The sequence below is a fragment of the Rattus norvegicus genome, chromosome 1 (assembly GCF_021556685.1).
Source record: "Rattus norvegicus strain SHRSP/BbbUtx chromosome 1, alternate assembly SHRSP_T2T, whole genome shotgun sequence".
Taxonomy (NCBI): Eukaryota; Metazoa; Chordata; class Mammalia; order Rodentia; family Muridae; genus Rattus; species Rattus norvegicus.
Window position 1 is genome coordinate 97918901 of NC_141534.1, and position 246217 is coordinate 98165117.

The 246217-nt window shown below is 46.5% G+C and overlaps 6 protein-coding genes, 1 long non-coding RNA gene, 1 other non-coding gene and 1 pseudogene across 35 annotated transcripts; 1 reads left to right on the plus strand and 8 right to left on the minus strand.

The window, feature by feature from the left end:
• The first annotated feature begins 1052 nt into the window (after positions 1 to 1052).
• Positions 1053 to 2326, plus strand: Scgb1b30 (secretoglobin, family 1B, member 30). Its single transcript, NM_001100859.1, has 3 exons — positions 1053 to 1114; positions 1239 to 1426; positions 2176 to 2326. The coding sequence occupies exons 1-3, from the start codon at positions 1054 to 1056 to the stop codon at positions 2203 to 2205; spliced, it is 279 nt and encodes a 92-aa protein (NP_001094329.1). The 5' UTR covers position 1053; the 3' UTR covers positions 2206 to 2326.
• Positions 2327 to 14747: 12421 nt separating this feature from the next.
• On the minus strand, positions 14748 to 48443 carry Wtip (WT1 interacting protein). The gene is given in 8 exon segments (NM_001400841.1): positions 14748 to 15423; positions 20971 to 21039; positions 21690 to 21741; positions 22736 to 22866; positions 23056 to 23118; positions 23258 to 23325; positions 39867 to 39968; positions 47672 to 48443. Coding segments are annotated over 8 exon segments (1194 nt in total). The 5' UTR covers positions 48240 to 48443; the 3' UTR covers positions 14748 to 15282.
• On the minus strand, positions 42252 to 42378 carry Snora11 (small nucleolar RNA, H/ACA box 11). The gene has a single exon (XR_015656117.1). It is a non-coding gene; the product is annotated as a small nucleolar RNA SNORA11 (small nucleolar RNA).
• A 10340-nt stretch (positions 48444 to 58783) lies between the features above and the next one.
• Positions 58784 to 86236, minus strand: Uba2 (ubiquitin-like modifier activating enzyme 2). 2 transcript variants are annotated; one of them, XM_087555141.1, is made up of 18 exons: positions 86031 to 86221; positions 83370 to 83453; positions 82351 to 82421; positions 81178 to 81242; positions 79933 to 80033; positions 76047 to 76168; positions 75217 to 75284; positions 74368 to 74489; positions 73187 to 73286; positions 71994 to 72157; positions 68855 to 68948; positions 68651 to 68763; positions 65617 to 65772; positions 64055 to 64151; positions 62245 to 62350; positions 60660 to 60796; positions 59945 to 59992; positions 58784 to 59593 (listed from the first exon to the last, which is right to left on the minus strand). In XM_087555141.1, exons 1-17 carry the CDS (start codon positions 86166 to 86168, stop codon positions 59979 to 59981), a joined length of 1752 nt encoding a protein of 583 aa, XP_087411267.1. In that variant the 5' UTR covers positions 86169 to 86221; the 3' UTR covers positions 58784 to 59593; positions 59945 to 59978.
• A 7608-nt stretch (positions 86237 to 93844) lies between these two features.
• Pdcd2l (programmed cell death 2-like) lies at positions 93845 to 106228 on the minus strand. Its single transcript, NM_001109544.1, has 7 exons — positions 106090 to 106228; positions 105809 to 105975; positions 105598 to 105658; positions 101445 to 101803; positions 99732 to 99839; positions 96460 to 96608; positions 93845 to 94114 (listed from the first exon to the last, which is right to left on the minus strand). The coding sequence occupies exons 1-7, from the start codon at positions 106195 to 106197 to the stop codon at positions 93984 to 93986; spliced, it is 1083 nt and encodes a 360-aa protein (NP_001103014.1). The 5' UTR covers positions 106198 to 106228; the 3' UTR covers positions 93845 to 93983.
• Positions 106229 to 111846: 5618 nt separating this feature from the next.
• Gpi (glucose-6-phosphate isomerase) lies at positions 111847 to 139815 on the minus strand. 2 transcript variants are annotated; one of them, XM_087653864.1, is made up of 18 exons: positions 139617 to 139815; positions 138771 to 138861; positions 137166 to 138518; positions 136159 to 137038; positions 129933 to 130016; positions 129704 to 129850; positions 128113 to 128184; positions 127345 to 127389; positions 125585 to 125638; positions 117983 to 118043; positions 117632 to 117675; positions 117386 to 117538; positions 115474 to 115603; positions 115236 to 115312; positions 113795 to 113923; positions 112572 to 112647; positions 112342 to 112408; positions 111847 to 112257 (listed from the first exon to the last, which is right to left on the minus strand). In XM_087653864.1, the coding sequence occupies exons 4-18, from the start codon at positions 136225 to 136227 to the stop codon at positions 112122 to 112124; spliced, it is 1344 nt and encodes a 447-aa protein (XP_087509990.1). In that variant the 5' UTR covers positions 136228 to 137038; positions 137166 to 138518; positions 138771 to 138861; positions 139617 to 139815; the 3' UTR covers positions 111847 to 112121.
• Positions 139816 to 140551: 736 nt separating this feature from the next.
• On the minus strand, positions 140552 to 143432 carry LOC148007323 (uncharacterized). Its single transcript, XR_015650678.1, has 2 exons — positions 142976 to 143432; positions 140552 to 141442 (listed from the first exon to the last, which is right to left on the minus strand). It is a non-coding gene; the product is annotated as an uncharacterized LOC148007323 (long non-coding RNA).
• A 2486-nt stretch (positions 143433 to 145918) lies between these two features.
• On the minus strand, positions 145919 to 224554 carry Garre1 (granule associated Rac and RHOG effector 1). 26 transcript variants are annotated; one of them, XM_087555161.1, is made up of 17 exons: positions 223689 to 224554; positions 223247 to 223278; positions 200327 to 200399; positions 199068 to 199301; positions 198057 to 198651; positions 175962 to 176162; positions 169378 to 169518; positions 168983 to 169078; positions 168697 to 168858; positions 167624 to 167782; positions 165286 to 165383; positions 156160 to 156285; positions 153223 to 154235; positions 151171 to 151336; positions 149723 to 149860; positions 148981 to 149059; positions 145919 to 148465 (listed from the first exon to the last, which is right to left on the minus strand). In XM_087555161.1, exons 5-17 carry the CDS (start codon positions 198549 to 198551, stop codon positions 148157 to 148159), a joined length of 3183 nt encoding a protein of 1060 aa, XP_087411287.1. In that variant the 5' UTR covers positions 198552 to 198651; positions 199068 to 199301; positions 200327 to 200399; positions 223247 to 223278; positions 223689 to 224554; the 3' UTR covers positions 145919 to 148156.
• Rps23-ps12 (ribosomal protein S23, pseudogene 12) lies at positions 181428 to 181830 on the minus strand (annotated as a pseudogene).
• Positions 224555 to 246217: the final 21663 nt, after the last annotated feature.

Here is a 246217-nt window from a genome sequence, read left to right on the forward strand (position 1 = left end):
CTAAAATATCTTTGCTTAGTTATGAGACAATGAACACGAGGCTCTTGCAGTGAGACCTTAACACACTAACGATGGTGGTTAACAGGGTCTTGCTATGTAATTCTGGATGGCCTGGAACACTTCATGTAGACCAGGGTGACGTCTATTTCAAAGAGATCATCATGCCTGTGCCTCCTAAGAGCTGGGATCAAAGGTGTGAGTCACCATACCTGGCCATTGCTAACAGATTTGAACAGTGCTTACCACCAGTCTCAAGGAGAGCTGGATCCAACACACACACACACACACACACACACACACACACACACACACACACACGTTTCTCAGGAGGGATTTAAGAGGTCAAGTTTAGCCATATATGGCAGTACATGCCTTTAATTCCAGCATTTGAGTGGGAAAGAGACACAAATACCTCTGTGAGTTCAAGGCTACTCTGCTCTATGTAGTTCCAGGACAGCCAGGGCTGGATAGAGAGACCCTACCTCAAAAAAAAAAAAAAAAAAAACCAACTAAGAACAACAAAACGGTCAAGTTGAAGGATGCCTACAACAGCAGGAAAATATTGGGTTGAAGAGACTGGTTGAAGGGAAGCCATGAAGCAAATGAAAGACAGGGGTAGGAATAAAGACAGGGCAGCACAATGGTCAGTGGTCTGAGGTCTGGCTTGTCTAAACACTGACTGTGCATAAAGCTCTTAAATAAACATTGAGGTACCCAGTGAGACAGGGTGACACAGGCCTCACTCTGGAGGTCCAATAAGAAGCCATTTGACCCTCACTCTAGTCATCCTTTCTTTTGGCCGTCACATGACATGTGACCTTAAGAAGATCACTAAGAAGGGGACCAACCTGAGCCAGGTTCTTGACCAGGATCTTATCCTCTAGCCAAAATACACACCTCCCCCTGACACAAACACACAGCCTCAGGATGTTCCAGGACATGTCCTGGGAGGGGCCTGGAGAGGCTCACACAGGGCCCCTCCCTGACCACTGAGCTTCCCAGGGCAGTTATAAAAGGGGACCAAGCTAGACAGGAGCACCTGACACCATTACCATGAAGCTCGCTGGTGCTCTGGTGCTGCTCGGGGCTGCCCTGCTCCTGACTTCAGGGGGAGGTGGGTATTACTGTGTGGGGGTCAGGGATACAGGCCCTCTGGGCTCTCTCACCCTCTCTCCTCAGGGGAAGAGAGTTCTGATGCGTGTCTTTCAAGGGAGGGTCGCCTTGTCTTTCTGTTCCAGACTGTGGCCTTTGCCCAGCTATGCAAACGAAAGTTGACCTATTACTTCATGGGACCGTAGACGACTATGTAGCCTATGTGGAACAATACAAAGATAACCCTGCCATACTGGCAAATGCTGAGAGCATCAAGCAATGTGTCGACAGCAAGTTGACAAAGGAAGACAAGGATCATGCAACCAGTTTGGTCGTGAGTCCCTGTGTGTCTGGCGAGGGGCGGGGCTTGTGCTTCTCCCCAACACTGAAGCTTCTCTGTGAATCCGGAAATGGGACACACCTGATGGAGGATGTCAGGAGGATGCCTGAGCCCGGCATGGCTGCTCAGCTCAGCCAAGCCAGACTAGATCCCAGCCGGAGTGGACTCTCCATCAGCCTTTTCTGGCCTAGCCTCCCAAGTCTAGTCACACAGGCACAGGGCCTGGCACCCTTCTCCAGCCTGGGCCTTTATCCTAACTTTTCCAGTGCCAAAACACTCACCTGTGTCCTTGTTCTCTGCACCTCCAAAGCCATTGTGTAGATGCCATGCCTGGGACATTCAAGAAGAGAATTGAAGTGAACCCCCTCTTGTCCCTTTAACTGGTAGGATAAGTCATTGCCTCAGCTGCAGATATCTGAGGGTCACCACGATCATGTGACAGGAGTCAGTTCCCTTGTGGGGCCCCAGCTGTCCACAGGCTCACATGGAGCTCTGTCACCTCCTCCCCATTCTCCCACTTGTACCTATGGTGTCCCACAAGATGGCTCCTCCCATCTGGCTAGATTGGAGGCTCTTTACAAAGCTTGTCTCAACCGGCTGGGGACAAGGCTTCCTGGTCCTGGTCAGACCCATGAGCAATTACAAACTGGCTGCAGGTCCTCCCAGGAGGTGTCCCTATGCCTGGTCAGTGGGCCATGAGGGCTCCTTTACCTCTGAGGCCTCACCTGGCTTTCTCTTTGCAGGAAAAAATAAAAGCCAGCCCGTTGTGTTGATGGGTATGTCTTTGACCACAAGGAAGCCACTTACCAGCTTCTCTGCATAGATGCAGCAATCGCTACTCCTTCCCCCCAGGTGTCTAAAAACAGGAATCCAACAATAAAAGCCTTGCAATTCACAGCGGAGCCTGGATTTTTGGATTCAAGCTTGTGTCTGATGGGGTTGAAGGATATTGCAGGGACAATCAGTGGGACTTTGATGTGCCACTGATCAGTTGTGGTGCTGCCAAAATGCCCTGCAGAATGCATTGGAGAATGCTAAGAGACCATAGTCACTACACCAGAGTCTCTGTCACCGTCATCAGACAGGGTCCACAGGGCACATACATGACCTCCCAGACTGAACTCCCCAGCATCATGGAACGGAGTAGGGCCAGGGAGACCGAGGGTCTGCTGAGGACCACACAAGCTCTAAATAGCAGAATCTGTCCCTGCTCTCCAGGGTTTAGGACATGTGCCAATTCGTCAATGTGTGTGTATCACAAAACATCTCTGGGCCTCTGTGTCCTATCTAGGAGACAAAAATAAAACTACCTTCCTCTGAGGCTTTCATGAGGCTTCCTGCCCCTCACAGAGAACAGTTCATCCTGGAACTCCATGTGGGACCTGGCCTGAGCCAGAACTCAGTTTATCCTAATATCAGCTACCCCGTTCTGAACCCAGTTACCTCCCCATCAGGTGTTACAAAGAGTAGGCACTCAGGGTCCTAGAACTTCAGGACCTGTCCTGTGGCTCTGCTCTGTGGCCATGGCCAGAAGTTCTTTCCTACACCAGTTGCCAAATAGTTGCCCTGTGGCCAGTCCTCAGGTCATGGTCCTTACTGCACCATCAATGATCCATGTCCTTACATGGATCCCAGGCTTCACAACACCAGGCAAACGCAGAAGTGTGTGTGTGTGTGTGTGTGTGTGTGTGTGTGTGTGTGTGTATTCATTCATTGTAGGCTCTCTCATTATAGGGCATGCTCTGACAAGAGTAAAGTGTACTATTCTTTTACATAAGGCTGTGATAAAATAACCAAAGCTAAGTATTTTAGAGAAAATTCTCATCATTTTGAAGGCTTTAGGTTCAAAGTCCTGCAGCCTTGTTTTTTACCCTCTGTTGAGGGGCCCCTCACCAGCATGGAGACAGAAAATGGCACTGTTCTCATGGACAAGTCAGAGTGTGGTTGGTCTCCAGCTCTCGTACAGAGTGGCCTTCTGAGCCAGCCCATAGCATTTGTCCCTTCCCAGGGCAACACCCCAGACCTTTCCAGCTGTCTCCCACTTCTGCATGACACCATCTCTCACGTTACCACACTGGGGACTTAGTTTTCAGCATATGAATTCTTAGGGTACACAAGGAAACCAGATTCAAACCAAATAGCACAGGAGGCCATCTTGTATAGACTGAGGCCTGATGTCCGTGACCCCGGCCTTCAACTCACCAATGTCTAGCCAAAGCTTGCTTCTGAAGCAAGGTTGCCTGCCTCTCTCGGAACTAAGGGTGGTCTAGGGACTATGAGGATCTGTGACCTAACTCTCCTCAATACACATGTAGGACACAGGAGGCTATCCTACCTTGTTTTTTTCCAAAGATTTTTAAAAATTCAAAAACAGAGCTTCTCTATCTGTTGCACAGCTCAGCACACAGCATGGGCAGGCTTTGGACTTAATCAAAGCACTACAAAAACTAAGAATCCTAAGCTGCCCGGGAGATTGGCACCAGATGGATTGGGTAGGCCTGGTCTTAAGCAGATAGTGTCTTAACCCTCCATGAGCCTGCTGGTGTCATATGTGGAAGCTCAAAGTCTGAGTAGGACAAGAGTGACAGACAGCGTGTGCTCCCTAGGACACAGGTGCTCCCCTCCCACACAGTTCTTTGGGGACCTGCTCCAGAGTGACATCACCTACTCTCCCTTGGCCTTCTTGGTTTCTTTCTTCAGCCCATAAAGTCAGAGCCACCTGGGGTCAGAAGGAATCAGGATTATACGGCCTTCCAGATCTTTCTATGTCTGACATCCAAGCCAACATACTAAGCTACCTGCAGACTGTGCAGTACACTCTACGCTGCCGGCTTTGTGAGCTGTCACCCATGCTGGGGTGTTAGTGTTGCAGCTGTCTTTGAGTCATTTCTGCTCCTGTAAGTAACCCCTCACCCTCACCCCTGGAAGCAGCCCCAGTAGAACTCACCGGGTCACCAATTGGACTTCTATGGTGTCTGTACTTTGGCCACTGATTCCCTATCTGGAATGAATAGATCCTCGTTTACATTTCCCAGGAGTAATGTCACACAATAGCCGTCGAGATGCCTTGGCGACCAAAAAGGTCCTTGCCGCCCAAACCGACCTGAATTTGATCCCCAGGCACCATATAGTGGAAGGAGAGCCTTGGCGTGTGCACGCTGTCACGCACAGACTCATACACATACATACGCATTCAAACAATATTTGTAAATGTAATAAAAATGCAAAGTGAACGAGGCGACGTGTGGAATGCACACATTTAATTCAGGCACTTGGGAGGCAGAGGCAGGCAGACCCCTCTGAAAGTTCAAGGCCGGCATGGTCTACACTGTGAATACCAGAACATCCAGAGCTCCAAAAGTATAACAGCTTCCTCCAAGATTGAACTATTCCAGCCTGCAGGAAGTTCCTTAAGCAGGAAGGTAAACAACTGAAAATAGCTCTAGAAAGTCCCTGAAGCAGATTCAGTATGCCAGAGTAAGCAAGAAAAACAGAGTCGAACAGCTGAGCTGCCTGCATGCTGTAAGGTACTCTCCAGGTTCCCAGCTTTGTGGTAATGATGGAGCTGGGGTGGGCCCTGGTGGTGTCTCTGTCTTTGAGTCAGTTCTGCTCCTGCAAGTAACCCCTAGTCCCATAAGTAACCCCAATAAAACTCATGGGTTCACCAAGTCCGATTTCCATACTTTGGTCTGTCATAGGTCCTCTATCTGAGGTGAATAGACATTGTGTGCTGTGTCTCCCCGGGAAAGGTTTTGTCACACAACAACTACATAGTGAAATTCTGACTAAGCAAACAAATAAGTGAGAGCTCAAGGAGACAGTTTGCATGTCCATGTTCATAACCTAACTGTTAATAGGCACAAAAATAGAGCACTAACTTAACCCGACGACCTTGCAGAGGACGGGGGTTTGGCTACCATCACCCACAAGGCAGCTCACAGGCACGCTGGTCATACACAGGGAAACAAACACACACACACACACACAAAAACTGAATATGAATTAATCTTTTTTTTTTCAAAATGGAGAAAGAAGCATTGCCTGCCCCTGGCAGGACATCAGGCTAAGCGCAATGAACCAGTCGGAGGAGGCTTGGCTTGTTCAGCTCCTGTGAGTGAAATCACTGGATTTGTGGTTCTCTCCACTGCGTGTCAAACACCTGACAGAGACAGCTTAGAGAGGGAAAGGTTCATCCGGCCTCCACCTCCAAAAGTGTCAGTCTAACATAGCAAGGGGTGGCATGGTGGGACGGCAGTCAGAGTGATGGTAGATCAGGGAGCAGCAAAGGGAGCATGCTGGTACTTTCTGCTTCGCTCCCTTTCCCCTTCAGGCTCCCACCCTACAGGATGATGTCTCCCACTACATGCTGGCCCTTCTATGCTCAGCTAACCCTCCTTGAAAATGTCCTTACAGATGCATTCAGAGATGTGCCTCTTCCTAAGTGACTCTAAATGAAGTCAAGTTGACAAGTGAAGTCAGGCCATCAGCCTTGAAGGAGGCATGAGGAGCTGCTGAGGGAACAAAACGTCCACTGTGCAAACTAAAAAGTCTCTAGAGGTCTGGAGAGTTGGCTCAGTGGTTAAGAGCACTGCCTGCTCTCTCTCAGAAGACCCAGGATTGATTCCCACCACCACGTGGTATCTGTAACTCAGTTCCAGGGGATCTGACACCCTATTCTGATCTCCACGGGAATCACACATGCATGTGACTTACAGACACACATGCAGGCAAACTATCTATATGCATAAAATAAAAATACTTTAAAAAAAAAAAGGTGTCTAGGGGCCACATGCTTTAGTCCTAGCAGAAGCAGGAGGATATCTTTGAACATGATGATAGCTCACAGAATCTGGGGACCTAGAGCACACTGCATAGCCCTTTGTCTTTTGTACACACAACTATATCCTGTTTGTCACACTTCAGTTAGCAGGACGCAAAACTGCAGAAGCCAGAAAGCAAAGTCAGCACATTCAGGGACTTTCCTGAAATTATGGATCAGGTCTTTGACGGATCGGGTCTTTGATGGATTGAGTCTTTGTTCCCATTTTGGTGGGTGCTTGGGCCCATGTGCTATTTTAAGGTCAGAATGGTGTCTCTAACATGGCTGATGTTGTGCTAAGGTCTGAGACTTGTTACAATGGATTCTAGGAACCAAACTCAGATCCTCTACAAGGCACACTACATGTTCTTTTGCTGTTGTTTTTTGTTTTTTAAGTAATGGTTTCTCTGTGTAGCCCTGGATGTCCTGGTAGTCACTCTGTAGACCAGGCTACCCTCAAACTCAAGAAATCTGCCTGCCTCTGCCTCCCGAGCGCTGTGATTAAAGGTCTGTGCCACCACTGCCCAGTGAATAGTGGGTCTCTGAGAAAGAGAACCCCTTAGGCCGCTGTGGGTGACAGCACGGTCTTTGCCTCTGTCGCTGCTACCACATGGGTCCTCATGTACTCTCTGCATTTTGTGCAGGATCTTGTAGACAAATGTCCTCTGATTTCAGTCTGCCCTCAGGTTATGTGATATCCAGGGGCTGTGTGATCCTGGTCTAGAAACCACCTGCTTCAAAGCAACTCTCAAGAGTCAGGCTATGTCCAAATTCTCCAGGACGTTCTTGCAAGAACTTGCTCAGATTTTAGTGAAGAAATGCAAACAGTGGGTGAACGTTAACTCTGATCTGTGCGCAGACATCAATCCTTCCTCCAGGCTAACTGCCTCCGAGCCACTACTGGCACAGTTCTGTAACTCCCACACAAACATGGAGTTCTGAAAGGCTCAAGACCTCTCCACCTTCCTTCCTCAGTATGTCCCGCCATGCTGGAGTCAGTCAAGGACTCCAACTCTTATCATTTCCCCTCCCCACCCACCACTGGACTACTATGCTTGGCCCAGGTGGTTAGAATATGCTTGGTCCAGGGAGTGGCACTATTAGGAGGCATGGCCTTGTCAGAGGAAGTGTGTCACTTTGGGGCTGGGCTTTGAGGCCCTCCCTTAGCTGCCTGCACGTCAGGCCCATCCCAGCAGCCCTCAGATCCGGGTGTGGAACTCTCAGCTCCTTTTCTCCAGCACTATGTCTGCCTGCACACTGCCATACTTCCCTCTATGATGACAAAGAGCTGACTCTGAACCTGTAAGCCAGCCCCAATTAAGTGCTTTCCTTTATAGAAGTTGCCTTGGTCACAGTGTCTCTTCACAGCAGTAAAACCCTAACTAAGACAGAAGTTGGTACAGAGAGTAGTGTATTGCTGTGCTAGGCCTGACCATGTTTTTGTTTGGAAGAATGTGGATTTTGGGACTTTGGATTTGGAAAGCCATGAAATGCTTTGAGTGGGACTTAATGGGCTCTCCTATTGGGAATATGGAAGACATTAGAGCTGAGGGTGATTTGAACTCTGTCGATCCTTCTTATGATGTTTTGATGAAGAATGTGGCTGCTTTTTGCCCTTGTCTAAAGAGACCACCTGAGGCTAAGATAAAGGGGTTTATATTCATTGCATTGACAAAGGAAATCTCAAAAAAAGCCCAGCACGCGGGCTGCAGAGGTGGCTCAGCGGTTAAGAGCACTGACTGCTCTTCCAGAGCTCGAGTTCAATTCCCAGTAACCACATGGTGACTCACAGCCATCTGTAATGGGATCTGATGCCCTCTTCTGGTGTGTTATAAGGCAATGACAGTGTACTTACATAAAACAAATAAATAAATCTTAAAAAAAAAAAAAAGCCCAGCATAGACTTTGTTCTCTGGTTTACTCTCATGAAGAGTATTTTGAGCAAGCATAGCAAGCTTAGAAAGAAAAATAAAATAAAATAAAACAATAGTTCAAAGAATAAAGGGGCACCAGAAAGTGGAGTGAGTTAAATCCTATGTTTAAGAATATGAAATGGGGGTTGGGGATTTAGCTCAGCAGTAGAGCACTTGCCTAGGAAGCGCAGGGCCCTGGGTTCGGTCCCCAGCTCCGAAAAAAAGAACCAAAAAAAAAAAAAAAAAAGAATATGAAATGGAATTAAGAGTGCTGACCTCAGGGGAAGGTCCCCACCCAGCTAAACTTATACATTTACAGTTGTACAAGGCAGAGTTATATCACGTTAAGCCTTATTATGACCTGGTTATTGTTTTTATTTGGACATAAGGAGATATGATTGTGCGTCAAACTGGGATGGACTGATGTGGAAACATAAGGGTCCTTTGGGAAGTCAGTTGTGTCAGATGGTGTTTTGCTGGGGCAAGCACATGAAGGAGTGTTTTCTGAAGTGGACACAGGTGAAAGACTAAGGCTGACTTGTAAAGGAATGTTTAGCTGAAGCAGACACAGGAGAAAGGATGTTCTGCGCAAGTAAACACGTAAAAGGACACGTGATGAAGTGTCCTTTGCTAACAACACGCATGTATTGGTCCGCCTTGCCCTGTGCAGCTGAGCTGCATTTGTCGGGACTCCATTGAGAGAACCAAAACACTTCTGGTGCTGGGCTGCAGTTTCTTCTGCTTCCACAGACTCAGGCTGATGGCAGAGTGATATCAACTGAGACAGACACTCGTGCAGAGGATACTTGGAGGACACTTGATGTTCAGAGGGAGTATAAACAGGACTCAATGGACAGTGATGGGGACAGAGCTGGGACTGTTTACAGAGCTAACTGTGCAATGCTTGTTGGTCTCGTGTCTTCAGTGAGAGGGGCTCAGCAGAGAACTTCTCCTGGCATTCCTCCTGGTTCCTCCTGCTGACTCAAGCTGAGGTTGAGGCCTGGCTGTCTCTGCTAGCTCGGGTCACCGCTGTTGTGTAGCCCCAACTTTACTGCACTGGATTGCTGGTGCATCCATGAAGTGTTTGCTGGTGGATGGAGCTGCCTGCTGACCTCTGAACTCAACTGCTGATTTCCAGACAGCACAGAGGGGAGCTGCTCCAAAGAACCATTTCTAAACAGGTCCACTTCTACCATATCCCTTCTTTTCCATTACCTCTGGTGGGTGGTGGACTAAAAGGGAGGTTAAAGCATTCAAGAACCATCATTAAAAATGAGGTTTGAAAAAATAAAGTTTATCCTTTATAAAAGTTGCCTTGCAACCAACAGATTGGGAAAAGATCTTTACCAATCCTATATCTGAAAGAGGGCTAATATCCAAACTATACAAAGAACTCAAGAAGTTAGGCTCCAGAGAGCCAAATAACCCCATTTAAAAAAATGGGATACAGAGCTAAACAAAGAATTCACAGCTGAGGAATGTCCAATGGCTGAGAAGCACCTAAAGAAACGTTCAACATCCTTATTCATCGGAAATACAAATCAAAACAACCCTGAGATTCCACCTCACACCAGTCAGAATGGCTCAGATCAAAAACTCAGGCAACAGCAGATGCTGGTGAGGATGTGGAGAAAGAGGAACACTCCTCCATTGTTGGTGGGATTGCAGACTGGTCCAACCATTCTGGAAATCAGTCTGGAGTTTCCTCAGAAAATTGGACATTGAACTACCTGAGGACCCAGCTATACCTCTCTTGGGCATATACCCAAAAGATGCCCCAACATATAAAAAAGACACGTGCTCCACTATGTTCATAGCAGCCTTATTTATAATAGCCAGGAGCTAGAAATAACCCAGATGCCCTTCAACAGAGGAATGGATACAGAAAATGTGGTACATCTACACAGTGGAGTATTACTCAACTATCAAAAACAATGACTTCATGAAATTCAAAGGCAAATGGATGGAACTGGAAAATATCATCCTGAGTGAGGTAACCCAATCAGAAAAACACATGGTATGCACACATTGGTAAGTGGATATTAGCCCAAATGCTCAAATTACCCAAGATCAATGCACAGACCACATGAAACTCAAGAAGGATGACCAAAATGCGAATGCTTCACTCCTTCTTTAAAAGGGGGAACAAGAATACCCTTGGGAGGGAATAGGGAGGCATAGTTTAAAACAGAGGCAGAAGGAACACCCATTCAGAGCCTGCCCCACATGTGGCCCATACATATACAGCCACCGAAACTAGATAAGATGGATGAAGCTAAGAAGTGCATGCTGACAGGAACCGGATATAGATCGCTCCTGAGAGACACAGCCAGAATACAGCAAATACAGAGGCGAATGCCAGCAGCAAACCACTGAACTGAGAACAGGACCCCTGTTGAAGGAATCAGAGAAAGGACTGAAAGAGCTTGAAGGGACTTGAGACCCCATATGAACAACAATGTCAACCAACCAGAGCTCCCAGGGACTAAACCACTACCCAAAGACTATACATGGACTGACCCAGGGCTCCAACTGCATATGTAGCAGTAAATAGCCTTGTTGGGGCACCAGTGGAAGATGAAGTCCTTGGTCCTACCAAAATTGGATCCCCAGTGTAGGGGATTGGGGGGTAGTAATGGAGGATGGATGGGGAGGAGAACACTCATATAGAAGGGGAGGGATTAGGGGGCAGATGGACAGGAAACTGGGAAATGGAATAACATTTGAAATGTAAATAAGAAATACCCAATTTAATAAAATGGAAAAAAATAAATAAAAGTTGCCTTGGGAGCTTGCAACCCCATAAGAACAACAATGCCAACCAACCAGAGCTTCCAGGGACTAAACCACTACCCGAAGACTATACATGGACTGACCCTGGGCTCCAACTGCATATGTAGCAGTAAATAGCCTTATTGGGGTACCAGTGGAAGATTAAGTCCTTGGTGCTGCCAAGGTTGGAATCCCAGTGCAGGGAAATATGGGGGGAGGGGGGTAAGGGGCATGGATGGGGGGGGACCCATATGGGGGAGAGGGAGGGGAGGGGAGCTTATGGACAGGAAACCGGGAAATGGAATAACATTTGAAATGTAAGTAAAGAAATATATCTAATTAAAAAAAAAGTTGCCTTGGCCATGGTGTCTGTTCACAGCAATAAAACCCTAAGGCAAGCCTTCCCATCCTCCGTATGCCTCTAGTTATGAATGGGGTGGATCACAGCCATCATTATGCCATTAATGTATATATCAAAATGCCAGCCTGTACCTTAACTATAGCAACTAAAATGGTCAGACTCAATGGTGCGTGCCTGTAGTCCCAGCTTCTTGGAATTCTTGTAGCTGTGGCCCAGACCTTAGTAGGCCCCGAGACCTTGTCACAGCTGACTCCATGATGGACCATTCAGGCTATAAAACTCAGCACCGGGACAGCACCACCTGCCAAAACTAAAACCAAGACCTGACCCATCAAAGTCTATAGTTATGCAAACGTCTCTGAATGTACTGACCTTGCTTTGTCTTCTGTAGCTCTGCTTCTGGCTAACGTTTCTTATTAACTGAAGTATGTCAACCCATCATATGGTTTTTCTGCTTTAAAAGCTCACCTAGAGAAAGGCTCGGGGCTATACTGGGATCTGAAGACCCAGCAGAGTCACTGACTAGTTAATAAAAACCTTATTGGCTTAAACCCATGTCCAAGCAGGCTTCTCTGGTAGATACCCCAGAGACAAGAGAACTGCTTAGCCAGGAGCCTGAGGCCAGCCTGGGAATCATAGTGAATGAAGCCCGGTCCCAAAAAGAAAGAATCCCAGGATTCAAGAGGAAGAGGTAGGAGGATGGAACTCTGGGTCAAAAACAAACCTTGTCTATATAGCGAGGTCCAGACATCCACAGATGCATAGCAAAACCCTGTCAAAGATAAAAGAAGGAAGAAGAGAGAGAAAAAAGAAATGAATCCCTGGGCATGCTGACACACGTCTTTAATCTCAGCTCTTAGGGAGGCAGAGGCAGGTGCATCTCTGAGTTACAGACCAAGAGGACACAACCAGGCTGTGCTTGAGAGACAGAGAGAGAGAGAGAGCAAGCAAGCGAGTGCTGGATGGTGGTGGCACATGTCTTTAAAGCTAGCACTAGGGAGGCAGAGGCAGGCAGACCTCTGTGTTTGAGGCCAGCCTGGTCTACAGAGGGAGTTCCAGGATAGCCAGGGCTACACAGAGAAACCCGTCTCAAACAAAACAAAACACAATGAAAAGAAAAGAAAAGAAACACTCATGTCTCCTTTACTCTGCTTCTCAGCTGTTCGTGCACGTGTATCCAATTTTTAGAATGGTACTTGTAGGGCTGGCCAGATGCCTCGGGAGATAAAGGTGTTTGCCACCAAGCCTCACGATCCGAGTTTAATCCCAGGATCCACGATAGGAGAAAACTGACGCCTCAAAAGAGAACTCTGCTTCCAGCTGCCTTGTCCTCGGTCGTATCTGCACAGGCGTCAGCCTCTGGTCACTCCCCTTCCCTGAGGAGACAGCACACTCCGGCAGCACTGCTGGCGATACTTTGTAGCTTCCCCACTAATTTTTCCAGAGATCAAGAGAGTGCTGTGTGGTGCCTCCTAGATTGGCAGCATGCACACCAAAGCACACAAGGGCCCTCCCGCACATAAGATGAAGACATACAAATGTCATTTCAAACGGAAACAGGAGCTGGAGACATGGCTCAGTGGTTAGCAGACAACCTGGGTTCACCCATCTGTAACTCCAGCGGATGACACTTCTGACCTGCACGGACACCTGCACGAACACACGCATACCCATATACAGACGCACACGTCTACACAGAACTTAATGAAAAATAACTTAAAAAAAAAAACACAAGCTATAGTAATCCTCAACCACATAGTGGGTTTGAGGCTTTCCTGGGCTACATAAGACCCTGTCTCATGAGATAGATGGTAGATTGGATAGATAGACAGACAGACAAGCAACAGGCAAAGTTCTACTGAGAAGGGAAACAAAGACCAGTGTACCTGGTCAGTGGCACCTTCTGCTCTCACTACTGTGACTGTCCCAGTCAGAGGTGGCAAACCTCGGTTAAGTGCATCCTGACAGCTGCACATGCGCGCGTGCCTGTAATCTCAACACTTGGAAGACGGAGGCAGGAGGACTGTGAGGTCAACATTAGCTTGGGCTAATAGGGAGACACTGTCTCTACAAACTAACAAACAAAAGATGTCCCACATGAGGACACCATGGGGCTCTGAGCTGGCAAGATCCACACTTGCATCTGACTTCAACACTAACAAAGCCCTGACTGGGACCCACACGGCCTGGAACATGGCCATTCTTCTGGCCCATGTCCAAACTCTGGTAGAAAGCACACATACGTGTGCACGTGTGCATGTGTGCGCACGCACACACACACACACCCCTAGATTCTGATGATGGTGTCAGCCGGGGGTCACAACTGGGACAGTTTCCCACTTGTCTTTTATTTCAACATTTTATGGAATTTAAAGATTAACTGTGGGTTGTGCTGAGAGACAGGTTTCTCTGTTTAGTCCAGACTGGCCTTGAACTCAGACTGCCTCTGCCTCCTTGCTGTGCCACCACCACCAGACTCATTTCTACATTTTTCAATCAAGATGAAGAACCATAAAAGGGGACCCTTGGTTTCCCCGGTAACACTACACTAGTACTTCGGCCTGCCAAATGATCCCACAGACAGAAAAGTAATCCATCGCTCCAGAGGCCCTTACAGGAGGCTCAGAAATTACAGGCTACCCTGGGTTACTACAAAGGGAGACCCTGACTCAAAGGGAATAAACAAACAAGTAACAAAAGCAACAGAGCAGCCACACAGAGCCAGCAGCACCACCGCTGACCGAGGATTCCGACAACAGCACTCAGGCAGGACAGGTGCTGACGCATCCCTGCCACGGCCATTTGGGAAGCACGGGTTCCATGCCATCACTGACCAGCTGCCAACCAGGGCTCAGGGAGCGGTCACGCCAGAGAAAGTCTAATTTATATCTCATGAGGGTCCCTTTCTGTAAGACTCTTGACACAGCCCCATACTGAAATCTGTGGGCAGATTCTACAAAAACAGTTAAAACTACAAAGTTCTTACCACCTAAACTTAGATGACAGGCAATTCACCTAGGATCCTCTCCCTCTCCTTCTCCCTCTCCCTCTCCCTCTCCCTCTCTCTCACACACACACACACACACACACACACACACACACTTTATTAAACTCTTTAATAGTGATAGAAAAATGGTCAGAGCAACAGCTAAGTCTCTACAGCTGATAGTTCCCTCAAGTCTCTCGCTTTCCGTCCTCTGCCCTCTCGACTGCTCCCGTCTGTCTGCCTCTACCCCTTCTCCAGGCCCTCAGTCCCCTCCCTTTCCCTGAATAAACCCCTTTATACCAGCTCTGTTACATGGCATGATTTCTCAGGGGACACCTTGGCATGGGCCCACCAGGTACCCCACTCACCCCACTCCCTGCCGATTATATTTCATAACACTAGCTACACGGTACACGACTGTTTCCATGACCAAGTCTGCTGTAAATGAGAAATAACCACCGTGGTCCAAGTTCTAGAAGAAAACTATATTCTTTTAAAGAAAATGCAAACATCCTCCAGAAGGGAAAAACTTAATTTAAGTCAAATCATATGCTTTGGTAGTGAGCCTGATACAGTGTGCACCGATGCTCCCTGGCAAGGTCACAGAGAGCCCCCCTCACCCCCTCTCTGCTCCGGGGTCTTCTGAGGCTGGGGACACTAGAAAAGCACCCCAAGCCAGGATCCAGAGAGTAGGAGAATTCAGCTGAAAATAGCCATCAAGGCCAATCGTGGTCTTTCCCAGGTTGTCAGTGCTCCCTGGCTCTGTGGTCCCCCACCATCTATCTCTAAGGCCCTCCGATCTCTGCCGTGGGAGCTGAGACCAGGCGGAGAAGGTAGTCCACGGTGCGGGTGTCCTGGAATCCAGCAGGGGGAGTGACTTGAGGCACAGAAGGTGAATAAATAGAAACTGCTTCTTGGTTGCGGGGGTCCGGCCCCCGCGGAAGGGACAGCAGCGGGGGAGGGGGAGTGTGGGTCACTCCTCTCTCTGAAGGCTGCTTTTCAGAGCTCAGTCACATGCACAGCAGGCGAGGGAAGTGGACCCTGTCCAAGGCGCCTCAGGTGGCAACGACGGCAGAGCAGGTGACCTTCCAGGGGGTAGCAGCGGCGTCCCTCCTCCCCACTCAGCTGCATCCCACAGTCCTGCAGAAGAAAAACACACAACTCTAAAATCCAGCAAGCAGGTATGGTGGCTGGGAAAGGGCAGGGGTGGGTAGTAACTGTGGGCTCAGCCTAATAAGCTATTGTGGGTTTTTTCCTTTGTTTTTGAAACAGGATCTCTCTATATCTGTCTATTCTGGAATTCACTGTGTAGATCAGGCTGGCCTCCAACTCACAGAAATCCACCTGCCTCTGCCTCCCGACTGCTGGGATTAAAGGTGGCACAACTGTGCCCAGCTTCACAAGCTATGGTTTTTAAGAACAAGGTGTGTGGAGATGAGGAATTGCTGGAACATTGGCTCAGCGCTAAGAACTTGCTCACAACCAATGAACACCATAGCTCATACCCTTGTACCCACAGAACAAGCTAGACTCTCACCAACTCCAACTCCAGTTCTGATCTGTTCTCCACACATAGAGGCCTGGATACCACCCCACACATGCGCACGCGCACACACACACACACACACACACACACACACACACACATAAAACTTTAAAATCCTTAATAATGATTAGAAAAAATTAACAAAGCAACAGCTAACAGCCAGGTGTGGTAGCACATCTGTAACCCCAGCACTTCAGTGGCAGAAACAGAAGCAGAAATTCAAGTTCCAGGCCAGCCATTGCTATATAGCAAGACGGTGTCTCAAAGGACAAAATTCCCAGCACATTTATCAGACTGTGACCCCAGGAGGCTGAAGTAGGAGACTGGCTTTGAGTCCAGCCTGGATTATCAAAATAATCCAAAGGCTGGAGATCTCGCTCAGCAATAGAGTGCCTACAGCACATGCAGGATCTGTGCCCAGTGCAGATACACAGGGGGGAGTTCTAAGACAGCCAGGGCGACACGGTGAGACCCTACTCAGAAAAACCAAAGAACCGAGAAAATGGACGCTTGGCCCCTTGTCCATGGAGGAAGTGGTTGAGAAATTAAAGAGATTTTTGGGTCCTTGGGCGTATGTCTTCAATGGGTCTCGGGAACTTTGGGCTCTTTCTTTTCATATAGAGTTATTTGTGTGAGTATGCTATGGCATGCCTGTGTAGGTCAGAGGTCAACTTGCAGAAATCACTTGTCTCTTTTTCCACGTGGGTCCAAGGGATTAAACTCAAATCCTAAGACTTAGTAGCTCTGGTGGTTTGAATAGGTTTGGCCCCATAGATTCATTCATGTATTTGAATATATGGGCACAGTGAGTGGCCCTACTAGGAGATGTGGCCTTACTGGAGTAGATGTGGCCTTGTTGGAGGAAGTGTGTCACTGTGTAGGCAGGTTTTGACGTCTCCTATGCTCAGGCTCCATCCAGTACGTTTGGATCAAGATGTAGAACTCTCAGCTCCTTCTCCAGCACGGCGTCACCCTGGACACTGCCAAGATTCCCCCATGATGATAATGGACTAAACCTTTGAAACTGTAAGCCAGCCCCAATTAAATGCTTGCCTTTGTAAGAGTTGCCTTGGTCATGGTGTCTCTTCACAGTAATGAAAACCCTAACTAAGTTGGTACCAGGGACTGGGGTACTGCTATGTTAGGCCTGACCATGCTTTTGTTTGGAAGAATATGGATTTTGGGACTATGGATACGGAAAGCAATGGAATGTTTTAAATGGGGCTTAATGGGCCATCCTAGTGGGAATATGGGAGACAATGGTGCTGAGGGTGGTCTGAACTCTGCAGAACTGGCTTAAAAGGTTACAGTGGAGAATGTCAGCATGCAGCCTAGAGATCATTCTTGTGATATTTTGGTGAAGAATGTGGCTGCTTTTTACCCTTGTCTGAAGAGTGCCGGAGGCTAAAATCAAGAGATTTAGATTAACTGCATTAGGGAAGGAAGTCTCAAAACAGCCTAGCATAGACTCTGTCCTGTGGGTCATTCTTTTTTTTTTTTTTTTTTTCCTCCGGAGCTGGGGACCGAACCCAGGGCCTTGTGCTTGCTAGGCAAGCACTCTACCGCTGAGCTAAATCCCCAACCCCCTGTGGGTCATTCTTACAAAGAGCATTTTGATGAAGAATAGCAAGCATAGAAAAGAAAATACAAAATGTATGGTTCAAGTATTAAAGGGTGCTAGGAAGTAGAATGGAGCTGAACACTGTGTTCAAGGAGAGAAAAAACAGATTAAGGGACCTCAGAGCAAGACCCCGTCCTCCTAAGCTAGTTGTTGAGGGACAGTTATATCATGTTAGGCATTATTATTGCCTGGTTGTTGTTCATTCAGACATAAGGAGATGTGACTGTGTATCAAATTGACAAGGGATGGATTGTGATGGCTCTATCTGGAGTGAACTACAACTCAGAGATGGTAGTACACACCTTTAATCCCAGGAGACAGAGGCAAGCAGATCTCTCATTTCAATGCTAGCCTGGGACAGAGCAAATTCCAGGTAAAGAAAAGCCTAGGTCAAGCGTGATGGTATGCATCTTTAATCCCAGCACTCAGGCAACAGACCATGCAGATCTCTGAATAAGGTGAAATAGAACAAGAAACTGTTCCAGCCCCCAGAAAGTAGCAGAACCTGGCAGCTTCAGCCACCTGGCTTTGGCTTTAGAGATAAGAGAAGAAGGGGTTACTGGGACAATTGATGCTGGTCAGCTGGACCTAAGAAATTAGTGGTGATTAAGAAGAGACCAGCGGGGTTGGGGATTTAGCTCAGTGGTAGAGCGCTTGCCTAGGAAGTGCAAGGCCCTGGGTTCGGTCCCCAGCTCCAAAAAAAAAGAACCAAAAAAAAAAAAAAAAGAAGAGACCAGCATCACTGAGGTGGAATCTTCCGGGAAGTGTTTTCTAAGAGCACAAAGGAGCTATGTTCCAGAGATAGCCAAGGTTGTACCTCATGCTGCAGTGTACTTGTTAATGTGTGTGAGTCACCAGGTGGCACTGGTTTTGAAGGCATGAAGGGGTCATGGAGAGCAGCTGAGGCTGGGCACTGTGTGAGGCCATGAAGGAGAGCTCTGGGTGCCACGTCTAGGAAATTGGTGAGAATATTTACATTGGGCTAGGACAAGGAAGTAGGCTCAAGGAAAATACAGCTGAGGAATCTTTCTAGCATCTTGATCATCTTGCTAAGTCCCTGAATGCAGTGGCCATGGGACTTTTGTTTATGTCTCGTTTGTTCATTGACCTAGAACTGAACTCCCTATTCTTTGCATGTACTTAGAATGGTATAAAAGCAGCTTGGGAAAAAAATAAACTTGCTTCAGCACTTGCTGGGGTCATGCTATATTACTGTCTCATTGTCTTTTTTCTTTCATCCTCACTCCCTTCCCTGGAGACCCTGTTGACTGACTGAGTGGGTTTTGTCAATATGGTGAAGGTGCAGCCTCTGTTGCAGCTGACGGCCCAGGACTGGCCCAGGACTGAAGGGGTCATGCAAAGAATTTGAGATTTGGCTCTATGAAGAGAGCCTATGAGAGGCTACTGGTGAAAGTGCAGCCTAGTTTCAGGGGAAGACCCCAGGACCATGGGATGACCACCAAGAACAACAAGCAGCAGCAGTGGAGTGGAGTCAACCAGAACAGAGAGTGCTACATTACAGACCAGATCATGTGTGGATCCCAGACACTGGGACAAGAAGTTGTGAAGTTGAAGCTGCCTTGGAGACCCCAAAATGTCAGAGCTGCCAGAGCTGTGGTATCTGAGGAGAGCTGCAAAGAGGGAGTGCAGCCAGCCCAACTCAAAGAACTGTGTTGCAGTCAACAAAGCTGAAAGGAGTTGGAGATCACACATGGGGTGCACAGTGTGCAGTCTGACCAGCTGGTTCTGATCTTGTCTGGTCCAGTATTTCCTCACTCTTAGGTTTTGGAATGCTAATGTATATCCTGCTATGTTGGAAGTATATGCTTTTTATTTTGGCTTTGACTTTATAGAGGATTAACAGTTAAAAGATTATATGAATATCAGAAGAGACTTTGGACTTCTAAACATTTTGAGACTATGGTAGATCATTAAATTGAACTAAATGCATTCTGCATTACATTACGGCTACAAGCCCGTGGGGACCAGGGAGTGGAATGCGTTCATTTGAATAGGTTTGGCCTTCCATAAACTCATGTGTTGAATGCTTGGCTATGAGGAAGGGGTGGTCTTGCTGGAGGAAGTGTGTCACTGTGTAGGTGGGCTTTGAGGCCTCCTATGCTCAGGTTCCATTCAGTTAAATGTTTGCCTTCATAAGAGCTGCCTTGGTCATGGTGTCTTCTTATAGCAATAAACCCAAACTAAGACAGAAGTAGATGTCCTTTCCTGCTGAGCCATCTCAAAGGTCTCTCCAACTCCTCTCTCTTCCTCACTCTTTTACATTCCAGTTATGAGGTAAGCAGCTTTGGTGTACCACAGGGCCAAAGCAATGTAGCCAATCCACCATCTTGGGATAAACCCTAAAACTGAGCTAAATAAACCTTTACTTGTTTGTTTTGTTCTGTTTTTTTTTTTTTTTCTTTTTTTCGGAGCTGGGGACCGAACCCAGGGAAACCTTTACTTGTTAAGTTGGTGGCATCAGGGTCTGTTACAGTAACAGAAACTGACAGCATGTCATCCCCTGTAGAATTTGACAGACACATTTCATCTCCTGTGCTGCCACACCCAGTCACCTACCAAAGCCATGTGCATCCCCACTGTCCCTTGACTCAACCAGCTTCCTCATGGGTCCCTCCCTATTCCCTCCCTGTAAGTCCCTCTCTTCCACAATTACATGTGATTTGCTGATGTTTTGCTTGGTAAACCAGGGTTGATATGTAGCCTAGCTAGCCTTGACTTGCAATAGTGCGGTCTCGGCATCTTGAGTGCTGGGATCATAGGCATGCTGGGTATGGAGGCACACCCTGTAAACACAGCACTCGGGGAGCTAAGGCAGTTAAGAGCGCAAGTTCTAGGGCTGCACACCTTTAACCCCAGCACTCAGGAGGCAGAGGCAGGCAGATCTCCTAGTTTGAGGCCAGCCTGATCTACATACCAAGTTCTAGGACAGCCAGAGCTACACAGTGAAACCCTGATTGAAAAACTAGAGTACTTCTGGGCCAGACTGAGCTATACAACCAAGTTCTGAGCCAGCTTGGGCTATGTAGAATTTTCCCCTGCTGCCCTAGGGAAGTCGTACTCTGAAGCCTCCATGGCCTCTACCCTAACCTCTGGCAGCTTCACCAGCAATATAAAGAATCTCTCTTTCTCTCCCTCCCCCCCACACACACACTTTCACTACCGCAAGCTGCTAATTCTTATTCACTGTTCAAATCTTCGCCTGGGTGTTACCTCCTCCAAAAAAACTGTGATTTTCCAAGGTTCTGACAACCCCTTCAACAGCACACATCACCTCATGTGGACACTGCCAAGTCTAATTTCCCAGCCATTCTACTAAATATCCTACCTAATAAAAATGTGACTATGTGAAATAAAAATGTCCACTAAAAATGTCCACTGTGTCCACTAAAAAGGAAAGTTTTGGAATAGAAGCCACAGAGGACATGTGGACACCCAGGGTGGAGGGGCAACAGTGCGTGGCACAGGCTGTGGCGCCTGTGCGGGGAAGTCTGGGGCTTACCTCACAGTGGTAACACTCCACATGGTAGTCTCTGTCCATGGACACCACACGAATGGTTGTCTCACAGCCCTGGAGGAAAAGGCAGGATTCACAGACAGTCTTCCTGAACCTGAAGCACTATGACCTGTCCATTAAGACACCTCTCTACAATGTGCCACAGCCGGTAGACATGGCACACTGGCAGATGTCCAAGAGTGAAATATGCATGTGCACTGGGCATCTTCCACGATGGCATATGACAGTAGGGAAGTCACATGGGTGCTGGATCACACACACTATCTTCACTTCTTCAGAGCCAGGGACTCCCACTACCAGCCCTGATTCCTCAGGAAGCTGACTTGAACATAAATAATCCATGCAGAAAGACCCAAAATTAGAGATACACAGGCCACGAGTTCCTCATCTGCTCCTCTGGCCCTAGACCACCCAACGCCCACTGCAAAACTGAACGGGCCCAGTGTGCAGCCCTCTCCCTATTACAGGTAATGGAGTACTGCAGTGGGACAAGCTAGAAGCAGGCCACTGCTTCCTTGTAATTCTCCGGGGCACACCTGTCCCACACCCTGCCCAAACGCCCTACATGTTCCTCAGCCCCGAGGAATGTAAAGTATGGCCCCCTTCAACCACTCCTACTGAGGCCAGGATCTGAGGCTGAGCAGGCCGGAGCAGGCAGAGCCTCAGAGTCAGGCGCCTGCTGCTTCCAGATGAAGTGTTCCTACCTGTGCAGGGAGGATGGGGCGGGCGCAGGAGGCACATTTTGGTGCAAACACCCTGAAAGAATAGAGGAAAATGGATGGGTGAGAATGTGAGTGAGCAGAGGCAAGGGCACTGCCCCGCCCACCCTCCTGCGTGGACACCAGCTAATGCGGCTTTTGCCTTCTTGGTGCAAACAGCTGATGTAGTTCCTATTTGCCTCCTCCAGAATGGCTTCAGGCTCTCTAGCCGTCTCCTGTGTATCCGCTGGCCCCTCCTATGCAGACTGAAACCATCCGTAAGGCAGACAGACATCTGCACTTCCCTGAGTACCAAGTACAAATGCTGCTGGCACCAATGCCCAAGCTCAGCAGCAGTGCAGGGCCAGCGCTGCCAGGCAAAAGCCTGAAGCCACAGCATAGAGACAGTGTGGCTGCTCATGTCACTCTGGCCTTTCTCTCTTGAGAAGCAAAAGACCGGCAGCCACATGAGCTCACTAGGAAGAAGAGGGTTACGTGTAGGCGAAGGCAGGGTGACTGGTGGCCAGAATACCCATGAGAAGGATCAGAAAGCACAAATGCCCCTGCCCTGCCCTTCCAGTTCAATTCGAACCCCTAGGCTCATGTTGGAACATTTGCTCCCAGCAGAGGGTGCTGGCTGGGGAGGCTGGGGAGCCTTTGGAGGTAGGGAAAGTGAATCTCTAGGGGAAGGAGCTTAACAGTTACAGCTCAGTCCAGGTTCCTTCCTGATGTCTTCTTTCTGCCCCAAGATGTTAAGGAGTCCCATCTCCCTGCTCCTGTCACCAAAGCTAGAGCTGTCAACACCCAACACCAGGCCTTCGACGCCAGGCCTTGCTATCATGATGGACTGTCTTCTGAAACTATAAGCCACAATAAACCTCTCCTCCTCATACTGTTGTGGGAAGGACTCTGTCACCACATGGGAAAAGTCACTAATACACCTACCCCAACAACTGAGAAAACACAGAGTGGCAGACCAAAAAAAAAAGGAAGCAAGAACCAGAGAGGCAGAGGGTAAGCAGGACCACACTGTTCCAGCAGGGGAAACTCACGTATGATAGTCTCGAACGCAGTAAATGTTGTTCTCCACATCCACAGTGAAGGGAACCCCATCTAGGCACTCGTTGCACACTGAACAGCGGAAGCAGCCCGGGTGGTAGGACTTGCCAAGAGCCTGCAGGATCTGAGGAGGTGCCAAAAGGTCAGTGCAAACAGAACACTCAGCACTGCCCCCAAGAGGTTATGGGAGGCGCTGCAAGGTCAGTACAGTCAGGACACTCAGCACTGCCCCCAAGAGGATATGGCTCAGGGCCCTACCGGGTCTGGAACAGGAGAGGGGTGGGGGATTCCAGGAGACCGGGGAGGTTCTCACCATCTCCATGATGAGGTGTCCACACACGCTACACTTGTCAGCTGTTTGCTGGAACCCGGAGTACTGAGAGGGGACACAGGATCCAGGACGTCACGTGACAAAGGGGCACTCACTGTCGCTGGCCTCAGGTCTGCATGTGAGTCCGAAGGAGGTTCCCGCCCTGCTCCCACCCAGCTCGGCCAGCAGCACAGTGGAGACTCACCAGGAAGTCCTCCTGGCAGTACACTTTCTCACCCACGTTATAGAAGGCCTTCCCGCGGAGCCGTCTCCCTGGAAGGTAAGGAGGGAAATGCTGCAACCACGGTCTGAGCGTGGCTCAGATCTCAGTACTCACCAACGTAAAAAGGAGCGTCTCTAAACACCCTGTAATGCTATGCTGTTGTTATAAACACTACAAACGCCTTCTAGTCTCCATCTCCGCCCAGAGCTGGGGCTGTCTCACAGCTCTCGGACCCAAAACCTGCCCAGAGAGCTGGTCTGCAGGAGTGCTCTCACTCCTAAGCCCACAGCCCACAGGTGGGACCCCACTTTTTCTCCATTGACTGCCCAAGAAGAGACCTGCTGGGAGCGCTCAGGGCACAGGAGACGCAAGGTGGTCTGGGACAGGACCATTTCAGTCTCCATCTGCACCCAGAGCTAAAGGTGTCCCACAGCCCTCCAGACCCAAAACCTGCCCAGAGAGAGCTGAGCGCTCTCCTAAGATCACAAGTTCACAGGCCCACAGGAGGGACAAGCTCCAGTCAGAGACAGCAAGACCAACTAACAGCAGAGATAACCAGATGGTGAGGCAAGCACAAGAGCCTAAGCAACAGAAACCAAGGCCACTTGGCATTGTCAGAACTCAGTTCTCCCATCAATGAAAATACTGGATATTCCAACTCACGGGAAGAGCAAGAGTTGAATTTAAAACCACATCTCATGGTGATGATAGAGGACTTTAAGGACATAAATAACTCCCTTAAAGAAGTGCAGGACAACACAGGTAAACAGGTAGAAGCCCTTAAAGAGGAAACACAAAAGTCCTTTAAAGAATTACAGGAAAACACAACCAAACAGGTGAAGGAATTGAACAAAACCATCCAGGATCTAAAAATGGAAATAGAAACAATAAAGAAATCACAAAGGGAGACAACCCTGGAGATAGAAAACCTAGGAAAGAGATCAGGAGTCACAGATGCAAGCATCACCAACAAAATACAAGAGATAGAAGAGAGAATCTCAGGGGCAGAAGATATCATAGAAAACATTGACACAATAGTCAAAGAAAATGCAAAACACAAAAAGATCCTAACCCAAAACATCCAGGAAATCCAGGACACAATGAGAAGAGCAAACCTAAGGATAATAGGTATAGAAGAGAGTAAAGACTCCCAACTTAAAGGACCAGAAAATATCTTCAACAAAATTATAGAAGAAAACTTCCCTAACCTAAAGAGATGCTCATGAACATAAAAGAAGCCTACAGAACTCCAAATAGACTAAACTAGAAAAGAAATTCCTCCCATCACATAATAGTCAAAGCACCAAGTACACAAAACAAAGAATATTAAAAAGCAGTAAGGGAAAAAGGTTAGGTAACAAATAAAGGCAGACCTATCAGAATTACACCAGATTTCTCACCAGAGACTATGAAAGCCAGAGGATCCTGGGAAGATGTCATACAGACCCTAAGAGAACACAAATGCCAGCCCAGGCTACTGTATCCAGCAAAACTATCAACCAACATAGATGGAGAAACCAAGATATTCCAGAACAAAATCAAATTTACACAATATATTTTCACAAATCCAGCCCTACAAAGGATAACAAATGGAAAACTCTACCACAAGGAGGGAAACTGCACCGTAGAAAAACCAAAAAAGTGATCTTCTTGCAACAAACCCAAAAGAAGAGAGCCACACCTCTAACAACAAAAATAACAGCAAACAACAGTCACTATTCCTTAATATCTGTTAACATCAATGGACTCAATTCCCCAATAAAAAGACATAGAGTAACAGACTGGATACGTAAAGAGGACCCAGCATTTTGCTGCATACAGGAAACACACCTTGGTGACACAGACACTACCTAAGAGTAGAAGACTGGGAAAAAAATTGACAAGCAAATGGTCCCGAGAAACAAGCTAGAGTAGTCTTTCTAATATTGAATAAAATTGACTTTCAACCAAAAGTTATCAAAAAAGATAAGGAAGGACACTTCCTACTCATCAAAGGAAAAATCTACCAAGATGAACTCTCATTTCTGAACATCTATAGCCCAAATGCAAGGGCACCCACATTTGTAAAAGAAACCTTACTGAAGCTCAAAGCACACACTGCACCTCACACAGTAAAAGTGGGAGAATTCAACACCCATCAATCAACAGATCATATAAACAGAAGCTAAACAGCGACACAGTGAAGCTAACAGAAGCTATGAACCAAATGGATTTAACAGATATCTACAGAACATTGGACGAGAAGAAAGGATGGGCGGGAGAAAAGATTTAGAGACAGAGGAGACCAGAGCAAGGAAAGGGAGCAGCGGAGAGAACATGGCAGTGATGTTAAGATTTCTCTCTGCACATTTACAGGTTGTTATGACTATTCTTAAGGGATGGATGTGTACAGGATTTTATATGTCTAGATGAGCAAATTATATCTTATCTAGGTGGGCAGTTTATCAATTGGTTGTACGTTTATTGTGTGGATGTACTGTATGTTGAGTATTTAACATATAAATCTGGTTGCTGGGTTACAGTTTGTTGAGTCTTGATATTACTGGGTAACTGGGACCAGAGCTGGGGAGCTGGCCATGGTGACTAGCAATGGGAGTGGAGAGACCGCTGGAGCCAGTTAGGCTAATGTGGCATGGTGCCTCCCTGAATCCAGCCGCCACTGAGATAAATTAAGGTTAGTTCTATATGGTCCTACGGTACCAGAACTAATGCCAGGATGAGACCACCCAGGTCGGAGAGAACCAGGGGCCCAGTGTGAAGCGGTGACACGAAGGAACTGGTCGTGACCTTTTTTATTATACTGCAAAGGCAGCCTTATTTATAACAGCCAAAATCTGGAAACAACCCAGATGTCTTTCAACAGAGGAATGCATAAAAATATGTGGTACATTTACACAATGGAGTACTACTCAGCTATTAAAAACAACAACTTTGGGGTTGGGGATTTAGCTCAGTGGTAGAGTGCTTGCCTAGCAAGCACAAGGCCCTGGGTTCGGTCCCCAGCTCCGAAAAAAAAAAAAAAAAAAAAAAAAAAAAAAAAAAAACGACTTTATGAAATTCTTAGGCAAATGGATGGAACTAGAAAATATCATCCTGAGTGAGATAACCCAATCACAAAAAAACACACATGGTATGCACTCACAGTGGATATTAGCCCAAAAGCTGGGAATACCTAAGAAAAAATTCACAGACCATATGAAGTTCAAGAAAAAGGAAGACCGAAGTGTGGGTACTTCAGTCCTTCTTAGAAGGGAGAAGAAAATACTCATGGGAGGAAACACAGAGACAAAGAGAGGAGCAGGGACTGAAGAACAGGTCATCCAGAGCCTGTCCCACCTGGGGATCCATCCCATATGCAGCCACCAAAACCAGTCACTATTGCTGATGCCAAGAAGTGATTGCTGACAGGAACCTGATACGGTTGTCTCCTGAGAGGCTCTGCCAGAGTCCTGTTGATACAGATGAGGATGCTTGAAGTTAACCATTGACTGAACAAAGGGCCCCATTGGAGGAGTTAGAGAAAGGACAGAAGGAGCTGAAGGGGTTTGTAACACCATAGGAGGAACAACATCAACCAACTGACCACACCAGAGCTCCCATGGACTAAACCTCCAACCAATGTATACACATGGAGGGAGCCATGGCTCCAGCTGCATATGTAGCAGAGGATGTCATTGTCCAGATTCAATACAAGGAAAAGTCCCTGGTCCTGTGAAGGCTTGTTTCCCCAATGTAAGGGAATGCCAGGGTGCTGAAGTGGGAGTGGGTGTGGGAGCAGGAGCACCCTCATAAAAGTGGGGGGAGGGGCAGCATGGGAGGGGGAAAGGGGATAACATTTGAAATGTAAATACATAAAATATCCAAGAAAAATAAAATTAAAAAAATAAATAAACAGTCCAAGCCACAATGATGGTTCACCCTTGTGACAGTAGGACCTGAAAGTCTGAGGACAGTCTAGGCTACAGCCTAGGACCTGCCTTAGAAAAGCCACAGGAACCTGAAGTTCAGTGACACTCTCGGCGACAAGGCCTTGCTGGAGGCCAACCTGGGCTATAAGACGTCCCCCAAACAAAAATAAGTTATTTCAGAAGGAACTAGAACAGTCGACAAAACGATAGCCAAAGCAAATGCAGGGAGGCCCCCCATGCCTCTGCCACTGTACCTTTATCTCTCTACTGCTCACCTGACATCCCCATCTGTCAGGAGTGCCGAGAGCTACTGCAACTAGAAGGAACTACAGCCTGGTAAGGGTGTTGTGAAAAACATGCAGCCACATCAAGCACTTTAGTAAAATATTAAGTAGTTTTCCTCTTAAACAGCTTTGGAGCAGAGTATGGTAGCCCACACCTAAAATTTCAGATCTGAAGAGGCAGAAGCAGAGGCAGTAAAAGTTCAAGGCCAGCTTGAGATACACTTGAACATCCTGTTGGAAAAAAAACTCAGATCTGGGGGCACATATAGGCTGCCACATGGCTCAGTGGCAGAGCCTCTGCTTAGAATCCCCCAGTGAGGGGCAGGGGGCATGGCTCAGTGGTAGAGCCCCTGCCTAGAATCCCCCAGGGAGGGGCTGAGGGCATGGTTCAGTGGTAGAGCCCCTGCCTAGAATCCCCAGTGAGGGGCTGGGGGCGTGGCTCAGTGGCAGAGCCTCTACCTAGAATCCCCAGTGAGGGGCTGGGGGTGTGGCTCAGTGGTAGAGCCCCTGCCTAGAATTCCCATGAGGGACTGGTCTGTGGCTCTGGGTTAGATTTCCAGTACCACAAAACAGGCAAAAAGGTTCAGTCTTGCACTAGCTCTAGTCAGTGTATGATAATGAGACATGTGGAGCTAGTGGTGGGAGAGGATAGACAGAAGTAAAGTCATCTATAACTGCAGAGGTATTACCACATGATTATCACAAACACAATCATGATTGTGTTGCACAGAACACCAGTAGTAACTCAGTAACCCTAATAAGTTTACTGTAATTGTAGGATGGGGTTGAAGGCCAGCATATGAGAACCAAATGAATTTTTGTTGGGTTTGTTTGTTTGTTTATTTCTCAAGACAGTTTCTCTATGTAACCCTGGCTGTCCTGAAACTCTCTCTGTAGACCAGGCTAGCCTTGAACTCACAGAGATCCACCTGCTTCTGCCTCCTGAGTTCTGGGATTAAAGGCGCGCACCACTGCCACCACCACCGGGCTCCCAATGCATTTTTATTCTGGCAACCAATATTGATAATAATGAGGGTATGATTTTTATTTTTTTTTTAAAGATTTATTTATTTATTATATATAAGTACACTGTAGCTGTCTTCAGATACACCAGAAGAGGGCATCAGATCTCTTTACAGATGGTTGTGAGCCACCATGTGGTTGCTGGGAATTGAACTCATGACCTCTGGAAGAGCAGTTGGGTGCTCTTAACCGCTGAGCCATCTCTCCAGCCCGAGGGTATGATTTTTAAAACTGCATTTATGAGGCTGGAGAAGATGATGACTTAAGATTGGACAGTGCTCTTACAGAGGAGCCAAATTAGGTCCCCAGCACTCTCGTTAGGTGCCCATAACTGGCTGTAATTCCAGCTGCAGAGATCTGATGCTCTCCTGGCCTTTAGTGGCAGTAAGCACATAAACACATGGAGAAGCTATGCTGTAGCAGTATGAAGTCAGACTGGGCCCAGAGAAATCCACGAGACAGGTACAGAGAGCGGGGAGCCAATGTCCTAGCTCATTTTGCACATCTTGTAGGCAAAGCTGGCAGCTCTCAATCTGGTTTCTCTTTTTCAAGAATGTTTGCAGAATAAAGTCCTCAGGAGGGGCTGGGGATTTAGCTCAGTGGTAGAGCACTTGCCTAGGAAGCGCAAGGCCCTGGGTTCGGTCCCCAGCTCGGAAAAAAAAAAAAAAAAGTCCTCAGGAGACAGAGAGCATCTCCCTTGGGGAGAATGAGTTTGTTTACTGTGCAGCATTACGAAGATGAGCTATGCCTCTGGGTCAAGGTCAAGGAGATTTGCTGACAGTCTGCTGTAAAATGCTGGGGTTCCTCAAGCTCTGTGTGGTAGGGCTTGCTGGAGTTCCAGCTTCCCCAGAAGCTGAGGCAAGAGGCTTGCTTGAACCAAAAAGTTTGAGGTCATATGATCCCACATCAAAAAGAAAAATGTTTTTAATTGTAATTCCTTAACTTGAGGTTTCTAGGCAGAGTGTGCGGCATCTACCAGGAGTACATTCCATCCCACAGGAGTCAAGAGCCAAGCAGAGCAGGATGTGCATGTGAAGACTCTGACCCAGAAGTACGCATCTTCTGCCAGCATCATAAAGAATGGGGGTTACCTGCCAGTGTGCTACAGGGTAAAATCCTGGACACTTCCCAGCTCACAACAGCCGTGTTCACTTTCAGATGCTGCCCAATCTCTGCATCTTTTATTTTTTGTAGAAATCAATTTTAAAAGAAGTGGTCAGAAGGGCCGGGAGGTGGCTCAGTCAGTGAAGTACTCACACATACATGTGGTCAAGTTCAATGTCCAGCATCAACATAAAAAGCCAAGTATGGCGGCGTACCACTGTAATCCCAGAGCTGAGGAGGTGGACACAGAGGCACTCGCAGCTTGCTGGTCAGGTGCACTGGCCCAATGGGCAAACCTCGGGTCCCAGTGAGAGACCCGGCCTCAAAAAAAAAAGTTCCTAAGAAACACGACCTGGGGCTGACCTCTGTACACATACAACTCTAACAGGAAACTGTTACCAACCTAAACATGAATATGAACAGTGTAAACTGACTCACACCTGGGACCCCATCACACAAAACCAATGAGCTGGGCTTAGTCAAATTTAACATCTCTTAACAAAAGAATCACTAAATAAGTTTTTAAATCATGCTAAGAGAAATAATTCAGAAAACATACATCTGCCAAATAATTTGGACCTAAATGTTTGTCAGTAAACTTCTACAACTCAGTAATCAAAAGGCACCTAATCAGGAGGCACAGTCAAAAGGGTCTCTGTGAGTTTGAGGCCCAGCCTGATCTACACAACAAGTTCCAGGCCAGCCAGGGTTAGCTAGGTAGCTGCCTCAAACACAAAAAACTCAAAACATGAGTTCAGAGATGGCTCAGTGGCTAAGAGCATTGCAGATAGCCTGAGGTCAGTTTCCAGCATCCACAATGGATGGCCGCCGGTCACGTGTAACTCCAGAGGATCCGACACCTCTGGGCTCCTTGGGCACGCACCTGTGCTCACAAATACATAGTCCCCACTCAAAACATGCACACAAACACTCACAATAATTAAAAGATAAAACCCCAAACAAAAAGGCCAATAATTCCCAATTCTACAAAAACAAGCAAAAGCTTGAACATACATCAGGCTGGCGAATGTCTTAGCAACAAAGGTGCTGCCACGGCCGACGGCCTGAGTTTGATGCCTGGAACCACACGAGGGAGGAAAGAACTGATTCCTGCAGGTTCCGTCCCATCTCCTGACAGACATGCAAGCTCATAGGCATGTGTGCACATAATAAAAATATGAGTATTTTTTAAAAAGAAAATGTATTAATGGTCAAAAAAGCAAACACTAAGATGTTCACCAGAAATTACATTTTAAACCTACGATGAGATCCCACTCGGCACGACTGTCATTTAGGAGGCATCAGTGCCAATTCTTGGCAGATGTGCAGAACAGTGTGACTCGGGCTTCTAAGGTGACTGCCAAGGGTTCAGTTCCTTGGGAAGACAATTTGGCAGCTAAACATACGCACATCCTATGACCAGGAAAACCTACTCCTTGCAATTTACTCAAGGAAAATGAAAACACGCGGAAGAGTGAACTCTACGACTACGTGAAGAATCGGGCTGTGGGCTGTTCACACAGTGGATTTCTGTCTGGCAGTCAGGAGTACACCACTGACACATGCAACACAGATCAAAAGAAAAATCGCTACCCTGAGAACAGCTGCCCTAAGGATAAAGCCAAACCTAAGGGCTGCTGACAGCCTGAGGATAGCCCTGCCTCAGCCCAGACTTGTCTCAGAGCTGCAGCATCCTCAGGAACTAAAAGCTTCCCGGGAATGGCGAAGATTCAGCCCAGAGGCTGTTCACAGAAGGCAAGTAGTGTTCTATACAAGTCTAGAGCACAGCCCCAGCTAACCAGCGGCTCCTAGTGGTCGCTCAGCAGAGAGCCTGACTTAAAGTCCCACTGAAAGAGGGACTTTCTGAGGTTAGTTGATTAAGACAAAATAAGGGGGAGTAAAAAAAAAATGTGGGGCTGAAGAGATGGCTCAGAGACTAAGAGCACTGACTGCTCTTCCAGAGGTCCTGAGTTCAATCCCCAGCATCCACATGGTGGCTCACAGCCATCTGTAACGGGATCTGATGCCCTTCTGATGTGTCTGAAGACAACCACACTGTACTCACATACATAAAATAAAAAATATGTGTACCATGACTCCTGCGACCTGGGGAGGCAGATTCCCTGCCCAGCTAAAGACCCGCCTGCCTTCTGGTTCCCACCTGTGCCAGACACCAGAACCTGGGCTCTGGACCGGATCACACAGTCCAGAACCCAGTAAAGTTCGATTCCCCAGGTATTCTGATACATCCAAGATCACAGGCTCACAGGAAAGAGAGGCTCCAGTCAGAGACAGGGAGGCCAGATAATATCAGAGATAACCAGATGGCAAGAGGCAAGCACAAGAACATAAGCAACAGAAACAAATTTGACTTGGCAACATCAGAACCCAGTTTTCCCACCACAGCAAGTCCTGGATACCCCAACACACCTATAAAGCTAGATTCAGATCTAACCTCTCATTTCATGAAGAGGACAGAGGGTTTTTAAAAGGACATAAATAACTCCCTTAAAGAAATACAGAACACTATCAAACAGGTGAAAGAATTGAACAAAACTGTCCAGGATCTAAAAGTGGAAAAAAAAACATTTAAAGAAAACACAAGGGAAGACAGCCCTAGAGATGGAAAACCTATCTGAGATGGAAACATAGAGATGGAAAGAGATCAGGAGTCATAGATGCAAGCATCACCAACAGAATACAAGAGATAGAAGAGAGAACCTCAGGGACAGAAGATAGAAGACATCAACACAACAGTCAAGGAAAATACAAAAAGAAAAGAACTCCTATCTCAAAACATTCAAGAAATCCAGGACAAATGAAAGATCAACTCTGAAAATAACAGGTATAGAAGAGAGTGAAGATTCCCAACTTACAGGGTTAGCAAACATCTACAACAAAATTATAGAAGAAAACTTTCCTAACCTAAAGAAAGAAATGCCCAGAAACATACCAGAAGTCTACAGAACTCCAAACAGATGAGACCAGAAAAGAAATTCCTCCCGTCAAATAATAATTAAAATACCAAATGCACACAACAAAGAAAGAATATTGAAAGCAGTAAGGGGAAAAGGTCAAGTAATATGTAAAGGCAGACCTATCAGAATTACAACAGATTTCTCAACAGAGACTATGAAAGCCAGAAGATCCTAGACAGATGTCATATAGACCCTAAGAGAACACAAATGCCATCCCAGGCTACTGTATCCAGCAGAACTCATTACCACAGATGGAGAAACCAAGGTAATCAATGACAAAACCAAATTTACACATCTTTCCAACCCAGCCCTGCAGAGGATAATAGAAGGAAGAGTCCAACACAAGGAGGGAAACTACACCCAAGAAAAAGCAAGAAAGTAATCTTTTCTCAACAAACAGAAAAGAAGAGAAACACACAAACATAATTGCACTTGTAACAACAACAGGAAGCGACAATGATTGGTCCTTAATATCGCTCAACATCAATGGACTCAACTCCCCAATAAAAAGACACAGGCTAACAGACTGGATATGTAAGCAGGACCCAGCATTTTGGTGTATACAGGAACCACACCTCAAAGACAGTATTACCTAAAGCAAAAGGACGGGAAATGGTCCCAAGAAATGAGCTGGAGTAGCCATTCTAATATCCATCAAAATAGTTATCAACCAAAAGTTATCAAAAAGGATGGGGAAGGACACTACATACTCATCAAAGGAAAAATCCACCAAGATGAACTCTCAATTCTCAACATCTATACCCCAAATGCAAGGGCACCCACATTTGCAAAGGAAACCTTACTAAAGCTCAAGCACACACTGCACCTCACACAACAGTGGGAGAACTCAACATCCACTCTCTCCAATGGACAGATCATAAAAACAGAGACACGGTGAAACTAAAAAAAGTTATGAACCGGGGTTGGGGATTTAGCTCAGTGGTAGAGCGCTTGCCTAGCAAGCGCAAGGCCCTGGGTTCGGTCCCCAGCTCTGGAAAAAAAAAAAAAAAAAGTTATGAACCAAGTGGATTCAACTGATATTTACAAAACATTTCACCCTAAAACAAAAGAATATACCTTCTTCTCAGCACTTCATGGTACCTTCTCAAAAATCGACCATATACTCAAACACAAAACAAACCACAACAGATACAAGAACACTGAATTAACCCCACGTACCCTGTCAGACCACCACGGACCAAGGCTGATCCTCAATAGCAACACAAACAACAGAAGCCCACATACGTGTGGACGTGGAAAAATTATCTACTCAATGACAACTTCTTCAGAGAAGAAATAAAGAAATTAAAGACTTTTTAGATTCAATGAAAATGAAGGCACAACATACCCAAACTTATGGGACACAAGCAGTGCTAAGAGGAAAACTCAAAGCTCTGAGTGCCTCCATAAAAAAATTGGAAAGATCATACACTAGCAGCTTAACAGCTCATCTGAAAGCTCTAGAACAAAAAGAAGCAAATACACCCAAGAGGACTAGACAGCGGGATATAATCAAACTCAGGGCTGAAATCAACCAAGTAGAAACAAAAAGGACTATAAAAAGAATCAACAAAACCAGGATCTGGTTCTTTGAGAAAATCAACAAGATAGATAAACCCTTAGCCAAACTAACCAGAAGGCACAGAAACAGTATCCAAATTAATGAAATCAGGAATGAAAAGGGAGACATAACAACAGAAACTGAGAAAATTCAAAAAATCATCAGATCCTACTACAAAAGTTTATACTCAACAAAACTGGAAAACCTGGATAAATTGGACAATTTTCTAGACAGATACCAGGTACCAAAGTTAAATCAGGATCAGATAAGCCATCTAAACAGCCCCATAACCCCCAAGGAAATAGAAGCAGTCATTAGAAGTCTCCCAACCAAAAAAATCCCAGGGTCAGATGGTCTTAGTACAAGATTCTATCAGATCTTCACGGAAGACCTAATACCAGCACTTCTCAAACTCTTCCACAAAATAGAAACAGACGGAGCACGACCTAATTCCTTCTGTGAAGCCACAGTTACACTGATACCTAAACCACAAAAACACCCAACAAAGAAAGAAAACTTCAGACCAATTTCCCTTATCAATATCAATGTAAAAATACTCAATAAAATTCATGCAAACAGAATCCAAGAACACATCAAAACAATCATCCACCACGATCACATAGGCTTCATTCCAGGGATTCAGGGATGGTTTAATATATGGAAATCCATCAATGTAATCCACTATATAAACAAACTCAAAGAAAAGAACCACATGATCATCTCATTAGATTCTGAAAAAGCCTTTGACAAAAAACAATATCCATTCATGTTAGAAGTATTGGAGAGATCAGGAATTCAAAGTGCAAACCTAAACATAGTAAAAGCCATATACAGCAAACCAGCAGCCAACATCAAACTAAATGGAGAGAAACTTGAAGCAATCCCATTAAAATCAGGAACAAGACAAGGTTGCCCACTCTCTCCTTACTTATTCAATATAGCACTCAAAATTCTAGCCAGAGCAATCAGACAACAAAAAGAGATCAAAGGGATACAAATTGGGAGGGAGGAGTCAAGATGTCACTATTTGTGGATGACATGATAGTGTGCATAAATGACCCCAAAATGCTACCAGAGAGCTCCTACAGCTGATAAACAACTTCAGCAAAGTAGCTGGATATAAAATTAACTCAAATAAATCAGTAGCCTTGATAAAAGAACTGAGAAAGAAATTAGGGGAACAACACCCTTCACAATAGTCACAAATAATATAAATACCTCAGTGTGACTCTAACCAAGCAAGTGAAAGATCTGTATGACAAGAACGTCAAATCCCTGAAGAAAAAAATCAAAGAAGACCTCAGAAGATGGAAAGATCTCCTGTGTTCATGGATTGGGAAAATTAATATAATAAAAATAGCCATCTTGCCAAAAGCAATCTACAGATTCAATGCAATCCTCATCAAAATCCCCACTCAATTCTTCATAGAGTTAGAAAGAGCAATTCTCAAATTCATTTGGAATAACAAAAAACCTACGATAGCGAAAACTATTCTCCACAATAAAAGAACTTCTGGGGGAATAGTATAGAGCAACAGTGATTAAAACAGCGTGGTATTGGTACAGAGACAAGCGAGTAGACTAATGAAAAAGAATTGAAGACCCAGAAATGAACCCACACACCTATGGTCACTTGATCTTTGACAAAGGAGCTAAAGCATCCAATAGACAAAAAACAGCATTTTCAACAAATGGTGCTGGTTCAACTGGAAGTCTGCATGTAGAAGAATGAAAATCGATCCATTCTTATCACCCTGTACAAAGCTCAAGTCCAAGTGGATCAAGGACCTCCACATAAAACTAGATTCTAATAGAAGAGAAAGTGGGGAAGAGCCTTGAATACTTGGGCACAGGGGAAAACTTCCTGAACAGAACACCAATGGCTTAAGCTTTAAGAACAATTGACAAATGAAACCTCATAAAATTGCAAAGCTTCTGTAAGGCAAAGGACACTGTTAATTAGGACAAAATACCAACCCACAGATTGGGAAAAGATATTTACCAACCCTACACTCAATAGAGGGCTAATATCCAAAATGTACAAAGAACTCAAGAAAGTAGACTCCAGAGAACCTAATAATCCTATTTAAAAGTGGAGCACAGAGCTAAATAGAGAATTCTCAACTGAGGAATCTCGAATGGCCGAAAAGCACTTAAAGAAATGTCCAGGGCTATAGGGGTGGCTCAGTGGTTAAGAGTACTGACTGCTCTTCCAGAGGTCCTGAGTTCAATTCCCAGCAACCACATGGTGGCTTACAACCATCTACAATCATGTCTGGTGCCCTCTTCTGATATATCTGAAGACAGCTACAGTGTACTCATATATAATAAATAAATAAATCTTAAAAAAAAAAAAGTCCAACATTCTTAGTCATCAGGGAAATGCAAATCAAAACGACCCTGAAATTCCACCTCACACTAGTCAGAATGACTAAAATCAAAAACACCGGTGACAGCAGATGTTAGTGAGGATGTCACTCCTCCATTGCTGGTGGGACTGCAAGCTGATAAAACCACTTTAGAAATTGGGAAAGTTGGAAATAGTTCTACCTGAGGACCCAGCTACACCACTCCTGGGCATATACTCAAATTATGTTCCAACATATAACAAGGACACATGCTTCACTATGTTTATAGCAGCCTTATCTGTAATAGCCAGAAGCTGGAAACAACCCAGATGTCCCTCAACAGAAGCATGGATACAGAAAATGTGGCACATCTACACAACGGAGTACTACACAATGATCAAAAATAATAACTTCAGGAAATTCTCAGGTAAATGGATGGAACTTGAAAATATCGTCCTGAGTGAGGTAACCCAGACACAAAAGAACACACATGGTATGTACCCACTGATAAGTGGATACTAGCCCAAAAGCTCACAATGCCCATGATACAAGCTACAGACTATATGGAGAAGGAAGGAAGACCAGGGGGTGGATGGTTCAGTCCTGCATTGGGGGGGGGACAGGACGACTGTGGGAGGTAGAAGGAGAGGAGGACAAGGGAGGGAGAAAGGAGGGGGAGGAAATAAGAGTGGCAGTATCAGAAACTGGAGGAGACTGAAAGAGGTACAAGAGGGTCAGGAAATTGAACAAAAATAGGTAGCAGGGAGGATGAGGAACTGGGGATCACCACGGGAAGGTCCCAGACACCAGAGAAATGTGAGGCTCCCTGGACCCAACGGGATTGACGTTGGCTGTAATACGCAGAGAAGGGAGAGACAGAACCTGTGGAGACCACCTCCAATAGATAGGCGTGGCCACCACCCATCTCATAGGTTTTTAACCCAGATATGTTCCTGTCGAAAGGAAGAACAGGGACAAAAAATGGAACAGAGACTGAAGGAAGGGCTAACCAGGGACTGCCCCACCTGGGGATCCATCTTGTCTGCAGACACCAAACCCAACACTATTGTAGTGGTCAAGAGGCGCTTGCTGACAGGAACCTAGTGTGGCGGTTCCTGAGGAAGTCCAGCCAGCAACTGACCAATGCAGATGTGGATGCTTGGAGCCAACCATCAGACTGAGCTCAGGGAACCTGGTGGGGGAGCTGGCGGAAGGACTGGAAGAGCAGAGGGGGACTGCAACCCCATTGGAAGAACAACATAGGCTGGCCTGACCACCCAGTTCTCCCAGAGTCTAGACCACCACCCAAGGAGTGTACCTGGAGGGATCCAGGTACATATGGAGCAGAGGATGGCCTTGCCTGACAGCAAGGGGAATGGATGCCCTGGGTCCCGGGGAGGCTTGATGCCTGATGCTGGAGCGGTGGGGCGGGAGAGTGTGTGTGGGTGGGGAGGCATTCTCATATAGGCAAAGGGGAGGCAAGAGGGCAGACGTGGGATGGATGGGGGGGGTTGATGGAGGGGAAACCGGGAAGTGGGCTATCATAGATGGGCAGTTGGTGAAGGGGGTAACCAGGAAATAGGATATCATTTGAGATGTAAATGAATGGAATGATTAATAAAAATTAAATTAAAAAATCTTTGAAAAAAAAATGTGTACATGTGCATGTGCTCATAAAAGCCAGAGGTTAGCACTGGATGTCTGCCCTGATTGTTCCCCATCTGAATCCTTTAGACAGAGCCTCTTCCTCACACTGGAGCTCACCCATGGCAGATGAGCAGGCCAGCAAGACCTTCTGTGTCCACCTCCCTGGCCCTGGGATCTCATTTACCACAGCTTTTTACATGGATGCTGGGGCTCAAGCTCAGGTTCTCTCCTTTGTGCAGTAAATACTTTATTGACGAGCTTTCTCCTGCCCCATCCCTCTTGCCTCCCCTTTATTTTAAAGAAAATCTTTTTTTTTAAAAAAAGCAATTTAAAAAATAGATTTAACCCTAGTATACCAGATTCTGTTGTAGACCACTTTACGCAGTGGGAATAAGCTAGGTGTGGATGACTGACTTGACCAAAGGACGATGGAATGTGAGGCCTGCCAGGACTTCTTACCTCACAGTAAAGTAAGCAGACCAGTCTAAACTGAGCCCTGGAGCAACGGTAGTGCACCCTAAAAGCAGAAGGGTGGGTCTGCTGTTTCTTTTTGAAAAAGGGTCTACATCTCCTGGGCTGGCCTTGAACTCTGCTCCTACCCAGGCCTCCCTTCCTGACTGCTAGTATTACAGCAACAGTCTTGATGTCTTCACGCTCTCCCGAAAGCAGCTTTACTTCAACTCAATACTAGGCATCTGTTATACTGTGTACCAGCTGGTTTTGTGTGTCACCTTGACACAAGCTAGAGTCATCAGAGAGGAAGGAGCATCAGGTAAGGAAATGCCTCCACGACATCCAGCTATAAGGTATTTTCTCAATTAATGAACACTGGGGGAAGGCCCAACCCATTATGGGTGGTGCCATCCCTGGGCTGGTGGTCCTAGCTTCCATAAGGTAGGCTGAGGAAGCCTGAGGAGCAAGCCAGTAAGCAGCACTCCTACATGGCCTCTGCATCAGCTCCTGCCTCCAGGTTCCTGCCCTGTTTGAGTTCCTGTCTGACTTCCTTCAGTGATGAACAAACAGCAATGTGGAAGTGTGACCCAAATAAACCCATTTCTTCCCCTTGCCTTTTTGTCATGGTGTTTCACTGAAGCAATGGAAACCCTAAGATATATATACTGTGATAAATAAATAAATATATATACATGCATGCACATATATATTTTGATATATATACATATGTGTGTATATATGTGTTTGTATATATACATATATACATATATATATCAAAATATTCCATGCATAGGCTGAAGACAGCTTAGTAGTTAAGAGCATTTGCTGCTCTTACAAGAACCCAGCTGCACCTTGAACACTCACTCGGTGTTCACACCCATTCACAACCCCAGTTCCAGGGGATCCAACAGGCACACATGGTGCACACTCATGAACACAAAGTAAAACAAGAAAATCTTTTAAAAAGCCATTTAAAAACATTAACCTAATAGGCAGACAGGTTCAAGCTCCCTCACCCCATGCCCCCATCCCTCCCCTGTGTGACTAGAAGCACCATGGCCAAGGACTGGAGAGGAGCCTTTCTGACAGCCAGCAAAGGCTTCTTCCTCATGCCCAGGCCTCTCACATGGGCCAGGCAGGCCCAGAAACCAAGGGGCCACAAACCATGTGCACCAGGAGAATGAGTGACCATGGCAGCCTCCTTCTGCCCCAGAGCTCAGCCTCTGGCTGAGACTTGGGTGCAAGGGAAGGACAGAGGCAGAGGGACGGGTGGGGTGTTACCTACCGCAGGAGTCGCAGATGAAGCAGTCGGTGTGATACAGGCTCCCCATCGCCTGGCACGCCTGCCTCGCTCCGTAGATGCCAAGCCCACACTTGATACAAATGCCTGTGAGGGAGGAGAGGAGAGGAGAGCAGCAGCTGGTACCACGCACTACACAGGTGGGTGGCCCGCCGCCTCCTGGTCAGGTGTCCACCTGCCTGACCCTCCCAAGCTGACCTCCCAAGGCCAGTGTCACCAGGTTCCTGACAACTAACACTCCAGCTACAGGGACGATACTGTAAGTCAAGCGTGCGAGGTCCCCCACAGGCTCACGTTTTAGGCACCTGGCTGGTGGCACTCTTTTGAAAAGTTAGGAAATGTAGGGACGGGACATGGTGCCTGGCTGCTGGGACAGGCCACTAGGTCTTGGAGGTGGCAGCTCAACTCTGCTTTTTGGGGCAAACATTCATCTTTCTAATTCACTGAGGCACAAGACCCTGCCCCCATGGCGCTGCCATTACCGGCAGGGCAGCACCAGCCAGCACACCTTCCTTGTCACACACTACAGTCACAGTCACTTCTTCCTTGAAGTGGTCCCAGCAGGGAGCTGCCCAGTGACTGGAAGGCAGCATACACAGACAGTGCTCCGTCTGCTACTGCTGCCTGAGCACCCAAAGAGCCTTACCAAGCACAGCACAGCCTGCCTGACATCTGCCGTCAGCTATGAAGGATATCAGCATGAGAACTAGAAATGGCACTCCATGCCCCTCTACCTCCGACTGAGAGACAACCTTCCTGCTGCCTCTGAACTCTTCAGAATAAATGTGCATACCACACAGGTACACTCAAAGGCATCCCTGCCCTTGGCCGGTGTCCTTTCCCCATCAGTACAAGCTCTGCGCATTCCCTAGGCCATTCCACAGACATCGACACATGCTGCCTGCCTGCCTGCCCGCCTGCCCGCCTGCCCGCCCGCCCGCCCGCCTGCCTGCCTGCCTGCCTGCCTGCCAAAACTGTAGTGCAGAAAAACCCCCAGCCCCAAGGACAGAATATTCCAGGGAAGGGGCATACAGCACAAGTCACACGATGTCAGACGACGCACACCTGTGACCCCAGTAATCAGGAGACCTAGGCAAGAGGATAGCTCAAAGTTCCAGGCCAGCCTGGGCTGCACAGCAAGTTGGAGGCTAGCCAAGGGTCTATATGGAGACACTATCTCAAACAACAACAGAAAAACAACAAACAGTAATGAGGATGACGGCAGTATCAGCTAGAAACAAGTGCTGTGGAGAAAAGTAGGCTCACAATAATAAATCAAGGGGCTGGAGAGGTGGCTCAGCGGTTAAAACTGCTGACTGCTCTTGCAGAGGACCTGGGTTCAATTCCCAGCACCCACTTAGTTCACACCTATCCATAACTCTGGTTCAGAGGGTCCAATGCCCTCTTTTAACCTCTGGAGCACCAGGCATGCAAATGGTGCACATACCTACATACATACAGGCAGAACACTCACACATAAAAAATAAATCAGGGGTTGGGGATTTAGCTCAGTGGCAGAGCGCTTGCCTAGCAAACGCAAGCCCCTGGGTTCGGTCCCCAGCTCCGAAAAAAAGAAAAAAAAATAAATAAATAAAAATAAATCAATCGGGAAAAAAAAAAAAAACACGGGGCTGGAGAGATGGCTCAGCGGTTAAGAGCACTGACTGCTCTTCCAGAAGTCCTGAGTTCAAATCCCATGTGGCTCACAACATCTGTAATGAGATCTGATGCCCTGGTGTGTCTGACCAGTGTACTTATATATAATAAATCGCAGGGCTGAGGAGATAGCTCGGTGGTTAAGAACACATCCCAGTACACACATGGCCTCTCCCAGCCACTATAACTCCAGTTCCAGAACATCAAACGTCCTCTTCTGTCCTCCTCAGACATTGTATACACATAGTGCACATACAGGTAAGCAGCCACACACACTCACACACCAATAAAAGTAAAAATAAATAAAACTTGACAAAGAATCTTTAAAGAATAAGTAATTCTATGAGAGTTGGGCATGGTGGCGCATGCCTGAAGGAGACTGGACAGCTATATAATGGGCTGGAGGCCAGCATGGGCTCAGTTCAAACAAAACAAAGAAAAAAATCTAGACCATGCCTCTAATTCAGGCCAAAGTAGGAGTATCTCATGTTCAGGGTCAGTCTGGGCTCCATGGAAAGTTCCAGAAAAGCACAGCTGCATAGCATGATCTGGTCTATAAACTCATAATAAAATAGGGGCTTAGGGTTTCAGCTTAGTGGCAGTGTGTGTGTGACATGTGTGAGCCCTCCCCAACCCACACACCTGGAGGTGTGTGATTTCTACACTGGGGTCTTTACACCATGAGCTGAAAGAACAGGACTTTTTTTTTTTGACACATGTAGGGGATCCACACACAGAGAGGAAACTGCTTGTGCCCCACATTTCAATGGTCCCAGATTCTTCTTGGGTGTGTTGTAAACAGAGAAGCCATTCTTCAGGCCCTCTGCTCTGAGCACACCCCAAGAACAGTACTTTCTATGCTATGTAGGGATCCAGGGATGCTGGATGGAACTGGGGACCACTAAGCAGGCCAGATTCGGAGAGGGGACAGAGGACTAAGAAGCAGTGTCAGGAGGAGGCCTGGCTCCAAGCCTTGTGTACTATTAACCCAGGTATCCAGGAGACCCAAAAAGCTGCTGTCTTCAGTTACCCAATATCTCTGGTTGTTTGCATAAGAATGGCCCCATAACTGGAGAGATTGGCTCAGTGGTTAAGAACACCAACTGGTCTTCCAGAGGTCCTGAGTTCAATTCCCAGCAACCACATGGTGGCTCACAACCATCTGTAATGGGATCTGATGCCCTCTTCTGATGTGTCTGAAGACAGCTGCAGTGTACTCACATACATAAAATGAATAAAAATTCTATATATAAAAAAAAAAAGAATGGCCCATAAGCTTATGTGTTTGAACACTTGACCCCCAATTAGTGAAAGTATTTGGGAAGGATCAGGAGGTGTGGCCTTGCTGGAGCAGATGGGTCACTGGGAGGGGCTTGAGGTTTTCAAAAGACTCAGGCCATTTCTAGTGTGTTTTCTCTGCCTCCTGCTTTCAAATCATAATGTGAGCTCTCAGCCAGGTGTAGTGGTATTGCCTTTAATCCCAGCACTCAGGAGACAGAGACAGGCCAACTTGTGAGTTCCAGGTCAGTCAGGGCTGGTAAAGATCATTTCACAAAAAAAAAAAAAAGCCGTGAGCTCTCGGCTGTTCTGAGGCCAGGGCTTCGTCCACCATCATGCACTCTAACACTCTACTTTAAAGTGGGTCCTGGAGAAGTGAACTCAGATCAGGCTTAGTAGAAACGGCCGTAACACAAGGAGTCATCTCTCCAGTCCTCTCTGCTTTTCTCCAGCTGGCTTGCATACCCTGGGTTTAAGCACTCTCAATCTGTCTCCCAAGCAGAACGTGTTAGGCTAGGCGCCACCACACCTGGTCTCTTCCTCATCTTGACTCCACTCCTTTCCTTCAGCCCTGATTCAGGGTGTAATTTGCATGCCATTAAGGCTCCAATAATCACTCCTGATGCACTGCCAGACTTCTCTTACTAGAGTAAGTCGGGGGTGGGGAGGCCAGGTATGGTAGTTCACCACTTGGGAGGCAGAGGCTGGCAGATCCCTATGACTTTGAGGCCAGCCTGGTCTACTCACTAAGTTCTAGATCAGCTAAGGCTAGACAACAACAAGATGCTGTCTCAAAATATAGAAAAATGAGGTTCTGGAGAACACTGGTTAAGAGCACTGATTAGGAGCACTGGTTAGGAGCACTGATTAGGAGCACTGCTTAGGAGCACTGCTTAGGAGCACTGGCTGACTGGCTGTTCTTGAACAGGACTGGCTGGGGTTTGACTCCCAACACCAAAATAGATGCTTATAACCATGTGTAAGTCCAATCCTGGGGGACCTGACACGGTCTTCTGACCTCTGTGGGCACAAGGCACACACATGGTGCACATACATACATGCAGGCAAAATATTCATATATATAAAATTAATAAAAATCTTTTTAAAAGGAAATAAGTTGCACACTCGGGAGTTGAACTCCCTGAGTTCAAGGCCAGTCTGGTTTATGTAGTGAGTTCCAGGTCAGCCAAGGCTACACAGAGAAACCCCATCTTGAAAAACAATGAACAAACAAAATAACACACAAAGAACTGAGATGGGAAGGAGGTAAGATGAAAGGGCAGAGGGACTTGATGCTCTATGGATTTAGAAATGTTTATGCTTTTTAAAAAACACTAATTTGCGTACATGTGCACATGATACATGCATGATCAGAAGACAACTTACAGGAGTCAGTTCTCTCTGGCTTGGGAACAAATGGCTTCTTTAGCCTCTGAGCCATCTCACCCCCGCCCCGTGTGTGTGTGTGTGTGTGTGTGTGTGTGTGTGTGTGTGTGTGTGTGTGTGCATGTGAAAGATCCTTCTACAGATTTATAACCAAAAGAAAAGGGCCAATGGAAAGAGGAAAACTTAGGTTGGTGGTAGAGGTCAGAGAGAGCAGAACGGTACTCTCTCAGGTGGCAGACTGGCCATGTACTGAGGCATGGCAGGAGAAACAGGAAGCCAAGCCACAAAGACTGCACTTGCAGACCTCAACATTCTGAGTGAAGTGGGAGGCAGGATGGGTGTCAGGAGACCAGAAGGTTGTTGAGGGAACATAAAAGCAAAGTGAATAAGGCTAAGGGCAACACACAAAGTCTTACAAACACACTGAGGTCAAAAAGAGGCCAAAGAAATGAAAAAAACCAACTCCAGCTAGTCTCTGACCTCTACATACATGCCATCACCAATACATACACCAATACACACACACACACACACACACACACACACACACACTGGGGGTCACTCCAGCAATTCAGAGTGTGTGGAGGGGGGCATTTCCTGTGAAGAATCAAACAGGGGCTGGAACCAAAAGCTAAGAGAAGCAAAAACAGAGAAAGGCCTAGGAGCCTTAGCAGCAGATGACTGGTTCCGGAGCCAGAGGCTGTCGGCCTCCCTTAGACAGCAGAACTGGGGTAGCAAGAGGTCAGCTGACACAGCCTATGGAGGAGGGAGCTAGGGATGGCACAGGCAGAGGAACACACTCCAGACGAGGTTTACAGAAGTCAGACTTCCTTCTGTAAGAGGTATTTACTCAGGTCAAAAGATTTGAAATTTTTTAAATGGCAAGCTGGATAGGATAGCATATGCCTATAATCCCAGCACTTGGGAGGCTAAAGCAGGAAGAGTTCAAGACTAACCTAGGCTAAGACTCTGGCCTTTAAATTATTTTTTTTTTTTTTGGTTCTTTTTTTTTTTGGAGCTGGGGACCGAACCCAGGGCCTTGCACTTCCTAGGTAAGCGCTCTACCACTGAGCTAAATCCCCAGCCCCTAAATTAATTTTTTAAAGAAATTAACGTATTTCTGTTTTTTGCTGTCCAGGTCTCATTTTGTAGCACAGGCTGGCCTGAAATACATAACCCTTCTGCTTCGATTTTCCAAATGCTTGGATTACAGCTGTTTACCACACTAGAAACTGCCATTTCTGTATCTCAAAAAGATAAATTGTTATCAGATACAGATTAACCAATATTGCCCATTTTTTAAGAACCAGGAAAAAAGGTCTATTTTTGGTTTAGGGGGTGAAAGCTAGCATTTAGAGTAAGTATAGTGGCTCAAACCTGTAATTCCAGCATTCAGGAAGACTGAGGCAGGAAGATAGTTACTTGGAGGCCAGGTTGGTAGACAGAGCAAGACCCTACCTAAACAAGGGGGACTGAAGATACGGTTCAGTTGACAGAGTACTTGCATTGCACGCATGAAGCCCCAGGTTCCATCCTCACCACCCCACAGTCTATCTGTGGTGGTGCACAGCTGTAATCCCAGTGCTTGGGGTGAAGGCAGGAGACAAAGGCTGTCCTTGGCTACAGAGCACACTCTGGAGCAGCCTGCGCTAGACGAGACTTTACTCAGAGAAGGGAACGTCTACAATCAGCCAGCTCAGTCTCCTGTGTGGCTAAAAGGGCTAAAGCTGAGCCCTCGATGCTCTTAGAACAGACCCCCACCTCCACCTGTTTTGGCTATTGGTCCCTTTATTTCCCCATTAAATCACAGTGTAATACACAGACCTGAGAGTGGTCACGGGGGCCAACACAGACCAATGCTCAGCCTCTAGGTGTGCTCGGTCCAGGAGATGATCAGATGCTCAACCAAGAGCACAGAGAGTACCCAGCTGAGCTGTCCCAGTTCGGCTCCTGACAGAAGTCCAGCTTCTCACTCACCTCCTACTCCCAGGCCGTTTACAGCAGCCATCACCTCAGCCAAGCCAGATTCTCCATCCTGACTTCTCACGTGGATCAAGCACCTCTATTCCAAAGACAGGCATGCCCTTGGCCATCCCAGGCTACCACCTTCTCAAACCCTCACCCTCTTCCTCCACTCTGGAATGCACCCATCTGACCTGCTAAGTGCAGCCTCTACTCCCCTAAGATCTACTTCAAAGCAACCTGGAGCTGCTAGCTCTACTGAATTTGAGACAGCCCAAAATCAGTCAGGCCTGTCTCAGACTTGCTAACCACGCACATCCCCAAGCCAGGAGCTTCACTCCCTCTACCACACTCACCTAACTGCTGTGCCAAGGAAAGCCATCAGAGACTTTGGGGTCTTGCTAATGCGTGTGATTTCTTTACCAGGGCTGTTATGAGTCAGATTCCCTTTCTTTGGTATTTAATGGTATAACCTTCACTTTCTATTGCCACATTTTGAAACACAGTCTGGCTATGTGGTCTTGAGTGGTTCAGAACTACATGCAGACATGCTTTAAACTCTACTACCGTTCCTGAATCCCCCAGTGCAGGGATTACAGGTCTGTACCAACCATGGTAGCTAAACGGTAAAGTCTGGATGCGTATTTTTCTTAGTTATTTTTTTTCTATATATGTAACCAGCTTAAGGTTGGTCGGTGGTTTCGTTAATTTGTTTTGCCTTGCTGGGAAACAAACCTAGGGCAGTGATAGGCAAGTGCTCTATGGCAGAGCTACATGCCTAGCTCAGAATTCCTGTCGGAAATATCCCGTGTATAGCCTAGCCCAGAGAAGCTTGGAATGCCTGGCTTGGTCCTGTGGCCTTACACAGTCCCACTTGCAGCCACTACTAGCACTGAAGCCTCAGTCACACAGTTTCTGGGGGTACCCAGGGAACCGCACCTTTCTGTCCCTATCCATGCCTCACAGTTAGAAGGGGAGGGTCACTTTCGTTCTGCTCTTCATCAAACGTTAGTAGGGTGAGTAGGAGCAATGCTAAGGATGAAGAAGAATGCCCAGCAACAGGGGCTGAAGAATGGGTTATCAGTAAGAACTTGGTGCTCTTGCAGAAGACTTAAATTCAGTTCCCAATACCCACTTCTGCTCACAACCGACGGCTACTCCAGTTTCAAGGGATCTGACGCCGTCTGACTTCCCAGGGTACTTTCACACACACCTAATTAAATCTTTTGTAGAGTTCATAAGTTTCTAAACCCAGCACTCGAGAGACAGGGGCAGGAAGATAACTGTGAGTTCCAGGCCAGCCAAAACTACATAGTGAAACCTTGTCTCTAATACTAGAAAATAGCTTAGGCTGTCAATCAGCCTGATTTTGTCTGAGTCTCCAACTTCAAGTAAGGAAGCGCCCGGCATCTCTGAATCCCTAGCGGAAGAACGGCCCCTACCAGAGCCTCGCGCACCCCGGACCCCACCCCCACCCCCGACCCGGACCCCGGCCCGCGCACGCTCACCAAAGTAGTCTCGCGCCGTGCGCGCCTCGAGCGCGCGCTCCAGTTCCCGCGTGAGCGCCTCCAGCCGCCGCTCGGCCGCACTCGGGCCGCCCTCCCGGCCCGGGGGCAGCGGCAGCGACCGCAATGGGAAGGGGAACTGGGCAGGCTCCGGGGAGCGAGCGGGCGTGGGGCCGACGCCGGGCGGCAGCAGGTCTGCACAGGCGCCGGCTGAGCCGCGGGAGCCCAGGCTGGACACGCTGGAGCGCGCGCTGCCCCCCGACGGCGGCCCGGGGCCGGGGCCGTGGCGCTGGTCGTAGCCCAGGCTGATGCCGCTGGAGCGCGCGCTGCCGCCGTCCGAGCCCGCCAGGCTGGCGCGCGGGCCTCGCTCGGGGCGGCTCGGGACGTCGGGCGCGGCCTCCGGGCCGCCGCCGCCCTTGCCTCTGCGGCCAGACACTGGCGCCGTCTCGTCCGCTGCCCGCGGCCCGCGCCGCACGCGCCCTGGGGAGCCGGCGGTCGGCTCCGACTCGCGCAGGCCCAGCCCGGCCAGGAGCAGAGCCGCGTCGTCCGCGGCTGTCCGCGAGCGCTGCATGGCCGTCGGCCCGCCGCGGCGCGTCACCTCCGCCTCCCGCCGCCGCCGCCGCTCCGGCAGCGCCGCCGCATCGTCCGCCTGCCCGCAGCCCGCCCCGGGACCCCTGAGCGCGGGGCGGGGTAGCGGTCGCTCGGCGTGGGCCGCGCGCTCGCGCGGGGCCGTGGCGGGGAGGGACGGAGACGCGCGGCGAAGGAATGCGCGCGCAACTCCGGGCCGCGCCCCCTCCGCTCGGAGGCCGGGCGCGGGGGGCGGGGGGGAGCGGAGGGACTCCTTTGCCCCGTCAGGAATGTGAGGAAGGAGACTGCGCAGCGGCCTGTGGAATGTGGGGGGGGCGGCGACGGCCGGACCGAGGGGTGTGCAGACTGCGCAGGGACGCGGGCGGGCCAGCGGTGGCCCAGGCTCTGGTCCACCCCGGGGCCTCAGGGCACATTCCAGATTCCCCCCCAGGCCGAGCTCTAAGCCCACATCCTCCTCATTCCTACCAGGCTCTCTGCTAAAAGAGCACAGCCTGATGCTGACTGCTTTGTGCCACATGGATGTGACACCAACGTGGGAATTCTGGCAGTTTCAAAAAAAAAAAAAAAAAAAAAAAAACGGGAACACCAATCAATTTAAGGATTCTAGCAACTTCTAGGTATAACCGTCCCAATTACACATTCTAGGACTTAGAAAAGAAATATGGGTCAAGTTCCAGGACCCATTGTGAGTGTGACTTCCACCAAAATTCTCTTAGGCTCAGAGTAGTTAGGAGCATTTGTTGCTCTTGCAGGGGACCCAATTCAGTTCTCGGCACAGACAAGATGGTTCGCAACTCTCCTTAACTTCAGTTCTAACGGAGTTCCACCTCTTCCATCCACTACTAGGCATGAACGGGGTGCATACATGCACATTCAGGCAAAAAACTCATACAAATAAAAAAAAATCTAAAAACAAAAGCCCGTTTATCACCTGACATCCATAAGTCCCTACTTTAACTGGAGAACCATAATGAATCTTAGGTTCCCCTCCCCCACCCCATGTGAAGAGAATCTCAGAATTATTGCCAATGTAGAACCAGTTTCCACTAGGCCTTGGAAAATCCTGTTGCTTCCTTTTCTCAGGATACAGTTACCCTGGTAGAAGGATGCAGAATGGCTAACAGTAAGACTCTTATATTGTAACATCCCTCTTACTCCAGGGGACCTGGCTTTCCTTCAAGGGCTTCTGGGTCTGAGCTCAAGTCTGGAAACTGGTTGACAGGCCAGGATTCTCTAGTGTTGCTTTTCTTTAGTTAGTTCTAGAGTTTTTCAGTATATAGATTGAACTAAAGGGGACATACAGCATAGTCCTTCTCATTCATGGCTATTGGACAGAGCCCAGCAACCTGCAGCCAATGACAATTCGTTGGCCTTAGAGACTTTGACTGTGAACAGCACTAAAAAATAGGAGCTTTGTCACTGCATACCGCATTTCCTTGGCACCTGAAAGGTCTGGCCAAGGCTAGTGTGACAATGGTAAGAGTCCCCTTGAAATGCAAGGGCTCGTCTTCCACAGTACCCGCCTCGGATTTAGGGCATGCCGAAAGGATGCTTCTAAACATCTGGGCAGTATTGTGATATGGCCACACAGGTGGGGCCCTGTCACCAAATCCACAAACAAAAACAAAACAAACAAAAAAATCTGTCTTACCCTGCAAGAGCTCTTATGGGAAAGAAAACCAAGGAGAATGTCAGGGTGGGGAGCTGGGGAGGGGTGGGTGGTTGGGCAGGGGGAACACCCTCATAGAAGAAGGGGGAAAGAGGATGGGATAGGGGGTTTATGGACAGGAAACCAGGAAAGGAAATAACATTTGAAATGTAAAATTTAAAAATCTGATAAAAGTAAAAAGAAAGAAAAGAAAACCAAACCTTATGTGTTGTGTCCAATGATCCAAGAAACAGTTTTAAGTGAAAGTTCCCTTGATTCCAGGCACCCTTTTCTCAGAGGGTGACGGTAAAATACCCTAGTACCAAGGGAAGGGAGCTAGTTGGTTGCAGACTGACCTATGCAGAAGCCTGGCCTCCACTGTGCAAAGAGCCTCTGGAAGGGAAACAAAGTGTCTGGCCTATCCCTGCCCCCAACACACACACACACACACACACACACACACACACACACACACACACACACACACACCTACCTCCTAGGATCTAAGGAATTCCAGCCTTGCCTTACCCACACAAGGTGTGGAAGCAAATATTTGAGGAGCAAATGCCCAGGAGAGCCACCTCATGGTCTACCCACCTGTCTGATGAGAAAGGAGAAACCGTCTGACAAGTGATCACATTTCATTGATCACGTTTATCAGCCATTTAAAAGTGAAAATGTTGGGGGGCAGTGAAAAGCCTCCGGAAGGTAAAAACCACCTCTTGTATATGCCTAATACCTTACCTAGTTCAGTCCTCAGAACCCACAGCAAAGGGAAAGAACCAGTTCCTGAAAGTTGTCTTCCAACGGCCGCCACACAGACACAGAACAGGGCTGGTGAAGGGCTCGTTGATATACCTGACCACCTACATTACATTCCCTGGACTCACACACCAATTGACTGCATAAGTTCTTCTCAGACTTCCACACACACACTGTGGTACAAGCACATCCACATATGTACATGCGTACACACATTACTGAACTACTACAAAATTATAAGCAGTAATTTCTTTTAAAACATCTATTCTAGGTTATGATTGTGCATGGCTGTAATCTGGAGGCCGAGGCAGGAGGATCACTTTTGAAATCAGCCCAGGCTGCATAGCAAGAAGCCCCCCAACCCTCCGCCCCACCCCTAGTTATTAAGTAAATGTTTCAGTCCAACTTTCCCAGTTAGAACCTTCAAAATTTAAATAATACATTAGTGTCCAGGGTCAACTAAAATCCATTACTGTAGAAATAAGAAAACCTAAAAGTAAAGCAACCTAAAAGGCCCAAATATGGGATAATAGAATAAACAACTTCTATGGAATGGCATCCTTTGTTTACAGATGAACCTGCATGCTTCGCATCCTAGCACTGGAGAAACAGAGGCCGGCTGGAAGACTGAGGCAAAAGGAACACACGATCAAGGCTTGCCTCAGCTCCAGAGCAAATTCCAAGTCAGTCTGATCAGTGTAGTGAGACTCTAGCTCAAAAGAAAAAAAAATCATAAAAGGAGCTGGGGTCAGGGAGAGGGTTCAGGGCAAAGGTACTTGCCACCAAGTCTGGTTACTGGAGTTCAATCCCTGGGACTCATAAGATAGGAGAACCCCCTCATCTGAAAGTTGTAGTCATCCTCTGGTCACACCAGATAGATAGATAGATAGATAGATAGATAGATAGATAGATAGATAGATAGATAGATAGATAGATAGATAGATAGATGGATGGATGGATGGATGGATGGATGGATGGATGGATGGATGGATGGATAGGTGGATGGATGAATGGATGGATGGATGGATGAATGGATGGGTGGATGGATGGGTGGATGGATGGATGGGTGGATGGATAGATGGATGGATGGGTAGATGGATGGATGGGTGGATGGGTGGGTGGTAGATATAGATTAGGTAGATATAGATGATAGATAAGTAATAAATGGTAAGGATAGAGATGATAAGTAGATAGATAGATGATAGGTAGATGGATAGATAGATGTGAAAGCCTAGTTGGAACCCTCAGTGCCACAAATGAACTTGTGTGTGTGTGTGTGTGTATGTGTGTGTGTGTGTGTGTATGTGTGTGTGTGTGTGTGTGTGTGTGTATACACCTTATTTACAGAAGCCAAGTGGGTCCTGGTGTCTCACACCTTTAGTAATCACTTTATTTCACTGAGTTATAAGAGTTTGTTACATGTTTTGAATACCAGTGTACCAAGCTTACAAATACTTTCTACTAATTTGCGTCTTCTCCTTTTCATGTGACTTCGTAAGAACAGAAGTTATTTTGGGGGGTTGGAGAGCTGGCTCAGCAGTTTTAAAAGTACTGTCTGAAGGACCCAAGTTAGGTTCCCGGTTCCTATACTGCAGCTCACAACTGTCTGTAACTCCAGTTCCAGGACAAGTGACTGCTTCTTGTGACCTTGTGGGACCCAGTCAGGCACATGATGAACCGTCACACATACAGGCTAAACACCCATACACATAAAATAAAAGGGTGGGCTTTTTGTTTGTGACAGGGTTTCTCTGTACAGCCTGGCTGTCTGGGACCAGGCCAGCCTTGAACTCACAGAGATCCGCCTGCCTCTGTCTCCCCAGTGCTGGGGTTAAAGACATGCACCACAACTCTCAACATTTTTAAAGGGATTTTAGCATTGAATTCCATTACAGATGGTTGTGAGCCACCATGTGATCGCTGGGATTTGAACTCAGGACCTCTGGAAGAGCAGTCGGTGCTCTTAACCACTGAGCCATCTCTCCAGCCCAACGTTCAGCTCTTTAAATGTTACTGTTGGTGTGGTTGGCTGTATTAGTGGCTCGTCTCATTGCTGTGATGAAATGCATGCAAAGGCAGCCTAAAGAAGAGAAGGCTTTAGAGGTACACCATGGTAGAGAAGCTCAGTGGTAGAGTAGGAGGACATGGCCATATTATACATGCATCGACAGTCAGGATGCAGAGAGAGATGAATGCTGGCATTCAGTTCATTCTCTCGTTTGCTCCTTTTTATCAGTCCAGGGCCCCAGCCAGAGCAACACTTTTTTTTTTTTTTTGGTTCTTTTTTTCCCCCCCGGAGCTGGGGACCGAACCCAGGGCCTTGCGCTTCCTAGGCAAGAGCTCTACTGCTGAGCTAAATCCCCAACCCCCAGAGCAACACTTCTTAAAAAGTTACTTTATCAAGCAGAAATTATGTTCGGAATATAATTAAACAGAACTGCAGCCCTACAATCCAGCTTAGTTGGTTTTCTTTTTCCCTCTCTCCTTCTCCCCCTCCCTCCCTCCGTCTTTCTTTTCAACCCAGGCTGGCCTCAAAGTTTCTATGTAGCCAACAATGACTGAGTGGATGATCCACCGTTCTGGTGTAGGATTAAAGCCGTCGTGTACTACCAAGTTCAGCTCAAATTTGTTTCCTTTAGTGACGGCAGTTAAATGTCCCAAATAAGCTTTGGGCTAAGACTTGTCCTGTTGAATTGAATACAGGAGGAAAATGTTCCTTCTATGTGTAGAATTCAAGAAGCAGATTCCCAGTATAAAAGTATCTATAAAAATACTTCTCTAAATATATCCTCCCTAAAAACAGCCAAATGGAGAATTCTGGCCCTCTGGAATTCTGCTTTAAAATGCGAAGAGGTTGCTTATCCTCTGACCTCCACACAAATGCTTGGCATGTGCATGTACACACACACACACACACACACACACACACACACACACACACACGCATATATACACACATTATTTTTAGTTTTTTTTTATATGTGTGAGAGTTCATCTGCACGTACATATGTATACCACATGTGTGCCTGGGAGCAGTGCAGGTCAGAAGGTGCCAGATCCCCTAGAACTGGAGTTAGAAAAGGTCCTGAGCCACTCCATGGGTGCAGGGAACTAAACCCAGGTCCTCTCTCAGAGCATCCAGCACGTCAGTGCTCTTAGCCAGTGCTCTTAAGCACTGAGCCATCTCTCCAGTCACATACAAAACGAAACCCTTTTAACGTAATATAAATGTCTTTGAGGCTGGGGAAGATATTGGCTAAAGAATGCATTCTCCTCTTGCAGAGGATACCAGATAGGTTCCCAGCAGCCATGGCTGACAATTGCCTGTAACCCAGGCTCCATTGAAAACAATGCCTGAGGCTTCCTTCAGGCACCCTTATGTACAGAAACTACACACACACACACACACACACACACACACACACACACACACGCACACGCACGCGCGCACAAGAACTTTGTTAAAAAGAAAAAATTCTCTCCATCTGTGTATGTTTGACTGTGCACATGTCATGGCACATGTGCATGTGTACGAAGGACATAGGACAACTTCGGCTGTTAGTTCTTACCCACCACCTTGTACAAGACAGTTTCTCTCTCTTCTCTTGATTTAAAAAATACTCAAGTTTTCATTTTGAGACAGGGTTCTCTATGTAGCTTCAGCTGTCCTGTAACTCACTCTGTAGACCAGACTGGTCTTTAACTCAGAGAGATCCACCTGCCTCTGCCTCCCAAGTGCTGGGATTATACGACAGTGCCAGCAGTGCCTGGTTGAGACGGATTACAGATTTGTTACTGTGTCCAGATTCATGTGGGTTCCAGAGACCCAGACCAGGCACAGCAAGCACCTTACCCACAGAACTGTCTTCCCTGCTCACTAGCAAGTTAATGCTATCCTCAACTATGAAGTGAAAGGCTGTCTTTAAAAACACATGAAAAGACCAGGCCTGGTAGTGAACACTTTTAACCCTATCACTTGAGAGACAGAGTAGGTGAGTCTCTGTGAGTTCAAGGCCAGCCTGGTCTACAGAGCTAGTTCTAGGACAGCCAGTGGTACACAAAGAAACCTTGTCTCAGAAAACATAGATAGATAGATAGATAGATAGATAGATAGATAGATAGATAGATAGATGATAGATAGACAGGTAGATAGATAGATAGATAGATAGATAGATAGACAGGTAGATAGATAGATAGATAGATAGATAGATAGATAGATAGATGATAGATAGACAGGTAGATAGATAGATAGATAGATAGATAGATAGATAGATAGATAGATAGATAGGCAGGCAGGCAGGCAGACAGACAGACAGACAGACAGATAGACAGGTAGATAGATAGATAGATAGATAGATAGATAGATAGATAGATAGATAGATAGATAGATGATAGACAGACAGACAGACAGACAGACAGGTAGGTAGATAGATAGATAGATAGATAGATAGATAGATAGATGATAGATAGATAGATAGATAGATAGATAGATAGATAGATAGATAGGCAGGCAGGCAGGCAGGCAGGCAGGCAGGCAGGCAGGCAGGCAGGCAGGCAGGCAGGCAGGCAGATAGATAGATAGATAGATAGATAGATAGATAGATAGATAGATAGATAGAGATGGATGGATAGATGGACAGACAGATGGATAGGTGGATAGACAGATGGACGGACAGATGGATGGAAGGTGCCGGAGAGATGACTCAACAGTTAACCACACTGACTATTCTTGAGGATCCAGGCTCCATTCCCAGCACATGCCAGCTAACAACTGTGAGAAGTGACATCTTCTGGCCTTTGAGGCACGCACATAGTACACACACACATACATGCCAGCAACACATCCATACACATAAAATAAATCTTTGTTCTTTTATAAGAGAGGATCTCTACAATACAGCTCTATGCGTCCTGGATCTCACTATTTGGACCAGCCTGTTCTGGAACTCACAGAGATCCACCTGCCTGTGCTTCTTTGGTGCTGAGATTATAGGTGTGTGCCTATGCCTGGCTAAAAACATCTTTAAAAAAAAAAAAAAGGCTTGCCAAAGGCCAGTGTTCCAAACACCTCTCCCATTCTGTGCAATTTTTGTCTGTTCACCTCCCCACAACCCCGACCCAGATGTTCCTGGGGTGGACTCTACTTACCCATATTTGCACCCATAGGAATTAGTGTGGACAGCCACCAGGTTTGAGCGTGAGAGCTAGTCCCCACTGAGGAGGTAAAACAAGATCACTACCCTGCAGTCAGATAAGAACTACATAAACTTCCGGCTGAATGCTTGCCCGACTAGGTTAGGTCTCTGGGAACTCTTTTGGAAAAGCCAATTACTTTGCTAAAATTACTTCTGATTTGCTCATGTGTCTTTTGGGGTGACATAACATAGGGAGTATTCTTTTTCCCCCCAAGAAAGAATTTCTCTGTGTAGCTCTGGATGTTCTGGAACTCAGGGATCAGTCTGCTCCTACTTCTCAAGTGCTGGGACTGAAGGCTTGTGCCACCATCCCCACTGGGGATATTCTTTTCCAACACCCTTTGGGTCGAAATAATGTTTCCAGAGATGACAAACCTTAAAGTCTTTAAACAATTGACCAAAAACAAAACAAAACAAAACAAAACAAAACAACAACAAAAAATCAAAGCCTGGAGAGGGTTGGAGAGACGGCTCACTGATTGCTGAAGAGCATAAGCCCAGCAGCCATGTTGGGTGGCCCTTACCTGCTGTAACTCCAGCTACCTTGTTTGATGACACAGGTTCCAGTATACATGGCATTCACTCTCACATGCACATACGTTTGACTAAAGATACTAAAAATGAATCTATATACTGGGCATGGTGACCTGTGCCTTTAATCTCAGAAATCAGGTGCAGTGAGTTCAAAGCCAGCCTGGTCGACATGGTGGTTTCAGGACAGATCCTGCCTCAAAAATCCAAAACCAAATCAAACGGCCAAAAGGCTGAGATTAAAGGCATAGGCCATCATACCCAAAAGGTCAGGATCTATGGTAAGATCCTAAGTGTCACCAGACACAGCTCTGCAATCCCAGTTCTTGGGAGACTAAGGCAAAGCTAGCAAGCATTCCTATGCATTAATCCTAAAATCTAAATTCATATTATTTTATAATTATTACTTTTGTTTCCAGAGATGACAAACCTTAAAGTCTTTAAACAATTGACCAAAAACAAAACAAAACAACAACAAAAAAAAAAAAAAAAAAAAAAAAAACAAAGCCCTGGAGAGGGTTGTAGAGACGGCTCATTGATTGCTGAAGAGCATAAGCCCAGCGGCCATGTTGAGTGGCTCTTACCTGCTTTAACTCCAGCTACCCTGGTACCAGCAGATCACAGATGTGTTGGATCCTCTGGAATGAGATGGGGGCCATGGGGTGCTGGAAACCAAGCTCAGGTCCTCCAAAAGAGCCATCAATGCTGAACCATCTCCCTAGCCCATGTCTTTTTTTTTTTTTTTTTTAAAGATTTATTTATTTATGAGTACACTGTAGCTGTCTTCAGACACACCAGATCTCATTACAGATGGTTGTGAGCCACCATGTGGTTGCTGGGAAGTGAACTCGGGGTCTCTGGAAGAGCAGCCAGTGCTTTTAACCCCTGAGCCATCTCTCCAACCACCCATGTCTGACTTTCAATTATGCATACATGTCTGAGTGTGAGTTTGTACCTGAGAGCAGTTCAACCCTTAACTGCTGAGCCATCTTTCTAGCTCCACACCACTTACCGTGACAGCCACCCTTCCTAGGATGAAATTACAAGCCGGCAGCAATGCCTACATGGTACTTAGATGAGTTCTGGGGATTCCAAACTCTGGCCCTTTCGCCACTGAGCCGTCTCTGAAGGCCCCTCGGTGTTTTTAAAAGCATGATTGATAATTCTGTGTACCGTATGGCATGGAGTGAAGTCTGGTCTCAGGAGTGAGACCCAGAGGGCAGAAGAGGGAATAAGACTGTGGTCCATCTGGGATATGCACACTGCAAAGGAGCCCATGCAGGGACAGTCATCTCCAAAATTCAAGTTACAGGAACTGGCAAAGATCATGTGTGGAGGTCAGAGGACAAAGTAGAGAAGCTCATTCTCAAACGTGTAAGTCCTGGGATTGACCTGACCTTGTCAGGCTTCTGGCCATCACCTTCACCCAGAGCCACACTGCTAGTCCAGTTTTTTTTTTTTTTTCGGAGCTGGGGACCGAACCCAGGGCCTTGCGCTCGCTAGGCAAGCGCTCTACCGCTGAGCTAAAACCCCAACCCCGCTAGTCCAGTTTTAAATCTGTACTTTTTTGTGGTAAAGTGTTGAGGTTATCAAACCCATGGCCTCTCCCACACTTCGACAGCACTGGCTACACCCCAGATAGCCCCAGGATTCTGATTTGATTTTGGAATTTTGAGACAGGATGTGTCCTGGGATGTAGACCAGGCTGGCTTCGAACTCACTGCCTGAGTTCTGAGATTAAAGGCATTCACCACCATGCCCAGTTTATATTCATTTTTAGCACTTTATTCACGTGTATGTGCCATGTGAATGCCATGTGTGCTGGAACCTGTGGAGTATCTGTTGGTTGGGTTTTTAGAGATGGTCTCGGGAGGCTCATGCTGATTTCAGACTCTATCATAAAGCTATATATGACCCTGAATTCTTCATCTTTAAATCTTTTTGAACTTATACACATGCCTTAGGGGGCAAAGAGTGTCAGCTCTCCTGGCGCTGATGTGAAAGGTGGCTGTGATATGAGGTCTTCTGCAAGATCAACTGTTCCTGAGATCCCAGGTGTGTAGTGGCACCCAGGGGAGGGAAGTCTTCTGTCACCTGTGTATGTCTGGAGGCCAACTCTGGGTGATATTTCTCAGAAGCCATCTATCTTGGTTGGTGAGACCAGGTCACTTACTGGCCTGGAATCTGCAGAGTAGGTTACGCTGGCCAGTGAGCCACAGAACGTCCCTGTCTGCCTCTCCAGTGCTGAGATTACGCAGTGTGCCACCATAATGTGCCCAGCTCTTTTTAACCGGGTGCTAGAGGTCAAACTCAGGCTTCCATACATGCATAGGAATGGAGGGAGCACTCAGGCCGTGGCAGACACAAACCCACTAAGGCAACCAAGGCAGATGACAAGTATGCAGACATCATTTATTTGGTCCATAAGTACAGTATATTTGTTGTTTGAGTTTACAAAACATCAAATATAAATAACCTGAAACTGTAACAAATACACAAAAATTGGCTTCTTTCACAGACATACCAGGCAGTACAAACTGAAAATCTGAGTAAATTAACATTGTTTTACATTAATATACAGTGTCAGGTAACGTTTAAAAAACAAGTTTCAATGCATAGCACTTGACACTTCTGTGAATCTTTCAGGTAAGAGTATGAAAATGGTTAGATCTAGGCTAAAAATAACTCTTCTCTAGCCAAAAATAAAGGCATAATATTTATACCCAGGTTGCAGCGCTCCTACCCCACAGTGTTTTCCACTGGGAAATGATAGCTAAGGCTATTTACAGGGAAGGCAACATGCACGCCCGCATTCTTTCAGCTCATCACTGGTCCACCCAGCTTTGCTCAAAGGGTCGCAAATTCTATTCCTACTTCAACACAGCAACAGTCTCTAACAGTCTCAGCAAATGAACGCTTTCACAGGGGCAGAACCACCAAAGCCACCGCAGCCTGTGCTCACCCTCTGCAACAAAGGATATAACTTCCGGTTCCGACCAGATCCAGGGCAGGAGCCTGCTCAGTCTAATGCTATGACGTCATCCTGATCTTCCACCTGCTCCAAGCGGGACTTCTTGGTACTGGCACCCTCATTCTCTTCCAGTTTCCGCTTGCGGGTCCTATCGTCCCTGCTACCGTCGGCGCTATTTGAAGGGCCTTCTTCATCTGAATCAACTATGAGCACATCATCTTGTTCTTGTGCTTGTTTTGGAAAACAAAGCAAAGAAGAGTGATGTGTGGGAGATGTCAGTGGCTCACCAAGGCCTCACGCGCAGAAAGCTCACTATGAATCCAAGCCACCCGCACTGGCCACCCTCAGGGAAGCTGTCTTGGTGTTTGCTATAACAACAAGCACTTCTCCATTTAGAAGAAGGGTTGTTACTGGGGAGCAGAACTGACCCAGGGCAATTTCCTATCTTTTTTTCCAAGCAAAACAAAAAAATTATGACTAGCATATAATTCAAATGCATCATCATGCCTTCTGAGGTCCCCATGAGAAGGAGAGGGGCACCCTAATAGAGGAAAGAGCAGCAACAGCAACAAGCCACTTACAACCGCCAGGGACTGCTCTGAGCACTGTGCAACCTCATCTAATCATCCCTATAAAGAAGACAACATTATTATCCCACTTCCAGAAAGGAAACAGAGGGACAGAGATGGGCTCCCTAGAGTCACAGCAGAGACCCCCCCACACTTGTGCTGTTTAACCCTACCCCCAAAGACAATGTGTTCTCATGTGCAAACTTAAAAACAGAACTGCACTTTCCTGCCCACAGTAGAGGGCCAGGGTACAGAAAATGCTCCTGCTGAGGGGAGAGAACAGACCAGCCACGTTGAGGCCAGTTCTACAGCCTCAGTTTACCCCTGGTTCTCAGAAAATGCTACAGGCCACAGTAAACATTTAAAGAACTCCGAAAGACAAGTGCTCACATAAGGGGAAACTCTGAGGTGGCTTGCGTAGGCCCCTGCCTTCCTGGAAGCCTATCCCCACCCCGGAAGCACCTGTTCCAAGAGCAGGCGCACAGCTTAAGGAGGCAGCTCAAGCAGGACAGACCAGGGACGGGGAACTGAGCCCACAGCCTGCTGTGGGGATTCAGAAGCCGCTCCCAATCCCTCTAGGACTGTCCCTGGTCCTCAAGGTCTTCACGACTCGTAAAACTCAAAGCCCTGCTAAACAATCAATTCCAAACCAACTCGGCCTCAGTATTTCACACTGTCCATCCGAGGAGGACCAGCCTGTTCTGTCCTGTGCTAGGAGGTGGCTCACCTGTGGAGGTGGAAGGCTGGGCGCCATCATCGCTGCCGTTGGCAATGCTTTTGGCAGCGTCTTCAGCTTGTTTTGGACCCACTTTTTCAGGGGTGTCACCAACTACCTCAAATTCAACATCCTTTCCTAGATCCTCGCTGAAAGAGAAACAGGCTGTAAACAGACTACACAGTACACGTAAAGGACCAGGGTCATCCTCACAGCTCAGAACGCACTCCGGAATGTTCTGATTTCCAGAATACTGTCCAGAAGAGATCAGAGAGTCCTCTAACTGCAGTGAGAGAGGCTGAGTCTCCTTTACATCTTGCTCACGAGGAGAACTAAGGCAGGAGTCCCACAGCCTAGCAAGTCTGTGTCCTTTCTCTGACTGCTCTGCCCAAAGACCCTTCTCTCCATTTGTGATCCAACCTTAGTGTTCTAGGGATGGGGTTACATGCTTTCTGGGTCTCCCCAGCTTTATAGACAACTCCCTACTCTCTCTCATACACGAGTTCCAAAATGTGCATCAAATTTTATGCATCAAGGTGAACAAAGGACACGCATTTTTAAAGGCAGTTTTGTCTGAGTGTTAACACATAGGCTAAGAAAGACAAACAAACGCGCCATAGCCGTGCTGTTCCTCAGACACTTGACCGCTCTGTCCCTTCCTCATGTTTTCCTTCACATGGTAGCACAAGCTGCCACTGCTCCCCAGCCAGTGTCCCCGTGAACCCAGGGAGAGCACAGCACTGCCAGCTAGCTTCAAGTCCATCGTTACTACAATTTATAGTCCTACCAACCTCTGAACACCAGGCGAGACCACATCTAAAGTCCGTTTACACGGCCTGGAGAGATGGCTCTGAAGTCAGAGCGCTCACTGGCTGCCCTTCCAGCCGACCCGGCTCCACTCCTAGCACCCACACAGCAGCTCACAACCACCCGGAACTCTAGTTCCAGGGAACCCAATGCCCTGTTTGGTCACTGTCCAAACATGGCGCACAGAGAGACATGCAGACACAACACACACACATACATACCTAAGATTAAAAACAAAAAACCAAACACCCACTTCAGCGGCCTGAAGCCAGACGTCTGCATCTGTACTGTCATGGTGCACATGAAGGTGCGCATGCTCATGCACTCTCAGACACACAGACAGAACACACGACATTTTTAAGATTTAAGCAAGATCTTACTATAGTTGAATTATGAAAATAAATGTACCTTTACAAATTTACCTCAAAAGTTTATTATATTATACCTTAAGATTTAAAACATTTATTTCCCACGTTCCTCATAGCACCCGTACAGAGTCAGCAGACCTATGGGAGTGGATCTCTTCCTTCCGCCAATGTACCCTAGGAACTGAACTCAGGTCTGCAAACCCGGTTAATCCGAGCATCTCCAGGCGCCAGAGATGATGGTCAGCCATCCTGTCAGCCTCTACTCATCCTGAAACTGCTTTGCTCTTTATCCTTGTAGCTCTGAATCCTAGCATTCTCCTGTAGGCACAACCCCTGTCCAGCTCCACCCAGCAGTGGAGCGCCACATAGAAATCCCTGGCTCATCCTCTCTCATGTCTTACACTCCAGAACTAAGTGCCTACCTATGAAGAATGTTGATCAGCAAAGTGTAGTCCTGCAGGAAGTCGTCTGCTTGAAGCCGGCTGCCATTTCTAATTCCAAAATCAGACAACTTCTTGGGGTTATTAGCTAGATGTGAACAGAATGAAGATGTTATAATTATCCTTTCATAGTGTGGGCAAGTTAGTTATTAAAAAGCCAAATTCATCATGGCTGGACTGTGTTCCTCAGAAGCTGGCATTCTCAAGTCCTGACCCACAGTGCCCAAGAAAGTGACTGTTTGAAGACACAGCTTTACACAAGTGGTAACTAGTTAAACAAGTGGTAACTAGTTAAGTTAAATGCCTGAACCCTGGAATCTGGGAGGTGGAGGCAGGGGATCAAAAGGCCAAGGTTATTCTCTGGGCCAGGCTGGGCTACACAATACTTTTACTTATATTTAAAACAAACAAGCAAACAAACAGTGAACATACAGAGAAAGTCTGGCCACTTACAGTAGGGTACACACCCTGTCACAGAGGCCACATGAAGACAAAATGAGGGGAGAGCTCCATGTCAAGTTTCTGATGGTTCAGGGCCCTAGGCTGTGGTACTTTCAGTCACCGCAAGCTAAGCATGCTACCAGACACTGAGGAATTCAGCCCTGGAGACTCACCTACCACAAGCACTTCAAGTGGCAGGAGGACAAAGGACCCACAAAAACATCCCATTCAAACTGATTCTGGAGTCCTGGGGAGGTAGAGTTCTGACAGCATGTGTTACAACACTCCACTCCCAAGACGATCTACAATAGCTCAATGAATTCTTTAGTAACTAACAGTACAGAACAGCAGGCCAACTTCTTCAGGGTGAGGATAACTGTCTAGAATATGGCTCCAATATTAAACCATACTCCCAAAATAGCCAGCCAACACATGACCTCTAATTACACATGACCTAAATAATACCGCAAATAATTTCTCAACAAGCAAAACTACAATCAGCAAGAATCCTGATGCCGGGTTGGGGATTTAGCTCAGTGGTAGAGCGCTTGCCTAGGAAGCGCAAGGCCCTGGGTTCGGTCCCCAGCTCCGAAAAAAAGAACCAAAAAAAAAAAAAAATCCTGATGCCCTTTTAAGGGAGATAAGATCTAACTTTATAGACCAAGATGGTCTCACTCACAGATCCTTCTGCCTCTGTGTCCTAAGTGCCAGGATCCCGACATGCTCTCCCATGCCTGGCTGCCTTCAGATTTACCAAGCAGGCAGACTGGCCCTGACCTTCTGATGGTCCTGCTTCCTGTCCCTGTTGAGGATGGGACAGGTGCGTGCCAGCACACCTGGCTTATGCACTGCTCAGGTGGAACCTAAGTGTTCATGCAGGCCAAGCTGACATTCTACCCACCAACTATATTCCTGCCCTGACATGAAGTCTCAACGAAGGTTAGAGCTGGAGCTCGGCTCAGCTGTACAGCAACTGACCTAGCAGGCGCCAGTCTCTGTGTGTGACCTGACCTTTGCCACTCTTGAAAAAGACCCTAAGGTTTACATCCCTCCGTGTGCCTAACAGCCTCAAGATCATGCTCACCACCAAACAAGACCTAGGGCCCAAGGCACAGGCAGAGCAACCTCGGACGTGAATAAAAAGTATTTCAATGTGTGCACTGCCAGAATCTGTGCGTCGGGTCACTGACAAGTCCCTGAGTTACCCCGACACCAGAAAGCTTCTGAATCTGAAGACCTCCCACAAGCAGCCTCTGCCGTGACTGCGAGAGCAGGCACCACACTAATACATGCAATGAGCCCATCCCCCCACCCACCAAGTTGCAGGTAAGGAGAAGAGTGAGTGTGGTACCTTCTGTCTCTCCCTCTTCTGAAGATATCAGGATTGTGCCTTTCCCATCTTCAATTTGGACATCTGGTGCCACCATAGCAAACTTTTCTTTCACTATCTAAAAGTGGAAAAATTAAAAATTAATGGAGGTAATTAAAGACCGTAAGAAACCTACATTGCTTTTCTATACAAGTTCACTTTTCCACTGGAGAGTTACTTATTCCATAATCTGTACTCTTTTTTTTTTTTAAAGATTTATTCATTTATTATATATTAGTACACTGTAGCTGTCTTCAGACACACCAGAAGAGGGCATCGGATCTCTTTACAGATGGTTGTGAACCACCATGTGGTTGCTGGGAATTGAACTCAGGACCTCTGGAAGAGCAGTCAGAGCTCTTAACCTCTGAGCCATCTCTCCAGCCCCCCATAATCTGTACTCTTGAGTGTGCACTATATGCATGTGTGTATACACAAGTGCTATAGTACACATGCAGAGACCAGACAAAAGCTTTTGGAACTGGGTCCCTCTGTTCATCAAGGGGCTGGGTCTTCAGGTTTATCTGAGTCATGTGTACACACACATGCATGCAGTCTTACCTACATGGTAACATGGCTGCAGGACAACAGAGAGGTCGCCCACACCCCACCCCACATCTGCCAATGGATGCAGGGCAGGTTCAGCCTGAGATCTTGGAGAGAGCCCCCCCACCCTCCACCCTCCCCCCCCCACACCCACACACACACACGCCCACACACACGAGGGCTCAGGCTTCACATCTGACACTTTCTATCTCAGTTTCCATGTCAACCCTGCCATGGAAAGTGTTTGACAGCAAAAAGAATGCCTAAGTGGATCCTCAGATAACCTTTCCCACTTCAAACAGTGTCTCCCTTTATGTTCCAAGATGCAATGTAAGGCACAACACTGTTGGGGCCGGAGAGATGGCTCAGCGGTTAAGAGCACTGACTGCTCTTCCTGAGTTCAATTCCCAGCAACCACATGGTGGCTTACAACCACCTGTAATGGGAGCCAATGCCATCTGGTGTATCTGGAGAGAGCAGTGTACTCAAATAAATTAAAAAAAAAAACCACTGTCAAATCCCACCTAGTAAAAACAGAAACTCTCCCTGTGTCAGCATCACATTCAGTCCTTTTAGCCACCCCCCCACATACACACAAAAAAAACAAAAACAAAAACCAACACTGTGCCCTAGGAAACAGCAAGACACACACCCTGCAAGGTGAGGTCACACTGGGTCTTTGTCCTGAGAGAAAGTGAAGGTACCCGGCCTTACTCAAGTATTTGTCCCCTTGTTCAACCCCAAGCAGACTGTGTCACTCCTCAGACACCTGGACTTCACCGACTGCCTGTCTCCTGCTCTTCAACAGACATGACAGACATGCTGTGACACATAGTCTAGCAAGTACACCCACAAACACAGACAGAGAGGCTGGCAGGGATCTGGACTGGGAAGCTGTCCACAGGAGAAGCTCTACCCACCCAGCAGCCAGGGTTGTTCAGGGCCAATCCTACCCTGGACTCACTGCTAAACGGGAAAGAAGCAGTCCTTGCACTTGCCTTATCCTGTAAGGTGAGGACAGTCACTTTGTGGACATTCAGCCGCACGGTCACCTCTGGCTTGCTGGCACAAACGTAACAGTTGGTGTTGGGAGGATCTAGTGCACAGGGCACCAAGAGCTTCTTTCTCGGGTTTGGCTGCTTATTCAAAAATATCTTGAGAGGGAAAAACAACAAAAAAAAAACACACAAGCAGGAATCAGAAACATTGAGTTACTATTTTTATAGATAAATCTAAAAATCTTTTCTTTCTTTCCTTTTTTTTTTTTTTGGCCTATCCCGAACTTGCTCTGTAGACCAGGCCTCAGGCCTCCAACTGGGATCCCCCTGCCGTAGCCTCTCAGGTGCGGAGATAAAAAGTACATGCCGCCACGGCCCAGCTTTAAAATCTTGCTTCTTGTATACCCAATCATAAACGGCTTCAATATTCTCTACTTGTCAAAAGGGCTATAGGAAGTCATGACATTGTAAGAGGCATCAGTTACCGTGGGGAAGGCTGGGCTTAATGGAAAGGCATCTCCTTGGTACAGCACACACCCCAGACATATAACTTACATGAAGCAAAAGTAAGGATGGAGCCACCACAAGGGCTTGTGCCTCCTTGTACTTGTCAACAAGACCGACTCACCGAGGCGGTCAACGACCATGCTTTCAGGTGCCAGGAATTCCCTAACAAAAACCGATGATTATGCTAACTAACATTTTTATGAAGAAAAACGATGTATTTCTTATAGTAATACTATGACTATTACCCAAACAAACAACAGTAACAAAATTAAGGAGCAAGGCAAGTTTAAAAACTAAAAATGAAGCTGGGGTGATGGTACACACCTTCATCCCAGAACCTGGGAGACAGAAACAGGACCTCGAGCCTTGAGACCAGCCAGTATGGTCTCAAAAAGTCAACCTCCCTGGGGACTGGAGAGGTGACTCAGCAGTTAAGACCATTCAAAGGACCTGGGCTCAAATCCTGGCACTTGCATGGCATCTTAACACCTAATCTGACACCAAATGACCTGACACCCTCTTCTGACCTCTGAAGGTACTAGGAATACACACACACACACACACACACACACACACACACACACACACACACACACACGGAAAAACATTCATACACTAAATAAACCTAAAAAAAAGAGAAAAATTTTTGGCCCCATAGTGTCAATGAAAATGTCCCCTCTAGGCTCCTAAAGACTGGCGCTATTGGGAGGTATGGCCTTGCTGGAGGAGGTGTGTAACTGGGGGCAGGTTTTAAGGTCTCAGATGCTCAAGCCAGGACTAGTGCGTCTCTTCCTTCCCTGCTACTTGCCCATCCAGACACAGGACCATAGCTACCTCTCCAGCCCATCTGCACGTCACCATGCTTTCTACCATGATGGTACTGGACTAAGCCCTGAACTCTTAAGCCAGCCCCAACGAATGTTTTCCTTTTTAAGAATTGCTGAGGTTATGGTGTTTCTTCACAGTAATAAAGCCCCAACTAAAAACCCCCAACAATGTAAAGGGATTTTAGCAAAATGGCTACTCTGGCTGAAATACAGACACCTGCTCTTAACTCCAAACAATGAAGGTAAAGATAGTTTGTAGCAGCCATGTCTGAAAGTGAGGTCTGATTGAGTGACAAAGTGAGGATTCAGAGAAAGGTTTGACAGAATAAAATATGCCCAACTCTCATGAGAGAGGAAAGGGAAGCTATTTGAGGGAGCAGTAGAGAGGGAGGGTGGCGGTAGGGGAGGGGAGGGGAGGGGAGGAGAGGAGGGCAAAGGTAGTTGTTAACTAGGAGAGTTGCACAGAGAGAGAACAAGCTAGACACAGGAGAATAGGAGCCAGAAGATTAGAATATATTGCTAGAGTTAGTTTGAGGTCAAACAGAGCGATTCAGTCAGAGGCTGAGAAGCCAGGTTGAATCAGTGTGGAAAGGAGTTTGGGTCAGAACAGCTGAGTTGAACCACAGCTCAGTCTGTAGCTTTTCCCTATAATGAATCTTGGGCACAGAACAAGGTCGGGCATCAAGGTGAGAAGAGACCCATGTGACCTGAGGTTGCACAAAACAGCGTGAAGCAAGACAGTCAGCAGTAGTAACACAACTGAAGCCACAGCCACAACACATGGCAGAGTACATGCTTACTATGCACAAAAGCTACCTTTAATGCCAGCATCCAACGAAGGGAAGTCAGAATTATTGCTAGCACTTAGGATATTTCCAAGTTAAGCACAATCAGCCATTAAATAGATAGTTCCATAAGGTTAACAGCCAGCATTGTCTGCTATAAAACGTTCATAAAAAGGCTGGAGAGATGGCTTAGTGTTAAGAGCACAGACTGCTCTTCCAGAGGTCCTGAGTTCAATTCCCAGCAACCACATGGTGGCTCACAACCATCTGTAATGGGATCTGATGCCCTCTTCTGCTGTGTCTGACGACAGTAACAATCTTTAAAAAAAAAAAAAAAAAACTTTAGGGCTGGAGAGATGGCTCAGCGGTTATGAGCACTGTCTGCTCTTCCAGAGGTCCTGAGTTCAATTCCCAGCAACCACATGGTGGCTCACGACCATCTACAATCAGGTCTGGTGCCCTCTTCTGGCCTGTAGGCATACATGCAGGCAGAAAGCTGTGTGATGTATACATAATAAATAAATAAATGTTTAAAAAAAAAACTTTAAATCTTTAAAAAAAAAAAGTTCATGAAAAAACTCTTAGATTAAAAACATGTCAGCCTAAAATAAAAGTAAATAAAAAATAAGTCAGGCTGGGAGTTGGGTGAGAGGTGCACACTCTCAGGGCCTTCTCAAACCATCCTCAGGTACAGTGAGTTCAAGGGTAGACTGGGCTACATGAGACTTAGTCTGAAAATTCCAAAGGCATTTCTTCTCTGTGTGCCTTAGAGAGGCACACACCTTAGATCTCAGAACTCAGGAGGCAGAGGCAGGTGGATCCCTGTTAATTCAAGACAGCCTGGTCCGTACAGATCAGCCAGGACAACATAGTGAGACATTATCTCAAGAACCAAAAGGAAACAAGATTACTCACAGTTCTACACTGGTCTATTTTTCCAGATAAAATCTTTAATCCTTCCAACACTATCAAGCCGGCGATCACTGCATTAGTGGTGGCTATAGCAGGGATGATGTTCCCCGCCATTGCTAGAGGGCAGAGAGACACTGTGGTTAGCGGTCAAAAGGGAAATTGTACATGGATCTGTAGATGATACAAGCCCAGGTACAAACAGCTTACATTTTATATCAAACCTGCTCTTCATGTTCATGCTGAAAATGTGCATCCTGAGGTTTGCAGCAGACGTGACAAAATCCATTGCAGGTGGGTCGTCCTGCCAAGAGCACAAATGACAAAGCTTTGTCCAGTCAGTCATTTCACCGGCATTACCTTCCAAAGAACCACATTCAAGGTGTGTAATGTCGTAGCCACACAGCCAGGACAAGGGAGACCTAAACCAGGGCCTGACACACATGAGGCCTCATAGCAAGTAACAGGCTAACTGTGGGGACAGGAGCCAATCTGGTTCTCTGGCCCAGGAGGATAGTCTGCCAAGAACATTTATAACCTCCATGCTTGCTAGGAAAGCATCCCTGCTCAAACAAATACATTATGAACTGGAAGGGGTTCCAATGGTCGGCTACCAGCACTTGCAGGCCTTAGAGAGGACCAGAGCTCAGCTCCCAACATTCATGTGGTAGTCACAACATGCATCTTAACAGTTCAGGAGGTTCAGTACTGCCCTCAGACCACTGCAGGACACAGACACACAGGGAACACATATACATGTGTAAGCACCACACTCATACATATGAGATGAAAAAGGTATCTTTAAAAGGAACAAAACTGGGGCTGGAGAGATGGCTCAGTGGTTAGAGCACTGGCTGCTCTTCCAGAGGTCCTGAGTTCAATTCCCAGCAACTGCATGGTGGCTCACATCCATCTGTAATGGGGTCTGATGCCCTCTTCTGGTGTGTCTGAAGACAGCGACGTGTACTCACATACATAAAGTAAATACATCTTGAGAGGGAGAGAGAGAGAGAAAAGAAAGAAGGCTTGTAGCCAGGCATAGTGGTGCACATCTTTAATCCCAGCACTCAGGGGGCAGGGGCAGGGGCAGGGGCAGGGGCAGGGGCAGGGGCAGGGGCAGGGGCAGGGGCAGGTGGATCTCTATGAGTTGAGGACAGCCCGGTCTATACAGTGAGTTCCAGGTGAGCCAGGAGTACACAGAGAAACCTTGTTTCAAAAAACGAAAACACCCACAACAAAATCAAATGCACTTTCCCGGCCCATTAGTAGTAAAGCTGCTAGACATACATAGAATCCAGGCAAGAATAACTTGTCTCAGTATCTGCAAAGCCCCACCAGCAGGGTCTTCCCGAGGTGTGGCTGTGAACCTTCAGGCTAGAGCTGAACAGATACCCTGTGCACAGTGAAAGCTGCTGAGAAATGACTAAGTGGAAGTCTTTTTTGGGGAACAGGAGTGGGGGAAGTGTCTCACCACACAGCCCTGGCTATCCTGGAACTTACTATGTATGTTCAAACTCAGATCTATCTGCGTATTCCTCTGAGCACTGGGACTTAAGACATGAGCCATCATGTCTGGCTGCCTACTTCTATTTTGGTAATGAGATGTAACTGGCTTGCTCTAGAAACTGGCTTATTTTTGTTGCTGTTGGAGACAGAGTTCCTCTGGGTAGCCCTGGCTGTCCTGGAACTCAGAGCTGTAGACCAGGTTTGTCTCAGCTCACAGAGATCCACCTGCCCCTGTCTCTTGAGTGCTGGGATTAACGATATGCACCACCGTGTCTGGCTGCAAGCCTACCTGCTCGCTCGTGCGCGCTCTCTCTCTCTCTTACGTGCACGCTGTCCGTCTCTCTCTCTCCCGATGTAATTATCTATGAGTACAGTGTCTCTGGTCTTTAAACACCAGAAGAGGGTATCAGATCCGATTAGAGATGGCTGTGAGCCACCATGTGGTTGCTGGGATTGAACTCAGGGCCTCTGGAAGAGCAGTCAGTGCTCTTAACCACTGAGCCATCTCTCCAGCCCCAAGCCTTAATTCTTAAATAGCCTGAGGGATTCAATCAGAGGGGGAGCTCAGGTTTAGATGGCTCACAACCAACCCACCCGTACTCCAGTTCCAGGGCTCTGCCTATGTGGGTACCAGGCATGCATGTCTTGCACATGCACATGCACGCACACACACAAGCAAGCAATGCACATCACATACATGAAAAGCAAAACACAAAACACATCTCCAAAACTGCCCTGACACCACTAGGCGCAATTACAAGGCAGCAGCGCTCAGCTCCTTATATGGCCTCAGTGAAGTACAGAAACTTTCCAAATCACTAGAATAACAACAACGACAAAAAATATTTAAAAAAACCTACCATTTATATCACATAAACCCAGAGACTAGTGTTTATAAGAATTTCAAAAATCTAAATTCACTAGCTTTGTTTTAAATGTCTTTAGATGTGATTCTACCGAAGTTTCAAAGTTTGTGGACACAGAGTTATTTGAGGATTCTAAAAATGGCCACTCATTTCTTCTTATTCTGAGACCCACAGCAAACCTTCCCTTCCTTTCCCATGCTAGAGATCAAACCCAGAGCCCATGCACACCAGGCAAGTAAGCATTCCACTACAGAGCTACAGACACATCCCAGCCCCCACTGCAAAACTTTGTCACTGCAGGAACAAACTTTGTCATGTAACCAATTTCACCTGCAATTAAAACACCAGTTAATTTCAATGAACTCTCACTTAAGAAAAACTACATCTTTCCAAGAACAACATGTATGAGGTTCTGAATTTAGTCTCCAGCATCACTTGACCTGGGCAATGTGACACACATATGTGATAGGCCTTGGAGACCGGCCAGGAGGAGAGACACTATCTAGACACAACAAAACCAAAACAATGTCATGTTATTTGTGTATTGAGAGGCCTTTCTGATTTGCTTTTGAGACAGGTTCACTCTATAGTCTAAGACGGCCTCAAACATGGTGGTCTACCTCAGTTTCCCAAGTGCTGGGAGTACAGAAGTGGGCCAGACCTAACTGTTCTCTACCAGACTTCTGAAATACCATACTCACTTCAACAGACAGGCAATCTTAGAGCTGAGTATGGCGGCCATGCTTTCAACTGGAATAAATTATGTTCCAGTCAATATAACCATAAAACACATGTGTGTTACTAGAAGCCAAAACAAAATTTTCTGATATTTAAATTTATGCACAGAAAATTTGAATTCTGATAGAACTGGAGAAGGCATTCAAATGAAATAGGAAACACCCCAACCTTAGCTTCTCTTGGAGCACAGGAACAGTACAAGTGAGGTATCTAAGTGATGGACACATTTCAAAACGAACCTTATCCCAGATGAGCTCAGCTCCATCTCCCTTCTCGGCTAAACGGACTCTCAGGGTCTCGATGCTCTTTGAAAACAGACTTGCGTAGCTCTTTACATCCAGAACCTGCTGGTCTTTCAAACCCAACTGGGGCTCACTTTGTTGATCAGCATTGGCTTCTTCTCCTTAAAATGAACAAGCATGTTTAATAAACTTATCTTGCTCTATTCAACAGACTCAACTTGTGTACATTAAGATTTACAAAAAGAGGGCTGGAGCAATGGCTCAGCGATTAAAAGCACTGACTGCTCTTCCAGAGGTCCTGAGTTCAATTCCCAGCAACCACATGGTGGCTCACAGCTATCTGTAATGGGATCCGATGCCCTCTTCTGGTGTGTCTGAACAACTACAGTACACTCATAAATAAACAAATCTTTAAAAAAAAATTTATGGTAGAGCGCTTACCTAGGAAGCGCAAGGCCCTGGGTTCGGTCCCCAGCTCCGAAAAAAAGAACCAAAAAAAAAAAAATTTAAAGAGATAGATTTCTCGATATTGTCACTGTGAACATGTGTTCAAGGAAACTTCAGACCCTCTAACAGCACGTCAGGATCTCATGGTATTTGGGGGACATTCAAGACTATAATGGCAGGGTGGAGACAAGACTGCAGTTATGAGAACTGGCTGCTCTTCTGGCTGTGGTGAGAACCCACATCCATAGTTGGCAAAAAAAAATATGAAGGGGAAGGGTGAGCATCAAATTATGCCCAGCACGGATAACACTCGTAAGTGGAAGCTATCAGTCACGATTCCACACGCCCAATGGTCCTGTTTACTAAGTTCAACCATGCCGTGAGCCGCAGCACAGTTCACATAAAGCACAGTACCCCAGTGACAAGGAAGAAGTCACTACAATTGTTTTATTTCCTTGAATATAAATTTTAAAATTATGTTTCTAAAGTAAATCTTAAACAATCACAAGCGTATAAAGGCAGATCCGTAGCCACCACCACACTTTCAGGAATAATGAAGCCATGATGTCCTAAACAAAACAGAGACAGGAGCCAGCTTGTGAGAGCGAGCAGGGCTCTGCTGGGGTGTCCACGAGGGTGGCAGCAGCTCCTGCTGAAGCGGGTTGCACCCAACCACCCCCATGCAGACACACAGCACTTGAGCTGACAGCTCCCTGGGGAGGTAGGGGAGGAACATTCTTTACCTTGACTCTGCACTTCAGCCCAGTCCAGTGGAACTGGAGGTTTCCTCTTGCGCCAGAGTTTGTCCATTGTCAGCAGGTACCTAATATCATCTTTAAAAAGCTGAAATAAACAAATCCCATTAATCCCATAGCACCCAAGTTGATACAGATCAAATTAAGTTAACTTATAAGATTATGCCATGAAATCAGGCCTAAAGGCTCAGCATAAGCAGAATAACAGTTCCCAACATCACAGAAAAAGATCAAATGTTTGCAGCAGGAGTACAGCACCCTCAGTTCAGTGGCCGCCCAGGCCCTCCTGCAACCCCACGACCACTCCACAGCTCAGTTGGAAGCCCAATGACACAAACTGAAGGGCTCAACACACCACAGCTCAGTCTCTCCATACTCTGTGCGTAGTAATAGTTCAGAGGCTCTGTGCTCCATTTCTGCCCTTTTTGTTTTGGGATTGGGGTTAGGAACACCCTAAACTTATAAACAGTTAAGAGATTCAGGAGTGGCTAAGAAGAGCTAAGAGCTCTGTAATTATGAAAAACAACAGAAGTGAGGCCTGGCTTGAGCAGTAACTAAGGGTCCCAATCACAAACAGTGGGCAGACTGCCAAGCAAACAGCCAGCAGACAGCAGTGTGCACCAAGAACAAAGGGCTTAGAACTCAGGGGGATTAGAGCAGGGAGCTGAGAGGATCTGAGCAGGGCAGGGTGCGAGACTTCGTAAGTACATCGCATTCAGTTAAAAGAGAAAGGAAGTAAGCGCTGCTGAGGTACAGCTCGCTGGTGCCACGCGGATCAGAGGTGCAAGCCCGGGCTGGAGAGATGCTTCAGGGTTAAGAATACTTTTTTTGGTATTTTCGAGACAGGATTTCTCTGTGTAGCCCTGACCATTCATGAACTCACAGAGATCCTCCTGCCTCTGCTTCCTGAGTGCTGGGATCAGAGGCATATACCACCAGCACCTGGTGAGAACTCTTGTCTTTGCAGAGGACTGGGGTTCAATTCCCAGCACGCACATGGTGGCTCCTTACCATCCATAACTCCAGTTTGCTCTCCTCAGACCCCACTTCTGAGTGGAACACCAGCACACACGTGGTGCACATACACTTGCATGCAAGTAAATTGTAAAAAAGAGGGAGGGGAAATCCAATTAGATAGGGAGAACGATACAGAAGAAAAGATACCTAACCTTGGTAAAAAGTTTAACTGGATCGTATCCAGTTGACTTAGCCCATTCCTTAGTGGAAATCCGCTTAATGTCTCCATCTTCATTGGATGCTCGGGCTCTGGCTTCAGCCTCTGTTGGTTCCCCTACAAAACAAGCATCGTATTTTCAACATACGATTAAGTTCTCACCATGGGAGGAAAAAGTCATTCTCTGAAATCAGATGTGTGTGACACATTCAGAGCTCCACGGCAGTAATGTGAATACCAGTGTCTTTTTGTGCCTCAATGTTTTTGTAAATCTAATTTAGAATTTCCCTTTACATTCATGGGTGGTTTGAGCTGCATGTGTGTATGTGCGCCAAATGGCTGACTTTGCCCTCGGAGGCCAGAAGAGGATATGACATCCCTTGGAACTGGAGTTACAAAAGCTTGTGGATGCTGGGAATTGAACCCAGTTCCTCTAGAGGAGCAGACAGTACTCTGAACCCGAGCCGTCTCTCCAGCCCTGCGACTCAGGTCTCTAAGAGCACATGAGCAACAGTGCAAAGCACAGCCCTATAATAGAACAGGACTAGCACCAGCAGCCCAACTGATTAGACTGAGAAATGTCTCGTCCAGATTTCGTATCAGTGAAATGCAGCTACTCCTATGTTAAAAGGTTTTTAAAAGGCAATGAGAGGATGGGCGTAGTAGCGCACGCACACCTTTGTTCCCGGCACTCTGGGAGGCAGAGGCAGATGAACCTCTCTGAGCTGGTCCACCAAAGAGTTCTGAGATAAGGGCCACATACGATGACCTTTCTATAAGGCATTGCTGTTAAATATACCACAACCAATCAATGAATGAGCAGAGCGAGGCACCAGTCACTTACAAGCAGCTTCAGGGTCAGCTCTGTCAGGAGACACTTCTTGATCAGCATCTTCCTCTCCAAACAGCTGGCTACAATTTCAGAATAGTAAACTTTTAGGTACAGACATTTGGAACCAATGCCATTACTGCTCCACAAGTAGCTAATTTACAATAGTCCACATTCTTATCAGGGGTACGGTAACAATTATGACTCACACTCCACAATTCTAGGACTATCGGGACACTAATCTCCTCATCCTGCTTGCTCAGGGCACTAAGGCTGATCTGAGGTGGCATCCACAGCTATCGGCTCGGCTCCACGTCCTCAGACATGAAAGTGTGCTTGTGCTAGCAGAGGTGGGCAAGGCCCCTTGTCAAAGAACATTCGAGCACCGGACACTTACCAGGCACCCTTGGCTAGCTGTTCCACAAACATCACACATTAGAGTTGGTTGTGGGTGGTTATTAAACAGGGCGAGAGATCCGAACCATGGCCTCAGGCATACCAGGCCACTGCTATGCCACTGAGTTTCACCCCAGCCCCACTCATATTGTTAACTCCCATTGTGATTGCTTGTTTAACCAATGGGTTATTTATAAGTATGTTTTCCTATTTCCGAATATATACACTCGCACGAACTTAGTTGCATGCCTGTGTCCAATACCAGACTAAACATCTGAAGTTTCACCCACGACATGCTAAGAATGCTGTCTGAGACCCACGAAAGCCACTGCTCTCTCTTCACCATATTTAACCACTGTAAACACAACTTTTTAAGAGTATTTAAGTAAAAATGGCCTCACTTTCCATGATCAGGTCTGAAAACTATGCCAGAAATATGTAACTCTTACTTGAACAAATACTTGGCCCATACGATGCAATGGATAGGTTCTGAAGGTGTGTTCCGAATCGTACAGCCAGGGAACGTTCTCTGGGTCGGCTTAGGATGACATTCGTAACACTCAGTCACACCCTGTAACATTAGACATGGGAAGTGGTTAACCCTCGATGCTTCTAAGGTAGACACTCCACCTCTTCACTCACGGTCCAACTGGGCTTTGTGTTGTCAAGAAGAATTACAGATATTAACGACCGCAAAATCCTTACTGTACACATGAAGAGTCCAGTCAGAATACAAATGCTAATGAAGTGACCGACCGTAGCTAAGATGGAATCAGGACTCCCCACTATAAGGAGGGCTGGAGAGACAGCAGAGGTTAGAGCGCTGGCTGCTCTTCCAGAGGTCCTGAGTTCAGTTCCCAGCAACCACATGGTGGCTCACAACCATCTGCAATGGGGCTTCAGCTGTGTCTGAAGACAGACAGTGTACTCACATACATGGAATAAATCTTAAAAAACAAAAACAAAAAACCCCAAAGCTTTCTAGCCATGTATTTAAAGATGTCAAAGTTAACAAATTTTGATTTGTTAATACCCTGAATATCCTCATATCCCAATACCCTGATACCCATAAAGTCTCATAAAAACAAGTACACCAGGATGACTGTCAATCTCAACAGACTCCAAGATGCATGAAACGCCCAGGTATCCCTGATGTGGGACCATCAGATGACTCCCTTTTTACCTCAGCACACCTCAGCCTTAGCCTTCACACAGAACCATAAAAAAACAATGTCTTCTCACTAACAGTTCAAGAGTCAAAGCCCACAAAGGCGGTTTTAGTATACACTAATGGTGGACTCAGGACTTGCTCCATAATACTGCTGTGACCTTCATCTTCCAACAAAATGTCTTGGTCAAGGCCACTGACAAGACACTATGGTTTGTGTCACAGTGGGGGAACAAAGAGAGCAACTGCTTTGATGCGGCAAACCCCCCACTGATTCTACACCCCACACAACAACCCCTGGAGAATACACAGAGCTACACCAGAAGGGCCGCCTTGTAACATACATACCCTTGGTCAAAAAATTAATTAATTAATTAGTTAATTAATTAATTAAAATACCAGACAAGCCAGCCCATTTTAGGTACTTGTAAAAAAATAGCTTCAAACCTGCAAAGGAATTCGTCAAATTCTTTAATCTTTATTCCTAAAGAGCAAACCAACTCCGATCCCAGGGTCAGAGGCCACGAGTGCTCACCATCCCCTTTTGCTCCTCAGTTTTACTGAAATGCTTATTTAAACTATCTCACAAATGCACGCAGTGGTCTCAGTGCTCTTCAGACCTGCACACCCAGACACCTGCAGGTAAGACTAATGTCACTGACCTGGATTTACAACTAACCAATTCTAAGCTGAACTAGACTCCCAAACCCAAAAGTTAGCTTGATTTATTACATTTATTATGTGTGTGCGCATGCACGTTCACAGGAGCAGCACTGCCTGTGTGTGAACACTAGAGGGCAGCTTGTGGGAGTTTGTTTTCTCCTCCCACATGTGGGTCAAGGGCTCAAGATCAGGTGCCCTAGCTGGTCAGCAAGTTCCATTTGTACTGAGACAGACGCTCAGTATCTAGACCAGGCTGGCCTTGAAATCCCACACAACTATGGTCACTTGATCTTTGACAAAGGAGCTAAGACCATCCAGTGGAAAAAAAGACAGCATTTTCAACAAATGGTGCTGGTTCAACTGGAGGTCAGCATGTAGAAGAATGCAGATCGATCCATTCTTATCACCCTGTACAAAGCTTAAGTCTAAGTGGATCAAGGACCTCCACATCAAACCAGATTTACTGAAACTAATAGAAGAAAAGTGCGGAAGAATCTCAAACACATGGGCACTACAGAAAATTTCCTGAACAGAACAATGGCTTATACTCTAAATTCAAGAATCGACAAATGGGATCTCAAAACTGCAAAGCTTCTGTAAGGCAAAGGACACTGTCATTAGGACAAAACGGCAACCAACAGATTGGGAAAAGATCTTTACCAATCCTACATCTGATAGAGGACTTATATTCAAAATATACAAAGAACTAAAGAAGTTAGACTCTAGAGAATCAAATAACCCCATTAAAAAAATGGGGTACAGAGCTAAACAAAGAATTCTCAACTCAGGAATAGCGAATATCCAAGAAGCACCTAAAGAAATGTTCAACATCCTTAGTCATCGGGGAAATGCAAATCAAAACAACCCCGAGATTACACCTCACACTCAGGTGACAGCAGATGCTGGCAAGGATGTGGAAAAAGAAGAACATTCCTCCACTGTGGGTGGGATTGCAAGCTGGTACAACCACTCTGGAAATCAGTCTGGAGGTTCCTCAGGAAATTGGACATAGTACAACCTGAGGATCCAGCTATACCACTCCTGGGCATATACCCAAAAGATGCTTCAACACATAACAAGGACACATGCTCCACTATATTCATAGCAGCCTTATTTATAATAGCCAGAAGCTAGAAAGAACCCAGATGCCCTTCAACAGAGGAATGGATACAGAAAATGTGGTACATCTATACAATGGAGTACTACTCAACTATTAAAAACAATGACTACATGAAATTCATAGGCAAATGGATCTGGAAAATATCATCCTGAGTGAGGTAACCCAGTCACAAAAGAACACACATGGTGTGCACTCACCAATAAATGGTATTAGCCCAACACCAAGATACAATTCACAGACCACTTGAAGTTCAAGAAGGAAGACCAAAGTGTGGATGCTTCAGTCCTCCTTAGAAGGGGGAACAAAAGATTCAAGGGAGGAGAGATGGAGACAAAGTGTAGAACAGAGACTGAAGAAAAGGCCAACCAGAGCCTGCCCCATCTGGGGATCCATCCCATATACAGACACCAAGCCCAGACACTACAACAGATGCCAAGTGCATGCTGACAGGAGCCTGATATAGCTGTCTCCCGAGAGGCTCTGCCAGAGCCTGACAAATACAGAGGCGGATGAGAAGGAGTTAGAGAAAGGACTGAAAGAAGAAACCCATAGGAAGAACAACAATATCAACCAACCAGACACCCTTCCCACCAGAGCTCCCAGGGACTAAACCACCATCCAAAGAATACACATGGACAGACCCATGGCTCCAGCTGTACATGTAGCAGAGGATGACCCTGCCAGACATCAATGGGAGGAGAGGCCCTTGATCCTGGGAAGGCTTGATGTGCAGGGGAATGCCAGGGTGGGGAGGTGGGAGTGGGTGGGTAGGTGAGAAGACACCATTACAGAAGCAGAGGGAGGGAGAAGGGGATAGGGGATTTCCAGAGGGGAAACCCGGAAAGAGGATAACATTTGAAATGTAAATAAATAAAATAACCAATAAAAAAATTTTTTTGTACAATTTGTTATGTCAGTCAGTCTAAGGATTTTTTGTTGTTGTTAGTTTTGATCTTTCCTTTCTTTTTTGTTTTTGTTATCTGAGACAGGGTCTCTCTGTGCAGCCCTGGCTATCTTGGCACTCACTCTGTAGACCAGGCTGCCCTTGAACTCAGTGTTCCACCTGCCTCTGCCTCCCAAGTGCTGGGATTAAAGTTGTAAGTCACCACACCCAGTTTGGCCCAAGGATTTTACTAAATAAATTCAGGTAACAAAACAGTACAGAGTCAAAAGCTCTCTTCCTTTGCCTTAGCTCATCCCAGGCTTTATCTGAGGGTAAGGATTTGCTGGGAACTGAATGATCCCAGAGACCCAAGCATCACCATGTCTTATCTGGCATAGAATCTCTACACCTTGGCTGCTGACCTGTTTCCTCTATACAAACCCAAAGTTTCTTTCCTTCCCAGGTCTCAAGTAAGTGGAAAATAAGACAGTGTCTCTTTACCTTCTTGATCGTGGTCACCTGTCCAAGATACCCAGCAGTCCCACTCTCAATGAGAGGCACGTCAGCTGCCAGACACATCCTATTCACATGGTTTCGTGCAGCTGAAAGAAAACAGTAGTTAGCAAGAGTCTCTGATGACACCAACAAGTTCAGATGACAATTTCTTGCTTTCAATAAAGCACATGAGACTGTATCTTGACTGTAACTTAACCACTTCTGCCGCAACACTGGGCTTCAGCCTTGGTCATTACAGGGAGGGACACTCAGCAAAGCTACAGGTGAGGAATTAATATTGCAAATGTACTCTAGAAAGATTTCTAGACACATTCCCAAGTGCTGGGGCTGCTAAGTGCAGCCTGCCTGGTGTGTGTAAGGCCTTGGGTGTGACTCAAGGTACTTCTATAAGATCCCAAGTAGGGTTAGAGAAATGGCTCAGGAGTTAACAATACTATTCTTCTTCCAGCCAGAGAACCCAGGGTTCAGTTCCCAGCACCTACACGGTGGCTCAAAACTGCATGTAACTCCCGTCCACAGGATCTAGCCTCCTCTCTTTTGGAGTCTTTGAACACTGGGACAGTATACATTATATACATGCAGACAACAGACCCATTCAAATACATACACAAATTTAAAGGAAAACCATCAAGAAGCTAAGGTGTGGGCTGCACAAACCATTTCAATGCATTCTGTAGCTCCTACGCTACCGTCATAGAATCCATGATGGATGAGGGAGACAGAAGACACAGTCCAAGGTCCTTCCGGCTTTCCTCCCTTTTCGTAATCATTACTTTGCACACTACTTTGTTGCTTCACCATAGTCCCTGGCTGGCCTGCAGCTTGCCACCAGGATAGACTAGATTTGAACTCACAGAGCTCCGCCTACATCTGCCTCCTAAGTCCTGGGATAAAGACATGCCTACTAGGGCTGGCTCTCCAGGAACAGATGTCACACCTGCTCTAGGATCTTGTAGTACAGGCACAGCTAGAGTAATTGTAGAGTCATAGCCTTAACTGGGAGGCAGAAGCTTAGGCCAAAGACTGAGGCAGGAGGATTGCTACCAGTTTAAGGCCAGTCTTCGGGAACATAGTGAGCTCCAAACTAGCTTGGGGTAGAGTAAGACCATCACCCGCCCCCAACCCCAGCTGTCTTTGTTTCCTTTTGGTCCTAGTTCCAACTCACACTTGGGCACTAACTCTAACACTGTGCAATGGGGAAGAGGAAGCAATGAGACGTAATCACCTTACCTCTGTTATCTAATGCGTTCATAACCAATATAAACTGTCGAAAAAACTCCACATTATAGTCTGGGCTGGAAAGCAAAATGGGGGAAAAAAGGTCACCCAAACTGAGCTTATGGATGGTTTTCTCAGTGTAGTCCTGAAAAGGATAAACAACTGTAAAAGTAACTGTTGGTGGGAGTATATGCCATGAACAGGATGGCTGGCTCCTTCCTAACATAAACACATTGTAAAGGAACTATTCTCAAATCTCTCATTTCTGACCTAAGGCACCAAAACAAACTCTTCAACTGTCAGAAAGCTGGCATAGCCTCACTTGTGCCTCCCTCCACACCGCCCTCTCAGGGCAGCAAGGCCTGGGAACGTACTAGGAGTACATTCCCAGGATTTGCTGGGCCTAAGGCTTCACCTCACATGTTCACCATCAGCCCGGGTTCAGGCCCCAAGGGGCTCTGCTTTTAGCAGCAATGGGAAAGAGGCACAGGGTAAGAGAGTCACAGGGCAAGAGGCAGGTCTGCAAAGCAAACATCCAGAAAGTTAGAAATTGCCCAAGAGATAAATGCCCTGAGAAAGTGTAAGGCTCTCGCTAATTCTAGCCCTTCATATAGGGACTAGTGTAGGGGGCGACCCACAGATCCTTGCTCTGACACCTCCACAAGGACAGACATCTGTTATCACTGAAGAACAGTCAAGACACTCACTACACACAGCCGCAGAGGCTCCTCAGCCAAAGCGCAGTTCTCTCTGAGCTTCAACTAAGCTTCTTACTGACACTGAAACACCTCTTAGCTAAATCATCCCAGTGCACACCAAATGGTAATAACAAGGGCACTGATGTGGGCACAGACTCATCGTGTAAGTATCCAGACATCATCCTAGAAAGACTGAATGACTCTGGGCTGACACACATGCCAGATAAAAATACTTTATGTTACTTGCAGGAGACTCCTCCACCCCCCATTTGTTCTGCTATTGTTGACCTTTAGACCCTGTGAGACCCTGAGGACAGGACCTAAAGAAATGAGTTAGTCACCAGAGACCCCCCACCCAGCACGATCTTGGCTCCAAGATTGGAGCTTGTACAAGACAAAGGAGGAAATGAAGGACCCTAGTCTTACACTTTAAACAATCAATTAAAAATTGACAGCAAACAGCTTTGTAACAAAATGATGTGCATACTTCATGATGCTGTCATGGTGGGCCTCAATGTTCGCTTGGGGGTGGAACTGAAGCACACTTTCTTTGGCAACCTGGGAAAAGCAACAGCAAATCACTGTTAACATTAGTGTTGGCATTTGAAATCTGACTGATATATACATGGATGCTTCACTTATAACGTGATCTTATTTATGTACAAAAACTGTGGTAAGATCTCATCAAGTATATCTGTATTCATAAAATTAATTTTCCCCCACGTCATCATACACACTTTTACATGAATGGCAAGCTTCAGGAAGAAAAAAAAAAGAGGCGGGGCACTAACTCAGGAAGAGCATTTGCATATTCCCGCAGCACAAAACTAAGCTAAGCTAAACTGCCACAGAAGAGCCTAAGATGCCTTCTGTATCCATCCAGGTACACATAACTACAAAGCTTAGGAAGGCTGCTACCACAGGAAGAACTTAGTCAAAAAGGTCAACACAGCAAAAACATCTGTTGGGAAGGGAGCTGCAATAGAAAAAAATAAGAAACAATGGCATTGGGGGTGGGGGTATGCTTAGGCAGAAAAAAAGAATTTTCTCTGACCTCTGACCTTACCAAGCCAGGAGAGATAATATCTTTTCTAGCTACACAGGAGAAGCTGGCCTCTGAGATGTAAAGGAACAAAAACTTAAATATGAAGAGGATACAAAAGGCATCTCAATTACAGGACTAAGCACGGCTGCTTTTGTTCCCTGGGCCACTCCCTTATTCCTTTCACTCTCCAGCAATCGAGAGGCAGGAGCGCAAGTGGTGAAGGCTCAGTGAGTAGAGCCCGGTTCAACCCCTAGGACCCTAATGGTGGGAGGAGGAGGTGAGGCTCAGTTGTCCTGACTTCCATTCACATGCAAATGAGGCACAAGGTGCCTCAAAATAGGTAAATAAAATGTTAATCCTAGAGATAAAAATAAAAATAAGAAGAGCTAGCTTCACCCGCCCTCCCTCTACCCATCTGAAACCTTGGTCAAAGGGTCCTGAGCACAGCATGGCCAGGTTACCTGAGCCTTTGATCTTCCGACATGTTTCTTTTGAAACAAGAACTGCCTGTTGAGGTTGCTGACGTCGATAGTGTCCAGATCAATCTAGAAATGCAGAAATAAAGGAAAGTCACCGTCTTCAATCACTATCTTCAGCATTCGTAACCCGGAGTCTACCAGCAGCCAAAGTGCTTTCCTGGAAAAGTCACACCCAAACTGTTAAACGGATAAGAACTGCATTTAAAGATCACCGGAAGACCAGCGATTAAGTCAAGGATAACCTCAAGAATGCATTAAGCATAGCTAATATTTTTGTTTATTTAATCATGAACCTTGATATCATAAAAAGCCTTGGGGTTGGAGAGATGACTCGGTGGTTAAGAGCACTGGTTGCTCTTCCAGAGGTCCTGAGTTCAATTCCCAGCAACCACATGGTGGCTCACAACCATCTGTAATGGGATCTGATGCCCTCTTCTGGTGTGTCTGAAGACAGCTACAGTGTACTCATAAATAAATAAATAAATAAATCTTTCTTTTAAAAAGCTTTGATTAAAAATGTAAAATTTCTGGGTGGGCAAGGAGGTAGTACACACGGTTACCTGTTGGTTGGAGGTCAGCCCAGTCCCCAGAATAAGTTCCAGACCAAACAGGGCTACACACAGAGACTCTGCCTCAAAATAGTGAATAAATCAAGTTTTCCAGGCAAAGGAGACTGAAGGAAGTAAAGTCGTCATCCTGCCAGCTACAAGGAGCAGGGTTTGATACCCCAGAACATTAAAACAAACTGGGCACGGCGGCAAGTCTTTACAATCCCAGAGCCAGGGCGGTGGGGCCCACTAGCCAGTCAGCCTAGTCATCTGCAGAGTTCCAGGGCAGCAAGAGACCCTGTCTCCAAACTGCCAGACAACGCTGCCCCAGGAGCACAGCCCTTGAAGTTGTCCTCCAATCTCCACATACACAAACACCCATCTGTCTGATAATCTCTAATTTACTGTGCCATGTCATTTTTCATGTTGGTTACTATCTCTTTGGTTTTTTGAAATGGTTTCTCTGTGTAACAGCCTTGTTTCTCCTGGAACTCTCTTTGTAGACCAGGCTGGCCTGGAAATACAGACATTAGCCTGCCTCTGCACCACACTCACTTGAATTCTTTATATACACATTCACTCAGTCGAGGGCTGTTGAAGGAAATGTCCTATGCATGGTAAAAACAAACAAACAAACAAATAAATAAATAGGTCATATTTAAAATCTAATCTAGGAGCTGGAGGTGGCTCAATAGTTAAAAGAATGCTGGTTCCTCTTGCATTGGATCAAGAGCTCAATTCTCAGTTCCATCATGGTGGGTCACAGCCATTGCTAACACAGCTGGGGGGGATACAACGCCCCCTTCTGGCCTCTGGAGGAACCACGCACAGGCACAAAGCAGGCAAAAGGCCCATTCGCATAAACTAAAGGGAAAATTTTTAAAGTAAAAATAAAATTTAATCTAATAGCAACTTGAAAGAAAAAATAGTGAACATCATTTGCATTCTATTTCAATAAACTTACATAAACAACAAAATGTCCGCATCATGAAACATCCTAACAGTTTAGAGAAGTTTGTGAAAATTACAAAATATAATCATTGAAATATTCATTTATACTTCAAAGCTCACTACAAAAATTTAACCAAAAGAGAGACAAAACAGAGAACAAGCATTTATTTTCCAATTCACTCCTGTCTACTGCAAAATCTACTCTTAAAACAGCATCAAGCCATCAAGCGTCACTAGCATGCTGTACTTTCTATGGACCAAAACTGGGTGTGAAGCCTGACAAATGAACGCTTCCCTCCAATTCTACGTCGGCTTAAACCCTGACGCCTGCAATTTCATCCCGTGTTTCTACTAAACCTTAAGGCATGTTCAATTCATATCCAAGGTTCAGATACACACTCCAACACACTCACAAAATACAGCAGCTTCCTGTCATTGCACATTACACTGACACAAAACTTAAGAATCCTAACAACTAAAAAAAAAAAATTTTTTTCTTGGGTAAAATGTTGCTATGTAGCCCAAGCGGATCTCAAAACTTCCGAACCTACAGACTCCCGATTGCAAGGATTACAGGTTGTCACCCAATCGTGCAAACCCCAGGGAGTATCTTTAATAACATAAACACCGGCCCAGCCTGGAAGCACGAGAGCCCCAAAGGAGTCTATCCAGACACTTGCGGCGTGCCCCCAGGGTAAGTTACTCAACCTCATAGCGTCTCACTTTCCTCATCTGTTAAAAATAAAACGGGATGCAGACAGCACTTGCAACCTGGAGGCCGGTGGCAGACTCCGGAATGAATGCATGTGTGCTCGCCCGGGGTGCTGCGGCTGGTGGCTGCAAACCGCTCTGCCGCGAGATCGTTATTTTAAGTTAGAGGTATATTCGAATTAAAGTCACAGCATCTACAGGGGTCTCTTCTTGCATCATCCCAGTGTAAATGGGGAAACTGCCTCGGGAGGCGGCGCGCGTAGGCCCCAGGAGCGGAGTCCCGCGTCCGCGGAGCCGGAGTCCGACGTCTCACCAACCCACTTCCCGCGTGGTGATCCCCAACCCCTGGCCTCTCGGGCCGCGCCGCCCTGACTCCCGCCCAGAACCCAGGCCCCGCAGGCAGACCGCCATTCACCCCGAGCCCGGGCCTCACCAGGTCGATGTGGGAAAAGCCAGTGAGCACCAGATTCTTAAGTAGCTCACAGCCGATACCACCCGCGCCAACCACCAGGACCCGGCCGCCGGACACCGCCTCGGCCAGCTCCCGGGGTAACCCCCGCGACAGAGACATGGCGGGACTTCCACGAGCCGCCGCACACTCGGAGGCGGGAGAAGCAGAGTGGTAGCCGGAAGTCCGTGGGGGAAGGGAGGCGCAGCTTCCGCTCCTGCGCACTGCGGCCGCCAGCGGGTCCCGGGATGGGACCAGGGAACACCCTGAGACCTGGGATTGCCTATCACACAATTCCAGAAGAGGACAGACCAGCTCTCAGCCTGAGATGCCTAGGGTCGCCTTCTAAAGATCTCAGTTTGAACTCCGAACAAAAGTTCCTTATTTAGGGGTTAAAAAAAGCTATGACCGGGTTGGGGATTTAGCTCAGTGGTAGAGCACTTGCCTAGCAAGCGCAAGGACTTGGTTCGGTCCCCAGCTCCGAAAAAAAAGAAAAAAAAAAAAAAAAAGCTATGACCCTACACGTAAGGAGCATTTTCAAATTAAGCGGGGTGGGTAGGTGTGTGTGTGTGTGTGTGTGTGTGTGTGTGTGTGTGTGTGTGTGTGTGTGTGTGTGTGTAAATTGGACAACATCGATGCTGTCTTAGTTTTCAAACTTTCAAGTTTTTTTTTTTCTTTTTTTCGGAGCTGGGGACCGAACCCAGGGCCTTGCGCTTGCTAGGCAAGCGCTCTACCACTGAACTAAATCCCCAACCCCAAACTTTCAAGTTTTGCTTTCAGGAGTACATTGGAGTTTCTTCTCAGGCCAGCCACTAGCCTGATCATAGTTGGTTGCTGTATACCTTCCGTTTTTTTTTTTTTTTGTTTGTTTTTTGTTTTTTAATTTTTATAAAGTTTTGTTTTTCCAAATGCACAATTGATTGAACATGTTCCTGCATCTTCTGACAGCAGCTGGGGCATCTCCACCCATTGTTTCTGGTGTAAATTACTTGGGCTCTAAGCTTTGAAATCAACCTGATAAACGCTTTGCTAAGAAGCTCCTGCAGGATGTTCCTGGCCAGGCAACCTTGGATCTGAAACCAGAGCTGGGGTAATAAGCCTACAGTTGGGAATCTCCTTAGTTTGTCAAATATAGTGTTGTTAACTAGCTTTAGGTGGCTTAGCCTGTCCTGGACTTAGCCTTTGGACTACCAGCTCTCCTTTTTGGTCTTGCCCAGAGACTGGTTTACTGGCCCTTTGTCTGTCTTGGCTAACTTGCTGGCCTTGTCATCCTTGTCATCCACGGGGAGTGCGGCGAAGCTCGGAGAGCAGTGACAACCACTGCAGCCGTACTGAGACAGATGCTGAGGAGAAAAGCTTAAGTCCACCTTTTCATCATGTCAACAATCCAACTGTGAAATGGCTCATTGTGTAGAATAGGAGAAGACAGATGACAATCCAAAACCACTTTGTGGATTTTCACCTGCCGGCATGCGCTCATCCAGCGTTTCCATTTTCCCAACTTACTTCAGTTGGCAAAGGACTTGGTTGGATGGTCCATGTTGAACTCTTTGAAAACTATTGTGGTGGTTGGAATAGGTGTGGACGTCATAAACTCATGTGTTTGACTGCTTGGCCCAAAGGAAGTGGCATGGTTAGGAGGTGTGGCCTTTTTTGGAGGAAGTGGGTCACTGTGGGGATAGGTTTTGAGTTCTCCTATACTTATACTAAGGCCAGTGTGGAACAAAACTTCTTCCTGGCTGACTGCTGAGGACAGTCCCCTTCCGCTGCCTGTAGATCAAGATGTAGAATTCTAGGCCCCTTCAGCACCATGTCTACCCGCAGGCTGCCATGCTTCCCAGCATGACAATAATGGACCGAACCTCTGAAACTCCGTTTTCCTTGATGTTTTGTTTTCCTTTGTAAGACTTGCCTTGGTCATGGTGTCTTTTCACAGCAGTGAACCCCAACTCAGACAACTGCTCTGCAGCTGTCAACTCCTGAGGTCAGCCATAACAGTCCTTGTTCTTACCGTCAAAGCTTTCTCCTGCTGCCTTTGCAGAACTTCCTGAACCACCACTGCATGGGAGTTAGTTAGCAGTTCCTAAATGACCAAACACTGTGTGGAATATCAGTGAGCAGTTCCTGAACTGCCACTTCCTGAAATGTTACTCAGCCAATCAAATGCGTCGTTATTGTGTCATCTCTGCTGCTTTGACACCCGCTTTCAACTCAAATCACCACCTTACTTGAATCCGCTTTTCTCTAACATAATTTTCATAATAGAGAAGAAATATAAAGTACAAGCAAGACATTAGGAACAAAAGCAGGAAACACATATTAAACTGTCATTCGACATAGCCACATTTATCACTACGCTCTATGACCTGGACAGATGACTCGGAGGTCAAGAGCTCATACTGTTACTGCAGAGGACCTGAGTTCAGCTCTCAGCATTTGTATTAGGCAGCTCAGCACTACCTGCACCTACACCTACTGGGGATCTAACACCTTCTTCTGGCCTTTGCAGGAAAACAGACACACACACACACACACACACACACACACACACACACACACACACACTGCATACATTCACACAAATACATTCTCATACACATAGAAAAAAATGAAAATAAAGCTTACAAATATATTCCAATATTAAACAGAAAATTTCAGCAATGCAAAAACTGCTGTTATTTTTTGCGCCCACAAAACTGAGGAGTTATATTATGGCTTTTGTCAGCCTTTCATGGCTGCTAACAGTCTCAGGACAGGCCATGGAGCTAGAATGCCTCTGATGGAAATCAGGTCACAGAAACACTAATTTTCCTCTACTTTTCTGTCTTGGAACTGTCTGTAAAGCAGCTCCCTGATTCACACTGAGCCCGGTACAGTCAGCATCAGTTAGGATACTGTTTCCCGTGTGTCTGCCACATGTGCACATGCTACACTGGAGGCTAGAGGAGAATTCCGGGTATCCTACTCTATCACTTTCCCCCTGGTTTTTATTTTTATGTGTACATGGGTGAGTTCATGTGCACCATGTGCATGAGGAGCCTGTAGAGGTCAGAAGAGGGCTTCAGACCTCCTGGAACTAGAATTCCAGATGGTTGTGAGCCACCTTGAGGATGTTGGGAAACAAACCCAGGTCCTTGGCAAGGGCAGGCAGTGCTCTTAACCGCTGAGCCAGTCACTGGGCAGTTCCCCTGTCGAGGAATCAGCAAATCAAGTTACCTGTCCTGTTTGATTTGCTCAAATTTTTCTTCTGTTGCCAAGATCTTCAGGGGCTCTACCCCTGCCATATCTGATCCATATCACTCTGGTTGGGGTCCAAAGCCTTGGTTCCTTTCCTGTCAACATAATTACAGAGCCTATCTCCCAAATTAGCATGTCCTTAGTCCAATAACCAGAAATCATTAAAGGTATAGCTTGATCTCTCTCCCAGAGGAATTTTAATAACCAAACTTATAACCACACGCATTCTGGTAATTAAAACAATTCAAAGCAATTAAAGCAATCTAAATAAATATCATCTGCTGAGACAGCGCTCCTCCATCATCACTTGCCCAACCAACATGAGATTAAGGACAAAGTTATTTATACATCTATGTAACTTAGGGAAATGAGTGCTTTTGTAGGTATCTCTCGGGATGGGACCACTATGCACTGATGACACCTAACATTCAGCCTCTGCTGATGGCAGCAGGCAGTTTACATTAGGGTTCCTCTTCCTGCACAAACATCATGATCAAGAAGCAAGTTGGGGAGGAAAGGGTTTATACAGTTTACACTTCCACATTGCTGTTCATCACCAAAGGAAGTCAGGACTGGAACTCACACAGGGTAAGAAGCAGGAGCTGAGGCAGAGGCCATGGAGGGATGTTACTTACTGCCTTGCTTCCCCTGGCTTGCTCAGTTTGCTTTCTTATAGAACCCAGGACCAACAGCCCAGGGGCTGCACCACCCCAGAGGCTGCACCACCCACAAAGGGCTGGGTCCTCCCTCCTTGATCACTAGTTGAGAAAATGCCTTACAGCTGGAAATCATGGAGGCATTTCCTTAACTGAGGCTCCTTTCTCTGATAATTCTAGCTTGTGTCAAGTTGACTCACAAAACCAGCCAGTACACAATTAAAGCCAGAGCTGATGGCTCCTGGTATAACCTGGGCACTTATGGTACCCAACAAAAGCAGCTAGGTGCTGATAGTACCTACTGACTCTTAATTGTCTTTTTTTTAAACCTACTTTTATTTATTTTATTTACATGAGTACACTGTTACTCTCTTCAGACACACCAGAAGAGGACATTGGATTCCATTACAGATGGTTGTGAGCCACCATGTGGTTGCTGGGAATTGAACTCAGGTCCTCTGGAAGAGCAGTCAGTGCTCTTAACTGCTGAGCCATCAATCCAGCCCCCTTAAATTTCTTTAAATAATTTTTTTATTTAATCTTCCTAATTTAACCCTTCTGACCTTAAAAACAGTTAAATCAAGTTTATTTATCCCCATCCTTTGATTATTTGCTTGTGGGAAGCAGGCTGCATCTACCATCTGGCTCTCCAGCTCTTCTTCCTAGCAGCCAGCAGGACTCTGCACAGCAGGGCCCCCAGCTTCTTAGCTCAAGCTCTTTGTATCAGTTTAGAACCCGCAGGAAGAAATCCCCTCATGGCTCAGGCAAAATCTATATACTCCCTTATCCTTAAAAACAAATCAAATTTATAAATCTCTATCCTTTATCTGGTGACTGGAGGCAGGCAGCTTTTATTGTCTGCTTCTCACTGTGTTCTTCCTAGCACCTTGTCAGGGAACCAGCCAGCCACTTTGCACAGCAGAGGCTCCCAGCATCTCAGAGCTGAGGCTTCTCTGGTCGTGGCTGTATTCCTTTGTTTTAGTTTCAAGCTTGTGCAGGAACCATGTGACATGACTCGACTCCACTCCCGGACTTATAACATTTGCATGTATGTATAGAATTTCTAAGTATTGTCTTTAAAGTGGGTTCTCACCTACCTCGTTGGGGCCATCTGTAGTGGTGAGTTTTGTGTGTCACTCTGGCTCCTGGAAGGTTGCACACTGCACCACCACCCGCCCAGGAACCCTTTGGATCATCGAACACACACACACACACACACACACACACACACACACACACACACACACACACACACACACACACAGCTTGTTTTTGAAATGCCTTGGATAGCTCAGAGGCTGGGCAGTTCTAATCCTTGCCCAGCTATCATAGATTTCCATCCAGTACTCCTGACTCAACACCCTCTAAATCTATGATCTATCTTTCCTGCCCTGTTCCTTCTGGGTGGCCCCCCTAGTCATTGCTGCCCAAGATGCTTCTGGGCAGCCTTCCCAGGGGCCTCATTCCCTCTCCCTTACATTTTGGATAATTTTCCTTCTGCAGCTCTAAATCTGATCTGTCTCCCTCTGAAACCAGGGGATTCTCTGCCCCACCCCCTTGTCCTAGTCCATGAAAATCTAAGGGCCCCACCCCATCTGCCTTTGCCCAGCCATTAGCTGCTGACAATTTTATTGATCAAGCAAAACCCAATTGAGGACAAGGACCTTCAGCATTTGGACACACAAATTCCCAATTAAATCAAAGCATTAGAACCGATCCCCAACGTGTTTGCCCTGCATATTAATAGGTACTTGGGCTACTAAGTGGAGGAATAGCGATAGGCTTGTTCCTCAACACAGCAACCCTGTACTGCCATATCTGTCTGTCCCTGAGTTTGTAACAGAGCACTGAGTATGTGTCTTCCTTTTTTGACATTGCTAGGTCTGCAACCCACGGCCTCATGCATAGGGTGCACATAAATGGGTTTATAGCAGAGTTGTTTCCTTGCATCTCGCTTTCTTCACGTCATAAACATGTTCTTGAAGGACTGTAGAAAAGGCCTGTCCAACTGTATGGTTCACTTAAGGAAGACCAAACACAAGCATATATAACCAAACTCAAGGATGCTTGGTCAGGGACGGAGAGATGTTCAGTGTGCAGGAACACTTTCTGTGTAAGCATGAGGCCCTGAGTTCACATCCCACATAACAAGCAGGGTGTAGTCTATGAAGGCCCATAGCTCTGACAGAGGCACAAACTGGGAGATCACTGGGGCTCACTGGTTGCCAGAACAGGCAAAAACACATGAGCTCCAGGTTCAGGGAGAGACTGTGTACATCGATTAAGATGGAGAATCAGACAGTGGCCTCTTCTGACCTTTGTGTACATCTACACTTACACACAAACATGCAGGCAGACAGACCGAGACACACACACCAATGTTTAGTCAGCAACCTACGTTCACCTCAAAGTAAGAAACAGAGGCAGAGAAACAACGGGTTAGTATGAGGCCAGCCTGGGACTGTGTCTCAGAAGAATTAAAAAGGGATCTAAGGTTGTAGGCACGTTGGCAGAGTGCTTGCCTAGCATACAGAAGGCCCTGGGTTTGATTCCCAATACTCCATAAACCAAGCATGACAGTACATTGCGTAACTTTGGAAGTGGAAGTAAGATTAGAAGTTCAAAGTCATCATTAGCTGTCTAGAAAATTGGAGGTCAGCCTGGACATTACAAGACCCTGCCTAAGCAGGGATCTTAGCAATGTAACCTGTAATGATCCGAAAAGCTGTGAACTTTTTTTTTTTTTTTTTGGTAGTGTTAGGAATGAAGTCTGGAGCCTTGCCAAACTCTACACTGAGCAACTTCCCAGCGCAGCTAGACCCGTTGTCAACCCTTCTTGACTATCTTGAGCGCAGTGGGGATCTCCCTGGCCATCTGAGCTCTGCATGTGCTCAGTCACTTTCTGTTCCAGTTGGAGTAACTGGTCTAGCAGGCTGAGGCAGTCGCTGTCTATAGCACAGGTTCGGGGGGGGGGGGGGAGTGCGGGGGAGGGGCAGGACATGGACAGACTTCTGGCTTGGCAGAGAAAGAGGAGTGAACAGCTCTCTCTCTACAGTGCTATACTCAGCCAAACCCCGCTGGAGCCTCACTGACCAGAACCTTCAGTTTGTGTACAGCCGCTTTCCCTCAGAAAGAGCTCTCACCAGCTACACTGTGCATGTGACCCCCCCATGCTCATCAGGGCTCACTCTCTTTGACAGGGTCAAGAGCGTGCTGGAACATGATTCCTAGGAGTGTTCCCATACTGCTGTCAAAAATGCAACGAGGGGTTAGTAACACAGAGACTGAATGCAGGAAGGGGAGACTGGGCAGGAAGTGGGAAGTCGGGTGGTGGGCCAGTGGCTGAGATCCTGCCTGGGATGCTATAGGAGCAGACTGCTGAGGAGGAGGACGGGGGAGCACAGGGCAAGTCTAAGCAGCTAAGGTCTTAGGGCAGGATGCTCTGGAAGGCTGAGAAAGGGTGCAGTGAGGTATGCAGGTAGGGGATGTGAAGATGCTAACTACAAAACTGGAGACAGAATGCCCACTTGGGAGTCTGCTGGATGAGAACACTGGCCTCCAGGCCAAGAGCGACCATTTTGTAATTACTACCATGCAGACAATCATAATCCTGTAGACAGAAGGTGGTGGTTCAAACCCAGCCAGCTCCATCTCCAAAATAAAGAGCAATATTAAAATGAAAAGTTAATAGCTGGGTGGTGGTGGCACAGGCCTTGAATCCCAGTACTCAGAAGGCAGAGGCAGATGGATCTCTGAGTTCAAGGCCAGCCTCGTCTACAGAGTGAGTTCCAGGACAGTCAGGGCTACACAGAGAAACCCTGTCTCCAAATAAAAAATAATGTTAACAGTTAAAGTTAGGCATGGTGCCCTTGGGATCCCAGCACTTGGGAGTCTGAGGCAGGAGGAACACCACAAGCTCAAGTCCAGCTAAGGGTACATACAGTGAGGCCCTGTCTCAAGGGAAGGGAGATGCTAAAGTGAGGTAAACATACAAATATTTGAATATGAAAACTTGTTTTAATTTGTATAAATAAGACGAAGTGTTCTACTTAAATAAAAATGCATCTGGGTCTTCTTGTATAACACAGAATTCTTCCATGGGCATCTGCTGATTTGGAGGCCAGCAACTCTGCTTACAGGTGTAAACCAGAATCGTCCCAAATTCCACAGTGAGACCTGAAAAATATCACTTGCTCTAGATTCCACAAGGATAAAGTTAAAAGGTGCATTCATAGTGAGGTGACCACTGGAGCCTCAGAAGTCCAAGGTGACCCCTGACTACACAGGCAGTTCAAGCTGCCCAGGCTATACCATGCCCTTGCCTCCTAAAACAAAGACCAAAGGAAACTACATCTACACCGAGATGCATGTGTAAATGTATGCTGTGGGGATATGTACATCTACATCTACATGTATGTGTAAACTGCCATAACAAATAAACTAATGTTCCTTAGAATAAAACCAAAACCCCAGAAACGCCAGCAAGTCAAAGCTCACGCTGCTCAAGCCTAACATCTGAGTTTGGATGACCAGGAACCACGGACAAAGCCAGGTGGGTTGGGTGTCCTGGTGCACACTTTTAATCCTAGCACTCAGAAGGCAGAGGTAGGTGGATCTCTGAATTTGACAGCATTTCTGGTTTCTGGACAGCCAGGGTTATCGAGAGAAACTCCTGTCTTGGAAAAACTGAAACAAAGGCAGACAAGGCAAGGTCTGTAATCCTAGTCCCCCTAGAGCTGGGAGGTAGAGACTGAGATATCCCAAGCCAGCTAACCTGAGTACAAGGACTACAGCAACTGAGAAAGGCCTGCCTCGGATAAAGTGCCTGGGCTTGCCCTCTGATTTCCACACATGTGCTGTAGCATGTGAGCACACTCACACATCTGTGCACATATATAAACAAATATTAAGGAAAAAAGAGATTTGGGCTGGAGAGATGGCTCAGAGGTTAAGAGCACTGACTGATCTTCCAGAGGTCCTGAGTTCAATTCCCAGCAACCTCATGGTGGCTCACAACCATCTGTAATGGGGATCCGATGCCCTCTTCTGGTGTCTCAAGACAGCTACAGTGTACTCACATATGTAAAATAAATAAATAAATCTTAAAAAAAAAAAAGAAAAGAAAAAAGAGGTTCAATTGGTGGAGATGACACACACCTTTGATCCCAGCACTCAGAGGCAGAGGCAGGTGATCTCTGAGTTCGAGGCCAGCCTGGTCTACAGAGTGAGTTCCAGGACAGCCAGAGCTAAACAGAAAAACCCTGTCTCAGAAAAACACAAAAACAGAAGACTGTACGTCAGGGCTACAGCTCAGCAGCACAGCGCCTGCCCAGCATGGACAAGCTGCAGGTTCCATGCCCAGGACTGCAAAAACAAAAGGAAGGAAACAGGAAGGGAAAGTGCTGAGCTTTAATACCTAGCCCTGGAAAATGGAAAGAAACAAAAAACAAAAACAACAAAAGCCTCCCCAGTGAGTCCCAGGCCAGCCACAGCAGCTACATAAATACCAAAAAGGTAAGACAAGGCCAGAATCCCAAGATGATGCTCCTGGAAGGCTTGGAGGAGGGGAACTTGTGGAGATGGGCCCAGTGGGGCAGGTCTTTAGGTCATCAGGTCATAATCTAAGAGACCAGACCTGACCTGTCCTGCCCTGTCTCACATGTTTCCTTGCTAATCACGTGGTTCTGCCATGATGTGTAGCCCAGAGACTTAGGGCTAACCTGGTTAGCTTTTCCTGGAATTTCTATGTAGGGCAGACTGGGCCACCATGCTGGGCCACCCCTAGCCTCAGACATTTCACTATAGGAATATGAAACTGACAATATATTAATTTGTTGTAAAACTATATTTTTTATTTCACATATATATATATATATGTGTATATATATATATATATATATATATATATATATATATATGAACCACATGCATGCATGAGCTTAAGGAAGTCAGAGAGAACATCGGATCCCTTACACAGGGATGACAGGTAGTATGAGCTGCCTTGTAGGTGCTGGGAGTTGAGCTTGGGTCCTCTGGATGAGCAGCCAGAGCTCTTTCTTAACCACTGGGCCCTCTCTCCAGCCCCAAAAGAGATCCTACCCTACCTTCATTTGTTCTCTTTTTGAAAGTCTCAATGCATTGTCCTCAAGCACTGTCCTGCCTCAGTTTCCTGAGGAAGGAGGACTAGAAGCAATACCTAGCCCACACAAGCAGTGTACATACTTAGCTTATACTTGTCCTGTATGGGTGTGCGTGTACCTGTGTAGCTGCACATCTGGGGTCAGAGGACAATTCTGTGGCGGCAGTTCTCTACATAGTTCCACCCCTTATGTGTAAATTAGCTTGTTCTCAAATTACCAAAATGGTTGTTAGTATGGTATTAGAATTTTGCTGGGATACAAATTTCTTATAATTTAACTTCTCAATCCTTTTATAATATCTATAATTAATTAACAAAAAACATTTTATTTTAATTCCATACTAAAGTCAGAGATAGACAAGCTCAGTAAAGGCCTTCTTACCTAGATTAGTACTGTTGAGCATGCTGACCAGTGCTGGCATAAGCTGAAACTCAAACGCCCTCTGGCCTCCGCAGCCACTGCAGACTGGGACCTCCGAGACTTCAAATGTGGGGCAGGACAGAAAGAGAGGCTCTCCACTCCATGAATACCTAGGGCAAGGAACAGGAGAATCATTCATCAGAGCAAAACACACAGCAACACATCTGGGCCACTGTCAGCACCAGGAGCAGAACCAGACAACAGGGAAAGCCACACTGGGGCAAGGCATCACTGCTGACTGTGGAGAACATTGAGGGGACTGAAGACTTGTTAGCACTGGGCTCAGTGCCACCGAAAGCCACAAAGGGATGAACTTGGGGGTCACTGAACCCCTTTATATGATACTCTCCCTAATGTGTTGTCTCCTTTTTCTGCTTTCCATAACTACTATTTATTTTGAGACAGGGTCTCATGTAGATGCTGGACTAGAGCACGCTATGTAGACCAGACTAAAGAGACCCACCTCCCTAATTACTTAGTTACAACACACCATCTTATTGAAACTGTCCTGCTCCTGAATGGAGGTCTGGAAAAGAGTCCTCCTTGCTTAAGGGCAGAGCAGTTCTCAGAGGATCTCTGTCCAGGGTACAGCCTCACCCTCACTCTCATCGGGAAGGGCCTTCTATTCTCAAAGACTGCTCGTCTAGGAATCCGAGGTGACTGTAGAGTTAGGACAATGACTTATCCTCAGCCTTGAGGGGGTGAGATGGGTTGGACAAGACACTAACAGGCTGGTCTTGGAGCCCTGCCCTAAGTTACTTCATAGAGTAGGGAACTCATAGAGTAGGGAACAGCTTCAGGCTGAGCCATGCCCTTGCTTCACTTTGACTGCAAACTGCTCCCGACTGACTGACCTCCGCCTGTTACAGGACTCTTGGTGTACATTGCCAACTGTGTAGGATCTTCAGCTCAGCTGGGCCCTGACTCAGACGTGACTTACAGGAAGGTACCCTCAGTCCCAGGAAACCCAGTGCTGTTCCTCAGCTCCACGGCCTCCAAGGTCCTGTACCTTGCCTCTGCAGCTTGGTGGGATGTCTGTAAAAGCTCACCACCTGATCTGTTATCTTCATACCTAAACATCACAGTGACTTCAGTGGGATCTTCCTCAGCTCTCCACTCTGCCTCCAGTAAGGCTTCATTACCCTTCCGGAGCCATTATGTAACCCACAGAGATGTATGTCCACATATGTGCACATATATGCACCTGCAGGTACTGCATAATATGGAACCTTATTATGATTAAGACCTAAATCAAATAACCCATGTTTACCAACAGCCAGCTATCAAGGGAAATTGATATTATTTGGCTAACTAAAGCCAGTATAACCCCCTCTTATGTATATTTTTTTTAAATCTAGGCATGGGGTACATAAATGAAATCCTATATTTGGGAAGTTGAGGCAGGAAGTTCAAAGTCAGGGTCATCGAGAGAGTTCAGCAAGTGAAAACACTTGCTACCGTGTCTGAGAAGCAGAGTTTGATGATCATCCATGTGACAGCAGATAGAATTAAAGGAAAGAACCCCACAGATACACAGTTCAAGATTTTCATCCTAGAGCTGGAGAGATGGCTCAGTGGTTAAGTGTGGGAGCTCCTCCTCCAGGAGCAGTGTTCATCTCCTAGCATCCACATCAGTTGCTTTTAACTTCAGCTCCAGGGTATTTGACAGTCTCTTCTGGCCTCTGACACTAACTGTTGGCGCGCACACACACGCACGTACACACACACCCTAAAGTGTGAACAGAGGCTAGGGGAGCACCCTTGCTTGCCATTCGTGGTTTTGTTTTGTTTTGTTTTGTTTTTTTGATTCCCAACACACACAAATTGGAGTTGGGGACAATTATACACACAAGCTGAGGATGTGTGTGCCAAGACTATCTACTTAACGTGTGCAGCTCTGGGTCTGATGCCTAGCACTGAGTAAACTGAGTACGGTAACACAGGCCTATATACTGTATAAACTGAGTACAGTAACGCAGGCCTATCTACTGTATAAACTGAACATGGCAATGCAGGCCTATATACCACTTCATTGCTCTGGAGATGAAGGCAAGATGATCAGAATTTTTTTCAAAGTATTTATTTATTTATGTGTAAGGATGTTTTGCCTGCGTGTGTGTGCATGTGTGCATGTGTGTGTGTGTGTGTGTGTGTGTGTGTGTGTGTGTGTGTGTGTACACCACATAGAAGGACAGGGTTGTTACACTGGGTGAAAACCCTGTAGCTCTTAACTTCCTCCACTCAGCAGCCTAAGCTCCTATTAGAACTTGTTTTGTGGAGCAAATGTCCAGTCTCCTGGGAAGGCTGTCTGTTAGCTTAGCTTCTGGATGAGGTTTTTCAGAGCTGGGCCCGTTCTGAGGGAGAACTCAGCCTATATGCAGGAGTTGAACTCCACCCTCATAAGGTCCTCTTGTCCTTCCTACACTTGAAGCATCTGGAAAGCAACCTAAGAAATCCTCTAGACCAGCCTGGGTGTGGTTACTGAACCAATCAGCTGCAGAGAAAGACAACAGCTCAAATAGCATTTTTCTCTGTTTTCTGTCTTTAGAGTTACTGTTTTCTTTGAACTGAGAAACAGAACCACAGACAAATGCACAAAAATACCAATTGAAATGGGCTCAGTGGTTAAGAGCACTGCCTGCAGAGCACTGCCTGCCCTTGCCAAGGACCCGGGTTTGCTTTCCAGCATCCTCAAGGTGGCTCACAACCATCTGGAATTCTAGTTCCAGGAGGTCTGAAGCCCTCTTCTGACCTCTACGGGCTCCTCATGCACATGGTGCACGTGAACTCACCCATGTACACATAAAAATATAAACCAGGGGGAAAGTGATAGAGTAAGATACCCGGAATTCTCCTCTAGCCTCCAGTGTAGCGTGTGCACATGTGGCAGACACACGGGAAACAGCATCGTAACTGATGCTGACTGTACCGGGCTCAGTGTGAATCAGGGAGCTGCTTTACAGACAGTTCCAAGACAGAAAAGTTCCCAGCACCCACATGGACCAGCTCACAACCACCTGTCTCTTCCGGATTCCATGGGCACCTGCAGTCATGTGCACAAACGCACAGCACAGTTAAAATAATGAAAGCAAACTGTAAGAGGATGAGTGCCTCACTGCTTCTAAGGCTGGCCAGGTGACTCTCCCACCTTACCTTGATGAGCCCCTGGACCACGCGGTGCTCACCAGCACGCTAGCACTACAGTCAACAGAAAGACAACGTGTCTTCCTTACCTCAGAATCTGCCCCTGGCAAACAGAGATCCTCTTCATGAACTTGTAAAACGTTGGATCTCCACTGCTAACTTTGGTCTTCTCGTATTTTTCATCCCCATCACTGCAACTAACGAGAGAAGCGAGACCACACGAGACTATCAGTGTCTGGGGACCTGGAGCATTTGCAAGAGGAACAACATACTTTTCCTCTTTCTGTAATGCGTTAATTGTCGTGTGTGTGCTGGGGGTTGGTCACTGGTGCCATGGCTCTGCTACAGAGGTCAGAGGCTAATTTTCAAGCAACAGTTCCTGCCTTCTTTAGTGCTTTGGTCTTTCTAGGGCGGAGCCCTCACTGGACCCACCAGAGCTTGTGAGGAGAACAGAAACAGCACTGCCCTCTCGTTTTGTAGGTGAGAGCTGAAACTGCCATGGCCTCTGGGTCCGAGGCAGTTCTGGACTCACAGCAGAGCCACCAAACAAGGCGCATCTCTTCTCAATCATCTGCCTCTGCTCTAAAGACACTGAAAACAGAAGGCGGCCAGCACGATGGCTCAGCACGATGGCACTTATTGTTTAAGACTTGAGTTCAATCCCCAGAATGCACATGGTGAAAAAAAGAGAAAAGGCTCCTACAAGGGGTCCTCTGAATTTCAGTCATGAACTGTGGCAGCACGTGCATACCTGCACCCATAAACAAATGCACACACACATTCCTCACTAGGAATTTTTAAAAAAATAAAATCAGAGCCAGGCAATGGTAGTGCACGCCTTTGATCCTAGCACTCGGGGCAAAGGCAGGTGGATCGCTGAGAATTGGAGGCCAGTCTGGTCTACAAAATGAGTTCCAGGACAGCCAGGGCTACACAGGGAAACCCTGTCTCAAAAAAGAAAAAAAGAAAAAAAAGTCAGACAAGAGGCTGTGGATGTAGCCCAGCTGGAAGGGTGTTGCCCACTGGTTAAAAAGGCCTGGGTTCGGGGTTTGGGGATTTAGCTCAGTGGTAGAGCGCTTGCCTAGCAAGCGCAAGGCACTGGGTTCGGTCCCCAGCTCCGAAAGAAAAAGAAAAAAGGAAAAAGGCCTGGGTTCAGTCCCCAGCCCTCATACAACCTGCTGTGGCAATAGACAGTGGAGGCAGAAGGATCAGGAATTCAAGGTTATCCTTGACTACAGAGTTTGAGGCCAACCTGATCTACATGAGACTCTGTCTCAAAAACAAGACAACAAAATCAAAACAGGGTCCAGATGTCTCAGTGGGCCCAGGTGCTTGCTCCCTTTCCCACAACCCACCAGAGGACAGGAAAGGAGAGCAGACCCCTCCCATGTCTGACGTCTACGTGTGCACTCCATGTGTACATGCACACAGCTCAGTGGTAAGATCCTCACGTAACATGCTCCAGGCTCTAGTTCCAACCCTAGCACCCAGAAACAGCACAGAAACAAATGAGCAGACAAAAGAACAGAAAAGGAAGCCAAGCAAATGCTCGGCCTGTTAGTCACAACAATGACTTGTGTTTGCTCATCTGGGCCCAGTTCTTGAGGGCACTCAGCGGCAGGCCTGCGGGTAGTGCAGGCTGGCTGACACAGACAGCCCAGGCCAGCATGTGCTCTTCTCATCTCAGGGGAGCAAAACAGAAAAGCCGATCACAATCTAGAACTTTCCAGAGGAGCCAAGCAAAAGGGAACCACCGTGGCAGGTTCCTGCCTGCACCTCTCAAGCTTGGTGCGAGCTCTCACCCCACGGAGAGCAGCTGCTGCATGTCAACACCTTCTCTCTGCTGGTACTCCTGCAGGAGGCTGTGGGCGTGGTCAAGATCCGCAACGTTGCCGTACTCATCCTCTTCGGCAACACTGATATAATAGGGCTGGAACTGTGGCACTTCCGTGGGGACTGAAGGGGAAGGGCAGGCAACAGCCAGGGCACTATCCTGCAGGTGAAGAGCTTGGAGCTTGTCAGTCCAGTCTAGCGCTCTGGCATCATTAGAATCCCTTCCCAAATCTGCTGGGGGTGGTGGCGGAGGCGTCTCCTCGGTATCACTTCCCCAGTCATGTGAGCCCTCACACCAGTTCTCAGCGGCAAGGCCTTCACTCTGATTCTAAAAGAACAGACAATGAGTACAGGCCAATCACACTTCAGTGACGTCACCGATACCTTCAGCTTCCCTGCCCATTCCTGTACCTTTCCCAGGGAGCCTGCATATCAGCCCCTTCCTCTCTGGCACAATTAAACTTCCTGGATTCTACCCACTCAAAAACATGTTAAGGTTGCGTGTGGTGCTGTATCCATTTAATCCAAGCGCATGCAAGGCAAGGCAGATGGAGCTCTGTGAGTTCCAGGCCAGCCTGGGCCCCCAGAGTGAAAACCCTGTCTCAAAACACACACAAACAACAAAACTGGAGTGAAAGAGATGGCTCAGTGATTAAGAGCACTTGTTCTTAAGAGTTCTTAAGAGATCTAAGAAGACCCAAGATTGGGCAGTTCACAACTATCTGTAACTCTAGTTCCAGGGAATCCACTGCCCGCTTCTGACCTCCAAATATACCAGCTGTGCATGTGGTGCACATATATTCATTGAGGTAAGCACTGATACATGTAAAGTGAAATAATTCCAAAACCAGATAAAACCCCAACCATTCAACAGATGATTTAAACACTGTCTTTTCTTCTCTAGGGCAACGTGGCACACATAGGTCGAGGTATCTTCACCCATCTGTCCCACAATCTTTCTGTTGTCCTTCATGTATTATAGGGACTAAAAAATTGAAAGGACTACATTTCCCAGACTCCTTAGCAGCTGGGATGTTAGATTAGATGTATTCAGGGGTTAGCTGCTCTTAGGTCTGCCTAAGAGACAAGAGTGTAATGGAGAGCAATGCCATGAAACAGGCTGGACACAGTAGCTCATGTCAACTCTGGGAAGGTTGAGGCAGGATGATGGCTATGAGTTTGATGTCAGTCTGGGTGACATGGATTTCTAGGCTACCCTGAAGTATGGATCCAGACCCTGTCCCTAAACTAAGCAGAGAAAGAGAGACAAGAAGAAGAGATACATGAGAGAGGCAAAGTTGTTCTGGAAACACAGGTGGATAAAGACAACATACCAGGCTCTGTGACAAGGGCAGCATCCACTCATCAAACCACACTAAGCATCCTGACTGCAGGAGGTAGCATGCCAGGTGGGCCAGTTTGGAGATGTGCTTCCACAAGTCGTTGCTGGACTTTTTCCCAAGGCTATCAAGTTAGCTAGTAAAGATTTAAATGTCGAGGAGGGAGAAGGAAAGAAGCTGTGGCAGGACAATGAAGGCTGATGTTAAGATTCCGCTCTGTGTATTTACAGGTTGTTATTAATGTTCTTTTTTTTTTTTTTTTTTGGTTTTTTTTTCGGAGCTGGGGACCGAACCCAGGGCCTTGCGCTTCCTAGGCAAGCGCTCTACCACTGAGCTAAATCCCCAACCCCTATTAATGTTCTTAAGGGATGTATGGCACCGGGCTTTGTATGATTAAGTGGGCAATTATATCTTATCAATTGGGTCAAAAAAAAAAAAAGATTTAAATGTCTTAGCTTAAGAAAAAAATATCGGGCTGGAGAGATGGCTCAGAGGTTTAGGGCACTGGCTGCTCTTCCAGAGGTCCTGAGTTCAATTCCCAGCAACCACATGGTGGCTCTGTAATCAGATCTGGTGCCCTCTTCTGGCCTGCAGGAATACATGCAGGCAGAAGGCTGTATGATGTATACATAATAAATAAATAAATAAATAAATAAATAAATAAATAAATAAATAAATAAATAAATAAGATAAAAAAGATTAACCATATTTAAGAAAAAAAAAGAAAAAGAAAAAAATCAGGGGTTGGGGATTTAGCTCAGTGGTAGAGCGTTTGCCTAGCAAGCACAAGGCCCTGGGTTCGGTCCCCAGCTCCAAAAAAAAGAAAAGAAAAAAAAAAAATCAAAGTATTATTTTTCTGCCTCACACACAGCCATGTGTGCCATCCACATTCATGCATATGTACACTTTCCTATATTTACTCAAATGAGAAAATCAGTAACCTACATGTCTCAAGTATAAACTAAAAGAAAGTCACAAAAGCTGGAGAGATGGCTTGGTGATTAAGAACACTGGCTTCCCTTGCAGAGGACCAGGGTTCAATTCCCAGCACCCATACCAGGCAGCCCAGAAGACCCACTGTCTCCACAGACACCTGCACTGATGATCACATAAATGCACGCATATATGTGTAACTGAAAGTTAAATCTTTTTTTTTTTTCCGGGGCTGGGGACCGAACCCAGGACCTTGCACTTCCTAGGTAAGCACTCTACCAACTGAGCCAAATCCCCAACCCCTGAAAGTTAAATCTTAAGAAAAGGTCACAAAACTGTGAGGGAATAGCATTTGATGATTCTGAAAGACTAAAGTTCATTCCATTGCACTTTAAAGAACCAGGTTTAAAAGTTTTGTAACAAGGGCATGGAGAAATGGCTCAGCACCTACATTAAGCAGCTCTCAAAACACCTGTAACTCCAGCTCAAAAGATCTCTCTCTCTCTCTCTCTCTCTCTCTCTCTCTCTCTCTCTCTCGCACGCACACACACGCACACACACACACACACACACACACACACACACACACAGTGTGACACATATACATAAACAATCACTTTTCCAGACAGGGTTTCTCTGTGTAGCCCTGGCCATCCTAGAACTCGCTTCGCTCTGTAGACCAGGCTGGCCTCAAACTCAGAAATCCACCTTCCTCTGTCTCCGGAGTCCTGGGCTTAAAGACATGTGCTATCACCACTTGGCCTAGATTCCCTTTTATTTTATGTGTGTGGGTGTTTTTCCTGAATGAATGTCTGTGCACCACTATGTGCCTGGTGCCAGTGAGGCCAGAAGAAAGCACTGGAACCCCTGGAACAGGGGGGTTGGGGATTTAGCTCAGTGGTAGAGCACTTGCCTAGCAAGCGCAAGGCCCTGGGTTCAGTCCCCAGCTCCGGAAAAAAAAAAAAAAAGAAATGAAAAAAAAAGGGAACCCCTGGAACTAGAGTTACAGATGATTTTTTAAACTTTCTTTTAAAAATTTATTTATTATATGTAAGTACATTGTAGCTGTCTTCAGACACACCAGAAGAGAACATCAGATCTCATTACAGATGGTTGTGAGCCACCATGTGATTGTTAGAATTTGAACTCAGGACCTCTGGAAGAGCAATCAGTGATCTTAACCACTGGGCCATCTCTCCAGCCTACAGATGATTTTGAACTGCCATCTGAGTGCTGAAATTTGATCCAGAGTCCTCTGAAAGAACAACAAGCAATCTTAGCTGCCGAACCATCTCTTTTTTAAAAGAAAACAATCTTTTTAAAAACTGTCTTAAGGGACTTAAGAGATGGCTCACTGGGGGCTGGGGATTTAGCTCAGTGGTAGAGCGCTTACCTAGGAAGAGCAAGGCCCTGGGTTCGGTCCCCAGCTCCGAAAAAAAGAACCAAAAAAAAAAAAAAAAAAAAAAAAAAGAGATGGCTCACTGGTTAAGAGCACTGTCCTCTCTTCATGAGATCCTGAATTCAATTCCCAACAACCTCATATGAGTTCACCATCTACACTGAGTCTGATGCCCTCTTCTGGCATGCAAGTGTATATACAGATAGATCATTCATACATACAGTACATAAATACTTTTTAACTGTCTTAAATACGACGTGGTGGTTCATGGCGGTAATCACAGGACCAGGGAAGATTTAAGCCAACTTATTTCTGAGAGTTAAAGGCCAGCTTGGACTAGAGAGGGGGAGGCTGTGTCTCAAAAACAGACCGACAGAAGTTTACAACGAGTTGCTGGAAAAGATCCTCAAATTATAGAAAAACATAGTGTGACGATCAGAATCGCTTTACCTGTCCGTTCCGAGTCTCTTTCTCTGGCACTTGCAGGCACTGGGAGCGGAACACCTTCCAGCTTAGAGGCAAGACATTTGCAGTGAGGGTTCCACCCGGGAGGTTCAGCCTCACCTAGCGTTACCCGCCCCGTCCCGCCCCGCCCCGTCCCGCCCCGCCCCGTCCCGCCCCAACCAGGGAAGAGCCTTCACTACAGGACTAACTCGCCTACCTGCGCGTCTGGTTGTCGCTGCAGTCCCGACGGGCACAGGCGAAAACGTACAGAAGCCGATGGAACGGGGAGCCTTCCAGCGGGCAGTACACCTGCACGACGAGCGCGAGCGGCTGTGCGCAGCGGTCACACCGCGGGCCCGGGGCAGTAACGGCCGGCAGGGCGTCCTGGGGAGCGGGGCAGCTGCTCAGACCCCGGGGACTCACTTCGCTCCCTCCCGAGGGACACCCTCCCCACCGGCCCGGTCACAGCCTCCGCCAAGGCTTCGCAGCCACACTCACCGGAACGCCGCCTATCTTGCTAGCCGTCCAGGCGGCGGGTCCCTTGGGGCAGCCCTTCACCGCCGAGTCTCGAAATCCCAGCAGCACCGGCTTCCTGACGGCCGCCATAACAACTGGGTTCTCCACGTGACAGCGCGAGCTACGGTGGCTGACAGGGAACGTTATCCGCGCACGCGCTCCGGCTGGCCCGTGTCCTGGGCGGAGACCACCTGTTTTACTTCCGATAGCCTGAGAAAGGGTCTCCAAAAAGGTTTAACCAGAAATTGACAACTGAAAACAGTATGACGGTATTGGCAATCAACAAGAAACTAACAAAAAAGCCCTTAATTTTTTTGTAATTTTTTTTTAATTTCGTGTGTATTGGTGTTTTGCCTGCATGTATGTCTGTGTGAGGGTGTCAGTTCTTGGAGTTTCAATAATTATGAGCTGCCCTGTGGGTGCTGGGAATTGAATCTGGATCCTCTGGAAGAGCAGTCAGTCAACCTCCAGCCCCACCTCACGTTGTAAAATTAAATCTCTTAATTTTTAAAGATTTAAAATGCGTATGAAGAATGAGGTTAAGATTGAGCATGTGGGGTTGGGTATTTAGCTCAGTGGTAGAGCGCTTGCCTAGCTGGGTTCCGTCCTCAGCTCCGAGAAAAAAAAAAAAGATGTGAAGATTGAGCATGTGCTGGAGCATGGTTGCTCGCAGCAGGCAAACGTCTATGAGTTCAAGGCCAGCAGACTACAAAACGAGTCCAGGACTGTTACAGAGAAACCGTGCCTGGCAAAACAAAACAAAAAAAGTTGATCATATACATAGGTTACTCACAACTGCCTACAACTCCAGTATTCAGAGGAGGGTAGGGAGGGGATCCAATGCCAATTCTTTCTTTTGGCCTCCTCGAGTACCAGGAACACACACGGTGCCGGTGAAAGAAAATAATGAAAACTTTAGTGGTGTTTTACTAAACAAAATAAGCACATTTGAAAAACATGTACTGCCAGGTCAGGGTGAACTCTGGGTACAGTTTGGACTTCAGAGTGAATGAAACTCAGGCCAGTCCTGGTTATGGTTTGAGAGTATCTCAAAGCAAACAAATAAACAACACTGAAATTGGGACTGGATCAACCAACCTGATCAGTAACTTTCAGGCTACTAGGACCCTGTCTTTTTTTTTTTTTTTTTTTTTTTAAGATTTATTCATTTATTACACTGTAGCTGTCTTCAGATACACCAGAAGAGGGCATCGGATCTCTTTACAGGTGGTTGAGAACCACCATGTGGTTGCTGGGAATTGAACTCAGGATCTCTGGAAGAGTAGTCGGGTGCTCTTTTTTTTTTTTTTTTTTTTTTTCCTTTTCTTTTTTTCTGGAGCTGGGGACCGAACCCAGGGCCTTGCACTTCCTAGGCAAGCGCTCTACCACTGAGCTAAATCCCCAGCCCCTAGTCGGGTGCTCTTAACCTAACCACTGAGCCATCTCTCCAGCCCCAGACCCTGTCTTTATAAACAAAAACAAAAAGACTGACAGGACCAGAGGAATGACACGTGAAGTTATTCTGTGTCCTACACACACACACACACACACACACACACACACACACACACACACACGAGCAAGTAAAAGAAGCTATAAATACTACTTTCCAAATGCTGGGACAGTGTTGTTTTAACCTGAGTGGAGGACACCACACGCCTTACAATGATTGTTCTCAACCCCATTCATCCAGAGATTAGAGGTGAAACTGGCTTGTTCTGATGATCGGTCTTGGTTTATCCCCTTACTAAAGTGGCAGACTCGAGGCTCTGTAAAGTCTGACTGTGACGTTCACTTCAGGTGAATCAGCAAAGTTGGCTTGGCAGGTGTCTTATCTCAGCTAGTGTTTCTCAAGGTGCAGAGTGTATGTGTGTGTGGTCACATGTGCTGGGAATTGCAATTAGAAGGGATGAATAGACAGATGAGATAAACTTTTCATTTGTGTGAGTGTGCACGTATGTCTATGTCTGTGCATATCAGTGCAGGTTACCTGAAGGCATTGGATCCTCTGGAGCTGGAGTTCTATGTGGTTGTGAGCTGCAAGCTGGGGTGACCGGACACAACTGGGTCCTCGGCAAGAGCAGAATCTACTCTTAACCCCTGAGCTGTGTCTTTGATCTCAAGGTGTATTTTTTATTTTTTTTATTTTTTATTTATTTTTTTTAAAGATTTATTTATTGTATGTATGTGAGAACACTGTTGCTGTCTTCAGACACACCAGAAGAGGGCATTGGATGTGCATTATAGATGGTTGTGAGCCACCATGTGGTTGCTGGGAATTGAACTCGGGACCTCTGGAAGAGCAATCAGTGCTCTTAACCACTGAGCCATCTCTCCAGCCTAAGGTGTATTTTTTAAATCCATATAAGAATCAGATAAAGGGGTTGGGGATTTAGCTCAGTGGTAGAGTGCTTGCCTAGGAAGCGCAAGGCCCTGGGTTCGGTCCCCAGCTCCGGAAAAAAAAAAAAAAAAAAGAATCAGATAAAGGGGGCTGGAGAGATGGCTCAGAGGTTAAGAGCACTGTCTGCTCATCCAGAGGTCATGAGTTCAATCCCCAGCAACCACATGGTGGCTCACAACCATCTATAATGAGATCTGGTGCCCTCTTCTGGCCTGCACATGTACATGCAGGTGCAACGCTGTATACATAAGTAAATCTTAAAAAAAAAAAAAAAAATCAGATAAAAGTCTCATTCTTGCCATCCCAGTATTTGCTTCTTTCTTTGTTTGTTTTTTGAAAACACTTTGCAGTCCGGGTCCTTTATTTCCTTTTTGTCCATTAGGCCGTGAATCCGTATGGAATGGACTCCAGCAGCTCAGGCTGTCTTCCGTTAGTCCTCACAAAGTGGGCTTCTCTGGGTGGTGCAGGCTGGCGCTTCAGCTGAACCCAGCTGCCCTTCTCTTTGGCTTCCTCTTTCTTCTGATCGTTCTCCTTCACCCGCTCCAGGAAGCTGTTTCCGCTCTTCGAGTGCTTGATGTGCTTGCTCAATCTGCCACATATTGATCCTCTTGGCTAGAATCTTGCCCTTAACTTGCTTGTTTACAGTAATGCCCGAGGCGTGCTGGGTGACATTGTAGACTCTTCTGGTTTTGCTGCAGTAACACTCATGGGGCCAGTATTTATTTTTATTACTGTGAAAAGCCCACTTAACGAAGTCACGATTTGTTCTTCTTTATGGTTGTCAGGTTGTGGTGTCCTGGTTAGCCTTGTTACCTTAGCACAGCCTAAAGTTACCTGAGAATCCTCAATCCGGGAATTACATAGATCAGGGTAGTTAATGCCTACTGTAACACACACGCACACACACCCACACACACACGCGCGCGCACGCCGGGGAGCAAGCCAGCAAACAGTTGACTCCTTCTAGGACCTATTTCCCTCAATAATAGATCATGACTGGGAAGTATAAGCCAAATAAACCCTCTCCTCCTCGATGTTTAGTCACAGGAACAGATAGGGAACTAGCACACATGGGTTCCACTGCTTTGAGAAACCATGGCAGTGTAAGAACGTTAGAGACTGTCATTTACACAAAGGTGGCAGCCAGGATACAGGGAAAGAAGAGTCAGCAGCAAAACCTCTCAAAGTCACCGCTTTCCCTCTCAAGGGAGTCATTTTTCTCCGAGCCTCACCTTCTACTTTCCAATAGTGCCACCTGCTGGACACAAGCTTTTAACACATAACCCTTGGAGAAACTGTTTACCCCACAAGTAGTCATGCCTGTGTGTGCACATAATAGATTGAACCCAATCCTTGAGTATGCTTTACCACTGACCTATACCTGAGACCTAGCACCCTTTTCTCGAGACACATATCCACTGTGTAGACAAACCTGGAACTTGCTCACACAGCCCATGCTAGCCTTAAATTAAGTACCATTTACATTTTGTTACTGGATGTGTGTGTGCATGAACATGCGCGTGTGAGTGCGTGTGTGTGTGTGTGTGTGTGTGTGTGTGTGTGTGTGCGCATGTGTATGTGTGTGTGCTTGCCATAATATATATGACTAAGTTGTTTAGGATCAATTCACCCCATCTTCCTTTATGTAGGTGTCATAGATCAAATTCAGGTGACTTGTGTGTAGTTTTAAATGCTACTACTGCGTTTTGCTCCCGGACCCTGGAAGAGCTTCCAACCCTCACCCGGCTTCCCTTTTGTCCTATCCGCCTTTAGCTCCAGGAGGTGTCCCACACAACCTCTCCTGAGCTTCCCTTTACCCTTTAATCAGTGTATAAAAGGCAGTTTGTTACTGTACAACTTGCCCACAGAATTGCTGTGTGCAGAGATCTCCCGCCTGGAAAAGCATTCACTTACCAATTTATTATCTCCATCTCTCCACCTGCCCTAAATCCAGTGGCCAGTCCCACCTTGCCCCTGTCAAACATCCTTGGTCTCCTTGGATGGTAGCAGTGGCCACACTCTAGACCTCACATGGTTGTGTCCTTTTTCCTCCAAAGCATGGCAGAAAGACCCCTTCAGTGACCAAGCTTGTGTACAGTGGTGGGTTGGATAGGAATGGCCCCCCAGCCCCTTAGACTCCAGTTTGAATGCTTAGCCCACAGGGAGTGGCAGTATTAGGAAGTGAGGCTTTGCTGAAGGGTGTGTCACTGCAGGGTGGGGGTGGGGCGGTGGGGTGGGCTTTAACTTGCTCAAGCTAGGCCTAGTGTAGCACTCCTTCTGCAGCCTTCAGATCAAGATGTTGAACTCTCAGCCCCTTCTCCAGCACCATGTTTTCTGCCATGACATAAAAGATGAGAACTATGGACTGTAAGCCAACCCCAACGAAATGTTGTCCTTTATAAAAGCTGCCATGGTCACGGTGTCTCTCCACAGCAGTGAAACCCCAAGACGTGTACCAAGTCTTTTTACTGACTGGCCATCCCCTGGGCCTAATTAACTCGGAGGAAAGTAGAATGGCGAGACTGTCACTCAGTCTCACAGGGACTTACTGACAGCCAGGATGTGAGTGTGAGTAATGACACCCTGCTCAAACTGTCTTTTGAAGGGTTTAAGGGTTTTTTGTTTGTTTTTAAGATTTGTTTATTTTATGTATGTGAGTACACTGTCCCTGTCTTCAGACTCACCAGAAGAGGTTATTGGATCCCATTATAGATAGTTGTGAACCACCATGTGGGAATTGAACTCAGGACGTCTAGAAGAGCAGTCAGTGCTCTTAACCGTCTCTCCAGTCCCATTTCCCGGTTTTAATACCAAAACCAAATAGAAACAAAAAAACAACAAAAACTTGCCCAGTGAAGCAGAATTACTTCTTCCACATCACCAAGGTGAGGAGTAGGAGGAGGTGAACACTTGACTAGAGATCAAGTTGCCCCGCAGATCAAGTTGATCAACTGCAGATCCCTGTCCCCACCCTACCCAAGCCCTTTGTTTTTTTTTTTTTGTTTTTTTTTTTTTTTTGCTTGTTTTTGTATACAGGGTTCCTCCGTGTAGTCCCAGCTATCCTGGAACTCACTCTGTGGACCAGGTTGGCCTTGAACTCAGGCCTGCCTCCGCCTCCCAAGTGCTGGGATTAAAAGCGTGCACCCCTATCACCCAGCTGTCCCCTCTTCTCCTGGACCAGCCCACCACTGAGTAAAGAGCTGACGCAGAGGGGTTGGGGATTTGGCTCAGTGGTAGAGCGCTTGCCTAGGAAGCGCAAGGTCCTGGGTTCGGTCCCCAGCCCCGAAAAAACGCAGAGGCAGGGTCACCCACACCCGACAGATAAAGCACCACCTCAGTAAACTTGAGAGGCTGAGCCCATGCCTCCTCTGGGTGTCTTTATTCTAGCTGGGATGTGAATACAGGTCAGAACAACATGGCGTCAGCATCAGAGCCCTTCCGCCTGCTTCAACAGGGGGAGGGTGCACAGAGGGGGCGGACAGCAGCTCCAGACCAGCTTCTCCCAAAAGCCTCGTGGTCCAAGTCCGGTGGTATGCACTCTGGGCAGGGAGGGGCAGGACCATGCAGTGCATAGGCGAGAAGGGACACGAAGTCAGGAGGGCCGCGGCTGGGCTTAATCTATTTTGGTGTCGCGCTGCAGCTTGATGAAGCCGATCAGTCCATTAGTGGAGGAGTCATGGGAGGTTACGGCAGAGCTGCCGTCCAGCTCTGGCTCAATTTTCTTGGCCAGCTGCTTCCCCAGCTCCACTCTGTGAGGGGGAGGGTGGAAGAGGAGGATGAGCCACATTCTAGAGACGATCCAAAAGCACAAGGGGGATCCCTCAGCAACTCACCCCCACTGGTCGAAGCTGTTGATGTCCCAGATGATGCCCTGAACGAAGATCTTGTGCTCATACATGGCTGCAGAGGAAACAACAGACAGTGCCTATGAGATCGAGCGTGTCTCTCTCTCTCTCTCTCTCTCTCTCTCTCTCCCCCCCCCCTTTTCCGACCCCCCGGCCCCCTCTCTTTCCTCATCCAGTGACCCCAAGCGAGCCAGCCCATCCTTCCCCTCCCCACTCACCAATCAGTGCTCCCAGAATGAAGGGTGTTAGCTTGGTAAACACAATTGAGTTGGTCGGCCGGTTTCCTTCAAAGACCTGCAGGAAACAAGAAACGTCCTCCGCGATGGGCAGAGGCTCGGGAGCACTCAGCCCTACATGAGGTGTCCATACACATCCGGCCCCTCAAGGCTCGGGAGTCTCTGCAGAAGAGGAGCTGGAAAGATTCTAAGAGCAAAGGTGGTGGATGACTTTAAGGAAACGGTGTCTTCCGGACCCAACAGAGCCAATGCACTTAGAAACTCAGACAGAATTCCACCACAGAGGAGGAAAAGCAGACAGGAAGTCCAGCCTATAAACTAGCTGCAAAATTAGCTGCTGGGAAAGGGGAAATGGGTTTTCTTCAAAACAGTGACACTAAATCTATGAACCCATTCCAGGACCAGACACACACCAAGGAACAGCACGGGTCAACAGAAAACAGACTCCATGGTTTTATAGTGTTGTTTTCAATAACTTCTTCTGCTTTTTCTGTCTGTCTGTCGGTCTGTGGTAGTTTGTCTGTGCTTGGCCCAGGGAGTGGCACTAGTAGGAGGTGACGCCTTGGAGTAGTTGTGGCCTTGTTGGCGTACGTGTGTCACTGTAGGCATGGGCTTTAAGAGCCTGGTTCTAGCTGCCTGGGAGCCAGTCTTCTGTTTGCCTTCAGAATCATAGAACTCTTAGCTCCTCCTACACCATGGCTGCCTACAGGCTGCCATGCTGTCCTCTTTGAAGATGATGCTGGGCTGAAGCTCTGAACCTGGGTCATGGTGTCTGTTCACAGCAGTAAAAATCTAACTAAAACACTATCTGTTAATCTAATCTATCTATCTATCTATCTATCTATCTATCTATCTATCCATCCATCTATCCATCCATCCACCCACACCTACCTACCTACCTACCTACTACCTATTTATAGGAAGAATATAAAGTTGGTTGGGTAGGTGGATCGGGGAGGAACTGAAAGAAGAGAAAATATTGCCAAAATATAGTGGGCAGGGGAGAAAGTCCCCAGGCTAATTCTGGTCTCCAAGCTTTTGAAGAGGAAGGCACTCCGCCCCAGAGAGTGGAACATTTACTCTGGGGAAACAGACCCTCCGGCTGTGTAGGACAAACAACCATGGACCCCTACCCTGACCCCTCGATGTCATCCCTCTAGCCCCTGGACGTCACCCTAAGGCTGAAGTTCAGGAGGAAGGCTGACCTTGTGTGGCAAGAGTTTCTCCAGTTCTTCTGGGCTCTTTCCGGCAGCCTGGAGCTCCTTCCTGGCCTCTTCTGGCGACTTCCCCTTCATCAGGGCCTCAGTCTGGGCCAAGAAGTTGGCCAGGAGGATCTGACAAGAGAGAGACACATAGTTACAGTAGCAAGCACCAACAGAGATGGGCCAGTCCACCTCTGTTTCAGCATGGTCCACTCACTGCCTAGCTCGGCTGGAGGAAGGAGGCCACATGGGATGACACAGGAGGGTGACAGTGAAAACTATTCATTTTTTTCTTCAGGGGATGGAATCCAAGTGCCCTCTACTAAGCTACAAGTCTATCCTTTCTTAAATTTGAGACAGGTTTTTGCTAAGTTACTCAGGCCGCCCTCAACTGGCAGATCCTCCTTCTCCATCTCCTGAACACCTACAATCACGGTGTACGCTACCTCATCAAGCTGCCTAATGGAATATTCAGTATGTAATAAGGGATCCTGCTAATGACCGTCTTTTAAGACTTTAAGAGGGAGAGGCATTGACTCCCTTTTCTAGTTGAATCAAGTCAATAGTGCTGTATCCCAGTACAGAGGACACACGCCTCGCAATCGATACCCTCACAAGGCCAAAGGAGAGGATTACCAAGTTCAAGGCCAGGCTGAGTTGCACTGTGTGACCCTGTTACAAAACGAAAGACACGGAGACACTCGGCCGCCAGTAAGGAACCAGAACACGGTCCTCAGAGAAGAAGGTTCTGCCTGAAACCTGAATGAACAAGTATTTTCCAAGTCTGGCTGTTTTCTAGGCTTTGACTTGTCAACCTGACTTAGCCTAAAGTCACCTGAAATGTGAGGGTCAATTGAGTCTGCCCAGTTCAGATTGGTCTGTGGGGGATTGTCATGATTGTTAATTGATACACGAAGCCCCAGCCCACTGTGGGCAGCACCATCCCTACGTAGGAGGTGCCTGACTGTACAAGAAAACTAGCTTAAGCATGAGCCCAAGAAGAAGCCAGCAAACAGGATTCACCCATGGTTTCTACTTGAAGTTCTTGCCCTTGCTTCTCCCAATCATGGACTGTGACCTGTAAGCCCCAGGGTTGCTGCTTTTGCTTATAGTCTTTTCTCACAGTAGCAGAGATGAAATTAATTCAGCTTCAATTTGGCCCATACTTCTACAAGATAGGAACCCAACTGGGCTTCTTCTTTTTTTTTTTCTTTCTTTTTTTCCAGAGCTGGGGACCGAACCCAGAGCCTAGCAAGCGCTCTACCACTGAGCTAAATCCCCAACCCCTCCAACCGGGCTTCTAGTTCTCTGGTTTCAAGGCAGTAAACTTGTAGTCATCTGCTATGGCAGTGAGAGACTTAATCTAGCTGCTGAGAGGGGCAGTTGCAGGAGGGCTTTCCCATGATCCTAAGAAGTACAAGAACTGTCCAGGCAGGCTTCTTACCTTGTGATGCAGACCATTCCGTATGGGGTGCTGGGTCTGAACAGGGATGAGGAAATCACAGGGTATCATCTTGGTGCCTGTTAAGAGCAAGGGGACAGTAGTCATCCATACAACCCTAAGCCCATGGAAGCTACCCAAGCAGCCGATAGGAAGCCACTACCCTAAGCGGGAGGTCCCTGCTGTCCCATCCTCATCCTGCCAGGCATCACATCAATTGCCCAGGACAGACGGGCCCTACCTTGGTGGATAAGCTGGTAGAATGCATGTTGACCGTTGGTCCCTGGCTCCCCCCACACAATGGGGCCTGTCTGGTAGTCAACCCGGGCTCCAGACTTGGTGATGTACTTTCCATTGGATTCCATGTCACCCTGTAATGAGGACAAAGGCTCAATTCTATACCTGTAAGATGTGCCTGTCACAAACTGCCTGGATCCTTCCTGGGGTGCCTTAATCAGCTTCATGGGGGGGACTCCTGTAAATGTGGGGCCTCAGTCTCCTGAGCTTTTTGTTGTTAAGACTACTATAAGGACCACGAGATGGACCTGGAGACAGGAGGAGGATCACTTTATTTGTCCTTCCTATAGGTGGCCTAAGGTAGCCCAGGAAGACGGCCCACTGCTCTCTTGACCCAGAAAATCATGTGAATTGAGAAGTCAAAACGTATTTACTTTTAGAACTGTGAAGATGCATGGAAGGTTGTTGCAGGATATTTGATCACACTGTGAGCCCCAAGATTGTGAAATTTACTGACAAAACATGTTCCTAGTTGTAGTGTGGCTTGGCTCTTGGCACACACTTTTAATCCCAAACTATGAAGGTAAAGTTAGTTTGTAGAAGGAAGCACCCATGTTTGAAAGCGATGTCTAGTTGAGTGGCAGACAAAGTGATGAATCAGAAATATTCGACAGGGGCTGGAGAGATTGCTCAGTGGTTAAGAGCACAGACTGCTCTCCCAGAGGTCCTGAGTTCAAATCCCAGCAACCACATGGCGGCTTACAACCATCTGTAATGGGGTCTGATGCCCTCTTCTGGTGTGTCTGAAGACAGCTACAGTGTACTCACATACATGAAATAAATAAATGTTAAAAAAAAAAAAAAGAAATATTCGACAGACTAGGATATGCCCAACTCTCATAAGAGAGAGGAAAAGAAAAGCTACTTGGAGACAGTGCAGAAAAGAGAAGGACGCAGTTTTACTGGGAGAGTTTTACAGAGACAGGTTACAGAGAGAACAAGCTAGACACAGGTGAAGACAGAACGAGCCAGAGCATGAGAAGGAGCCAGAGGATTAGAACGGATCGCCAGAGTCCATATGAGCTCAATGAGAGCAATTCAGTAAGAAACTGAGAGAAGCCAGACTGAAGCAGTCAGCCTGGAGAGGAGTTTGAGCTCCAACAGCTGAGTTGAATCAGCCAGCCAGAGCTCAGAAAGAACGAGGAAGGAGTGAGCTTTTTGAGCAGGAAGTTTCAGAGGCTGAAACATTCAAGGCCCAGATAAGATTGTGCGGAGGCTAGAAGCTTCCAGGACTAGGCCGAGGTTAGCAGGCGGAGGCAGTGAGACAATTACTCAGCCGAGTAAGCCACTCTAGTTCCAGGAGCTCCATTGAGCTCTGCTGGCCTCCATGGGCACCTTGCACCCATATGGCATTCAGTCACACAGAAACATACAAAGACGAGTTAAAGGAAAAGGAGAGAGGAGACTCTGAGCAGGTAGGTGTGCCCAGACCGAACAATAGGGCCGGTCACGGGATCAGAGGCCCCAAAGAGTGCTAATTTTTGTCACATGTGCTTACAAATACGGAAAGGTTTGGCTGTAAATTCTCTGGGACACATCCATCCAGGTGAACGAAGCACACCTGGGTCACAGCATAGGTCACGGGTCCTAGCTCACACCACCACCCAAAAACAGCAATGACAGAAGAGAGCCAAAGAGGAAGACACATGCCCACAACCAATCCAGGATGTGTCTGGCTTGGGCGCCTCTCACAGTGGTGAAATCCAGCTGATAACATGGGTGGAACAGGACTTGGGTACCAAGATGTGCCATGAACCCAGCAGCAGAGACAGATGAACCACAGCCATACCCAAGCACAAGGCAAGGCACTGGCACCTGCTACCCGACCCCCTGAAGCCCGTCCCAGAGGCTGGTACCTGCTGGAAATAGGCAGCAAAGCGGTGCATGTACTGGTCATAGGGCAGCATGGCGTGGGTCTCACAGCCGTAGAAGTTGATATACCAGATGCCCAGGAGAGCCAGCAGGACGGGGGCATTCTTATCCAGGGGCGTCTTCATGAAGTGCTGGTCCTGAAAGAACAGTAAGGTGAATGGGGCTGAGCAGCTGGCAGGGAGAGGAAGGATGGGCAGGACCCATACATCTCAGGTCACCCAAGCACTCACCATCCAGTGAGCCCCGGACAGCAGCTGTTCAAAGTGGTCAAAACCTGTGACACAAAAGCAGCGTCAGCACAAGTGCCACTCCCATATCCCTCCGGAGGTTGGCTATAGTTTCTTCTGGAACCAGGAAAAGTGGGACCCGGGAGAAGGGGCCCGAAGAAAGCCCTCTGTCTTCAGAGCTGGCCCCGAGCATGATATTGACCCTCCAGTTCCTTCTCCCAGTACTAAAAGATAAATGTTTGTAGGCAGGAGCACAGAGGCCAGAAGCCTGTGTGTGGGATATGCAAGGAATTCATGGCTCTGTCAACCTCACACTGCAGTGCTGCCCCCTGCAGGCGGCTCAGGAAAACTCACCCACATGCAGTGCGATGGAGAGTCCAATGGCTGACCACAGCGAGTAGCGGCCACCTACCCACTAGGAGAGAAGGAGAGGGCATTGAAGGAGGGTAGGCACACCCTACCCCTCCCTCCGGCCACACCTGTTCCAGCAAAGCCACTCTTCCATGGGTACAGCCTGTAGGGCTTGACCCAACACAACTCTTCTAGAGTCAGCAGCCCAGTGGTAGTGACTCTCCACACGACACCGATCAAAGCCATTGCCAGAGATGTTACCAGGGTTGGCCTTTTCTTCCTGGCAGACCAAAGGCCTCATACCTCTGTCATCCGTCAGCTCCTGTCTCCTCAGCACTGGCAGACAGACAGCTTTGCCTTCTCAGTGTTGACAGAGCCAGGGCTTCATACCTGTGCTTAAGCTGCCTCATCGTGACCTGTGGCAGTTCCTACTTCCTCAGTGCTGACAAAAGAGCTCCCAATCTGTGCTAAACTAAACCTGTTTCCTCAGACACCTTCTTCACAGACCTTCAGACGTGTTCGCAATGCCATCTCCTCAGACGCTGGCAGACCAAGCCCTCATACCTGTGCTACCTTATTGCCTCAGACACCGATCGGGAAATTTAGTACCTCTCATACCTGTGCCATGCCTCATCTCCTCAGATGCCAGCAAACCAAGCGCTCATACTTCTACTGAACTTACCTGTTGAAACACCGAGAGACCCAGGACTTATCCCCTCAGACACTAACAGACTCCAAACCACACACTTGTGTCTCCTCTGTCTCCTCAGGCCCCGACAGACCCAGAGCCTCATACCTGTGCCTCCCCTGTCTCCTCAGACACTGACAGAGCCTCATACCTATCCCACTCTGTCTCCTCAGAAATTGGTAGACCAGCGCCTCATTCCTGTGCCCGCCTTGTCTCCTGGGTCAAGGACAGACCCATTAACTCATGCCTATCTAACCTGTCTTTTAAGTCAGTAACAGACCCAGAACCTCACAGCGTTACTTACCATCTCCTAAGACACTGACAGACCAGAGCTCAGACCTCTACCTATCCTGTCTACTCATAAAAGGACAGATCCAGAATCCCAGCCCTGAACCTACCATGTCTTCTTGGTCATTGACACACCCAGATCTGTGCCCACTGCCACGTTGGTCCAGATTAGACACAGAGACTAATACTTTACCTATCGTGTCTCCTCACATACTGACAGACTCCATAGCCTTGTGCCTATGCGTACCTTGTCTGTTTCCTCAGCCACTGACAGACCCAGAGCCTCCTTCCCATCCACTGTCTACCTTGGATCTGAATAAACACTGTCATCCAGAGAAGCACTTCAGAGCAGCGTTTAGAATCCTGCGGCAGGAGTAGCCTTATACAACAGAGAATAAAAACAGGAAACAACAGGCGCTTTCAAGTCTCTCAGACACTGGACTAGAACGTCACTAGCTGTAAGGGAGAGGTGCTAGACCACATATCTGTCAGCTGTTTGGATGTATCTTCTGGAGGCCTGAGGTGAGAGGCTTCGAGGAAGCACAGCACAGTGTGTAATGTGAAGAAGGGTGAGAGACACGAAGCTGAAAGAGCTGCAGTCAGAGAGCTAGGAACGAATGAAGAAGAGAAACTCCCAAGGACCCTGAGGTTATCCTGAGATGATGACTGGGGTTTGAAGAGGGCCAACACAGGAAGTTCACACAGGCGGAACTGAAAGACTCAGGCTTCAGAAGAGCTTTGCTATAGTGACCATCTCACAGGCCTCATTAGGTGGTACATGGACTCTCAGATCTCGCCTAATGGACAGTTTTAGAATGGCGATCCAGTGGTCAGCAGCCCTGACTGACAAGTCAAGCTTCTGACCTTAGCTACCAATTCCAGGCAGGGTCTGACCCAAGCCCCTGAGCCCTCATACTGTACCATGAGTATCCCTAGGGCGACTCAGACTATACACTAAAGAGAAAGTGAGGCCAAAGACCACACACTAGCGACTGCAGACTAGGGAAAGACTCAGGCTAGGGGGCTACAGATCCCCAGGTCTCTGCCAACAGCCCCAAGCCTTACCTGGTGAGGACAGGTAGTGGACTGGCTTAGAGCATCCCACCTCCTCTATCTGACCTCTGACCTCCAGGTTGACCCAGACACACACATTGCCGTAACTGTTGTTTCACCTGCCCACCCACCTTTCTTCCCTCCCTGTGTTTTGTGTCAAGGTCTCATTGTGTAGCCAAGGTGGGCCTCAAACACTTGATCTTCCTGTCTAGCCTCCTGAGTATTAGGGTTAGAAGTATCTGCCTCCTAGCAAGCGCAAGGCCCTGGGTTCGGTCCCCAGCTCCGAAAAAAAGAAAAGAAAAAAAAAAAAAAAAAAAGAAGTATCTGCCTTGATGCCTTATGGTTTTGTTTACTGACTGGTGTGTCTGTGTGTGTATACGGAGGTCCCATTATTCTCTCCCCACCACATGGGGTGCAGTTCAGGTCACTGGATATCTGAACCTGCTGACCCATCTCACCAGCCCCATTATGGTTCTCTTACACAACTACGTCTGACCAACCCCTCAGGTCTGGCCAGCCACAAACGTATTCCCGGGCTAGGGTGCCCGACACATTTCACTTAATGAGTCTAAGGTACTTCTGTGTCTAAGCCCAGGTGATAAGGACACCTCTTCTTGGATCCAAAGATTGACAGGGAAGGCTAGGTAAACAGCAGCATGGATCAATTACCACAGCTTCACCTGGGAGGCCTGGCCCCACCTACCTGTAGCCAGCTCCATGGATATAGCCAGTGCTGCTGAACAATCTCGACCCTCTACCTAAGCCAACTGTCGCAGGTCCGTCTCCCTAAGAGTAAGTTGAGACTCCTTAACCTTGGCGGGGACCCAGCTCTATGCACTTTGTTGTGACTTCAGTGGTCTCCCAACAAGTCTAGCAGAGCTTCTCGTTCCAGCACCACCAATCCTGGCTCAACCACAGCACCAGCATCGAGCCTGGACTTCGCCAGTTAACAGCACCGTCCCAAAATGTGCAGTCCACCTGACCTACCTGACATGTGCTTCTACTGAGAGACTTACTCAGGCACACTTGGACCTTACCTCAAAGATGACACAACCCATCCAGAGCCAAGCTCCACAGACTGAATAATCCCAGGTGTTTACCTCTAGCTCCAAAGTCCTTGCTTGGAGGAGTCTATCTATATATGTATGCATGCTTACATTACGGTGTGCAAATAGTCTGACAGACCAACAGTACTTGTCTATTTTAGGGAAAGTGCTCTATGTCTGATTGAAGATGTCACTCCGACCCACTTGAATTTAGCCACGGCTCCTCCAGCTTCTCCACAAAGATCCAGGTACATCCTTATCTTTGCTGGAATCCTGTTACCAACTCAACCCTACCTACCCACGTTCAACTTGAACTTCTCCTCAAGACTACATCTGGCAGAGCACCTGTGAATGCTCACAGAGGCAATGCTGGGCCAGCTTGCCCACCTGTGTTCCATGATGGCGCCTTCTGATGTTGCACAGTGAGACAAATGTCCTTCCTCTTAGTTTGACCTTGGTTCTCCCGCCCTCACCTCCCAGGCCAGTTCTGTCTGCCTGTGTTTGATCTTAGCTCAATCCGCATCTGGAAGACCAGGTCCACCCATCTATGCTGGACCCTAAGTTCCTCAGACCACAAGCTTTACCTAACAGTATTTGAGCGTGTCTCTCCAGAGCATACCTGGCAGGTGACCTTACCTCAGCATGGCCCTGGCTTCTCAAATTACCTTGACCTTGACCACTCTTCTTCAGGCTCTACCGCCATCAAGACCCAGAGGCAACTCCTACCTTTGACTGAATCCAACACCTACCTGTGTTCAACGCCTCAGGCCTCAGTGGCCTAAACCTGGCAGATCAACTGTCTACTTCTGATGCTGGCCTCTCAGAGCAGATCTGATGATAAGTCAGTTCCACCTAAAGGAACTCACCTCCAGTCCTCACATTTAAACTGTATCCGACAGGCTGGGTGACACAGAACGCACCTTTAATCGCAGCACTTGGGAGGCAGGGGCAGGCAGATCTCTGAGCTCGCAGCCAGTCTGGTCTACAAAGCGAGTTCTAGCCTACAGATACACTCTGTACCTGGATCCTCTGCACGTCCTTGGTGAGTCAGGGGTGTCGCACACGATGTTGACCATGGTTCCAGACCATACCCAGAAGGCCAGAAAAACATGCCTCAGCTCACCGACCACACACCACACGGGCTAGCCCTACTGTACCTGTTCTGTGATCCTGGGCTTTCAGTTCTTCATGTGTACCTGGCCCTGAATGCATACTCCATCCACCTGACAGGCCAGCTCCACCGAGCTGACCTAATGCATTTTCTTCCCCAGGTTTGACTACGACTTCATATCTCACCAGCACAGCCAGTTTTGTGAACTCGGGTCTCCACGGACCCTCACGAACAAACTTATCTACCAACCTGCTAATCTCGCTCCAGATTGACACTCCCAAAAAGCCAACCTCGTGTCAGGGAAAGGTTCCGAAGGCCTTACCCAAGAAATTGGCCTCCACGTTCCCGTGCCTGGCCACACTTCAACTTTACCAGGTGAAGTTTCTTCACACACTGGGCATGACCATAACTGGAAAACGCAGAGACACCCACTCATGCCCCACCTCACGCCCCTAGTTCTCCTCTCAGACGTGCGTTCCACTCACCTTCATTTCCTCACACAGCCTCAAAGATCCGCTCTTCTTTGGCTCTGAGGCCTCACCTGACAGATTGGCTCTGCCTACTTTGCTCAGCCAGACTGACCCAGGAGAGGATTCACTGACTAACGGCAGTGTCTCACATCAACCAATCTCTCTACTGGCTCCACAGACGCGGTCACTGTGCTTAGCCAAATCCGGCAGACTTGAGGTTCGAGGTTGGGTTTAACCTCAGCAGCCTCTACTGTACCTCACCTAGAAGACCAGGAAGCCACCTCCTCTGTTAGCTTTACCGCACACGCTGCTTAGGACCTGGCTTCAGTGCTCTCTGGACGGATGCCACTCTCCATCCCTCGACTCCCACCAGGCCTGAGATCCCAAATCATCAACTACCTGTGCACTACCAGAACCGTTCAGCACCTGACCACACGGTTTTGGCCTGGTTTCAATCACAGCACTTCAGTCCCTATTGGTGAGGCTTAGCTCCACTTGTCCCCTCCCATTTCCTGTGATGCTGGGAGCTGGACCAAGCCAAGGAGCTCTGTCTCCCTCCCTGCAGCATCTGCTTGCCATGCTTGCCTTCTTACATGTGCCTGGCCTGGCTACTCTGTTCCAGAGGTAAACCCAGCCACTCACTTTTATCTGATCCCAGCACCGGAGACCTTAGCCATTACACCACATCAGAGCAGAGTCTACCATGTGCCAAATCTCAGGGTTTCCTGCTTCCCGAGTGTGACTTGGGCCTTGGCTATCATGTTCTCTCTGAAGACCATGGTCTCCCAACCCTTAAGTTTCATAAACCTCTTGAACTGCACGTAATGACGTAGTACCGCAAGTGTCCCTGCCTGTGTTCGACCTATCCCTGCCCCAGGCCTCACCTCTTAATGACCTGTCTACTCCTGCCCTCCTCACAACCGCACCCTACACACCTGATGACAGAGAGCAGCCTGGGACACCTCGGAAGAGCTGGCAAGGGCATTGAGGCCTGGGGTCACCTCATCCGAGCAGTCAGCTCACTACTATCCAATCCTCCCTTTGCAGAAGCTACTAGAGACCCCAATATGGGCACATTTGAGACCACCCAGCCTCTTCCTCCATGGCCAGGTCATGTCTTTTCACATGTCTTCAGACCTCGATTGCTAGACCCATTGTTTTTTGGTTGTTTAAAAACAAGATCTTACTACATAGCTCTGGCTAGCCCAGAACCCACTATGTAGCCCAAGCTGGCCTTCAACTTGTGATCCTGTCTCAAGCTCCTGAGAGTACAGAGATGGCATGACTAGCTTATGTCACAGCTGGACTCTCCTCATCCCACTGGCGCATACATCCTCGCTCCTTTTCAGACCGGATTCTAGCTCCTGAGACCTCAGCCATGACTGCACACACCTCAGAGACTCCATCATAGACATACCTGAGGAAAGATAAACTTTCGAATGTCAGTCTCAGACGCCAAAACCAGTTTTGTGATGTTGGACTCAGGCTGTTCCCGAGAGACTCTAAGCTCAGCAGCGTACCTGTGCTGGGCCCAGTCACCAGACACACCAGGCCATGTCAAGTCAGACTGCAGCACTCACACATACCTTACTGGACCGGACTTGAGGACTGGCCCTTCCCCCAGCCCTGCTCCTGGGCTCCACAGACATCACCACCTCTATCCACACCCCTTCTCATGCTGTTCTCTGTGGCCTGACCCACAACGTCTCCACTGCCAGCACTGCCAGCCCCGAATTCCTGCTACGTGTACCTAAATATCACTCTTTGTCCCTGCCCTCAAGACTCAAATGTCTCTGTCACATCCCATCAATTTTTCTGTATACTGGACAGTTACAAAGGACGTCCCACTTTGTTGGGCTCCCTGGCTAGCAGGGAACACCTGCTTCTCTCCTACCACCATTTGCTCAGGTGCCAAAGCTTAGGGAGGAAGGGCAAAGTCCCGCCTCCTTTACCATGCAGGAACAACTGTTAGAAGCCACAGTTTCCCACCAGGGATTTCTCGTCTGAACCACAGGATGTGTGCCAAGGATGGTAACAACTGGTCCACCTACAAAGGAGTTAACTCAGACACAGCAGACGGCACAGGGCGGCGGGGCACCATTCTCTCCTACAGATTAGACAACTGTGGCGGTCACACCTGTAATCTAGTACTTGGGAAGCCAAGGCAAGAGAATCACAAGTTCAAGACCAGTCTGTGCTACACTGTAAGCTATAGGTTAGCTTGGGCAAACATGGAGAGCCTTGTTTCAAAACTCCTTTAAAAGGGGAGAATGCCCACCTTCTTAAGTGTACCCCAGATATTTCACAGAGAACCCTCCTCTGCCCAGCCACAGCCACTGCCCTCACAGGACACGCACCACACCCACACAGCAGTCCTGCACTTAGTCTTCATAGCCCTTCCTCACAGCAGCGAGGCCAGTTCCTAGTCAAGCCTGGCCCAAGTCCACAGGACTGTCACCTACAGGGTGACCTGCACACAGGCCTCCAAAGTGGGGTTTGCTGTGCAAGCTGCTGAGACTCCAGGTCTACTGCCTCCTCCCTGCCCCCCACCCCCTCCAGCTGTCCCTGAGGTTTCTTCTCAGCCTACCAGGTCCAGGACCTGCCTTACCCTGCCCTTTGGCCTTTACAAACTGGGGCTGCAGCCTGGAGAAAGGTCAGGCCTGAGAATAACTCGCCTCAGCTAATCGAGAGAGCAGGGTGGCTCCGGTTACCTCACAGTGGGTACAGCTGGAAGGCACCCAGGGGAATATCGCTTCTCCTTGTAAACTAGGAACTTGCCCACAGAATGAGCCCTCTCTGAGGGTCTCTCTGACTTTCCGAAAGGGAGACGGACATGCAGCAAGTGCCCAATAAATGCTGACCTGACCTCATAGGCCCCTCCTGTTGGCTCAGCGGCCAAGACGCGGCAAAGGACACACCAAGCACACAGCACAAAGTGCCCGTACTTACATCCCAGAACTCGAACATGTTTTTAGGGTCAATTCCAAACTCCTTCACTTTGTCCTGGAACATACAAAGGAAGAGAGGTGAGGGAATATCTGTCAGGTTGGAGGAGCTGCAGGGAGGAAGGAACGACGAGCTCGGGACCCCACCTTCCTTCCAACCCCAGGGAGCAGGCTCTGAGTAGAGGGTAACACCCCAGATTGCTCACTCAGAAGTGCACACCAAGCTAGCTCCCCTCCGACACACCAGGGGTCGGTCCTGAGGCTACAGAACCTGGTGTGTAAGAACCGGAGATGTAGACCAACCGCACACCCTGTCCTCAGCATATGGCACTCAAACCCAGAGGCCATTCCCCAGGCCAGAAACAAAACCTGGATCACTACCCAGCCCCCCTCCTGAGGATGAGGCCACCCGAGAGATCCCTAAGGGGACAGTTCTTGTTCTCGGTGTCCAGGCCCTCAGCAGGCCAAGCCAAACGCCCTGTACCTATCCTCAGTGGAGATGCCCACTGACAGAATGAGCTCTGCTGGCAGAAGGCAGAGAAGACACAGAGTAGCAGCCCCATGATATCTGGCATTGGAGGTTGAGGCGGGAAGAAGGGAGGCAAAGGGTGTTCAGAAGGACCGAGGTGTCGGTGGTTCCCAGCTCTGCCTGGCACAGAACCACCACATGGCTGTGCTCGAGCCCACGGGGGCTGGGCTTCCTAGAGCAGACCTCACTCTGACCTGCGGGGCCATGCTGAGCGTCCCCCACCTCATACAGGCTCAAGGCCAGGCCAACTGTGAGACGGCAGACATGATCTGGGCTCTGACACCATTATTGTCACCTCGCATTGTCCTTTTAGCCAAACAAATCTGGGAGTGCTGGAGGGATGACGCGGCAGGTAAGAGCCGGCCCTGCCTGAGCTCCTGCACAGACACCAGGCAGCCCAGAAACAACTGTAACTCCAGTTCCAGGGGATCCTGCGCCCTCTTCTGGCCTCCGAGGGCATCCGCACTCACGCACGCCCATACCTACCCACCCCAACACATAAAATAAAAATAAATAATTACAAGAAAAAAGCCACGGCAATGTGGCAAATGCCTTAATCCCATCACTTAGGAGGCAAATGTGGGTGGCCCTCTGTGAGTTTGAGGATCTAATGCTTTCTTCTGACCTCTGTGGGTACCTGACATGCATGTGGTATGCAGACATACATGCAGAACATACGCATAAAGTAAAATAAATAAATCTTAAAAAAAAAAAAAAAAAGCTGATCAGTAGTGGCCTTTAATCCCAGCATTCGGAGGCAGAGGCAGGTGGATTTCTGTGAGTCTGAGGCCAGCATAGTTTATAGAGAAAGAAGTTCCATGAGAGCCAGGGTTATACGGAAAAGCCATCTCAAAAAAGGAAAAAGGAAAGAAAGCCAAAACAACAGTAACAAGAAAAAGCATAATCTGTTACCAGGCCTAACAGCTTTAGGGAGGAACGAGATTTCTGCACGTCTTATGTGGGCAGGGTGCGGGAGACCAGGGAGACCCATGCATCGGTCTGGCCTGGGAGGTAGGTGAGGACTTTATCCCACTGACTGCCTGTCCTTCCTCAGGATCACAGAGGCTGAACGGAGACGGTAGGAAAGGTCAATTGGCTTTCAGTGAGCCTTCTACATGAGCAGCCCAGCCATGATGCTGCCCGGAACCAGACACCTGAGCTTGGCGGATTCTGAGAGACAGAGATTTTCTCACGGCCCAGGCTTTCCCATGAGGGCATGTAGAACAAGCACTTACCGTGTTCGTAGACAGGGCAACAAAGTGCTTTGCAACTGCAGACGGCTACAAGAGACAGAAGCAGGTTATACCACTAAGGGTGGGGATCCCCCATCACTGGAGAAAACCAGATTCCACACAGGACTAACTATTCTCTCTCTTTGGCCCTGAGGCTATTAGAGGAACCCACAAAAGGTCAAGGTCAAGAGGGCAGGAAGATGGTGGCCCAGGACTATAATCCTAACACCACGGAGACTGAGGCTGGAGGGTTGCCATGAGCTCAAGACCAGCCTGGACAACATAGCCAAGACCCTGTCACAAACCAAAAAAAAGGTATATAAGGGCCACAATAGAGCCTGCCCATCCCCCCTCAAAGGCACACATGGCCAAAGAGTAAAATGACACCCAGTGTAAGTGGGTGTGGCTCCCGGGAGCAAAGATGACCCAAAGGCCAAGGGACTTAAAGAAAGGATCCTCAGTCACAATATGGAAACTATTGAAAATGAATGGAAGAAACAAAGGGCTCTTAGGCAGTGAGAACAGGTTCTGCTAATGCCAAAGCTCTGACGAAAGGAAGCCAGAAAGGCCTCCTCCTGTTTATACCTCAGCAAAAAGGGCTACTGAGGGAGGGGGAAGGAACACAGGACATGCACTGCATCTCCTACCAAACTTGGTCAGTGGGAGAACTCAGATTCCCCACCACCTCCAGGAGACCCCACCCACTCATATCCTTGGCCCCACCCACATCATTGGCCCCACCCACTCATATCCTTGGCCCCACCCACTCACATCCTTCGCAGCTTGGAGAAACCACTCTTTGGCAGTCTCTGCGTTGGTGATGGTCTCCTGGGTGGTGAAGGTCTGTAACGGAACATGTGGCAGTCAGTACAGTCCACGGTGGGCAGCAGAGGCCACACTGGCTACTGGTTAGCATATAGCAACACTCACTACAGGCATCTACAAGCAGACGTCACAGCAGTGCATCTAACAGCACCCTCTTATTACATCTATGCATGGAAGGGCCCCACTGCATCTCCCAGGGACGAGCTGAGTATACCTCAGCTTTCTCTAGTCCAGCCTCGGCTGGATCTCACAATTCAGAGGGAAATTCTACTTTTCAAGTTTATTACACTTATTCAGCATGTGTGTGTGTGTGTGTGTGTGTGTGTGTGTGTGTGTGTGTGTGTGTACAGGCATGAGAGTGCCACAGCACATGTGGTGGGGATGAGGAGACAACTTTCGGGGAATATTTCTGTCCTACCACATGGGACCCAGAATCAAGTCATCCGGCGTAATGGCGAAGCCCCTTTACCTGCTCTGAGCCATCTTACCGACCCTCAGGTGGACGTTTTATTATTTTGTGTGAATTAGGGTACATGAGGTATACAGGATAATAAATAAACCTTATCAAGGCAAGGCTCTGAAATCAGAAAGGCATGAACATGTCAGGTGTGGTGGTACAAGTCTGCAACCCCAGGGCTCAGGGGGCTGAAAGAGACCACATGCAGCTAGTAAAGACCCTGCCTCAAAACCCTGAAAAGGGAGGGTGGGGAAAAAAACTGAGGGAGAGAGAAGGGAATAGACAATCTGTTAAGAAAAAAATATCGGGGCTCAGGGGCTAAGAGCACTGACTGCTCTTCCAGAGGTCCTGAGTTCAATTCCCAGCAACCACATGAGGCTCACAACCATCTGTAACTTGCCCTCTTCTGGTGTGTAGGTGTACACACAGATGTAGCACTCATACACATAAAATAAATCAAGAAAGAAAGAAAGAAAGAAAGAAAGAAAGAAAGAGAGAAAGAAAGAGAGAGAGAAAGAAAGAGAGAAAGAAAGAGTGAGTAACCCAGTACTTAGGGAGGCAGAGGCAAGGCAGACCTCTGAGTTCTAAGACAACCAAGGCTACACAAACTGTCACAACTAGGGAAGGGAGGTGGGGGTAAGGGGGCTGTGGTAGGGTGAGGTAGTTTCAGACACATGTTGGTGACAAGGACCTGTCTGTAATGTACTTGAGCAGCTGAGGCAGGAATATTAAAAGTGGACTCCAGTGTGAATTCAAGGCTTGCCGAATAACCAAGAGAGCCTCAGTATAAAGGCTGGCCGTGTGGTCCAGTGTCAAGTACTGGTCGAGTTTGTGTGTCACCCTGAGGTCACACACATGCAGGCAAAGATCACATAAAGTAAGTGGGTATGCCCTGTGACAAGAATCCAGACTGAACAGCTTCAGTGTTTTATGAGGTAAACCTCGTTTGCTGCCAGACATGGAAACCATCTGAGGGCAGCTGTGCTAACCAGATCCACAAAGCGCCATTCACTCAGCATCCTTTCTGAGACTCCATTGCCCAGGGCAATCCACCCATCCTTCCCACCCCCACTGCCGTACCTTGGAGGCGATTATAAAGAGGGAAGACTCAGGGTTCAGGTTGGCCAATGTTTTGGCAATGTGGGTCCCATCAATGTTGGAGACAAACCAGACTCTGGGACCTCCTTTAGAGTAAGGCTTGAGAGCTTCAGTCACCATGAGGGGTCCCTGCAGGAAGAGAGGGCAAGGTTCTAGGGAGAGACCATTCCCAATCTTCACCCCATTCCAAGGTGAGCTGGGCGCTCCTTACCAGGTCGGAGCCTCCAATGCCGATGTTGATGATGTCCGTGATAGCTTTGCCGGTGTACCCTTTCCAGTCACCACTCCGGACCCGCTGTCACAGAACCAGATGTGATTAACCCAAATGCACAGCTCAAAATGTCACCCCTCCTGTGTTGTGTCCCTTTACCTATATGACAACTGCTAGGCCCTGTCAGGAGCCTCTGGAGGTCACAGAGCCAGATCCCTGTCACATTCTGTGACATGTTCTCCTGGCAGTGTGCTGCACACTGTTTAAACAGGCTCCAAGAGAAACGGCTTTCTTGCTCTAGACTCCCCAAGGTTTATTTCAAATGGCCTCCAAAAACTCCCTGTCCCAAGGCAGGCTGGCTTCCTGTGACAGAAAGGATGGCCCCTCCCCTGTTTATCTCATGGCATAAAAATGCTTGTACAGGGCTGGAGAGACAGCTCAGTTGTTAAGAGCAAGGGTTGCTCTTCCAGAGGGGCCCGGTTCAGTTTCCAGAACCCGTGTGGCAGTCCGCAACACCCGAAACTCTGGATCCCAGGATCTGATGATGTTTTCTGAGCTCCATCAGCACCACACACACATCTGGTGCACAGACGTGCCCACAAGCACTCACACACACGGACAGAAGGCTGAAATGTTCTGATCCTCTCGCACCCAGCCACTGTACCATAACTGCTTCTGCAGGGCTTCTGTCATTTCTGCTGGGTGTCCTAAGCGCCTGCATTGGTAACATTGCTTTTGCTTGTTCAGCCAACTGGCCCACTCCAGCCGCTCTGCGGGTGCTTACAGCATCCGATTCCATGACGTTCTGTTATCTGCTGTTCTTAACTTTCGCTTGCTACATACTTAATAAACCCGCTTACTCAAAGACCAAAAGCATGCGTGTTGTGAACCATTCTGTGTCTGAAAGCATTCCTGACCAGATGGCCTGTTAGGTCCTCACTGCCAAAGTGGAACTCACAGTGGTCTCACAGTGACACTTGGCCAGAGACCAACTCTTTTGACGGGTCTTGATGGGAGACAAGCCGACAGCCTCTACATAGACATCCAAATAAATGTGGGTCAAATCCTGGGCCTTGCACACACTCGGCAAGTACTCTACCACTGAGCTTAATCCACAGCCATTAGGGTCCAAGACAGAATCTTATGTATATAGTCCAGGCTGACCACGTACTGGCAATTCCCTGCTTCAGCCTCCTCATTGCTGAGATCATAATGTATGCTAGTAGGTGCAGCTGCTTCCAAATGATTCTTGCCTTCTTGGCACACACCCCCGTGTAGCACACTCCCACTGTGCTTAATAGTGCTGGCTTGTGGGGCTGGAGAGATGGCTCAGTGGTTAAGAGCACTGACTGATCTTCCAGAGGTCCTGAGTTCAATTCCCAGCAACCACATGGTGGCTCACAACCATCTGTAATGAGATCTGATGCCCTCTTCTGGTGTGTCTGAAGACAGCGACAGTGTCATCATATTAAATAAATAAATAAATCTTTAAAAAAAAAATAGTGCTGGCTTGTGTCCCTACAACGGTGCTGTAATGATGACCTAACGTGAACGGGAAGTTTGGTCACACAACCTCTGCTTTGCTCTATGACCTCCCTCCCCTGATCGATGTACTTTTATTATTGTGCATGACTGTTTGGCCTGCATGGATGCACATCTGTGTACCACATGTATACTATGCCTGTGGAGGCCAGAAGAGGGCATCAGGTGCCCCAGAGCTGTAGTCACAGAGGGTTGTGAGTTGCCATGTGGGTGCTGGGAACTGAATCCGGGTTCTCAGCAAGAGCAGCTAGCTCTCTTAACCACAGAAGCAGCATCTCTCCAGCCCTCTGATCTCTCTCTTCAAACAAGTCCAGCCACCATGCTGTCAGGACACTCAGCCCACATGGAAATGAACTGAGGTTTCCTTCCAACAGGCAGCACCAACTTGACATTCAGGGAGAATCTTCCAGAACTGATACCTTCAGAGAACCTCAACAGGGGCCAACACTCTGACTACACTGTTAAGCACAGAGCCCCCTGGACAAAAACAAGAACAACACAGGTAGAACTGCTCCCTGGCTTCTGACCCAGACATGCCATGTGAAACAGCTGTTGCTGCAAGCTGAGTTCTGGTGCGATTCCTACGATGATGGAGAACGGTGCAAGTCTCAGGACAGGGTCCTAGTGAAATATCTCAACAAGGAGCTGGAGAGGAGGGCTCAGCAGTTGAAAGCATCGGCTGCTCTTGCAGAGGACCCTGGTCCAACTGCCAGCATCCACATGGCAGCTCACCACCATCCGTAGCTCCAGCCCCAGGAAATTTACACCCTCTACTCGCCTCAGGGGGCACTGTATGTTAACACATAAATAAGATAAACAAACTGTGTCCGTGGTAGCTTACACCACGTGGGAGGCTGGACTGTCATGAGGCTAGGACCACTGTGCCTCTAAACAAACTGACAGAAGCTTTAAGAGTAAGTGAAACCCTAAAACCGATTAGACACCCCTGAGGAGGCTGCTGGCATGGGTTTAAAGAAATGGTGGGAATACTCTGGGGACCTTTACCTACGGGGATGCCTTAGCCTTTATTTTTAAGATTTATTTATTTACTGCATATGAGCACCACACTGTAGCTGTCGTCAGACACACCAGAAGAGGGCATCAGATCCCATTACAAATGGTTGTGAGTCACCATGTGGGTGCTGGGAATTGAACTCAGGACCTCTGGAAGAGCAGCCAGTGCTCTTAACCTCTGAGCTGTCTCTCCAGCCCCCTTGTCCGGCCTTGATAGGAGGGTATGTTCCCAGTCATAGTATAGCCTGCTGTACTATGTTTGGCTGATGTCCCTGGGAGGATGCTCTTTTCTGAGGGGAGGCAGAGGAGGAAAGGTGGGTCTGGGGGAGAGGGGAGGTGTCCAGAATAGACTAGGGGAGAGGAGAGAGGGGCAGTGCAGACAGAATGTAATATATGAGAAGAATAAAAAAAAAGGAAAGGCAGGAAATATTGCTGCAAATTGTAGGGCATTTCGTAGGCCAGGTTTAAAGTGTACACCTGTAATCCCAGCACTCAGGAGGCAGAGACAGTCAGATCTCTGTGAGTTCCAGGCCAGCTTGGTCTACAAAGTGGGTTCCAGAATAACCAGGGCTACAGAGAGAAACCCTGTCTCAAAAAAACCAAGAAAAAAAATATTTGAAGCCAAAATCTTCAGAGAGGTAAGGTAGATATACACAAATGTTCAGTCAAACACAAGGAGGTTCCCAAGTGGCATCATTGTCCCATCTCAGTGGGCTCAGAAGCAAAACCACAAAGGAGTTTATCTTGGACCAGTGACATGAACGGTGTTGAGCGCTTGCCACCAACCAAGCCTGACCTCCTGAGTTCATTCCCTGGGAATCACATGGTGCATGAGAACGGATTCCCACGAGCTGTACTCTGACCTTCACATGCACTGTGGCACGTGTATTTGGAGTACAAATAAATACATGTGAGAATATCAGGTTTATAGACACACACACACACACACACACACACACGCACACACACCGCTCTCACAGTGAAGGAATCCGTGCATGCAGCTACTGTCTGACAGCCCCACGTAAGCTTCTTATGGAGTCTTTTAAGATGCATTAAGCTTTTATAAGAACCAGTGTCTGAAACTGTATCTTCTTGAACCCAACGAAGCTAAGCAAAGCAGACATACTAGATAGAGACCTTTAGACATCCATATTTCCACGGATAGTAGGAGGCTGAGAAAACCAGGCAGTTGTAGGCACAGGCTATATTTTACCAGGAAAAAAAAAATGAGTTTCAGGAAGCCAAGGGCCTTAAAGACTCATTCCCAAGCCGTGAGAATGGACTGTCAAGCCATGTCCTGTTTGCTGAATTACAGAACTGCATGAACCAGCTAGGCATGGTGCTGCCTGCCGCCTACATTTCTGGCACTCAGGAAGGAGATGAGGGCAGGGTGGCCAGGTGTCTCTACACCTCATCTTCAAATGTGAGATGGTACTTCAGAGGTGCGTGAAAGGAAACATGCTGTGTATACAGGCATCTGGCTTAGTTGACCCTATGCCTCTGTCTGCTACTGTAATGGGTTATATAAGGAAGGCCTCCAGAGAAAGTGAGTGGAACTTTGTCTGCTTTTTTTAAAAAATATTTATTTATTATAAATATGAGTACACTGTTGCTGTCTTCAGACACACCAGAAGAGGGCATCAGATCCCATTACAGATGGTTGTGAGCCACCATGTGGTTGCTGGGAATTGAACTCAGGACCTCTGGAAGAGCAGTCAGTGCTCTTAACCACTGAGCCATCTCTCCAGCCCCCTTGTCTGCTTTTTTGAGTCAGGTTCTAACCCTAACCTCAGGATGGCCTTGAACCCAGGACAACCCTTCTGCTTCAGCCTCCCAAGTGCTAACATTATAGATGCAAGCCACCACTCAGATTTTTTTTAATATTATTCTTTTTTAAAAAGATTTATTTATTTTATGTATGTGAGTACACTGTCGCTGTCTTCAGATACACCAGAAGAAGGCATTGGATCCCATTACAGATGGTTGTGAGCCACCATGTGGTTGCTGGGAATTGAACTCAGGACTTCTGGGAGAGTAGTCACTCTTAACCACTGAGCCATCTCTCCAGCCCCATCATGTGACATTTTGATACATGGATTTAAGTAAGAATCAGGTCAGAGTAACTGGGATATCCATTGTTTCAAACAGTTATCACTTCTCAAGTGCTAGCCTGTCACATGCCAGGCTCGCTGGCCCTGACCTCTGACTCTCCTGCCTCAGCTTTCCCACCGCTGGGATCAGCAGCACTCTGCCTGACTGTACTGTTTACTTTTGAGAGGACCGGTCACAGGAAGTAGGTTCCTCACTGGGATCTCCTGCTTTGTGTGCCTTTTCACTGGGCTTTTTGCTTTGAGACAGGGTCTCCCACACAGCCCAGGCTGGCCCAGGACTGGTAAGTCTTCCTACTCCAGGTCCCCTGTGCTAGGATTACAGGCATGATCCACCACACCCAAGCTGTGCATTTTGAACTAAAAATACCTGGTCAGTCTAGAGTCAGCAATCCAACAGCCAGGTTTAAGGCGTTGTCATCCTGCAACAGCACGGGAGGGGACTAACCAGCGTGCCTGGGCTCACACGGCACGGTCAGAGCCTCCTACTCTGCCACACAGAGCCAGGAATGCCCTTCACACTCAAAACATCAGGGACATTCTGAAACCCAGAGTCCCACCGGGGGTTTCTGGCTTTCCTCTTCCCAGGAAGCCCTATAGGCAGGCGTCACCAGGCCTTTAAGATAAAGCTCTTATTTTCAGGTTTGAAAATGGCTCTTGGCCAAGGCAAGTCGACTTTGACCAGCCACACATGGGAGCTTTCAGGCACAAGTCCAGAATGCTTACAGCCGACCAGATGATCACTCTCTGAGCATGCCTAGCCCATACAGACACACACACACACACACGCCCACACCACACACACACACGCCCACAGTGCCCACGAATCACCCCTGTACTCCAGACTTGATAAGATCTGCTAGCCGACCCTTGCAGGGTTACCCCAGGAATACACACTGAGGACGCAAAGGTTTATGAAGGTTAAGTTAGCTGGTCTCTAAGGCAACCAATCCTGCCTCCCACCCCCAACCCCATATACATAGATCGTGTGGGAAGCCGGCAGGTCACGATATAATAGGTCTTTAATCCCAGAACTAGGAAAGCAGAGGCAGGCAGATCTCTGTGAGTCCGAGGTCGGTCTGGTCTACATAGGCCAGTCCCAGGCTAGTCAGGGTTACACAGTCCTGCTAGGACGGACTGACAGAAGGGAGGGAGGAAAACAAGGGGGTCTGAGTGTAGTGTGGTTATGTGCTTTAGTATGGACCTGGGACAAGCTTTACACTTTATCCTGCACATAAACCGTGGGGAGGGAAGTGTAGCTCAGCTGGTAGCTTGCTTTCCTACTGCATAAAGCCTCAAGTTTGACAACCCCCACCCACCGCTCGCTCCCAGCATGTGACAGGCCATGGTGGTGCACACCTATAGTCCAGACCTGGGGGATGAAGAGAGTGTGCTCATTCTGAGAAGAGCTGAGGGGAATTCAGTTCTCAGCAGAGAGATGGCAGGGTCAGCCACCACACAGGTCACCCCTGCCTGAGGCTGCTACACGTCCTAAGTCCTGCCTCTAAGGAGATCAGCAGGGTCAGACTCCGGAACACACATCGAGGCTAGCATTTGCTCACCTGGCAGAAAGACTTCATCTTGTCCAGCACCTTGTTGACCTCTGGCATCACGTCTTTGCCGTCCATCATGATGGATCTGTTGGACCGGTTCCGAAGGGCCACGTGCAGCACCGCCCGGTCCTAGAAAAGGTCAGAGAATGAGGAGCACCACAGACCCTAGAGCTCAAGTGGTCCCAGATGGGGTAAATACAGCATAAATCGGCCCTCTGCACAGGACAAGCTAGTCTAGGCATCCACTAACATCGCTGTCAGATGTACAGAGAGCCCGGGAGGGAAAGCCATTCTGTGACCCCTGTATGAAGCAGATACAGCAGGACCTGAACTAAAGACAACCCCTAAGGGCTGGAGGGACCCCAAGGCACGAAAGGCCTGACTGAAGAGAACGATGTACCGTGCTGGTGCCGCCGACACAGACCAGAGATGGGTAATAATCTCTGTCAGCCATAAACTAACTCGGCCCTCCTGAGGAAGAGAGCTTCTTGTTTCTGGCACCTTCTAAAAATGTCCCAAGGCCTCAGGATGTGAAGCAAGACAGGCAGCAGAAAGCTTTCCTCACCAAACAGCCTCACAACTGCCACAAACTAAACCGGAACAGACGTCTGCTGTGACAGGTGCCAAGCAGCTCACCTGGCCACGAGGGCAAAAGGGCCCAGGCAGCTAAAGACAATAGCAGCCTTGGAAGGAAGCAGGTATAAAGGTCCCAGATGGTCAGGAAACCGACTTCAATCTCCGTGTGTGGGATGGTCCGAGGCCACCCCACCTACCCTATATCTCCTTCCCATATTCCTTAAGCAAATGCACAACACCCTTCCCCCTCAGAGGAAGCCCTCTTTGACTGTGGCCTCCCTTATATCACACAAGCCCAGCTGTGCAAGATCAGCTGCTTCTTTTTTTTTTTTTTTTTTTTTTTTTGGTTCTTTTTTTCGGAGCTGGGGACCGAACCCAGGGCCTTGCGCTTCCTAGGTAAGCGCTCTACCACTGAGCTAAATCCCCAGCCCCAGATCAGCTGCTTCTAACTGCACCCCTGACCTCTAAGCCTTAGACTCCTCACATGTAAAAGAAAACCCAGGGTAAAGAGATAGCTCAGCGGGTAAGAGCACACACTTGCCAGGTAGCGGCGCGCGCCTTTAGTCCCAGCACTCAGGAAGCAGAGGCAGGAAGATCTCTCTGAGTTCGAGGCCAGCCTGATCTACTGAGTGAATTCCAGGACAGTCAGGGCTACACAGAGAAACTGTGTCAAAAACCAACCAACCAACCAACCGAACAAACAAACAAACAAAAAAGAGCACATATAACCCTTCCAAAAGGGCAGAGTTGGAGTCCCAGTGCACACACAGACTGGGTGGCTCCCAACCATTTCTAACTCCAGTTCTGGGAGAACCTGACAGCTCTGTAGGCACCTGTACTCATGTACACACACCCACACACTCATAACTAAAAGAAAAAAAGTGGGCTGCAGAGACGGCTCAGCTGTTAAGAGCACTGCTCTTCCAGAGGTCCTGAGTTCAAATCCCAGCAACCACATGGTGGCTCACAACCATCTGTAATGGGATCTGATGCTCTCTTCTGGTGTGTCTGAAGACAGCCAACAGTGTACTCATATATAATAAGTAAATAAACCTTTAAAAAAAAGTAGACACTGATTTTTCTTTGTTTTCTTTTGGGGGGAGGTGCAAGGGCAGAGGGCGGATATGAAGGGACAGGGAAATTAGTAGGATTAGGATGCACGATGTGAATCAAAAAAAAATTTAAAAAACAGAAAAACAAAGTGGGGTGGAATTCAGATCATTCAATGAAATAATAACTTCTAGAAAAAAAAATCAACACGGAGAATTCTCAGTGTAGAATGTTTACTATGCCTGCAGGCTTCCACACCAAGTCAGGGCCAGGATTTTCCAACCCTCGCCTCTTATTTACTGCCAAGGAAACCAAGGGCTCTGGTGACAGGATTCTCGTCAATAATACAAGCAGCAAGGATCCACCAGGGTATCGAGGCTGAAGTTTTCCAAGAAAATGTCTCAGCAAGTCTTAAGCAAATCCCTCCCTTCAGGCTGGGTTGTGCCCCTCCCTGGACACCAGGAACTGTGCCAATTCGCTCGCCAAGTCCAGGCTGCCAGTCTCAGAGAAGCCACGCCCCAAACCTCTGCAACCCCCTCCCCCCACGGTAAAGCCTTGAGCACCTCCAGGAGGCAAAAGCATTGCTTAAGAGTAAGGGTGAGGACACGGGGTGATGCTGATAACGGTCTCATGCTCAAAGGGAAGGAAGAGGCCTCGGGTGGGGACCTGCTCACCTCGGTGGAGTTGATCTTCAAACCACTGAACATGTTGTCCCGCGCGGCCTCCACGCCTCTGGACTTGGCCTAGGAAGAGAAGCCATTGAGGTCTTGTGTCCCAACCTCACTGGCTATCATGGCAAGTCCAACCCCACCGGCCACCGCCAGTGAGGATGACAGATTTCATAGCCAGATTCCTTTTCCACTGCCTTCTGCTCAAACGGTGGGGCCTGGAGATCCCTGGGATACCTCTCCACGCCTAGACCTACCCAGAACCCAAAACAAACCCAGGCCCTCACACCCAAACCAGACATCACAGTTCCCCAATCAGAAGATTACCAGGTCCACCAGCATGTGCAACACCTCCTTGTTCACAAGGTTCTTGGAGTAATCCAACAGAATATGTCCATGGTTGGTGTTGAGGTTCAAGCTGCAGGAAGATGCAAAAGCTGCTGGTCACACCCCAGCGACAGTGCCCGGCTGGCCACAAAGGCTGACCAGTATAGTGTAGGAAGCCATGCCACAGAAACAAGATGTAAACAGATCCTGAGGCAGGAGCATGGCTTAAATGGAGGAAGGTGCAGCTACCCTGCAGAACCGCAGAGCTTCCCCCTTCAAGCTCCATGTCTCAAACTTACTAGAGAACACCCATGGAGAGGTATCAGGGACTTCGAGTGAGGAACCACAGGTGGTCATCCCGTGTCCCTCTCCTCCCGGCATCAGTGACAAGGCACGCAGGGATGCATCATGTTTAAGATTTCTTCCGCCCTCCCTTCTATTTCGCAGTTGTTCACAGGTCTCTCTGGCCTCTGCATCGTGCCTCCTCCGCTCTATTTTTACACCGTGGCTCCCAGGAAATCTCAGCCTACCCACCCTGCCCGACCAAAGCCCCCTAGGAACAGGTGGGAGGAGACAGCTCTCTCGTGCCTGTCGCGCCAGCAACGGCTCCTCCTCCTCACGGGTGGTTAGAAATCCCTATTCAAATGGCTGAGACTGAGAGGCGGGGGCGAGGGGGTCCCCAAGGAGGAGCCGATTCCTTCTAATGACTAAGCAGCCTCGGCCCTCTGGCTAGCACGCGGGTCCCAAGTACCCACTCCAAGGAGGCATCAAGGACAAAGTGCGGCCCCAGTCTGGGCCCTGCGGGGCGGCTGGGGGTCCCCGGGAGCCCAGGCTCCGTGCGTGCACCTGAAGTGGTTGAAGCGCTCCGGATCTGCCTCAAAAAGTTCGCGCAGCTTGAGGTTGGCAGAGTTCGCCCGGTGCCACTCCAGCAGCTTCTGGAACTCCGGGTTCCGGGTGAGCGCAGCCATGGCGGGACCCGAGAAGTACACGGAGCAGTACGTGCACGGAAGAGGAAGGAAAGAGGAGCGGCAGCGCGCAGCAAGTCAGTACCAGTGCGCGCAGCCAGCTTTATGGCGCAGACGTCCGGCCCCGCCCCTCCGAGTCCCTCCTCCGGCCCGCCTCGACCCCGCCCCGGCCCGCCTCTGTCCTCTGGGCCCGCTAGACGACCTTGCCGGCAGCTGCAGATCTGGGGGCCTCTGCTGGCCTCTCTGTAACACAAGCGTAGCCACTTGCGAACGTCCCTTAGCTGGCTTCTGCGCGGAAGTGACTTGAAGGGCAGAGGCGGAGTTTCTCTTGCCGGGTCGGCTTGCTTCTTTCATTCATTCTTGTATTCAATTCAGCAGAACTCTATGGAACGCCTTCCTGGTTAGAGGAAGTGTTCCGGGTTAAGGCAAGTGTTGTGAGTACGTGAGCCAAATAAGTAAAGAGAATTTATGGGATTTCAGATCTGGCAAGTGCTTCTAAGAAGAGGCAAACTGGATGAGGCATGAGAGATGAATCTGTGGTTAAGAAAACATAGTTCTCTTGCAGAGGACCTGAATTGAGTCTCCAGCACTCATAACTGTCTGTAACTCCCGCTGCAGGTACTTTGAATACCAACGGCACTTGCATTTTCATGCACATACCCACCCTACACATATAATTAATACTAAGATTATATATCCACCTCACACACAAAACTAATAATAAAATTGTATGTCCACTCCACACATAATAAAAGTGAACATAATTAATAAAATGTCCACCACACACATAATAATAAAAATGAAAGTATATGTATATATTTTTTAAAAAAGATTTCTTTATTTATTATACATGAGTATACTGTAGCTGTCTTCAGACACACCAGAAGAGGGCATCGAATCTCATTACAGATGATTGTGAGCCACCATGTGGTTGCTGGGATTTGAACTCAGGACGTCTGGGAGAGTACCCAGTGCTCTTAACCACTGAGCCATCTTACCAGCCCATGTGTACAAATTTTTAAAATATATACATATTTTAAAAATATATACATATCAGAAATATATATACATTTTGGAAATAAGCATTTCCTTTAAGCAGATGGTTAAGAAAATAATTGGCTGGGTTGGGGATTTAGCTCAGTGGTAGAGCGCTTGCCTAGGAAGCGCAAGGCCCTGGGTTCGATCCCCAGCTCCGAAAAAAAGAACCAAAAAAAAAAAAAATCGGCTTTTATTACATTTGAGTAAAAGCATGAAGGGGCAAAAATGAGCCAGTTTGCTACCTGGAAGGAAAGTGGTCTATCAAAGGGAAGAGACACGGTAAAATCTGAGACAAGAGCACTCAGAGGTGTCCCACAAATGGAAGGTACATGTGGCTGGAGTGGAGCCAGCCGATGAGGGGAAGAAATCGTAGAGGTGACATCGGAGAAAAGGAAATCCACCCAGTGGCTTGCAAATCATTGTGAAGATCTTGATTTTTGCTTAGAGATGAGGAGCCACTGAAAGAGTCTACACGGACAAAGCAGGGACTTTGTCTGACACACTGTATAAAGGGTCAGAGTTAAGCAGGAGCACAGTGAAGTGAAGCAGGTCCTAAAGGAAGCAGCTTCAGTCAAGGCAGGAGGAGATGGACACAGAGGACGGAAGGAGTGAGGGATCCATGACTGCTTGGAGTGAAAGGTCAAGATATCCAGTCTAGGCTTCAACTTCCTAGAAAAAAAAATGGAGTTCTCATCCACAAGTCCAAGGAACAAGGAAGAAGACGTCTAAGGAGGAAGACTAGGTGAAGTGAAGTGTTTGTGGGGCCTGGGGGAAATGTGTGTAATTTTTAATACTTGCTAAGCTTCCAAAACAATGCTGGACATCTAGCACCAGGGTGGCAGGCACTGGGGTGGCACTATAATCCCATCATGTGGGGAGGAAAGGCAGGAAGATCGAGAGTTCAAGGCCAGTATCAGCAACATAAGAGTCTGAGGCCATCATGGCTGAGAAACAAAACCCGGGAGCTGAGAAGAGTTTTTAAAGCACTTGCCGCAGAAGCACGAGGACATGTTTGCTCTCCAGAGCCCTTGTAAAAACCTGCACACGTGGCTTCTTGCAATCTCAGTGCTAGAGAGCTAGAAACAGCAGGATCCTAGGGTTCAATGACCAGTCTGGCCTCAGCGGTGAGCTTTAGGTCTCACCAACAGACCCTGACTCAAAAATGAAGCTGAAAAATTAATAAAATATATTATTGGGGGGGGGGGGGCTGGCGAACCCAAAAAAAGCAGGGCAGTGGTGGCACGCACCTCTAATCCAAGCACTCAGGAGGTAGGGGCAGGCAGATCTCTGCGAGTTCAGTGACAACCTGGTCTACAGAGTGAGTTTTAGGACAGCCAGGAATGTATAGAGAGACCCTATCCCAAAAAAGAGGGGGAGGGAGAAGTGGGACTGACAAAAATAGCTCATGGGTCAAAGGTATTTGGGATCAAGGCTGATAACCGAAATCCAATCCCTGAAATCCACAAAATAGAAGAATGAGCTCCCACAAATTGTTCTTTGAGCACAGGCATGCTGTGGCACACCCCTTCAAATGAATAAGTCTAATTAAATATAAAACGGTGGGCAGCATTCCTAAGGAACAGTGCTCAAGTTGTCCCCGGGCCTCCCTGTGAATTGTGCATGCCCGAGCGCGCGCGCGCGCGCACGCACAACACTCCCACCCTGAACCTCAACTAGCAAGAAAGTCAGTCTTAGTTGCTGCTGTCCCAGGGGTCCTCAGACTGGCCCAGCAGTGTCCACAGACTCCCTTTTGGTAGGGGTTGTGAGGCTTTCCTTCTGTCCCCTCTCCCTGTTCCCACGAACTGTCAGAGATCAATGTTCTCAAGACTGATGGACTTTCCGGTTGAGCCATCTTCTCTGCCATGAGCTTCAGTTTTAAGGGAAACAAGAGAATGACCCCTACAGGTAGGGTTCCCCTGGATTTTTATGCTGTTCTGAGCTGTTGTTTACTACTTTTTAAAAGCTAAAGTCCAACTGAGGAGTCAGTCCCTAGCCTTTAACTCCAGCACTGGGTAGGCAAATACAGGCATATCTCTGAGTTCGAGGACAGCCAGGGCTACACAGAGAAATCCCACCATAAAAAAACAAAAAAAGATGTAGTCAAGGCTTCTAGAATGCTGGAGCTGTTGTCGATCTGCATGACCACACGTGGGTACACCCATAAGTTCCCCCAAAGATCTTAGGGGTGTTTCACCTACTTACTCCTGATAGGAACTGAACGTTGGTGCAGCCTTAAATTCCAGCACTCTGGTCTACATTGCCAATTCCAGGACAGCCAGGGATACATAACAAGGACCTGTCTCGAGTAATTCAACAGCCAAGGGATTTTTTGGCAAGCAATGCAAACCGCAGAGTAAAAAACCAACAGGTCCGCGAGCTGGAGACCGTTCTTGGGATCCACAGCCACAGATTAACCACAATCTGAACCTGGTGCAGAAAGCGAACAAGAGCCTGCCGAAATCAGCCTCAAGTGCCTTCTTCAGCAAGATGACCTAGCCCGTGCACCGGATCCTAGGAGGATCAGACAGTGGAGACAAGTTTAGAAAGTCCAGGAAATGTCGAAATTCTCTACCACAGGGCCTCAGCAAAGCCCTTGAGTTTTGTGATATATACTATACTGTTCCTATACTGCTGAGTTTGTCTGAGATGCTGAGTCACTGGGCTGAAGGCGGGGGGAGCGCGCCTTCCTGCGGGGGCGGAGCTCCAGGCATGCGCACGTACATTCTGGGGCGGCGGAAGAGACCACGCGCATGGAGGCCGCGAGCACGCGCAGCACCTAGGCTGGCTGCGTGTAGGCTGGCACGTTCGGGGGCGGAGAGGGTAGGGAGAGCGCATGTGCGCATGTGCGGACGCAGGTCGGAGCTCGGTGAATTAGAAAGCGCCTGCATTTGCACGTCTGGGATGGTTGAAATACTCTGCAGTGCGCATGCCCCAGTTGAGGGACGGTTGTGCACACGCGCTCTCCAGGAATGACGAGTGTGGTAGCAGGGCGTGGCGTTTTACACCTGTGGTCTCAGGACTGGGAGGCTGAAGCAGGCGTGTTAGATGCCAGCCTAGGCTCTATAGTGAGTACTTAGTCCAGCTTGGGCTACAGTGTGAGCCCTCTCGTTAAAAACAAATATAAAACGGCACTTAATTTTGATGCGAAGCTCCCTATGGTAATTCTTAGCAGTCCTGATAGAATTATGGTGAACAACGCTTTGGTTCAGCGCGAGAGCCTTATCAGGTCTGATTTTTCACTCTATATTAGAATTAGCAAATACTGGCCCTAGCAGCATCAGCTACAAGATGCCTAACAATGGCCTGTGGCTCTAACAGGATTCAGTCTTTGCTCTCCCGGGGCCTTCTATTGGGAGTAACAAACGCAAGTACAGGATTCCGGGCAGTGCTGACTCTTGTAATGGCAAGCAAAGGCAGAAAGACTCTGTGGTTCCCAATTTTGACAATTCTGCGACCCTTTTTTAAACCATAGTTCCTCATATTGTGGCCCCAACCATAAAATTTTGTTACTTAATTTTGCTGTTATGAAATGTAACTTCAATGTGTTTGCCAATGGTCTTAAGGCACCCTTGTGAAAGGGTAATTTCACCCCCCTCCCCAGAGGGGTCTCTACCCAGTTTTAGACTTCAAAGCAACAGGGCAAGGAGTTGGAGGGAGCAGGGTAAGGCAGTGTGGGCAAGTTGACACGTGAGGAGGGTTGGGTGGGTAGGAAACTCTTAATGGCAGTGACTTAAAGTGATACGGGTGTGCTTGAGGACACTCTTATATATTTGGTTGTGAGCCTAGCCTTTAACGGCTGAGCCATCTCTCCAGCCCAGAGGACACTCTTAAAATGGCCAGCTGATTTACTTTCTAGGATGGTTGTCTGTACTCTTACCAAGGATGGGGAAAATGGGGCTGTTTCCCCTGCAAGAACAAGAACTGCACAAGTCTTTGAATGCAATTTGGCTTTATAAGCAGGACCTGACCCCAGGGGAAATGAGCATGAGACTGTTCTTGTCCCTTAAGCCCACATTCCCAACTCAGGCAGTACCCAAGGAAGAACACATGCCTGCCTGCGCTTGGAGCTGTGGGAAAATTGTAAGGCCAATTGCATCACTGATCCCCTCAACTACTCAGGCATGCTGCTCACCCATGTGGCCTCCTAAGGACCTGAACAGATGGCTCCTCCATTTCCCAGGCTGGCTGAGGCCTCCCTCCCCAAGCTCTCCAGCTCAGGAAATACCTTCTCTGCCATTGCCCCAACCCGTACAGGCCAGAGGAGGTATACCATGCTCTATTTATCACCACTGATGTAGACAGAAGTGCTGGGCATTCAGGTCAAATGGGAACACACTCAGTGTTTTGTCTCCAGCTAGTTCTCCAGCTAATTCTTTACTTATTGGCACTGGGGACTCAACTCTGGGCCTTGGGCTTGCGGATCAAGTGTTCTACGACACTTAACTACAAGTCAATCACCTGTAGTTTTGTTTATTTTATTTATAAGAGTACACTGTAGCTGTTAGACACACCGGAAGAGGACATCGGGTCCCAGATAGTTGTGAGCCACCATGTGGTTGCTGGGAATTGAACTCAGGACCTCTGATAGAGCAGTCAGTGCTCTTAACCCGCTGAGCCATCTCTCCAGCCTGTAGTTTTGTTTGAGATAGGGTCTTATGTAGTCCAGCGTGGCCTTCAATTATGTAGCCACAAGGACCTTGAACTGATCCTCTAGTATCTATCTCCAAATTGCCAAGATTACAGGAATGTACCATTCCTGCCTCAGCCTCTTAAGTGCCCGGATTACAGATAAGTTTGCTGAGGGGAAAGGGTTTTCTTTAGAAAGGCTGTTGGGGCACGTCACAGCATCCTGATTGGTAGGATGGGGGTGCTAGCAGGACCAACTCCAGAAAAGAGCCCTCATTCTTCCAGGGGACAGTCTTCACCTGCCCATGCAGAGGCCTCAGGACCTTAGAGAGGCCAATGGCCTTAGGTTGTGCCTTCAGCTCTGCCCCTGTCTGATCAATCCCATCCCTTGAATAGGCCTCCCTGTTGACAGATGTGAGACTAGGACAAGATGACCCAGACACCAGCTCCTGCACAGCTCTTCTGAGAGCCACTGCTTCTAACACATCTGCAGCAGTTAATTTTAAAAAAGATGCAGAGTATTATTAAATGTATATTTTAATAAAGCCAAGTTATTTTACTTATAGGAGCTTTAAAAGTAAGATACAAAATGTAGAGTTCCAGTTTGGAAGGTCACAACTAGTCACATGATGTCCTGCTGATGCCGAGCAAGGCAGCCATGCTTGGCCGTGCTAAGGACACTCACACATACATGCGCTTTGGAGAGATGCCTCTGCCAAGCGCAGCACCTGGAATTACCAGTGTTTAGAGCAGGTGGTGTGCGGACAGCACCTACGTGGAGACCACACAAACCGATTCACACAGTCTCACAGCCACAGAGACAAAACGTTGTCCTTAATAGAGAAAAACAGACCAGAGATGACAATTAGCAGTGTCACCTGTGCTGGGGCACCGAGGAGCGACCTTGGCCCAGGGTGAGGTCTTCAGGGAGGCACTATGACAATGAGAGTACTGCAGTAGACTAGAACTCGAAACACAGGGCACTGTGGACACATTACTGAAGGAAATAGAAAGTTTTTACAAGTAAAACAGCCACAAGAACTTTGAACAGATTAGTGTGCACACTGTGACAGCTAACACAGACAGCAGCCACGCAGGGTTGGTGCAAAGTACGTGCCTGGAAAACTCTATATACAAAATAGTTCTCTGTAAACATGGTGAGGTGAATATTCCGAAGCCACTGAGAAGGATCGTCAGTACAGGCAGACATGGCACCCACAGCATGAATGACAACAGCTGAGGCCTCAGGCAGCCTAGAGACACAGTACTAAAGACGCAGGTGGCTGGGCTCAGACACCCTACAGGTCCTCAATAATTTTCTTGTGTGTGAATGTGTGTGTGCATGTGTGGTGTGTATACATAGGGGTTTTTTTGGTATTTTTAAATATAAATTTATCTGTAGAAAAATGAGAACATAAATGTGTTATTACAATCTTCGTTGGAAAAGCTTACATGGAGTTAGAAAGAATAAACCATTTATTAGTAGTTAACATATATTAAAATGGTTTAATGATTTAAGAAAATATAAAAAAATTAATACTGTCAAACTTTCATACCAGAAAATATCATGAATTTTTCTCAATTAGACATTTTCAAAGATGAAATATGAAAATTTTAAATAAGTTTTATATAAAGAACTTTATGCAACCTCAATTAATATATAGTGGGAAATGTCTACTCTATATAGATATATTTATTATTTCTCAATTTAAGCACCATTCAATTATTCTGGATCCATCCTAGTGGAAAATCTCCCCAAACCCACGGAGTGTCATTTGTTTAATGGCACATGTTAACTAAAAGTGAGGTTTTTTTTGTTGGTGACTAAACAAAGATTTTGAATTCCTGTCTACACCATAATTCCTTTGTCTTTGAGCCAGCTCACAAATGTCACTGTGGTTCTGAGTGTGGGGGTCTTGGTGCAGTCCCTCCCCTCCCAGTCCCTTCCGTCGAGGAGCATGGTGCTAGTGCTGCCCTGGTCATGGTGAAAAAAAAGAAATGAGGGCAGCGGCTGCAGCTTCACGCTGCACTCGGCATGCATCAGCTGCACCCCCTGGGCGGGCGGGCAGCCAGAATATGCTGACAGCAGTTCCCAGTCCTGCTCTGTGAATTACATGAACCTGCACCCCTGGGCACTTCAGAGGAGCTACCGGCCATGGGAAGCCAGAGGGCTGCTTCTGATCACTAGCATCTTGTCTAAGCTTAACCAAAGACAGTGCTGAGCTAAGTAACCTCCAGCCAGTGTACCTGGGATCTTAAGATACCACTGCATTTTAGGCAGGAGACGTTTTTAAGTGAAAGCCTACATGAGAAATATCTATAAAATCAGTGATGGGTGTGGGTCCCACTCAGTATGTTAAAGAGGAGAGAGCTTCAAAGAATGGTCAGTTTTGTTCTCAGCCTGCAGGCCTCATGCCTTTCCCACATGCAGGACTGACAACCTTCAGACTGTGTTTTCCCAAGTGTGGCCTTTGGCCACCCGCACCAGGATTATCTGAGGTGCTTATTAAACAAATATAGACTGCCAGCATCCCCTGAGTGTCAGAAATCTCCATCTTCAGCTGCCTCCCAGGGGTCTGCTACCTTCAAAGTTTGAGAAAGCAGGCCTCAAAGACTTGGAGCTGCCAATCACTTCTGACCCAAGGATTATTTCTGTCCCTGGGGCAGGGTGCACTGGTCCTTCTGGGGGCTAGTATCAGCTAGTTAGCCCTGGGGACAGTTGCCCCAAAGCTTTGATGGGCAGCAGGCTAGCTGTGGTCAGTACTGGGGCAAATAGGCTGGCCTCCGTTCAGCCTTCCCAGGGAAGGCCTTGAAGCCCTTGGGTGCTGCCTTATGTGCTGGTGGAGGTGGGGGCTGTGGTGGTGTCTGAACATAGGTGAAGGAGGTGGTATTGCAGTCACTGGCTGCAGCCCACACAGGGGACTGCAGCATCTGCATGGTGTCATTCCACTGGCTGCCAGGACTGGCAACTGCATAGAGTGGTGCAGCTGGGCTGGGCAGCGTGCTGGGCAGCGGGGAAGGGTGCTGCCATGGTGCTTTGGGTGGCCACGTTTTGGTTTTGTTATCCTGGGAAACAGAAGAGAGATTTTAGTGGCATCTCAGGTGAATTGCCATTGTGTCATACTCCACCCAACCCCCAGAACTCCCACTCTTCTTTCTAGCTAGTGGACAGGGTGAGAGCGGCCACCCTCCACAGCTTGGTACGGAGAGGTTCCTACAGAGACATTAATGCTCAATGCCTGCATAGTCCACACAACACTCTTGTAGCCCAACTGTGGCATTGCAGTTTCTACACATGTACTCTTAGATATGTGTGTAACTTTAATAGCTCAATATTTATAGGGCCTCCCAACACTCGTATATCTCCAGCCCTTACTTTAACTGATCTGAACAGTGAGCGAGTGTGCAGTGTGGCTCATATTAATTAATATATAGTCTCAGCGCCTCCTTTACAACATGGCTGTGTCAGCTGAGGTGATTAGATCTCCCCATTTACACAAAAATCATGAGAAAATAATTCACAGAGACAACCTTTACGACTTTGAGACCCAAGGTTTTTAGCATGAGTTAGCTCACAATACCTGGTTCACATCCTCCACTGTGGTCAAGAGAGGTGGTGAGGGCAGTGTGCTGGTCTCCTGCTCTCCACTGCTGTGTTTCCTGAAAGAATTGAGAGTTCAGAGCAATGACCACTTGGCTTCATTGTGTGGGACGGAGATTAAGTGCTTGGCTCTGGTCTCTAGGTCTGCAGTCTAGGTGCTGAGGCCTTGGGTCCACTGAGGTCAGTGTGCCCCGGGAGGCAGCATGCCTGTAAGGCTCGTGCAAGAAGTGGGTGGGAGCTGCAGCCAGCATGGAGAGTGTTTTCACAGCTAAGTTAACCCCCTTTGGCTTTTTATTAATTTATTCCATTCAGTAGTTACTCAAAGTGTTTAACATGCACTGGGTGTGTCTGGGCCTTTAAAAAAATGCTTTGTGATAGATAAGTATACACTGTATACATGTATGAAACTGTCAAAGAATAAAATATCCTAAAAAAAAGAAAAAAGAGAGAAAGGCATGCTTGCTTTACACTGAGTAAAAGGGCAGACAGCAGATCTGAGCCAGAGCTCTGTGTACAGGCACAGACCCAACAGAGGGGACTTCCTTCTCTCACACAGCCTAAAGCCAATGTCCCACCAGCCCAGCACAGATTTTCATAGTGGAAGACACCTTTTGAAAATGCCTCCAGAAGCCTTTGTCCTGTCACAGGGCAAACAAAAGGGCTTCTGGCTTCCCCAGAGGCAGACTGGTGGCTCTCCAATCCTTGGTTTAGCAATTTCCTACCTTCTCTGTTTGACAGCAGCAACAAGGTCAGGCCCTGAAAACATGGAAAACAGGCTGTCCCCATTGGCTGAAGAGGTCTCATCACTGGAGCTGGCCGAGTCTCCCTGAGCACCTGACCAGCCACTGTGCAGGCTGTCCCTGAGAATGCAGACAAATCGGTCAGACTTAGTCACTACTTCCTTTTAGCTCTCAGAAGCCTATGACTGCTGATATATGGCTGATTTTGGAGAAAAACAAAGTGGGGATGCTCTTTCACTTTCTACATTTATTAACCAGGAGGTAATCTGAATCACAAATTCATAATTTTCTTAAAGACTTAAGTTTTTATGTATATGTGTATGCCTGTCTGTGTGCAGGTGTCCTCAGAGACCAGAAGTAGGGGGTCAATTTCCTGATGAACTGGATGTGTGGTTTTGTTTTGTTTTCAGACAGGGTTACTCTATGTAGCCCTGGCTGTCTTGGAACTGGCTCTATAGGCCAGGCTGGCCTCAAACTCAAGAGATCTGCCTGCCTCCATCTCCCAACTGCTGAGATGAAAGGAAAGCACCATCACTGCCTGGCCTGAACTGGAAACGGTTGTGAGCTACCATTTGGGTGCTGGGACTCATTTGAGTCCTCAGCAAAGGTAGTAAGGACCCTTACATCATTCAGCCATCTCTCCAGCCTATGGTTTTTGGTTTGTCTGTTTTCCTGAAATAAGCTTTCTATAGGTAATTCAGGCTAGCCTCCAACTATAGTCCTTGCTAACCTGAACTCACGAAAACTGCTGTGTGCCTGCCTCCCACAGGCTGAGAGCACAGGTGCGTACTGTGCCTGCCCAGTTTTTCCGATACACTAAAGTTGAAGCATGTGCCTTGGTCTTTGCTGTTCCGGGGTTTGAGCTCAGGGCCTTGCACATGCTAGGTAAGCATGCTACTGCTGAGCCACACACCCGAGCCTGCCTACTTTGCTTTCTGTGGGCATAGTACATCCGATACTCACTGGGTTTTAATACCCATGCTCTTTTCACCAGAAAGACCACTCTGTCAAATAAGATCCCTGCTCCAAGAGGAAAAGGCTCTTTTGTTTTCTCTGGCTTTACTCCTAAGTTAGTATTTATAATTTTTTATAGAAGTTAGCATATATATGTATATACTCTATATTATTTTAGTCCCCATATTTATAATTTTAGATATTTTAAATATTTTAATGAGAAATAGTTTTAAAATCTCATATACATGTATTGCTTTTACAAGAGGCTGTCTTAAGTTATTCACAGCAGGTGTGTGTTTATGTGGACACATCCCACCCCGTAACATCCTATTAGAATCTGAACCCACCAAGATTTAGCCACATTATACTTTTTGCACAGGAAACATGAAAGGCGGCCAGTGAGCTTCCCCTCAAACCAAGGCTGTAAGCGGCATCTAGATCCCAAATGTTGCTTCCTTGCTCTAGGCAGAACTCACCCTTCTGTAAAGAACTCTGGCAAAGGCCAGGTCCGATGAGCATCATCCATGGGCGGCCAGTTGCCCCGGGGGTTGCCTGGCCGGCGGCCATGTTGGGCTTGCCGCTTCTGCTGCATTGCCTGGCTCACTCCTGCCACGTAGCGTGCGAACTCTGGGTCTGAGCCCACTGTGTTGAGACAAAGGAAACGGCAGGATTTCAGGGCAAATTGACTTCTTCCTTTCCTCCCCTGAGGATGAACTGGTCATACACACAGTAAAGTGGTGAGAACCTAGCAAGTAACTGTCCCATTGGTTGGCTGCAGGCTGTGGCCATTTCCTGAATGAGACAGGGCTTATAGCACACATGTCTGAGGTTGGGCTGGGCATAGGCAAGGGCTGGATGTGATGAGAAGACAAGGAACAAAGGTCTGAACTACCCACAATTACTTTGCTTATGTACCCATAAAGCAACAACTACACAGCACAGACTGTCTGTCTCCCAGAGCTCACTGTGCACTGGTGTTTACCTGCATGCATGTCTATGTGAGGGTATTAGATATGGAGTTACAGACAGTTGTGAGCTGCCATGTGAGTACTGGAAATTGAACCCAGGTCCTTTGGCAGAGCAGCCTATGCTCCTAACCACGGAACCATCTCTTTAGTCCCCCAAAGCTAAATTGTTAACAGAAGCAGGGCTCAGCAGTAAAGAGTACTTGTTGCTCCTGCATTAGGCCTGGGTTCAATTTCCAGCACCCACCTGATGGCTCACAACCATCCATAACTCCTAGGCACTCATGAGGTACACATTCATACACATAAAAATCTAGGCCATACATGGTAGTGCACGGTTTTAAATCTTAGCAATCAGGAGGCAGAGACAGGTGGATTTGTGAGTTCAAGGCCAGGCTGCTCTACAATAAGTTCCAAACTAGCCAAAGGCTACACAGTGAGAGCCTTCTCAAAACAAAACGTGAAAAATAAACACAAATTATTTTTCAAAAATTTGTCTATTGGGTTGGAGGGAGGATTTGTGGTTAAGAGTTTTTGTTGGTTTTGTAGAGGACACAGGTTTGCTTCCAAACACCCAGACGGGGGCTCACCGTCATTCATAACTCTAGTTCCAGGGACTCTGAAGCCCTATTCTGAGTTTTGATGGCACCAGGCATGCACATGGTGCACACACACATTAACAGACAAAACATTCATACGCATAAGACGTTTTTTAAAAATATTAAATGTGTTAATGTGCATGCCCTATGGGTGTCTGGAAGTCAGCCAATAGCCTTGGAGCCTTAGAAGCTGGGGTTACAGGGGTGTTTGAACTGCCCTGTGGGAACTAAACACAGTAGATGCTCATAACAGCCCAGCTATCTCTACAAACTAATTTATGTTTTCTAGTTTCTTGCTACTATGAATTTGTAGCATTTAATAACTTTAGAGAATCACATGATGATTTCTCATTAACTTCATCTTGGAGTTTACCAAAGCCAGATAGAGGTTACATGTCACTGCCACTCAAGCTAAACTTGAGCAAGTAAGCCATCTTTCCAGCTTATGATCCCAAATTCAAAACCTGACTGTGGCTAGAGAATAAGTTTGCGATCAACTTGGCAAATTAGTGAGACTTTCTAATTAAGAAAGAAAGGGGGAGGGAGAAGACAGACAGAGAGAGAGAGAGAGAGAGAGAGAATAAGAAAGGCAGGCTGAGTATATGACTCAGTGGTAGAGTACTTGATTACCATGTATGAGGAGGCCCTGTGTTCAATACTCAGTACCACAAAAAGTAAAATAAAATTAAAAAGTAGAATTAAAAAACACCCGGGCACTCTAGATGGATTAAGGTGCTCCCTTCTCAGACACTTTCCTAATCTGCTTCCCATTCTTGCTACATCTCCCTGCTCTAGACAATGAGTCCTAGCAAACGGAGTCTGGGAGGTACTTACTAGTAGAGCACACTAGTACATCCACGTGTTGCACCTTATAAGGCTGAGGTAGACAGGCCTCTAAGAATTCCTCAGTGACTGTACTGAATGAACTTTTCAATGGGGTGAGCAGTGGGAAGGCCTCACCTACCTGCAGGATCAAAAGGCAAAATCTCTCCCAGCATTCCAAAGACTCCATCACTTTGGTCACGATTTGGCCAGGTGTTATTCCTAGGTCCCTGTGGCTTCTGTCCCAAAACTTCTGACATCATATTGTCCATATAGCTGCTCACTAGACCCAAGCTGTACAAGTCAGAGCTGAGATCAGATATGCCAGGCCACTGACCAAGAGGAGACAGACCCGCTGCCATGGGCTGTGATGGGTGCTGAGATGAGCCATGTCCCCATTTACCAGGCGCCCGGGACTGGGGTGGCGTCTGCTGTGATCCAATGGGTTGCAGCAGGTGCTGGTAGAACTGGACTTGGGGCTGCTGCTGCTTTGGGGACTGCTGCTGAGGAGCCAGACCTTGCTGGGCTGCCAGAGGCGTGTGTGCTCCAGCCTGGGGTGGCCGTAGTGGAGGGGCCAACGGCAGTGATGGCTGCTGTGGTTGCATGGTTCCTGTCTTCTGCTCAGTCACCATGGCAGTGGCAGTAGAGTTGCGCCTTGTCACCAGTGGGGACCCCTGATGGGACTGGCCCATGTTAAAGCCTGAGAGAAAATCTATCACTTCCTGCATTTCCTGATCAGTGGGTAAGTTCATGCCCTTCTCATCCTTGCCATCGTCCCCATGCAGGAAGTTCTCACGTCTCTCCAGGAGAAAGCCATTGACCATTGGATTCCTGGAGTTCTGAGATGACTGTGAAGGGTCTGTAGTCCTAGGAAAGTTACCAATGTTCAAAATGCTCTGTAACCGTGTATCAATGTTACTGCCCAGCATTTTGGCCTTCTCCTCTGAACAACCAGCTGTGAAGATGGTTTTGGAATAGTGTGTGCTGCCGGAGTTGGTGCATGACACTTTCTTTGTGAACCGGGATGTCAGTTTGGAGAAAGTCTTCTGCAGGCCTGAGGATTTGCTTCCATTTCCAGATGGCAGGTCAGCCTGATTCCCAAAATCACAGATATCCCTTTGCAGCTGGATCTGTATACAGGGTAAAGCCTGTTCCCTATTTGAACAGGAAAAAAACAAAAGAGAAAAGAGACAAACAAGTTGGAGAGCCTGAGGACAGATACTGCTGAGTTCTCGACACTGATTACTGCCATGACCGTGTTTGAAGCTCCAGCACTGCAGAGTGAGCAAGTAAGCTACAGGGAGACAGGGAAGAAAGAGTAGAGAAGGGGTTCAAACTTGCCTGGGTTTGAAAAAAGACCTCACTGGTGGTATCCTGGTCGGTGTTTTTGTTTGGGGTTTTTGGTCAATGTGACACAAGCTAATTATCTTGGAATTGGAACCTCCATTGAGAGGCAATCCTACAAGTAGACAGTGGTTTGATCTTCGATTGATGAGGGAGGGCCCAGGCCACTGTGAGCAGTACCATCCCTGGGCCAGTGATTCTGAGTTATCTAAGAATGCTCCCGGGCTGGAGAGATGGCTCAGAGGTTAAGAGCACTGACTGCTCTTCCAGAGGTCCTGAGTTCAATTCCCAGCAACCACATGGTGGCTCACAACCATCTGTAATGGGATCTGATGCCCTCTTCTGATGTGTCTGAAGACAGCTACAGTATACTTATATATAATAAATGAATAAATCTTTAAAGAAAAAAAAAAGAATGCTCCCACCTCCAGGTTCTCGCCTTGACTTCCCTAGATGATGGACTGTAGGATCTGTAAGGCAAACAACCCCTTTACTCCCCTAGTTGCTTTCGATCGTGGTCTTTATCAGAGTAACAGAAGATAAACTTGGTCAGGCGGGTCCTGGGTTCCTGTGCTTTATACATAGAGAAATGACCACTCAGTGCCTCACACAAGGCTGTGGAACAGTAGCATCTGGAGCTGAGGGAAAGCTAACTGCAGCACAGGAGTACAAAGCCTGGCTAGTGTGGTAGTTCGACAGACAGATTCACCAGAGAAGCGATGGACACACGCAAACGGCGGGGTGGTGAGGAGGAGGCTGATGGTCACTCGCATTGCTGCTGTGGCATGCACAGCTATTCCTTCCAAGGAGTTTTGAGTCCTCTTTCCCCCACTGCCCCTCTTCTCCCTCTTTCTTTTGACTTTCTGGAACTAACCACATAGACCAGGCCTGCTGACCCTGAATTAAGAGATCAGCCTGGGGGTTGGGGATTTAGCTCAGTGGGTTCGGTCCCCAGCTCCGGAAAAAAAAAAAAAAAAAAAAAAAAAAGAGATCAGCCTGCCACTGAGTACTGTGAATAAAGATGTTTGTCACCACACTGGCCCTGAGTACTCTTTCTACAACAGTAGAATATATAGATAAAATGCCGTGAAGCAGGGGACAAGGCAGTTGGCTGCTGTAACCCTTGACAAGACACTACACTGAACTCTGTTACGAGGAGAAAGCTGGGTATGATAGCTTCTTATCCCTAGAAAATGCTTTCAAAAGCTCAAGACAATTTGGACTACCTAGTAAGTCTGAGGCCAGCCTGAGGTACAAATAAATGGACGGTCTGTCAGGAGAGGAAAGGAAAAGAAATGAGGGCATGGGTAGATGTTTACGGTCCCTACCAGTGCTAAAACAAGCAACTCACAGAGTTTGTAACTCAGCTATTTCTAAGTACAAATAAACTTCATGAAGAATACAAATAAATGTTCTAAACATTTCTCTGCTTTTTTGTACAGGAATGAGAACTGGGTTAAGAGTTCTTTCCATGATCATACTCTCTGATTAAAACAAGGAAGGCCTAGTATTAACAGATTAAGAAATGTGGGTAATGGAGAAATTATTGCATCTTATCTGCATGTTTGACCCATCTTGAAATAAAGTTACCAAAAAGCTCTCTTTCTTGCTTAAGTTACCCACATATTCTCAGTGGCATGAGCGTACAAGGATCGTCTTTTATGTGTTCCTGGCTATGGCTCTAAAGTGCAAACCATATTTATAGATCCTTCCAGTAGGTGCAGGAGACACCAACCTCCCTGTTCTCCAGCGGTTTAGGTCCAGCACGGCTGTATAGAGTACATCCACCAGACCGAGGGTCTTCTCAGGATCCAGGCTTCTCTGCAACAGGGACATGGTGGCAGGGTCTTCCTTCAGGCACCTAGGCACAAACCAGTCACATTAGCCTTGACTGCACTTCTCTGAAAAGGTATTCAGAGAAAGCATTATGAAAAAAACTATAACTTAAGTACTTTTAGCATCCAAAAAGAGCCCAGGAGTGCTGGGTGTGGTGGTGCATATGCCTTTTAGTCCCAGCTGGCAGATCTCTGGGAGTTTAAGATCATCCTGGTATACATAAGTGCTACAGGCCAGTCAAGGACACGGCAACAAAGAAAAAACCCAGGGAGTACATCAATTAACCAAGCTAGAGAGTACACCAACAAGTCTGTTGCACTCCTGTGCAAAAGGAGAGGAAACAGAGGCATCATGGGTCTCTCAATAGGACCAAGCTCCAATAAAGAGCTTACTTAGACAACACATGATGCACACAGGGCAGCATGGCTATAGAACATATCTAAAATAAGCTAAATTTTCCATTGTAAGAGGAAGCACTGTATTTCAAAAACACAGGTGCATGCGCCAATGTGCGTGTATGTGAGTGAATAAAGAGGACCTGAGTTGGAATGCCCAGAGCCCTGAAAAAAGCTGGGCATGGGTATTACTGCAGCTTCAGTGTAGGGTGGCTAGGCATGGAGACAACAGGTTCCCTGAAGCTCCTCAGACAGCAGGTCAGTCTAGCTGCAGCTTCAATAAGACCCTGTCTCAAAAAGTAAGGGTAGCTTGGGAAGGAGAGGCAGATAGATATTGAGTTCAAGGTCAGCTTGGTCTACATAGTTGTAGGATAGCTAGGGTTATTAGAGACCCGCTCAAAAAACAAAATAAGGATGGAATACAATTTAAAAATGAAACACTTGTTGTGGTGTAAAAAAAATTTTTTTCCTCCCCAGCCTTTCCTGATTCCTCAGATGACTCTGAGACTAATTATTTAATAGATGCCAATGTTTCTGACTGCTTCTATGTTCCTAGACAAATCTCTCATGCCTCTATTTCCCAGAATCCTCTCTTCTTGCCAGTGTCCCACCTCCTATTTCCTGCCTCAGCTCATTGGCCATCAGCTTTTTTATTGACAGGTGATGCTCATAAGAGATTTTCTCTACAATGAGGGTCTTACAGACCAGTATACACATGCATACTCATGTAATTTTCAAATCTAGGGAGGGTCATGCCTATATAAATCCCAACACTTCGAGGATGAGGTAGGAGGTTTCCATCAAGCTCCAGGACAGTCAGAGTGGAATCCTGTCAATTTTTTTTTCAAAGTATCTAGTACATATCTAAATAAAGAAATTCTTACCTGAATCTGGTTCTTTTGAATGTGTACATTAGCCTGAAACTAGGGATCATGTAACAAACCTCTTCTTTTGTGGTGGTTTGAATACGCTTGGCCCAGGAAGTGGTACTATTAGGAGGTGTGGCCTTATTGGAATAGGTGTGCCACTGTGGGCGTGGGCTTTAATACCTAGCTGCCTGGGAGTCAGTTTTCTCTTGTCTGCCTTCAGATGAAGATGTAGAACTCTCGGCTCTGCCTACACCATGCCTGCCTGGACGCTGCGATGCTCCCACCTTGATGGTAATGGATCTGAACCTGTAATCCAGCCCCAATTAAATGTTGTCCTTCTAAGATTTGCCTTGGTCATGGTGTCTGTTCACAGAAGTAAAACCGTAACTAAGACAAAACCCACTTACAAAACCCACTTCCTGTTTCATGTAATTTCTCCTCTAAGACAGGTTTTCTCTTTGTAGCTCTGCTGCGATTAGTTACCTGCCACCACACCCAGCTATAGTTTCCTGAATGACAGTAAAAGTAGGTTGTGCTCTTGTTACAGCAGCTGTGATCTGCACACATCTGCCTCCAGCTCCCAACACTGACCTTCTAAACTCGGTTTCCAGAGTGATGGGGATGCTAGAGGCAGCATCCCTTTTGTTCTCATGTTAGGTCCCTGACACACAGCGCTTAAAGCATTTGGAATTTCCTAGGTAACATAGGTGTTTTGGTAGTGCTGGGGATGGGGGGACACATAGCACAGATGTTGGACACACATCTAGCTGTAACCTAGCTCTAGACTACCTTTCATTCTATTGAGATTATTTTTTGATGGACTCCTGGGTAGTAACAGGATGGGGCTAGTCAAAAGAAAGACCAGGTTACCACTAGAACTTTGGGAAGAACTTCAAGATCACTCCCCCAACCTATGTGGAAGGAAGAGCTCCAGAGCAACTTATAATCAACCAAACTGTACTGGTTGTCCTCAAATTTATTTATTTCTTAAAAGAATTATTTACTTATTTTATGTATGTGAGTACACTGTCACTGTCTTCAGACACCAGAAGAGGGCATCAGATCCCATTACAGATGGTTGTGAGCCACCATGTGGTTGCTGGGATTTGAACTTGAGGTCTCTGGAAGAGCAGTCAGTGTTCTTAACTGCTGTGCCATCTCTCCACTCCTGTCCTCAAATTTATAATCTGTCTACCTCAGCCTTCTGAGTGCTAGGACAAAAGGTGTAGGCCACAAAATCTGGCTTAGATAGTGTTTTACCAAACTCAAGACAAAGGCCATGACAAGGTCTTTATCTTCCCCACACTATTCTCTCCTCTCAATATGGTTCTCAAGGGCCTCTGTCACTTGCCCCTAAGGTCTTCTCCTGTCCTGATTAGGTTTGCCACACCTAAGGGACTTTGCTCTGCTGTTGTCTTTGCCTGCACAGCTCTCAGAATAGCCAACTACCTCCTGCCATCTCCATTGTCCAGTCTGGTCTTTCCACCACAAGTATCTTCTGGATTGGAGAGCTAACTGTCTGAGAAACAGGCTTCCTGCCAGTTCCTGGGCATTTTGCAACCACTGAAAGTGGGCAGCAGTGCTCCCATATGACTTGGCTAGGAAAGAAACCCAATTTCCTTAGCTTCAACAACTAGTCACCAGGACACACCTGTTCCATGTCCCTCAGCCATGTCTGGTTGAGTGTGGGCTTGCCAGTGTGGTTTCACTGAGAGATCATTTGTTGCTCAGACAAAAGGGAACTCTATCGTTCCTGGTAATATATTTTTCTTTCTTTTTTCTTTTTTCTGAGAAATTGACAAATTAAGTTTTAGTTTATGCATCAGTCTTGAAAGCAGACCAATAAAAACACCTTAAGACTGACCGGGTACAGGGCTGGAGAGATGGTTCAGAGGTTAACTGACTGCTCTTCCAGAGGTTCTGAGTTCAATTCCCAGCAACCACGTGGTGGCTCACAACCATCTGTAATGGGATCCAATGCCCTCTTCTGGTGTCTGAAGATAGTGACAGTGTACTCACACATATTAAATGAATAAATCTTTTTTTAAAGATTGACCGGGTGTCTAAATAACAAACCCTGAGACTTGCTTAAAACTTCTACCAGTATTTCAATCAAAACTCCAGCTTCCTCAAGGTCCTGGAGGTCTTGGCTGCTCCAGTTCCCCACCACTATTGCTAACCATGACAGTTTGCTCCCCAGACCTTTATAGTAACTGTTCCTTCTAGTCTGCCTTTCCAAAATGTTCTCAGCATGGCCTCTCACACCCAATTAAGTATCACAACCCCAAAGGGATGCTTTCTGACTGATCTCACTATCCAAAATAGGCCTGTTTCCTTCTCTATGATACAAACCACCCCCTTGTCCTTCCCAAGTCACTTTTTGTATGACTCTTCTTTCTCCCTTACAAAGATACTCAACTGTATAAAGGAAGGCTCATCTGTCTTACAATCAACTTGAAGAGGAGTATTTGGAACACAGCAAATAATCCATAAGCATATGTTCAAAGACAGAACAAAGGCTTAAAATATGAAAAGTGACAATAAGTTTTCCCCTTCCTTCACTCGCTAGACAGGGTTTCCTTCTGTATCCCAGCCTTGGAACTTGCCGTGAAGTGTAGCAAGTCCAGCCTCAAATTCATAATGATGCTCCTGCTTCACACTTCTTGATTCTTGGATAACAAGTGTAAACCATCACGCCTGGCTACTTACTCACACTCACTCTCTCTCTCTCTCTCTCTCTCTCTCTCTCTCTCTCTCTCTCTCACATCATCTATCCATCTATTCATCCTTCCTTCTTTTTTCCTTTCCATTTCTCTACCCACCCACCCTTCCACCTGTTTAATCCATCCATCCATCCATCCATCCATCCATCCATTTATGTGAATATATCTTCAGACACACCAGAAGAGGGCATTGGATGACATTACAAATGGTTGTGAGCTACCATGTGGTTGCTGGGAATTGAACTCAAGACTCCTGGAAGAGCAATCAGTGCTCTAAACCACTGAACCACTTCTCTAGCCCAGCTATATATTTAGAAGTAAGAAATTACCTAGTAATTAGACACTAAAAAGCATTTGTGTATGTGTGTGTGTGTATACATACATAATGGATTATGTATTTTTAACAATTCTTTTCTGCTTAATGTGTATGAATTTTTGCATAAATAAATGTACATGCACCATGGGTATATCTGGTGCTCACCAGTGCTGAAGAGGGTGTAGGATTGCCCCGAACTGGGCTTATGGATAGCTGTGAGCTGCCATGAAGGTCCTAGGAAATGAACCCATGTCCTCTGCAAGAGCAGCAAATGCTCTTCATGTCTGAGGCATCTCTCAAGCTCCTGCTTTGTAATCCAGGTTAATATCAAACTCATGACTCTCCATCTACTTCCTAAGTACTAGGGTTACAAGAATGAGCCTGGCTCCTGGCCTATATGGAATAACACCCACCCCATCCCCCAAAACTAACTCTAGACCAGGATGATTTCAAACTCAAGAGATCTGCCTGCTTCTGCCTCCTGAGTCCTGAGATTAAAGCTGTGCTCCACTATCCCTGGCTTTAGAATAGACGTTAAATTTACATCACTTACTGTGTGTGTGTGAGTGTGGATGTGAGTGCCCAGAGGCCAGCAGGCTCCTTTCAGGAGCCGGCTCTTTCCTTCACGTGGGCTCCAGGAACTGAGTTGAGGCTGTCAGGACTAGAGACCTTTACATAATGAGCTGTCCTGCTTGCTCTAAGTTTTTTGTTTGTTTTAACATTGTGTCTGTGCATATGTGCATTTTGTGCATGTGTGTGCAGATGTATACGTGAGTGCAAAGAGTCGTGTGAGGATAGCGTGTAGGAGCTGGTTCTCCCTTCCACCACAAAGGTCCTAGGAATTACACTCAAGTTATCAGGCTCGGTGTCCAGCGCCTGTTTAGTCATTGTACAGGGCTTACTTTGTTCTGTTAGAAGCTCATGTAGCCTAGGCTGGCCTTAAAGTTGCTATACAGCTGGTCCTCCTGCCTTTAATTTCTGAGTACTGGGATTAACTTTTTAAAAACAACTTTCATGGGGTTGGGGATTTAGCTCAGTGGTAGAGCGCTTGCCTAGGAAGCACAAGGCCCTGGGTTCGGTCCCCAGCTCCGAAAAAAAGAACCAAAAAAAAAAAAACAACTTTCATACCAAAATAACATAACTCTTAAGATTTATTATTGTTATTATTATTGATAAGATTTCATTACATAGTCCTGGCTGACCTCAAACTAACAAGGCCTTCTGTCTCTTCTGAGTGCTAAGATTAAAGATTGTACCACTATGCCTGGATTTATTATTTTTAATTATGAATGTGTGTAAGTCTGTATGGGTGACTGCCAGCGTCTAAGGAGACCAGACGCATCAGATGCCTGGAACTGGAGTGAGAGGTGGTTGTGAACTACTCAGTATGGGAATTAAACTCAGGTCCTCTAAAGTAAGTGTTCTTAAGAGTTGAGCCATCTAGCCAGCCATGTTTCCTTCTTATTTCTTCTTTATTTTATGTGCATTGGTGTTTTGCCTGTACATATGTCTGTATGAGGGTGTAGTGTCCTGGAGTTACAGACAGCCATGAGCTGCCATGTGAGCACTGGGAATTGAACCTAGGTCCTCTGGAAAAGCAGCCACTGCCCTTAACCACTGAGCCATCTTTCCAGCCCTATAACTATATTCCTTTTTGAAGAAGAAAAGGTGTGTTCTCTGTGCTACACACTGCTGTGGAGGTAACAGGCCTGTGGAGTTGGTTCTTGGTCATTCTTACATGGGTTCGGGGATAAAACAGGTCTTCGCCCCGGCTCAGTAGTTGCTTTATACACTGATCTCATTTGCTGGCCCATGCTGTATCACGACATTCATACACTCCTGCCACTGTGCTTTGCTTATTATATTTCCTCTCTAACTCCCCACTCACTATCCGAACAGTCATCCTCCTGAAGTTATGTCATGTATTGGCCTGTGTGGAGAACGTAATAGAATATGTATGTGTGTATGAGACAGACAGACAGACACGGGGGAAGGAGGTCTTATTTACATAGCCCATAATGGCTTAAGTTTGGGGATCCTCTGTCAGCCTCCTAAGGGACAGCAAGACATACATGTAACTACTAAGACTGGCTAAATAAACTTTTGACTAGTTTGCTGACAATTATTTTCCTAAAACTGAAGTAACATGGCCCCACTTTAGCCTTCTCAATGAGCACATGCTTGTACAGGTCCAACATCTCTCACCGGAAAACATGAAATGTTCAAAATGCAAACTTTCTGATACTACAGTGACAACACAAGGGGAGAATTCCACAACTGATCTCAAGTGGAAAGTCACAGTGAAAACTCATAGCACTACAAATGCTATGCAAATGAGCACTGGCCTAAGGCACAGCAGTCCCAACATAAGCCATTCTGTATTTACACCTCATTCTCAGGATACCTCATCATATCCATGTGCAAACACTTTTAAAACAAAACCAAATAGCTGGGGTCTGAAATACTTCTGGTCTCCAGCATTTCCTGTCAGAGACATTTGATCTTGGCTTCCAAGAGAAAAAAAACAAAATCTCAAACCAAAAACCACTTTTTATTATTACAAAAAACAGACAGCAGAGGGAGCCATTGCAAGCAATACCAGCATACAATGCCATTTCAGGAAATGAACCACACAGGCAGTGTTCTGTCAGTTTTGTTCTCAGCCTGCAAGCCTCATGCCTTTCCCACATGCAGGACTGACAACCTTCAGACTGGGTGACAACCTTCAGACTGTGTTTTCCCAAGTGTGGCCTTTGGCCACCCGCACCAGGATTATCTGAGGTGCTTATTAAACAAATATAGACTGCCAGCATCCCCTGAGTGTCAGAAATCTCCATCTTCAGCTGCCTCCCAGGGGTCTGCTACCTTCAAAGTTTGAGAAAGCAGGCCTCAAAGACTTGGAGTTGCCAATCACTTCTGACCCAAGGGAGAAAACAAACTAGTTCAGTAGAAGCTGCTTACGATCACCCAATTATATAAAAGTATGTCTGTTTTCCTCAAAATGAGAATTCATAGAAAGTTTAATGTTTTGCTGAGTTAAGTATGATAACATACATAGGTAATCCCAGTTCAAGAGGTGGAGGCAACAGAATCAGTTCAAGGTCATTCTTAGATACACAGTGAGCTTTCAGGCCACCTTGTGTTATATAAGACTCTGTCTCAACAACAAAAATAATAACTTTTGGGCTGGAGAGATGGCTCAGCAGTTAGGAGCACCCAACTACTCTTCCAGAGGTCCTGAGTTCAATTCCCAGCAACCACATGGTGGCTCACAACCATCTGTAAAGAGATCGGATGCCCTCTTCTGGTGTGTCTGAAGACAGCTACAGTGTACTGATATATAATAAATGAATAAATCTTAAAAAAAAATAACTTTTAAATGAGAATTTAAATTAGAAATTCAAATTGTAGACTGCTGGCCCAGGATGTATGGTCCTGGGTTTGGTCCCCAGCATCATATAAAACTGAGCTTGTACTGTATACCTCTAATCCCAACACTTAGGAAGTGGAAGCAGGAGGATCAGAAGTTCAAGGCTATCCTTAGCTACAAGGTTTTCCTCCACTACAAAGCAAGTTCAGACCAGCCTGGAATACATGAGACACCATCGACAGACAGACAGAGGCAGGCAGGCAGGCAGGCAGGCAGGCAGGCAGGCAGGCAGGCAGACAGGCAGACAGACAGACAGACAGACAGAGATATTAGAAGGTTAGAGAGATGGCTTAGCCAGTAAAGACACTTGCCAGCAAATCTAATGACCCAAATTCAGTCCCCAGAACCTGCAAAGACAGAGGAAAAGAAGGAACTGCACCTGCAGGGTGTCTGCGGACTCCAGGTAAATGTAAAAAGTTAAGTTTCAGTTTCAGATACTATATAAACTCCCCTTCAAAAACCTTGTGTGGGGGCTGGGGATTTAGCTCAGTGGTAGAGCGCTTACCTAGGAAGCGCAAGGCCCTGGGTTCGGTCCCCAGCTCCGAAAAAAAGAAACAAAAAAAAAAAAAAAAAACCTTGTGTGGTTACTTCTCAATCCAAAAGTCTCTTGGCCTGTTTCTGTAGTCTAGCTCAAATCAGTACTTGCCAATATCTCTTATTGTTATTCTAAGTGAACCTAATTTTTTGGGCAAAATGCACCTATGATCTTCACCTGCTGTCATCACTGCGTGAGGTTATACGTTTTCTCATCTCCTTGTGCACTGTGTCTTCTTTTCTGACATATGGGCCTGCTTTCTTGTTTATAGGAGCTTTTTTCTTAAAAAACAAACCATGAATAACCCTTTATCTTTTGAAGTGTTACAAATATAACTAAAAAGAGCTTTGCTTGTCCCCAGATATACAACAAGAATGAATATATAATGATATTAGCTCAAGTTTATCAGGGTTGTGACTGGAACAGACAGACTTGAGAGAGAATTTCTACAGTCTCTACTCAGCTTCAGAAAAACAATGGGTGATTTAGTAGGGAAAAGACACTAAACCCTGTGGTTTCAGTAATACTATAACACTGCTCATTATGATCTGTTACTTATATTCCAGTCCTTGAGGTCAAAGGAGCTCTTTCTCAGAGGTCTTAGATTCCACCACATTGACCAATAACCAAGACAAACAGACCTCAACACAGGCCCACTGCCTGGAGGGTGCACAGGTAGCAAACACTACTATGTCAGTTTGCAAAGAAGTGAAAGATACACAGCCTTCAAAGTTTCTGTTAAAAAGAGTCATGTTACCATGTGGATGGGACTTGAACCACAATTCTGGAGCCTTCAAGACTGATCTGGGGTGCATAGGCTTCTTTATTTTCAATCTGTGCTGTGTCAACAACTACCTAGAAAAGAAACAAAGACAACCACCAAGTTCAGAGAGCACTTTCAGTATCAAACATCCAAATACATAAGCATGTCAGACACTGTCTGCAGCACATCTGTACCAAGTCCAGCGAGGTCCCCAGAGATGACAGCAAGCAATAATGCGAAAATACACAGAAACCAAATTCTAATTATGGGATCCACTCAACTAAGTAGGCGTTTTCTACACTGTACTTGTTATAATTATAAATTATTCAACATGAGTTTGGTTGTATATTCCTGTCATCCCAAGACCTGTGAGGCCAAGGCAGATAGATACGTTGTGAGTTTGCAGTCTGCCTGTGCAATATGTGATCCTATCTCAAAATGAAGAAATAAATGAGTGTGGAGAGCTGGCTCACATGCTGAGTGTACTTCCTGTTCTTTCAGAAGACTTGAGTCCCAGCACATACATCAGGTCCTCAATGCCACCTGCAACTCCAGTTCCAGAAGATCCAATGCCCTCTTTTGGCCTCCAAAGGCACTGTACACATGCGCGCGCACACACACACGTACACACGCATGCATACACACACACACACACACACACACACACACACACACACACACACACACCCCACACAACTCAATTAAGATACATTTTTAAATAGGACAGATAAAGAAAAGGATTGGAGAAAGGAGAAGAAAGTGAAGGATAAGAGAAAAGAGAAAGGGAGGAGAGATTATGCATCTTTTATTGTAGGGTTTGTTGTTGTTTTGGTCTTTTCAAGGTAGGATTCCTCTGTGTGGCTCTGGCTGTCCTAGACCTTCATCTATAGGCCAGGCTGGCCTCAAATTCGGGGGTCCACCTGCCTCTCCTAAATGCTGAGATTAAAGGTGTGCACCGCGACACAGCTATTTTAGTGGTTTTTTTTATATACGCAAAAGAAAAAATGTCAGAAAACTGAACCAAGCTGGGCCTGGTGATGCAAACCAGTTATCTAAGCTACTTGCAAGAGTGAGGCAGAAAGATTACAAATTCAAGGGCTGGGGATATGCTCACTAGTAGAAAAACATATTTCCATTTTAGAAGGGTTAGGCTACTCATAGGTACTTCTCATAATTGCAAACACAGCTTCCAGTTATGCTGTCCATTTCCACTGTTATAAATAAACAGCCGGACCTTTGAGAAACATTTCCTGTCCATGGAACAGCCTTTGTTTGACCTGACAGGTGTTTCCTTTCTCCTCCTACTCCTATGACTATGGTCCTAAATGTCTTTGTTAGCTACAACAAAGGCCCTACCATCAGTGGGTAGGAAGTAAAAAGTCCCTGGATGCTGGGTATGATCACATTTTCCCCCTTAGCCTAAACTAGTCTCTCAGAACAGCCTTCTCCTGTGCTCTGTCCTGGGGCACACACTGCCATAGTTCCAGCATCAGCTGCGACAGCCCTGGCCTCCAGGAAACCGGCTCAGCCTCTCTACCATAGGTTAGCAGAGGGACCCTTGTTTCTTGCTTTTCTTTCGATAGAAACAAGCCCAGCTCTGTACAGGCTGGCTGTCCCTGAAGTAATCTTCATGAAACAGCGACAAACACAATTCTACTCTGTCCTTTTGTGAATAAAGTAGAAATCAGACTACAAAGAGTACTTTAAAAATACATTTTTTAAGACAGTGTCTCACTCTCTAACCATGACTATGAGATGGAATCAAGTACACATAAGCTACCTGGGTTGATGTGGCAGATAATAAAAACAGTGATCACAGATGCTGAGCTGGGGGCCTGGTCCAACTCCACATGAAGTTTTTTATTTTCCTTTCCCTTTTCTCTGACAGGGACTACCAAAGCAGATACTATCATTTTCTTGCACAAAAGGTAATACACAGAGAGCTAGGATAGGAAATGTTTGGGTTGGGGCCCTCCCTTGCAAATGGACTGTGGTAGGAGGCCAGCAGCCCCGCTCCCTTGAGCAGCAGGAACCTCCAGAGCTGCAGCAGAGTGGCCAGGCCAGGCCAGGCTCAGGCACCCAGGCAGTGGTGCGTTTGTTTTCTTACGATGAGGAAAGCCTACAACACCACCATTTTCAAGTAGATTCCCAGCAAGTACAGGTTATCAATTAAAGCAAACAAACAAACAACCCAAAACTTTCAGTTCTGAAGGAAGAGCAGGGTCTTCCTATGTATCTCAGGCTGGCCTGCAATCCCTCCTTTTGCCTCAGCCTGTGCAGTGTTTTGCATATGTGCCACCCCATAAGTTCTCACCCTCTCACATTTACTCACCAGCCCAGCCTGGCCAAACAGCAGCTGCACGGCAGTCTTACAGGCGCCCCGCCACGTGGACGGGCACACCTGATTCAGGACTTCAGTCACAGGAAGGTCGTCCCTAGGTGTGATTCCATCGTAGCAGCCCGCTTCCTTGATGAGCTGGAACATGGTATGCTGCAGATTGACAAGAGAGAGGACAGTTTACGTCTCAAGAGTAACACTGGCAAGGTTCCAAAACGTACAGGAGTGCATTCATGCAACCATCCTCAAGAGACGAGCTCTGAGAGCACCCAGATCATCCCACACAGGATCTCACTGTGTCCTTGGCTGGCCTAGAACTCTCTGTAAGATCCACCTGCCTATGCCTCCAGAGTGCTGGGATTAAAGGTTTGCTTAGCCCAATCTCAACTTTTCAGATGATGTCGTAGGCTCTGCAATATACTGAGTGAGCCCAAGTTCCAGGTGTCCTAATTACTAGGTAGATTACTTTGGGCTTCAGTTCCTTTGTCAAAAAGAATGGGGAATGTCCATGCCCCAATGAGACACTTAAATACATGTATGGGAAGGGAAGCACTCTGTTGTATTTCCTGCACCCACAATGCTTCACAGCTGTTACTATTGTACTAAGACTTCAGTTACTTAATTCTTAAAGTTCCACCAGCAACCATTAAGCACCAACAACAGTTCATGGTGCACTCTCAAACTCTTAAACATCTGAACAAAATGATTTGTTTTTTTATTCAAACCTTGCCCTTCTGCTGAGCTTCCACCTCACTAGAGCAGCCCAATAAAACTTGCTTAGTAAATGTCTTATCACGTTATCCCAGGGTCAGGTGTGGCCTAGTGCTTGCTTTGCATGTATGAAGCACAGTTCAACCCCTAGCACCATACACAGAAAAGGAAGAGACATCATAAGCCTACATTTGGCCATCGCTGTACTCAGAAAGTTAGAGCCCCCTTCCACAATTTCCACTTTTGTTTTTTAATCTACATCCTTCAAAAGCCCTTGAGTTAGTACCCTAACAACTCAGTTTCATTTCTAAGTTCACGCTCAGTTACTGGAACCCAGGGAATCCACAGAAAGATACCGTCTTAAGCTTCAGATTGTCAGCAGCCGACTCATTAAAGGAGACCCCCTTCAGGAAATGTGATCCTATTTGCACAGGGACCGTGGGGAGCTCACACTGCATAGGCTGTGGGGGTGTCTGCCTTCGCCCCGTCTGCTGAGCTTCCGCCTCACTACAGCAGCCCTAGAAAAGGTTTGGACAGGAGAGTGGAGGTGACACACAGCTAACGTGATAAAGCCTTTGATTCCCACAGGACTGAGTGAACAACTCCCACAAACCCCCGGAGCCGCTGGAGAGAAAAGTGTACCTGCAAACTTGCTTCAATGGCCTTTGGGTTTAGGTGGAAGCCAGCTTTCATTGCATATTCACAGTGGCCTAAGCTTTCCAAAGCTATTTTATATGCCTATAAGAATCAAGATCATGACAGATTAGAATATGACAAAGTCCAATAAGAATAAGAACTTTCTACAGTTGTCGGGAGTGGATCTGGAAAGAATTAAGAAAGGAGAATGGGGTGAATACACTGCATACATGGAATTCTCGAAAACTAAATATCCTGTTAAAATTTTTCTACAATTTCTGAGACTTGATGACATATTATTACTTTGTTTCCTCCTTTTTGAGTGGTCCAATTTCATGACTCTAATCTTCCCCCTTGGTGGACTCATTTCTCTATGCATCTAACAGTACTGAGACACTTACCTGCAAAGCACTGTCAATTTTTAAGTTTAGCTCTTTTAGCTGGTGCTCAGGAATTGCTGCACTTTGAGAACAAAAGAGTTGTTGGACTTCTATTCCCGCCAGTCGTCCATCGCAGCCTCTCTCTCTTAATCTAGATGTCGCCTATGGCATAAATAATAACTAGTAGGTAAAGAAGGCCAATTATAGTTCCTAGTAAAATTCAAACACTACCAGTAGCAACAAATCCCATACCTAAAATGAACTACATAAGCTGAACATACACCAGGGTGTTGGACAGGTCACACTACAAAGTCATAGGCTGAAACTCTATGGACTTAACTTTTTGGAGATGGTTTTACCATGTAACCCAGGCCTCAAACTTACAACTGGCATGCCTCAGCCTCCTACGAACTAGGACTACAAGCCTGTACCAACCAAATAAACCTGTACCCCCGGCCAAATAATGTTTCTAGGTATTAGTCTCTGTTCTCCTAAGTCAGGATAGAATGTTAATATTTACAAAACACACAGAACTGCAGGGAAGAAAACTAGCAGCTTCAATGCTGTCAAGTTTAAGGTTTTCGTTTCACAAGTCACCAGCCGACCTGTCTAACCAAGCCCTGAAACCTAGTAGACTTAAGATTGAAACCAGTTGACTTCTAAGAATCTTCCAGTGAAATGCTAAGTCCACAGGAGTTGTGCTAGCTCCTACCCCAAACCTAGAGAATAAAGTCTGGTCCCTGCCTTCCTGGAGATTATGCCTCAGCAGCCAAAGGTGAACTTAGTAACTAGAACTGTAGTAGCGAGCACAGCAGACACTGAAAGTGGCATCTAGGGACCATTTTCAGTGGTCCACACCTGTTCCCGCCATACTCTAAAGTAAAGGATTATGAGCTCCAGGCCAAACTGGACTACAAAACAAGAACCTGTCTCATAAAAAGACAACTTAGTTACCTAGGAAGCGCGAGGCCCTGGGTTCGGTCCCCAGCTCCGAAAAAAAGAACCAAAAAAAAAAAAAAAAAAAAAAAAAAAAAGACAACTTAGGTTGAAGTTGAACGTGCTCAGGGCAGGTGAGGGTATGCCAAGGTGCTGGCAGGCCCTAACACCCAAAGCAATCCAAGGTGAAGGAGCAGAACACTCTAAGGAACTCCACAAAGTCTAAGGATCGAGCAAGAAAATAGCTGGAGGCAAGGCAGGAGTCTCATGTGGCAGGACTCAGTATGTGAGGTATCCATGTTGGACCTGAACAAAATGAGAAGCAATGATGTCTCACTTTAAAATCAGAATGGTGAGGCAGAAATGGGAGAATGCTGTTCAGAAGGAAGTATGACCCACCCTCCAAAATTAGGGAGTGACAATAGATGGATAGGAGGGGTGAGTGAGCTGGTGGAATGGCGGACGAACCTGGCTCCTAAGAAGCCAAATGGTGTAGACATGACGGGAAACTGAAAGGCCAGTTTGAGTCTTGGAGCATGGCCTGGTGTCAGATGGCACCACTGACTCTCGTGGGGATGGCATGAGAGAAACACCACACTGGGCCAAGATTCCCTAGGAAGAAGGGAACCCGGCACTGAACGACAAGAAGCGCAACTTAAAAGCTGCTCTGAGGAGAGTCTAGCAAAGCACATAAAGATCAGCTCAGAGCAAAGAAGGCAACTTTTTCCTTAACTTTAATTCCAAATGCTTATATATATCTATTTAGTGTGAGTCTGAAACTGGGCACACATGTGCCACATTCTGCATGTAAAGTTTGGAAGGCAACTTTTGGGGAATTGGTTCTCTCCTTTGACTCTATTGCACGAAACAAAACTCACACCATCAGGTTTCTGTGTCAACCCTGCTAATACATATTTTATGAGCTTAGAGGGTTGGGGATTTAGCTCAGGGGTAGAGCTCTTGCCTAGCAAGCGCAAGGCCCTGGGTTCGGTCCTCAGCTCCGGAAAAAAAAAAAAAAAAGATAAAATAATGATCTTAGAGTACTTCATGATTAAAGGTGAAAGATTTATTTGGGAGAAATTAGAAAATATATGGTTTTCATAATGAATAAAAAAGGTGAGGAAAAGACAACTCCAAGAAGTTGACTGTCCAAAGAGCAGAGAAACAGATAGACTTTTAGGTTGGAAGCACAAAAGTATTGAGAGGGAAAATGCTGGGTGCCATGGCAGAGGCCAGTTTCTTGAGAATGGAAATAAGATAATGGCAAGGTGAGCAGTGGACCTGAGAAAAGGGTACCTCTGTTGTCATAAAAGGAAAGGGACAGATGGGGTGGCGGTGAGCTGGGGAAGTGGTACTGTTCTAGCCATGCAAGGAGACTACACCAGGAGATTCCGTTTTCACAGTAGTATGGGAATGGGCACCCACAGGAAGCAGTGGGCAGAGGGCACTGGACACACGGAAGTGGGCAGGGGAGAAGATCAGTGAAGTGGCACTGAAGTTTCAGAGTGTAAAGGGAATATTCTGTAGGCTGATCTGGAAGCAATAATGACAGAAGGCTATGAAGCCAGATTACAAAGGCCTGAACCCACACCAGCGGGAAAAGGACAGTAGTAAGGGCCACCTCCAACTTAACCTTTAACTGCCATTGAGGGTCTTTCTGAGGAAAGTCTTTCATAGGGAAGAGAAAGTCAAACAACAAGAGGAAAAAGGACAGAGAGCAGTACAACAGAGTACTGCAACATCAGAAATGACACAGTGTGAAACCCTGAACAACTCTCTGGGAACAAGGAAGAGGTGGAGGATGAGAATTTCTGTTGTTTGTTTTGAAGCAGGGGCTCCTCATATATCCCAAGATGGCCTTGAACGCACTGTGTAAAGAAGGAGGAGCTTGACTGAGCTCCTGTTCCTTGTGCTTCACCTCCCAAGTGCTGTGATGTGGATTGCTGTCTTATGCAGGTGAGGCAGGCACATGAAAAGGCGGGAGTCTGTGACTGGGCAGTGGAAAAGGAAGGTCAGCTGAGAATTTTAGAGATGAGTACAGAGGGACAGGGAGACAGAAGGAGACAGGGAGGAGACAAGATGGAACCTATAGGAGAGGAGGAGGAGCCAGAACCACACAGTCCTGGGAGCCTAAGTATTGAGGATTTCTTAGATAGATGATGAAATAATAAGTAGGGTGCATTTGCCTCATGCAGGCCCCTCCTGTTATTATGGGGGTCTGGGATGGAAACTCAGTGTTGGGGGCCAAGTCTGAACAGGGACTCCTCAGTAACTGAGGGCTTCTCTCTTGCTCTCAGTGTCCTTTGCTGGTGTCCAGAGTTTTATACTCCCTGGAGGCCATGTAGGCCATGAGGTCCACCACCCTGTTACTGTACCCATAATCATTGTCATACCAGGAAGTGGGCTTCATAAAGTTGCCATTGAGAGCAATGCCAGCCCCAGCATCAAAGGTGGAAGAGTGAGAGTTGCTACTGAAATTGCAGGAGACAACCTGGTCCTCAGTGTAGCCCACAAATTTTTCTACATGTATGCCTGCATGCCTGTGTGTACACTTGTGAAAGTCAGGACAATCAGGTTGATGGCAAACACCTTCACCCACTGAGCCGCCTTGCCAGTTAATGAACTATTTCTAATTTGCTTATATCCAAGTTTAAGTTCTGGGTGTAGAGAAGGGCTAGTTCTCAACCTTCCCGATGCTACGGCCCTTTAATATAGGTCCTCATGTTGTGGTGACCCCCAACCACAAAATTATTTCATTGCTACTTCATAACTCTAATTTCACTATTGTTATAAATTATAATGCAAATATCTGTGGTTTTGGAGTCATAGGCACCCTGTAAAAGGATCATTCAACCCCCCAAAAGGGTTGAGACCCACAGGCTGACTAAAGAATACCATGCTAGAGTGGCCAGAGGAGGAATTGTACACTAGGCAGAATGCTCCGTGAACAGGTTTGGAGAGGGCCTGCAGCCACTTCTACAGCAGGTCCTCAGCCAAGAGGATGTATGGAATCAGAAGCAATGCTCACTGTATACCATCATGTCCCCTCCCCAAATCTGACCACTATGCCATTCGACCCCACTCAAGCTTATCTACCCAGTGAAGCTGGGCTAGGTAGCAGCTGATCTTTTAAAAAATAGAAGGCTTCATGTGTCAAATAAATTAATATAAAAATGGTTCAATCACATGAAAAACAAGCGATAATGAGACTCTAGGATTAGGCCAGCTAAGCATCTTTTTCTACTCACTTTTCTGAGGTATCAGAGTTAGCATACACAGCAATGGGCTTCATCAAACACTTTCCTCCATTTGCCACTACAGTTTGCTCCACGTCACCTGTCCACTGCCCTGGCCTGCTCCCGACCCTGCCTGCATGCCCTGCCCACCCCCGCTCTCATGTCACAAGTACTGTCTGACTTTCTTCCTTCCTCTTCCTCGCCTATCATGGCCCCCTTTCATCACAAACACACACACACACAGAGACTATATACACAATCTACAGAGATTTAAATCTAGGCTTTGTATACCAGAGAAAGTATTCTGTGTTTATCTTTCTGAGTCTGGTTTACATAAAGACTCTTTATGATTTTTTTAACTTATGTGTGTGTTTGAAAGGGTGCCCAAGCAGGGAGAGGGAGAGGCAGCCCCAGGTGTCATCCACTATCACTCATTCACTGTCATGGTCCTCTGTAGCAGAGTCTTCCTGACCCTTAAGATCATTTTGGTATTTAAGGATTTTGCTGCAGTTGCTGTTGGTTATGCTGATAAACTCCAGTAATCAACCTGGAGATCCAAACTCTGTCCTCATAGCTGCAGAGCACGAATTACAAAGATCCCACGTGCTTCTAAGAGGAGATGACTACAGAAGCCGCTCAGGCCTGTGACCCAGCAGTTGGAGAACCAAAGCACAGCTGCCATGAGTCAGAGGCCAGTCTGGGAGTGAGAATTTATCTCAAAAAACAAAAACAAAAAAACAAACAAAATAATAATAATAATAATAATAATAATAATAATAATAATAATAATAGTAACAACAACAACAACAACAAAATGATGGAGAGATGGCTCAGAGATTAAAAGTGTGTACTGCCTCGCAGAGGATCTGAATTTAGTTTCTAGCATCCACAAAAGCAGCTTGTGAACATCTGAACTCCAGCTTCAAGGGATGAGATGCTTCTCTCTGGCCTCCACAGACACCTGCACTCACATGCACATACCATTCCCCCAACACACGACTTAAAATAAGACTTTAAAATAAAAACAACAATATCTGGAAGGTGGTGGCAAACACCTTTAATCCTAGTACTTTTCAGACACAGGAAGGCTGATCTCTGAGCGAGCTCAAGAGCAGTCTAAACTACAAAGTGAGCTCCAAGACATCCAGGGCTACACAGAGAGTGAAAACAAAATTAATTAATTAAAAAACCAAAATACGGGGCTGGGGATTTAGCTCAGTGGTAGAGCGCTTACCTAGGAAGCGCAAGGCCCTGGGTTCGGTCCCCAGCTCAAAAAAAAAAAAAAACCAAAATACAGGGTTGGGGATTTAGCTCAGTGGTAGAACACTTGCCTAGGAAGCGCAAGGCCCTGGGTTCAGTCCCCAGCTCCGAAAAAAAAAAGAACCAAAAAAAAAAAAAAAAAACCAAAATACCTCAAACAGGGCTCAGTAGGTGGGGTGTTTACCTAGGCATGCACGAAGTCCCAGGTTCCAATCCCAGTACCATAAGACCAGCCATGGTGGCACATTCCTGAAACCCTGGTATTTGTGAGGTTCACCTTGCCAAACACTCCTGTTACCTAGTCTACCTGGATGCCTACTAAGTACTCACTTTCCTGGCCAGCTCCACTTATGCCAGGAAGCGTTTATGAACCCCAAGAAGACCACCAAGGAGCCAGATCCGATGCAATTGCATTAGGGTCTCTTTATTTGAGCTTGAGCTTGGGCTCCCCACCAACCCTTATACAGTAGGAAGGTGGAGCCCTGAGCCTGATTTTAGACAAGCATTTATATTGGCAAGAAAGGGTTCTCTTGCCTGGCACATATCTGACTGGGGGGCCATTATGGCCTTTAACACACTTGGCTGGTGCTGGGAGCCAAACCATAAACTTAACTTCTGTGATTGGTGGTTGTTAAGAAGTGAAGTGTCGGGGTTGGGGATTTAGCTCAGCGGTAGAGCGCTTGCCTAGCGAGCGCAAGGCCCTGGGTTCAGTCCCCAGCTCCAGAAAAAAAGAGAAAAAAAAAAAAAAAGTGACAGGGGAGTGCAGATTTGTTGGGGAACAACCTGGAAACTGGTCTAGATGTAGGTCTTGATGAGGGGTAGCCTAGAAACTGGTGCTAGGTACTGGCCTGTTAGTTAACTTGAGCTTAACCTTATGTCAGGTTCTCTGAGATGGATTCTGAACCCAAAAGATTTGGTCTCTCATATTGTGTCATTCCTGACTTAGGTGCCAGGAACTCAGGACCTCTGGAAGAGCAGTCAGTGCTCTTAACCACTGAGCCATCTCTCCAGCCCAAAGTAAGTGGTCTTAAAGACATTTGCTGTCACAAGAATAAGCAAGCTAGTGGTTTACAACTTAATGTCTAAAGTGAGTGGCTCTTCTGGGAGCCAACAGACAAAGAACCCCAGCAGCCTCTTCCATTGGAACACAGACAGATCTCCCAGGTCAGTTACCTCAGCAGCCCCTCGCCAGGATCGCACAGCTTCCTCCAGTTCGGGTGTGTGGCCCATGCCAGACAGACTACTGCTGTTCTTTTTTTCTGGCACAACTACCTCTGCAAAGCAAGAGTGAGCCACTGGCTGGACTTTCTGTAAGGCGTGAGTCAAAAACTGGAAATGGACTTGCACCACTGTCAAGAAACATCGCCCCAACACCTGTGAAAACAAGAGAGCCAGGGGATTTTAGGCTGTGGGTTGCTCATGGATTAGTGCAATACATTCTCAACCGTCGACAGATCTGGAATCATAAAAGCATGCAATGCTACAACGTCCTCCTGCTTTACAAGTGCCTGCCTCTTGGGCCTTGGTACTAGAAATGTAAAAGTCAAAACATTTCAAAGCAAGCAGTAAGCCTCAGGCACAAGTGGGTCTTCCAACGTCCCTCCACCTGTCCTCACTTCCCGTGTCTAGAGCCTGTCTTTGAGTTCCTGTGGGCCAGAGCCATTCATAATCTCAATTATGGCCACAGAGTATTCAGAACGCAAGGGAAAAGTCATGGCATGTGAATAAAAATCTGAAAGGTTGGCTTGTCCTAGATGAAAATATTCCACTGGGAATGAAACCCAAAGATATGGTTGTTTCCAAGCTGTGCTAATATTGTTATGAATACAGCTGTCTGTCATGTTCCTACTCATAACGAAACAAAGCTGACAGACCAGTCTTTCAGGAGTCAACAAAAAACAGGAGACAATTCTATCAACAAGGCAGAAGCTCACTAATCTGACACAGACCAGTGGTTGTGTCATTTATAATTTAAATAGGGTCTTACTACAAAGCCCTGGCTGTCCTGAAACTTGCTCTGTAGGCCAGGCTGGCCTCAAACTCACAGCAATCTGCCTGTCTCTTCCTCCCAAGTACTGGGATTAAAGGCATGTGTCACCAAATCCAACCAGAATTTTTTTTTTCAAAAAATAAATCTGCCAGATGTGGTGATACATTCAGATAATTCTAGCACTTGGAGCACTTATTAAGTAGATGCATCTTGAGTTCAAGATCAGCCTGGTCTACAAAGAAGAGTTAGAAGGCATCCTTCCCCTACTTCAAAACAGCAATAATAACAGAAGCCAAACTCACCCTGCTAATAGACAAGTGTTCTAAATTGTTAGCCCAATGAACACTATAAGCCATGAAAGAATATTTGCCTGGAGACCAGGGCAGCTGTTCCCTTTCTTGCTTCCTAGTGCCTTTACTTCCTCCTTTTTTTTCTGTTTGTTTGTTTGTTTGTTTGTTTGTTTGTTTGTTTGTTTCTCCCTTCAGGTAACCCTGGCTGTCCTGGAACTCAATCAGTAAACCAAGCTGGCCTCGAACTCAGAGATCCACCTGTCTCTGCCTCCCAAGTGCTAGTACTAAAGGTGTTCACCACTTCCACATCCCCCACTTACTTCCTCTTCATGTTTTTAGTGGTACTGAAGCTATCCCAGGGCCTGGAGCAGAATGAGAAAGAGCTAACATCCTCAGTCCTTTTTAATCCTTGTACTTTAAGACAGGAGGGTCTCACTAAGTAGCTCAGGCTGGCTTTGGACTTGCAATCCTCCTGCCTGAGCATCTTGAGTTTCTTAGATTTCAGGAGTGTACAACTCCCAGTCTGGTTTTTCTAACTTGGGCACAGCTATGATGTTTGTTATGATTTTCTATGTTTTTTTTTTCTTTCTGTAAAGCAGAAGGAGAAACTGCTAGCTGAAAAGATACTGAGCTTGAAGAATTCAAAGTTCAAAGCCAGCCTGGGCAATCTAGTGAGATCCCATCTGCTCCAACTGTCTGGGCTGTTTTCTACAAAAATCTAACATCTAAGAGAGTCCCGATGCTCTCACCTTATCTTGTACCTTGGAGCAGCCTAAAAGACTCAGCCACATCCAAGTCAGATGCTGCCCTTAACCACAAACCCAATTCAGCTTCACACAACAGAGCTGTTTTGCTGAAGAAACCAGGACAGGCCAGCTCCAAAAGTAATACCTACTCCCTCTAAATGATTTCTCCCCAGTGGAAAGCACCAGAGCAAACACGTCAATTTAAAGCTTCATCCACTGAAAACGGGACCCCCATTGAAGGAATCAGAGAAAGGACTGGAAGAGCCTGAAGGGGCTCGAGACCCTATATGAACAACAATGCCAACCAACCAGAGCTTCCAGGGACTATGCCACTACCCAAAGACTATACATGGGCTGACCCTGGGCTCCAACCTCATAGGTAGCAATGAATAGCCTAGTAAGAGCACCAGTGGAAGGGGAAGCCCTTGGTCCTGCTAAGACTGAACCCCCAGTGAACGTGCTTGTTGGGGGGAGGGCGGTAATGGGGGAAGGATGGGGAGGGGAACACCTATATAGAAGGGGAGGGGAGGGGTTAGGGGGAGGTTGGCCCGGAAACCGGGAAAGGGAATAACAATCGAAATGTAAATAAGAAATACTCAAGTTAATAAAGAAAAAAAAAGAATTATGGCAAGGTTAACTTTTCTTTCTACCCTCTCTTCTGCCTTATGAAGGGGATAAGAAAGCGTATTGAGGGTTGGAAAAGGCCAAATTCATTATATACATGTCTGAAATTATTAAAGAATAAAATCCTTACAAATAAAATTGTCATGTTGATTGTCCTGAAAAAAAAAATGTATGGTTCTAAATCCCTACTTTACTTTATAATGTTTCAGGCTTGATAGAATGTATTTGAGTAGAAACAGAATCATTTTGTAGTTGTGAGGATTTTTTTTCTTGTTTGTTTTGTAATATTGAGAATTGAATCTGAAACTTCAAGCATGCAAGGTAAGCACTCTAGCACTTAACTATATCCCCAACTGTATTAGTCAGGGTTCTCTAGAATAACAAAACTTAGAGAATAAATCAATCTCTTTCTCAAAAAAAAAAAAAACCAAAAAACTTCATCCAAAACTAAAGCAAAGCAAAACAAACAAACAGCTTACACCGAAGTGTCCACCCTCTATAGTGAGCAGCTAAATTGAAGCTAAACCCTCGTGGGTTTCCACTGCCCCTTTCCTCAGAGCTCCTCCCCATTAAGGCTGTGGCTGTGAAGGGTAGGGTGAGGGACACAGAGGTAGCAGACCTAGGAATCCAGCTAGAGACTCCTGACGTGAATAAACACCGTAGGCCTAGTGCCATACACTACCAGTCAGCTTTAACTAAGCATTGAGCATGTGCCTGGTCTACACTACAGATTTCATATGGATTGTGTCACAATCCCAGAACACCTCTAAGAAGTCATCTCCACGTTACAGGAAAAAAGACTGAAGCCAGACAAGTTATGAAACCAGACACAAAGGTCATGTCACAAAATAGACAGAGCAGTCTCTTCATTCTACAATTTAACAAGAATGCCCCATTGCCTTCAACACTTTTAACACCCTGACTAACAGAGGGTGGCAGTACACAACAAGGCACACAACAGAAATTCAGGCTTAACTGGCACTGGCTGAGGGAACCAGGAAGCTCCCCACAGAGGAGCCCGGTTGGCTTCTCCAGGTCATACTCTCTCCCCTCTTTCTTAGCCTCTTGGAAAGCTATGGGAGAAAGAAAAGGAAGGGAAGTGAAGATGCCATTCTGCTCTGGAGTCACATTCTCACAGCTTCTGACCAATGAAAATTACTTGCTCCTTCTAATAATAAATATATAATACATGAATACCTAATATGTACAAAGCTCAAAAACCCTGAGGGTACACAGAAGGAGAATGAGAAAGCCCCTGTGCCTATGAGAGTTACATACTTACTAATGGGGCTGGGAGACAACAAAGCCAGAAATAGACACAAGGTCAGATGCAGCTGGAGAACAGGGCGCCTGGCAGGTGGTGAGGAAAAGGCTTTCTGAGGATAAACCAAGGAAGAAAGCCTCACTTCCTACTCTGAAAGGAATATTCTGAGAAATGGCAGTGAAGCCTGTTGTCTGGACCACAGAAGCATGGGGCTGGGCTTGGGTCCTCCTGATGCACAGCTAGAATGGTGCAGGGGAAATCCTGCTGCAGGATGCGGTGGGAGAAGAGATGCAAGAGAGGACGAAGGACTGCCAGTCTGCCGTCTCTGCTCTTTACTATGTGCTTGACCTTACGTGAGGAGTCATTTAATCTGCAGTGTTCTTTGTAAGAACTGCCCTCTTCTTTCCCACGGTGTGTAAAGCATCAAACCAATTAAGACTATGACAAAATATACATTGTAAATAATTAAAGGCCAACCGAACCAGTAGTTACCCTGGCTCTTGGAACTGGTTTCAGTGACTATTATTATAAAATGTCACCTCAAGTAACAGACTAAACATCACCTTCTGAGAAGACAGAGCTCTCAACTCTGCTCATCCTTTATCTTGTCTCACTTCCTAGCCCAGCCCTCAACCCCCATGATAGACATCACCCTCCTTGACTCCGGGATGAGCCAGTTCTGGAGGACTGTCCTTACACAGGTTTGGAAGAATGTGTACCAGGGTCACAGACAGCTCTCTCAGATCACAGACTCAGGGCATGTGAGGCTTCAGAACAGATTGGGTAAGCTGGAGAATGGGTGAGTGGAATAGTCAAGGCCAGGCACTTAAGTGTAAAATAGCACTGAAGCTCTACCAACAGCCACCACCTTAATCCATGCCAGGAGCCCCACACATGGTAAAATAACCCATTTTACAGATGATAAAACAGAATCAAAAAGATAAATTTGCTTAATGTCAAGTAGGTTTAAGTGAGAAATGTCTGTCTCACTCCAAAAGATATTTCTGATCACCAGGCTGTCCTGTCTGCCTGTGACAAGATTCAGGATGTAAAAACAACAGTGGGTGGGTACCAAAGAGAAGACATTCTGGAAAACAGATAATCTTCAGGGAGCTACTGAAACAGAACCCTGCTTACTGGGAATTCCTGGTGAAGAAGGGTGTATCATAAGCCTGGTGCTATGGTATATACCTATGATCCTAGCACTCAGGAGGCTGAGACATGAGATCCACAAATTCAAAATCCACATGGTCACAGAGTGAGACCGGCTCTCAAAGCAGAACAACAGAGTACATGAACCTTCCGACTGTCTTATACTGTACGCACAGTCTCTGCCGTGTTGTAGCCATGGGTATAACCAGAGTGCCCTTTCTTCTCGGTATACATGCTTAGTTGTTTGATGCTGCTGTTAATATTTTTATGTGTGTGCTTGTCTACATATACATATGTACACCATGTGTATGCCTCGCACTGAAAAGGCCAGATCCCCTGGAACTGGAACTACAGGCAGTATAAACTGCCACATAGGAGTTGGGAACTGAACTCAGGTCTTCTCCAAAAGCAGCCGTCTCTCCATCCCATTTGCATGTTTCTTTTTTTTTTTTTTTCTAGATATGAAAAAAAAATTTTTTTTTTTTGTTCTTTTTTTCGGAGCTGGGGACCGAACCCAGGGCCTCGCGCTTCCTAGGTAAGCGCTCTACCACTGAGCTAAATCCCCAGCCCCTGGATATGAAAATTTATTATTCTGTTTCCATTGTCAAAATTTTATGATCTTGGTCTTTCCTTCTTGCCTTTGTACAGAGCCAAAAGAGACACATTGGCTACTTTAACCACCTTAAAGCGGACTCCAGGAATATCACCCACGGCATGGCCTTTGCGACCAAATCCAGCAACCAAAACTTCATCATTTTCCTCAATGAAGTTCAAGCAACCGTCATTGGGCACGAACGCTGTGATCTTCTTGCCGTTCTTAATGAGCTGCACCCTGACACACTTCCAGATGGCAGAATTTGGCTGTTTGGCTTCAACGCCTACTTTTTCCAGCACAATTCCCTTTGCGTGAGAGGCACCCCCAAACGGATTGGACTTCAGGGCTGTGCCCAAGTGGGCTTTCTTGTACTGTTTATCACATTTGCATGTTTCTTGAGTGAACAATTCATCTGGACTGGCCTCAGTAGTGCAAGGGTGACCTTGTACTGAGATTATAGGACTGGGCTACCATGTCCTCTTTCTAGTTTGATATCTTAAGCAGATTACGAAGGGTCTAATTTAAGGCCATCCTGTCTGAGAACTAAGACATCCTTTCTACACCATCATAGTTGCTGAGGGTCAGCCTACACGTTCTGAAATTTTGCTACAGCTACTCCTTCCTAGGGTCTGGCCCAATGCAGCACTCTCTACCTGCTTGTAAGTGGAGCTGTGGTGCCTAGCTCAACCTCATCTCCCAAAAAGCTTACCTTTTTCCATGTTAACAGACTGGACAGACCTAAAGTTCACTGCTGCTTAACTCTACTTACGAGTTCATCTTCCTCAGATCCCCAGCAAGGTGAGAACTAATAAGCCATCCTGTGCCTTATGTCTCATCAGATGAAAAGTCTCCAGAGTGAAAGAAGCTCCAGACTGGCTGCTTCCATTTGAAATTCCAAAGCCACCCCATCATTTCCCTCTCTCCAGTACTCATACACCTTACGCATTCCATTTGATTTTCAGTGTCCACAACCTTGTTTTGAATACAGTTTATTGTCCTTTTGGTAATTCCAGAGTCATTACACAATGACCAAACCCACAGACCAGACCATGATATTGCTATCTAAATGTGTCCTGGGAGAAACAGAGAATGCAGACCACTTGTAGACTATAGAGAATACTTATGAAAACTCTATTACAGGTTAAAAAGGGAAGGAAAAGGGGTTGGGGACTTAGCTCAGTGGTAGAGCGCTTGCCTAGCAAGCGCAAGGCCCTGGGTTCGGTCCCCAGCTCCGGGGAGAAAAAAAAAAAAAAAAAAAAAAAACAGAAGGGAAAAAAAAAACAGCTTATTGAACATACATGCAAAACCCTGACAAGAGACTGCTGGTGCTGCACTGTGGCAGAATGCCTGCTGATCACGGAACACTCAGATTTCCATTCCATGGGTGTGGTTTCTTTTGATTAACAACAACAACAAGAAAAATCAATGAATCTTTTTGCAGCCAGAATTTTCACTCACAGAGAAAAGCCATGCTGTGCATAGAACTACCAGAGAATGTCAAAAAGTCAGCATATGCCTACAACACCAAATGCTACCAACTCAGACAAAAAGTACATTCTGAACTGGACAAGGGCTATATTGCTAATAAAAACAGCCGACGTGGTTTCTGAGCTCCCATCTGCCACATGGGCTAAGTACGATGACATACAAAGGCTTTAATGGTGATGATACATCTTCACTTTTAACTAGACAGGACTTGAAGAGGTGTGGGTTCTGCTAAAAAATAAAAGTACTAACTATTCCTGAACAACCATAACCAGCAACTGTACCATTTCCTGCACGTCCCAGACTTGTACTTTGGATATTTTAGTAAAATCTAGATGTTATTATATGTTCTTTTGTTGTTCATTTCCCAAAATAAATTATACCAAAAACCATCTTGCCAGGCTGAGGTTATGGGTCAAAACTTGAGCTCCTGTCGTAGTATATACAGGGTCCTGAATCTAACTTACTACCATGTCATATGTGCTAAATATGTAAGAAATCTGTCTTCTTACTTTTGAGGCAGGGTCTCACAATGTAGCCCTGGCTGGCCTAGAAATTATTATATAAACCAGGCTGGCCTCATACTCAGACATAAAGAGATCAGTTTGCCTCTGCTTTCCCTAACGCTGGGATAAAGGTTTGTCCCAGTACACCTAACCATTTTTTTCAAGATCTTTAAAAAATATGCATATGCTATGTGTCCATCCAAGTATAGGTTCCCACAGAGTCCAAAGGTCCCCTAGAGCTGGAGTTACAGGTGGTTGTGAACCACCCACCATGGATGCTGGGAAGCCAAACTCAGGTCTTCTGTAAGAACAATACTTGCTCTTAACCTCAGAGCCACCTCTCCAACCTCACAAGAAGTCATTCATATTTCAGCTATATTGCTATAAATTTTAAAACAAATAAAAAAAAAAAAAAAGAAAAGATTATCCAGGGAACGGCTACAGAAGGTAAGTACTAAGTCCACATTAATTATGGTAAATCAAAGACAGCATCTATCTGCTCTTAAACTCTTTCCCCATTTCAGATGCAAATTTTTTCTATAACCAAAGTTATATTGTATGTTTATATGGGGCAGATCAAAAATATATCCAAGTCACCACACATCATATGGCCAACAAGCCCCATAAAATTTAGGAAATTTTTTTTTGTTGAACTGAGTATATTTTTATTAAAAAGTTGTCATTGCCCTTAAGAATGCTTTAAAGGGTAGTATACACAGGTAGTCTCAGCTTTACAGGAGGTGGAGGAAAGAGGTTCATTCAAATGCATGAGTTTGAAGCCAAGCTGTGTTCAACAACAACAACAAAGCCCCTAACTGCTTCAGGAGCTGCCTCACTGAGACTAACTCCCACCCCCGTCTGTCAGGAACACTAAGCTAAGTTACCCACTCCCATCCCCCCACCCCAAGATCTAACTGGTGATTCTTTGGCTGGTCTTGGATGGGTCAGAGAAGAAGCCTGTCCTGTCCCAGCAATGCGGAGAGGGTAAACCTCCTCCTCTGCCTTCACTGATTTCCTTTGCCTGACATCCAACATGCAAAATACTATACTGGCTTCAATCTCTCTTGGCTTTTCAGCTGATCCAGTTTCAGATTCCCTGGCTGCTTCCCAGTCATCTTCTGCCCTCAACATGCTGGAGTACTCTGGGGCTTGCTGCTGCTTCGGCACCACTCACTTGATAGCCACATCCAGTTTTCTAGCTTTAAATACCATCCACTAGCCAGCAGTTCCCACATTCTGTAGCTGTGGACCTCAGCTACAAAGTGTTCGCCTATCTACTGAAAACCACACCTTAAACAGGTAATCCAGATCTATTATTCTATGTGTCTCCTCCTTCCCTACTGCTCTTATCTCGGTCAAGGGCAGTACTAGGAAGAGACCCAGAAACAGAAAGAAACCCTGGAGGCAACTTTGATATATTCTCATTCATATTCTCTCTCTCTCTCTCTCTCTCTCTCTCTCTCTCTCTCTCTCACACACACACACACACACACACACACACACACACACACACACACACACACACACACACAAACTCAGCATTATATATAATTCCAGCACTTGAGAGGCAGAAGCAGGCAAATCTTTGTATGTCTAAGGCCAGCCTGGTCTACTCACCCAGGAGCTCCACTAAGAGACTCTATCTCAAAACAGACAGAAAAAACCCACACGACTAGCTGGGCAATGGTATTGAACACCTTTAATCCCAGTATTCAGGAGGAAGAGGCAGATAGATGTCTGAGTCTAAGGCCAGCCTGGTCTACAGATCATGTTCTAGGTCAGCCAGGACTACACAGAAAATCCTTGTCTTGGAAAAAAAAAAACAAAAAACAACCAAACCAAAATAAATTAAGCAACCAAAGAACCCACACAACTGCTGCCCAACTATATAGACCTAATCCACAGAACCCATGCAAAAACCCAATGTGGTAACATCCACTTGAAATCCAGCACTCATATGGCGAGATGAGAGTGGGAGACAAAAAGTTCCAAGTCAGCTAGCCTATAGCATGTGGGGCAGTAGCAAAACCAAAAGCGACCCTGCCTCAATAAGGAGGAAGGTGAGAACCAACTCCCAGATGTTCTCTGACCCCTACATGTGTACAGTGGCACATGCTCACCCACAGTCACATTCCTACTCACAAAACAAATGATTACATTCAAACCCCTCAACTCGTTTTCAGAGTTTCACAAGATACGTAAAGTTCAAGAGATAGATGGTGGTGGTGGCTATACACCATGTGAATTACAAGAATTTTACCTTATAAAATCTAGTCCTAAACTAGACATGGTATAATTGATACCCTGCGAAGTAGAAGCAGGAGCGATTCAATGATCCTCAGCTATTCAGTGAGTTCAAGGCCAGCCTGTTTAAGACCCTGTCTTAAAAAAACAGACAACTCCTCCCATATCCAAAAAAACCAAAACAAAAAAACTAGTAACAACAATACCTACTTGTTTGTTTCCTATACAACCGTTCCATTCTTGGCTATTACAATGTCTTGCCTGGATCACTGTTATGGCCTCTAACCACCTGCACTCACTAATACCAAGTTTACCTCTAATAACAACTCCCTGAATTGATTGTACTTCAGTTGTTCTGCCTGCATCCTGAACAAGTTGTAGAACGTGGAGGAGATGAAGGAGCACTCTTCTTTCCCTGTAAGGAGACCTAGTTGTCTCATCTAGTACTTCCTGTCTCAGGTCGACTTATAAGTACCACTGCCAGCTGTCAGGAGACTATGAAGGGTAATCCTGAAACAACATGGCTGAAAGGGGACTAGACACTAGAGAGCCATTTACAGCCTCTCCTTGCAGAGAGAGAGAGAGAGAGGGAGAGAGGGAGAGAGGGAGAGAGGGAGAGAGGGAGAGAGGGAGAGAGGGAGAGAGGGAGAGAGAGAGAGAGAGAGAGAGAGAGAGAGAGAGAGGAGAAGAGAAGAATATGAATGAGAATATATGAGTGTGGGTGTCTGTGTCTGGGGTGGAGAAGAATGGGATACAGGGTGTCTGAAAGCCAAACTGGAAGCCAGGCTTGAGGCCATTTTCCATTTGCAGTACAGCACTTTTCACACCCAGTGACAGAGACTTTTCTATCTGTCTGGTCTACCAGGCCTGGAGCACTTTCTGCATCTCTGCAAAGTGGCAGCTACCTCCCCTGTATTTATCGAGAGGGTGGCTGGTACAGAGAACAAAAAGCAAAGCAGGACAGCTGGCTAGGACCTGCTCAGGACTTCTACAGTCAAGAAGTGTTCACAGGGTTCCTCCACATCCAGCTTCTTATACTTTCCTAGTTCTAAGCACTTTACCATTAGTCTGGGTGGCAGGAAGCCTAGTTGCCATGAAGGGATATGCTCTGTGTGTACACAGCAATGGCCTTAGGCGCTGGAGAGGGACCAGCTGTATAGGACTCTTAACTCCTGTGTGTTAAATATGGTTGATTTTTGTGGTGCTGAATATAGAACCCAGATCCTGCCCAGAGGATTTTAGGCAACTATTTTACAGATGATCTGTTTTTAAAGAAGAGAGAGGCTGGCAAGAATATGTCATTAATCAATCATACGAAATCTAAACTGACCAGCAGCCATAAGCATTAATTCAGAAAAGCTAGTCCTACCTAAATTATACTCTCTGAACTCTTTTTATTTCTGATTACTTATTATTTTCCCATAAAAATCTGATTTCCCTTGGGTTTTTCTTCCTTCCTTCCTTTTCTCTTCCTTTCTCTCTCTGTCTTTCAACAGGGCCTCCCTGTGTCGCCTAGGCTGGCCTGCAACTCACCATCCTTATCTCTTAGTCTCTTGCTGGGAATGCAGGTGTGCAGTACCATGCTTGACTTCCTAAACTTCCTAAATTACTTACTAACAGCCTGGACTGTTAGAAGACCGGTACACATGCACTAACCCCTCCAAGAAATATAATAACCACTAGGTCTTCAGCACTCCTTTCATGCATTTGTAATGTTCTCTAGTTTTACACACTTGGAAAATGTCCAAGCATACACAAAAGCAAAGCAGAGAATGTCACTATGTATCCATCAAAAGGCTTCCATCTTGCATCATGAACATAATTTTCACCTATGCCTGTCCTTACCTATGCCCATCCTCTATCCCTTTTTGTCTTAAAGTAAAATCCAATCAATTAGGAGCCAATACACATTCAAACGTAACTCAAATTAATTACTGTTTTTGAGACAGGGTCTCTGTGTATCCCTGGCTGTGCAGGAATTCTCTCTGTAGACCAGGCTGGCCTCAATGTCAGAAAGATCTACCTGCCTCTGCCTCCTGAGTGCTGGGATTAAAGGCATTAGCCACCACCACCTGACCAACTCAAATTAATCAGTGTCTGAATTCTGCTTCCCAAAAGGTCATTTTGCTTAATTGTTATCTCTCTTAATTCTCTTTTAATCTAAGATAGTACCTTTACCTATTTTCATACAACTGACTTGAACAAATCAGGTCAACTAACTACAGAATATTCTACCTCCTGTCAGATTAGTTACTTGTGGTATTGTGTAACTTAGTACACTATACCCCATATTTCTACAGATCCAAAGTTCATTTTAGAAGTTTAACTAGATTATTTCAGGGTTTCTTCCTCGTTTTTGTATTTTTTTTTTCAAACAAGAGGAAGCAGTACAAGACTATATGGTGAGGAGACTAGAAGTATAACTCAGCAGTAAAACACACATCTGCTCCTGGGTTTCATTCCAGTACAGAAAGAAAGGAAGAAAGGGATGAAGGAAGGAAGGGAGGGAGGGAGGGAAGGAGGGAGGAAAGGAGGGAGGGAGAGAAAATTATGTGGAGACATAATTTTCATACTGTGTAGCTTTCACACTGGGAAACATCATCTGCCTTGATTCTGTTGACAGTGACCCCTGAGAATGATCACTGGGATTTGGGTACAGAAGACCTAATCCTTCCTTTATGTAATCCCTCAGCAACCTTTCACCAAATGGCTCTATTATCAGCCACTGTTTGAGTAACTGAATTCCTCATGGTCAACAAAATGTCTTTTCTAACTGTGCTGTTATTTTCACACTAAAGCATGCTGAGATGCTTTTATAGAGAAGTTTCTTTAACCCAACTGGGGTACTCGGTTCTTATATAACATACCAGAAAAGCAAAAATCTGCTTAATTCCTTAATTTTCTCTATTTACTATTGTTACTGGTGTTTTGTTGGGTTTTAAAGATTTTTTTTTTTGTTCTTTTTTTCGGAGCTGGGGACCGAACCCAGGACCTTGCGCTTCCTAGGTAAGCGCTCTACCACTGAGCTAAATCCCCAGCCCCTAAAGATTTATTTTTATGTGCACTGTTTTGCCTGCTGTCTGTGTGAGGGCACCAGATCCTCTAGAACTACAGTTACTAACAGTTGTAGCTGCCATGTGGTTGCTGGGAATTGAACCTTGATCCTCCAGAAAAGTTAAGAGCCAGTGCTCTTAACTGATGAGCCATCTCTCCCACCCCTGTTTTGTTTTGAGGCAGGCCTTGGTTTGGGACTTGCTATGCAGGTCAGGCTGGACTAGAACTGGCAGAGTTCCTCCTGCCTCTGCTTCCTCAGTGTTGAGATTAATGGAGACCCGGACTGGCCACTTTTCAACCTTATAACTAGTGATCTCCAGAGTTGATTTGGATTAACTGCAGAAACTAGGAAAGTAAAAAGGACCCATTGTGGAAGTGGGAAAAGTAACAGTAGAGAGGCAACAGCAGGGTGCAAGGGATCTAAAGGGAGAAAGGGGGAGGGACTTTAAGTTAGGGATATAGAGGGAGAAGATAAACACAAAGGGAGCAGCAGCATAATAGAATGTCTGAAAGAGTCCTAAGGACTAAACATATCTACAATATATATAAGTGGGGTGTGTGTGTGTGTGTGTGTGTGTGTGTGTGTGTGTGTGTGTGTATACATTTTAAATAAAATGTTCCAATTTTTCCAAGCTTCCAAAGGAGAGAAATAAACCAATAGTCCTACCTAGCTATGATGCCTATGAACTGAAATGATTAGAATGACACAATAACCCTAAAGGTACCATAGTGGCAAGCACACCCTGACAGTAACCAACAGTTTGCTAATTAAACTTAAGTCCCAGTCAACAAAGGGAAATCATGCCTGGTACTGGAAAACTCAGCCAACTGTCAAGGGATAAGGAAGCCATGTATCTTAAAGGAGAACTTTCAACTACCATTTAACTAACCCAGCATAATCGCTAACTATGTCCTAAATATTTGTCTTTATACCCACAGGTAAGTACAGCTCTCATCCCTCATCAAGGAACATCTTTTTGCCACAGATGGAGACCACTACATAACCAGTTAAAACGCAGGGTTGGGAGATACAACTGCAGTACAGCTCCTGCACCTAGGGATCATGGCAGACAGTGGGGCGAAAAGCCAAAGGCACAGGAGTTGCTAAGACCATGTGCGTCATAGCAAATGTCACAAGTTCCACCACAAAGCCTCACCAACATGGCTGCCTAAACAAGACCTGAACAAGGACACCACCAACAAACATACTAATGTGATGGTGGCAGGGGGCACATAAAGTTTCCAGGGAAGAGCACACTAATCCATTCTCCAATACCAAATGATCACGTGATCAGCCCTAAAAATATACATACAAGTAACATCATACAAACTGAGCAAGTTGTATGTATATTTAGGGGGAAATATATGCATGCATACATGTAACAATTTAAGAAAAACAGGCCACACATTTAAAACAGAACAAAGAGGGTGTGTGTACATGGGAGTGTTAAGAAGGAGGACGAGGAATGTGAGATGATTGTAATCTTAAAAACAAGCTGCTATTGTTTGTTTATTTGTTTTGGTTTCTCGAGATAGGATACTCTGGGTAACCCTGCTAGCCAGGAACTCCCTCTGTTAACCAGACTGGCCTCAAGCTCACAGAGATCCACCTGCCTCTGCCTCACAAATGCTGGGATTAATGGCATGTGCCGCCACCACCATCAGGCTAAAAAAAAATTATTTTTACAAGTTGAGTTGGAGCTAGGTGGTGGCGATGGACATCTTTAATCCCAGCACTCAGCAGGCAGAGGCAAATGGATCTCTGTGAGTTTGAGACTGGCCTTGTCTACACAGTAAGTTCCAGGAGGTCTTGCGGGGAAGAACTGAATTGGTTTCACTTAAAAAAAAAAAGAAAAGGTCTTATTATATACCCCCAACTGGCCTATATTTTACTATGTAAACCAATCTGGACCCAAACTCTCATCCTCCTGCCTCTGACTCCTAGTTCTAGGATAAAAGCACGTGCCATCGCATCCAACCCCATATAAGCCATACAAGAACATTTGGTTTGGTTTGGTTTGGTTTGGTTTGGTTTGGTTTGGTTTGGTTTGGTTTGGTTTGGTTTGGTTTGGTTGAGACAAGGTTTCTCTGTGTAGCCCTGGCTGTCTCGGGACTCGCTCTATAGACCAGGCTGGCATCAAATTCAGAAATACTTGCTTCTGTCTCTCAAGTGCTGGGATTAAAGGTATATGCCATCGCTACCCAGCAGAAACTTCATTTTCTCATTAACAGTAACACTCTGGATTTTCATCTGGCATATATAGTCAGGAAATAGTTCAGTATAATTTGCTATAAAAGATCTACTAGCTAATACTAGCCATCGTGGCACACACTTTTAATCTCAGTACTCAGGAGGCAGAGGCAAGCAAATCTGTGAATTTGAGGCCAGTATTGCCTACATAGTGAGTTCTAGGTCAACCAAGGTTACTTAGAGAAACCTTACCTCCGAAAATTAAAAAAGACTACTAGACAAAACAAAGACACACAATGGATTTTTACCTTTAGAAGGGGGGAAAGCCATAGCCTATGCATAGTTAATTCCATAAGGCTAATGAAAATCCCATTTTTAAACAATTTCTACTATTTTCCATTGCTGTTGCTGTACAGTAGTTTTAGCATGTATCTGACAAAGGGCTACACACCTAAACTAAGGCTGTGAAGAGTAAGCCAGTACAGAAGGTACTTCAGACACACTCATGGCAATCATAGGAGTCCCAGGACCCTGACTGTGTGTCAAGTAGGAGCCAAGCTTCAGGGAGGTAAAGATGAGACTTCATGTCTGCCTGTGGGACTTGAAAATCCAGTAAAAAAAAAATGTACAGCCCCCTCAAAGCACATGAATTCTGAGAGCCTGCAGCTATACTGGGTTTCTGGACTGTCTTCATAGCACCTGCCCAGGGACCTGGCACTTAAGACACTGAGGACCCAAAGTGAAACCAGAACCTTGCAGCCGTCAGCTGGGTGATGACTGCCAGTAAGTAAGCAGCATCCACTTAATACAAAAGGTCAGTGAGCACATCCTGCTGCCTTCCCTCCCAATCCCTTTGGACATTCTCTTCACTCACCCTGCCCCGTCTCTGGCCTAAGAGAGAGGAAAAAAAAAAATAATAAAGCAGCACCTTCCATCTAACTCACCTTAGGGCTGTCTGTGGGTTGGCTGAGAAAGTAAAGGGGCTGACTGCCAAGCCTGACAAGAAGGGTTGAATCTCTAGGTTAAGAGCACTGGCTGCTCTTCCAGAGAACCCAGGTTCAGTTCCCAGCATCCACATGGTAACTCACAACTGTCCATGACTCCTCTTCCAGGGGATCCAACTCCCTCACTCCAACATACATGTAGATAAAACACCAGTGCACATATAAAAAAAGACAAATAATTTATATATACACATATACATACATATATATGTACACACACACACACACACACACACACACACATAAATTTTAAAATAACTGTAAGCTCTCCCTTCTGTTCATCTGTTCACCCCCTTTCAAGCACAGGAGAGGCTGCCTGCCCTTTAAACACTCTAGGTTGACTCCATCTCAGAGGCTGCTCCCTCTGCCTCATTCTCTTGGGTTTGTTCCCTTATCACCTTCTATTCTTTACTCACATGTCACCTCGGTAACTTTCCTTCCAACCACCTTCCTAGGGCAGACCATCCTCTAGTACAGGAAGAGAGAGATTCCTGACTTTTCACTAACAGATCCCCTGTGGCTGTGACAGACTGGACATCAACAAATTAATACATGCAGAATTGCTGCATAAATCATAAGCAAATGTGACTTAATAATATTACATGACTTCCTAATAAATACAAACCTAAGACACAGGACTGTCTATTATGAACTACAGATTTAACTGCAAGTTTTAAACTGATTGAAAATGAAAGAGTGGGCTGGAGAGATGGTTAAGAGCACTGACTGCTCTTCCAGAGGTCCTGAGTTCAATTCCCAGCAACCACATGGTGGCTCACAACCATCTATAAGGGGATCTGGTGCCCTCTTCTAGTGTGTCTGAAGACAGCCACAGTGTACTCATATACATTAAGTAATTCTTTAGAAAGGGGCGGGGGAGCCCTACCTCAAAAAATAAACGTCCAAGTCCCAGCAGTCCCACACCAGGCAGAGACCTTTAGACAACAGGAAAATCAGCACAAAGGAGAAAGGAAGATGCTGCCTTGGGAGCCAGGTAAACACTGGAGAAGGCAGTGTACTGGGGCAGCAACTGGTTCTGCGGCTGAGTGTTCCAATTAGAGGACATCTTGCTGGCACTTTTCTCGCACAGAATGGTGCTCCATACCTCAGAGGACTCCCAGCACTTGCTAAACCATGTCAGGAGCAGTAGTGCTAATAAGGCCATTTACTGGGTACAGTTTTTTACAAGTACTAACTGCTTCCGATCTTCACAAGAACACGAGAAGGTAGGTGCTAATTCTATTATATAGACAGGCACACTGAGACTCAAGCTGTATGGGCACTCAAGCAGAGCCATTTTGTAAAGTCAGACCTGATTCCACGCTCACAGCTCACCTGGGAGCATGGGAGTGTGTCAGGTGCTAGTCAGCTAGGAACCATCACAGACACAAATCATACTCCAACAGCAGCGTTCAGAGGAGGAGTAAGTCGCTGGATGGCATACAAAAGACAGCCCTGTAGGGATGTCAGAGTGGCCGCACACACATACACAGGCAACAATTGCAGCTCCTGGAGCTGGGCACCACTGTTTGTCTATTAAGAACATGCATGGAGGGACCCATGGCTCTAGCCACATATGTAGCAGAGGACGGCATTGTCTAGCATCGATTGGAGGAGAAGCCTTTGGCCCTGTGAAGACTCATTTCCCCAGTGTAGGGGAATGCCAGGGTGTTGAGGTGAGAGTGGGTGGGTGGGAGTGGGAGATCTTCATAGAAGCAGGGGGAGGGTGATGGGAGGGGGGATAACATTTGAAATGTAAATATATAGAATATCTAAAAAAAAAACAACACACATGGGGGTATGGGGGCACAACATGTGAATGTGTAAGAGCATTTACATACTTCCACAGGGCTTTCTTTATACACAATCCTGCTTCTGTCGTAGAGGTGTTGTATTCTGCTTTCTGCTGCTGTGACAATATGTGACTAGGAAAAGTGAGTCTAGCTGGCAAGTTTAAAGGCTAGAAAGCCAACAGCACAGTACCAAAGGCAACGTACTGCTACATTTCTGGCAGAAAGCAGGACAAGCAGAGAGGAACACGAGAAGCAACCCCTCTGTAACAACCCACTCTCCAGCTAACTAAGCCAGTCTTTCTACAGCTATGACTCATGTAAGAAGAACAGCGGGGTTTGCACTTATCAGCTTAATGACCCTAAAAGCCCCATGTTCTTCTCTACTCTTATACATGAGAAATAAATTTGCTGGGCACCAAGCACACCAAAGTACAGCAAGTGACAATATGCAATGCCAGCTTTAGGAGAGCATTCTCCTCTCACCTCCACAAGTGGGAGTCATGATAAGCCAGCCATGTTTATACATACACACACAAATAAATGCAATAAAGTCCAGACATAATGTTACTTATAATGTTACTGCTTGAGACACATTTTAAAACTAACTTATAAGTCAGTTGTTCCACATAGAACAGGCCCATGGATTCCAAAACCCATCAAAAGGAGCAAGTAGTTTCCAGACTAACATTGGAAACAAAACCCTGTTTAGTCTATTGTGTATAAAACTCATGGGAATAGGCCAACTACCTTAATCAGCATTTCAATGAGGAAAGCCAAGTCAAACTGCAACAGCCAGAAGCATCCCAACCCAGTAAGGTAGTGCATGACAGCAATCTCAACACTTGGGAGGATGAGGCAAGAAGACTGAGTTCAAGCCTGTGTTGTGATATACCTTGCTATATTGCCAACCAAATAAAAAATAGAACACATGGTAAAACATGCCTAAAATCCCAGCACTCAGGAGGTAGAGTGTTTCAAAACAAAACCAAAAATCAAGTAACTCCCAATGTAGGTATTAACACATGCCCCAGTGATTCCCTAAGCTCCTGTGTACCATAGTTCTCTAACTGTTCCAACGAGGAAGCAAAGGCACTTGTTGTCCTCCATCATTAGCGACAAAGCCATATGGGTCTAGCTATCTTCTCAAACTCCAGGGTATGATTTGAAGAGAACAGTAATACGGGTAACATAAGATGTAAGGCTCACACAAACTGCTCTCGCATGGGCCCCTACATAAACCTAAAAGTGCCCCATCATCTTACAGTGGCAGTCCGAACAGTGTGTGCTTAATACTGTTCTGCACGTCCTCTGGGGAGATGGGAGATGTAACAATGTGCTTGCAAAATGTCACATCTTTGTCAAGAAATGACCAAGTATAACTGTAGCTAAAAACATGGTTCGTATAAAAAACAAGGGTGGGTGTAAGGGTTCATAGATTGCTTTGAGCTCCAGACCAGCCTCAACTACACAGTAAGTTCAGGTCAGCCATAGTGAGAACCTGTCTCAAGCAAGCAAACAAACAAAAACAATAAAGAACAAAACAGTTTGTTCGTGTGTGCTCCACCAGATATCCACGCATGGACAGTCAGGAAAGGCATGTATCAGGCACACAGGTATCCTGGGGTGGAGACAAACAGGATGGAAATAAAAGCACAAAGCCCAATATGTCTATTTGTTGTGGGGATATGGATGAGGTCTCATGGACACTGGCCAAGTGTTCTATCCAGCTGCATGTCCAGCCTTTGTTATTTTTTTTCCAACAGTCCAGATTACAATTTTGAACCCACAATTCCTCTCCTCTGCCTCTTTAGCATTTAAGATTGTAGGCCTGTGCTACCTACACCTAGCTAAGTTTTTTTTTTTTTTTTTTTTTTTTTCGGAGCTGGGGACCGAACCCAGGGCCTTGTGCTTCCTAGGCAAGCGCTCTACCACTGAGCTAAATCCCCAGCCCCTCCTAGCTAAGTTTTACATTTCACTGTTCAATATCTTTGGAAATTTACGCATTTTTTTTTTTTTTTGGTTCTTTTTTTTCGGAGCTGGGGACCGAACCCAGGGCCTTGCGCTTCCTAGGCAAGCGCTCTACCACTGAGCTAAATCCCCAACCCCGGAAATTTACGCATTTTTAATGAGTATTTTATTTATTTACCCAGGTCCAATGCACATACATGCAAGACAAGCACTCTACCCCTGAGCTACATTCCCAGCCTGTAAGTATAATTTAAAAAATACTTTTATTATGATGAACCATTTTATAAAATCATGAAAATAGTCAGAAATTACAAATATACCTTAATAGAGAGATTCAAGACAGAAAAAGCCTATGGTGTATGTAACTCAGTGGTAAAGTATAGGCCTGACCTGTGCAAGGACTTGGGTTTAAGACCTAACACCAAAACACACACACACACACACACACACACACACACACACACACACACACACACACTTGGATGATACCGAATGGATTGTAATGGCTCCACAAGCATGATACACAAACTCCTAAATTGTCTCATATTTAAATAAATAAAAAAAGCCCCAATATTATATATTTGTAACAGCAAAGGAAGCAAACTATGGCTCCTGGACCAAATCCAGTGACTTGAAAACACAATCCCTTGGATGAAAAGAGTCTGGTTTTTGGGCTGGAGAGATGGCTCAGTGGTTAAGAGCACTGACTGCTCTTCCAGAGGTCCTGAGTTCAAATCCCAGCAACCACATGGTGGCTCACAACCATCTGAGATCCGATGACCTCTTCTAGTGTGTCTGACAGCTACAGTGTACTCATATAAATAAATTTAATAAAGTAAAAAAAAAAAAAAGAGTCTGGTTTTTAAAGATTTATTTTAAATCATGTATGTGGGTGTGTACACATGTGTGCGTGTGCACATATGTGATATGTGCATGTGTGTAGGTGCCCAGAGGACAGATCAAGACCTCAGATTCTAGCATTACAGGTGGTTATGAGCTGCCTTATATGAACGCTGAGAACCAAACTTGGACTCAGGTCCTCAGGAAGAGCAGTATACACTTTGAACCTCTGAGCCACCTCTCCAGATTCCATGGTTTCATATTTTTCAGTAATTGGAGCAGGATGTGATGGTACAAGCACTTAATCCCAAGACTCAGGAGGCAGAGGCACCCTGTGAGTTAAAGACAAGCCTGGTTTTCAGATGGAGTTTAGGTCAGTCATGATTACAAACAAGAACCCTTCCAGAGTACCCAGGTTTGATCCCAGCACCCACACAGCAGTGATAACCATCTATAACTCTAGTCCCTAGGGCATCTGATGCCCTCTTCTAGACTCTGTAAGCACCAGACATACATGCAGGCAAAATACACACTTGCAGGGTTGGGGATTTAGCTCAGTGGTAGAGCGCTTGCCTATCAAGCGCAAGGCCCTGGGTTCGGTCCCCAGCTCCGATAAAAAGAAAAGAAAAAAAAAAATACACACACGCACGCGTATACTCACACACACATGTACAAAAAATACTAATGCAACAGAATCAAAGTTAAAACAAAAAAACAAAACAAAACTCATCGTAGCTCAATGGCACAGCATTTGTGGTAAAAACATAAAGTTCTGGGTTCCATCCCTACCACTGAATAAAAAAGAACAGTAAAAAGCTATTTCCTCACTGAGGTCAAGGGGAAAAGCCATCTTTATTCTGAATAAAACTTGATTCTAATCTAGAATCCGAAATTAGAGTGTTTCATTTTTACTACAAATCCCCCAAGAAATACACTAAGATTCAAATGCATCTGAATGAAAAAAAGTTTTGGGTTTAGAAGTGGAAAAATAACTTATTCTATAAACACATGGGACTTTCTCATAAACTAGTAATTCTATGGATTGAAAATTGAAAAACATGACTCATGATGACAGTTAGAACCCTAAGCACGTGTGTTTGTGCCGTATCAGGGACTGAGCCTAGGCTGTACACGTTAGGCAAGTGCAGTGTAACGTGTCTCCAGTCCTTCACTACATACTTTGCATAGTATATTATTTGGATATTAGTTTCCAATTTGAGAAAATTAAGGGCAAACATCAAATACAGACAATTGGTTTAACTTTTTCTTTGGTGTGTGCTGGGATTAGACCTGAGACCTCACACCCTGAACACTGACTCTAACACTGAGCCCCTGCTTTCTAATCCTTCTCAGTATTCATTTAACTTACTTAAAATGAAAGCACCAGACCTTGGCAGGCACGAAACTTTTAACGAGAAGACTCTATCAACAGAAGAGGACGAAGGCTACTATTGCTGTGGTCTGGAGAAACTGAGGGTCCTCACTGACATCTGCAGTACATCCTATGGGGACAGTACTTTACCTCAATGTCCTGGAGACTGAATTCCTTCTGATCTGTGAAGTTTGCAGCCCCAGCACTGAGTTCCATGAGCATCTTGGCAATCTCGGGCTTTATGGCTGAGGTCAACCTGCTGGCTGCTTCCATTACATGCTCCTGCACGTCTTTGAGCTGCATAGCAGCCTTTGAGTAGTGTGAGTTCCTGAACACGGTGCTGAAGAGATCTGTGAGGAACGTACTAGCACGGCAAAAGACATTGAGGGCATCCAGGTACTTAGAGATGCCCTGCTGGATGTCAGCAATGGGAGTAGAGTGGGGCATGGCATGGTGGCAGCTGCCTGCAGTGGTCAGACTGCCCAGCGGAGCAGAGGGGGCCGTGGACGCCAAAGGCGCACTCAGTGCTCGGCCTAGCTCAGGCATCGGGTACTGCTGGTGCTGCTGCACCTTCTGCTTGGACCCGCCAAGCAGGAAGCGCCGCTTGTAGTCCATCTTACTGTCCTGGGCACTGCAGCAATACATGCGGGTGGGAAACTGTCCCAGGGACCACTGGCAGGTCAGCGCTCTGAGTCCTTTTTTCCAAAACTGTGGCTAGGTATAAAAATAGTGGAGTTCTGCAAATCTAAGTTTTAAAAAAGTTATTTCCATGAGGCAGGTGACCATGTGATCCAACATAAAGGTGAGAAAAATAACAGATTTATATAATTAATATTTTCAGTGTGGGTAGGAACTCTAACAAAAAATAACAGTGTCCAAAATGCTCTGTAACTGTTCAGCATCCTACCCTCGATGAAGATATGCTTGCTGAAGAAAATGTTTATTTATAATTGCTTTGCAAGAATATTTTGATACTTACATTTACAATGGCAGAAAAATAACTTAACTTTTAAAATGTAATATAATGTATCTTTTATATACCAAAAAGGACCCCAGCTGGTCAACAGCATTTAGGCGGAAGGGGTTACTTCACGGGAAGTCCTTAAGGAAGAACACACCTCTGCAGAATTCTGACAGAGCCTGCCTGTCAAATCCATTTACCTGGAAAGCTTCTTCTCAGTGCTAAAAACTTCCAAATCTCCTGCAAGGTTTCTGGGAACAAGTGTTCTTTAAACATGGCATTTGTTACTGTGTGTCTTCTCTTTTCTTTTGTTTGCTGAGGTAGCGGTTTCCTTGTAACATTAATAAAAAGTGCTTCCAGACTGGGTTGGCCTGCAGTTGTAAAGTCTGAAGCAAGAAAGCACAGATGTATTCATAAGGCCTCTAAGTCATTTCCTGTAAGAGGAAAAAGAAGGAAGACGAAGTCAGGGAGGCTGTAGGACAAAGAACAATTCTGAACACTTCTACAATGCTTCATCCTCCACTTTGGTAAGCTTCACATCAAGACACCGTAATTAGCATCATGAAAGCAAGACAGGGTGAAACCCAGCTATGAGAAGAGGAATGTTAGAAAGCTCCTTGGGGGCCAGAAGTGGCAGCACATACCTTTAATTCCCACACTTGGGAGACAGAGGCAGTGGGATCTCTGAGTTCAAGGCCAACCTGAGCTACAGAGTGAGTTCCAGGACACCCAGGGCTATACAGAGAAACTGTATCTTGCAGGAAAAGAAGGAGAAGAAGAAGGAAGAGCAGGGAAGGAAAGGGAGGGAAGGGGAGAAGAAGGAAGGGGAAGGAGAAAGAAAGAAAGAAAGAAAGAAAGAAAGAAAGAAAGAAAGAAAGAAAGAAAGAAAGAGAGAGAGAGAGAGAGAGAGAGAGAAAGGAAGAAAGGAAGGAAGGAAGGCAGGCAAGCAGGCAAGCTAACTTGCTCATTTCTTAGGCTGGAGGCTAAAGATGTGATTCAACATGCATGAAGTCCTAGGTTCAACCCCGAGCACTGCATAAACTAGCTGTGATGACTCACACCTCTAATCTCAACATCCAGGAGATGGAGGCAGGAAAATAAGAAGTTTAAGATTATATTGGTTTTTTTTTTCTTTTTTTTTTTTTTCTTTCCGGAGCTGGGGACGGAACCCAGGGCCTTGCGGTTGCTAAGCAAGCGCTCTACCACTGAGCCAAATCCCCAACCCTAAGGTTATATTGTTAACTTAGTGTATTTCAGGCCAACCTGAATTACAGGAAATCCTTCTCAAAAGAAAAAAATAAAAAGAAGAAAAATTCTTCAAATTCTAACAAAGATAATGCAACAAATTAACTGACTTCAGACCAACTAATGAACCTAAAACTAGTTAAGTGTTTGAACAGGGCCTACTCAACATTTAGCATTCCTTTGTTTCCTCTTCAAAGGGCTCACAAACACCTACCAGAGGATTAGGTGAGTTGAGTGATCCCTGGCATCTATAGGAGACAGGGTTCAGGGCCTGGAGGTCCCCAAATCTGAGGGTATTGAAGACACATATATAAGATGGGATAGTATTTTTGCATGCCACCTGTGTACAGCCCCCTATACAACTTAAATGAGCTCTATAAAACACAAGCAGGGGGTTAGGGATTTAGCTCAGTGGTAGAACGCTTGCCTAACAAGCGCAAGGCCCTGGGTTCGGTCTCCAGCTCCGAAAAAAAGAAAAGAAAAAGAAAACACACACACACACACACACACACACACACACACACACAAGCAGAGTGCTGTACACCCAAAATCCCAGGTCCTCAGAGGTTGTTGCAGAGGATTGCCTTGAGTTTTGAGGCCGGTATAGATTATAGAGCCAAGTATCAAATCAGATCAGGGCTATACGATCAAAGGGGAAAATCACTTATATTTGACTTGGAGTATCTAGGGCAATATGTAAGCACTATATGAACAGTTGTTAATCTGTTTAATGGTAATAAGAAGAAAAAATTGTGTCTTGTACAAATACAATTCTAAAATTCCACATTTGCCTATTTATGTGGAATTCTAAAGACAACCTATGGGAGTCTGTTGTCTCCTTCTATCATGTGACTCCTAATCAGGCTTGGCAATAAGCACTTTCCCACTGTACATGGACACCATACCAGGCAGAAGTAATCCTCTAAAAAGATGATTTATGTATTTACTTTATGCATATGAGTGTTTTGTTTGCACATATGCCTGGGAATTATGAATGTGTCTGGTGTCTGCAGAGGCCAGAAGAGGACATCGGATCCCCTGGAACTGGAGTTACAAATGGTTGTGAGCTGCCATAGAAGTGCTAAGAATCAAACTTAGGTCCTCTGGAGGAGCAGCCAGTGCTCATAACTGCTGAGCCATCTCTCCTGCCTCAGAAACTACTTTTAAAAAAGCCAAATACAGGGGAAGAGCAAAGGATATGATGGGAAAAAAATGGAAAATTTTTAATTTATTGTTAAAGCAACAACAACAAAAGTAAGAGAAGAAAAAGAAAAAGAAAACCAAATATAGCACTCTGGAGGCAAAGACAGGAGGAATTCCGTGAGTCTGAGACCAGCCCAAGCTAAGTTTCAGGGCAGCCTGGGATAAAAAAAAAAGTCCTGGGGATTTAGTTGGGGATTTAGCTCAATCTCAACAATCAAACAAACAAAACTAAACAGATAAAAATTCTGGACCTGAGACCCATGAAGTGGTTTCTGCCTGTAACTCCAGCACCTGGGAAGCTGGAGTGGAAGGAACGCAGAGGTTTGAGGTTAGCCTGTATACGGGTACTTGGTGAGTGTCAGTGCAGCTTGAACCATAGAGTAAGACAGTCGAAGGGGATAGGGCAGGACTCTGAAGGTGAAGGACAGGAACACTAAGACAAGAAAGCTATTATATGGTTCTCAGAGAGATCTATGGGACACCATCAAGCATACAAGAGTGACTTTAACAAGGAGTAGTTGAAAGACTAAGAATACAAAATCTGATACAAATTGGATACAAATCTGATAAACACATTCTAGTGAGATGGACCAGGAGAGCCACATTAGGATCAAAGCATCTAAAGGTAAAGCTGTGAAGAAGCAGAGGTGGCTTTCACTCCTCATGGTCATTAGATAATGTCACCAGTCACTGAATCCTGAGCTCTGTTCCAATAACTAAGAAGTAGGGCTTCTTAGAACATGCAGTCAAAACACTTTCAGGGAAAAAAAAAATCAATATATAATCTTGTTTCATATTTCAGTTTAAAGGCAGCTCACTTGGGCTGGGGTGTAATTCAGTGGTAGACTATGTATGTATCCCATACATGGCCTTGGGGTCAACCAATAGTACTAAAAACAACCCCTCAAACTCATGCTAAGATACAGCTGATTTATGTGAAATGCAGTAATCCTACGCAAGAGGACTTCGCCATCATGACTAACTAGTTACCTGCCAGTGTTTGCCTCTAAATGGCATGATATTGGAAATTAGTTTCAGCATGTAAATTTTGTGTTAAAAACAATGTTCAGTTCATGACTTCTGTACTCTTACTTTTGGACAGCTCCAGTCTTGTGCTTATAGCCTGAAAACAATGCCAACCTGGACTACTGAGCAAGAGCCCCTCCCTCAACTCTCGCCTAACAGGCCCAAGGTCTTTTGTTTATTCCCCAGAACTGAAAATCATTAACTTCATTTTATAAATACTAGGCTTCTAAATTAGCAGACAGAATTAAAAGACAATAAAATTCTAAGTCTGTGGATGATAAAATGTGTGAATACTATGCTAAATGTAGTCAGGTTTCATTACTAACACAGTGGTACATAGAGTAAATGTATGCATATACAACATGAGCACCAGCTGTAGGTATATTACTTGAATAATTTTAAATGTTTTAAAGATTTGTTTATGTTTGTGTGCATTGGTATTTTGCCTCATGTATGGGTGTGTACCGTGTGCCTGATGCCAGAGGAGGGCCCAGATCCCCTGGAACTGGAGTTGCAGGTGGTTTTAAGCCACTAAGTAGGTTCTGGGAATTGAACCCACGTTTCCTGCAAGAGCAGCCAGTGCTCTTAACTACTGAGCCACCTCTCCAGCCCCTATACTTTCTTTTCTTTTTTCTTTTACTGGTTTTCAAGACAGCATTTCTTTGTGTAGCCCTGGCTGCCCTGGAACTCACTATGTAGACCAGGTTAACCTCAAACCAGGAGATGCACCTGCCTCTGCCTCCCAAGTGTTGGAATTAAAGGTGTGCAACACCACAGCCCGGCTCCTTTCTTTTCCTTTAAGAAAATTCTCCCTGATGCTGTCTGTCTTTCAAATGCAATTGATCCACATTTATCTTCCTAAGGACTAAACTATTAAAAAATATTTCTCTTCTATACCTTCTTAATAAAATTGTCACCAAGAAAACATTCAAAAATATAAGAAGCTGCACAGTATGGACATTAATACTATGAAAGTCTGTACAAGTTAGTGCAGCTGTCCAGTAATGTCTTCATAAATTCTAATTCTACAATTCTCAAGCACATCAGAAAATGACACTTCAGTAGGTTAAATGGCACCTTTTCAACAACACATAACTTGCAAAGGTTCTCAATAGATTTAAATACAGACCCAATTACATTCATTCCTTCAAACTATCCAACGAGTTCTATTTCAAACAACAGAAAACATTCTTGAAACTAGATGGAGAACCAGTGCAAGAGCAATCTTGGGCCCCCAGCAAGAAAATGCAAAATTATATTCATTCAGGAAGTAAGAGGTCACTAAGAGAGGGGCCTTGCAGGTCTGACTGGCTAGGTGGTGTCCTGATTCTGCACTGAACAGTGCTATGACCTGGAGTAAGTTCTTTAGTTTCTTTGTCTCGGTGTCATCATCTATAGGCAGAGACAATAAGAGTAACTACTGTTACTGAATTAAACGAGCCCATACATATCAAAAACAGAATGTTTAGAACATACTAAGCAATGTTTGATGGTGTCACCTAAGACAGGAGAAGGGGGCTGGAGAGATGGCTCAGAGGTTGAGAGCAGTGATTGCTCTTCCAGAGGTCCTGAGTTCAATTCCCAGCAACCACATGGTGGCTCACATCCATCTGTAATGGGATCTGATGTCCTCTTCTGTATATATGCAGAACACTGTGTATATAATAAATAGATCTTTAAAAAAAAAGACAAGAGAAGGTAAACAGACTGTATTATCTTTGCTTGTCTGGAAAAACACTACTGATAAACAACAAAGGTTTTGTTGAGTTGCCTAACGCCTAAACCAAACAGAAACCTACCCTAGGATGGGAGGTAGCACATGCTTTATGAACCCTATGTCTACTTCAATACACTAAGCAAAGAGAAATGAATTCCTGTTTGACTAAAATTTGATATATATACACTCACACTCACATACACACACACACACACACACACACACACACACACATGTATGTATGTATGTACGAGAGGGGGGGGGGAGTGTGTGAGTTGTTAGGGATTAATCTAGGACCTCATCATGGTAGGGAAGTGTTCTCCCTGATCTATACATTATATCCTTAGCCTCGGCCAAGGCAACCGAGAACACAGAGCAGCAAGCAGCTCTGCTGTCAGCAATGAAAGGGCAGAAGGAGATTTGTTGTAGGACACATGACCTTACCTTGGCATTCTCCCCCATCCAGGTAGCCTAATGGTAAAGCTCTTCATGAGAGAATCACAGCCTAACAGGAAGGTTTGAGCCATGGTCTATTTAAATGGGAGCCACTACTAAGAAGACGGAGAACTCAGGAAATGTGTTGTATTCTGAGATATGCACAGCAAAGCTGACCATTTCCTAGATCCCACAGCGGCAAAGGGGCACAATGAGGTAAGCAACACTGCTTAGAGGAGCTGGGTAAGTGCCCAGATCTAAACGGGCAGCTACAGAGGTCAGGAGTGGGAAACGATCTTATCAGCCTTGTCTCTTCCATACTTCCCATCTGATTACCAAGTTAGCCAGCTCTCAAAAGGTGACCGGATTGCCAGAAAGAGGAACCTACTGCCAATTACCTAGATATACCCAGGTCTGGTTGGTTGTTTTAGGGGATGGCACCAAGGGCTAAGCTTATAATAGAATTAAGCAAAGCTCTACCACTGAACTACTCTTCAGTCTAACGAACAAGTTCATTTTTTAAAAACTACATTTATTATATTTCTTTTGTGTATGTGTGTGCATGTGTGGAGGTCAGCTGAGTTGGAGTTGTTTCTCTTCTTCCACCATGTGGTGGAAGACACTTTTGCCTGCTAAGTCATCTTGCCAGCCCTGAGTTCTTAATCATCAGCCCCATTAGTAATCATCCGCTAATGAAGACAAACTGAAATGTCTTCAAAGGACTAAACTAGTTGTGGCACATGCACTAAGGAGGGCAGAGACCAGAGGGTCTCTGTGAATTCGAGGCCAGAGCGCTTGCCTAGCAAGCGCAAGGCCCTGGGTTCGGTCCCCAGCTCCGAAAAAAAGAAAATAAAAAAAAAAAAACAATAAAAAAGACTAAGATGAAAAGATCAGTTCTCTCAAAATAAACTTTATTTTACAGACAAGGTCTTATTATATACCCCAAGCTGACTTTAAACTCAAATAGCTGAGAATTATCTTAAACTTCTGATCCTCCTTCGTCCACCTCTCAAGTGCTGAGACCAGAGGCTGCATTAATAATGCTGTGACACTAGGCCTGGCTTTATGTGGTCTTGAGGCGTGAACCCAGAGCTTCAAACATGAGAGGCAGACACTCCTCCCTAGCCAAGAAGTAGGCATTTTAGACCCTACAAAAAGACCTGTAAAAACCAGGCTTATGCACTCGTAAAGTCTAGAGCTTAGGTGGCTGAGGCAGAAGGATCCTGAGTACAAGCAAGGCCTCAGTTACACAGTGAGTTTGAGGCTAGTGTGAGCTACACAGAAAGACACTGACTCAAATAATATGGAAATAAATACATAAATGCATAAATGAAAAAAGCAAGAGAAGAAAAACACCTGAAAATTTTCTGAATGGTACCCCATGTGAAACTTGATCCCAGGAAACTATGATTACATGGTGAAAGACAAAGGAAGAACTAAACAGAAGGAATAAGGTACAAACACATACACATGTGTGTTGAGTGTGGTGTCAGTGCCGTATGTCCTGCTCCATCACTCTCTGCCTTTTTCCTCTGGCACAAGGTCTCGCTGAACCTGGAGCTAGGCTTGCAGTCAACCAGCCTCAAATCTTCCTGTCTCTGCCCTCAAAGTGCTGGGGTTATGAGCACACATGCATTCACACTCAACTTTTTACATATATTCTGTGATCTGAACTCAGGTTCCTATGCTTGCACAGGAAGTGATTCTGCCCACTGAGCCATCCCTCTACATGGAATATACACACATTTTTTAAAAAGTGTTGAGGATAGGCATGTAGGGAAAAAAAAAAAGAAAAAAGACAAATCTAAAATCAACGAAAATGCTTCGTATAAAGTACACAGAAAAGCAAAGGCAAGAATACAAGCCACATTTCTTTCAACCTGTAGTATGTTTTATTCTTACCTGTATAGAAAGATGTAACTCTTCACTCAACCTGGAGCTCACTGACTCAGCCAGACAAGCTAGCAAGCCCTTGAGGCCTCCTGTCTCTGCCCACAGCAATCAGATTCCAGATGCACAGTGCCTTGCCTGGCTTATGTGGGTGCTAGAGATCCAAGTTCAAGTCCTCACATTTACACAGCAAGTACTTTATCCACTAAGCTATCTCCCCAGCTCTGTAATTTAAAAATACTCAATGTTTTTAATCCCTAAAATATAAGCAGACAAATGACTCAATTAATTATACCATGTTGTCTTTGTTGTGTTTCCTTTTTTCCCCCTAAGACAGGGTCTTGCTATATAGTCCAGGCTGACTTCAAATTTATAGTGAGTGACCCTCCTGCCTTGGCCTCCCAAATGTCAGGATTAGAAGAGTGAGTCACCATACCCAGCTGTGTGTTGTTTGCTTGTTTGTTTGCTTGTTTGTTTTTGAGACAGGTTCTTACTATATAGACTAGCACTCACTATGTAGCCCAGGCTAGTCTCAAACTCATGGTCCTCATCCTTCCAAGTGCTAGGATTGTGATGCATAGCCAGCATACCATATGCTACCATAGCCAACTTTAGTAACCTCATGTTTGACCTTTCTAGTGTTATAGGTTGACAATATAAAATTAAATAAAAATCCTTTCATCCACTTAAATTGAAAATATCAGTCTTAAGCTAGGCATTATGGATAAGTAGTTGACAAAGATACCCAACATTACCTGCACACGCACATGCACAAAGTTTGTGATCACAAACTGCTCACTGAAACGATAGGTTGATAAGTGTGTAATGCTCAAGGGAAAGATAAAAGGATAAAATCTTTTCAGAGACTTGTGTAATCCAGTGTTTTATGTAGTCCAGACTGGCTGTGAATTCATGATCTTCCTCTCTCAGCCTCCCACATACTGGGAATACAGGTATGTTCTGCCTGGGTTCACAAATACTCTAAAATTCGTAGAGTTAATGGCTGCATGACCTGTTAATAGCCTTGAAACCACTAAATTGTAAATGGTGTGTGAACTATATAGCATGTGAGTTGTATTTCAATACAGTTATAAATACTAAGATAATGAGGCCATAGAGCAGTGGTTCTCACCTTTAACACAGTGTCTCATGTGTGGTGACCCCAACAATAAAACTATTTTGTTGCTATGTAAATATCTGATATGCAGAATATCTTATATGCAACCCCCAAATGGGTCACCACCCACAGGTTGAGAACTGCTGTCACAGACAATTCCTTCTCCTAAAAGAGGGAAAAATAACTTGGAAGCACACCACAATGTTCTCTACTGTCCCCCCACCCCCTCCAACCCACCAACCAGGAGCAAAACCCAAACATTTCCCCGGGGCTGAAAGAGAGACACTGCAGGAAATTCCTTAGGCAGATTAGTTAAGTCATTGTCTATGAAGTTCAAAGCCCAACCACTCCCATGTTTTCAGTTCAGACTGACACAAACCATATTTAGAAATGAGCTCCACAAAAATGCTTTGAAAAATTTTACTCTCAACAATCATAAATTTAAAATATCTATCCAGGCAAGAGAAGACACCTTAGAAGATCCAGTCCATAGTCTGTCCCTCCTTAATCCCAGTTCTCTTTTGGTTCCTCTTATCTGTGACCACATCTAAAAGTGAAGCTCCAGGCTGGAGAGATGGCTCAGCGGTTAAGAGCACTGACTGCTCTTCCAGAGGTCCTGAGTTCAAATCCCAGCAACCACATGGTGGCTCAGAACCATCTGTAATGGGATCCGATGCCTTCTTCTGGTGTGTCTGAGACAGCGACAATGTACTCATATATAATAAATAAATAAAATCTTTAAAAGTGAAGCTCCCTGGTGGGCATGTCCTCCTAGCTCTCCTCCTACTCCCAGCCGTCTTCAAGTGCTATGGCTCCTCAGAGCCTGTGGGGCACCCTTGTTATTTCTGACACCACCAACCATATCCTCCCACGGAAGATTGTGCAACACTGCCCTTCCCAGGCATCCATGCCTCATTCCGCATCCTAATACCTAGTTTTCTCATGACCTATTTCCCTTGTCACAACCGACTACATGCTCCCTCCTAGCATGTGGAAGGCTCTTTGGGCTTTTTGGGATATCTCAGAAGTAGTTTTGACCAAGATTGAGTTAAGGGCCACACTGTGTTCTGTCAGATTGTTTCTACATTAGCATTACTGTCCTAACACACAGTTTACCATCTCCCTGTACATCCCTGCTATCTCCAAGGCACAAGATCACTGACTTCATTCACGATAGTTAAGAATCAAGGGCTGAGGGGTTGGGGATTTAGCTCAGTGGTAGAGCACTTGCCTAGCAAGCACAAGGCCCTGGGTTCGGTCCTCAGCTCCAGAAAAGAAAAAAAGAATCAAGGGCTGAGGCCATAGTAGGTAAAGTGCTTGCCATGAAAGCAAAGACCACAGTTTGATTTCCCAATACCCAGGTGAAAAGGCTGGGTATAGAGTAAATACATGCTTGCAATCCCAGTGCTGCGGAAGGAGAGACAACCTAGATCCTGGGGCTCACTGGCCAATCACTGAGTACCAAGTCCCAGAGAAAGACTCTGGCTCAAAAACCAAAACAGACCCAGGGTAAATGACTCTTGAAGAGTAATACCCAAGGTTGACCTCTGATCCCCACACACATATACACAACGCACATGAGCATCTGTACAACACATAACCCACCCATTCATGTACACATATAAATAGAAGATATGCAAGAATCACTTGGGAGATAATAGAAGAATGGTGAATCTGAGAGCAACCTGGGCTGTACAGCAAGATCAAAGAAGAAACTGGGAGAGAGAAAAAGAGGAGGGAAGGTCAGAGAAAAGGAAGGAGGACCTCCTTTAGACAGCATACAGGCTATCTCTGAACTGGTCCCAACCAAGGCACATCCACCACGAGAAAGCCTTCTGTGAACATCGGAAACAGAGTATGTTAGTGCTCGGGCTCCACTGCAGCCATGAAAGCCCTCAGGAAAGACTGCGCTTCCACCGCACACCGGCTCATGGAGAAATGCAAACCTCAAGCAGCAACTTAATAAATAAGGAAGCCAAGCATGATGGCAAGTCTTCACCATCACCAGTCCAGAGACAGAGGCAGAGGCAGGATGATCTCTTTGAATTTGATGCCAGTTTGGTCTACATATAGAGTTTAAAGTCACCCAAAGCTACAGTATGAGGTTCAGTCTCAAAAAAATAAACAAGAGAGTGTAAGGCCACAGAACTAAGCATTGGACTTTACTCCATCTTACAAGATTGGACACTCAGTACTCAGTCCTTTAACACAGTGGTTCTTACCACAGCTGACCTACCTCTGAGGCATTAGGGAAAGGGGTTCTTTCCTGGCCTCTCACACTCATTTGGGTTATCACAACTGAGGAAATGCCAGTAGCATCTAGCTGATAGAAGCCAGAGACTCAGAGAAACATCTTCTAAAATACACAGCTGCCTTCACAGCAAGGATCTTCCACCCCAACATGCCAACAGTGTAGCACTGAGAAACCCTGATCACAAATGCTTTGAGCACTTCCAAGTTACCTAGTGCATTAGGTAACACATTATGAAACTATCTCTTGGCTGCATGTGGTAGTACATAATATCTGTTTTCTCAATACTTAGAAAGCTAAAGCAAATGGACTATGAGAATTCGAGGGTAGTCTGAGCTACAAAGCAGTCTTGTCTCAAAATAAGCCCAATTAAGTTACTTTTTCTGGCCAAGCAGTGATGACAAATGTCTTTCATCTCAGCATTCATAAGGCAGAGGCAGGTGAATCTGAGCTCAATTTAAGACCATCCAGGCCAATGGAGTTCCAGGAAGGCTACACAGAGAAACCCTGTTTCAAAAAAATAAATAAACAAACAAACAAACAAACAAAAAAACCTTACTTTTTCTGGAGACATGTTACAACCTTCTTCTATTAAGGAACAAGTTCCCAAGACATCAAGAGATATCATTATTAAAGAGATGACGGGTAAATGCTAACTTAGTAGTTTAGAAAACAATTCAAGAAGGGGAGCCCTAGAGACCTAACCCAGCTAGACTGGCAAGCTGTGAGCACGGGGTCTATATGCTCCCTGCCCACAGACGCTTTTTTACACAGGTGCCAGGCATCCTAACTCAGGACTTCATGCTTGTGCTGTGTGTGCTTTACTCACCCAGCCACCTTTCCTACCCCATTCCCATCCTTTCTTGCAGCAAACCCATCCCTCCAACTGACCCTTGTGGCCATGCCAGGACACCCAGCCATGCTGATCATGCTGAATATAGCCTCACCTCACAGAGTTTTGAGTAGCAATCTCCCCCAACCCCAAGGCCTGAAGAGGACATGACATCATCTCAACCCTATCACAAAATGTTCCCGTTTCTCCCAGAGGAAGAAGGCACAAAGGTGGAAAGTGTGGCACGTCTTAGACCTTAAGGCCTCATCATCTGCCACCTCAAATCAGTGCTCAACAGCAGCCAGTCAGGAGCCACCTCATTTCCTGCTCAAGGCCAGTAAAAATAGGAAGTGGGGGAGGAAGTTCACAAAGCAGAAACAAAAGTAATCACGGCCCAGCTTCCTGAACACAAATCACTCAGCAAGGAGGGGTATCATTAAATGGAAAGGCAGGCAGGGAGAGCCAAGGCCAGAGGAGAGGAAATGACTCTTCCAGTCCACCAAGCCCATAGCATTTACTGTGCACAAGTGGCTGTCTTAACAGAAAAACTGAACAAAGTCAGATGCCAGCTATTACACAGAAATGAATGCTAAAGTATTTTAATTCAAAGACTAATGCATAGACTGCTGAAATGGAAATCGTATTAGAACGCACATAGTCCATGAAAAGTGAGGGAAGTCAAGACTCAGTTACTTTTTTTCTAGTCAAGACATGGCAGAAGGGCTAGAGAAATGATTGAGGAATTAAAAGCACTTGATGTTCTTCTAGAGGACCAGAGTCCTGTTCCTGTGAGGCAGCTTCACAACCTCCTCTAATTCCAGGGGATTCCATACCTCAGAGCACACACACAGGTGGCACACATACACTCATAAGTAAAATTAAAAAAAATATTTAAAAAGTAGTAGTGGTAGTAGCAGCAGCAGCAATAGCAAGAGTGGCAGAAGCTGGGGCCATACTTGGTGGCAGAGCACTTGACCAGCACACGTGAGCTCTCAGGTTCCATCCCCACCACCATCAAGTAGGTAGATGATCAAGCTTCACACAAATCAGCCCAGTCACCCAGACATGAACAAAAGAGACACAGCTCCTGCTTTCAAGCAGCTATCAGCCTACAGTAGAAGGGGACAGGCGGTGGGGACTGACTGCCTCTGAGCTAACACTTGCTCTATCAGGCTTTACCACAAAATATGGCATTTCTCCACAAAACCAAAGTAGGTTATCATTAGTGGCTCTGAGGCATTTTATATCTAGTGATCTACAAACAACTTATCATTTCATTTAAGAAGAAGAAAAACTGTTCTAACCACAAAGTCAACACAGTTGAGATTTACTCTAAAATAAGAGGGCTTTAGGAAAAAAATATGCCAAAATGTGTTAAATGGTCCTTTTTAGGGACAGGCCTAATTCTGTTTAAATTGAAGGTTGGGGAGCTGAAGAAACGGATGAGTGGTTAAGAGTGCCTGGTCCCCAGCACCCAAATCAGGCAGCTTACAACTGCCTGCCTGTAGCTCTAGTTTGAGGGGAGGCCTCTGGCCTCTAGGGGCACCTGCATGCACATAGTGTACATTAACAAACATAGGCACGCAAACGTGCGTATACATACATACATACATACATACATACATACACACACACACACACACACACACACACACACAAACACACACAATCTTTAATAAGTAAATACATTGAGGGTTTATTGTATTTTAGTTTTGTTTGTGCTTTTTTTTTTTTGGTGAGAGGAAAATCAAAGCCTGACTTGTTTTTTAAACAGTTGCTACAGTTGCTACATCAGTAGTAGAAAAGTAAACAGGGGGGGTGGGGGTTGGGGGTGAAGAGATGGCTCAGTGGTTAAGAGCACTGACTGCTCTTCCAGAGGTCCTGAGTTCAATTCCCAGCTCCCGCATGGTAGGTCACAACCATCTGTAATGGGATCTGATGCCTTCTTCTGGTGTGTCTGAAGACAGCTACAATGTACTCACATATGTAAAATAAATAATTAAAAAAGAAAAGTAAACGAGATATAGGATAATCAGCATGGAATTCCACACAAAGAATGCCTATTTAATAACAGTTACAAAAAAAAGTTTTACTTGGTCTTGTGCAGACAGATCTAGTCATCACTCTGATTTTCTAATGACAGAAGGACTCATATTTCTCTGCATTTAAAATGAGCATTTACTCTTTTCAGAGTTATAAACTCTTAAAACTTGCTGCTATTGGGCAAAGTACTGGAACTTATAAAGTAACTTTACCACAGAAACAAGAACAAACCAAACATCAGAACACAAATCTGCCAAACAGAGATCTTCAAAAGGAGAACTGGGCATGAGGGCAAAGCCTGCCTGACATCACATCACTTGGGAAGTAGGCACTAGGATCAGGAGTTCAAGGCCAGCCTGGGGCATACAAAGACTCTGTCTCAGAATCTTGAGGAGAGTTTTGTCCACAAACATCCCCCTACGACATCAACAAAGACTGACAATGCTGAGTTTTGGGGGTAGGAACAATCTTACTATGTAGCCCAGGCAGAACTTAAGCTCATGATCCTTCTGCCTTAGAATCCAGAGTATAGGAGCAAAGGTATGCAATACTACACCTGGCAAAATTGTCTCTTACACTTCACACTTCTGAAACATTTGCTTGGATAAAGTTTTCATTTATAAACTAAGACGGTCTTGACAAGGGCTAAAGAGATGGCTTTAATTATCTGGAGGTGGGAATGGATCCCATAGGAGGATTCTGTCCCAAAAGACTGTCATCTTCTACCAAAATACCAGGTTCCTTTATATAACTGGTCTTGAACTCATGATCCTCTTCTTCAACCTATCCCCCAAATGCTGAGATCCAGGCTTATGCTGTCACGCTAGGGGTTCAGTAAATTTGCTATCATACCACATAGAACTTACAGAACTGACTTACTCACATTTACTAGTTTGTTGTAAAGGGTATCACCAACTACACAGACGCGGAGATGCACAGAGCAGAGCACTTAGGAAGGAGCATAAAGCATCCAAGCCCTTTCCAGGTGTGCCATCCTCTAGAAACCTCTTGAAGCTCTTGAGCCCCAGCCCTTGGCATATATGGAGGCCTCATTACTCAGGCAGGACATGAAACCTCAGCCACTAATGACCAGTTCACTCAGTCACTCTCTATCCTACAGGCCTGGGTGAAACTCTAAGTCCTAATCCTCAAAAATCACCTAGGTTTTTTCAGGTGAACAGTACCCAGCCTGAAGCTCTCCAGGTCCTGCCAGCCCAGTGATCTAATTAGTATACAAAAACATTAGTTCAAAGGTTCCACAAACTTCAGAGGCTGTATGCCAAGATGGAAGAAAATCAAATAGGTATTTCACAACTATCACATCAAAACATTCTTCAAGTCAGGCATGGGGGTATATGCACGTAACCCAGCACTTAGAAACCTTAGGCTAGAGCACAGAGAGTTCTAGGCCAACCTGAGCACAGGAAGACACTGTCTGAAAAAGAAAAAAATAGTTTGAAAATTTGCAAAACAAGTTGAATTGGTATAAACTTATTATTGTATCCTTTAGAGAACTATTTAAGAGGCTAGAGAAATGGCTCCATGACTAAGCACTGGCTGCTCTTCCAAAGGGTTTGGGTTCCATCCCAGCACCCACAAGACAGCTCACAACCATCTATAACTCTATTCCAGGAAAGCCAACACCTTCTCTTTTTTTGTTTTGTTTGGTTTGACTTGGTTTTTCAAACATGGTTTCTCTGTGTAGTCTTGGCTGTCCTAGAACTCAACTCTGTAGACCCTGGACTCAGAGATCCACCTGCCTCTGCCTCCTGAGTACTGGGATTAAAGATGTGTGCCACCACTCAGCTCCCAACACCTTCTTCTGACCTCCACAGGTACCAGGCAACCACATGGTGTACATATATACATAGAGGCAAAACACTAATATACCTAAAATAAAAATCTCTTAAAAAGAAAATTATTCAAGATAACTTAAAATTCCACACTGCTACTTAGTAGTATATGTCAAAAAATAACTTTAAAATTACTTGTCTTACTATTAAGGAGTATTATATAAATTTAGACACTTTCAAAAAGTTAATATAATTTATGGCCAGACCTAATATCATATCTCTAACACAGCACTTGCAGGGAAAGATCAAGTTTAGGCTGGGCAAAGTAGCACACAATTTAATCTAAGCACTCTCTGTGAGTTTGAGGCCAGCTTGGTCTACATATTGAGTACCAGGACAGACAGGGTAGAGACCCTGTCAGAGAGAGAGAGAGAGAGAGAGAGAGAGAGAAGGGGGAAGGGAGAGAGAGGGAGGGAGAGAGAGGGAGAGGGAGAAAGAGGGAGAGGGAGGGAGCGGGAGAGAGGGAGGGAGGGAGAGGGGGAGAGAGAGAGACAGAGAGAGATAGAGACAGAGACACAGAGACACAGAGACAGAGAAAATTTAAGAGCAACCTGGGCTACACAGTAAGGCTCTAGTTGCAAAAACAAAAGAACATGTAAAACACCCACAGATGATTTCACTAATGGATAATTATGGTTTCTCTTTCCTCCAAGCTGGGCACGCTGACTCTACTAAGTTATATACCCTACAAGCCCTGTCATCTGTCAAGAAGACCAGCAAGTTAGAAACAAAATTAGGAACCTGTTTTTCCCATAACATTTCAGCAGGTCACACAGTCAGAAATTCAGGAGAGAGGGAGAGGGAGAGGGAGGGGGAGGGGGAGGGGGAAGGGGAGGGGGAGGGGAGGGGGAGAGTGTGTGTACGAGTGAGTGCGTGTGCATGTACGCCTGCTTGTCTATCTGTCTATGATGGGTATCGAACCCAGGGCTCTGCCCATGCTAAGCAACAATCTCCCCCCCACCCCCCCACCCCAGAGCTGGGGACCGAACCCAGGACCTTGCGCTTCCTAGGCAAGCGCTCTACCACTGAGCTAAATCCCCAACCCTAAGCAAACATTCTTGCACTGAGCTCCGCCCCAAGACCAGAAATGACCTCACATGGGCTCCCTAGGCAGGAAAGGCTTATGCTGGCTTCCTACTCTGCCACTTTCCCAGACCTTCAATTACTGAGGCCCAAATGTATGCACAGCCCTTCTCTAGACATCAGGGATACAGAAGTACTACCTAGTTCAATGGGCTAGAAAGGCCCTTACCTGCTGCTATGTGAAAGATGCTCCAATACAAAAAAACATGGAAGGCAGGTCCTGCCAAAATGCCGTGGCTGTTGCTATGGCCTGGGCAGTCCTATTCATCTGGATGTGAATTTCTGCTCTCAGTAAACATCAGCAGAGTGAAAGGCGATTAGTAGTAACTCTATGACCTTAAACAAGTCAGCTGAAATCTTGTGCGTCAGTTTCCTTAGTAGAACAGAGTGGCTAAACTGTAGAGCATAGGACTTGGCACATCTCCAGACCCAGGAAATGGAAACAGCCACTTCTCAAGAGCCTTGGGCTAGCTTAGGGTATCTTTGGCAACTCCTCACTCTGGTCCACTAGACAAATCCACCCCAATCCCACATTACAGTTAACAACTCACAGAAATAGAACCTACCTTCCTGCAGTTGTGGCCCCAATTCCCAAAATCCAGGCAACAAACTAAACGTGCCACCTGGTGTGCTCCAGCAGAAAAGGAGGTCATAGCTCTTTCCCTCTTCTCAGCCCATCACTGTCTCCTCCTTCAGCTCCAAGCTAGAAGGAAGTGGTGGGCACAGCTGAGGACAGGGCACTATGACCTTTCACAAAGCACAGGACAAAGTTACTTAAGCACAGCATCTCCCTCTCCCTGGAGACTCAGGGGCAGCACAAGTCCTTGGGAGCTGCTCAGAGGGCCCAATTTCACCTCTCCTTGCCTAGAACACCCAAGTCTGGGAACCAGGAGGCAAGTTTCCTCTGCCTCTGGAACCAGGGTGATGGGGTAGGGAAGATTGAGCTCTCCCAGGTTCCTTAACCATAACTGAATCTCATTAGTATCTAACTCCCAAGTCATTTTTAGTAAGAAAATGTGATTTTTTTCTAGTGGTATCTAACGCTAATTCTACATTAAAACCTTCCCATTGCTGACAGAACTCTGTGAGTTCCAGGTCAGCCTGGACTAAACAGCAAGTTCCAGGCCTGCCAGAGCTCCATAGTGAGCCCCTGCCCCACAAGAGAGGGTTGGTGGGGGGGCAGTTAAAAGAAAAGTAGGACCAGTAAGATGGCTCAATGGGTCAGTGGGTTAAGTTTCTTGCTTCCAAGCCTGATGATCCGATTCCCAAGACACACAAATGTAGAAGCCAAAATCCAATTCCTGCAAATTGTCCTCTGACATCCACATGTATGTCATGGTACTCATGCCCACACATACACATAAATAAATTTTCAAATGCAATTAAAGAATTTTTAAAGGAATGCCATATCAAGGGATGAGTCTTAAAACATACACTAAATACACAGGTTTTTGTTAAGAAAACAAATGACACCAGTCGGAGGCTACATAGTGAAACCCTGTCCCAAAAAGAAAAGACAAGAGAAGAAAAGAAAACCAATGGCACCATGAACTACAAGAATCATCTTAGAAGAGACCCACATATATTGCATTAAGAGGCTCATTACCTAAACTAGACATGAGTTCAAAGACAAAAAAAGAGTAACATGTATAATTTTATAAATGGTACTACCATCAGCACACAGACAGCAAGGAAGCTGCCACACACCAATGACATGCCATCACTAAAATAACCCACTTTTGACCCCTCTGAGAACTTTCCTGTTTTCAATTCTTTGTGTCTGGTTATCTAGGAGACACATCACATCAACCTTGAAACAAGGCCTGTGGTGAGCTCGGGGCACATACGCTCTTAACCCCAGCACTAAGGAGGCAGACAGGGAAAATAGTTTCCAGCTAGCCAAGATACACTACTTAGCCAGATCTTGTCCCCAAAAAAAGACCCTTACCCTCATTTTATTTTTTCTACAAAGTTAGCTATATTCAAGATCCATTAGCTCAGCTGTGAATGGTAATGCTGGTATATGTTGTCATCCCATCATCTGGAATGCTAAGACACAGGATCACTGAGTTCAAGGCCATCCTAGTCTACACAGTGAGTACCTGGTCAGCTTGGGCTACATAGTAAAACCTTGCCTGGAATTAAACTTTCATTATCTCATTAAAGCCATGTTGATTGGACCACCTTAACTCCCATGGAGCTTTTCCTGAGCTCTGGCTGCCTTTGCTGTAGCTGCTGCTTGTGCTTGTCTCACCAAATGAACTGCAAATGCTGTGACGGATGTAAGCTACAGGCTCACTTTACTGTACTGCCCAGTGTAACAAAAACACATTCCCACCGGGACCTGTTCTAAGGGCTTTATATTAACACAGTAAAACTGAATTGTAAGCTTACTGTGGTGGCTCGTGCTTACACTACACCAATCCAGAAACTGAGGCAGGAGAACTGTTGAGAGATGAGATCAGCCTAGGCTACACAGTAAAGTTCCATGCCAGCCAGTTTGGGCTAAAGAGATGGCATCTCAAATTCAAAAAAAAAAAAAAAAAAAAATCACACTAACTCACATTATTTCCTCTCCTATTTTCATACTGGGTAAAGCAAGTTTAGTGATTTAGAGGCTAGTGACTAGTAAGCAGGACTTTAGTTTGACTGGTCCTTGCTCTCTGCTCCCTATATATATAACTGGATACCACAAACATTTCTGTTAAAATGTATTAATTTTTAAAATGAAAATAATAAACAAAAAAATGAGCATGCTGGCATATACCAGTATGAGAGGCTAAGACAAGAGGATCTTGAATTTGAGGCTAGCATGGGCTACTCAGCAAGATCTAGTCTCAAAATTAATATTAAAAAATGTTAGACTGGGGCTGGAGAGATGGCTCAGTGGTTAAGAGCACTGACTGCTCTTCCAGAGGTCCTGAGTTCAAATCCCAGCAACCACATGGTGGCTCACAGCCATCTATTAATAAGATAAATAAATCTTTAAAAAAAAGCGTCAAAAAAAAGTTAGACTGTTAAAAATTTACTGTTTGCACTAAAAAATGCTCTAAGAAAATTAAAAGTTCTATGCTGCTATACTTATTCTTAAGTTTGTACTACAGAACCTCTAAGTGGATAAGCCAAATGTCGTTCTTCTTGAAAAAGAGATGAGGATATGTCTGGTGACATACACTTGTAATAAAAGCACTCAGGGCGCTGAGACAGAAGACTGGACTACTTAACAACCTGAGTTGTTTGTTGTTTTTGTATTTTGGCTTTGTTTCCCCCCCTCAAACCCCCTCCCTGTCACCCCATCCCAAACACAACCTGTTCTCTTTCTATCACCTGCCCCCAGCTTTTCTTTCTACACTCAGAAATTTATTTCTTTCTCTAATTCAAACGGGCACATAAGTACACTGTTCTGAAACTTGATCTTACTGAGTGATTTAATTCTTAATTTGAGGATACTGAGAATCACAACCAGGGTCCTCAAGATGCTGTGGAAGCACTGAGCTGACCCCCATTCTATTTCCATCTTAACGTGGGGTCTCGTGAGATAGATGATGTGGAAAGGGTGTAGACTCCAATGGGAACACCATCCGCGAAAAGCTCTTACATGTACACAATACATTTAGAATGTGAAGCAGTATGGAGGTTAACTGGAGGCAACAATAACAGCATGTCAGTTCTGAATGGATCGCAAGGCTGGGAGGACTACTCAAAGGGACACACACACAACACTGCAGTAACCCTGGCTGGCAAAGTGATACGGCAGTAACGCAGATATCAACACTAATTATACACCCCAGGCTTGCTCACCTTGCAGCTTCATTCATGTCCCCATCCTGTCTAAGCAGCCTGTGCTCTTACAATGGAGCTGGAATCACTAACTCTCCCCACCCTATCAGCTAAGCTCAGCCTTCTTCAGAAAGTTTCCCTTGACACATTCAGGTTGGCTTTCCTGCCCGAGCAGTTTGGGAAGAGCCTGTCTGTCATCACTTCCCACTCTCTGGTTAACACCTTTGTCACTAAGCCCAGGAACAGTTTCAGGGGGACGAAATTAGGCTCAAAGATGACTGATGCATTAACCAGAAGGCCAATAACCACATCTGTACCAAAATAGCTAGCCCTAGCTGGAAGTTTACCAAGCTCGAAGATCTCATGGCAACACTAAAAGAAAGGTGCAATGCTGGCCCCGTCTACAGCTAGTAGACCAGAAGCTACTACAGCACTTTGGATACAGCTTGGACCTCTTTGGCAGAAACTTCCAGATGAAATTATGAACAGTATAAGGAAGGACATAAGTACACTGCTCCTTTGATACTGCAAGGACTATGCACCACCACTCCTGGTGAGGACTCCACACAGAGAAACCCTCACTCCACCTAAGCTAGCTCTCTTGCACCCACCACCCCAACGTCTACAGATATCATCCCAAACTTCTCCTGGAAACACAAGTCTTTCTTGGGGTATACAAAATTAGGTTTAAGCTTTCTGGCCACAAACACATTCCAAACATGCCTTCCTTGGGGTTATAGCTGGGTCAGTTTGGCTTGAATTTAAAGTTTTCTCTGAAATTTGTCAAACTCTATTTACAAAATGTCTCTTGGCCAATGTTTGCATCTCCTCTATAGATAGCAAATTTGTATTATTTTTTATTTTATTCTCTGATGGTCATTGATTCAACAAATTCTCAATTGTTTCCAGAACAGTATGTTCTAGACCCCGATGAAAAACACAGTGAACGGGATGGGGATTTGGCTCAGTGATAGAGCGTTTGCTTAGCAAGCACAAAGCTCTGGGTTGGTCTCCAGCTCCGGACAAAAAAAAAAAGAAAAGAAAAGAAAAACACAGTGAATGAAACAGACAAGATTCCTGAAACCTGGGGTTGGGGATTTAGCTCAGTGGTAGAGCGCTTACTAGCAAGCACAAGGCCCTGGGTTCGGTCCTCAGCTCCGGACAAAAAAAAAAAAAAAAAAAAAAAAAAAATTTCCTGAAACCTTGCACAACTTTATTGATGTCTCTCTCTAGGTACTTGAGACACTTCAGAGACAGTCTTCTCCAGGCTGTGTCTCTTAGCTAATAATGGCCTGTACCATAGGTGTCTATGAGCTAGCTAAATTCACTGGGTTACTTTCTTCCTAACCAGAGTAGGACTAGAGCAGTCCCTAAGAAAAAAGATACAAAATCTAAATCAAGGTTTAGGGGAGACCAGATGCAGTGGACCATGCCTTTAATCCCAGCACTCAGGAGGCAGAGACAGGTGGATCTCTGTAAGTTTCAGGCCAGCTTGGTCTACAAAGTGAGCTCCAGGACAGCCAGGGCTACATAGAAAAACCTGTCTCAAAATAAAGTAAAACAACAAAGATGTAGGGAAGAATACAAATGACAAGAGTAATCTAAATCAAGAAGGAAAATAAGATTGTGGGACGTCAGCTAGCAAACCTTTAGATTCATCAGACAGGCCACCCTAGGAAGTAATGAAGGATTCTATAACTAGGGGTCATTTAGAAGGAAATAAAGAATTGACATAGAGAAACCAGATATGATGTCATATGCTTATAGTCCCAACTTGGTAAGTTGATGCAGGAGGATCTCAAGTTGGAGGCCAGCTTAGGTATATAAAAGACTCTCAAAAACACACAAGCAAACAATAAAAAAAGCAAAGCTGAAGTTAGGAAGAAACTGTCACTCCAAGGACCCAAGGACAAGGAAGTAAAGTGGTCGTTGCCTCCAAATCTACTCTGGATGTGAAGGGAAAAACATGGATCAAGGGTTGGGGAGGAAGCAAGAGTCTAGGCCTTAGAAAATAGCACTAGGCCGGTTGTGGTGGCGCACGCCGGTAGGATTTGCTGAAGGAGGCAGAGGCAGGAGGATCACAAGTTCGAGGCCAGCCTGGGCTACACATTTTTGGGCTGGAGAGATGGCTTAATGGTTTAATGGTTAAGAGCACTGACAGCTCTTCCAGAGGTCCTGAGTTCAATTCTCAGCAACCACATGGTGGCTCACAACCATCTGTAATGGGATCGGATGCCCTCTTCTGGTGTGTCTGAAGACAGCGACAGTGTATTCATATATAACAAATAAATAAATCTTTAAAAAAAAAAAAAGAAAAAGAAAATAGCACTAGACAGACAAGGTAAGGTGGAGCAATAAAGACAAGGTGAGAAAATAGACACTACTGCTCTTAGGTAGGCAGTCAAGAGCAAGGCTGGTTTGTAACAACAAGAATGGCTGCCCTCACCAAGTATTTACAAAGTCACAGCATCTGGGGAGGTAGCTCAGTGGTAACAGTGCACACCCAGCATGCCCAAACTTGTAAATTCAGGGCCTGAAGAGAGATGGCTCACAGGTTAAGAGCACTGGCTACGGGGTTGGGGATTTAGCTCAGTGGTAGAGCGCTTGCCTAGGAAGCGCAAGGCCCTGGGTTCGGTCCCCAGCTCCGGAAAAAAAAAAAAAAAAAAGAGCACTGGCTACTCTTGCAAAGGACCTGGGTTTCGTCTCACCACCCACATGGCAGCTCACAACCATCTTTAACTTCAGACCCAGAGGATGGGTAGCCCTCTTCTGGTTTCAGTGGCTCTGTACACCCAGACTGCAGCCTTCAGACAATATCCATGCATATAAAACAAAAACAAAAATAAATACAATCTCAAAGTCTTGAGTTTTATCATAAAAAAAAAAAGCACGGCAAAGAGGAAAAACAACTAAACAAAATGAAAAGGAAACAGAAACAAGCAAGCAGCAACCACTAGATGAACCAACAAGGGGGCCGTACATGGACAATATCTACCCAAAAACGTTTAGAGCACAACTCAACCGACACTTTGGGCTCTTTTTGAATTAATACTGAGAGAACCCGGCAATGGGCTCTTCTCACTCCAAACAAAGCAAATCCTTGTTCTAACCAACATTCTTTGTCCATCTAGGAAGGTCATTATTTTCCACTGAGGACAAAGTCTCACAGGAGAAGGGACAGAGTAGACACACGACTTCCCTGGAACGCAGAAGATCTAGGAGACACACAACTCCTGGTGTAGTAGGCTTCACATTCTCAACAGAATAAGTATTTAGTAAAATATTTTGTATTTGGTTTGGGTTTTTTTAAAGGATGCTGTCTTCCAAAAATCCAGAGATAATTTTAGATTGAAAAAAATCTAGGCTTGCCAAGGGAATCTGAGAACTTTTCTATCTTGGTCTCCAATGCTAACCTACGTATTCGTGTGCAAAAATAGAGGAAGATTAGAATCTCAAATGCCAGACTGAAAAGTTGCCACAACAAACTTGCACTCTTCATATGGAGTCTGTTATCTTGTCAGCAAGAAAGCTAATGAAACAGCAATGAGGGGTTGGGGATTTAGCTCACTGGTAGAGCACTTGCCTAGCAAGTGCAAGGCCCTGGGTTCAGTCCCCACCTCCGGCAAAAAAAAAAAAAAAAGAAACAGCAATGAAATCTTGTTAAATATGTATATTTTACACATATATGTATCACACACACATATATCAAATATAAGTATTCTCTGAACTTGTAAAGGAAAAGATCTTTTTAAAGATTACAAAATGGAAAGACTCACTATTTTCAAGGCACATAAAAACATCCAAACACACACCAACTCAAACTTGTAAGTATCCCTTTACAAATACATTCTTAGAACTTTAAGCCTAAAATAAGATGATAATAATAAGACAACAATATGGTTACCTGGATGATTATCCTGGCACTTGGGAATATGCCTTAAAAATAAAAACAAACATAAAGGCAAGGCCTACCGGCCTACGTCTTTAATCCCAGCACTTGAGAAACTGAAGTAGAGAGATCTCTGTGAGCTTAAGGTCAATCTGGTCTACACAGTGAGATTCTAGTTCAAAATAAATATGAGTAAATAAACAAATAAAAACAAAAAAGGTTAAAAATGTTAAAGGTATTACAAGAAACAAACAGATTTCCAAGCATATCCACAAGGAGAAAAAAATGGAATGTTACCTTTGACCTCCATTTGTAAATTTAGCCTAAGACAATAATCAAATAAATCCGTTTTGCCACAAGTGACAGAGACAATCAAATACTCATCAGGGTTTGGATAAATTATGGTACTCGATGCTCTACTACAAAACCTCTAAGAGTGACACACACACACACTTACTGATGTCACCAAAATGTTAGCAGTGGTTGTCACTGAGTCGTAGCTGGTGTGTCCGCGGTCATTTTCCCTCCTGACACTTTGTATACAGTTGCGAGTGTTTTTTACAAGGACATTAGAATGAATTGCTTTCATAATGGCAATGGGTGTGGAAGGGCACGGACAATCCATTTTCAAATTGGGGGCTCCCCGGGCTAAGCGTTTTCCAGGCAATTTTGGTTAAAGTATAAACAAAATTCTTATCATGCCAAACAGGCATGCTCTTTTTCCCCTGCTCCACGCGGAGCAGGAAGACACACCCCTGACCCCTGCGCTCGCCCTACGGGTGTGGGTCCTTCCTCAGCCTTAACCCAGCCTGGGCCCTCCACTGACCCCCGCCGCGCCCACGGGCTCAACGAGAGCTAGGAAGGGGCGCGCGGCGGGCCCGGCAGCCGCGGGGCGGCCTGAGGGCAGCGGCGCCCGCCTGTGCCCGTGGACCCAGGTCGCCCACAGGCCGCTAGCCCTTGGCGCACGGTGCCGCGAGCTTCCGGGAACGGATCCCCCGCGGCGGCCCAAGGCAGCCGCGTCCTTCAGAGCGGACGCGCCCCTCAGGGTCTCAGTCCCGGGCGCGCGCCGAGAGGCCCCTCCAGGCTTCCGTCCGCCCGGCCAGCGCCCGCCGAGCTCGGCGTCCTCCACAGCAGGCGGGAGAGGGACGGCGCCGAGGAAAGCGGCACCCCGCGAGCTCGCCTCGATGCCAGTCGCTCTTGCGACTCGCCGCCCGCCACCCTCAGCCAGTGCCCGCCGACCCGCGCCGGCGGGCGCCCGTACCTCACCTGCGACGCGCCCCGGCTCCCGGCGCACCGCCCGGACCGGCTGTGTACACCGGAAGTGACGTCTGCTGTCGGCCCCGCCCCCGCCCCAGGCGGCCGCTGCGGTTTCCCCGGCCGGAGCCCACCCTCCCCTCGTGCTGAATGGGCGGCGGCGAAGCTCGGCCTTTCCTCCATGCTTCAAAACCTAGCCCATACCCTGCTGGACAGCTCGCTTGCGTCCTCATAGATTTATCGTTGAAATTAATGACTGAAACATTGATCGCTAGACATCATACCTGACAGACGGTGTAGGAGCGGTATAGTACTAGCACCCTCGGATTGCTTCGCGAGTGGTGGCAACAGACTACTACTGTCACAAATCAGTATGATGATGTAGTGTCAGTTGTGGCAGATGGTAGGAGGGGAAAGTAAAAGAGGGAAGGAGAGAGTACCCTGACCCAGTGGAAGTGGGTGTCCAGGTAATTACCCTCAGGGTTAGATCAAGAGCTGAGATCCTAAAAAGAGAAAAAGGAACTTTAAACACCTTGAGGAAGACTTCATGACAGCACACAGCGAAAGGGATCCGAGGTGTAGCTCGGAGATAGAGTACAGCTTGTCAGGGACATGTATTAAAGCCCCAGGGTTCTGCAAAGAGAGTTTGGGAGATTAAGAAACAAATGTTTTGGGGTTGGGGATTTAGCTCAGGGGTAGAGCGCTTGCCTAGCAAACGCAAGGCCCTGGGTTCGGTCCCCAGCTCCGAAAAAAAGAAAAAAAAAAAAAAAAGAAACAAATGTTTTAGGCTGGGAGTGGTGGTGCATACCTTTAAATCCCAGCCACTCAGAAGACAGAAGCAAGCAGATCTCTATGAATTTGAGTCCTACCTGGTCTACATAGCAAATTCAGGGCCAGCCAAGATAACACAATGGAGGTTAGTTATCAAATGTTTCATTGTCAGAAAACCAGAGAAGTTAGGACTTACCTGAGAGCATTCCAAACTCCCTGTTTTAAGCAAGGGATGATTGCTCCTGCTGTAGCATGGAGGTCTGAAACCGGGAGGCAAGAATGGATGTATGGGACTGCTGTTCAGTTTAGTAGTAGAGCATTTACCTCACACAGGAGAGGCCTTGGGTTCACCCTCAGCATTGGGGGAAAGTATGGACATAGAATTTGATGCAGGTTTTGAAAGCAACAAAATCAGGACTGGGTTATGCTAGGCCCAAGGTGCTAGGGTGCTAAAGACTCAGTGGTTGGGGCTAGAGAGATGGCTCAGCGGTTAAGAGAACTGACTGCTCTCCCAGAGGTCCTGAGTTCAATTCCCAGCAACCACATAGTGGCTCACAACCATCTGTAATGGGATCAGATGCCTTCTTCTGGTGTGTCTGAAGACAGCTACAGTGTACTCGTATATAAATAAATAAATCTTTAAAGAAAAAAGGGGGGGTTGGGGATTTAGCTCAGTGGTAGAGCGCTTGCCTAGCAAGCACAAGGTCCTGGGTTCGGTCCCCAGCTCCGAAAAAAAGAAAAAAAAAAAAAAGTCATCCTAGGCTATATGGGAGTTTGAGGCCAGCCTAGTCTTCAGGAGACCCTATGTCAAGAAACCAAACGTGAATAAATACAAAGGCTGGAGCAGAGTCTCTAAAAATACGTAGTGATGCCTCACGGTAAAGGTGCCAAAGTAGAAAGGTGGAACAGACAGGAGAAACAGAGCAACAGCCCTGAGATCCTGAGGCAGGCTGCAGGACAGCGCTTCAGAATGGAACTTCCTCCTCAGTTCTGGGTAAAGCAGAGGGGGAGCCAAGATTCCTTGGGGGAGGGGCGATTGCATGTAGAACCTGAACAAGCGGGCAGCTGCTTCCTGGATACCGATGCCATCGTACTGGTGTGCCCAGGAAAGGCACCAGGGTTGAAGGCAACAGGATTTGGTTGGCCACTTTTGGCTCCTACAGTCTCAGAATGACAGTCTCTGTGTCTGTCTATTGTTCTGTCTCTCTGCCTATCTGTCTGTCTTTTCTTACTGTGCCATCCGAGCAGCCTACTGTATGTCTAGATGAAAACAGCTCTAGCTGGATGTGGTGACAGGACTGTCTCTGAGGTCGTTGCCGCCTATGAGAACTGAACAGGATTCAATTCAGAAGCTCTTCTATACTGAACAGGTCGGGCAGGACCAGAACCTGCCTTAGTGAGATAGACCACAGACACGCACTTCAACCTTGGCTGGAGCTGCTGAGAGAAAAAGCAGGTTTGCTGGCTTTTATAAGGGCTTCACATTCCTCATGTCAGAGAAACCGAAAAATGAGAACATCTCACATCCAGGGGCGCCTGTGGGATTCCAGAGCTGATTTCCCTAAGCAGTTGAGGCTATTACTGTTGGCCGAGCTTGTTGGAGACAGTGGGAGCCAGGCTTCTAGGCTGGCCTCTTCCGTGTTAGTTTTAGTGGGAACATCTGAAAGAAAAACCTTCAAGGAAGGGGTTTTCACAGCCAAGTCTTCTTGGTGGGGCTGGGGAGCAGTGGAGTAAATCTGGAGAGGGAAGTATTTTGGGGGGGCCTCCCTTGGGCAGGATGTGAACACTGCAGGATGGATTGCGAGCTCCCTTCCGGGTGGGTTGCTGCATTCCAGAGAACACAGGATTTGGGAGCTGGTCTGGAGGGAGCTGGCCAGACATTCTGGGCACAGAGCAACTGGCTGCATCTGCTGAGTATGGATGGGAGTTGGGGCCAGGCCAAGGCACTAGCTCAAACAGCATGACAGGCTGCGATGGAGTTGAGGGCAATGTGAGCTGTGTGCAGATGGGGAAACCTCTCCCCTAGTCTCCAGATTGCTCCCCCTGAGGAAGGCTCGCCTTCACTGCCTTTCCCCTACCCAAAACTATCTGAGCGATCAATAGTCCCCAACCCTGACCACAGGCTGGGGTTGAGGCCAAGAGGCTCAAACCAAACAGCCATTTGTGTGTGCACTTGTTTATGCTCCTGGTGTAGGGAACGAACTCAGATCCCGGTCCATGATAGTGTTCTACCACTAAGCCACACCCTCCCGGAGTTTCCTCCTCCTCTTCTTCCTCTTCTTCCTTGTCCTTCTCCTCCTCCTCCTCCTTTTTCCAAGACTGAGCTTTTCTGTGTAGCCCTGGCTGTCCTCGAACTCAAAGCTCTGCCTGGCTCTGCCTCCCAAGTGCTCAGGTTAAAGGCTGTGCCACCACTGCCTGACAGAACTTGGCTTCTTTTTTTTTTTTTTTCTTTTTTTTTTTTTTTTTCGGAGCTGGGGACCGAACCCAGGGCCTTGCGCTTGCTAGGCAAGCACTCTACCACTGAGCTAAATCCCCAACCCCACTTGGCTTCTTTAAAATGAAAATTTACTTATTTAATGTGAATAGGTGCTTTGCCTATATGTATGTATGTATGTATGTATGTATGTATGTATGTATGTATGTGTATGTATGTGTATGTGTACTTTGTGCATGCCTAGTGGCTGTAGAAGAGGACACCAGATCCCCTAGAACTGGAGTTACAGATGGTTGTGAGTGACCATCTTGGCGCTAGGAACTGAACCTAGGTCCTCTGCAAGAGCAGACAGCATTCTTCACCACCCAGCCATCTCTCCCGCCTCAGATCTCGTCTTTCTCTGAGGCACCCTCACTGTCTAGGTCAAGCTGCTCTTGAACTCCAGATTCCTTGGCCTCAGCCTCCTGAGTGCTGGGATCACGTGCATCTCACCACATCCAGTGGAATGTCTGGCTCCTGTCTCATCCTCTCTTCTGAGATCCTGGATGGCTTTATTGTTGTAGGGATTTGGAGCTGGCCAAGAGCCTAGGAAATTCCTAATGTCTGGGCTGGCCCCAAGATTCCAAGCTCCTTTGACTAAAGCTTAGACAAGAGGCCGACCTTTCTATAAGAAAATCTGATCCAAGGTTGAGGCTCTGTGTCTCTAATTCAGCTACTCTGGATGCCGAGCACAAGATCAAAGTCAGCGTGGACTGCAGAGTGAGTTCAAGATCAGCCTGAACAACTTAGTGAAACCCATTTTACAGTAAAGAGTGGGAAGATGGCTGGGGGTGTGGGAAACAAGCAGCAATGACATATTTGTTTAGCACATGCCAGGCTGCAGGCGAGAGACCATGTCCCACAAGAAAAAGAAAAGCCATGTGTGGTAACACATGCCTTTAATCCCCACACTCCTGAGGCAGATTTCTGGGAGTTCAGGGATAGCCCTTGAACTATGCAGGAAGTTCCAGGACAGTCAATGAGACACATGGAGGAAAAAAAAATAAAAGTCCCACATCCACCCAGTTTATCTGCCTCAAAAGGTGCACAGTGAGCAAAGAGATTTTTTTTTCAAACCCCTACAAACTCCCAGGGGTTCAGGAAGAGGAATGAAAAGTGTTTTGGGCTCTGCCCTTGAGTGAGGGTCTCCTGAAAGCCAAGGATGACTCCAGTTTGTCTATTTCAGAGCCAACAGAGCCCAGGTCCTACGATGCGTGGACCTGGCCAGTAAGACCACCAAGGACATCCATGCTGTTGGTCCTAGGAGAGGCGGCATTGGAAGAGTTCAGGATGGAGCCGTGCGGTGGTGGTGCTTATTCATGTTTGTGGTGTAGGGACTGAACTCAGAGCCTGGTCCACGAGAGATGAAGTGCTCTACCACTGAGCCACGCCCTCCCAGAGTTTGGTGTCTCCTCTTCCTTCTCTTTCTATTCTAGCACTTGAGAAGCAGAGGCAGGAAGTTTTTTTTTTTTTTTTTTTTTTTTTTTTGAGTTTGAGGCCAGCTTGGTCTACAGACTGAATTCCAGAACAGCCAGGGCTACACAGAGAAACCCTGTCAAAAAAAGAAAAAAGAAAAGAAAAAAAGAAAGAAAGAAAGGGTCAGGATGGAAGTTGACTGTGGAGACATTCACTTACAGTTCCAGAATTTGGGAACTGGAGACAAGAGGGTCTTAAGTTCAAGGCCAGCCCAAGCCACATAAGGAGACCTTATCTCAAAACAGAATGAAAAACAGTTCTTGGTCAAACACTTTCTGAAGCTTCCCACCCAGGGGCTAAGGATGAGGGATACAAGATCCATCTGGTTGTATAGCCAGAACTCTGTCCCCGCCTTCCCTGGCCGTGGGTGGACTTTCTTTTTGGTTGTCAAAATGTAATAACCCCACCTCCTTGTCACTGGAACAACAGGGGATTCATTAGCTCAAACAAAAAGGCACTGTGGCCACCGGAACAACTGTCCTTGGCAACAGTCCTGATGCCTGGGGGTAACTCACACGCAGGCTCCCCCACAGCCTATCAGTTCTCTCTGGGCAGAGCAGGGAGGAGGCCTCCAGGGGTCAGTCTTCATCCCTTCCACATATATACATCCAGAGGAACTCAGCGGTCACTAGGAGGCTCCAGTGAGTCATTGTGGGGTGTGTGTGTGTGTGTGTGTGTGTGTGTGTGTGTGTGTGTGTGTGTGTTGTTAAGAATGAAACCCAGAGCCTTAGATGTGCTAGGAAAATGTTTTACCTCTGATCTACCCACCCTTGGTATATGCATTAGCTCTTAGCACAGCCACCTACACATGGCAGTTGAATCACTAGCAAACAAGGGATAAGAACACTGCCACTGGCTGAGTTGCTGGTGGCAATGTGACCTTAGCTGTAATTTGGGTGCTGGTTACAAAGCCTGGACTGGAACCGTCAATTCCTTCCCAAACCAAGTCCTAGCCCCTCTTTTGGGATAGGGTATCATGTAGCCCAAGCCGACCTTGAATTACTAGGTAGGTGAAGATAGCCTGAACCCCTGACTTTCCTGCATTTACTTTATAAGTACTGGAATTACAGGTGACCTCATGCCTCTTCCTCAGCCTAGGGCCTCCTGCAGCCCGTCAAGCACGTCCACCAACTTAGCCACATCCCCAGCTCTATCCAGCAGCTCAGAGGAAGGTACTAGAGGGCAGGATTATGCAACAGCAGATGCCCTGCGCTGGGCAGCTGGCTGCCTCCCACACAGTATTGGGAGCAGGTCCTGCAGTCTTCATGGCAGCCCAGTGAGTGGGAAGGGGGAAGGGTGTCCTCCCTCCAGTGCTCTGCAGGGATTGATTCGATTCGGGCCGAACTTCCAGCTTCTCGAACTGCCTGGCAAGACTGGGTCTAACCTTAACTCTAACCTACATGGCTGCTAGGGGAATTCGTTCTGCTTTAGGGGCAAGGCTGAGCACAGCCAAGTTATGAGAAATAGCTGGGGAAAGGCGAAGTTTGTAAACAAAAAAGTGACTCTTAACCTGTAATGGTTTGACTCTGCTGTTAGAGTCCAAAATAATTAACTACCATCTACCATTGGTCTCCACACTGTTAGGAATGAGTCTGGGTGACACCATTTGGCTCTGCGAAGGGCTCACAGTGAACTGGTGAAACCTAAAGCCACCTTAAAATCACTGTGGCTCTGAGCTTCCTTCCAACTAATGTCTACAAATAAGGAGGGCCGGGGGAAAGGCACTGGTCACTGAGCCTGAAGACCTTCATCAGAGCCCTGGGACCCATATCGTATAAGGAGAAAACTAACTCCTGCCAGTTGTCCTTTGATCGACATACACATGGCATGTACACACACACATACACACACACACACACACACACACACACACACACACACACACACACTAAAACACCTTAGAGAGACCCGAGTCTAAAAAGTTTTCATAATTTGCTTGCCCCTACATACAGGTCTCTGGCCATGGCTCTCTTTGAAGGCATGCACTCGTGGGGGCTCCCACTGTAAAAAGGCTTCCCCAAACTACTCTGAGTTTGCAATCATAGTATTTATCACGCAGAACTGTAGTGGAAAGGCCCCTGTGCTCCACGAGGATAGGTAACGTTCATTTCATACCCCACTGCTGCACCCAGCAAGCCATAGGGGCTCACCAAACGACTCATGCAGTCATTCAGCGCATTTCTGAGCACCCCAGTACTGTGTTAGGTATTGGGGAAAGGAAAAGGTAAGGGTTGGCGAGATTACTCAGGAGGTAAGGCACTTGCTGTGGAAGGAGAAGGCTGGCTTCACAAAGTTAACCTCTGACCTTCACACATGCACACTGGTGAGAACATGCCTGCACCCACACATACAATAACAGTAAAGTTGGTGGTTGTTGTTTTTAAGAAAATAAGGTTGTCTTTTTAGTGTTTTGTTTTGAGGTAGGAGCTCATCATGTAGCCCTGGCTGTCCTGGGACTCACTCTGTAAGGATTACTCTCTTCAGACACACCAGAAGAGGGAATCAGATCCCATTACAGATAGTTGTGAGCCACCATGTGGTTGCTGGGATTTGAACTCCGGACCTCTGAAAGAGCAGTCAGTGCTCTTAACCACTGAGCCATCTCTCCAGCCCCTGTTCTCTGTTTTTTTGTTTGGAGATAAGGCTTACTATTTAGTCCTGGCTGACTTAGAATTTGCTTTGTGGACAAGGTTGGCTTCTAAGTCTGCTTCCTGAGTGCTGGGTAAAGGCTCTTGCTTTTAGCTCAGGGTAGCCTTGAACTATTAATTCTCCCGCACCAGCTTCCTGGGTGCCAGGGACTCCTGTGGCTGTCATAATGGCTGACGAAGGTGGTATTTACACTCATGGTGAAGAACAGAGACTTGAACATAAATATATAACCTAAACTTGTGGGCACAATTAAGACACGATGCCATGAAGCAAAAGAACTATGTGCTGGAAGCCTATCACTAGCAAACAATAATGCCTTCTTCTTCTGTGTTCTGCAGGTAGGCTGGGAGTGCAATATTTAAATTGTCACTGGAAAAATGAGAAGACATTGGCTGAGGAAGACAAGGCCTCCAGGCAGAGGGGACTGCCTGTAAGAAGCATCTGAAGCAAGGAATTTGGCTCCTGTGAGGATGTGAGGCCATGGGAGTTCTCCTGGGACCAGATTATACTTGGCAGGCTGGGAAGAACAGTTTGAAGAGAAACAAGAATTCCACGGAGAGTTAGACGGAGCAGAGAGCATGGGGACCCTGGGGAGTTAGCAGGGCACTCGGGACTCTGTGTTATCAGAGGGCAGAACAATGGAGAGAAGGTAAAGTCACTAAATTCACGGGCCAACAATTACTACTGCTTTAAAAAATTTCTTTTGCTTTTATTTTTAATATTTACTTCATTTTATATTGTCTGAGCATTTCCCTGCTTGTATGTATGTGCATCGTGTGCATGCAGTGCCTGAAGAGACCAGCAGAGGGCGTCAGAGCCCTTGAGACTGGAGTGGCAGACAGCTGTGAGCTGCTGTGTGAACTGTGTGAGTGCTGGGCACTGAATGCTCATCCTCTGGGAAAGTAGCCAGTGCTTTTAAGCACTCCGCCATCTCTCCAGCCCCAGTGCATTTACTTTGTGTGTGCACCTGTGGCAGTTGGAAGAAACCTGTAACAGTCTCCTCTTACCATTGGGTCCTCCGAATTGAACTTGGGGTGTCAGGGTTGTGAGCACCTATCTTTTTTTCCCCTCCCCCCTTCATGAGTACCTATCTTAACCAGATGAGCTATCTCACTGGTTCAGTGACTATTAGTCCAATCATTACCACTATAGATGAGTTTTTCCTGTTATAAATTTCATGTAAATGGAGTCACATAGCATGAACTCTCTCTCTCTTTCTCTGTCTCTCTCTGTCTCTGTCTGTCTCTCTGTCTCTCTGTGTCTCTCTCTGTCTCTGTCTCTGTCTCTCTGTCTCTTTCTCTGTGTGTGTGTTGTTTGTTTGTTTGTTTGTTTGTTTTGAGACAGGGTTTCTCTGTATAGCCTTGACTGTTTTGGAACTCACTCTATAGACCAGGTTGGCCTTGAACTCATAGAGACCTGCCTGCCTCTGCTTCCTGAGTACCAGAATCAAAGGTGTGTGCCAACACTGCCTGACTTCCAGGTTCAGGTTTTATACTCTAAATCATTCTTTCCCAATCTTTACTTTTTTTTTTTTTTTTTTGGTTCTTTTTTTCGGAGCTGGGGACCGAACCCAGGGCCTTGCGCTTCCTAGGCAAGCGCTCTACCACTGAGCTAAATCCCCAACCCCCCCCCCCTTTTTTTTAAGGATAGCCTAGAGTTCACTAATAGCCCAGACTGGCCTTGATCCTCCTGACTCTCCCTCTGAAGTGGTAAGACCACAGACACCACATCCAGCTTCCCCACCCTTTTCTATCTTTTCAGTTGTACTGAAGATTGTAAGACTGTGGTCTAGTTTTCCTGCCCAACTGTAGTAGACAGCTACTAATACAGCATGGAATTGAAGCCACGGGGGTTGAGATCCATAGCTTTTTTCCAATGTCAAGGTCAAAGAATTCTATGTATCATCAGTGCACACAATGCTCTAAGGTTTCTGCTGTTTATGAGACAAGGTCCCTCTTTGTAGCCCAGGTTAGTCTTGGACTTGCCTGACCCTCTCAAGTTCTAAACTATACACTTGGCCACCATATCTAAATCTAAAGTTCTTTTTCTTTTCTTCTCTTTTCTTTCTTTCTTTCTTTCTTTCTTTCTTTCTTTCTTTCTTTCTTTCTTCCTTCCTTCCTTCCTTCCTTCCTTTCTTCCTTTCTTTCTTTCTTTCTCCTTCCTTCCTTCCTTCCTTCCTTCTTTCTTTCTTCCTTCCTTTCTTTCTCCCTTCCTTCCTTCCCCCCACTGCTCTCTTTCTTTCTTCTTTAGAAAACATTTAGTTGGGAGCTTCTTACAGTTTCGGAGGATAAGTCCACGACTATTGAGGTGGGGAGCTTATATCTCACCCGCAGGCAGGGAGAGAGGTTCTGAGAGCTCCCCCCCTCCACCTAGTTTGCGTGTGGGAGAATGGGTTGAGGAGCTGCTAGCCTGCTCCAGCAGGCAGCCTGGGGCTCAGGTCTGCCACCTCTGCCAGCCACACCCCCACAGCCCGCCACTTCTGCCAGCTGTCTAGCTGGCCATCCTTCTCAGCAGTTGGCTGTGGCAAACCTTAGTTGTACCCATCAATATTTGCTTCTAAATTTCCATTCCTCCTTCAGTTAGGTGAGCACGAGGCAAGTTCAAGTTGGGATAAGTCAGCAGCGGATGTGTCTGGGAGGTACTTCCCTTCCTGGCAAGAGCCGAGAACAGCAGCTCTCTCTGACTGTGCTAGAGACAGACATTATGGGCTCGGCAGTCCACCTTAACTCGGCTGAGGAAGAGTCCAGTTTCCAGGTTGAAAGCAGGTCATAACCGGAAGAAGAAACAAACCGGTCTAGACACCAGGGATGGTTTGAATGACTCGTTTGTCTTGGTCTACAGCAGATTCTTTTTTATATGCTTATATATTTATTTACTTACCTATTTTGAGACCAAGTCTCTCCCCATAGCCCTGGGTGTCCTGGACTATTACTGCCAGGCTGGCCTTGAACTCACAGAGATCCAGTGACCTCTGCCTCCCCTCACGCTGGGATTAAAGGTGTGCACCACCATATGTATTCTAAGCCCCCGTCAAGTCTGAGACTGGCTTCAAACTTGTAATCTTCCTACCTCAGCCTCCCCAGCTTTGGGATTAGGGGATTACAGGCATGTGCCACCGTTCCCAGCACTGGGCATCTCTTAAGCACAAGCCATCCTCTGGGTTGAAAAAAGCCAACGCTGCAGAACAGGTCCTGTGTCCGTCTCGAAGGCCAAGGGGAGAGGCGTCTGACCCAAAGATAGGCTGGCTTAGGTGAAGGCTGCTCTCTTTCATCGTGGTGCTGTCTGTCAGGAAGGCACAGAGGCCAGGTGTGGCTGCACATCTGGAATCCCAACATTTAAAAGGTTGAGGATGTGCTGTCGCTTGAGTTCTTGAGCCAACTGGAGGGCTCAAGGACACCATAAGAAGACCTACAGAGTCAGCTAACCTGGGCTCACCCATGGGGGCTCAAAGAAATGGAACCACCAACCAAAGAGCATGCAGGGGCTGGACTTGGGCCCCCTACACATTTGTAGCAGATGTGCAGTTTGGTCTTCTTGGGAATCCTCTAACAATTGGAGCGGAGGCTGTCTCTGACTCTGTTGTTTGCCATTGGATCCCTTTCACCTAGCCAAACTGCCTGATCTGGCCTCAGTGGAAGAGGAAACACTTAGTGGAGTGGTACCCAAGGGAGATTTCCCCTTCTCTGAGGAGGGCAGGGAGTAATGGTGGGTGGGGAGCAGTTTGTAAGGATAGAACTGGGAGGAGCTGAAGGACAGGGGGTGGTGTTCAAGATGTAAAATGAATAAGTAACTAAATTAATTAACTTTAAAAAAAAAGGTTCAGGCTGGAGAGATGGCGGTTAAGAGCACTGACTGCCCTTCTAGAGGTCCTGAGTTCAAATCCCAGCAACCACATGGTGGCTCACAACCATCTGTCATGGGAGCTGATACCCTCTTCTGGTGTGTCTGAAGACAGCTACAGTGTACTTATATATAATAAATAAATAAATCTTTAAAAAAAAAAAAAAAACGGTTCGGTCAGACGGATCCTAAATTCTAGGCCAGCCTGGCCTACACAGTGAGATTCATCCCAGTAATGGATGATTGAGACAAGAACCAGGTTTGGTAATGCCTGTCTACAATATCCAAACTCCAGAGGCTGAGGCAGGAGGATGATGAGTCTTGATTTCATAAGGAGTTGTAAGCCAAGCTGGGCCACAGGGTGAGACTCTATGTCAATCTTCTATTTAATGAGAAGGGGCTGATGGAAGGGGCTCTTCCATAGGACCTACAATTGACTCCCATTTGATAGCTACCTCTCCGGTCCCAGGGGACCTGATGTTCTTTTCTGGTTTTCACAGGCACCAGGGCACACAGTGGTACACATACATATATGTGGGCAAAACACCCATACACATTAATTAATTACATAATTAATTAAAAGAAAACCTTAACACCATATTTAATTAATTAAAAAATTAATTAAAAGAAAATTAACGAACGGAAGAAAAGAAATGCTCAGAGCAAGAGGCAGCAGCAGAGCTGGTGTGGGCTCCCTGCTAGCGATCACAGGTTAGCCCCAGACCCAGAGGGGAGCAGTAACGAGGCTTAGGTCACAGCCCTGTGGTGTATTTTTAGGTCTGTGACTCAGAGGCTCAGACCAGCACAGAGAAATCCATGCCTGGGAACTGGTTCTGCTTGTTTGCCTGTTTGTTTTCTTTGTTTTAAGGAAGGGATTTTACCATGTAGCCCTGGCTTTCCTGGAATTTATTATGTGACCAGGGCGGCCTGGTGACTCACTGACGTCCACCTGCTCTGCCTTCTGAGCATTAGGACGACCATCTTGTCTGGCTAAGAACCGGCTCTTAGGGACACCACTGACTGTCACACAACGATCACATTCATACGACCCAGAGGCACTTGTGGCAACAGAATATCTCTTTTTTTTTTGGTTCTTTTTTTCGGAGCTGGGGACCGAACCCAGGGCCTTGCGCTTCCTAGGTAAGCGCTCTACCACTGAGCTAAATCCCCAGCCCCAGAATATCTCTTTCTTTCTGAGACAGTCTAACTGTGTAGCTCAGGCTAGCTCAGAACTTACTAGGTAGCCCAGACTGGCCTTTGGGATTCTCCTGCTACCTCCTCTTAAGCATGCCAATGTACGGGAGCAGACCAGACCCTCCCTGCCTAAAACTACACTGAGGAAGTGGTATTTCTGAGTAGAATCAAGCAGGGAAAATCTGGGAAGGACTTTTTTTGTTTTTTGTTTTTTTTTCTTTTCTTTTTTCAGAGCTGGGGACTGAACCTAGGGCCTTGCACTTGCTAGGCAAGCGCTCTACCACTGAGCCAAATCCCCAACCCCAGGGCTTCTTTTATTTACTTACTTATCATTTATTTTAATTATTCTCTTTATATCCCACTCATTGTCCCACTCCTTACCACCCCCTCCCACAATCCTTCTCCCAGCCTCTCCTTTGCCTCTGAGCAGGTGGGGGCCTCTCTGGGTATCCCCCAACCCTGGCACTTAAAGTTTCTGCGAGGCTAGGCACTTCCCACTGAGGCCAGACAAGGCAGCCCAGCTAGAAGAACATCCCACAGACAGGCAGCAGCTTTTGGGATAGCCCTCACTCCAGTTGTTCAGGACCCACGTGAAGACCAAGCTGCATACATGTGGGGAGGCCTAGGTCCAGTCAGAGTATGTTCTTTGGTTGTTGGTTCAGTCTCTGAGAGCCCCAAGGGTCCAGGTTACTTGACTCTGTTGAACTTCCTGTGGAGTTCCTATTCCTAGTTCTTCCTCTTATTTTGGAAAGGACTTTTTTTTTAAAGATTTATATTTACGGGGCTGGGGATTTAGCTCAGTGGTAGAGCGCTTACCTAGGAAGCACAAGGCCCTGGGTTCAGTCCCCAGCTCCGAAAAAAAGAACCAAAAAAAAAAAAAAGATTTATATTTACATGGTACACTGTAGTCTTTAAATGTACCAGAAGAGGGCATCGGATCCCATTACAGATGGTCGTGAGCCACCATGTGGTTGCTGGGAATTGAACTCAGGACCTCTGGAAGAGCAGTCAGTGCTCTTAACCCCTGAGCCATCTCTCCAGCCCTGGAAAGGACTTCTTAACAAGACTTTCTAGACTGACCAAAGCTCTTGGAGGGATGCTGACCCAGGTAGGGCATGGATGTTTGAACTATGACCAGGATTACAGGAAGTGCAGGAGAGACCAACTGCCTGGCAGGCAAGGATGAGGAGATTTTAACAGAGGAAAAGCAGCCTGAGAGTGCTGTTGCCTACCCATCATCTGAGTCCTGGGGAGGCTGAGGCAGGAAAGCCAGACCGGCAGTAACACTAAGTCAACGGTTGTTTTCTGTAAAGATACCGACAGCCCTAGAACTGAGTCTTCGGTGATCCTGGGACCTCATCGCCGCCGTAAGGCTGTTAACCTGGTCAGCATAGAGCCCTGGATCTTCTGCACCTAAACTTTTCTTATGTGTATGTGTGCATATGTGTGTATGAAATGTATATATGGGTGCCTGCAGAAGCCAAAATAAGGCATCGGACATGGCAGGGGAGTTGGCCTAATAATTACAGGTCTGTGCTGCTCTTGGAGAGGACCTGAGTTTCCATGTCAGGTGACTCACAACCACCTATAACTCCTGCTCCAGGGGATCCAATACCTTCCTCTGTACTCCAGGGCACCAGCACACACACACACACACACACACACACACACACACACTCACCTCTCACGCATGTGCACACATGCCTCAATGCCTCAATGCCTCAATGTAGACAGAGATGCTTTCTGGAAGAACTGAGGACACACAGTAAATAGCATGTGTCTTTTTTCCTTTTTTTTTTTTTTTTTTTTCCCCCGGAGCTGGGGATCGAACCCAGGGCCTTGAGCTTGCTAGGCAAGTGCTCTACCACTGAGCTAAATCCCCAACCCCCAGCATGTGTCTTAAAAGAAGGAGCGTGGGCTCTGATTCCTGAACACTAGTTGGATCCAAGGCTTGTTCTCCTTCCCGAGGCTGCTGTGTTTTGTCCGTGGTGCCTTTTCTAAAGGAATGTTCCCCCGGCTGAGAATCAAGACCTTGAACTTGGCCTACACTTATAAATGAAGACATGAATTCCCTGTGAGATTGATAACTCCCCTTTGAGCCCTTTCCCGATTGCAGAATAGCCTCTGTCGCCAGCTCAAGGGCACCTGGAGGCTCAGTCCTGCTTTCATGTTAAGTGTCAGAGTAAGACCTTCCACCTACTACAGCAAGCTCATGGCCTGCCTTGAACTCCTGTACCTCGAGAGCTAAATGCAGTCATTGATAATGAATGCAAAAATCAGCGTGGGGTTGGGGATTTAGCTCAGTGGTAGAGCGTTTGCCTAGCAAGTGCAAGGCCCTGGGTTCGGTCCTCAGCTCTGAAAAAAAAAAAAAAAAAAAAAAAAACCTCAGCGTGTCCAAAAAGACAAAGGAAACTAGATGTGTGATGAGTTCTTTTCTCATCCCAGCCGGAAAGCCCTCCTCTCCCAAAAAAAAAAAAAAAAAAACCGCCTCCAAGTGGAATGTCCCGCCCTTCTACTTCCTGTGCATCTCCTGATTTCCTCTCTGGTGCTGAATCTCAGGCTTGCAGCTCCTTATCCAGTGAGGGTCAAAACTGTACGTTACTTTTTCATTTGTGTTAACCATATTCACGTTAAAATTTTTTTCTTTTCCAGGCTCAGCGGTTAAGAGCACTGACTGCTCTTCCAGAGGTCCTGAGTTCAATTTCCAGCAACCACATCAGGGTGGCTCACAACCATCTGTAATGGGATCCGATGCCCTCCCTCTTCTGGTGTGATTGAACAGCTACAGTGTACTCACATACATAAAATAAATCCTAAAAAATTAAAATCTTTCCCCTAATACAGAGTATTTGTAAATAGCTCATAGAAGGGGAAGTGCGAGCAGCTTACAAGATAAAACAATGCCTACCTCACAAAGACCAATGCAGGATACCGACATACTGTGGACATGAGTATGCGCAGGGGAAAGACCAGGTATAGCTCGTCTGGTACGATGTGGTACTGGTGACTGAACCTAGGCTCATTCATATTACATGCTGGACAGAATTCTACTACTACTGAACTGCACACTAGCCCCTGACGTCATTTCTCACACAACTCAGGTCAAGCTCCCCATCCTCCACCCCTTTTTTTTTGAGACAGGGTCTCTCTATGTAGAGACCCCCCTAGAATTCAAACTCATAGAGAACTGCCTGCCTCTGCTTCCCAAGTGCTGGCATGAAAGGTGTGCACCACCAGCAGAGCACAGATTCTGCAAAGCTGGTTCACACAGTACTGATGATCATGTGGTTCAATCCTGTAAAATAAGAGAATTATACTCAGCCCCCACCTGCCTTCAATTGAATGAGACTCAAACTGTGATTTATTTATTAGGCTCTGCACAATTACGGGAGGTGGGGGGTAACGCCTCATCTAATTCTCTAATGCTAGACTGGCTACTTCCCCAACTGTGTGCCTCAATACTTGTTGTTTGAATCTTCTTGGGTTATTTATGCTCCAGCAGTCTGGCGTCCTGGGGAGCCATTTCACTCAGCTACAGGCACATTGTTCTCCTCCTCTGAGCTCCTCCCGCTTCTCCTCCTGGTCTCTACCTGCGACTCCCAGCCTGGTAACTCAAACTCAGTCTCTCTCAGTAACTAGCTCTTGTCAGTTTTACTTAACGATAGTTTTAAATTGGGGGGTGGGGGAGGGTAAGGCCTATACAACAAAGGCTAGTGTACATGGGAATTTGCTTCTCTTGGGGCAGCCAGGTCTTGGGGTACAGAATTTTAGCATATGAATACACAACCCCACCCTAACTGAGGAGGTCCCTGCCACAGTGTCTCCTGAGGATGACTATGATTACAAAGCCAGGCTGTTCCCAAGAATTTCCAGTTCTTAGAATTTCTCTTCCAGATAAACCCACATGGGAAATGATAATGAAGGTCTTTCACCACAGGGTTCCCTGGATTACAAAAAACGGGGAGAACAATTTAACTTCGGGTAAACACAGGCCTAACCCATGGGAAGGGGTCTGATTCTGAACACTGTTCCCTTAGTTCAACCGAGTGTCACACGGGTCTCTGCTCGAAGACGGGATCTATGACAAAGGCCATTGTAACATAGATTCAAGCCACGTGCTCCCAACTACGGGGAGCAGGGACACCTGGGGTTATAATAGGGGACTTCGTGCTTCTTGGCCTGCTAGCTTTTTTTTTTGACAGAGTTCAGCCTATCTGCCAGTATTGGGATGGAGTGCCCTGCTTCCCCCCACATCCTTCCCACAGCTCTGTTCTACTTTCAAATGTCCTGTTCTGCACCCCAACTTCCATGGCTGCTGTTCAGGGTCGTCCCCGCCACAGGAGCTTTTCAGCTGCTCTTGTTTCTGCTTGAATGCCCTTCTTCCCGTAAGTATTAAAAGAAAAAAAAATATGTGTATGGGTGTGTTGTCTGCATGTATGTCTGTGTACTATGTCTGTGCCGTGTATGTGGGTTCCGCCGGAATGAGCCTCAGATCCCCTGGGACAAGAATTAACTTGCCTTGTGGATGTTGGGAATCTAACCCATGTCCTCTGGAAGAGCGGCTAGTGAACGGATCTGCTGAGCCGTCTCTCCAGCCCTTGAGGTCAACCCCACCCGCCTCTCAACAGGGTCTCGCTATGTAGCTCTGGCCATCCTGGAACTCACTAAGTAGACCAGGTTGGTCTCACCTGGCACTGCCTCCAAATGCTAGGATTAAATGTGTGTGGCACCATGCAGTCACTTTTTAAACGCACATATCCCTCACCTACTTAAAGCTGGAGGCAGCAGCCCCCTCCTGGTACCACTCTCGTTCTTGCCCACTTCCTGTTTTCTCAGTCTCTTAAGCCTCTTATGTGTAGTAAGTGCTCAGTTAGTCTCCTCCAGAGCTGGCTTGGTTCCTTTTGCTGCTGCTTCCTCTGCAATGAGAACTAGAGTTGTTATACAATAAGGACTTAACGTCTGGGGCTGGAGAGATGGCTCAGTGGTTAAGAGCACTGGCTGCTCTTCCAGAGGTCCTGAGTTCAATTCCCAGCAACCACATGGTGGCTCATGACCATTTATAATGAGATCTGGTGCCCTCTGCTGGCACGCAGGCATACATGCAGACAGAATGCTATATACATATATAAATCTTAAAAACCTTAAAAATAAAAGAACTTAATGTTTGCTGAATAAGGGTTTTCCTCGCTTTCATACAAAGTCAGTAACAGACCAAAAACAGAATCTGAAGGCAGGCAGGGGGTGGGGTGAGGCCGGCCTCCCCAATGCTGCATCTCCTCGCTTTCCCCACGTCCTGCTTCACCAGGTGTTTAATACAGGGTCTCGCTGTGTAGCCTAGGCTGGCCCCAAGGTCACTATTCCCCTGCTTTAGCCTCCCCAAGTGATGGTACAAGACCTTCTATAGTATGTAAATCAGACAAGTGGCACACCCACCTTTCCTATAACAATAGCGTAGAAGTCTCTCTCTGTTTGTTTTTTGAGAAGGGTCTCACTATGTATCTGTGGCTGATCTGGAACTTCCTGTGTGGAACAAGCCAGCTTCCAGCTCATAGATATCCATCTGCCTCTGCTTCCTCATTCAAAGCATGCACCACCATGCCCAGTTTAAAAAAAAAATACAATTTCTAAAGATTAATTTTTATTTTTGGGAACTAAAGAGCTGGCTCGGTGATGAAAAGCACTTCCAGAGGCCTCAGGCGTGAGTCCCAGCACCCACATGGCAGCTCACAACCGTGTGTAACTCCAGTTCCAAGGGATCCAACACCTTGTTCTCAACTCCATGGGCACCGGGCATGCATATCTACAGACAAAACATTCTCACACACAAAATAAATCTTTAAAAAAATTTTTTTTATTCATGTATCTGTGCCTGTGTGTCACATGCCTGAGTGCCTGCTGAGGCTAGAAGAGAGCACAAGACCTCTGGAGCTGTAGTCACCCGGGGCTGTGAGCTACCACATTCGGGAGGTGGAGGCAGACAGACTTCCAAGTTTAAAGTCAGCCAAGGCTACCTAATGGGGCCCTTTCTAGAACAATCTGGGCTGGCCGCTAAACACAATGGTGCGTTCAAACCCCAGCGCCCACAAAACAAAAAAAAAAAAAAAAAAAAAGCACGAAGCCAAATGTTCCGCGTTATCTACTACAGTATAAAAATAATTCTAGGGGCTGGGGATTTAGCTCAGTGGTAGAGCGCTTACCTAGGAAGCGCAAGGCCCTGGGTTCGGTCCCCAGCTCCGAAAAAAAGAACCAAAAAAATAATAATAATAATAATTCTGTACGCAACATAAACTAGTACGCTAGCACAGTAATTAAGTAATAATGGGAAGGCGTCTCACGAAAGAAGCTGGAAGCTGGGTGAGCCTGTAATTTAAGGCTGCGAGGCCGGTACAGTGCCAGGGCACAGGCAAAACTGCTGACAGGTCTTTTTTAAAGTTGGGTCCCCGGGGAAGGCCGGAGGCAGACAAGGGTGGTTTAGATGGTGGGAGCAGTCTGTCCGGCAGCTTCCAGATCTCTTTGAAGTAGCTGGTCTGAGCACTTGGTGTCTGCAGAGAGGTGATTGCACAAACATGCTTTGCTGGTCAAGTTCCGGCCTAGGAGAGGAAGGCTCCCGTTCCAGCAGTGCGCACTCCCCAACTATTTGTTGCTGGGAGTGGAACCCAGGCACACTGGGCAAGTGTTCCACCATTAAGCTGCACGTCCTGCCCTTCGACTACGAGTCTCTTCCTGGTGAAGAACGACTGTATAGACAAGTGGATCCTTTCAGAGCTGAGGTTTCTGCCAGGAGAAAAGCACAAGAAGCTCACAAGAGGAGCTGGGGACTTCTGGGTACCTGCAAGATAAAGGATGGGTTATGGCGTCTAAGCTGGCTGGAGATCTGATGGGGGAGGAACAGAAAGGAAGAGGCTCATGAAGCTGAGAAAGATCCCAGACCCGGAGTTACATTCCCGGTGCCTCACCTCCCACTAACCAACTGAAGACCAAAGCAAGTGATAGCCAAGACTCAGAGCTCCTAAGGTTGGGGAGGATGGACAGGTGTACCTACAGTGTTGCGTAAGAGGGGATGATAGGAAAAGGTCACCGGGCGAGGGACGGAGTCAGGGAGTGCAGTGATGGGCTGAGGTCACTCAGCAGGTCGGACTGCTGTGGCTTCAGGAGGACTGTCACAAGTCTGCCTCTGGCCCGGCATCTGGAAGTGTGTACTGCCAGATAGCCCCTCCCACGCCCCAATTCCAGAACTGCTAAGAATGGCTCACTGTCTCTACACCGTCTGCACAAACAGTGTGGTTTACTTGTGGTTACTGCTGAAAGTGTGGCGTTTGGGTGTAAGGCAGGCAGAGGGTGCTTACATAGCCGGTCCTCCCCACCCCACTGTGGAAGCCATGGGTACCGAGTCTTAAGCCTTGTTGGCGGACAGCATTCCTTCTACCCTCATACTTCATGTTGGAGAACTGGGCACATCCTGAGACGCTCTACTTCCTAAGTCCCCTTCAACACTTGGGCCTGGTGCCTTATATGCTGCTCCTGGGCCTCTCCCCTCTGCTTTGAATTCTTTCAGAGGAACACACCATGGCCACAAAAATGATCTCCTGGACTCCAGGCCAGAAGCCAAAGACAGCCCAAAGGCAGAGAGGAGTTCGGGGTGGTGGTGGTATACATCTTCGAGCTCCGCACTTAGAAGGGGGAGTGAGTGTCTTAACTTCAATGCCAGCCTGGATCTGTCCCCAAAATAAAAATAACCACATACTTAAAGAAGGGAGTGGAGGACACTGGATTTCACAAGATGAGGGTGGTCACGGGTAGACAGTCATGACCCAGAGTGGAAAAAGATCAGGTAACTCAAGTTTCTTTTTTGAGATGGTCATACTGTATACCCCTGGGCTATCCTGGAACTCACCATGTAGACCAGGCTGGTCTCAAACTCACAGAGATCTGCCTCTTGGGCGTAGGGATTAAAGTCCTGTGTCACCAGGCCTCTCCCAAAAGTTTTTGTTTTGTATTTCGAAGCAGGAGAGGACACAAGACTACCATACTGCTTACTGAATGTGTTTCCAGGGCAAGACCTAGCTCACTGCTACCATGGGGACAAATGGCAGGCGGAATGATATTGTATGAAAGAAGGTCGGCCACACAGAGTTCATCCCTGACCTGCATTCTCAGGGTTTTCTGGTTCATCAGGTTAAAGACACAGGACTGAGGGTAGAAAACTAACATGGCATGCACACAGCTAGACTTCTCAAGTCCTCAGGGCTCTAAGTCAGTTTTCTCTTCCCATCTAGCCTTCTCTGGTTTAGGCACAGGCTGCCCCAGCCACACTTTAGTTACTAGAAGCTAGACATTATCCAGTGTGGCATTGTCCGTGAGTAGGTGGGCTAGTCTGTTCATATATCGAACGTGCTCCAATGAGAAATCAAGTGCCTGCAAGCCAGATGGTGATAACACAGGGGAGCCCCACACTGTGGAACCTCAGCATGAGACAGAGACAGGGGGTGGGGTGGGCAAGTTTTCAGATTTGAGGTCACTATTGCTTGTTTACAGTGAGTTCTAGGCCAGCCAGGGCTACACAGCGAGAGGGGGAAGAAGAGAGGGAGGTGGAGAGAGAGAGAGGAGAGGGGGAGGGAGAGATGGAGAGACACGCACACACTATCTGGGAGGGTGGCAAAATTGCTCAGTGGGTAAGGGTACTTGTTGCCTCCAAGTCTGATGATGACCTGAGTTTGACCCCTAGGATTGACTGGTGAAAGCAGGACAGTGAATTCATCAAGCTGTCCTCTGGCTCCATGCATGGGAAAACAAACCCCCTGGCACATTCCTATTTCTATGGATAGAAACAAGAAATCTGTGTTGGGAAGGATTAGGAGTGAGCCTTGAAAGAAGGCTCCTGGGAGTGGGACAGATGGCCTGGCAATCTGCCTATGCCGATTGTTGACCTCTGACCCGTAAAAGGGTCAGTTCTGCTGATCCAAAGTTGCAGGATCTCCATGACGCAGGGCAACCACAGGATAACCAGGAGATCTGGTGAGGATTCAGTATTGATGGTGTCACAGAAGCCAGAGTTCTTTTTTTTTTTTTTTTTTGGTTCTTTTTTTTCGGAGCTGGGGATCGAACCCAGGGCCTTGAGCTTCCTAGGTAAGCGCTCTACCACTGAGCTAAATCCCCAGCCCCAGAAGCCAGAGTTCTTGAACCAGATCAATGACACATTGCATTGAGCATTTGCAAGTGAAGATGTGTGGACAGAGAGATAGACTGTGGGACACCCTACAGCTTCCACGGTGTGTCCTATGCTTTGTGTGTTTTTTTGGGGGGGAGGGTTCAAGAGCACAAAGTAGATA

What these genes read in the sequence shown, in the direction of transcription:
- Gpi (XM_087653864.1), bottom strand. Translation starts at nt 136,227, where the DNA reads ATGATGGACGGCAAAGACGTGATGCCAGAGGTCAACAAGGTGCTGGAC. An exon ending in TCTTTATAATCGCCTCCAAG is followed by an intron (nt 128,185 to 129,703) that starts GTACGGCAGTGG and finishes GTTCCGTTACAG; the next exon opens with ACCTTCACCACCCAGGAGAC. An exon ending in CTCCATCGCACTGCATGTGG is followed by an intron (nt 117,676 to 117,982) that starts GTGAGTTTTCCT and finishes TTTGTGTCACAG; the next exon opens with GTTTTGACCACTTTGAACAG.
- Scgb1b30 (NM_001100859.1), top strand. Translation starts at nt 1,054, where the DNA reads ATGAAGCTCGCTGGTGCTCTGGTGCTGCTCGGGGCTGCCCTGCTCCTG. An exon ending in GCTCCTGACTTCAGGGGGAG is followed by an intron (nt 1,115 to 1,238) that starts GTGGGTATTACT and finishes TTTCTGTTCCAG; the next exon opens with ACTGTGGCCTTTGCCCAGCT. An exon ending in ATCATGCAACCAGTTTGGTC is followed by an intron (nt 1,427 to 2,175) that starts GTGAGTCCCTGT and finishes TTCTCTTTGCAG; the next exon opens with GAAAAAATAAAAGCCAGCCC.
- Garre1 (XM_087555153.1), bottom strand. Translation starts at nt 198,551, where the DNA reads ATGTATTGCTGCAGTGCCCAGGACAGTAAGATGGACTACAAGCGGCGC. An exon ending in CCTGGCGAGGGGCTGCTGAG is followed by an intron (nt 169,519 to 175,961) that starts GTAACTGACCTG and finishes TTTATGCCATAG; the next exon opens with GCGACATCTAGATTAAGAGA. An exon ending in GTTCAAGTCCCATCCACATG is followed by an intron (nt 156,286 to 165,285) that starts GTAACATGACTC and finishes GTTTGTGCCTAG; the next exon opens with GTGCCTGAAGGAAGACCCTG.
- Pdcd2l (NM_001109544.1), bottom strand. Translation starts at nt 106,197, where the DNA reads ATGGCGGCCGTCAGGAAGCCGGTGCTGCTGGGATTTCGAGACTCGGCG. An exon ending in AGCGACAACCAGACGCGCAG is followed by an intron (nt 105,659 to 105,808) that starts GTAGGCGAGTTA and finishes CTTGCCTCTAAG; the next exon opens with CTGGAAGGTGTTCCGCTCCC. An exon ending in GCTCAACAGTACTAATCTAG is followed by an intron (nt 94,115 to 96,459) that starts GTAAGAAGGCCT and finishes GATATTTTTCAG; the next exon opens with GTCTCACTGTGGAATTTGGG.
- Uba2 (XM_087555141.1), bottom strand. Translation starts at nt 86,168, where the DNA reads ATGTCTCTGTCGCGGGGGTTACCCCGGGAGCTGGCCGAGGCGGTGTCC. An exon ending in CACCATGACAGCATCATGAA is followed by an intron (nt 81,243 to 82,350) that starts GTATGCACATCA and finishes TTTGCTTTCCAG; the next exon opens with CCCAGACTATAATGTGGAGT. An exon ending in AGAAGAGGGAGAGACAGAAG is followed by an intron (nt 62,351 to 64,054) that starts GTACCACACTCA and finishes GTTCACATCTAG; the next exon opens with CTAATAACCCCAAGAAGTTG.